The 288,358-nt window shown below is 33.1% G+C and overlaps 1 pseudogene; it reads left to right on the forward strand.

The window, feature by feature from the left end:
* The first annotated feature begins 6,834 nt into the window (after positions 1-6,834).
* On the forward strand, positions 6,835-188,195 carry LOC113182717 (phosphatidylinositol N-acetylglucosaminyltransferase subunit C-like; annotated as a pseudogene).
* Positions 188,196-288,358: the final 100,163 nt, after the last annotated feature.

A 288,358-nucleotide genomic window follows, 5' to 3' on the forward strand; every position in this document is an offset into this window, starting at 1 on the left:
AGAATCCAGGCAAAGATCCTGTTTGACTACTCAGACTTCTGAACCATACAACCATGAGAAAAAAATTAATTCCCAATGGTTAAGTTTGTGGTCATTTATTATATGAAAATAGAAAACTAAGATAACTTTCCTCAGAAGTTAGGGAGAATAGAATCCTACAAAAATCTTGAAAAAGAAAACCCATTTATTCATGGTTAGTTATTGTTATTCTTACCAGATGGCTCATACTTTTATTTTTTAATGGAAAGAGATAAACTTCAGCATCATGGGAGAGTTAAAAAATTTGTGGCAAGATTCCATGAAGAGTACACAATTTCTGCCCGGAGTTTACATTAAAGACATTACTACAACTTTTTCCCCCACCCTGGAACTTTTACGTGGTCAAACCATATTGCTTTAATTTAGGCTTCACATAAAATCTATGTCCACTGTATGCTACCAAACAACCCATGTCCTGGCAACTTGGAGTCTAGAATAGAGAGGGACATTGCAGAATCCCATGTTATTAGAGAGAATGGTTGGTATAATTAAAGTATTGTTTTTAATTTTACTGAGGGGAATTAAATATATAGTTAAAACATTTCAGCTTATTGCTGAAATTTCCATATGTTTGTAATTTTAAAAATGTAAAAAAAAAAAAAAACCAGGCAAATGGCCTCTTATATTTTGCAGGACTGAGAGCATACAAGAAGTCTTACTGTTGTCTTTGTGTCTTCAAAATGTGAAAACAGCACAACTCAATTTTATTGCTGTATGTATCATTTACCAGTGTTCTACAAAATGGAAATATTTGCAATTATGTACATTCTTCTGATGATGCAGGTTTTTTTTTTTTTGGTCGTTGTTTTTTAACCTCACAGGAAATTGACTTTGTGAATTATGTTAGAAAGATATTGCCAGGAAACAAAGAAGAGAATGTTAGAAAAAATTTAATGGTGGCATTGTGAAGCCTGTTAGAATAACCTTTTTAAAATGTAATAATAATGTTGAACATTAGAACATAGCACAGTAATGTAAAGTAATATGGAAACTGGAAAGATGCCTAAATGTGAGCAGACTAGACTATGGTAGATGTAGATCCATGAAAATATTTTAAAAGGAATAAAACATCTAATGCAAAACTTTAGCAGAGGACAAAAGAGGTCACTGTATTTATAGGAAAGCTGAACATTTTAAAAGTATGAAAGCGTCTGAGCATGAGTCATGGCATTTGAAGAGCTTTGGATGTTGGCAGTTGGATCACAGAAGAGATCAGCCAAGAGGCCATTATTCACAAAATATGTGGGAAGGAGGGGCACATGTTTTGTTGCTTGTCTTAATGTTAAACATACTTAATTGGGACCAGGAAAAGGAATAGAAATTCAAATAGAATTTTAAAGGTGATATATGTATATATCATCTTTAACTCATATTGAGAGATGAGTGAAACACAGTAAAAGTTAGACCAAAGGAAAAAGCATATAGAGCCATTTAAGTGAGTGGTACATTGGTGTTTCTAGTAATGGCAGTGCCATCCTTGAGTTTCTATTCAAGAATAAACGTATACACTTAAAAAGCAGTGGTGTGTGTGTGTGTGTGTGTGTGTGTGTGTGTGTGAACTTGTAGAATGTAATGTTCCCATTTGTCTCAAATATAAACTCACATCTAGATATCACTTTCCAAATCAAAATATTTTATAAATCTGTTATATTCCTCCCTGCCTTTTTATTTTCTGAGAATTATAATAAGTGACAAAGACAACATCCTAAAGATGATCATACCCTCCCCTTAAGCATCCTTATAGTAATTAGTGATGTGTAATAACTCACACATAACAATGTTAATAGAAAACAAAAAGCAATGGGTGTAATAAGAAGCATTTAATAGACACCTTCAATGTGCTTATATGAGGTCTTCTACAAACTCCTGCAGGGATTTAAAATGGGTTAGGTCTTTAACAAATATTTCAGACTGTAGCAAAGCACTGATCTGCAATACTCTGAAGCTTGGGTTTCAAGGTCACACTTTAAAAAAAATGTCATCCTACTTTGATCTCTGTATCTACAACTACTAGTATGCTTTTATATCTGTAAATATTTTTTTATTTTTTATTGAGCCACAATTAACATGCAATGAACTTTATGCCTAAAGTATAAACTTGATGGATTTGGCACACACATACATATTAATATAGACATTAATTTATAGTGTCTACACTCTTAATATATACACACACAGAAGACTATCACTCTACTCAAGATAATAAATGTATGCATCAATACTAAAAGTTTCTTTGCATACATTTTTAATAACTGCCTTCAATCTCTTATCTTTCCCAGGTTATCTTGATTTTCATTCTGTTACTATGGCTTATTTGCATTTATTTTATAGGAAAATAATTATACAGTTTAGATTTTTTATTCAGATTCTTTATCTCAGCATATTTACTTTGAGATCATATATGCTGTAGTGTGTATGAATAAATCTGCCATTTATATGATTCCATCATATGCATTGTGAGGTTAGAAGGACATATTTTTGTGATATTTCGGAGTTGAGGCTTAATGAATAAATTTTACTGAACACTTGGTATTCTGCACTAAGGAAAACCTTGGGGAATTAATTTACAACTGTATATACAGAGTACTCCAACAAGATTATCTGACTTTGAAGATGCATATTTATATTTTAAGATAAAGTTATGCCCAGGACCTTGGAAACATTCCTAGAGAATAAAAGCCAGGAACACTGCCTTATTTACCTGTTGGAAAGTTCTATTTTTATTGCAAATTGTTGAAATGAGAACACAGAATCTTTTTCATCCCATTTCCAATGAGCAAAGGTTTTCCTCTGTTGTTTCACAAGGCATCAGCTTCCTCTTCCCCTAAATATGAAGCAGAGAAAATCCACTCACATCATCCCTCACCTAGAGAGGTTCTGAGAACGGACTGAACAGATTGTTCCATCTGTCCTTTACAACATCATTACAGGGGTGAGAAATGGCACCATGGATAAATGACAGTTAGGAAAATACTAACTGTTGGGTCTCTGATCCAAACACCTCATGTACACATTCAAGATGAAGTTAAGGAAGATTAATATTAAAAATTTATAGTTTGTGTTTGTGTTGTATCATTCCCTATGTATTTTGTAATATGAATAATTTTCTATTTTTACACCAATTCTACATTATTTGATTATTATAAACTTATAACAAATCTTAAATCAGATAGTTATTTCTATTTTATCTTTTATTTTAGTAATTTTTAGCTATTCTGGGTCCTTTTCAATCCTATTTAAATTTGTGAATTAATTTTTTAACTTCTATAGGAAAATCTGCTGAATTTTATTTGAAAAACACTGAATCTATTGAGATGTTATGCAAGAATCAACATATTTCTAATACTGACACTTGCAAACTATAAGCATGTATATAGGCATGGTATATAATTTCACCTATTTTATTCCCTAACTTCTCATCAACATTTTGTCATTTTCAAATTGTAATTTTTCACATCTGTTGTTGGGTTGAATATTTCATATTTTGATGCTATTTTAGTTGCATTTAAAATTTTTCACTATTTACTCTTTTGTTGCTAGTATGTAGAAATATATATATATATATATATATATATATATATATATATATATATATAGTTGATTTTTTATCCTGCAATGTTGCTAAATTCACTTAGAAGCTAATTTGTAGACTCCATGAGATTACAACAGGCATAAAGAGGTTATCTATAACAAAATATATAGACAAAGCTTTTCTGTTTAAAAAAATTCCATTTGCCTTATTGCAGTGACTAGAAACTAGAATCTTCTGTAAAATGCCCAGTAGATGTGGTTAGCACATAATTCCTTGTCTTTTTTCTTATATTAATAGACAGGTCAGTATTTCAACATTAAGTTGATATTGGCTGTAGGTTTATAAAAACTGTTTAACATCAGGTTGAAAAACTTCTACTTGGATCAACATTTTTACTAGGAAGGAATGTTAGATTTTGGTAAATAATTTTGCAGCATCTATGGAGATGTTCTAAAGTTACATGTTCTTGCTTTGATTGTTAAAATGGTGATTTATACTGATTCATTAATGTTAAGCCAAATTTGCAGTTTTGTAAAAAAAACCCAATTGATCTTTTTATATTATCCTCATGCTGTATTATATTTAACTTGCTATAATATTGTTTAGAAATTTTTATGTGTTCATGAGAAATGTTGATATCTTCTTCTCTTTTGTTGTAGTATCTATCTTATTTTGGTAGTGGAATGATTCTAGTCTCATAAGAATTAGGAAGTATTTTTCTGCATTTCAGTTTTCCAGAGCAATATCTGCAGCATTGATGCTGTCTTTTCATTAATTGTTTGATAGAGTTCACTAGAGGAATCATCTGTTCCTAGAGCTTTCCCTCCGGAATGGATTTTATTTGCAAATTCATTTTTTTTTAAAGAAACAGTGATGTTCAGATCACTTACTCTTCATGAGTGAGCTTTAGAACTTGATATTTTTAAATAAATTTGTTCTAAATTATTACATTTATTAAAGTAAAATGACTCATCACATTTTTCTTTTATGCTTTTACTACCATTGGAAATTGTGGTAAAGTCAGTGTTTTATCCTGTATATTGGTACTTTGTGTCTTCTTTTGGGGGGTCAATCTGGCCTGAAACTTAGAAAATATGTTGATTTTCTTGTAATGATTATCATTGATTTTATCTTATTTATTTCTGTACTCTAGTTTGGTGCCTTCTTCTCTAATGTTTATCTTTCAAATTCTTCTAATTATTTTGAGTATGGTTTGTTTTTATTTTTCTACCTTCTTTTTAAATTTTTAATATGTCACAGATCTGATTGTATGTACTTATTTTGTACAACTTTCTCTTGCCTCATTGCTCTGATTTTTGGGGTGAAAGTCAAGATGATAGGTTTGAGAACTTCATCTCTCGAATAAATATTTACTATTATAAACATATGCTAATAATGTTTCAATGACACTTAGTAATGTTTTAATGGCATTCAAAATGTTTTATTATATCATAATTTTATCTATTTAATAATTAATTCTAATTTCTTCTTGTTTGGTTTTTTCTTTATGTTTGAGTCATTTAGAAGGCTTTTTGTTTGTTTGGTTGGTTGGTTTTAATTTTGAAATACTTTTGGCTTCTTCCAATTTCCTTCTGCTATTATATCTATTTAAATTCCATTGTGGCCAGATAACATTCTTTAAATCACTTGAATAACTTGACTTCATTAAATATTACTTAATGACACAGAATTTGGTCTGTCAGTGCTGATTTTGTGCATACTTGAAGAGAATGTATATTCTTTTATGTTTGGGTAGAGTTTTCTAAAAATGTCAATGTGATCAACTTGTTGTTTCTATAACTTGGCTATTATAAATTATGCTGTCACAAACATTGACATACCCAGTTTTGGGGAGGAAAAATACATTTTAAATCTCACTTTGAGAATGAGTTTTTCTTAACATTTATGAGACTAAATCAGACACGATTAGTTTAAACCCTGTGTGGACTTGAATCTGCAGGTTGTTTGACTTGAAGTAAATGCAGCTGATTGGAGCCAGTGGTACAACAAGGACTTTGAGCACCCCACAATATGGCTAGGGTCCACCCATAGGAGTCTTGGAAGTCATTGTTTTCTTTATCTCCTCAAATAGATAGTGGGCTTCTTTATCTAAAAGAAGGGTCACAGGCCTTGTTGTGGGAAGTCTGACTTCATCTCAGAAGCTATCTCATTTTCAGAATATAATTTTTATACTAAGAGAAAAAATGGAATCATTTATAGAATAATAATGAGGGTTAAATTACCACATAAATTAATAACTCATCACAAGACTAAGCACTTATTAGGCTACTCCTAATTATACTCTCTCATTTGTCCTTTAGTTTATCCACAAGGCCAAACAAACACAAGAGTCCTCAATACCAGATGCATATCTGAATCACCTGTAAAATAATTTTTAAAAATGAAAAATGATAAAGTTATACCCCAAACCAAATGTTTCACAGGACCATAGCATTTATATATAATTGAAGAATTCTCATAACATGATCAAATGCAAAGTAAGATTTAAACATTCTGGACTTAGCACAATGCTGAGGTCTCAATAAATAAAATATTGGCAAATTGGTTGTCTAGTAATAGAATTAAAGAGACATGATAAGGGATTTTACACATAGGGATGTCATCTACCTGGAAAGACCTGCAGAATATATGGTGTCTTGGGTAATAATGGATGTAATATTTTATAAAATCATTAACAATTATTAGTAGTACAAGTATATACTAGCTGCCAGGCATTTCAGTATAAAAATATCTTTTTGTAGGCTTGGAAAATAATAATCAAGGTCAGAAACTAAATGTTTTGCAATAGCAAGGGAAATTAATTTCACATAGAATTAGTGTTTTCCACCTAAGTGCTATTTCACTGAGCTGCATAGCACATGTCCTTCCTTGTAAGACTTGATGAACATACTTTAAGAGAAATAACCTTATAAAGGATAAAGCTACACTAAGGATTCAATTTTGAGATTAAATATAACTTTCAGTTCATCTGACACAGATATAACAGTACAATATTATCTCTTGCAAATACATACATAGTCTCTTGACATAAAATGTTGAATACTATTTGCATGTTTCCTTATTATGTTTATATAATCAAACATAGACTTTCTAGATTTATCTTGGGGAAGAGGGTCCCCAGGGCAAGTAAGTATATAGCTTCTAGAACACCCATTGGTAGATAGATTTCTTCAGTGTCATGCTCTGACATTTTGAGTAGGTGCCTTGACAAATAGCTGTGCCTTGATAAATATTCTAAGATAATGACAGCTGTAGACATAAAGGATTCTGAAGAAGCAATTCTGATCTGGTCAGCTGCTGAGAGGAAGGAGTGTCCTGGGATGTGCAACACTGGCTTTTACAAGATGTCAGCACTTCCTGTGGCTCTTGTAGTGGGCAGCTGCCCAGAGGGAAGATAAGGAAACTTCAGTGTCCGAGTTAATACAGAGCTCTAGTCTCTGAAAAAGAGAACATTTTTTTTTTCCAATATAATCTCATTTGACTTCATTTAAATAGCACTGGTTCTAGTGTTTCCCTTTTACTGAGGAGGAAATTGAACGTCCAGCCCTTTAATTTAAATGAAGCCACATTGCTAGGATGTCACAAAGCCAGAATCTGAATCAGGTTCCTGCAACTCTCAAAATCAGCATGTTTCATGGCCATGGTTTGCTGAATCCTGCTTAGTGGATGTTTCAGAGAGGAGCGAGGCCCTGGGAATTGGAGTTGTGTGTCTATTGGAGTCACACAAAAAAGATGAGGACAGGAGACCAGACTACTTGACCATTAATGCCTGTTTTGGTTTGGGTATGAGGTGTCCCCCTAAACTCCTGTGTTATAGGAACATTCAGAGTGCAATGAACATCAGTGAAATGATGAGAGTTCTAACCTAAATAGTTCATCCTAGTTTGAAAGGACTGGCTAGGTGGTAGCTGGAAGTTGGAGGAAGGAGCCTGACTGGAGGATGTGAGTTACTGAGAACCTGCCCTGGAAGGATGTGTCTTCCTTACATCTTTTCCCTCTGCTTCCCAGCTGCCTTGAGATGAGCAGCATTTCTGCCTCACTTTGGCCCAGATCAATAGCATCAGCTGAAAATGGCCTACCTCTGAAATCCTAAGCCAAAATGAACTTTCCCTCCTCTAAGTTATTCTTGTCAAGTATTTTGGTCACAATGAAGAAAACCTAATGTAGTGACATTACAGAGTGAGGCAGCCTTGAAGGAGGAGTACACAGCCCTCTAATGTACCTGTCCTTAGAGTTTCACAAAGTAATGCCTTCCAGACAGAGGAGGCCAAGGCCTGTTCCTGTTTTTGTTTTTGTTTGTTATGTTTTTATTGTTGATGGTGCTGGGGATCAAAGCTATGGCCCTGGGCATGCTAAGCAAGCACTGTGCCTCTGAGCATCCTCTCCAGCCTACTAAGGCTTGCTGTTTTACACCACCAAGCTAAGAATATTTTCCACATTTTTTTTAAAAGTGATGAAACAAGGAATATTTGTAGCTACAAATCATAAAATATTTATTATCTGAGACTTTACAGAAGAATGTCTGTCCACCTTAGTCCACTTAGTCTTTCTGCAACTCTCACTGGAGGAAGAAAGAACAATTTCCTCAGGATATCTGGTGAACTTGAGATAGACAGTCTAGATAATAGCCAGAGTCATTTTTGACTTGCTACCCTAACAAGTTGGTGCCCTAATGATGTAAGTGTTCATTCATCTTCTAGTCCTCTTTATTTAAAAGGATTGGTGGATGTAAATATAATAATATATTTAATATATATTATTTAAATATATATTACTTAAATATTTAATATTTAAATGTAATAAAGATACCATCAAATAGTGGAATGCAGTAAGGTGGAATTTGGAGACCAAGCCAAGTAGTGACACTCCAGCTTCCAGGTTTATTGGTATAATAAAGCTCATTTCCAGGTCCTGGGGAACTGAATCATACACACACACACACACACACACACACACACACATATATATATATTTCAGGAGATGGTAACTGCTCCTTATAACCTAATTGTCTAGAGAAACATATAAAGGAGAGTTTTTTATTAAAATAAGTACAAATAGATATACATATTTTCTGAATTGTACTTTAATTACATTTGAGGCGTTGTATAACTAAAGTTAAAATATCTTCACTGACATTATCATGAGATGCTGCTTTTTGTTTTCACTTTAAGATTTTCAAGTTTGCTCTATTAGACTACATTTTGTTATATGAACCAACAAATAAGGATTGAAATTGCTGAATGTAAGAGATCCCTAAAGGACACAACTCATAAAATAAAGTAAAAAACAATACAGTGCCTTGAAATTCATACTTTTGGCAGAAATAAGACATTTTACAGGGAGAAATTTTAATGGATTCTATTCTTTGAAACATTTGAGCAAACATGGAACAAAATTCATCAAATTTACTATCAAATCTATTCACTGCAGCAGAAAAATTGTCCCAAATTAATTCTCACAAAAAAGGTTTCCTGTCAAAAAAATAAAATAAAATGCTAAAAGTATTATGTGAACAAGATATCAGATATAATAAGCATGATATCCAAACCCACTGTGAATTTCAATAAAAGTAAATCATAGCCCTTGATTACAAGACACCTGTGATTTCATTCTTCCCTGTAGCTATTTTACTCTTACATGATAACAGGGAAAAAACAAAAGTACAGTAAAATTTAAGAAAAAAAGCAGAGCACAGTGAGAGAATATTAAACAACTGAGTCAAATTACATAAAGAAGTGAGATACACACGAATTACAGTGAGTAACAGATATTTAAATGAAAATTTAACTTCAGTGGATTAGTGGTAACTTGGATTTCCAGCTTTGTGGCTGGAAAGATCAAAGTGATTATAAAACAAAGTGGGCATTAGAAATGTCTAAGAGCTAAGGAGATTCTGGGTGTCCTTGCGACTCCTTTCCTGTTCACACTGGCCAGTATCAAAAGGTGTGAGTGTTTGGGAACATCAATGGGAACTTGAACATGCAGTCTTTAAAATTTAGATCCTAGCAGGCATCCAATACCTTTAGAAAACTTGAATGTTTTCATTGATTTTATTGTGTTTTTTTTTTTTTTTTTTGTTGTTGTTCTTTTTGTTTGTTTGTTTTGAAATTACCCTGAAAACAATTTATGGAAATGGTACAAAAATGTACCCAGGAACTCTCAGGCAGCAATTTGGCTGTGGTGTCCTGCCTCAGAGAATTAATCTCTCGTGGGCCTAACCTGGGTTGAAAATAAGGAAATGTTGGTAGATAACAGCATGGAATTTCCAGAGAAGTCTTATTTCAGAATTTCATAAAGAGCAAGCACCACGTGGACTTTTTTGAGGGAGATTGAACTGGCCTGAATTTAAGGGATAGGATAAGTGTGCTCAACCTGTAACTAGCACCAAGGAAGCCATGTGGCAGGTGGTCTTGTATGAGTGGCAGCCCCTTCCCTGATACCTGCATCGACCAGTTGCTGGAAGAGCTCTGGAAAAACATCTGTGCCTGAAAATATCAAATTGGGCTGTGGGATTGGAGTCCAGTGTGGTGATAAAACAGCTGTGCTGCATTTGTGTTTTTGTGGTCATCTAGTGACATGTGGATGAGGGTCTTCTGACCCCCCACTGGGTTTTTGGAACTGGCCTGGTATCTTCATTGATGGCTTATGCTTCAGTCCATCTCACTGATGGAGGTGAAGGGCAGAAGAAGAGAGCAGACCCTGTAGATTGACCTGAGAGTACCCTTGTCTTCATTATTTTCACTGATGGTTTTTCACCAGTGCTGAAGACCCTGACAGAATCTGTTAGCACTGACACCCTGTATGCCATGTCAGTCTTCATTAGTTGGGCCACCTCATTTTTTTGACTATGGGGCTAATGCCACCATTGTACCTAGCACACTCTCCTTGAACATGGCCCTCCTTGCTTCTGTCTGCCTGACTTCACATCTTTCCCAGTGCCTGTGTGCCTTCATCATGGTTACATTTAACCATGCAGATATTTGTACCATGGCCCATGTTACAGAAGAAACTAAAGGCCTGCACTCTCTGCAGATATGTGGGGGTCACACTGGTTTTTGCATTCTCAGCCTTGGGAGGTCTGCTGTCCATTAGTGCTGTGGGAGCCATAGTCTTTGCTCTTCTGCTGGTTTACATCTCAAGCCTCTGCCCTTTCTACCTGATTCACCTGCAGTTTTTGAAGAACACACTCATGGGCCTTGGGATGAAGCTGAAATCAAAGACTTGTCCAAGTTCCTCAGGTAATTTAAGGACCACCTATTACATTATAAAGAAAAATCCTAATCAGCATCAAATCTGAAGGCAAAGCCCAGTCTGAAGCTGTAGGCTGATGTGAATGAGAGAATAGAGATCAGAAGAAACGGTTAACCAAAGGCGTGGGTGGTGAATGTGCTTACCCATTCTGTCATTTTATGATAAAAATACTTTCTGGTGCCCTCTTGAATTACTGCCTCTCATCTATTATTTACTATAACAGATGTGGTCTCTATTAAAAAAGTAACAACACGTACACACATACATGCACACACACAAATACTGTCCCACAAATATTGCCAATGTATTTACCTTATAAATGTGCCTAGTGCCCTAAAAAATTCTCTAAGCTACCCTTCCATTATCAAATGTCATTTTTATGCTAAATGTTCTTATGTTTATCATTTTTATACATTATGGTTTACATTTATTATTTATATTATTGTTTACATTTAAATATCATTCTTAGATTAAATGGTGTATGATAAAAATATATGATTTTGGATTTCTCTAAAAACTGAGAGAACTGAGCCCAGTCATCCCTTTCATTCATATTATTCCTTGAAACATATTCTTTGGTTGAATTTACTGTCAACTTGTGAAAATTATCTTTTTTTGTTTTATAGAGATGTTAAAATATACCTGATACATCCAGTAACATAAACTTTAATATAACCTTATAAACCATAACATAAATCTTATGGTCATTTTTTTAAAGTAGTCACCATTTTGTTGCATTAAGAACTTTATTATAGCCAGTTAAGGTGGCACACACCTGTAATCTCAGTTGCTTGGTAGGCTGAGGCCAGAGGATCTGAGTTCAAGGCCAACTTTCAGGAACAGCAAGGAACTAAGCAACTCAGTGAGACTCTGTCTCTATCTAAAATACAAAATAGGGCTGGGGATGTAACTCAGTGGTCAAGTGCCCCTGAGTTCAATCCCTGGTACCAAAAAAAAAAAAAAAAAAAAAAAAAAAAGAACTTTATTGACTGAAGTAATTAACTAATAATTATCCAAGTGTCATTTAAATTATTCTAACAGTTCTCCTGAGTGGCATAATTGCAGGAGACCATGTCATTTTGAAGAAAGCTAGAGAAGACACTTCTTGACTTTGAGAACATTCTATTTCTAATTCAAAAATTGAATTTTATTACACCTCCTTATTCCCATGAAGAGCTTAGTATGGCAAGGAAAAGGTGAGGTATGGGAGAGGCAGCAAAACCTGAGAGAGGTGTTTTTGTTTAATTAAATTTTAGGTTTCTGTGAAATTTGATATATATGTAATATATATATATATATTACATATATATATATATATAATATATAAAACTTTTGAATTAAATCTTTTTGATTATTACAGATATTTATCTTTAATTCTAACATGAAGTTAGAAAACTAAGAATTCAAAGCATATCACTTTGAAAATAAATCTGTGGCTGTTATGAAAACAAAATCTGTGCAATAATAATACTTTTGGGTTATATTTTTAGTGATGCTGTCAATATGTAAAGTGTAGTTAGGAGCACACCTTTAATTTCCTCTGTAGAGATTTTACCACCATCTGTTACCATAATATATCTTGTGTCCCTGGTTAATGATTTGTATTTGTTTGATGAACTCTTACAATATGGTTGGGACTTTGAGAACAATAGTCTTTGTCAAAAGAATTACGTATCTAGCTAAGAGAAAAAAAAATCAAGGCATCATACTAATGGAATCATTTATTTATAATTTAACACATTTTGAACTATTAAATGACAAAAATTGGGCCAGAGGTTTTCACATATTTTTCCTAATTTTATCATCACAATACCTTTTGAATTTAGACGTTATGCTAATTCCTATGAGGAAGCACACACTCAGAGGGGCAACTTTACCACCTTAATAAGTGGCATTGTCTGGATTCAATGACAAATCTTCAAGCCAAGTGTTCCTTCCCTGATTTTATAATAGTCCAAAATAAAACGAAAAAAAAAAAAAAAAGATAAACAAATTACTGCAGTTGCTGGAAGCCCCATGTCTTCAGATGAAGGATAAGTGATTCAATTTCCCAGGGAGAGAAGAGAACTTTTCTCTTGATTGTCCTTGAACGAGAGAAGAAAACAATAAGGAAAAGTTTTGTTCCGGGACCTCATGAATATTTTATAGGAGAAAGCCTTTTCAGGTTGTAGAGTGTGATTCAAGTCAGACAGGTCCACACGAGGCTCCTGAGAGCAGAAGGCAAGAGAATATAGTAAAATAAAACCATGTGCATGACAAACCTTCAAATGGCTAGGGAGGAGGAGTGACACCACCAAGGAAGGTGAGAGCTTGAGTTGTTTTGCTGGCCATGTTATAAAATGAGCAAGGGGATGTGACTGTTGCCTTGATGAAGCCACATCAGAGTGTCCCCACCCTTGAGAGATGATTGTGAGTTACAGATGAATGACTTGCTTCTTGTTTTCCCCAAGCTGCACTGAATGCTGTGCAGAGCACCCGGTGAATTCAGAGAGAATATAGTCCTCAGTGAAAAAGCCCTACTGACACTATCTCATGATATATGAGAGCAATTTACAGAAATAATTAATTGCAGGTGCAGCTACATGTCTCTGAAAATATAAGAAAGGAGGGATTCACCAAGGTTGCTGAGTGATGTATAAATTACATATATCAAGTTTCCTTAGGTATCCTGGTTCCAAGACTACCTTTAGTCTCTGAGGCATCAGCCACAGTCTATTACACAGGATCCCACTTGAAATCACTGCTGAAATATGTCCATAGCTCTAATGGATTTGTTCAATTCATTGCTGGAAAGAAACTGAAAAGCTGATGAAAACTGTATCATTTTCATTTATTTAAATGGCTTTTAGGTCCATGCTAATAAATTTTGAATCCATAGTTCATAAGTTTTGGTTTAAGTACATAATTCTTATTTTGTTTACTGTCTCAAAAGTCTTAGCATAAAATGTTACTTTCATCATTTTAGACCTTGCTGAGAGCCATAGCCAAGTAGGAATGACACATGGAAAGGTGACCCTGCGCAGGGATTAGGGTGGCTCCAGGTTTAGGGTGGATCCGGCTGGGAATAGGGCGTATCCTGCTGCCTCAGGCGCAGGCTCCTTGAGTTCCTGTTCAGTTCTCTCGGGATTCAGAGGGTATTTGGTACGCAGAGCCCGGTGGAGGGTGTGTATTTTCCCCAGAATGTGCATTCGTGTAGAGTGCCTGTGAGAGTTGAGGAATAAAGAGTTGCTGTTGGAATCTACAAAGTTTTTGTGGTGGCTTGGTTATTTTGTGCCCAGCCAGACTGCGGCAAGACCTTTAAGAAAACTATCTGCCAGTTTTAATTAAAGGTTGTTTCTCTTTCAACTATTTTAAGAAAAGCCCCACTTGCTCCAAAGTACTAAATAAACCTCAAGCCTTTTGTTCAATTATTTAAGAAGGTACGCAGGAGGATAAAAGCAAGTAAGGAAGAGTTTCTGTTTTTACTTCCTTATCTATCTCCATATTATTAAGATGAAAATTTTATTAGGGGTAAATAATGTTATAAAGACCATGGGAAGTACCTATCAGAGGATAGCATTATGTAACACAATGTGCAATACACCAAGATTGGATAATTCTAAACTAACTATAGTTACTCCTTGGTTATGGCCTAAATGTGTCATTTAATCTGTGCCTTAGTTTTCTTATTTATAAAATGGGAATAATGTGTTTTTTACATTGCTGATACCACATTTATTTTCAAAAAGATGATTTGGAGGGTTCATGATACCATTTACATAGAAATTTTAATTATTGCTAACTAATATCCTGCCAGTTAAAGTGCATTTATATTGAGCAATGAAAGGATTTTAGTTTTACCTGTTAATACTTTCAGTGTAAGTCCATGGTATGCACATGGTCTTATTTTTGAATGGCAAGAGTAGAAGCCAGGGTATGATGAGGCCTTCCCACTCTGTGCTGGGAAGAACCTACTCTCTCCCAGCCCTCACCCCCAGCACTGTTCTCTGAAAGCTCACTTTTGGAGATACTTTAATCAAACTAGAGAATGTTCATGGGCAAACAATGAAAACATCTCTGGGTCACTGTCCCGAAGTGAGTGTCCGGGAGAGGTGCCGAGAGATGAGAGAGATGAGAATGTTTCATTTGGAGAAAGAAGGAAATAGAAACTCAATTTTGATTATTTTAAAGAACTCAGATATATAAGAAGGATTGGGTGGATTTTAAGTAGTTTTAGAGTTTAGGACTAAGGATGAAAGGTGGATATTATGAAAAAAAAAAAGAAATATTAACTTAGTGCATAATAATTTCCATCAATTAAAGCACATCTCAAAATGAGTCAAACTATTTTTTTTTTGAGAGAATGAATTGCTCAATCTTGTAGGCTAGATAGATGCTATGATGAACTTTCATAAAGGATTTTACAGATTGCCTCTTAAAAGATGAAGACTGTTTTACACTCATATTTGAAGATTTATATTTCTATCACTCTTTATTATAACTATTAGCTGATATTTAAATTTTATAAAATCATATTAATGTTCTCTTAATTATTTCAAAATGTATGAGTTTATTTCTAGAAAAGTACAGGTGAAAACTATACATATTTCATCATTATAGTAATTTAGTTCAATATATTTCCTCAGTTACTCTTGTCTCTATCAGGTTTTATATCCTTAAAATATCTTTTGTATTACTCATAAAATAATTTGTTGGTGTCTTTTTTTTCTCTGCCATATTTTCTGAAATGTTTAAGAATATTTTTCACCTGCGATATTATATTAAATTAAATTGTTTACTTTTTAAATGTTGGAGGTATCTTGAAGTCTAGTCTGACAAAATATGGGTATTGTTCTTAATTTTCCTCTAATACCCTTGACTAATATTTGCTCAGTTTATGTTTGTATCTTTCCAAAAGAGCAAATGAACAAATAAACAAAAGTTGTCTCTGGCACTCTCCTGGCATTTTGAGGTAGGTCTTATTTGTAGCACATCTTTCCTTTGTTCTGAGCTGAATTTTTTCTTCTAGTTGCTTCATCTGGATGTATTTCCTGGTGCCGCAAAACTAACGCCCTTAACACATGAATGGCTTTTTGTACACTTAAACATGTTGACCTTGTACCTCACCTCCAATCATATATTCTCTTTTTTTCACTGGGTTTTCAGTGTCGTAGTCATGTTGGTACCCCCTCATGAATAATCCGGCAAATACCCACTCTAGGTATTTTGTTCAGAAGCAGGTGTAAGCCTAGTGTGATATGATGGGGATGTCAAGAGAAAGCAGGTCTGTGTCTTCCCTTGTCATATTTATTGCCTGTAACTCTGTTAGTGCAGTCTAAGCTTTAAATGATTTTTGGTAGCAGACAGAACTTACAGTTCACTCATTTATTTGTGCTTTTGACACATATTTAATGAATATCTACTGAGAATAAGGCCTCCGTTTTAGGCAAGCCAACAGTGAACAGTGAGCTTTCACATTTTAGTGAAAACACGTCATTCTTTTTTCCCTTAGCTCTCTTTCAACCATGGTCTTTATTGGAAATTATAAAATATATATTTTAACAATGTAGAACTTTGAATTTTTCTGATTAAATTTCATCTTGTTAGATGATCTTTTGTTTTAACATCACTCCACACATTTTGTATGTTATTTCAGCCTTTGAGAAACTATCTTCATATCTTCTTGAAACCCCAGTTATTTTAGGAAGTGTCCTCTGAAGTTGTACACTGCCCTATTGTAGTTATCAGAGTTCTAAATGCAAAATATTAAAAATAGAAATAACATTAATAAAAGTGTAGACCACAGAGGATAAAATTTTAAAATAAAAAGATTCAACGAATACCTATTCGTAGGGTAGAAAAATCACTGAGTTCCCAAAATTTCATTAGCTGTTGTAATACATCGAGAATTAGACCAAAGCAGTCCCTGTGTTCTTGAGGTTTACAGTCCAGTGGAAGAGACTGGCATGAATCAAATAACCCAAATAATCATACAAATATATTTAAAATTTCAATAATATATATTTAAAGTATATATTATGACATATATATTTATACAGCATCTGTTTTTGAGAGATACATACTGAATTATTTTAGACAAAGTGGGAAATGTTTCAAACTAATCTGGAGGGAATTGGATGAGGTTATAATAAAATGAAACTGCCAAGAACTACTATTATTCCAACAAATAGTTCAGGCTGCTGTAACAAAGACCATAAACTGTGTGGCTATGAACAACAGAAAACATATTCCTCATTTTTCTGGAGGCTGGAAACTTCAAACTCAAGACTAGAAGATTCATTGTCTGGTTAAGAGATCTGCCATCTCTTTGGTGCGTCCTTATACAACAGAGCTCCTTATGGACTTCTTTATGAAATCACATCCCATTCACTAGGGCCTCACCACTAAATTGCTGCCCAGAGTCCCTTTTTCCTAATACCATCAGCTTGAGGGTTTGGATTTTTAGGACATGAATTTTGCAAGGACATGTACATTCTCACCATAGCATTGGGTCTAGATGATGGGTACATTGTGTTGTTCTCTCTGGTTATGTACATCTCTTCATATTTGCTATATAAAAAGTGGCAAACAAGAAAAAAAGTCAATTCTGACAAGTGGAGAAGAGAGGTAGTCAGTTTTCTGACAGTATATAATAGAGAAATTTGATAGAGTCAGGGATGTAAAGAATGGCTGGTGATGAAAAGTGACACTTAGCATTAGACTGGAAGACTGCATAGGAGTATAGGGAAGGACAAATCCAGAGTCATCCTGCAGAGGAACAGATGCCAGTCTGACAATGAGCCAGAATGGCTGGAGGGCTTGGGGATGAGAAGGGAGAGCAGAGTGGTAAATGAAGGTGGGGTGAGGTAAGTGTCTTAATAGAAACAATAACCTGCTTTGTGAAAACAGATTTAGGGAGCTATAGTGATGCAGAGGGATTACTAACAAGCTGCCCAGGTTCTCCAAATAAAACTTTGTTACATCAACATCCTTGGTTTAGACAAATGGACTTCCATGTCGATTTTATAATGATTATCCTACAATTCCATCTGCTTATTTCCAGCTTCTTTACTATCTTCTTGGTGCAAGTCGCCTTTACCTCTTACTGGAACAGATAACAGTCTGTACTGCAGCCATATCTACTATCCACATTCATTGCTCAGGATGCTCAGCCTGAAACTCATCCTTTTAAAACTTGTGTACCTTATGAAGATTTCTAGGTATAGAAGATTTCTGGCTATTATATTTTAATTCAAATGTCTATATATGTGGGTGGTAGGATTGCCAGATAAGACACAGGACATTCAGGTAAATCTTAATTTCAGATAATCAATATACAAGTATAAATTTGTCTTAAAATCAAAATGTAACTAAAATATGGAATGCAAAATATTTAATGTATACTGTCGTTAACATTATTTACTATTTATCAGAAATTCAAATTTAATTAGCCATCCTATTATTTTTTTCTATTTGTTAAATCTGACTGCTTTTATGAGTTAAAAGGTAAGCATATGCTTGCTAATTCAAACCCTCTATTTTAGGAATAATGGAAACATGACATAAACATATTTCCAAATATATAGTAAATTAAAATGAAATGTCATATCTAATACATGTGACAAAATCATTATTTTTGAATACAAATAAGAATATAGTATTTATATTGACATACAATTTTCACATGTATGGATTTCCATATAATGTTTTGATATGTATATGGATTGCATAATGTTTGAATCAGGATAAATTTATCTTCTCCTCAAACATTTATCATTGGTTTGTGGTGATAACATTCAAAATCGTTTCTCCCAGCTTTTGGGGAAATATGCAATACATGATTATTATCTATACATACCCTACTATGCGATTGCATATCATATGTACAAAATCATTGTTCTGTCTGCTCTCATTAACAAGATTGGATATAAAGAATGCTGGTTGGAGGGGAGCCTGCACAATCTCATCTTTGTATCTGCTTTTAAAAATATTTCAGTTGGACCATGTCTTGCCCTGATTCCTATCTTTGTTTCTATCATCGTGAGCAGAGACTTACACTGTACAGTGATGAAGAGGAGGCTCAGCAATAATAGGATCAGCAAAGAGGTCTCTTTAAAGATGTTCCAGAAAGAGTTGATTGTAAAGTGACATGAAAGTGACTATCGACTGCTTGTCTTCCCACTTTCCCTTTCCTGGTTCTATGCCAGCCGTGCTGTGTCTAAACTGACAAGGCAACTTAGCACACTGTGAAATGAATCTGAGGTGGTACACTGAATTCAAAGGGAATTCAATGCCTCCTTTTAATGTAGAAGCTATAAATATTTATGAATAAAAAATTTCTTTTAAAATTGAACATAACATTTTAAATATAGATTTTTTTTTAAAAAAAGCACTTTCTTGTGCCTGTTAAAAATGGAGGAAAATGATGAATGCTCATCCAACTTGACTAATTCTGATAATGAGATTCCATAATGTTTTCTTGCAAATAATTGTTCTACTCTATTTGATCAAGGAATTATTTGCATTGCTTTGGTCCTACATAGACATTTTAAGTATCTTAATCACAATACTGTTACATATTAAATTATGATTTATAATTTTACTTTTAGAATGCAAGAAATATATGAAGTTTTCAATATCATATATGTATTTGATAAAATATATTTTTGAAAATACATAGTTTATTTACTTAATTATTTGTGTAACTGAAATTGAACCTGGGCCTTTGCACATGCTAGGAAAGTGCTCTACCACTGTACTACAAACCCAGGCCACATTATTTATTTTAAAATGTGCAAAACTATTAATTTTTATCATTATGTAAAAACCATTGTTTACTTGTGAATTTTTTTACAGATATTGAATTGTTTTTATAGCTTTAAGCACTTTGTTTTACAAATATGACATTTAAAATCTTGGGGAAAGTATAGCAATGCAAATGACAATTAGAGGAAACTCAATATGTTTTTATTAATATATTATGTTTAAGCTTATAAAGAGATACCTTAATGAAATTCCACAGGATTTCTTTTAGGACTATTGGTTATCTATCATGAATGTCAGAATGAAAGAATGAAGACAAATATATCTAAATATGCAAATTGCTATAATAAAATGTGTGCAATGAACATTCAGCAGAATTTCTGCTGAATAACTACATGGGCCATTAAGAAGCAAGTATTCAGCAAACTGGGAATGAAAAATGAATTATGATAAAAGTTTTAATATTAAAAATAAAACAATTTCTTATCTTTAAACAAAGATCTATAATGCTTAGTAGTAAACCCTATTCACTTGATTTAGATATACACAATTTTCCTGAAGTATCTAGAAATGTAGTGATAAGAACAAACTGGGATAAAAGAATATTGAAAAACTAAACTGACAATCAGGATTATATGTAAGGCACAGTTATAACGGGGGACAAATGTAAGGACCATTTTCTAAGTACACAGCAAGGCTAAGTCCCAATCATCTCCAAATGAAACTTTGGCTCTCATTCCTTAGGAGGACAGGCAAACTAGGGTCCAGGTCAATTAACCAAACACCAACTCTCCCAATGACCAGTTTGCTTTGTTGCTTTTAAGTATATTACTTTCAATTGACCATTTTTCCTTTTGTCTTCGTAAAATCTTTAAATGTCTTGTTTAATGTACTCTTTACTTCAAGTGTGGTTCATGTAGCTGGAGACTTACAAGCAGAGATATGTTTTGGATATAGAGAATTCTTTTCAATAGAGTCTTCATGATGGCTGGGGATGTGGCTCAAGTGGTAGCGCGCTCACCTGGCATGCATGCGGCCCGGGTTCAATCCTCAGCACCACATACAAACAAACATGTTTTGTCTGCCGAAAACTGAAAAATAAATATTAAAAAAAAATTCTCTCTCTCTCTCCTTGTCTCTCTCTCACTCTCTCTTTAAAAAAAATAGAGTCTTCATGAGTATATTTAGTATGCTCTTAATCTTCATAATATTAAAGAAAACATTGACTTCCATTAAATAGAGTTTATCTTTTCAGAAATACATTGTTAGGCAAAAGTAATTCAAGATTATTATAATTATATATTCTTATATAATTATATAATATGGTCATGAGTATTAATGTCATCAATATTTTATAATATCAACAATTTCATATGATTTATTTAAATTTTGTTCTTATGACCTGAATTTCTACTCCCTTCTCTTTCTTTCTCTTACATTTTCCACTCTTTCTTCCCTTTCAGTTTTCTGCTTCTTAAAATGCTGGCATGGAGACAAATGAGAAGATAGTATTTATAGATATAATTAGAAGAAAGAAGTAAACTTGGTGAGTTGACCTGTTGGGTAAATTCTTCATATTCTCACCAATGTTCAAAGATTTCTTCTGTTTCTCTGGTTGCTTAAAAGAAATATAAAGAAGATTGGGACTAGATATATAACAAGAACAAAATATATTAAATCACTAGCAATTTATAATCCTTTTTGGGGGTCATACCTAAGTTGATTAGATATTCATAAGGATTCATGGTTCAATGCAAGTTTGATTTAGGGTCTATATTATGATCATACAAAATATGTAATCCTGTAATAGATTTCCTATTCAGTCTGCATTTTTTTGAAATCTGAAGAAGAGTAATGTGGACTTTTTAAAAAAATTGCTTTTGACAGATGTTAGGAGACGCATGTGTCAAAATCAACATGTTTCCCTTTATCTTGAATAAAATGGCTTCCTCAGAGCTCCCCACCCCATGTGATCATTTGGATAGTGTTGTGTTATGAATAGGTCACTTGTCCCCTAGTCTGGTTAATACTTGCTGTATAAATATGATTATTTTCCTGTATGACATGATGTGAGGAATGTGGAAAGCAGTAGGTAGAATAAGAAGCCATTTTACTTCAGGCTTTAAGGGTTTCCCAGTATCTCCTAGTCGTAAGGAGTGTTATGAAATATTTCTCTTTACTTTTGGTCCTCTTGATCTAAGGAAGAAAATTTACTTTGTAAAACATTAAAATAAAATGGACCTCTCATGTTAAAACAAGAAAGTTGGGAAATAGAGATGACCTATCTCTCAAATAATATAAACCATACAATTAATTTTGGTTTCTTATGTGCTGCCTACATTGGAAGCCATTTTCTTCAATTATGTGACTTCAATAAATGTTTTACTTTGTTCTGCTCGTTTTTAAACAGATTAAGTAGAATTTATTTGTAAAAACAAAAAAGCAAAGAAAAATAAAAGAATCTCAGTAAGAATATAAGGAAGAACACTTGTTTCCCAATGCCATTTTAAGGTACCATCATACATATTTTACAAAACAAATAAATATATAAACAAAATACGAAAGAAATACAGTGACTTGTAATGCAGATATCTGTAACTCAGTTGAAATAGATGTTTAATAAATGCTGTTTGAATCAACTATTCTTATCTCTGGCCAATGTTTGTTCTTTCAGAAGGCTAACAACAAAACATGTCCTCATGAAGGAGTCCTTTTTATCATAGCAAAGGCAGTGAAGTCATAGGGGAAATGGATCCAGGTGGCAAACTGCATTTGAAATATGTGCAGCTGAACAATTTAAGTAACTCAAATGACAGTCATTTAACTTCACAAATGGTTTATGTGAACTGAGTCAGTTAACTGATAGGTTAAAAAAAAATCCATATGCTTCCAAACTTATCAGACTTTACATTTCTTATTTACCATATCCTTGTTCCTTTGGGGGGATGTATTTAGACTACCATTTCTTAGCAGCCAAGTGTAATATAGTCAGGGATATGTAAATAATGAATTAGTTTGGATTGAACTAACTCATCATGAATTGAAATTAATTAAATTACTTAATTTTGCATCATCTTGCCAAAACCATGGGGAGTACAGCAGTACAACACAGCAAGGAAATAAGTTGTGATTGAAATGGATAATAAGTATGATCATCTATCAACAAAGGAAATTGTCTATAGCAATTGTGACCTCAAGTTTCTCGTGCATCATGAACCACTGCAAATTATCATTTCTCAGTTCTAGTGGAGAGACAATTTGTCCCCTCCTAGTTTTCATGCAATCTCTCTCTTAAATAGGATGTCATAGCAATATACCTGTAACATTTAGGAAGGGAGAAATAAACATTAGGTGTTTTTTTTAATAAAATTGCTATACATTTTTCAAACAATTACCTATATAAAAGGTTTCATGAGGGCCATGGGGAAATTATAAAGAAATATTATTCTTGGCTATGCAATTATCTATGCAAAGTTGAAAATATTTGAAAGGATATATTTAGTCTTTTTTAAAATTAATTGGTTTTACTATGTGCTTGCTAGTTATTGAGGACTACCCATGTCAATTTTCTCCATCTTTTGGGTACAGTTGCATGAGGCATTTAGACTTTGTATTTATTTGAGAAATTTATATTTTATAAGTAAATATTCTTATGCTAGAATTCCTGAAATGGCGGGGATAGAAAAATTGAACATCTATTTCTTGGGAATGTTGTTATTTTTAGAAACCAGTGTGTAAAGGGCCCAGACAACCACCATAAGGAAGTTTGGTCTACTTAACCCACACAAGATAAGTTACCTGAAGTAACTTGGCATTAACTCGTCTGTGTTTCACTATGCTATTTCCTTCCTGCTCAAGCTAATTTTCAGAAACCAACTGTTCTGCCACTCCCTGTGGAGATTCTCACTATTTTGTATATTAGGTGTGGCTCATTTTATGAATTTACCACTAATAAAAGTCAACTAGATTGCTAAAACTCAATTTGTTCTAAATTTTGTTTTTGGAAAATATTTAGTGATTTGCGGAATTGGAAATTTGGGTTCATCCATGAACTTCTTCCATGCAGTCCTTAACAGAACACTCTACAAAATATGTTAAAAAATTATTGTGATCATATGACTTTAGGTTTTTGATTCTTGCCATTTTTCTATTGCTACTTTAAGGATTTAATGATTACATTTATTTATGTTTGATAGAGTAAGGGAGTGTTACTTATTTCTCAGTAATAAACATTCACTGATATTAGACTGTCTGTCTTGATGATTACTTACCTTAGTTTGGAGAAATGAGAATATTGCAAATGCAAAATGAAAAAGATAGACTCTGTATTCAAGAACATAACTTCCTGAGTGAAAAAAAAATCAGCCCATTAACTACATGTGCATTTTCTTCATATGTCATGTTCGTGAGTTTACTAATATAAAGAAGTCATATAATTGAAGTCAATTTGTCACCTATTATATTAGCTATAAGGAAGTGTTAAACTAGCAGACATTACTATTGAAATATAACTATTGTAAATTAAGAAAACAAATATACAGACAGAATTACATTTTTCATGAGATTTAGTTTATTTTAATAAGGTCTTGAAAAACTACCTGCTTTAATGTCTAAAAAAGTTTACAGTTTCAACAATACTTATCCTCTGGTTCCTGCATTTTTGTAATATAATTTGAAGTCCATCTTTTACAACATTCACACATTAAATAAGTTTCCCATATTTCCAGTTACTCATTTAAGGCATTACTTGGAGAATCAAAAAAGAAGTGGAGATATAAATGTTTAATATGCAGACTGATTAAAATATTAACATTTATTTAAAACATTAATCTTCAGTTGTTTTTATGGGGTCAGTCACAATTGAAAAACAAATGTGAGAGGTTTATCTAGTTTGCCTGCTTAAAATACAATAGGGTTATAATATTAATATGTGATGAAATTAGCATATTTGCTCATTCTACTATGGAATGCAGATTAATGAATTCCTCTCCTCTTGGGAAGGTCAGAGAGACAGATTCTCATAATTTTCAATATAATACAGACTACACTGATGGGCCTTCATGGGTTTCTGTCAGCCACTTGTAAACCCCAGGTGTGAAATAGAAAATAATACTTTTCCTGGCCAATTTTGTGCCATGATCACTTTTTTTGAATTTAATTCTCCTCAGAAACACAAAATAAGTGACTTTTTTCTGAGTTTTTATATTATAGAATATCTGGGCTTTTACATTTTTCACTTAACCAAAGCCAACATTGCTCAGTAGAGAATCAATTTCCCTGAATAAGACTTTTGCATCTTCTCTTTAATAGCACCATGTTTTTGTAGCCAACTTGGAAGTGGTGTTGAATGGCAATGAGACTTATCAGTTCTGTAGGCATAAATCTAGGTTTTAAATTTAAAACCTGAATTAAGTATACTACATATATGAAGATTTACTATAAAATTCCATTATCCCAATCTCTAGGAGATTGATATATTCTTGGATATTCTTAATAATGTCATGCTTTTTATGCATTTTCTGTGGGGAAAAATTGCCATTTGTGCATTAAGATTTCTTTATTTTCTTTGGAACATGTATTCAAAATGAAATGCACAATTTTATGATGCATTTCATTTTTTTATAATGTGATATCAATTTTAAAGGACTTGTCATCCTTCTCTTATATAATATCAAATGTATTGAAAGTTTAGTACTTTGAAGTTATTAGAGGCCATGTTCATCAGAAAATAGAGATATTTATTCTCTTGTTATCCCTACTCTTAACTTTTCTTTGTCTTTGCTAATGCATGTGTCTTGATATTTTAATTTAGCCCCACAGGTAGATTTCCCTGTGCCCCTTCCTATTAAATCTTACTATGAATTTGTAGGAGATCTACAGGCAGAGGAAGCACTCACTTGGGAAATTTGATCATCATAATAATTTGAGTGGATTATACATAGTTTAAAATTTGAATGCAAAACAGCAGGACAGAAGATTAAGTGTAAACAAGAAGAAGCATCTCACAATAAAATCAGTGTGAAGGCAGCAGAAAGTGAGACACTTATTCATTATCTGAATAGTCTCCTTTTAATTTCTCTGTGTAACTGAAGTTCCTCAGGGATTTTTAGAGTATGACCTTTGAAGTCAGGCTTCCCAGAGTTCCATATTCTGCTAACCTTACCCCTTATTTGGAAGATCACCTTGCCAAGTTAATTCCAACTTTTTAATTATATATCTACACGTGGAAAGATTGTGAGGAATGTTCCAGGGGTTGTTAATCTAAATAATCCTTAAACATTAGATGTTAACTTTAATGGTTCTGGGAGAGATCATGTTTAATTCTTTCCCACCCTCTCAATTTTTCTATATTTAATTTTTTTTTTTTTAAACGGAAAGGAAAAGAAACTGAAGGCATGGAAAAGGAAGGATTTTTTGGATATTTTGTGGACAGAGAAAATGTTAGGACTACCCACCTTTTTGTGTATATTCTCTCCTTCATGAAGAACAGGATAGTTTAAAGGTCTGAGTATCCTCGTCTGCTGTCTGTGGCTTCCATATTTTCAGTTCTTCCTGAATCCACGAGTATGCAAAACTCAATTGAGTGGATCAAGTCTAGGAAATACTAACTGGATTTAATAGTTTCCAAGTTTTGTCTAAACAGGAATTGGTATCTCATATAGTTTTCTGTTCCTGACCAGACTTTTGTGTAATTTTTCACCCCCTTCCTCTTCCCTAACAAAAACAGTACACCCTTTTACAAAGTTGTTTAAGTGAAAAGTGGTCTCTTGTATATAATTATTTCTCATTCCCTAAGACTCCTTTAATAAGGCAAGAATCTAATATTATTAGGTCAGCTGTTCCAACTTCTTTCTGAAAAAATTTAATACTATTTTTTTAATTAGAACTTAACAATGATATAAATTTCTTACTATACTAATAAGTAAATTTCTACCAACTTTAGATTTAGTTATGTATCAAAGTTGTACATTTAAAGATGACTATATAATATTTTAAAAAATTGAAAATATGCCTTAACACTCACAATTCTTTTTTTCAAGGCAATAAATATTATTTTAAAAATTGCCATCCAGATTTCTGAAAAAAATCTAACATATTGCTTGTCACATAGCATACTCAATCAATGTTATATCCACATTCCACTTAGCAGGTTCTGTTCTTCATAGTGAATTGCATTTGATTTCAAGGAGTAAGAAAAAGCTTTTTCCTAACAAAATTAATTATGTTATTGCCAAACAGCTTTTATAAAAATGATATGTTGGGCCCAGGTGAAAACTTTATGGATTTATATTTGTAAATATGTATGAAATTTCTGTGTTTTATTTTCCGCCTCATAACTGAGTTGGCAATGGCCCATTTTACTACTTTGAGATGCAGATGAAACCAAACAAAATTTTCCTTAGTACTATCTCTTTGAAAACTTCAAATAATCCTGGATTGTACAGTATGTTTTATATTCTGATTGGCATTTTAATAATGTGATAATACTATGTTAGTAATAGGTTATTTAAATTTCAATACTTATTACAATTTTTGTTTTGAAATTGCATAGTCTATACTCATTATTATGAATACAGAATTTTGAGAAACAAGAAAACATGAATATATTCATGAGCCCCACTTTTGATTAATAATGAAACAATATGTTTAAGTAATTCTACATGCATTAAAGTAAATGAAACTTGGTTGTATAGATAATCCAGTTTTACTAGCACTAATGACTTCTTTTATAGCAGTACTGTGGATTAAGTTTTTAAGTTTAAAAAGCATTGTACTAGTAAATATTTAAGAACTGTCAGAAAGGAGGGACTCATTTGCAGCATTTGCTGACTTCATAGAAGTTGGCATAGACGTAAGTGTGCTTCCATGACCAATTTCAAACAATCAATGGTTTAAAATATTTGCAAAAAATTCTTAAAAAAAAAGAACCTTGTAAGTCAGTATTATCAGCTATTTAGTCAACATGGGATTTAAGTAAATATCACTAAATGTCCCAGTTCTAGAAATTTCATTTTGTAAGATTACACTCTGTTAATTTATTCACAGTAAGGTTATTTTATCCTTTGTTTATTTGAAATAATTTTCTTTTAATCTTCTGAAATTACTCATAACAATTTATTTGAGGTCTTAGTGTCTTAAATATAATGGATCAATTTCTGTTTACTGATATATTTTTCTCTGAGGATGACTCCTACTTTCCTGTTTCGTTCTTTATTAGCCATCTTAATTTTTGCTTGAAAACAAAACATTTAGGATAATATATTGTCTCCAGCAGGATTTTGTTACACTATTTTGATGGCTTTGTTTTGATCTTGTAGTTAGATAACTTGTACTCACACTTCAATCTCTCTTTTCCCGTAGAGTATAGAGGCCACATCTGCCGTATACAGACAGGTTCCACTTGCTGCTATTTCACCTTCATCCTGTGGGCTCTTGCTATGGCAGTCAGTTTGATAACCATCCAAAGCTTTGTGAAGATTTGATGACTAGATTCTGGGGATCCCTTATTTATTATCTACTGTGGATTCCCACTCCGTTTATCAGCCTTTCTATAAGAGTTTGGACTTTTTAGTCTTATAATTAATACAAGGTTTTAATATTCTGCTACCTGATATGTTGGGGAATATATTCAGTTTAAAAACTGCACATGGAAAAAAATCACAACCTTGTCTGTCATCAGTCTTTTAATATTTGATTACATTCTGGCATGCCTTCTATTTCAGTAGACCTTTGGTGTCCCTCTGCATGTGTAAAGTTTAGTTGTTATTCTGGGGACTTTGGCAGCAATTCTAGTCTTATTTTATATTTTACTCTTTAAAGATTTCCCACTTAAATTTTCAGTACTCTTTGGGCCTCAAATTCTCCTGTCCCTTAATTTGGAAAGTCTGTGATTTTCCCATGGTTGTAAAGATATGTGTGGATTAAGAAATCTGTCCAGACAAGAAAGGAAAAAATTCAAAATTCTTCACTTTATGATGGCATTTTTCAATAGGACAATCTATTTTGTCCTCTTTTTATTTTGAGATGATTTTAAATGCCTTTAAATGAAGTTTTAAAAATATATTTTGAGCATACTTGAAGTTGCTATAAGAAGTTTCATGGAACCACTTTACATGCATTAATTTCCTGCTTCTCTCCATTCTCAATTTAAAAGTATGCCATTCTTTTGCTTTAAGAACCTTCTGTATGTGTAATTTAAGCCTCTACTTCTGATACCAACCTTTTGATTCTCTTATTAGGGACTATTAATAGGGAAAATCATTATAGTCATACAATTATCTCAACATACTTTGTCAAGGTGTCAGTCTTGGCCAGCCTGCATCATGTATTTCTTTATCTCAATTTCTATCCCTTGGTCCAGTCAAGAGTGGCCAGACTGTCAAGGTATGGCAAGAATCAGAGCATGTCCTCAGCCTTGTTGAGAGAAGTAATGAATCTCCAAGGCTGCTATTCAGCCTTATTCAACCTGTTAATTACTTGGAAAGTTTTCTTAGTAAGAAGCTATGTAAATGGAGGAATTGTAATTATGATAACTCTAACCTAGGAAGTTTAGAAGAAACCCATAATGCTAAGAAAATTAACATTTTGTTTTATATTTCAATTAGTGATGAACAGTGAAAGCTTTGGCAACTGAAGTTCAATTAATTTTTAAGGGCTATATAAACTCAGTTAATAAATTTACCAATTTATCATAATAAAATTTGGATTTAAAATGTCCTTAATGTTTATTGTGTCCACCTACTGACTAGATGAAAATTAAGACATAATTTAACTCACCATAGCCAGAAAATGACAGAACAAAAGTAGAATGCAACGTGACCTCTCTCCTATGGCCGTTTATTTAGAAACCAGCAAGAGGTGATGGAGAATTGAGGAAAGATGAAGAAACACACACACACACACACACACACACACACACACACACATATATATATATATATATATATATATATATATAGAGAGAGAGAGAGAGAGAGAGAGAGAGAGAGTAAGCTGGGACCACATTGGACCCTTTTCTCTAATGAAGAACAGTGACCCAGAGCTAGCTCAGCACGCTTATTTATTGATTATATCATCAAAAGTTTATTTGTGGTAAACTTTCTACAAAGCAGGCAGTCTGAAGGATGCAGCACTAGGTTATCTTGTTATGCTAATAATTTTCTATCCCCAGTAGTTGATGTCTGAGCTTAATGTCCAGACTGATATAGCTGCATACCTTTGCACAGAGTTTCTAAGGCCAGGCATCATGATGGCCCCTGGACAATCTTTACCTGCATCTTTGCACAGGAAGATGCTAATACAAATACAGCCACTAGGCAGCCAGAGGGCATGATCCAAGTCACCACCCCCCATAAGAATGCACATTTCTAAACTCTGTTTATTGCTCTATTAACTCTACTCTACTGTACTCTACTGTCCACATATGTAGATTTATACAAAATGAAAAGCAAAATATTTTTTCTATAACAATAATCTTAGAAACCTATTGCCTTCTCTCTCTCTCTCTCTCTCTCTCTCTCTCTCTCTCTCTCTCTTTCACACACACACACACACACACACACACACACACAAACTCCTCAGGGATAGAGGGATTTTTTTTTCCCTAAAGAATTATAATGTATAAATACCAAGGATTGGAATAGCTGGGTCATGCAATATTTATATTCCTAGTCTTTTGAGGAATCTCCATACTGCTTTTCAATTTGGTTGCACTCATTTGCACTCCTACCCACAATGTAAAAGTTTCTTTTTTCTTAATATCCTTACTAGCAATTATTGTTATTTGTATTCTGGATGATACCTATTCTAACAGGAGTGAGATGAAATTTCAATGTAGTTTTGACCTGCCTTTTCCTGATGGCTAAGGATATTGGACAATTTTTCATATATTAGATAGACATTTGTATTTCTTCGTTAGAGAAATGTCCATTTAGAAATTGTGCCCATTTATTGATTTAATTATTTGCGGAGGGATTTTTGTAAGTAATTTAAGTTTTTAAGATATTCTGGATGTCAATTCCCAGTTGGAAAAATAGCTGGAAAATATTTTCTCCTACACTGTAAGCACTCTTTTCATGCTCTTAATTTTCTCCTTTGCTTTGCAGAAGTTTTTAAATTTTATGATATAACAATTATTTATTCTCCATTTTACTTCTTGAGTTTTAGGAGTCCCATTAAGGAAGTCAGTGCCTGCACCAGTATCTTGGAGTATTAACCCTGTCTTTCCTTCTAGAAGTTGAAGTCTATAAATCTAATTTCTAAAAAAAAAATATAAAAATCTCTCCAAAGACCAGGGATGGACCACTATATTACTTAACTCTCACACTCCTATATGTTTATCCAAAGGAACAAAAATTAGGATATCATTGTGATACACGCATACCAGTGTTTATAGCAGCACAACTCACAATAACCTAGGTGCTCATGCACAGATGGACGAATAAAGAAAATGTGGTATGTGTACACAGTAGAGTGTTATTAAGCTATTAAGAAGAAGAATGTAATTATGCCATTTGAATGAAAAATGGATGGAAGTGGAGAACACTGTACTAAGTGAAATAAGCCAGACTCAAAAAGTCAAAGGTCAAATGATTTCTTTCATATATGGAAGCTAGAGAGAGAAAACAGAAGAATAAAAAAAAAATCCAGGATGTCACAAATATAGAATGGAGACCAATAGAGTAAAGAAATTAATAGTTCAAGAGGGAGGGAGGAGGGGAAGGCATGGGGTAATACTGAAGTATGAAATCTACACACTATACTATGTCTATGCATCATGAAAATACTACAATGAGTAATATGTATATATACATAGGTGTGTGTGTGTGTGTGTGTGTGTGTGTGTGTGTGTGTGTTTGATATAGATACAGTTTGTAGGTACAATTTCCATGATGTTTTCTGTTTTTCTTTTATTCTTAAATCTGCATAAAACAAAATGACCCAGATAATAAAGAAATTATCTAAAGGAAATTATCAAAGCAATAATAGAAGAGAGTTTAGCCACCATAAAGAATAAAGGTTTCCAAATTGATGATATTACTGACTGAACATTTTCCTCATTATATATAAAATTAAAAGGAAAACCGACAGAATTATTTTTAATATGAGATTCAGAGATGCAAGTAGTTGTCTTTTGCAAGCGAATTATTTGAGAAAAATATTTTTTCTAAACTGCAGACAGCAAAACTTATGGTTTGTTTTTTGTTTGAAAACCATTCAGCTCTCATTTCTAGGAATCAATTGAATGTAACTAGGCAATGCATTCAGCTTGAAGTCTCAGAAAACAAATATATTATTGGATTTTGTAAGGGCTGCAATGAAAAAAAATTCAGTTGAGAAATTCTTTGGGGAATAGCTATGGAGTAAGTAAAAGGTTTGAGACAATTTGACAGAAGATCTGAAAGTTATGTTCTTCATATGTGAAAACATCTTTTATAAAATTGCTTTAAGACTCTATTGAGTGAATTTTATGGTTTTAATAGTTAAATGAGTGGGTTAAGATCATGAGATCAAGTAAAGAAATAAAAAATAAATATCTTCTGTTTTGATAAGGTTCAGGCTTGAGAAATTCCAATGTGATTCATTTTGACTCTCTTCCTATTTTAAGCAAATATTTTTTTCTTACTATCCTGTACTGAATTTGAGTGCTGTTTCATAAAATTTCATTGTAGAGAGAATATCTAAATACATATATATCCAGATAGATACATACGTATTTATATATTCACCATGCTGTTTTATTACTATACATTTGTAATGTATTTGAAATCAGTAGTGTGATGCCTCCAACATTTTTATTTCTGTTCAAAAATGGCTTGGCTATTCAGGATTTTTTTTTTTTACTACACATAAATTTTAGCATTGTTTTCTCTAGTTTTATTTGTGACAAATGATATTAGAATTCTTGGTAGGGATTATCTAGAATCTGTAGACCACTTTGAGTTGTTTGGACATTTAACAATATTTACTCTTGTAGTCCATGAATATGGTGTATCTTTCCATTTATTTTTGTAGTATACCATTTCTTTCATCAAAGTTTTGTAATTTTCAGTGTAGAACACTTTTACCTCCAAGGCTAAATTTATTTTGCATGTATTATAAATTGAATTGGTTTTTTATTTCTCATTTTTGGGAGGCGTCATCAAAGTATAGAAATATTATTAATTTTGTTATGTTACTTTTGTATACTGCATTATTACTATATTCATTTATTCTTACAATTTCAAGGTGGAGAAAGATTTTCTCTATGTAAGATCATGTCATCAGCAAACATAAATGACTTTACAAAAAAAATTTAACTTCCTCTAAGCACTAAATAAATTTACATAAACTACCTTAGAGTAGCTATTGCCTCTAATAATTTTTTAGGGGTACTCTTACCCAAATGTTCACATTTTCCCGGATCTTGGACCATTCAAGAAGCTATTGATAGTTACTGCATCTTCTCTTGCAGTAAAAAGCATTATAGTTAAGTGTTAGTAAATTTTTTGTCTGACATTATGGTATTATAATTAACACAAAATGACAAAATTTGGCATAATTTGTGTTTAAGAGAATTAAAATTTGAAATTGAATTTTAACTGTCATATAAACCCATAGATGAAATAAAGACTAAGTAATAACTAATATTTCTGAATACATGATTGTTAAGACCTAAACTGAGATTACATGTCCTACTATACTTAGCCCTAAAAAAATAATTTATAAAAATACAGTGAGTTGTATTTTATAAATTATTTGAGGCTGGAAACAGCCTCAAATCAAATGACTTTGTGCTATGTATTCCTCTACCTCTAGAGGCAGTTACACTTCTGAAGTGACAATCATCAGCAATCCCTTTTGTATAAGAAACTCTGAGATGTGATCTGTTCGTCTTACCCTGATTTCATCAAGCATTGCTGTAGGTCTCAGACATTTGCTTTCCATCGTCTCCTTGCAGAAATATAAATGGACAACACTTTTTGAACTGCAAATATTTCTGATGGTTGGATTGAGCCACTGTCACCTCATACATGATTCTAGCACTGTTTTTCTTTTTCTTTACTTTCAAGAGATAATGTAACATGGTCAATGATGCCACACATATTCAAATCCCACCTCCATTACTTACTAGTTTTGTGCCTCTGGGAAAGTGGTTCACCTCTTGAAAGGTAGTTTTTATAAAAGAGTGTAAATTATAATTATGCATACATTGTAGGATTCTCTTATATCTTACCAAATGACATTTGGTAAACAGCATTGGAAGTTATTGGCACTATGTAAATATAATTTACACCATTTTACTTTATTCTGTTTCCACTCCCTTTCCAATAGTATCTAGCTAGAGGTTTCTTTAAAATTCTGTAATGTCAATTGAAGATAAATATAGGATATTGTTGATAGCTAAGGCTGTGAATCACTGGATTTAAACAGATTCCTGGCTCACTGCAAGCAAAAGTAGACCTTATCTTAGAGACAGTAGATGCTATTTATAATAAAGTATGTATTTTAAGTGTATATTTGCAAATTGTATATTTTTAGTATGTATGGACTTCAGGGTTTTTTTTGTTTGTGTGTTTTTTGTTTTGTTTTACAAAAACCTAAAAGTGAATACAAAATCTTACATTTAAAAACAAAAGTGCAAAAAGTTCTGGATTTTATCTGTTCCCATTTCAGCCAAAGTTCTGTATTTTCCTAAAATCTGTATTTTTAAGAAAGAATTCTCATCTATTGCTGAACTATATTGAACTTTTATCAAATGCTCATATAAAACTGTGATAATTATATTTAGGTTCTACTTGGTATTTTTCCTTCAAGTTTTTTTTTGGTTTTTTTGTGGCAAATAAAATGCTGTCACAGTGTTCCCAAGATGCTGTCAATGCAACTTTGTAGTAAATAACATTATAATGTCAATGCATGACTAAGGAAATGACATGATGTCAAGGATGCACTCAGTGTGGTTGTATCATAAATTCAATGGAAATGCATATTTATGGAGACCTTCTTAGGATGTCAAAAGAGACTAATGCAGATGTTATATTACTATGAGAAAAGAAATCAAGTCAGAAACATTGTTAAAGATGATGTAAATTCTACTGAATAATGGCAATTTTAAGTCATGGTAGTCAAAGTGCCTACAGATTGTATGATATTTGTATATATCCCATGATAACTCTGAAGATAATCCACTCCCCAATTTTAGCTCCCCTAACTGAATTTCCTGGGTCTTGAGAGGGTCAATGCATATAGATCACAACCTAATTCTTCCATGAATTTTTAATAGTGCTAGATAGTTTCTCCTTTCACAAAGGAAGTAAGGTACTCTGGAAAAATTCCAAGGATTCTCTTCCCTCCAATATGCTATTTCTGAATGAGAACAGAATTGAAATTCTGGAACTACTAAGACCCACAGATGGAGAAAAGAGAAGGGTAACTAAATCCAGCTAATGCATGGGTTTCTTTTATTAAAAATGAATTATTTGATTTAAATTGAAAGTACTCATAACACCAGTTTATTAAAATTATACATTCTTTGGTGTCTTTAGTCACCTGCATTTCTTCTACATATTCCCTAGGTTTTCTTCTTACTTTTCCCCCAATATTATTTTCTCTCCTTTCCTTGTTTATGCAAGTAACCTTGTCCTGTTTTTCTGGTTGATGAAAATAAGAAGGTAGAAAGGGATGGGTTCTATTGTTTGAAGTGGAATAATTTTCCATGAATTCATAAAACAATTATTTTTAGGCCTAAGCACCGATAATACAAATATGAGTGGAAACACAGCCGGTCCTGCTAGTCTTTTAAATTGGAGGGAGAGATGAGAATGTAAACTACCATAAGGTGACAACTACTATAATAATCTAGGAATTATGAAAGTGGTGAATTTTCTGATTTTCCCTTAGGTAATCTTGTAAGTGGCTAAGTTTCCAAGAAATAAAATGAACAAGAATTGTCAGTGGGGAAGGAGAGAGGAATCCAGTCAAAATGAGGACAGGAATGAAGGACCAAGACAGAAGAAGGCTGAACACTTGCGGTCACCAGGCACCTAGTTAAGTGAGGAGAACACTTTAAAATTGTCAACAGTTACCAGGACCAACCAAGAAAAAAAAAAAAAAAGGCTCAGGAGATGTGCAAAAGAATAAGGCAGAAAACAGTAAAACCAGCTTTTACCCAGGATTTATCAGAACAATGTAAAAAATAATGACTTCCCTTTGATTAGACTGTGTTACTTTTGATTTCAAAGTTTATATATTGTACTCAGATCAACAGAACTTTTACTTCCCTGACTAAAATTAAACTTCAGATCCTAGGTAATCATCATGTTAGTGCACGCTCCCGTTCGCAAGGAGGGTAGTGAAGTGTTGAACAATCAAGGAAAATCCATCTTGGGAATCAGATGCATCATTTTTGTGAACAGATTAATGCACATTCATTTATCATAAGAAATGTGTTTTAAGTCTTTGATACATGGAAAATGGAGACAGTGAAGAACTGTTGATAGCAACCTGATGATAACAAGTAAAACAAATTAACAATCTAAGGTAACATAATGTTGAACTTTTTGTAAACCTGTTCTTTTCTCTCTCTTTTCCTGGCTTCTTCCCTTCCTCATTGTCCTCCAAACATAATTTCAAATGGATTAACATGGCTACAGAAAAGAAGGAGTAGTAAAGAATAGGACACATGTAGAATGAAACCCTATGCTGGAGATGTAAGGTGGAATCAAAGATACATTTTTAAAATACAGAAAGAAATGGACCACACATGTTAATACACCTGAGTTATAACGATAATAACAGTTATCACATTAAAGTAAATAAGATTAACTATATTTTTAATGGCACTAGAGTTTCCCTCCCTGCTCTTTCATTCCTGATGATACCATCTGTCCTGTTCCTTGATCAATGGAATTCAAAAACTCTCCCTTAGATTTTTGTAGAATCCTAGAGGGTATTTCACGGTGCATCCCTGCAAGTTTGATCATGGTGAGGCTTTTCAATTCTGTGGTTTTTGTTTTTATTTCAGACTAGGTTGATTTAAAGTAAAAAGTTCTATTTTCCTCACCTGCAAATACTCTGCTTTAGTTTAGCAGATTTCAATGAGGAATCAGGAAGACTGTACAGTAATTCACTGTATAGCAACGTAATATAAACCTAATAACTATAATTCTTAGTAACTTGGAATTTTTTTTTCAGTATTTTCTATATTCCTAACAATACTCAGTCTTTCTTCATTCCAATGGCTTCACTATACATTTCCTTGCTTTCTTTCCCTCTCCATGCCCCTAAATTTCTTTCATTTTCTTTCTGGTAAATGAGCAAGGAGACTAATACTCTTTAGAAGGACTTTCATTCCGATGGCTCACCCCACAAAGATAGGTGGTTAAGGTATTCTCTAAGCATGTATTGTCCTCCAGCAGCAGGATCTCTTCTGTTGACTCTAAAAACAGTGGTTTCACACTATACCAGCTTTTCATCAGGAATAAGTCTTTTCTCAGAAGCACAAGTACTCTTGACAATGAGAGATTGTAGATAGATTAAGAGTTTATCCATAGCCTAGACTAGTGCTTCAGCACTAGTACCAATGTACAGCTACAATTTGTTATGTAAGTTAAAATAAATTTCTATTACAAAGTCACTGAGATTTTGAAGTTGTTCCTGAGTTCTCATTATGCATCAGAAACTAATATTGGTATGCTATACTTTCAAATTGACAAATATGCCTACATAAAGACTATTTTTATAACTGGAAGTTAGCAAAATATATTTAAAATAGGATGAATTTAATCATTATTATGTATGTCTGTGTATTGTGTTATGGGCTAGTTATATTCATATGATTAATAAAATAAAGACATATTAAGTAAAAAACATTTTTATTTTATTTTCTAAAATTAAATTTTGCCCTTATACTGGGAACACCGATAAGTATGCTGTTTTAATCAGTATTTTAACCTAATTTATGTTCCACTAATAGAAATGCCAAGTATTTTGTTTCTTTATTAATTGTCATACATGTAGACTATTTCAGAATTACTCTTGGTCATATTTCTCTTTAACCCAAACTTAAAGTGAATCCTGTGTGATATACCTCATGATAGGTATTGTTGAGTTACTTACAATGAACAAGAACCATCTTGTGCAAGACTATTAGCTTACTGAGTCATCTTGACTCAACCATTCCCTGTTCCTTTTACTTTTATGCTAATTTTATTTTAAAATTGTCAAACAGTAAAAATAACCTTTTTAAAATTTTGGTTTCCATTTCCATGAACTTTGATATATGTATAGATGTATGTAACCATGACTAATTAGGATGCAGAACTGTTACATCAATGCAAGGAAGCTCTGCCCGCTTCCTCTTTATAGCCTCCCTCTTTGTCTGGCTCACCACCAACCCAGATCCTTGACAAATGTGGATTTGGTCTCCATTTCTATCATTTTTTTTCTTTTGAAAGATATTACATAATTCATGTATTACGTATCGTTTTGAAAGTGGCTTTTATCAATCCATATAGTGCCTTTGAATCTTATCAGGATGTTCATTTTTTTAAAAAAAATTTCTTCCATTTCTGAGCCATATCCCATGATATGTATGTGCTAGTGTTTATTTATTTAACCACTGAAGGACATTTGAGTGCATTCCAGTTTGGGGCTATTACAAATAAAGCTGCTTTGAACATTTGTTTGAAAATTTTTGTGTGAAGCTAAGGTTTTATTTCTCCAGGGTAAATAACTAAGAAAAAGGAACATTAAGTCATATGACGTATCAAACTTTATAAGAAACTGTCAAACCATTTTCCAGGGTGCCCACTACAGTTCACATTCCCATCAGCAAGATAAGAGCCATCCAGTTGCTCTGCACCTAGACTGGTGCTGATGTTGTCAGAATTTTTTATTATGGCCATTCTAGTATGTGGGTAGTGGTAACTCATTGTGGTTTTGATTGGCATTTCCTTAATAGCTAATGATGTTAACATCTTCTTATCTGCTTATTTACCATTATTACATTTTCTTTATTGAAATTTGTCTTCAAACTCTTTTTCTAAGTTTTAGTTTCTTTGGTAGCATTTTGAACATTTTAAATATATTCTGGATAGGTGTTTTTTATCCAATATCTTCTCTCTGTGCAAAACTTGTTATGTCTTAACACAGAAGTTCATAAAGTAAAAACTTAAGTTTTCTGAAGTCCAATTTAGTTTTTTACTTGTTTTTACCTTTATGGTTTCATGGCTAAAAACTCATCAACTTGTCCAAGTCATGAAGATTTTCTCTTACATTTTTCTCTTGAAGTTTTATAGTTTCCTGTTTTGTATTTAGGTCAAAAATTCCTGCTTTGAATCTTCCAGTCCATTATTGGAATGGTTATAAATAAATTTATTTACAGCTCTTTAAATTTTTATTTCATTAGTACTTTATACTTTTCAGCATATACATCCAGTACATGTTTTATGAGATTTATATCAAAGAATTCTAAGAATTTCTTTTGTGCCAAAACTATTGAAAGTTGCATTGTTTCTTGGAATTTCCAATTATGCAGTTCTTGTCTGTTTATTTATCACCTGCTTCTTTCTTTTGTTAACATGATATGCCTCTGTTCCCCGGCCCCATTCTTTTATTCTTTCATTCTGTCTGCATATTTTTACTTTAAATGGATCTTGGAGAAAGCACAGTTGGGTCATATTTCTTAAATACATTCTGAAAATTTCTAACTTTTAATTAGTATGTTTAAACTATTTACATTTATTATAATTATGGATACATTTAAATTTGAATATGTTGTTTTATTATTGTTTTCTTTTTTTCCCTCTTATTTCTGTTCCTTTTTTTTCTTCTTTTGGATTATTTGTAGATGCTTTATTATTTCATTTTATGTAGCTATAGAAATTTTAACCAAAATTATTTTGCTGTTGTTATTATTATTGTTTCAAGAAATTTTAAAATTCTTATTATATTGTACATAATTTATTTAAGTAAATATTGTATCACTTCATTTCAAATAGGGAAATCTTACCACCTTATAAATCCTCTTTAAATCTTGGGATAGTTTTCTTATAAATTATATACATATACATTTAAAATCACATCAGAAATTTTTTTCCTTGAACTTTTTAACATATTTTTAAAAACTTAAAGGAGAAAAACATTGTATTATACTCATCTATATTTTTACTAGTTCTGTTGCTCTTTCTTCACTCTTGATGCTTCAGGTTTGTCTCCGGTATCATTTACCTTCTGTCTGAAGAATATTTTAACAGGTAGTACAGCATAGGCCTGCCAGCTACAGATTCTTCTGAGAAAAGAGAAGTCCCATAAACTGGGATTTTGAAAACTTCAAATATTAAAAAGCCTAGAAGAGAAATATATTAAAAGTCACCTAAAATGTGTTTGGCACATCATTGTTGCTAAGAAGTATGACCCGAATTGGAAATGTTCTTTTTAAATAGGTTGGACCTGGCAAGCCACGGGCGGGCGGGTCAGGCCCAGCAACCAGCCAAGTGACAGCAGATACACGTGCCTGCAGGGATCGCGGCCCGGACCCACTAGGACAGGTCCGGCGGACGGCTGAGGGCTAGGCCCGTCCCCTCCCCCAGTGTCTGCAGGTAGGCGGGGGACTGTGAACAACAGCAGAGCGGGCCCAAAGCCTGCTGAGGGGCGGAACCGGCCCCTCCCCCAGTGCCTGCAAGCGAGGCGAACCTGCAACCCATCGGGAGGTTAGGCCCAGCAACCTACGGAGTGACACAGGTGCCCCTGGCGCCTGCTGAGTAGGTGGACCTTTGACCGACCAGCAAAGCAGACCTAGGGCCTGCCAGCATGGTAGATGGTTCACACTAATTGGAGGAGGATCACAACCACTACCTGCCCTGCAAGAGTGATTTTCCAACTATACAAGAGCAATATAAATAAATAGAGGGAAAATATCAAAGACACAACAATTTCACCAAGCAGAAAGAAACGCCAGCGGTATGAAACGACAAGGAAAGAAAGGACCACAGGCAATGCAGGTCAACTCAACTTTAGAAGAGGTAATAGCTGCAACAGATGGAATGTCAGATAGAGAGCTCAGGACATACATGCTTCAGATGATCTGGAGTCTCAAGGAAGACATGAGACAGCAAAATCAGACAATGAAAGATCACATCGACAAACAAATCCAGGAAGTAAAAGATCAATTTCACAGGGAGATAGAGGTAATAAAAAACAAACAAATAGAAATACTAGAAATGCAGGAAACAATAAACCAACTTAAAAACTCAATTGAGAATACTACCAGCAGAGTGGATCACTTAGAAGATAGAACATCAGACAATGAAGACAGAGTATTTCAACTTGAAAAGAACATAGATAGCTCAGCAAGTCTACTAAGAAACCATGAGCAGCACATTCAAGAGCTATGGGATAATATCAAAAGACCAAACTTAAGAGTCATTGGGATACAGGAAGGCACAGAGCTCCAAACCAAAGGATTAAGCAATCTATTCAGTGAAATAATACAAGAAAACTTCCCAGACTTGAAGAATGAGACAGAATCCCAAATCCTAGAAGCCTACAGGACGCCGAATGTGCAAAATCATAAGAGATCCACACCTAGACACATTATAATGAAGATGTCCAACATACAGAATAAGGAGAGAATTTTAAAAGCTACAAGGGAAAGGAAGCAGATTACATTTAGGGGTAAACCAATCAGGATAACAGCTGATCTCTCAACACAGACTCTAAAAGCTAGAAGATCCTGGAATAACATATTTCAAACGCTTAAAGAAAATGGATTCCAACCAAGAATCGTGTATCCGGCGAAATTAAGCTTCAGGTTAGACGATGAAATTAAAACCTTCCATGATAAACAAAAGTTAAAAGAATTCGCAGCTAGAAAACCATCTCTTCAAAAAATCCTTGGCAAAACATTACAGGAAGAGGAAATGGAAAATAACATTGATAACCAACAATGGGAGGTTGGACAGTAAAGGGGGGAAAGTAGTCAAAGAGGATAACAAATCAGGTTTAGTAACATCAATAAACAAATATGGATAGAAGAACAAACCATATCTCAATAATAACCCTAAATGTTAATGGCTTAAACTCACCAATTAAGAGACACAGGCTAGTAGAATGGATCACAAAACAAGACCCAACAATATGCTGTCTACAGGAGACGCATTTGATAGGAAAAGATGTACATAGACTGAAGGTGAAAGGTTGGGAAAAATCATATCACTCATATGGACCACGGAAACAAGCAGGAGTGTCCATACTCATATCTAATAAAATAGATTTCAAGCCAAAGCTAATCAAAAGGGATAAAGAAGGACACTTCATACTGCTCAAGGGAACCATACACCAACAAGACATAACAATCATAAATATATATGCCCCAAATAATGGTGCAGCCGTGTTCATCAAGCAAACTCTTCTCAAGTTCAAGAGTCTAATAGACCACCATACAATAATCATGGGAGACTTCAACACACCTCTCTCACCACTGGACAGATATTCCAAACAAAAGTTAAATAAGGAAACTATAGAACTCAATAACACAATTAACAACCTAGACTTAATTGACATATATAGACTATACCACCCAACATCAAGTTGCTACACTTTTTTCTCAGCAGCACATGGAACCTTCTCAAAAATAGACCATATACTATGTCACAGGGCAACTCTTAGACAATACAAAGAGGTAGAGATAATACCATGCATCTTGTCTGATCATAATGGAATGAAACTGAAAATCAATGATAAAAGAAGAAAGGAAAAATCAAGCATCACCTGGAGAATGAACAATAGGTTGCTGAGTGATCAATGGGTATTAGAAGACATCAAGGAGGAAATTAAAAAATTCCTAGAGTTAAATGAAAACACAGACACAACATATCGGAATCTTTGGGACACATTGAAAGCAGTTCTAAGAGGAAAATTCATTGCTTGGAGTTCATTCCTCAAAAAAAGAAAAAACCAACAAATAAATGATCTCATACTTCATCTCAAAATCCTAGAAAAAGAAGAGCAAAACAACAGCAAAAGAAGTAGAAGGCAAGAAATAATTAAAATCAGAGCTGAAATTAATGAAATTGAAACAAAAGAAACAATTGAAAAAATTGACAAAACTAAAAGCTGGTTCTTTGAAAAAATAAATAAAATTGACAGACCCTTAGCCATGCTAACCAAGAGAAGAAGAGAGAGAACCCAAATTACTAGCATACGGGATGAAAAAGGCAATATCACAACAGACACTACAGAAATACAGAAGATAATCACAAATTACTTTGAATCCTTATACTCCAATAAAATAGAAGATAGTGAAGGCATAGATAAATTCCTTGAGTCTTATGATCTGCCCAGATTGAGCCAGGAGGATATAGACAACCTAAACAAACCAATAACAATAGAGGAAATAGAAGAAACCATCAAAAGACTACCAACTAAGAAAAGCCCAGGACCGGATGGGTATACAGCAGAGTTTTACAAAACCTTTAAAGAGGAACTAACACCAATACTTTTCAAGCTATTTCAGGAAATAGAAAAAGAGGGAGAACTTCCAAATTCATTCTACGAGGCCAACATCACCCTGATTCTGAAACCAGACAAAGACACTTCAAAGAAAGAAAACTACAGACCAATATCTCTAATGAACCTTGATGCAAAAATCCTCAATAAAATTCTGGCGAATCGGATTCAAATACATATCAAAAAAATTATACACCATGATCAAGTAGGATTCATCCCTGGTATGCAAGGTTGGTTCAATATACGGAAATCAATAAATGTTATCCACCACATCAATAGACTTAAAAATAAGAACCATATGATCATCTCGATAGATGCAGAAAAAGCTTTCGACAAAGTACAGCATCCCTTTATGTTCAAAACTCTAGAAATATTAGGGATAACTGGATCATACCTCAACATTGTAAAAGCAATCTATGATAAGCCACAGGCCAGCATCATTCTGAATGGAGAAAAATTGAAGGCATTCCCTCTAAGATCTGGTACAAGACAGGGATGCCCTCTCTCACCACTTCTGTTCAACATAGTCCTCGAAACACTGGCCAGAGCAATAAGGCAGACGAAAGAAATTAAAGGCATAAAAATAGGAAAAGAAGAACTTAAATTATCACTATTTGCAGATGATATCATTCTATACCTAGCAGACCCAAAAGGGTCTACAAAGAAGCTATTAGAGCTAATAAATGAATTCAGCAAAGTGGCAGGATATAAGATCAACACGCATAAATCAAAGGCATTCCTGTATATCAGTGACAAATCCTCTGAAACGGAAATGAGGACAACTACTCCATTCACAATATCCCCCAAAAAAATAAAATACTTGGGAATCAACCTAACAAAAGAGGTGAAAGATTTATACAATGAAAATTACAGAACCCTAAAGAAAGACATAGAAGAAGACCTTAGAAGATGGAAAAATATACCCTGCTCATGGATAGGCAGAACTAACATCATCAAAATGGCGATATTACCAAAAGTCCTATATAAGTTCAATGCAATGCCAATCAAAATCCCAACAGCATATCTTGTAGAAATCGATAAAAGAATCATGAAATTCATATGGAATAATAAAAGACCCAGAATAGCAAAAACAATACTAAGCAGGAAGTGTGAATCAGGCGGTATAGCGATACCAGACTTCAAACTATACTACAGAGTAATAGTAACAAAAACAGCATGGTACTGGTACCAAAACAGGCGGGTGGACCAATGGTACAGAATTGAGGACACAGTAACCAATCCACAAAACTACAACTATCTTATTTTTGATAAAGGGGCTAAAAGCATGCAATGGAGGAAAGATAGCATCTTCAACAAATGGTGCTGGGAAAACTGGAAATCCATTTGCACCAAAATGAATCTGAATCCCTATCTCTCGCCGTGCACAAAAGTTAACTCAAAATGGATCAAGGAGCTTGATATTAAATCAGAGACATGGCATCTGATAGAAGAAAAAGTTGGCTACGACCTACATGCTGTGGGGTCGGGCTCCAAATTCCTCAATAGGACACCCATAGCGCTAGAGTTAACAAATAGAATCAACAAATGGGACTTACTCAAACTAAAAAGTTTTTTCTCAGCAAAAGAAACAATAAGAGAGATAAACAGGGAGCCTACATCCTGGGAACAAATCTTTACTCCACACACTTCAGATAGAGCCCTAATAACCAGAATATACAAAGAACTCAAAAAATTAGACAATAAGATAACAAATAACCCAATCAATAAATGGGCCAAGGACCTGAACAGACACTTCTCAGAGGAGGACATACAATCAATCAACAAGTACATGAAAAAATGCTCACCATCGCTAGCAGTCAGAGAAATGCAAATCAAAACTACCCTAAGATCCCATCTCACTCCAGTAAGAATGGCAGCCATTAGGAAGTCAAACAACAATAAGTGCTGGAGAGGATGTGGGGAAAAGGGCACTCTTGTTCATTGCTGGTGGGACTGCAAATTGGTGCAGCCAATTTGGAAAGCAGTATGGAGATTTCTCGGAAAGCTGGGAATGGAACCACCATTTGACCCAGCTATTCCCCTTCTAGGTCTATTCCCTAAAGCCCTAACAAGAGCATGCTACAGGGACACTGCTACATTGATGTTCATAGCAGCTCAATTCACGATAGCAAGACTGTGGAACCAGCCTAGATGCCCTTCAATAGATGAATGGATAAAAAAAATGTGGCATTTATATACTATGGAGTATTATTCTGCATTAAAAAATGACAAAATCATAGAATTTGGAGGGAAATGGATGGCATTAGAGCAGATTATGCTAAGTGAAGCTAGTCAATCTTTAAAAAACAAATACCAAATGACTCCTTTGATATAAGGGGAGTAAACAAGGACAGGGTAGGGACGAAGAGCTTGAGAAGAAGATTTACATTAAACAGGGATGAGAGGTGGGAGGGAAAGGGAGTGAGAAGGGAAATTGCATGGAAATGGAAGGCGATCCTCAGGGTTATACAAAATGTCATATAAGAGGAAAGGAGGGGCAAGACAAGATAATACAAATGGAAGAAATGATTTACAGTAGAAGGGGTAGAGAAAGAAAAGGGGAGGGGAGGGGAGGGGAGGGGGGATAGTAGAGAATAGGACAGACAGCAGAATACATCAGACACTAGAAAGGCAATATGTCAAGCAATGGAAGGGAAACTGATATGATACAGCAATTTGTATATGGGGTAAAAGGGGGAGTTCATAATCCACGTGAATCAAACTGTGTAATATGATGTATTATGAACTATGTAATGTTATGAACGACCAATAAAAAAAAAAAGAAAAAGAAAAAAAATTTTAATGTAAAAAAAAAATAAAAAATAAAATAAATAGGTTGGACCTATGCTGAATCAAGATGTTGACATAAAAAATAAGTGATAGCACAAGAAACATAATAACCAAAGAATCTTGAAGAAAACCCAAATAGATGTATAGTGCAGTTGTGTGTAGCATTTTTAGTCTTCTGGAAACTTTAACACATTGGAGATTTTTCTTACAGTGTAATCACAAAATTAAAGTTGCTAAATATTTTCAAAATTAGTTTTCTTAGTATTACATTGATATTCTCCATATCACAGTAAAATGAGCCAAAGGGGCAGAGGCTATACTGTCACACATTTGACATTTGAGGAAGCATTTCCTATTTAAATTATTTACATAGTTTTATTTTGCATAGGTTTATGCAGCTTTCTTCTTTCTGGACAGGGATCTTATTAAAATTCTAAAAAGCAGTCTCCCCAAGTGAATGTAGAAATAAAAGATTTAGCTAAAGCTCTTTTCCCTGCTGGGAAAACTCCCTAGGTGAATGTTGTTTCCCAGGTGATCTGAAAGAAAAAAAAAAAACTGATCAACTTCATGTTCCTAAAGGAAGTGAATAACAGCCTGGGGTAGAATTTAGGGAGGCACATCATAAAGTTCCATGTCATGAATTCACTTTTAAAAGATGCATGATCAGGCTGTCAAGGTAAACAGTGAATGAACATCTTTGCTTTAAAAAAAAAATGTTACAAAACTAACATTTACAAATTTCCCATCTCAGATCATTCTGTTAAGTACATATGTCAAATTTAAGAAATCAAAATGTGTCTATATTGAATTAGTTCTTAATCACTGAAAAGACCTTGAATAGGGTTACTAAAGATGAGCCTCTTTTCTGATTCACATAATTGTTAAGTAATAATAATGCATTCCTCAGATGATTATTATGATTAGCAAATGAGTGAATACATGTGAAGTATTAGAATTGTGCTTGACCCAGAGCAAGTTCCCAAAGTAATGTTCATCATTATTATTTATATAATATTGTTATTTCTGTATGTAAGGAATCATCAAGAGTTTTGAGGTATGTAGGAGGTGGTATTATAATTTTATGTTTGTTAGAGTATTCAGTCCCAGGAAGAGATTCAAACACACTGCAATTTCTTTGTAGTTGAAGAAGAACAATAATATCAATATTAGGTGAAAAGTGGGAAAAAATGCTCAATCTAATAGTTTGTCAATCAGGCTGTGTGGCATATGGAAACATAAACATATTTAAGTGTTACCAAATGACATAGTTTCACCTCGTTTACATGCTATGGGGGAAGGAGTGAAACTGCATTTAGAAATCAACATTGTGTGCAGTTTGCCCACTTTAAAAACCTCTTCATTGGTAATGAATTAATATTATCACACCCACAGAGATAAAACAAGACCTCAAGACAATAGGATATTTTAGAGCAAGGAGATAATGTAATTCCTGTTTGTTCAAATAATGAACTCCACTCAGACTGTCACATGGATCTTCTCCAGGCATTGATATGCACAGGTCAGCTTGTTCTGACAAATGTATATAACCTGCAAGCAACATATTAGATATTTCCACCCTCTCCCAAAGCCCCTTTGTGCCCACTTTTTGGTCACCCTTCTCCATCTCCAGCTTAGCCACTACTGATCTGCTTTGACTCGCAACTCATGAGTTTTATCTGTTCTAGAATATCATATAAACTGAATCATATGGGGTTCTACTTTATACCATATTTTTGTCTCTCATCCACAATAGCATTCCATTCCTTTCGCTTATTTGTTTGGTTTGATTTGGCATAGTATATCTTTGCATGATACTCTAGAACACTTAGCTTACCTTTTAATGTTTTAAATTTGGCTTTTTTTCTACTTAGGATTATAATGGAAAATATTATGAATATTCAATTACAGGTCTTTGTATATGCATATACTTTTTCTTACACAATTGTCAGGAGTTGCTAGGTGACATGTAAATAACTGTTTAAGCTTATAAAAATGAGTGGGATAAGAACTCACCTTCCTATTAACAATGTTGAGAATATTTTCTTTTTTGCTTATGGCTATCTTTTGTCATATCTTTTTGTAATGATGTCTAATTTTCATTAAAATATTTTAAGTAATCAATTATAGTTGTAAGTTTTTATGGGGTATAATCAGATATTTTGATATATGAATATATTTATATATGATGTGAATGAATAGATCAAGCTAATTAATATATTCATCACCACAGTAACCAGCATGTTGTCTTTTGAAGAGCTGAATTTTTAAAATTTGAGATTAGCTATTTATCACACCTTTTCTTTTGTTGTTAGTACATTTGTCTACCTTAAGATTGAAAAGTTGATCTTCTATATTTTCTTCTATATCTTTAAAAAGCTTTTATATTTGGGCCTAATGTCCAGTTAATATTAGTTTTCTTTTTTGGTATGTTCATATGGATATGCAGTTATTTAATTTATTTTTAAATTTTATTTATTTATTTATTCTAATTAGGTATATAATAGGCAGAATGCATTTTCATTTATTGTACACAATTACAGCACAACTTTTCATTTCTCTGGTTGTACACAATGTAGCATCACTCCATATGTGCAGTCATACATGCATCTAGGGCAATGATGTCCATGTCATTCCACCAACTTTCCTGTCCCTATGCCCCTTCATTTCCCCTCCCTCCTCTTTGTCAATTTTTCCTATGCCCCCTCCCCCATTACAGATCAGCATCCACTTACCAGAGAGAACATTGTACATTTGGTTTTGGGGATTGGCTTATTTTAATCAGCATAATATTTTCCAACTTCATCCACTTACCTTCAAATACCATAATTTTATTATCTTTTAATGCTGATTAATATTCTATTTTGTATATGTACCATAATTTCTTTATCCATTCATCTGTGGAAGAGCATCTAGGTTGGTTCTAAAGTTTAGCTATTGTGAATTGAGCTACTATAAACATTGATGTGGCTGTGTCACTGTAGTATGCTGATTTTAAGTACTTTGGGTGTAGACTAAGTAGTGGGATAGCTGTGTCATTGGTTGCACCATTTTGCAGTCCACAAGCAATATATGAGGTGCCTTTTCCCCACATCCTCACCAACACTTATTGTTGTTTGTATTCTTAATAACTGCCTTTCTGACTGGCATGAGATGAAATCTCAGAGTAGTTTCGATTTACAGTTCCCTCATTACTAGAAATGTTGAACATTTTTCCACTGATTGTATATCTTCTAAGAAGTGTCTGTTCACTCCTTAGCCCATTTATTGATTGGGTTGTGTGTGTTTTTGATGTTAAGATTTTTTGAGTTCTGGAGATTACTGCTCTATCTGTCGTGCATGTGGCTAAAATTTGCTCCAAAAATATAGGCTCTCTCTTCACTTCATTGACTGTTTATTTTTCTGAGAAGAAGCTTTTTAGTTTGAATCCATCCCATTTATTAATTATTGATTTTATTTCTTGTGCTTTAGGAGTCTTGTTAAGAAAGACCTCTACAATGAAAATTACAGAATGCTAAAGAAAGAAATTGAAGATCTTGGAAAATGGAAAAATATCCCATGCTCTTGGATAGGCAAGATTAATATTGTCAAAATGGCCATAGTGCTATACAGATTCCATGTTGATTTCAATTAAAATCCCAATGTCATTCCTTAAAAAAGCAATCATGAAACTCATTGAAAAATTAAGAGACCCAGAACAGCCGAAGCAATCCTTAGCAAGAAGAGTGAAAAAGTATGCCCAATTCTTTATCTTGTTGGATATCCAATCATTTTAACATCACTTTTGAAAATATCCTTTCCCCATAAAACTACATTGGCATCTTTAACAGTCTATGTCAGTCTACTTTTTTGGACTCTATTGTTCTATTTTTCTACATGTCTATCCTTACTATTATATCACACTGACTTGATTACTTTAAATTTAAATTAAATTTTGAAATTAGCATAACTGTCAAATTTTATTCTTTTGCCAGATTATTTTTCATTTCTAGGTAATTTGTATTTGCTTACAAATTTTAGAAAGAACTTGTCCATTTCCCTAAAACTTATGCTGAAATTTTGCTTAGGGTTACATTCACAGAATAGACAAATTTTGGAAGAATTGACACATTAACCATAGTGAGGCTTCTATTTTATGTATATTCTACTTTTTACCAATTACTTAGATTCTCTGTAATTTGTCCTAGAAATGCTCTATCATTTTCAGTTCAGCAGTCATTCTGATGCTGCAAAACAAACCATCTCAACGTGTAGAGTTTTAAAAACAATGTTTATTTTGCTTATAGATCTGTAAATAGAGAGCATGGCTTTATTCCTCTCATTGTTAATTGAAGTATCTTAACTGGTGAAGATGGAATAATTTCAAGATTCCTCACTAATATATTTTGCAGTTGATGCTGGCCATTGGCTAAAATGTCATCAGAAGGTATCTGCCAGAATGCTGACATGTGTTTCCTTTATGTGTCCTCGGATTCCTGACAAACAAGTAGCTGATTGCCAACAGAGAATGAGGATGAAATTTAATGTATTTGGGAACTTGTTTTGAAAGTCACATAATATTGTTTTTTAAAATACCATGTTAGTGCAGATATAAACACCACTTATAGAGAGGAAACAGACTCTATCTTTTGGGGAAAGAAATGTCAAAATCAAATTGTAAAAAAGGGATTGGGTTAGCAGATATATTGCTGTGCTCATGTAAGAAAATAAAACTTACTTTATCAACATAGAGATCTTGCACATATATCTTAAGTATTTTGTGATTTTTTTTGCCATTCTAAATGTTTTGAAAGTTTTGTTTTTCTTTCTTCATTCCTAGTATGTAGGAGTACAATTAATGCTACTTTCTATCAAGAGAGGTAGCTGAATGTATTTATTGGTTTTTGTAGCTTTTTGTTACATTTTCAAAAATATTTATTTTTTATAAAAGGCTAAATAAACACAACATTGAAACAACAGGAAATTTACTGGGAATTTTAGCTGTCTTGAGAAGATATTTTGATGAAGCTAGAACTACTATAAAGATAATTTTGTAGTTAGTTAATAGGGTTGCCTCTAGCCATCAATTTAAATTGTTACTTATTTTAAAAAGGAAAAAAAAAATGAACATGCCTTTTATTAGACAGTTTGTAAAAATATCTTGCATGTATGCATAGTTTGTTACAAATATAAAAATATCATTTTAATTTCATGTTTTAAAAGGTCAAAGAATATCTTAATCACTGTATAACAGTACTACTAAATATATCCAGCTAATTAAATGGTTTTATTTTTGGTTTCCTACAATAAGAAAAAGGCTTTAGTTCAACTATCCAGATACTGCTTCCATTTGACAAGATATGAAACAACCTCTGTATGTTTTGGTAACACCGAATTATAAACATAACTTAGATAACTATAACTTTCTGTTATGTATCAAGTTTTCCAATCCAGTAAAATTCAAAATATGAACCACACATCCAATCCAGTGAATGTTTCTATCTTCCTGCTAGCACTGATAAGTGCTACTAGTAGAAAAGGTGAGAATCTTTCCATTTCACAGGTATATATTAACTATCTTTGTGATACACGATTCCTTCCTTGTCTCTCCATGAGGATTTCAGTATTGCATAAGCAATGAACACTTAGGACATTTTGTTTGGGACAGCCTTATAGCCTTATAGCTCTTGCTTCCACATTTATTCCCTTCAGTCTCTTCCTTCTTGTAGTTCCTTTATCTACTTGGACATAATTTAAGGCACTTGCCTTCTAAGTAGATCAGTATTTCACTCTTCCATATTGTTGACTTACCCCACAGGAAATTCTCGTATCCTCATCAAATAAATGTTAAAAATTAAAACCATGAAAATGATGACTCCTGTTTCCATGGTAGGATACTTTAATCTGTCACCTACCTTCATATATCTCCAGATAGGAAGAAGGCACCATATTTTTGTATTCACTTATGGCCCAGACTGTATGATACAGTTATAAAGTGATTTTTAAAATTTTGTTTTGTTTTGTTGTTGTTGTTGTTTAAGGGACTTCAATCTCTGTGAGTGCTTTCCTTGAATCTTCTCTACTTTTTCTTGGTAGGAGAATAATCTTCTTTGCATAAGAAAAACCAAGTGTTTTAAAAGTATTTAAAATTGAAAGATAAAAATTATATGTATTCATCACATATATACCACACTCTTTGGGGGCTGATACCTTGCCACTATGAGATTTCTCTCTTAAATTTTGTAAAGAATCATCTTCTCATGTGGGTTGGAAGCTGGTAGTAGATGATAGCTGAGAAGTGCTTTGATCCATTAGAAAATTCTGGGAGAGTATTTGACAACATCTTAATTCACTTTAGAATAAATATACCATTTATAACCCTTGCATTGACCTCTTGTTTTTTACAGAAATTCTGATGACATAATTTTTTTTTTACTTACCTTACAGGATAAAGTCTGCTAAGATGTGATTTAAGAAATTATTACCCTACACCAGCCTCTCACTATTTTGTTCATGGAAAGTTGTATCATTTCTCTGTTAATATGCACTTCTATACTAACTAATGGTTTATTTACTAGTTTTACTTTTACTATAACATGACAGCATTTATCTTCCATATTAGCAAAATAAAGATTTAACATCTATAAAAGGTCAACACAATACCTATGAAAGGTTCATTTCCATGAAAGAGCCTAAAGCTTTGTCTGGAAAAAGTTGGACATTCTCTACCAACTGAGACCTATCAGAAGAAATAGTTAACAGTTCACAGTTGTAGCTCTGTGGGCTACATACTGGTTTTGAGTTTGCCAACACATCATGCATGTTCTTCACTTCTCTATCTGCAAAGTGATGCATTTTATTGCTCCCAGTTTTCACCACTATAATTTTGAGTTCATTAAGGATTACTTTGCCTTTGTAAGTAAGAAAATATTTTCAATTCATCTGAAAATTAAACAATCTTAATTTTCAGTAATGTAATCTCCCCTACTAGACTAGCCTGGGCTGGGAAGTCATTTTACTGGTTTGTTTGTTTTTTGGGTACTGGGTATTGAAACCAGGGGTCCTTAACCATTGAGCAATATACCAAGCCATTTTTATTTTTTATTTTGAGACAGGGTCTTACTAAGTTACCTAGGGCCTTACTAAGTTTCTGAGGCTGGCTTTGTGATCCTCCTGAGTCACTAGGATTACAGGCATGCACCACCGTTCCCAGCTGTTAGGTTATTTTTGAGAAAATTTTTCATGGATCTTTCCACCTACAGGATCCATAATATCAAGTAATGAATATGGCACTAAATGGTTGATTCTTCAATAAAAAAGCATATATATACATATAATAGGTCTCTCTCTCTCTCTCTCTCTCTCTCTCTCTCTCTCTCTCTCTATATATATATATATATATATATATATATATATATAATTTCTAATGGAATCCTGGGATTCTCAGTTTTAATATAATACACTAATTTACAAATTTCCTCAAATATAAGTGATTGAATGTATAAATGTATCATTGTTATCCTATTGCCAAATACTTAATAATCTATAGAGAGAACCACATACATTGCCTGCCAAATGTTCATGTATTTGACATCTAGAAGAGTATGTTTAGTTTTTGTACTAATACACAGTAGCAGGAAAGTGTGTAAAGTCTACATTCGTGTAAGCAATTTTACATATGAATGAAAGTGTATTTAATTCAATCCCCCTTAGAAATATTTTTCTCTAAATATTGTCTTTTTATTTAACACATGAAGATTTAAAAAATCTTTTTTCTAATGAAAATAGATATGACATTTGTTTTTTTGTTCTATCTTGAGTGTTTCTAAACAATTGCCATTTACTATCTTTTTGCTAGATTGTGTAGCCTCTATCATTTCTTTCTGACATGTGAAGGCTTATTTCTAGATATTAGGCTCCAATAGAGAAATAGATATATGACATTTCCAGAAAGAAGTCCTCTGTGACCTACACAATTTCAGTGCTATTTCAGAATTTATAACAAGTTTATGAAGAAGAATCGATAACCTTAGCTTCTTATAATAAATACTTTATTTTTGATGAAGAAGATTCCACTTTTTGTATGTTCCAAAAGAATAACATTAGACAAGCTATTTACTGCAAGGTATATAAAGGCATCATCCTAAGCATTAAAGTCAGAAAAAAAATTCATTGATCCTGAAAGTTGGCCCAAGGCACCTCCTAAAAACTACCATAAATCCCATTCGTGTTTATTTTTATAGCTCATCTCGGCAGAATTTTTATAAAAGAAAAAATAAAATGTGATTGACGGTCCATCCGGTTATCAACTCCTTGGCTCCAGGCTGAAATGCCTTTAACCTTGGGAGGTGAGCTCAAACCCTTGATATGTCTCAGTTTGTGAAGATTTCTACCCTTCTAGACCCACAGCAAGATCCACTCTTCAAAAAGCACCCTGGAGACTATTCAGTCTTGTAGTTATTAAGGGCTCATATTGCATATAGTATGCCTTTCTTTGTCCTTAGCAGTTGGTTATATTAGAAATTTCCTCTTTAATTTCATATTTTGTTACTATAAAATGGACATTTTTAGTGCACATTAACCCCATAGGTAATGCATTAAAAAATGACTCCATATCTCTTGCTACAGCCTCAAACATGATTCATTATAGCATCTCCAACAGGCCTCTCATCCCAGGAACAGATGGTTTATTGATGTAATGACTGGTCTCTGGGGAGAGAATACTATTTCCATACACAAAAACATAGCACCTGGGGATTCTGTATTGTTTCAGGTTAATATTCTGTCTCAAGAGGTAATATGTGCTGTTATCAAAATGATTATTTAAAGAATTAAGAGACATGAATGCTATGCATATTTTGAAGAAGAGATACAATAATGGGAAAGTTGTCTTAATAGAAATAAATATATTTAAAATAATATACTTTGTTGAACATATGTATGAACACATTGAACAATAATAGAATGAGAGTCCCAATATATATTGGTAGACCCCAATATATATAGGAAATTAATTTGGGAGAGCTATGTATAGAAAATTAATGAAAAATAAACGCAAAGTTATATACTACTCTCAATGGAAGATTTATACTTTAAAAAATAAATGCAATGGGAAATCTTGGAAAAATATTTATATTATAACTCTCTCCCACAAAAGACTATGGTCCAAATAGTTAAAGTATAAATGTGAACAAATAGCAATGTAAATGATTATCTAGTTGGTGAATCATAAACTCATTTTTTAACACAAAGAATTGTGTTTCTATCACAAGGGAAAACAACAGATGTAGCTGTAAATATGTAACATTATAAAACAATTTGCTTCAAAAGTTGATATTTTTAATGAATAATATTCACACAAGTCAATAGGGAAAAACCCTCTAAAGACCAATGGATAGACAGTATTTTTAAACTGTAATACTACTTATGAGCCAGGCACAGTGACACACACCTGTAATCCCAGTGGCTTGGGAGACTGAGGCACGAGGGATCAAGAGTTCAAAGCCAGCCTCAGCAAAAGCCAGGCTGGCTAAGAAACTCAATGAGACCTTGTCTCTAAATAAAATACAAAATAGGGATGTGGATGTGTCTCAGTGATTCAATCCCCAGTTCAACCCCCAGTACCTTTCCCATCATAAAAAATAATACAGATGAAGTCATGGTGAGAAAGATGTATATATATATATATATATATATATATATATATATATATATATATATATATACTGTTGGTGGAATCTTTTTTATTAGAACACCCAAAGCTTCTTTAAAAGATACTTGGGTATATGCCTCAATATCCTAAGTGATCCCATTCTTTTATCCTGTCTTCTGGAATTCTGTTCTAAAGAAATGAATTACAGTAGATGGGGTAGAGAGAGAAGATGGGAGAGGAGGGGAGGGGGGATACTAGAGGATAGGAAAGGTAGCAGAATACAACAGTCACTAATATGGCAGTATGTAAAAATGTGGATGTGTAACCGATGTGATTCTGCAATCTGTATTTGGGGTAAAAATGGGAGTTCATAACCCACTTGATTCTAATGTATGAAATATGATATGTCAAGAGCTTTGTAATGTTGTGAACAACCAATAAAAAAAAAAGAAATTTACAGAGGAAGTTGTCCAGTTCCAGCATTACTAACACTGATAAAAATGCAGAAATAAGTTAGATATGCAACACCTGGTAATAATTAAATAAATTATGATATTACAATTTCATGTTGTGTACCTCTTAATAAAGATATTTATGGAGATTATCTTATCAAGATAGAAAAGAATGTTCATGCTATAATGTCATGTGAGAAGAAATCAGAATACTATGGTGACCATAAACATTTTCCTCACACATGTCTAAATTTATCAGGTGCATATGTAGAACTGTAATTAGTGCATATACACAGTTTTATGCTTCTCATACATGTTGCCCAATTTAGGTCCAGAAATTTTGTGATATTTTATATTCTTATCAGTAGTACTTAGGTGGACTTGTGTGATATCATGTCTGTTTGTACCTGCTCACCCCAGACAATAAATTATGTGTCTTTTTCATGCCTACCTATGTAGAAGTTAAAATATACAAAATATATAAGAAACTCATACAATTCAACAACAAGAAAAAAACAAATGAAAACTACAACTAATCTTATTTAAAAAGTTGGCAGTGGAGTTAATAGGCATTTTTAAAATCAGACATAAAAATGGCTGAAAGTTACTTACCATTATTAAACATCAGAAAGTAACAAAATTACAATGAAGCATCATTTCACAGGAGGGTTATTACCAAAAAAAGACAAGAGATAACAGTTTTTTTAAGGGTATAGAGAAAAAGGACCTTTTACACTATGAATGAAAATGTAAATTGATGTGGAAAACAATACGAGTTGCTCAAAAACATAAAAATGGTACTGTCATATGATCTAGCAATCTAATTACAGAGTAAATATCCAAATGAACTAAAGGGATATTTATTTTATTTTAGAAATGTTTTCTTTTTAGCTATACATAGAGTATACATAGATATACACAGATACACAGTAGAGTGCATTTTGACATATTATATATACATTTAATATAACTTATTCTAATTAGGATCCCATTCTTGTAGTTGTACATGATATGGAGTTTCCTGGTCATGTATTCATAAAAGACCCATTTTTTAAAGTGATAGCTGTGTCCCCATGTTCACTGCAGCATTATTCCCAATAGCCAAGATAGGTGAACAATCCACAGATGAATGAATAAAGAAAATCTAATCCCTTTTCTCTCTCTCTCTCTCTCTCTCTCTCTCTCTCTCTCTCTCTCTCTCACACACACACACACACACACACACACACACACACACACACACACACGGAACCTTCAGCCATGATAAAGAAGGAAATCTTTCCATTTGTGACAACATGGATAAATACCCAGAATATGCTAAGTGAAATAAGCCAGATGGAGAAAGCCAAATTCAATTTTCTATGAGCTTCCTCATATATGAACTCCAAAAACAGATGAATTTACAAAAACAGAGAATAAAATAGTGATTGCTAGTGGGTGGGGAAAATGGAGGATTTTTGAAAGATACTAACTTTCACTTATAAGATGAATTGGTACTGGGGATCTAATGTATAAAGTGTGGTGATGGTATAATATAATTATACAAAATATATATAATTATAACAAATTATAATACATATATAATTATATATTATAGGTATAGAAAGTGTAAAACAGTGATTGTCTAATCTCATATTCAGTAAGTGTCTAAATAAGGCCTTGAAATCAAGTCTGTTATGTTTTGTTTTTCTTTTAAGCTTGAACACACTTTATCTTCAAAGAAATATTGATGTTTCTGATGGGAAAGGGCCTCTTGGCAGTAGGTAAATCTGCAGGCCTCAAAACTTATTAAGGAGTTGATGTACATTTCAAGCCCAAATATAAGGGTAATCCTTAAAAGAATATAATTTTTGACAGAATAAGAGAAATAAAATAATAGATAAAGGGCAGGGTGATTTGTGGTTGAAAAATTTGTAGTAAGATGTAAATGACTGATTAGAGTTAAGATTCATAAAATACTACAAAAAGATAAAAGAGGCTTTCTCTGATTTGAAGATTATACAATGTATACATGTATCAAAACATAACATGGTATCCTGTAAATATATAAAACTTGATATTTTTAACTGACACTTAGGAGTCTAAAAGTTGTGTATATTAACAGAGTTCCATGTAATGCTCCTGTTCATGTATACATTGGGTAAGTTTAAATCAGGTTGGACATATTATGTTCTCAAATATTTAAATCTTCTTCATAGCTAAGCCTTCAAAATCTGAAATGTACAGAATGTCTTTATTACCTATAGACACCCCACTGTGCAATAGCATACTGGGACTTCGTGATCTTATGTAACTAAAACATATTATCCATTGATCAACCTTTCCTCCATCCGCAGCCCCTGTTTTTCCCAGCCTCTTTAACCACCTTTCATCTCTCAACTTCTGTTAGGTCAATTTCTTAGGTTCCCCACGTGAGTGAGGTTATGCAGTACTTGTCTTTCTGTGCCTGGCTTACTTCACTTGACATAAAGATCTCCAGTTCCATCAATCTTGTTGCAAATGGCAGAATGTCATTCTTTGTGTGTGGCTATAGTATCCCACTTGTATATATGTACCATGTTTTCTTTCTTTATCATTTGATGGACAGGTTATTTCCATTTTTTGGTTATTTTCAATAGTGCTACAATGAATGTGAGTGAAGATGTCTCTTTAACATATTGACATCATTTTCTTTGGATATATAGTGGGGTTCCTGAATCATATGATAGGCCTATTTTTGTTTTTTTTGAGGAATCTTCATACTGTTTTTGTAATAATTTACATTCTCAACAACATTGCACAAGGGTTCCCTTTTCTCCATATCCTTTTCCATTCCTTGATATCTTTCGCCTCTTTGTTTATAGATATTTTTACTGGGATGAGATAATACTTCATTGTATGTTGATTCAAAACTTAATTTAAAAACAAAATAAAATTCTCTAAAAGAAAAATTTCTTACCTTTATGATCCAAATCATCAATTCATTGAAATATTGGCTTTAAAGATACAGTATGGGCTGGGGGTGTGGCTCAAGCATTAGCACGCTCGCCTGGCATGTGTGGGGTGCTGTGTTTGATCCTCAGCACCACATTAAAAAAAAAATAAAAACAAAGATGTTGTATCCACTGAAAACTAAAAATAAATAAATATTAAAAAATCTCTCTCTTTTTTTTTTTAAAAAGATATAGTACAACCATTATAGAATAAGATTTTTTTCCATTGACCATTATAGAATAAGATTTTTTTCCATTGACCACAAGAAATACATTTTCTAAAGAGAGTGCATAATTCCTACTCATCATGCCTAATGAGGAAAGAAAGATTCCACACTTGATCTTAGCCAAGTGTATTGGATGTATCATTTGACTTGTCTAATACATCTATATATATATATTGCTGAGATATCTGGCTTATATGTGTCCCAGAGTACTTTTAATTAGAAAATTGACTTTTTTGAAGGTATTTTATATTCATGAAATAACATTTAAGCTCACTCTTGGTGAAAATGCACTTATCTTTTTACTCACTGTCTCTTGTAGTCAGCTTATGACCTGCAAAACAGACAATAAGGACAACCAGTGTTGAAGGCTCAGAGTTGATTTGCACCTGGCAAGAATTTATGTCATAATGTCATTTGTCACACTTAGAATTAAATGTGTTGTGTACCAGTCATTTTAAAATAGTCATTTGAAATGTATTATTCAAGCTTCAGAATTATTTACATTTAATTCCTGTGTTTCTATTGGCTTTTAGGTTTTCATTGATCTGGTGACACTTTATCTCATTTATCTTCATTAGAAAAACAGCTTGATTTTACTCTTTCATTCCCATGTCCTTTGAAAGCAGAATACTGAATTGTCCTTTAAAATACTAAAAGCTATTAAATATAGAAAAAGTTAATTGTCTCATGTCACTAAGAGGGCCAAACTGAGACAATGGAAATAGTTCCTTAAGTTTTGAGGAGACAGATATATAAACCTGATTTAAAAATTGTGCCATATTTACACATTACTTCATTAATTTGTACAATTATTTTAATGTTACCTATCAATAAAATAGATTTAAATCCAAATTCAATTTAAATTATTTAAATTCAATATTTAAATTAAACTTAATTAAAATCAAATTTATTTAATTTAAAATATTTCTTATGAAACATGTTTATTAAACACTCTTGATCGACAAGGTATTACATTTGAAAATAAAGCAATGAGAAAATATCTATGTGTTTATGTGGTTTTCATAATTTCTAAAACTTCAGTGAAGATAACTTGTCATAAGAGTTTACAGGGAACACGGTAATCTTTTTTGCTGATATGAACATTAGAGGCACCTTTACATTCAACACATACTCACCTTATTTTAGAGCCATTGTATTTTTGGATGTTTATTAAAGAAAATTTGATTTTTTTCCTTTTTCCTTTGGTACTGGAGATTGAACCCAGGGGTGCTCTACCAATGTACCAGACTCACTAGCCCTTATTTATTTATTTATTTTTGAAACAGGTTCTTGCTAAGTTGCCCAGGCTGGCCTTAATCTTGTCATCTTCCTGTCTCAGTCACTGGGATTACATGTGTGTGCCACCATGCCACTCAAAAAAGTGAAAATTTATGTTCCTATAAAACCATATGCACTATTATTTTACAGTAGCTTTAATTATAGATACTATTTTAAATAGCAAGAGTATTAGATGTTTTATAAGAGAATATTTTAAATTAAATAAATTTAATTTTAATTAAGTTTGTTTAATCCAAATTTAAAACTACTGCAAATTTGATTATCAGTGAATAAGTAAAGAAGATAAACAAACCAAAGAAACCAAAGTAACAAAGTGTTGGTGAACCCAAGGACATAGATGAATCTTAGTATCAATGTTTAGTGACAGAATCTAGAAATAAAGCATTGCACACTGCAAAATTACATTTATATATGTTTACATTTATGCAAAAGTAATTATGATGACAAAGTTGCCAGTGGTTGTAGCTGATGGCTGATGGTGAAGGAGGGATGGATTATACTGGAGTAAGGAACTATTCCCATCTTCATTTTGTGGCTGTTTACAACCCTGTACGCAATCGTCACAACACATTTAATTCTAAATGGATGCAGTGCACTGTTTATAAATTATCTCAAAATAAACTTGATAGAAGTTAAAAGGAAAGTTCAATTCTTTTTTTAAAAAGCTTATATCCAATTATTCTTGCTTAGTAATCATTGCCATACATCCCAACACAGAAACACAGACAAATCAAATAACTAATGATGGTACTGCTGGTTATCAGTGATGAGTTCTGCTTCCTCAAGTGTTGAAGTTTGAACATTAGACAAGTGGCCCAGGCAAGCATACAAAGCAAGTTTTATTTTAAAAATATTAACTCAAGACTTCTCCTGGGAGGGAGAGGGGGCCATAGCTGGTGTCCTGGTATCCCAAGAAGTAAGAGCATCCTGCCCCTTTCATACATTTTAGGTTTTCTTTGTTCTCTTTCCCTCTTCCCCCTTCTCTCTCTCCTTCCTGTGTAAGTGATTAAGCCCAGGAGATGCTGGTGGGATGAAGATAAGAAGCAGGTGGGCTGGAAAGACCAAGGTGGAGTGGTCAAGGCAGGAAGGGAGCTGAAGCCCAGGAAATATTAATTAGCAGATCTCTCTCTGCTCAGGGGGTGCTTCATTAACAACCTTCTGGGAGGGATAGTAGAGGCAGGTAATCTTGGCAATCAAAGCTCTTTGGATGCACTAACTCTCCAATTTTCCAGGGTCAGTCTCCAACTTTCAGGACCCAAATAGGCCTCCATTTTCTCGATCCAATCTGATCACCTAATTCTTATTTCAATGATAGATGAGAACTTTTGATATTTCATGAATCTTTTGTTGATAATTTATATGGGAAAAACTTTTATTGTATATTATATTGTATTATATATTGTATATTTATTTACAGTTTCCATAGTGGCAACTATTAACTCATAACGAGAGAATATAGACTATCATTAATATGATTTTTTCATAAGTTTAACAAAAACCATTAGAATAAGGGGAGAAACAAAGAACATTAAAAAGAGTGAAATCCAATAATAATTTGTGCAAAAATATTTTGTAGATATATTTTTTAAATAATGTAAAATAATCATATATTCAACACAAACAGCAGAAATCATATAAAATATTAAAAATTTATCAAACTGAAATAAAATATATATGAAAAAATCCCATTGATAAAAATTTAAGATGAAATAGGTTGAATATTGAACACAGAATGTTCATTGACTCAAAAGTACTTTTCTAATGGAAAATTCACAAAAATAAATTTAAATTATATATATATATATATAATTTGACAAAAGAAAGTTTAGATTTGCAATAATGTGAAGTTATATAAAACAATTCTTAATATACTGACAGTAAATGACTCTAATGTCATTTTTTGCAGCCAATTCTATTTTAAAAATTTTGATAATTTTCATAAGATCAGAAGAAGAAGGATCCTACAGCGTAAGAATCCTAATTGAATATAAGCAAGAAGTTAATCTCAAAACCTGAGATAGTTAACTTTGTGTACTTACTGTTTAGATTAATATGAACTACTGATTAAACAAAATGTAGATTAAATCACACCTCCCCCTCGAGATCCTGGGACTGTCCAGGAGATGGCACTAAAGCACTTTGTTTTATAGTCCAGACAGCAAATCTATAAGCCACAGGTTATTTTAGTAATGCATTATATAATACTGAGTGAATTAAACAACCTGTTTGGTCCACATATAATCTACAACAATTTACCACACACATTGAGATTATTATTTCTTTTGGTGTGTATTGAAAATGTGACATGTTCTACCTTGGTGTTATATGACTTTAATGAATGTCCTCTTTCATTTTGCAATTATGTTTAAGAAACAATCTAATATTATAAAAGAAAGCATAAATATTTCTGAATCAAAATGTGAGAAGTTGCAGTATTTAATAAATAATAATAAACTGTGACAATGCCAGGTAAGATCAAATTTGATATGATGTACATTGGTGATTAAATTTAGAGTTACTGGGATTTTATCTAATATTCTGTAATATTTGTGGATTTAATAAATATATACATATTTCTATATAAAAAATAGTCATATATAGGAAGGAAGAAATTCTGACTTTTCCACATCAATAAGATATGGAATGAACTCTTGCAATGACATAGCATTAAATTTTTTTAAAAAAATGTTTTTGCTTTCTTATACAATTGTACTATATTCTTATGTGATCATATGTATCTATTTCCTTGCCAAAGCTTTATGAAGGAAGTTGGATGCTTATTCATTAGTATGACTCAGAGAAATATTTATTAATCATTAGTTTTATACCAGGCATTATAAGTGACTCTACTTGTATAAAAATGAGTAAAAATAATCATTGATCTTGAGGGACTGAGAGTCTTATATAAGGTCAGTGTGTGAAGTTATATTAATTTAAGGTTTTTGACAATGCTGAGGCCTGAATAAGGAAGGGTTTGTTGTAATTTTTAGGAATTTAAAAGGTATCCATAGAAACTGTTTGAGGTCTCTACAGTTGTAGTTATGTTCAGAGGAAATAGTGATTACACCAAGAACAATCATCAAGAACCTTCCCATAAAAAGTCCAACTTTACTGAAAATAAGACTTTGCCAGAACTTAGCTCTGACACTAAATCCCTATTAAGGAAGAAAACCCCTGGAAGGGAAAAGAAAAAAAATATATATGTATACACACACACACACACACACACACACACACACACGTATCAGTAGGGATCAGGCTTTCAAGGAAAATAAGTCAGGAATGCTGTGGCCAGAGAGGGAAAAAGGAGTCTAAATGAAAAAATAAAAGAAATCCTCAGGGCTATACACTTGGGTAGGTCACAAACTGAAGACAGAGGTCCAATGGAATACTGAGATTTAATCAGAGGGCTTTATCCTTCCCAGGAATTATTACCACACTGCCAAGAGTCCAGGAGGACAACAATGGATTGCAGCCCAAAGAACCACAAAATGCAAATGCTTTGAGGAGTGCAAGAGAGCACAAAGTCAAGAGTGGTGTCAAAAAAGGAAAGTATAGGAATTGAAGCTTCTGGCAAGTGTAGCTATAGCCAACATTAAACACAGCCCACCTCCTAGCCATATTAGCATGAATTCTTACATTAACAATTTATTTATCTCATCTCTGTTATCCATACAGCATGTCCAACTGTCAACAACAAAAACAAAAACAAAAAATCATTAAGACATACCAAAAAAAATTACATTGAGATACAAAGTCATCTTGGGAAATAAACTCATTTATGACATGGAAGTTAGAATTTCGAGGCAGAGTATTTAAAAATCTATGCTTATTTTGGTAAGAATTCTAATGAGGAAAAGAAAGTAGAGAACCTGTAAACAAACAGATAAGAACAGATACAAATACTCTTAAGAAAGAATCAAAGGAAATGCTAAAAATTGAAAATCATAGTAGCAGAAATGAAGAATATCTTAGATGAATGTGCTCATCAGTGATGTGACATGGCTAAAAAAAGAATCATTGAACTTGAAGATAGGTTAACAGGAATATCCAAAACTAGAATGCTAAGAGAATTGTTGCTGTCAGATCTCATGAACAATATTAAAAGAAGTTCTGTAGGCACAGTGAAAACTGTGTATGTCAGACCTGGATCTAAAAAAAAGAAAGAGAAAGCATCAGAGAAAACCGAAAATCATAGTGTTTCCTTATTCTTAATTGATTCAAACATAGTAAATTAATTATATGATAATAATTATGTAAAGTAGTACTAGTAGCTATTAAATGATTCTGATGAATAGACATGCAGAAGGAATGATGGTGATATCACAAAAATTCAGCATGATATATACATTTCACCTGAGTGTATTATTCAACTATATAATAAAATAAATAAAAGATGCACTGCTGTGTTTGGAGCAGAATTTGTTACATGAAATGAAATTATACTACTTAAAAATATGTATTGTGAGCTCTAGGGCATCAACTAAAATTATTTTTTTAAAAGTATTTCTAACCTAAGTGAGCAAACATGCTAATTTAGCATAGAAAATGGTCAATTAACCCAGACAAGGCAGAAAAAAAAGAAGAAATAATAAAATAAGAACAACTCCAATGAATATAAATCTGTTACTAATATATCAGTAACAGACTGACATATTAGTATAGTAATTAGTAATGTATAAAAATAATTTTAAATGTCAAAATTAATAATGTATAAAATTATTTAAATGTGAATGTGCAAATAGCAAGAGTTGAAAGATATATTATCAACTGATTAAATAAAAAACCAATTATCTATTGCCTAAAAGAAATCTACGTAAATATGAAGACTCAGAGGATAAAAACAATGAGTTGGAAGAATGTATACAGTGATATACTAATTGAAAGCTCAAGGAGCTATGCTAATATTATAAAGGAAGATTTTAGAATAAGAAATATTATCATGAACAATGATGGACATTATATAATGATAAAAGTAGTAAGAGCTCTAAGAATACATAACACTCCTTAATATATATGCAACTAATATATATGCAAGAACATAAAAATATGTGAGGCAGGGGCTGGGGTCATAGCTCAGAAGTAGAGCACTTGCCTGGCACATGTGAGGCACTGGCTCCAATCCTCAGCATCACATACAAATAAATAAATAAAATAAAGGTATTGTGTCTTGTCTACAACTAAAAAATATGTGTGTGTATGTACACACACACACACACATATATGAGACAAAAGCTGATTAAGTTGAAAAAAAGACAATTCACTATTATGGGAGATTCCACTATTCCTGTTCAGTAATTGACAGATCCTACAGGCAGAAAATTAATAAAGATACAGTTCACTTGAACTTCACTGTCAATCAACTTGATCTGATTAACATAGAGTTACATTATGACTCATCACTTTTACACACATACAATCTCTCTCTCTCACACACATACATACATACACACACACATACACCCCTAAGAGAAGTGGTAAATGTCCATACAAAAATTTATTTACAGATATTCATAACTGCTCCATACCACAATAGCCTAAAAGTTGATACCCAATAAATTTGTTTTGGTTGCGTTGAATAAATAATTTATTTAAATAACTAAATAAAATGTGAAATATCTTAAAATATAATATTATTTTATAATAAAAAGAATGAATTACTAATATGATAATGAAACAACACAGAGGTACCTTGAAAACTTTAGGTTAAGTACAAGAAATCTTGTTATGAAGAATCTTGGTTTGTGTGATTCTCTTAATGTAAAATGTTGATAATACATAGATTCATAAAGTTCCTAAGTATCTTAGTGTTTTCCTATGTCACAGGTATTGAAGATATAGAGAGTGTTATAGCTAGGAAATATGAGCATTTAAAATATTTAAAATTAGTTGGTCATTGCCACAACTCTGAATGTACCAAAACTTACAATAATTGGTGATGTTTTGTGAAATTAGTGATATATTTCTCAATAAAATTATTTTATTTATATGTTATTTATCAAGTAGCAATTCAATCATTCTCTTTTGATAATGTTGAAAACAAATACAAAGAAATAGCATGAAAAGTAAAGGCTGAGCTTTGGAAAGCAGCAGACATTTGCCACATGTAGCCATTTAAATTAAAATTACTTAAAATTAAATAAAATTCAGTTCCTCTGTTAAACTGTCATAATTCAAATACCAGCAACCACACATGACCATTGGCTAATATATTTGACAGTGTACAGTTACAAAAATTTTCAGTATTGCAGCAAGTTCTCTTGGACAGTTCTTACAGAGAGGATCAAGTTCAAACTCCCTTGTCTGGCACAGACCCTTTCAGATACGTGTCCAGTGCACTTTTCTAGCCTCTGCCTGTAATGCAGCTCTTCCCAGGTGCCCGACTATATAGGCTCCTCTCTTCAGTGCAAACTTTTTCCAGGCACTGTCTTTCCAAATATGTTCCCACTTTCTATTAAGAAAACCACTTATCTTCCATAATTTTACTCATGCTATGCCTTCACTTTGAAGGCATCTCTGACTTCTAGAAGCAAGACTCATTATTCATATATATATATATATATATATATATATATATATATATATATATGCTGTCATTATTCTTTGCATATATATTTAAGAGTACACCTTTCCATTTACCTTACATTAATATGTTAAATGTTTTTCCTTTAGTTGTGTGATTCTAGGATGTGTACTTGTTTTTATCCCCATAGTCTAAATGTCTATATGGCTCATATTCCATTACAAATCTATTCATCTAAGAATATTCATTTCTGTATCAGAGCATTTTAACTCTTCTAAAATAGGTTATATTATAGTATTACAGATTTTTTTGTGTTTATTTTTGGAGTTTACATATTATAGACAATTTTAAACTTATATATGAGTACTACTCCAAAAGTTTATTATTGAATTAGTTGTTTTGAAATGAATATTTCTTTTCCTATAAAACTGCAGCTCTAAATATGTAAATCTCAAGATAGACAAAGTTCATTGAATATGTAATTTCTTAAAATATGATAATTAATGGCATATTTGCAAATCTATATCTAATAAGGAGCAAATAATACAGAATATATGAATCAATGCAAAAATTCAATAGCAAAATAACAAACAGACTGATTTAAAATGGGTAATAAACCAAATAGACATTTTCTTTCAAAAGAAGACATAGAAATCACAGGCTAGTATTTGAAAACATGTTTAAAATCACTAATCATCAGGGAAAGGCAAATTAAAACTTCAAAAAGAATGTCACTCCAGTGGAAATGGCTACTATCAAAAAGACAAAGCTAAATTATGGTGAGGATATAAAGAAAAAGATCCCTTGCACACTTACGATTACAATTTAAATTAGTACAATCATTATTGAAAGTGATATGGAGGTTCCTCAAAAAACTAAAAATAGGACTACCATATGATCCAGCAATCCCACCACTGGTTATATGTCCAAAGGAAATGAAATCAGTATTAAAAAGGAAACAACTTCTCTGTGAGTTTTGATTGAATTTTATCAGAAACACATCTCTATGGATTTTGAACTCCTATAGGCTATGGAAGAGGTAAGAAATGTGCAGGAAGAGAAAGGGAGATATGGTCTCTTTCTTGCTAAGATATAATACATGGGTTGCAGATATATTGCAATCATGTGAAAACATTTCAGAAATGTAGCTCTACTGAGTAAGAATCTTTGTCTTAACAAGATTCTCAAGTAAGAAAGTCTTGGGTTGGGATTGTAGCTCAGTGTTAGAGTGCTTGCCTCACACACATGAGGCCCTGGTTTCAATCCTCAGCACCACATAAAAAAATAAACAAAAAAAATAAAGATTAAAAAAAGTCTTTTGTTCAAGAAGCATTGATGATCTAGATTTTTTTCTACAACTCTTTTATAAGTGTATAATCAAATGAATATATTCCTGTGAATATCTATGAAGAAAAAAATTATTCAGGAGTACTTATTTTTTATAAGTATCAATTTGTAAACAGAAGAATATTTCTCCTTCAGAGAGTTGAGAAAGAACTCAGGACTTAGGCTCTTTTACTATCTATTGGTATATGAGCCTCTTGTAATGCTAAAAATGCATTTTATAAAGATAAAGTGCTTACAGAAATATAAAATGCATGACAATTATTTTATTTAACACATTGATTTTTGAAGGAACAGTAACATCTTACAACTAATTCAAATCACACACACATAAACCATCAGGAAAATTGAAATAAAATTACAAGTCAAGCAGAATGTGATCAGATATACAAGACACTTGCCAATTTCATCAGCAATTGACAAAATTATTTTTATGTCTACAAGATGAATAATTAATGTTAATTATAATTTTTATATTACAATGCAACTTATATATGGTAAGAATCCTATATAATGAAGGAACCTAAAATGGTAAGGAAGTAGAGCACCCTTTGATCAATCTGTCCATTTCAAAGTCACAAGTTTTCCTCAGTGTAATTCAGGGAATATGCCTATGATCATTCAAAAACTTATAAATTTAAACATGATTAAAATTGCTCAATTTACTTTAAAAATAAATAATGATAATATGCACTACTTGTGCTTATCTTTTTGTGTACTTTAGAACAAAGTATTTGAGCTTTCATGGTTAATTAAAATAAGTTAAAATGTGTAACAATGGTTGTTTATCAAAATTCTAGTAAAATACCTTTTTAATATTGTAAAAATGGATATTAACTTTATATAAAGTTTTCTAACAAATATATTTGATTCTATAAATACACACATACATACATACACATAAATATAGTATTATGGATTTTATGATCAACATGGGATACATTTCAGTTTTTATTTCACCAGATTCAGTTGACATTTATTTTAGTCAAATATGCCCAATTAGGGCTGGTGTTGTGGCTCAGAGGTAGAACACTTGCCTAGCATGCATGAGGCACTGGGTTTGATGCTCAGCACCACATAAAAATAAAATAAAGGTATTGTGTCCACCTACAACTAAAAAAATAATATCAAAAATGTTAAAATAGCTAAATAGAAACAAACAAACAAAATAACATCTCCTGAATGTGTGTTGAATGTTTGTGAAAATGATGACAATCTGAATTCAGAAATACATGCATTCCTGTCTTTGATACAATTAGGGCATATTCATTTCATGTTACCTACAGATTGAAAATAACTTTGAATACCTGACTTCACTGTTTTCTGGCTGATATTCTAAGGACTTTTAATAAAAATTAGCAAAGCAAAACATAATAGATAAATGCTATCTTCTAGTTCAATTTTTACACAGGTTGAGATATATTTCTCTCTTGGTAACTCATTACCGTTAGAATTAGCTGGCTTTATACAGATGACTTATTGGAAAATACCTTACCTAACCTTTATTAATGTTATTCATATCTATTGAATTATGTTTTGAATTTTCTAGAGGGAAATTTAACCTTGAAAGAATATGTGCTGAATGGGTTTTTTCATGCAAATATCTCCAAAGACTGAAAATAAATAAATTATAACTATAAGCAGAACAGAAAAGGAAGATCTAAAAATAACTTTCATCCTTACTTTGAGTTACACTATTAATATTCAACACTTCACTGTGCTCTATTTGGCCTGTTACTTAAAAAAAATTTAAACAATATTAAAAAATATTTTAAAGAATATTAACTGAATAATGGTACAAGGCCAAAGTCTTTTGACTTTTAACTGAAAACTAAACTTAATATAAAACTGAGTCAAATATGAGAACTCCAATTTTTTATGAAATAATTTTTGCTGATTATAGGTTATTAATGTTTTTGTTAAAAATATTTTTCCTTTTGAAAATAACAGACATGAAGTTGAATTTATTTAAGATTTTATTAGGTATACCTATTAATATACCCGTGATGTAAATGGCTACCATAAGACACATGGTTTCAGAATGATGGTTTGTTAACCATCTATGACCAGATAAATTAGAAGTTCTCATTATAGTACAGACAAATTTCTAAAGCATTACAGGATTTCAGAATTAAATGTGCCCATAATTACATCCCATCATTATTACGTAGTATTTATTTTCCTAACTAAGGCATTCCCAAATTCAAATATTCCAGTGGTTTTTTTATGGTTTTATCCTCCATCTGGCATCAAAATGCTCTATAAGGTTCCTCTTTTCCTGGCTTATTTCTCCCTGTCTAGAGATTGTGTTGTACTCTTTTGGTGGTATACTCAAGTAATGAAACTTAGACCTGTTTTCCCTGATCTTACTCAGTATCTCCCATATTCCTGTCTTTCATGTTACTGGTCTCATAATCTGAACTGCCTCATTTTTTCATCTCTAATTGAAACTCTACAAAACACCTTACAAATATTTTCATAAAAGTCTTTTCCTTAGTCAGGATTCACCCCATCACTGGATTGCTTTTACTCTCTTAATACCTATGCTCTGTCCCCTACAAGTTGGTCAGAGTGACTCTATAGATATGTAACTGATCCCTTTAAATGTTGGCCCTACCTGCTCCTTTGTTTTGCACACAGTAGAATCTTTACCTGTAATTGTTTAATTGAATGATACCAATTTGATCACTAGGAAAATCCAATTATATTACAAAGATTGATTTAAGTCTGTTAGCAAATAGTCCTGAGAGTTCTCTGGGGCTTTTATACTTGTTTTTCACAGTACCCTTTGCAATTATTACTACTCTGGCTTAAAGAACATGTTTATAAATATCCATTTGGGGAACTCCCGTCTTAACTTCAGAGTAGGGTAGACAAGTTAAATGTGTGATCTGGGCAACAAAATCTCAGAAATGCATTTGATTTTGAAGAAGGTCTTGTTTAATTTGAGGGCTACTGATTGTATCAATATGCTTACAGAAACTTAATTTTGTCACATTCAACTTTGCATAAAAATATGAAAGCACTAATTATATTAATGAGAAAAGATCTTTGGAGAATTAACAAACAGATAAAGAAAATTTAAAGTTGCATTACACAATTACAAATTGCTATTTCTAAAGTATCTAAAAGTACAATAAAAGTAGTCTTTGTTCTGAAACAATATATAGTAGTTTATACTTTTCATAGCTTTATACATAATTAGACTTTAATAAATGTTTCTTATTTCATGCATATTGCTCATTTCATCCTGAGAATAGTTGATTATGTATGCTGTGTTTTCAATTTCCACTTTTCATAAAAGAAAACTATTTTTAAAGAAATAAAGTTATTAAGCTCAAATGAATGTAACAGTAAATATTGAAAGTAGGTACACTTAGGTGTGCTGTTGAAAGTGTGGTCCCCAGATGGGAAGCTTTAAAGCTATTTAGAAATATGTGAGAAGTGCAGGTACCCATTCCTGATGTATTCATTCAGGATCTTCATTTTAACAAGGTGTCCAGGAGGTCCCTTTGCAAATTAGAATTTGAGACATATATAAAAAATATCATCACTTTTTAAAAATTGGGAATAAATAATGGACAAGAAGATCTGAATAGATATTTCTCAAAAAAGATGTATACATTGCAGTAAGCATATTAAAATATTCAATATAATTATTCATCAGGGAAATGTAAATTAAACTGACAATGAGATATCACTTGATACCAGTTAGACTAGCTTTTATCAAAAAGGCAAAGGTTAACAAGTATTGGTGGAGAAAGAACTCCTGTTAGTCTTCAGGGGAATGTGGATTAGTATTGGCATTACGGAAAATGGTATTCAGGTTCCTCAAAAATTCGAATAGTAGGAATACTATATTATCCAGAAATCCCATTAACAAGTATATATCCAAAGTAGTTAAAATAAGTAGGTCAAAGATCCGTCTGCATTTTAATGTTTATTGCAGCACTCTTCAAAGGTTAAGATATGTTATCTATCTAGGTGTCCATAGATTGATGAATGTGTGAAGAATACGTGGTATATAAATGCACAATGAGATACTTTTCAGCTTTAAAAAATAAGGAAATCTGGTCGTTTTTGACAGTATGGATGAACCTGAAGGACATTCTAAGCATATAAACTAGAGAAAGACAAATGCTATACAATTCCACATATATATGAATTCTAAAGGGTTGAATTACTATGATTAGACACAAGAATGACTACTGGATATGGAGTTAAGAAAAATGAAAAGAAGTTAGAGAACAGAAAATTTATATAGGTAGGAGGAATACACTCAAGAGAAAACAATTGAAAAAAAATGAAATATAAAACAGAAATCAGATATGGTGAGGCTAACAGATGAGTAAACAGCTGCCCTTGATAAGATAGTTTGTCACAGTTCTCAAGAAAAGTACATTCCAGCCATGGGACTATTCAGGGAAGCACCAGGGCCATTAGTAGTCAGAGGGAACAGGGGAAAACATAGGTAAGAACCCTTATTGTGGCTTCTGTCAGAAAGACAAGGGAAGGCTGGGTAAATAATTTAGGATCGCCAATTTGAATAAATTTAGGAGCCACTGAGAGGCAGAGACTGCTTCTAGCTGTCTAGTATCAAGCCCTGGGGTGATTAGGCTGGAATATGAGTCCAGTAAAGGAATTGATGGGTGTGTGGGTTCTTGATTGGTTTGTAAATAAAGGCATGGTCTTTAATAGTAAATAAGTGTGTTGTTTACTCTGCAATATGTGAAAAACTAAGTTTTTCTAACTTTTTTTTTTTTGCCAATTCTTGGTATTTCAGAATTTCTAATTCTAGCTATTTACATAGTAGGATTTGTTTGCTGTTTTACTTCATTTTACTTTTTAAATTGGTAAACTTTATTCCTTGGAACAGGTTTAACTTTATCTATAGAAAAAAGTAAGTAAGCAGAAAGTATAGAGTTTCTACATACCCTCTCCTTACACAGAAAGTTGGCATACTAATAATATCTTACTTTTATGTCATTCATTTGTTATAATTGATGACTTATAATCTAATCAATGCCTTTTATTAAAGTTCATAATTTATAGTAGGCTTCATTATTGTTATTGTATATGGATTTCTAATTTTGTTTTGTTTTCCTTATACTATTTTTGGTTAGCTTTTGTGTTGGGAATTATTGCCTAATAAATTTTTTTTTTGTCTTCTCATTTACTTTTGGAAAGAGTTCATTAAAAAAAAATGTACACTGGCATTGTGGATTTTACATTGTCCCTTAGATTTTCTTTATTGTTATCATATTTCATCACAAGAATCATCATCACTGCATTTACATATTCACAAGTGTTTCATACATCTTAATCTTGCACCAAAGACAGTTTAGTAATACCTGTTTCTTAAGTAATACCAGCACAATTTTAAAAAAAAGTTTCACATAATAGCCACACCTATATTTAAAAAAAAATGGCATAAAATCTGTGATGATTATGCTGTGAGATATGGTAATTATTTGTTCCCTTGGAGAGTATTGAGTTTTGTTGCAGAGTAAAATGAAATATAAAGGCAGGGACAAAGCAGCCTTTAGTCTAGTCAATTTAATCTTATTACTGAGTTGATTCCCTCCTTAGAACTCTCTTGACTGCTCTGTGCATTACAAGGTGTGCCCTCTCTGTTATTGAGGACACAAGCATTTAGCTTTGTTTTTGTTCTGTTTCCCTGCTTTGGAGTCTGGTAACTATCTCCTGAAGTTAGTGGGAGCAATTGCAGGTCTTATTTAAATTTTTGCATATTTTTAGAGACCACAGTCCCATATTGCCTCTCTGTCAATGGAAAATTACAAAAAATTCATATATTTTTGGTGTTTCTAATTATTATTACAGGGGGACAATTTCTACAGCAGGTCATAATTAATGAGTGGAAGCAATAAAAATACTTTTATTTCTATGACATATCTTGTCGTTAAGGCTGTTCTGCAATATAAAAATTTTTTGGAGTTTATTTTGTAATATAATACCAAATAAAACATAATATTTAATAATATAAGCATAATGTTTAAGCCTTATAGCAAGATATATTAATTATTTTATAGTAAAGTTGGAAAATATTCATATAGATTAAGACACTTTGGAGAGAAAAGATAACTGTGTTAAGTGAAAATATTAGATTAAAACAGCCTGGGTAGCTCCATCAGTGCTTCTCAGGCATTTCTAATGCTAAGATATACACTATGCCAGTAAGGTAAGGAAGGATAACTATTAATGAGAATGTGGCCAGTTGTCATTACTCAAAGCAATCATTAAAGGAATATTATGGGATAGGACTTCTTTTCCACACATTAATAAATAACCATTAAATAAAAAGTATAGGATCAAAGATAAAAGAAAGTTAATTTGGTTTTGCAGTTTGCTTTTTCTCCCCAGTGCTTAGCAGTACGTTTTTGTTAAAAAGTAAAGTTAAATAGTGAGAAAGCAAAAGACAAGAAATTCTGATAACCCGGCAGCAGCTTAGGGAAATGCAAAAGGAAATTTATTTAATCCTTTCTAAATTTTGAAGGGGTTATTTACACCCACAAATTTTTATATGAGCTTTAAGTTTTAAATAAAAACATTATATATCTCAAAATAGTTAATGGAAGGAATTTGAATTTCCTCACCCAAAAGAAATAAGGTGATAAATATATTCCAATTACCCTGAGTTGGTCAATACCCAAAGTACACATGAAGTAAAAGGCCATTTATATCTTGTGAATATCTACAGACATTATATGTCAATCAAAAAGTTGTAAAAATGTTTAAAAATAAAAATGAAACCTGTTTTCTAAGAAATGAAAAGTAAAAATTAGCACTACGATATATATATTGCCTCAAGCTAAAATTTCCCTTTCACTATAAAAAAGAATCATACATTTTCTTTATAGAAAATATATCATCCAATATTTTTATATTATTTTTAGCTCATGTATTACCCTACTTTCACTAATTTATCTTGGTTTTGAGTATATCATTATTATTAGTATATTTTCAAGAATAAAAATGTGTCATGCCAATTTAAAGTTGTCATAAGAGAGTAATTTGTGTGGCAGAGAAAATATATTATTATGAAAGAAATAATAACTGGTTACAACTACATTATGGCAAATGTTCTATAAAGGATAAAATGTCATTAAATACAAACTATGAATATCTTATTAAAACAGAATATAAACATACCACATTAGTCTAAGTTGTTCTCATAACTTCTATCAGAATCACCCTGAGGTCTTATAAAACAGATTGATGAGTGCTGAGTTTCTGATTCAGTTGCTCCCAACTTGATGTCATTGGTCTAGGGAGCACACCTTGAGAACTAAGGTTAGAAACGTGTTTCTTTTGAAGCCATGTAGCAATGTGTCATAAATATATCTGATGTGCGTATAATTTTGGTTAATAGGCTTTTTTCATTCAAAGCATTGGAATGAATAATAAATTACCTGATTAAAATAATGACAGAAAATGTGTAAACATAGTTTTGCAAAAGAAGCAATAATAATGCAAGGCTCCAGAATTGTTTATAGAACTACAACATTATCACTGTATTAAATAATTTCTAAGTAAAAATGCCTTAGTCTCAGAGGCATTAACATCCAAAGGTAATTCAGAATAATATATAACTATTGCATTCTTTATACAACTCATCTACAGCAAAAATTTTTTCTTCTTGAAATAAAGTCTTGAAGATACATTTTATTTTGCTTCGATTCCCCCTCCTCCTAACATTCACATTAATACTTTTTCAATTTTTCTGTCACTTTTAAGAAAAATGTTATCTTGTATCTCATTATATAATTTTTGAACTTTAACTTTCTTTACAAGATTATGTATTAGATTAATTGGCATAGAACCGCACATCTTTCATTTCATTCAAGTATGCCTGATATAGATATCTCAAAAGGATAATTGAAGAAGAAATTAATTTTCCTTTTGGGGGTATTTTTCATAACCAGAACTTAATAAAAGCTAGGATTCAATTTTAATTACATGAAAATTATTTGAAATGAAATCTATAAAGTGATGCCAAAAGCCTTGCTATAGAAGAGTGACTTTCTCATTTAAAAAGTGCTATTAGCTCTCATTTCCTATGAGATCAAACTCAAACTTTTCATCTCTGTCAAACTAAATTCACATTTCCTCAAGCTGTCCTACTGCGCTTTCAATTATTTGTATCATTCTAGAGGTGCTGATTTACAAATTCAGCAAATCAGTGCTCACTTCTGCATAATTTCAAATATATCCTTGCTTCTTTTCACACATAGAATGTTATCTTTTTTTCCATTTCATAAACATAATCTGCAGTTAATAGAAGGATTATTTCCAGTTCTAAATGCTCTAAGAAGCATACCTTGATAATTCTCAAGAACTTGTTTATTTCTCATCTGACTCTGCATAGAAATTATTTTTCTTAATATATATTTAAAACCTAATGGTAACATTTTTACAGGTCTTATGTTTGCTGTTTTTTTAATCTCTCATTATTTCTTATGTATTATAGTCTTCCATAGGAATCTTTCTCAAAGTCAGGTATTATACTAAATGTTTTTTATGTTCTATAGAGTTCCACAAAAATAGCAAAATTAATAGTCATTCCAAAATCTTGTACTAAATTGAATTAGGAATTAGCCTTCTCAAAAAAAAAAAAGATAGATGAATCAGAATCATTTGTCATTAAGTGAATGTATCCAGTATGTTGAAATGGAATAAAAAAATAGGCTTAACAAATGTTATGAAATACGATTGACAGGGAGAAGGATTGAATTTCTCGAGTTCAGTGTTTTTAGTTTGTAGGAGTTTCTTTGTAGATTTTCAAAAGCAGAAGTTATTTCATTTTTTGAAGTCATTTCAGTGTGATTCTAAAGGGGAAGTAAAGGGATATTTGCTAGTAATCCCTCAAATGTCTTCTATTTCTACAACTATATGCTTTAAAAGAATTTCAGGACAGCTATTATTCTTGTAACAAATGGAAGGGAGTCGAATTTAAAATGGTCAAGGTTACTTCCTGTGTATTATGTTTTACCTCTAAAATCATTCTACAGTGTGTTTTTGCATCCAGTACATTATTGTGTGATAACACAAAGAAGATATTAGCAACGTCTGTCACTTACTGTGACATCAGTTTTTTTTATCATGTCATCTGTGATAATATTAGAATTTTAATTAAAAGGGTAATTATTGCTAGTGAATGCTCATGAATAAAAACTATTTTCTATTTGAACATAATAAAAGGATCGCCAATGTGGGAATGATCTTGCAGAGTTTTAATGACTTTGCTTTCTGCTCTTTCTTCAAATTATTACTTTCTAAATAGAATATTATGGCATATGATATATGGTCAAATTTACTGAGTTCTTTTTTGCAAAAATTGATGATGCTAAAATTTTGAGTCAAAAGGAAATAACAATTAACTTTTTTCATAATAAATTTCAAGTATAGGAAATTACTATGTATGTATATATATGTATATAAAGCATATGTGTGTGTGTGTGTGTGTGTGTGTGTGTGTGTGTGTGTAAAACAAAATGTTCTATACAATTGCACATATATGGGGATCTTCCTGGCTAATTTATTATTTGTTGTTCATATATTGTTATTCCCAAGATATCAGAGTCTATTCGATGTATACCCGCAACTGAAAGAAGATCATGATTCTCACATATATGTTCAAAATATCTTCTTTAGGATCTTGTAGTGATTTCAAATATTTCATAAAAGCCACATGGAGTTTTTGTGTTTGCTTATGCTATGCCACAAACTTTCAATAAAGGATTATCATATATTGTAACTAGTATTGTGTACTTTTAACATTACAGTTTGTCATTATATTGCTGTGAAATATATTAATAAAAATTTTGATGTGTGGGTTTCATAGTAGGAAGGTTGAGCTCTGTTAGGGAATTCTGGCTGTGAATTGTGTAATGTTCTAGCTCTAATGAAGCTAAGTTCTCATAGTACTCTATTTCAAAGATTGTTATTGCAGAGAGCACAGAGAGGGATGGGCTAACTTAACATCTGTTGTAAAATATGTCTGAGAGCTAACAAAGTAAAGAAGAGAGTATAGAGAAATTGCACTTAAGAGTAAGGGAATATAGTTTGGTGGCAGAACACTACTTAATGAAAAGAAATAATTGCCTTTATTGTATAATGAAATATCTTTTTTCACATTGCAACTATTTATATATATATTTTTTGTATTTCAGGTATACAACATAATACTTTGACATACATATGTATGTAGAGGAATCATTACTATAGTCAAGCAAATTAGCATGTTCATCATCTCACATAGTTTTCTATTTTTGTGTGTATGGTAAGAACACCTAAAATGTATTCTATTAGAAAATTTCTATTATAAAACACAATATTATCAAATACACAGTACTCACACTCCACATAAGATGTCTATATTTCTTCTTCCTTCATAATTGCAAATTTGGGCTCCTTTGGCTTCCATCCTCTCACTCACCCTGGTAACCACTGGTCAGTGTTTCTACACATTTTATTTATTTTAGATTATACACATACATGAAATTGTGCAATATTTTATATATAAATGTCTTTTGTTTGGCATGCAAGACATTGGATCATTAGAAAAACCTTTATGCAAATATGAAGGTAGCATCAAAATGAAATTAAATTTAAAAATAAGTTTAGTTTTTTCTCTAAAATAGACATCTGAGGATGCTGGCAAAGAACAATTAATAAAAATTATTTACACAAACAAATAATTCCAGGCAGTTAAAGAAATAATTTTTATTATTTTTAGAAAACTATGATGTAAAAATATAAATATTTACAACACAAAATCAACATGAGATTTCACATCTTTGATCATAATTTGAACTGTTATTTTCCCTATTCTTCATAGTTTTTGTAAATATTTCAAACCACATTACAAATTTAACTAAATTTATATCAGATTTTATACAAAGGTACCTGAAAAGATTCTCATTGCAAGCTTGGTAGAGTTTGCATGTTGTTTGTCACTTTTTTGGTAGCAGGATACACTACATTGAGTTAGACAAAGTAAAATTATTCTACGAGATAATTGCTTTCAGATGTGACAGCTCTTGGCACTCTTGGTTGTTTGTAATCCAATTTTCTAGACTTTTGTTAATATAAAATCCATCTTATTTCAATTGCCTCTATGCACATAAATTTATAAGCATTAGTAGTTGCAGTAGATATACACTGTTTATTTGAAAAAAAATGAGATTATTATCAATAGGTAGCAAAATATGTGGAATGACATGAGGAAAAAAAAAAAAAAGCTTGATCAGTACTTGAGACTAATGCCAAGAAGTATGTGACAAATTTGAAGTGAATTCCCTAAAACAAATATCTGAATTGATGATATTACAAGTGACTATTTGGAGGTCATAATAAGAATACAATTTTAGGTAAAGAAACTTGAGTGAAGAGACCATGAATGGTATTAAAATAAATTAAAATGAGACTTGGTTTAAAGAATCCCTGAGTACACAAAGCCAGTTAGATCCCATAAGTGACCTTAACCTTACTTGATTTTCAAACATAAGACAAACTTGAGCTTTTTGTTATTAATTCCTTCATTAAAAAATTAGAACTTAAGCTCAACCAATCATAAACAGCCAACAAACATAATTATATAACTAGCAACATTCCAGGGAGATAAAACAAATAAGGCAACTCTATAAATATGATCAATGGAATATTTTCTTTTACCATATAATTTCCCTAAAAAAAACCCTCCAGTTGAGTTATACAGCTCCCTGACTCATGAATCTCTATTTGCGCAAATAAACTCTTCAAAATTGTAATGAGAATTGCCTTTAAAATAGTGCTAATTTCACCCATATTCCCAAGCAGCATAAAATGTTCTCCTGAATATCTTATTCAGATGAACCAAAAAAGAGCCTCATATGATGTGGATGATATTTTCTGGGAAAATGCCTTTTCCACAGTGACTACAAAAGGACCAGCCGGGTTTTGCACTGCATGGCATTTCATGAAACAGTGTGGACACCCAAATCAAGAAAATTTCAGTTTCAGGAAAACAGGGGTAATCTGTCTCTCCGAAAATTACATTCAGATGCTGAGTCCACAGGTGGGAGCCCATGCATGGAACAAACACATGGTACAAAGTGTGGGGCTGGAATAATCATATTTAGCCATGTGCAAGGTAATATCCAAGAAGGAAAAAATAAAAGTCTTCTAGAATCAACGATTTGAAGACATATGGAGAGTAGCTGTGGCCTGAAAGGATGCCTATTAGATTGCTTGTATGCATTGTATCTTCTATGCATGGTGTTCTATTAATTCTTTATGCCCTACCTGTCCCATTTAAAAGCCTTAATTTTTTGCAGTGTTTGCCTGAATCCATCACTTGTATGTGTATAGCATTCATGCAGAGAATTAGGGGAGCTTTTGCTCTGGGTATCTACTTTATCAAAATTTCCTAGATTTCTTATTTTCTCCATCCAGAAAAAATATTGGGATTCCTACCATAGTTTTAGTTTATTAGTGTGCTTGATGAATTGGCTTCCTTCCACTATTTGAAAATGCATAAAAAAGAAAATGCAAACCAGCAGTCACTGATTAAAGTTTTGACTCTCCTTAGCACTCTGCCTCTTTATGTTTATATTACAGAATTTTCAGGAAGTTGCCTTTTTGAAAAAATAAAATTTCTAATTTTATCCATAAAAGAACAGCTTTATCATCAGGATAATCTGTATAAGAGAGCAAAGATCCATACTAGAAGCAGAAACATTCATCTTTAAAACCATACTGGTATGTTTGGTCTCATATTTTTAGGATTAAATGACACGCATTAAATATGCACCTTTAAAATTCTTTTCCTTCAAGAACATTTCCTGACTTTATTCTCCTTTCAACATTTTACAAAATTTCTCATGGATACTGTATATTAACAAACAATAAGTTTTGCCACCTTAAAAATACCTGCTTTCTCTCATAGCTTTACATTCAATTTCCTGATTATATATGAGATTATTTGATCAGTTATTCCTATCACTTTTTTAGCATATTAATCTATGATTCTGTTCTTTGTACTTTTGGAAATCTCAGAGAGTTTAGTAAAAAATGTTTGTCAATGCATGGCAAATAATCAAAACTATGTACTAGTTATTTTTCTTCATGTTTTAAAACAATTTATTTCTATTTCCTTTTGTCTCTGAACCTCTGCTTTCTTTTCTTTTTTTTTGAGAATTTTTTAATATTTACTTTTTAGTTTTCGGTGGACACAACATCTTTATTTTATTTTTATGTGTCGCTGAAGATCGAAGCCAGTGACCCACACATGCCAGGCAAGCGCGTTACCACTTGAGCCACATCCCCAGCCCCTCTCTACTGTCTTTTCTATGCTTTATTTTTTTTTTTCAGGGATTTCACCCCCTGTTCAGTACATATGCAGTTCAGTGAAGGTATTTTATTAGGATTTATACAAGACTTTTTTGAATAAGCATATATTTAAATTTACAAAATAATAGTGGTATTCCTCTATGACTTTCATTGTGTTTCCTAATTGAGTCATTACACTAGCAGAATTGACCTGTTGCTGTATATATCTTTATTTTTTTTTATGTGTGACTGCTGTAAACCTAATGAGAACCAAAATCATTCTTATTTGGTTCATCTTTTTTCCATAGCATTAACCCAATCTGAAACATATAGAAGGTGCTTAATAAATACAAGCAGAAAAAAATAAATAAATGTAATTAAAATAAATAAATAAATTATAATTCCATGTGGTATGTGTTGTTTTTCTTTAAAAATTGTTTAGAGCAAATACTTTGAAATCATGAACCTAATGACTTAATGTTGGAAATACACTAAAATTTTCCAAGTGGACTAACAGTCTGAGAATACATTTTTCTTCATTTAATAACTATGGTATACTGCAGTTTCAAAACACACACACACACACACACACACTCACACACACACAATTTACAAAAATAAAAAAATAATGGAACACAAGTATAGGGATTTTTTGTGAAAGTAGTCACTATAGAATTCTTTAATATGAATTCTTTTAATTAGCCTAAGAGTGTGTTAAAAACAGATAATTAACTTTTGGGGAGAGTGGTTGGGGACTGAAGAAAGTTAATAAGAAATTGTTAGCAGCTGTTGATTAAGAATATTAGGAAAAAAGAAAAACTGTCTCCACATAAGTTAAGAGATAAAATTTTATTTACAAAACGCTAGTTTAACTCTCTAATAAGAAACATGTCTAGGACAGGATGTAAGAAGTCTTTTTCTTGCATATTTTTAACATGAGCTTATTGTACTGAAGCACCTGGGTTCATCTTGAGGTGATGCATTCAGGAGTGTAGACTGCTGGCATTGGTTTGTGAATTGGAATAATCCTGGGTAACTTTGTTTAAACTTTGTTTTTACTGTAATGAGAGGCTTACTTCGAAAAATCATTCTAAGACACAGACACTTTTTCAATTTAAAATGTGAGAACTAATCATAATTTATGTTTTATAGAAAGCATAACTTTTGGTTACATTCCAGGTTCTCATAATCTAGGAGAGTCCCTGAGTAAACCAGAGTAGCAAGGACACAAGGATATGGAAAGTCACTTAGCTCACTTCTTGCTTTGTGAAAGGGCTCATGGTAAAAGGGAATATTACCCTAAGAAAGGTTATTATTCCAGCAGTTTTTAAAGAAAATTTTCACTAACAATAAATATATTCTGCATGATGTAGCATGGAGGTTGTTTTAGAGCACATGAATTGATAGACATATTATTCCTAAGTTAAAGTCATATGTTTATTCTTTGGATATAGAGATTCAAAATATTAACTTAGACAAATTACAACCGATTTTAAAAATTCTAGTTATGGAATATTATTATAAACTGCCTTCTGCAATTGTGAATCATGACAACATAAAAATAAAGTACGATCTACGAGAAAATTTATGAATATAGCACTTTATAATTAATATAACAATTGCAGCACATATGAAAGTGTGCTTATAGTTCAGAATAGATGATTGGTTGTAGAACAGCCTTGACATTAAATTCATTTTTGGATCCCCAAATAGTATTTATAAGATCTATCTGGGTTTTTGCTTGTTTAGTCTGAGTTTACTCATTTAACCAAACACATCTGTGAAATATACTGAAGAAAGACAGACATTTCTTGTGAATCAAAGGATTTTATTCACTAATAGAATCTTTAAAACATCCAACTGCTTTATTTTCAGTTTTGCAGAGTATAGAAGTCTTATGGTGTGTAAGTGAATTTAAGTTCATACAGGGGGGTAATCTTCCAGGCTAGCATTTATGAGTTTGTACATAAGTGTGTGCATAGGTGTAGATTTACACTCTAGGTTGTATTTTATTTATTGATCATGTGTTATATAATGATGTAAGACTGGCTATTATTTCTAAGCTCTAGAAGAGAGAGCATTCTTTTATATCCATGTTTCCTATGAGGGTGCTGTAAATGCACCCTGCTTCTCGGAGGCTGGAGACTAATAAAGGAATAGAATGGGAAATGAAAACCTGTGAAATTAAAGGGATCTCTGTAGTTTGTGACCCAGTATCTTTCCAAAATTCCTTAAGTCTCCAGTGAGGTATTCATACTGGTTAATTTTTCAGTTTCCTACAGTAAAACCAACAAAAGTTCCATTGTATATTTATAGGTTGCTATGGGGCAATATCAAGATATCAGTTTAGACATTGGGGCAGATACAGAAGGAAAAAATAACTTGAGAGAGGCATCATTTTTGAGTAGATAATAAAAATGAGGATAACTCACATTTTTTTAAAAAAATTTTCAATGAAAAACGTCAGAAGGAGGAGAAGGAAGGGAAGGTGGAAGAAGAGGAAGAAGACAAAGGAAAAGAAAATGCTATTAAAGTGCTGGTTGAAATCTTAGAATGAGTAATTCTAGCAAGATGAAGAAAGAGATTCAAAAGATAAGAAAATAATTGTATTTTTAGAAACTAGTAAAGACAAGAAGGAACCAAAATTATAACATCATGTTATTTCATACTTTAAGGAAGAAAAAAGAGCTGCTAACTTTTATGGAATGTAAATATACTTCAATAAGTCTAAAATACAAAAGAAACTCTGAATCCTCAATGAATTGCCTTTGAAGTCAAACGAATTCTGCCTTTGCTTCATACTGGAATCTTTAATATAATATTTTCTCATTTTTTGTGTCCTCACCTGTAAAATTAACCAAACAGCATATTCGATCTGATGGCCTCAAAAATATGTTATAATAAGGGTGCATTAGAATTTTGTGGGACATATTTTACTCATTGAGTAAATACTGTCTTATATCTCATGTAGATCTTTTACAGGTCTCATTGTAATAGTGCTTTATAGTTTTTTTTTTTTTTTAAGAGAGGAGAGAGAGAGAGAGACAGAGAGAGAGAATTTTCAATATTTATTTTCTAGTTCTCGGCAGACACAACATTCTTGTTGGTATGTGGTGCTGAGGATCGAACCCGGGCTGCACGCATGCCAGGCGAGCGCGCTACCGCTTGAGCCACATCCCCAGCCCTTTATAGTTGTTTTTGAAGGTTCTTATTAGTAACACATATTTCACTTTCCTTGAGTATCATTTAAAGTGATGCATCCTGTTATAAATAAGGAAAGGGAATTCTAACTCCATCAGCCTCAACTTTCCCTTCTTTCATCAGCAAATCAGGAAATTGTACGGATCTTCACTTGCCATATATGCCAAGTCTTCATTTTTCTAGAAGTGGAAAATTACACTGGGCATCATCCTCACCACCTGACTTCAGCCTATCTTCTTTTCCTGCTTATTAGGAATTGATAAGTATATGTCCTTGTTCTCTTCCACTCTTTCCTTCTTTCGTAAAATTTAAATTTAATGCAACTAAGTATGTTACCCCATAGATTTGTCTCAGAGTAACTAATTTTAAAGGAACTTTAAGCTTTATACTTTAATCTTTTACCAAAAGGTATTTTAAGTTATGACAACATAATAATTTCCTTGAAGTATAGGTATATAAGCATAACTGTTAGTCATAAAAGTTAAGAAAGATGGATAATTCATACATTTTAGGTCCTTGAACTTCCTTTGCTACTATTTATATTACTAAAACAGGTTCTACCTTGATTATTGGTCAAGAGTTAATGGATGCTATTGGCAATTTTTATGTTTTATTTGAGTCCCCCAAATTTGCACTTCATAGGTGATTTTTTCCCTATACATAAATATGTTCACTAATTTAAAGCTGGCAGCAAGCCTCTTTATAAAAGTTTTGTCTGAGTATTATGAAAGTGTCCATAGAAACACATACAATGAGTTTTCAAAACTTTTTACTATAGATATTAGACTCAACATACTCAATACTCTTCATAAATATTTAATATCACAGAGATGAAAGGAAATCCTCTTCATCATACACATTGCACAGGAGACAGAAAATTCAGAGTTTTTTTCTCTTACAAAGCACCAAAACTGCTTTCCTGAGTAGAAGTATGTTTCATATCTTTAGGTAAACATGATCTAATTTATTCTTTCTCATTTAGTAATAAATTTGACAGTTGCTATTCTCTAATAGTATAATTCATTTAAAAACATTAGGCCCTTCTGGGAAATTTTAAGATACTTTCCAATTCTTAATAAAGATTTGCTTGAATTACATTCCATTGATGTGTTGAAAGAAATTTTTAAATAAAAGAACAAACTTTATAGTTTTTAAAATTAATTATGCTAATATAGTTGAGTAGTAGTAATGGAGTTTTGATATAGTTGCAATTAGATTTTAATCATATGGATTCATCTTACTTTCTTTCCAAATAAATACTCTAATTGGAATGCTTTCTCCTTAGGGTGTAGTCTGTGCATTAAACTTCCTTCAAGAAAAATAAATCTCATAATTAGCTGAATTTAATAATCATCTCAGATTGAATATATTAAAATGAAGTGCATTTTTAATACTTAGGTAATTAAGATGAAAACTTGTGCATCTCAGTGGTTATTACAAAATTCAGTTCTATTTTTACTTCTTATAGAACCCAAAAGTCTTATAAAACCAAAAGTCTTGCCTTGGTAATATTATACACAGACTTTTCCATAATTATGTTCCAAGGTTTTTTTTGGTTTTTTGTGATTTTTTTTTTTTTTTTTGGATTACTGACGAAAGGAAACTTTCATTCCTAAGGAGTTAATAATGAGAAGTTTCCTCTGATAAGAAATATCCTGGATATTTTTAGGTCTGGTTTTTTTTTTATGTAGACATTTAAGTTTGCAAACAAAATCCTCTTTATATTAAGTGTACTACTGAATTGGATTATTTATATTATTTATACAGGCATTTATAATTACATGGAAATCAAAGTAATTTTGCTACTACTTGTTTTAATCCATCAATAAACATTACATTTCATTTGCACAATACAGAATGATCAAATGTTTGTACAAATTGATCTTATCATCATCTAGCTATCTAGCTATTATCCATCTACAACCATTTAACCACCTGTTTATCTTTTATTTTGTGTAAAATCTGAGCTCTTACAGGGTGAATCTTTTTCAGACCAGTCTACAAACAGAAATTATTGTTTTAAATAGAGGAAATTTTATACAGAATAGACAGGATAGGAAAATAAGTATATACCTGGAAAGGGAATTCTAAAGGATTCCATGTGACCGAGGGAAAACCCAGAAAGAACAAATTAGAATAGGGGTTCAACAGTGTTCAAGCAGTTGTGGTTGAACCCCATGGGTGGAGATGGCTTAGTAGCTCCAGGCCATACTGCACACAGTTACCAGACAAGTAAGAGCATCCCTGCAGGGAGCCTGTGAGATAAGCTGGCAGCAACCCTTTGAAAGGAGTCAGGTCACTGCTGCAGGGCCTTCCAGGACTGAGAACTAAAGAAGCCTCCCTCAGAGGATGGGAGGCTTCTGTGTGGCTTGGGCAGCTCCAGGCATATGACAAATATTGGATGGCAGGCTCTCCTGGGAATGTTTTCCTCATTTAAATACATGTAAGTGGTTTTCTAATGTCTTCTGTGAAGTGATTTTTTATTGGTTCTTTTTAGTCATACTTAACATTAGGATTCGTTTTGACATAATTATAAAAGCATGGAATATAATTTGCTCTGATTCAGTACCCAGTAGTTCCCGTTTCCCTCCTTTCCTCCCTCCTCCTCTTGTCTTCCCTATACTCTACTGATCTTTCTGCTATTTACTCATAGTTTTTGTTTCTTGGTTGGTTGGTTGAATTAGTGTCTTGTGGATGTACATGAAGTTGAGATTCACTCTTCATTCACAAAGGTACATAAGAAAATTAGGTCAGATTCATTCCACTGTTTTTCCCTAGCCCATCCTACCTCAATTATTTATTTATTTATTTATTTATTTTTGAGAGAGAGAGATTAATATTTATTTTTTAGTTTTCAGCGGACACAACATCTTTGTTTATATGTGGTGCTGAGGATTGAACCCGGGCCACACGCATGCCAGGCGAGCCTGCTACCACTTGAGCCACATCCCCAGCCCCTCCATTATTTTTAAGGAATATAATTTTAAAGTAATTTATATTTTGAAGCAATGTCTGTTGATACACATTTTCTTTATATCCGAAGGACTCATTTGGGCTGTAGTTACCTAGATTGAAAATGTGTATCATCTTTGAAGTCACCTCCAAAATTATTTTTACAGGTGTTTTAACTAATTAATCTGAATATTTCAAGGTTTTTTTTGTTGGAGTTCTCATATGTCTACTGCATTATCACTCTGGTCATTTTGAATAATTATCAATATTTACTACACATTAAGATTGATTTGAAGCTTGCTGGTCATTCAGTAAATCTAAATATAATGCAAGAGCACTGGATGAGCTAAGGACATAATTAGATATTTTTCATCTGCATTAGCCATTGGAGGTTTATTTAAAATCTCATAATCTCCTTTAATTAAAAATATGCAGGTGAGTACTTTGTAATAATTTGTCAATTTGTACCAAAAAGTCTACCTTGAAAGAGTCATTTCTTCATCATTGCTGGGACAGGATATAGAAAAACTCAAGATAAAAATTTGTATGTATAAATATATTCATTAATATCTTGTTGAAATATGGTGGAAAATGTTGCTAATTGAAGAATGGAGATTCTTAAATAAGAAAGTCTTAAAACTGTGAAATTTTAATTGCTGTCAGATTTCTGTTATGACCTGACACATAGAGGAATGTTTTAGGTTCCTGAAGAATGTCACAAGACATAGGCATGGCTCTGTGAGTCAGGACTGATAGGTGTATATTTGCATGGGTACTTTTGAATTAATTATTTTTTTTAACTTTTAAATATTTACAAAAAACAAAAAGTAGCAATGGTGGTATAGAAAGATCCCCAAAACAACACACTAAGTTTTCTTGCTATTAATTCTAATTTGAGAAAATATGCCACAATTCACAATCCAATATTGATAAATTATTAAGTTCCATATTTTACCTGTGATCCCTTTGTGCCTAATGTTGTTCTACTATTCTAGGGCATCATCTGGGAAACCACAGTTTGCTAATTCATCATTCTCCTCAGTTTCTCTTGACTGGAACAGTTCTACGGTGTCTTCATGTTTTTGTCAACCCTGAGTGTTTACAGAAGTGCTGCTCACTTATTTTATAGAATGTTCCTGAACTGAGAGTTATCTGATGTTTTTCTTATGATTAGAGCTGGGACATAGGTTTTGTGGGTAGAAGATAACAGAGGTAATGTTATGCTTTGAGTAGGAGGTGTACCCCCAAAGCTCTTATGTTAAAGCAAGAGTGTTTGGAGGTGAGATCATTGTTTGAGAGCTGTGGCCTAATTAATTCATTGTAGTTTGAATGGACTAATTGGGTGGTAACTATAGGCAGGAAGGATATGGCTGGAGGAGGTGTGTCACTGTGCCCTGCCAGTGTTCATCTTCCTGTAGCCCTTCCTCTTTCTCTTGCTGGCCCTTCCTGTGGGAAGCCATTCCTGAGCTATTTAGCATTTTCACTCGCCCTTGAGCCAAGGAGATTTTGGTCTGGCATTGCAAGCTATTTTGTGGCTCCTCCTACTTAATGTGTTATGCACTGCATGTGACTCCAATCTTTGCTCAGCTAGGAAGACTGCTCTCATAGCTCTAGAATTGGGTGTGACCCATTGGGCCTGGACAGCCCACTTCTTATTTGGCAGAAGAACAATCTATAGAAACACATTAAGTTTCCCTCATATACAATAAAGCAAAAACGGGCTCTCTCTCTTTTTCTTCACAGTATGGAAGCTTGACCTCTAAGGACAAAGAGCTGTCCCACCCCAGCTTTTCAAAATTACTTTCTGTGTAGTATTATTTTTTCACCACTTTATTTTTTTCTTAGCTTTATTTCGCAGCCAGCCCATATCACACAGAGGAAACTCAAATTCCACCACCCATGCACGTGAATGAGACTTTCCCCTTTTGATCACAGTGTTCCTCTGCCATAAGGTTGGGCCATTATGTTTTGCCTCACTTTGGGTTCAGAACAATGAACATGGCCAACCATGGCCAATTAAATCTCTGAATCCTTAAGCCAAGGTCAATTTTTCCTCTTGTAAGAGGCTCTTGCCAGGTGTTTTGGTCAGTGACACAAAACTGACTAATATGGGCAATGTGTGGTTCTTACATTATATCAATGGTACACGTTATATACATGGCAAGAAATCACTGGAGATGTTAGTCTTCCATATGTGCTAAGTGATGTTTATTAGGTTTCCTTAAAATAAAATTATTATTTTCTTCCTCCCTCCATACTGTGTAGTTTTGGAGAAAATCACTACACTGTCTACATTTAAGATAGAAATGTGTTCAACTTTGTCAGATTGGATTATCTGTGTATATTATTTATGATTCATTTGTATGAGAAACCTGGCTATTTGTTCTCTCTCACTTTCCTCTTTTCTTCCATTCCTGTTTTCTCCCCTCCTCTTTTTCTCTCTCTTTCTCCCTGTCTTCTTTCTTCCCCTTACTTCCCTCCCTCCCCTTCCCTTTTCTTCCTATCCTTATGGTCTGTTAGATTGTATTTTATACTTTGGGTTATAATCCAACATACTTTACTTATTTTTATTCAAATTGTTCTAGTTTGGGCCATTGGTAACTGAGATGGTTCATTTGTCTTTCCAATGTAGCTACATCATTATATTTTATATTTAATACCCCCTTACTTTCTGATATTATAAGACATTATTCTAGCCTCTTTTTAATACCTAATGCCCCAGTGTTGCAAACAGACACACTCAGGATTTCTGTTTCCTTTTGTTGGAGAATAAATTAGAAACAAGGATCTTAGTACTAAGTGTGCTCCTTGCTATTGGGTGACTTCTCTTTTAGTCCATCTCAACCTATCAACCAATAGGACAAGGGGACACCTGAATAAATAACAGCTTTGGCAAAACACACACACACACACACACGTGTGTGTGTGTGTGTGTGTGTGTGTGTATGCATTAATTTGTGTATATATTAATGTTATTGTAAGCGTACCAATGTACTCAGCTGAAATCCATAAATCTATCATCACTGGATGATGTAGACTCTTTCCCTTTCTTTTCTATAAGAAACAGAGGGAAACTGGGCTCCTGCCACCAATCATCAATTTAGCTGTTAATTCTGATATGTATAACAGTGTCAGAGTTGTTAGTGTGAATCCTCATGGAATAATAAAATTAACTTTATTAAGCAGAACAACTTTCTTGTACATAGTTTCTTTAGTTGTAATCATACACACTTTGCACTCCTTTCCAAAGTTATTTAGGAGTGCCCTTTTCCCCGCATCCTCTCCAGCACTTATTGTTGTTTGACTTCCTAATGGCTGCCAGTCTTACTGGAGTGAGATGGTATCTTAGGGTAGTTTTGATTTGCATTTCTCTGACTGCTAGCGATGGTGAGCATTTTTTCATGTACGTGTTGATTGATTGTATGTCCTCCTCTGAGAAGTGTCTGTTCAGGTCCTTGGCCCATTTATTGATTGGGTTATTTGTTATCTTATTGTCTAATTTTTTGAGTTCTTTGTATATTCTGGTTATTAGGGCTCTATCTGAAGTGTGTGGAGTAAAGATTTGTTCCCAGGATGTAGGCTCCCTGTTTATCTCTCTTATTGTTTCTTTTGCTGAGAAAAAACTTTTTAGTTTGAGTAAGTCCCATTTGTTGATTCTAGTTGTTAACTCTAGCGCTATGGGTGTCCTATTGAGGAATTTGGAGCCCGATCCCACAGCGTGTAGATCATAACCAACTTTTTCTTCTATCAGATGCCATGTCTCTGATTTAATATCAAGCTCCTTGATCCATTTTGAGTTAACTTTTGTGCACGGCGAGAGATAGGGATTCAGATTCATTTTGGTGCAAATGGATTTCCAGTTTTCCCAGCACCATTTGTTGAAGATGCTATCCTTCCTCCATTGCATGCTTTTAGCCCCTTTATCAAAAATAAGATAGTTGTAGTTTTGTGGATTGGTTACTGTGTCCTCTATTCTGTACCATTGGTCCACCCGCCTGTTTTGGTACCAGTACCATGCTGTTTTTGTTACTATTGCTCTGTAGTATAGTTTGAAGTCTGGTGCAGCCAATTTGGAAAGCAGTATGGAGATTTCTCGGAAAGCTGGGAATGGAACCACCATTCGACCCAGCTATTCCCCTTCTCGGTCTATTCCCTAAAGCCCTAACAAGAGCATGCTACAGGGACACTGCTACATCGATGTTCATAGCAGCTCAATTCACGATAGCAAGACTGTGGAACCAGCCTAGATGCCCTTCAATAGATGAATGGATAAAAAAAATGTGGCATTTATATACTATGGAGTATTATTCTGCATTAAAAAATGACAAAATCATAGAATTTGGAGGGAAATGGATGGCATTAGAGCAGATTATGCTAAGTGAAGCTAGTCAATCTTTAAAAAACAAATACCAAATGACTCCTTTGATATAAGGAGAGTAAACAAGGACAGGGTAGGGACGAAGAGCTTGAGAAGAAGATTTACATTAAACAGGGATGAGAGGTGGGAGGGAAAGGGAGTGAGAAGGGAAATTGCATGGAAATGGAAGGCGATCCTCAGGGATATACAAAATGTCATACAAGAGGAAAGGAGGGGTAAGACAAGATAATACAAATGGAAGAAATGATTTACAGTAGAAGGGGTAGAGAGAGAAAAGGGGAGGGGAGGGGAGGGGAGGGGAGGGGAGGGGAGGGGGGATAGTAGAGAATAGGACAGACATCAGAATACATCAGACACTAGAAAGGCAATATGTCAATCAATGGAAGGGAAACTGATGTGATACAGCAATTTGTATACGGGGTAAAAGGGGGAGTTCATAATCCACGTGAATCAAACCGTGTAATATGATGTATTAAGAACTATGTAATGTTATGAACGACCAATAAAAAAAAAAAAACAAAGTTATTTAGGTCGGCTTTTCCTTCTATTCCCTTCAATGATATTGATTACTTTTAAACATTTGTAACAGAGTGAGATATTTCTGTCACAGTCTGTATTATATTCTATGATCTGATGGTGTTGCAAATGATTTCTTAATATTTGCATGAGTTATGGTTGAGTATTCTTTTTGTTTCATCTGTCCACAATCACAGCATCACTTAGATATATATTCTTGCTCTAAAATCCCTGTTCAACCCTCACCTCCCTCCTGAACCCTTGCTGTTACTAATCTGTTTTGATATCTTTAACTTTTCCTTTTCAAGAATGTCATATAATTGGAATTATACAGTATCTGAACTTTCAGAATGGCTTTTTGCACTTAGAAATATTCATCTATATTTTTCTGTGGCTTGATAAATCATTCCTTGATAATGCTGCATATTTTCTATGATATGGGTATATCTCCACTGACATCTATTCACATATTGAACAGCATGTTGGTTCATTTCTAGTTTTGTCAATTTTAAACAAAGCTACTATAACCATCCATCAGGAAGTTTTATGTGGACATATGATTTTAAATCAGTCGGGTAAATATCAAGAGCCCACTGCGTACCTATTATGAGCATATACTAAAATATGACCAAAGGGAATGCAAGGTGCTCACATGATATATCAAGCAATATATTGTAGGGTCATAAAGAAAATATTTGTCAGAAAAAGAAACTGAAATCATGGTTGATATGTCATACAGAAATATTGCTGGGGGAATAAATAAATTGGGAACATTTTATGTATTTGGCATACTCTCAAAACTTTAAAATATGTATTTTCACTTTCTTTAGGAAAAACATTGAACCATAATATTTTTAAAACATCTAGTAAATAAATATTTATTTAGGGAAAAGTGGTGTTATTCAAAATGAAGGTGCAATGATTTCTTTCATTTGAATGAAATGAAGGACTATATAATGCAATACTTAAGCAAAATAAAATAACTTAAATATTTTTCATTTCAGAAAGAATAATTTGATTGTAAAGGGCACAATATTTTTAGGGAGTATAGTTGGATGACTATTCATTAAATTTATTTAGTAAAGAGTTTCATTTTGATTGCTAATGATACTAGTAAGCTTTGATTTTGGAGGAGATCTTACAGAATAAGTAAAGGTAATAAAAACTACTTATGGCAGGGGATGCAGCTCAGTGGTAGAGTAACTGTCTAGCATATGTGAGGTCCTAGGTTTGATCCATAGTATAAACAAAATAAAGAAAAAAGAAAAAGCTACACTCTTATGCTAAGGACTGCAAATTACTATAGTACCAAGTTATTTGTTGAAAGATGCTAAAGTAATCTTTCCTGAAAATGCAATATATTCTAGACCTAGGAAACTCTTCATGAACATTGTATTAGGTTTTATGCAACTTAGTCACTGGGTTTGTAACTTAACTAATGGAAGCATTTTAAAAATTAGTTGATGTTATCTCAAAGAGAAAATACACATTAAAAGGGTTTGACATGACAGAAAATTTCTATTTGCATGATTATGAACGTTTTGAAAAATTCCTATATGCATGAGAAATTTCTACATCATAGCTTACTATAACATAATTTACCAAATAATTAATATCAGAATTTTATGCAGATTTTTTTCTGAGAGTTTGAATTATGATGAGATTTGGAAATTAAATGGACTTTCCCCTACAAATTTAAAAAATTTTGGGACATCTTACTATTAGAGTTGAAATCTATCAAAAGCAAACTATCTATCTCAATATTCCCCCAAAAGTAGTATACAAAGCATATTGTCAATGAATTTGTCTCTCTGTTATAAACCATAGATTAAAATAAGGCTATGGAACAAGGATGTCCAGCAGTTGTCAATGCTGTACTCTACTTTTAAATTTTCTGTATTTTTCCACCTTTTTCATATTCTTTACATTCTCTTATTTATTGCTGATTTAATAATTTTTGCTGCTTATACTCTGCTGCTTCATTTTATATGTAATTGTCAAATAAATGTGCTTTATCTTTTCTCACAACAGTTTGGAAGCTATTTCCAGGTAGTTTTTTTTTTTTTTTTTTTTTTTTTTTTGTAAGTATGACTCTTAAAAAAGAGTAAGGCATTTCAGGCACTCACTGTGAGACCCATAAGTGACATCTTACAATTCTGTTTTCAATCTTTCAGTGACAAACGTTTGTGGAAGTTTTGACCAGTTTATTAATCATTGGTAAAACAGAAGCCTGGATTTCAGTATTTTTTTAATGCATACTTCTAAGTATTTCAGAAAATTAATATTTTATAGGACTTTTTGCAACTTACATAGTTATTTCTATGAGTTCACTTTTAGAAGAAATTTTATTTAGAAATTTTATCACTCATTTTATTATTCTGCTAGTATTTAATGCTGACCGATCCTTGAACTCTCCATGACTATGGCCAGTGCAGTTAGTTCTGGTATTAAAAGTTTTTTAAAATGACATTTATATTTCTAAATGGTGTTATTGATTAAACTGGATCGTTTATCAAGCTGTACATCAAGTCTCACACACCCATGACTAACACTTACTTGTTTTCTGAGTAGAGACTGCCACAGGCATATTCTTATTTTTTAAAGATAGCTGAGGTTTGTAGAAGAAAATTACTCCCAAATATGCATATTTTAGAAGTAATTGATTAAATCAAAATCTAAAAGATGATGGCAAAATAGAAGCCATCATCATTGATCATCCATATGAAGTTCCTTGCAAGATTCCAATGAAGTGTCTTCTCACCTTCATTTTTCTGAAATAGTCCTTCCTGCATAGTCTTGTCACTCCTTCTTTTACATAGTACTTTTATTGTCATTCTTCATCTTACTGCATTTTACTTTCACTTGTCTATTTTCTACTCAATATATTTTAAGATTGTTACAGGCAGAGTCTTTATCAACATTGTATTTCCAGCAACTGGAGTAGTGCCTATCCTCAGAGTCATCACCCATAGTAAATATTTTGTCTGGTTTTAATTTCTGATGATCAAATTTTAAAAATGATTCTGCCAAGTTTTTGTTTTGTCTCTTAATGGAACTCCTATCAGAGAAAGCTAAAATAAAATACAAATAAGAAAAACTATAGCATAAAAAAGACTATATGCAGAAGATGCAGATTTCACAGATAGCAAATGTTAATATATGCAATGATTATGCAAAATGCACAGAATATGATATCGATTTGCTTTCTCTGTGAACCATCAGAGAATAATCTATGGGCAATCTGAGAGAGAATATGGCTATGAGCTCAATTGGCACAGTCATATTGAAAGCAAAGGAATCAAAATAATCAAATGTTTTTTTTTTCATAGTTCTTAAAAATGTCATTCCAATATTTTTGTTTCATTTTTACAAAATGACTGTAAGCCAAATCTATATTGTTGTTATAGAAATTAAGGAATATAAAGACAATACATTTTAAGGGAATTAATACAGAACTAAATTCAATTACCTCGATATAATGAATATATGATGTGAGGCAGAAACAAAATATAAATAACATCTGAGACACTTTGCATTTTAGAAATACACTTTCTTTATCAATTTTTCACAAACACTCATGTCTCATTTTGTATTGAACTTCTGTGAACACAGGAACTAAAGATCTTCAACAGTGAAAAATTCTTTGATAAAAGGCAGAATTTTTTTAAGTTGTATTTCTTTATGAATCATATTTTCTTTTTCATAAATTGTCTTTCCATGTCATTTGCTTGTTTATCTTCTTGGACCAATGTTATCAACATGAATAATATAGACCTTAAACATTTTACTCTTAAACATTTATACATATTACTTGATTTTAATTTAATATTCTTAATGTTTCTGGGTAAATTTATTAATAGTTTTCATCATATTTTGTGGAACCTGAATAGAATTTAACAATGATTTTTTTTCATTTTCTTTTTCATGTTTTGCAAATTATGTGAATTTATATAATCCCTGGATTAAATACTGAAGGATACATTTATTAAGCTGATGTAGTACAATGTATTTCTGTTTCCAATTAAAAGTAAATAAGACATAAAAGAGGGTTTGCATATGTGGGGTCTCCCTAAAGCTCCCAAGTTAATACAGGAGTTAAAATTACTGTTTATGAGAGTGGCAACCTTATCATTGGACTAAGTAATTTGATGGATTAATCTCTGAAATAAGTAAAGTAGATGGGATATGGTTGGAGGGGTCAAGTCACTTGGTGCATGTCCTGGTTCCTCCTTCTTTCTTTCTCTGCTTACTGGTCAGTATGAGCACAACAGTTGTCTTCCACCATGCCCTTTTGCCCATGATGTGCTGCCTCTCCTCCAGTCCAGATTATGGAGTGGGTTGACCATGGACTGAATTTCTGAAACCATGAGCCCCAAATAAAATTTTTCTTGTCTATGTTGTTGTCAGGTATTTTGGTCACAACTATGCAAATCTGACTCACACAATATATCTAGTTATTTGAACAAAGTGAAAAAGACCCTAAAGATCTATGAAATGGAATGCTAATGAGTGTAATAGCCGCTTGTTTAAATAGATTCTTAGTCAATGCAATCTCTTGTTCTCTCAAAATGTTGCTGCTGCCTCCCATTTCTTAGGCTGCAGGCCTTTATTGAGCATCTTTGTACCAAAAAATCTTATATATTGACAAATACTGGACTTAACTCTTTACTTGAGCTTAAATGATACTAACTTGGCTGAAGAGTGACACTTTTTTAATTTCAGGTTGGTATATCTCTCAAGAGAAAGACTTATGTGTGTACTGAGGACATCTTATAAAAATTACACAATGATTCTTATGGGAAAACTTTGACAAAGGCATTAGAGATCATCAGGGTCCCCCAACTAAGTAATATTTTATACATATATGTAATATTCTGTGTATAATATAGATGGTGAATAATGTTCTATAGATGTATATTGCTTTTGACTTCACTTTGAATTATTTCTGTTCTTTTCTTTGAAATTCATTATGAATCTCTGTATGTATAAGTGTCTGTTTTAAGTTAGCTTTTCTAAAGAGAAAATTTTAAATCTGAATATAAGAAAGTAGAGCAGGGACCTGGCACGCTGGCACAAACCTGTAATCCCAGAGGCTCTAGAAGCAGAGGCAGGAGCCAGGAGGATTGTGAGCTCAAATCCAGCCTCAGCAATTTAGCAAGGCTCTAAGCAACTCAGTGAGACCCTGTTTCTAGATAAAATCCCTTTAAAAAAGGACTGGTATGTGGCTCAGTATTTAAGCATCCCTGGGTTCAATCCCTGATATTAAAAAAAGAAAAAAGAAAGAAAGTAAAACACAGAGCAGAGTACATGAATAGGTGGATGTTCTTTGAGTTAGAAATATATCAGATTTAAAAGACTAGTGGTAATCTTTCTATGTAAACATGAAAATAGTCACTGGCATTAGCAATAGGAGAAACAACTAAAAGATACATGAAGAAAGGATATAGATGACAAGTTTATTTTTTTCTGAGTGTAATCAATGTTCACTAAGTATTTTCTGAATGAATTATCAAGGGCATAAACTAAAATCATAGATGCAGGTGGAATCTAGCAAAGAGATATAAATTGGTCCAACACTTAAATAAAAATATTAATGACATAAAGATCCAGACAGGAAGCTCTATTTATCAAGCTGTCTGAATTCTCTGGTATTTTTACACCAATTATTTTACTTTGAGCAACAATGATTTCATATATCTCTACAGTAATGCATGGCAAAATGATGTTTAATTTGGATTGTAAACTTGATTAGATTGAGGGACATCTAGAAAGCAGTAAAACACCCTGGGTGTGTCTCTGGATTGGCATCTATGTGTCAGCAATCTGAAGTAAGGGAGTGCCTTGAACAGGAATGGCACCTTCCAGTAGGCTGAGAGCCTGTGTGGAAAGAAAGAGCAGAAGGGGGATTCTTATGCACACATTCAACCTCTTCCTGAGTGGTTTGGTTGGTTGGTTGGTTTTTGCTGCCGATGCTGCCCCTGGCCATCAGACTTCTGATTCTTTAGCTATTGAAATTTAGACTTTTACCAGTGACTTTTCCAGGGGACTTTCAGTTCTTCAGACTCAGCCTGAGGCTTTCACCTTCTTGGCTTAAGCAGCTACTCATTTCCCTGGCTCTTCAGCCTACAGATAGCCACTATGGGACTATCCAGTCTCTTATGATGTGACCCAATCTAAGAAGTCCCTTCTTATAACTAATTACATACATTCAATTAGTTTTTTTTTTTCCTTTGGAGAATTCTCATTAAAACATGTAACACTTATTTTATCTTATTTAATACATAAAGTAGAATGCATAAAGTAAGTCTACAAATTTGTAAATTTGTAGATTTATTTATTTTACAATTGAATACTTTTAAGTATTTCTAACGTTTAATTGAAAAGTTTCATGCTGGTGAGTGGGTTTCCTGAATTTGTATTCCTTATGGATTTAGAGGCCTCAATTTTATCTTAAACCACACACAGAAAGACATTCCACTGATATGTGTTAGATTCTGTAATGTTTACAAGATATAAACTTGGTGTAAGAGTATCTTTTTATGGGGCTACATCTTAGAAAAGAGAATTTGATAGCTGTGATTAATCATTATTCAAAGTTTTAAAATTCAAATATCATTAATTTTCATTGCTTAAATTGTACAAGTGTAAGCATTTGAATTTTGATTACTTCTTAAATGAAAATTTTCTTTGCAGTCTTATAGGTGAATTTTATAACCAATATGTAAAACCTGTCTCTCTTAAATTATTCACATTTGATGTTTGTAACTATTCAAATTCCCAGGTATGTGAAATTAAATAATATCACAGAGCAGCATCTATTTCAAGTGTAGGCCATTAACGTGAAACCTAGAACTCTTTCCATAAAATCAGGGCACACAGAGTACATTTATCACAAAAATTCCTTGGATATAGATATACCTATTTCTTCAGGAGGAGGAGTATTACCCCAGATCTCTAGTTAAAGATCTAAGGATGTGTAATGCAAAGGCTATAATTGGAGAGAGTGAACTAAGACTACATATTTGAAGGAGAGCTATTTTTAAGGGATGATCATAGAACATATTAACATTGGCCATCAAGTGATCATCAGAACCATATTAAAGTAAATCTCAAGAGGTGAAATCTAATTACGGTTTAGCACAAGAAGCCTCAAAAGACTATAGAATTTCCAATGAAATTCAGTGTGTGTTGAGGCAGTTAACCCAGGATAATTTTTTTACCAGTAAAGCACTTTAGACAGTTTCTTTCACTTAGTCAATTACTTCACAAGCATTTAAGTACTAGGAAGTAAATGTAAATAAAATGCTATCAAAATGCCTTAAATACCCTTCCTAATTTCTTTCATTTCTCTATTAGAAATATATAAAGAAAACAGTGAATACTTTGAAACATTGGTTTGCCTATTTAAGAAAACATGCACTTTTATTTAATTGTTTTTGTCATTTTCTTATGTCTAAAACCCATATCCATAGTTAAATAAAACAACTAACTTTTAGTAAAATCATGGTTTTTAAATGTTGAGCCAGGTGGTATAGTGCAGACCTGTGATCCCAGCAGCCCAAGAAGCTAAGACAGGAGGATCATGAGTTTGAAGTTAGCCTCAGAAATGGGGAGGGGCTAAGAAACTCTGTGAGACCCTGTCTCTAAATAAAATAAAAAAAAATAGGGCTGGTAATGTGGCTCAGTGATTGAATGCCCCTGAGTTCAATCTCTGGTCCCACCCCCCCATAAAAAAATGTTTAAAGTTTAAATACATTTAAAGATAAGAATGTAAATCATCTATAAAAATAGTTCTGCCAACCTTACCTGAGGTAAATAGTTTGAACACTGAGTTTAACCATGAAGATGCACTAATGCTGTAAGTCTACAAAGGAAAAATTGCTATTTTCTGTATTTTCTAGCTTAAAATGTTTCTCCTTCAAAAGATTTTATAATTGAAATTATTTAGTCATATAGAAGATTTGAGGATAATATATCAAGAAAAAACAATTTAAAAAATAAAACATAAAAAAATTATTATAGTTACTTAGTATTTGTGTTTACTTGTAATTGACCAGAGTAAATTTATTTTCAAATACATAGGTGGTCAATTTTTTTTCCTATACCCTGTATTTTAATGACCAGTCGCAATTTAAACATGAAAAGTAATATAGATTCTATAATACAAAGACTAAAATGTCATCTTCAGACATTATATTTTTAAAGTCTGATAGCTGGAATCATAGGATGTTAAGTTTCAGATTTGAGTTCAGTGATATAAAAGGAGTTATTAAAGGCACAAAGAAAAGGAACAATGGGAACTTAAAAGCCAAAACAGTGAGTTCACAGTACTAGAGGACTTGACTGGCTGGATGTATATTCTAGTGGTCTGAAAGGACCCCTTGATCCTTCTTGTGGATTAAACTGCAGACAGTGTCTGAAACTATGAAAACTGTCATAAGGAAATGTACAGCACAAGATTCAGTTTGTAATACTGACTGACCTTAAAAAGTCTTTACTTGAGAAGAAATTAAGAAGAGGCCTGAGCAAGGATGCCCTTGACATTTCACTGAGTCTGTTACTAAATAGACCAAGGATTATCACAATTGCTTGAATTTTTTTTTCTGAAAGAAATAAGATGCTCTTTAGAATTAAGTATTTAGTTGGAGAGTCAAATATAATCCCAAACTTAGCAAGCATGAAGATTATTTATTTCTATAACAATTTAGGCTAGGAGTGGGAAATTCATTAGGATTAATAGAATAAAATTAAAATTTACTTGATGGTAGCTTAAACAATATCAAAATTTTTTCTTATCAAAGTAAAAGAATATTTTTTTTAGCATTTAATTGAGTAGTACAATCTGAATTCATCCATAATGATTTGTCTTACCTTCCATACATATTTCTTTTTTTTTTTAAGAGAGAGTGAGAAAGGGGAGAGAGAGAGAGAGAGAGAGAGAGAGAGAGAGAGAGAGAGAGAGAGAATTTTTTTTTAATATTTATTTTTTAGTTCTCGGCGGACACAATATCTTTGTTGGTATGTGGTGCTGAGGATCGAACCTGGGCCGCACGCATGCCAGGCCAGCGTGCTACCGCTTGAGCCACATCCCCAGCCCTTCCATACATATTTCAATAAATAATATCTTTTCACTAGTTTCAACTAAAGGGCATCATTTTATTCAGCTGTTTTGCTACTGTGACCAATAAGACCTGACAAGAGCAATTTTAAAGTAGTAAAAGTTTATTTGCGGCTTATGGTTTCAGAGGTCTCAGTCCATAAGTAATTGTTTCCATTCCTTGGGGCCAGAGGTGAAGCAGAAAAACATGGTGGAATAATATGGCAGAGGAAAGCTGGTCAGGACTTGGTCACCAAGAAACAGAGAGAGAGAGAGCTCCACTCTTCAGAGATGAAATGTACCTCAAAGGTATGCCCCCAATGACTCACCTCCTCCAGCTATACTCTACTTGCCTACAGTTACCACCCAGTTAATCCCTATCAGGGGATTAATGCACTGTAGTTTAAGCCTCTCATAACCCAATTATTTCACTTCTAAAGTTTCTTGCATTTTCTCACACATTAGTTTTTTGGGGATACCTAATATCTAAACCATAATAGACATTGATGGTAAACAACCTTTATGATACCATGGAGGACATTTTTTTTCTTGTATAAGTGCATTATATTTATACATAATAGTTGGGTTCATTTTGACAGAATCATACATGCATAGAATTTGATCTACTCCATGTTAGGCCTGCTACCTTTCCTGTCCCTCCCCTTAATCTTCCTTTACTTACTCTACTGGTCTTTCACTCATTTATTTAGTGTTTTTTTTTTTATTTATGCTTTATAGATATACATAAAAATTAGATTCACTGTGGTATACTTATACATGCACACAGCCTTTTATTGTTTTTAATCCATTTTGCATTTCTTATCCTTTTCCATCCTCCCTCCCTCACTCTCAGTATCCTTCTTCCATTCCACTGACCTCCCCTATATCTTTATGATTTTCAATCCACTGCCTCCCCCGCGTCCCCTATTTTGCTTTAGCTTCTGTCTGCTGAGGGCCATTACCAAGTAGGAATGATGCATCAAAATCTCCTTGCCAGCGTACCCCATGCTGCTTAGAGGACATTCCATGGGACATTGCATGTATGCTTTAGTAAGATGACCCTGCTCAAGGTGATCGAGGGTGGATCCAGGTTTGAGGAAGTATCCTGCAGGTTTGAGGAAGTATCCCTGTCCTTGGGTTTAGGGTGTTCCCGGTTTAAGACAATAGGGGTTTTAGGGAAGCTGGAGGTTGAAGATCATTGCTGCTGGGATTAGGGTGTTCCTGCTGCTTGTTCCTGTGGAGTTCTCGTGAGATTCAAATGGGATTTGGAAAAAGCCTCATGGAGTAGGTGATTTGGGGGCAGCGGCATATTGAATTTCCCCTGAGCGTGTGTGGAGGCTGGTGTGAGATCGGGAATAAAGAATTGCTGTTTGAACCTACAAAGCTGTGTGGTGGCTCATGATTCAGTGCCCAGCCAAGACTTTGGCATCTGTCTATGAGAAAATGTTCTTCAATTACATGCACTTACTCGCAAATGCCATACTATCATTTTTCTTTATGGCTGAGTAAAACTGCAGTGTATGTATTGTCCACATTTTCTTTATCTATTCATCTATTGACAGGCATCTGATCTGGTTTCAAAATTTGGTTATTGTGAATTTTGATGCTATAAAAATTGCTGTATTACTACAGTATGCTGATTTTAGTTCTTTTTGTTACATATCAAAGAATGGGATAGCTGGATCATGTCATGAGTCCATTCCCCCGTTATTTGAGGAATCTCAAAACTGTTTTCCAGAGTGGTTGTACTGGTCTTCGGTCCCATTGAAAGTGTACAACTGTACTTTCCCCCACACATCTTGACAGAATGTTATTATTTGCATTTTTGATAATTGTCATTCTAATTGGAGATGAAATATCAGTGTACTTTCGATCTGCATTCCCTTGATTGCTGAAGATGTTGAACATTTTTAAAATTTATTTGTTAACCATTTGTGTTTCTTCTTTTGAGAAGTGTCTGTTCAGTTCTTTAGGGCAAATGATTTTATTAACATTCAGGTACCAGGGGCAAAAGGAAGGGACTCCTTTGTTTTCCTGATTGTTCCTCAGTCTTACTTAGGCTCCATGTCTCTGTATGTCCATAAGGAAGCCTTCTCATTAACAATTCCCCTTTTCAAAAATAGCCAAATGTCCACTTGTGCCTTTGGCGAAGTCCTACAACAAGTTCCTTCTGTAGTAGGATGAAGCTCATAATGGCCTGGAAGCAGGACATTTCCCTGCTCCTTCTTCAAAAATAGAATAGAGAGATTTTTCTTTTTTCATTTTTTTTCTTCCAAGAATCACATTGTATTTTGTTCTTTTGTTGGAACAAGTGGTTTTGTGACTTTTTCTCCAGTGGCTTATGGCTTTCCTTGTATAGGGAAGAAAGAATCAGGGCACCTTCCTGCCTTTGTATCTGCAGCCACTTCCTTCTTTCAGGACTAAACTATAACTGAGCTTTATTTCTTTTTCTGAAAAATTCAAAATTGAGATTCCTAGAGAAGTTCCTTCAAAAGGAGTGAATTCCTTTCATGATCTCCTGCCCCAGGGGTTCTGCAGGCTCCCTGCAGACCACCTTCTCATTCAGCAGTTCACTTGAGGTGTTTTGTGGTATGACTGTTTATCATTTTCTTTTTTACTTGTTTTTAATTAACACACAATCATTTTATATATTTATTGCATAATAACTGCAATAATTTCATAATTTTATACAATGTGCAATAATCAAATCAGAGTAGTTAGCATTTCCTCTCCTTAAGCATTTATCATTTGTTTCTGTTGGGAAGTTTTGAGCTTCACTTTTTCTAATTCTTTACAAAATATATAAGAAATTGTTCTGAATGATAATCACCCTACGGTGCTACAGGACACTAGAACTCATTCTTCCTATATAACTGTACCTGTTCCAACCCCGCCTTTCCCTTCCTAGTTTCAAGCGACCGCCATGCTACTCAACTTCCATGGATTCAACTTTTCATCCTCCAACTGTCAGTTGAACACACAGTATTTTTCTTTCTGTGCTTGTCTTACTTAACATTATGTTCTTTGGTATCACCTCTGTTGTCACAACTGACAGGGCTACATTATTTTTTATGAATAAATAATATTCCATAGTGTATGTACCTCATTTTAACTTGGTTGCAATGTTATCTCATTGTAGTTTTGATTTACATTTTATTAATGTGTCATGATGAATGTACATTTTTTTAAATACTTTTTGGACATCTATATATCTTTTAGAGAAATAGCTTTTCAGATCCTGTGCCCATTTTGAAATTATTATAGATAATCATTGTATGAATGAAATTGGCATTCAAATATTTAAAGAAGACTGCTACTTCTTTGATTCATTTTCTCTTTTCCCAACTAACCACACCCATCCTTGGTTCTTCATTACTTATTATATATAAGGTTTGGTTTTCAGACATATTTATTGACTTCCTCTATCGAACTTTAAATTATCAAAATTGTGATGTTTATACAAAACAGAATAATCTCTAAATATGGAGTGCTTTTGAATTTACGATCTTTGAAAGGAGCATTGTTAAAGCTAGTTTTCCTTAAAATCTAACTGGGTAATTCTATTAAACTAATATAATGGATAAATGAGCCATAGAGAACAAAGATTGCCTCATATTTTTTTTTAAATCACTGTTAAATAACTAGTAATTGCTCAATTTTTTCTCTTATTATTTAGTTTGGTTTTTAATAGGGATTCAAAATAATGAACGATGATTGAGGATAAGAGGACTTCCTAAAATCTGATTGAACAACATATTAGTTATGCACAGCTTTCTACATGAACGAAGTTAAACAGTGTTTTAGAAGTGTCCATCCATTGATTGACTGAACTTCTCACCTGGTACACATCAGCCATCTGGAGATCAGAAGATAACTCCATGAACTTGCTCCATTTTGGTATATTTCTCTCAGGGTGAAGGGTAAATACTTAAAGAAATAGTCAGTAGTTGAGAATGAGAGAGGGAAGTGGGTGAGATAATCCACATTCTAGTGATCAGCAACTTCTAAATAACTGAATAGCTGCTGGGAATTTATGCCAGTATCAGTCATAGGTCATTTAACTTTATCCTTGAACACACTGGGAAGTAAGGGAAGGTAATGCCATTGAATCCAAGGGTTCTCAGTAAACTGAAAATTGACCATTAGCTTCTGACTGTTTAAGTTCTCATCTGTGTGTCCCATCAATGCCAAGGATAAACTAGATCTCTGAATATTCTTGGTTTGTATATTGGAGGTACTGTTTTTTTTCTTATTTATTTTTTCTGCTTCCTAAGTACAATTCTCATATTTGTCTTTGTAAGAAAAATTGTTTGACATCATAGTTTTCAAAGTAGATGCTTCTTTGTCAATTATTTAATAAAGAAAAAATAAAAATAAAAACAGGGTAGGGGATCCCTGCCTTTATCTGTAGCCACTCCCCTCTTTCAGGCCTGAACTGTGACTGAATTTTCTTTCTTTTTTTTTCTGAAAAACTCAAAATTTCAAAATGGAGATTCTTAGAGAAATTTCTTCAAACATGGTGAATTCGTTTTCTGATTTCCTGCCCCAGGGGTTCCATAATCTCTCTACAGACCACCTTCCCATTCAGTAGTTCATTGAAGATGTTTGTTTTTGTTTTTGTTTTTGGTACTTTTTTTCCTGTTTTTGTTTGTTTTCAATTGATGACCAATTGTGGTATATATTAATAATTCATTTAATTTTGTTTGGAAACTCAGTGTACTGTGATAGTTAAGAACAAGATCTTACCTGCTTGCTGAATTCACACTTAGTACCACTTAGTGTTTACCACTTAGTACATATGAAGATAAAGCCTGGATCATTTTATTTAATTTTCTGGGTTCTGTTTACAGTTATGTAATAATATCCAACTCTCTGTTGTTGGCATTTGATTAGGTATGTAAAGCAGCAAAAACTCTCCTTGGCACATTAATAGTGATTTTTACATAAATTGACACAACTATTTATTTTTTCTTGACTATTTAGTTTCTACATATTTGTCTTCCCTCCTCTCTAAGCAGGTCCAAGGGAAAAGACAGTGTTTGTAATAGGGCTTCACCACATGTCCGTTGAATTCCTGGTACATGTGAGCTGGCTTAAAATCTTGATTGCTTATTGTGCTGACAAGAAATGCAGTATAGATAGATTTGAATGATTATCTGCCTGAGAATGAAGAGCAGTACATTTCACTGATAAGCCCTAGTACTAGGTCATTCTCATAAAAGGAACCTAAAGGGCTTCCCTTCCATCCATCTTAAAACAGGTCATATGTTCTGAGGACTACTTACATCCCTTTCTCTGCCTATGCATCATTTGATGAGGATCTTTTATTCTTATCCCAATTTTTTAAATTAGAAGCATTCCGTTTCAGAATAGTTTCAGATGTAAGGAAAAATCTCAAAAATAATAGAGAGTTCTCATATACTCCATGCTTTGTATCTCCTATTATTAATATTTTACATTAGAATGATATGTTAGTTTAAATCATGAACTGATATTGACTTTTTTTTTTTTTTTGCTAACTAAAAGCCACATTTTATTTCAGATTTCCTTAGTTTTTCCCTGATGCACTTCATGTGTTCCTATCTGCAAAGTCTTATTATGTTTCTTCTTCATGTCTCTTTAGGCTGTCCCTGAATTTAATAGTTTCTCAGTTTTTCCTTATTTCTGATCAATGCTTAATCTTTTGAATAGTGGCCAGTTATTTTGCACAATTTTTAATTTGTATTTCTCTGATTTTTTTTCTTCCATGGTAATACTGGAGTTATGGATTTTGCAGAGGATGAGGGGACTGCAGCATAAATTGCATTCCCATCATATTTTATCAAATACAAAAACTATACACATGATTTGATGGCTGCCTTTCTGCTCCAGAGATTTGTCATTTCCACTCATTTATTTATATATTCATCAATCTTTGTCACTTGGACTCATGGACATTTATTCTATAATTCAGGTTGTCATTCAATATTGTTTTATTTATTTTGTTTCTAAAATCGTTCTAGCTTTGGTTATTGGCAAAGGGACACCATTGACTCTTCTGTCCCTTCGATATATCCCACCATTGTGGATTTTTGTTGTTGTTGTTTTGTGAACATTTCTTGAATTTCTGCTGATACTAGAATCTCTATGCTCATGTTTCATATTTTCTTCTCCCATCCTTGACTTGTCCATTTGTCTGAGAATCCTAGAATTTCCACATTGAAAAATAGTATTAGAAACCAAGATCCAGGCTGGGGTGTATCTCAGAGGTGAAGTGCAGACTTAGCATGTGTGAAACCCTGGGTTTGACCTCCAGAATTAAAAATAAATAAATAAATAAAATTTGAAAAGTTAAAAGAACAAAAACCGAAACCCAGATCTGGGAATTATGCTACTTCTTATTCCTTGTAGATATTTGTTGTAGTCAGTATTTCATCCATGTGACCAACAGAATTGACAAGAACAATAGAGAGAAGGAAAAGTCTATTTTGGCTCATGATTTCAAAGGTTCAGTCCATGTTTGACTGACTCCCTAGCTCTGGGCCCTAGGTGAAGGCAGAACATCGTGGCACATGGGCATGGGAGGAAAATTGCTCAGAACATGGCAACAAGACGCAGAGAGAGTTCTACTCATCAGGGAAAAAAATATAAACCCTAAAAGTATACTCCCCACTAGGGACATGCTTCTTCCTGTCACACCTTACCTGCCTAGAGTTACTGCAGGGTTAATCCATACAGTGGATTAATGTACTGATTAGATTAAGGCTCTTATAACCCAGTGGCTTCACCTCAAAATATTCTTGCATTGTATCACACGTGAACTTTCAGGGGACACTTCATATCTAAACCACACAATATTCAAACATATTTCATGAAAATTTATCAATTTAATAGCTATTATATCACAAAAATTATGTGCAAAAATAAACTTAATTTATACACTTACATTTTTTTATGATTATGTGTGCCAAATAAACTAAAACTCCTGATCTTTCAGTAAATCACTATTATTATCATGTAAGAAACATAAGTATATAAATAGAACAATATTGTTATTAATGTTATTCTTTCTAATAAATGCAGTGAGAAAAACTTCTAAACTACAAAATAAAATATTTTCAAACATTATTTAACCTTTATTAGAGCCTTTTAAATTTCTATTTTATGTGTATTTTATACTGTGCAAACCATACTTTGTCATACTTGTGCATGATTTGTACATAAATATTCAGATTTTAAGCATTTTTACTAATATTTAAGCATTAAGATTCATGGTAAATCATTATTGCTATTCTTATAGTATTACCCTCTGTCTTTTGTGGATACTTCTAGCAGGATTATTTCAGACACAGACTAAAGAAAAATGCTTCAAAGTTTAATGGGTTGAAAATCAGCTAAGATTCTTACCAAATGCAGATTTTGTTTTATTGTGTATATGTTTGTTTTCCGTTGCTATATCACAAAATAACACAAACTTTATGTCTTAAAAATAACACACATTTATTATCTCACAGTTTCCAAGGGTCTAGATTATGGTACAGTTATCTAATTTTTATGTGCAGTATCTCAGCAGGCTGAAATCAAAGAATTGCCAGGGGCTACAATCTCACATGAAGTTCGCTGTCCTCTTTCAAGTTCAATGATGTTGGCAAAATTCATTTCCTTGTGGCTATAGAATCAAAAGCCTCAGCTCCCAGTCTTACCCTACCATTCCCTGCTACGTGATCGCCTTCACAAGGTTGTTTGTTCCTTCTGGGCAAACAGAGGAGTGTATCACTAAAACTCCAATCTCACTCATTTTATTTGGAGCCTATAGACCCTTTTTTGACAGTCTCACCTGTTTAGTTAAGGCCCACCCATTTAGGAACCTTCAATATGTCTCCAAAATCCTATTATATTTTCTATAGAATGTAACTAAATAATCATAATGAGTCCTCTCATGTTCACAGGGGTTGTGTTACAGAGCCAGGGCTTGTGGGTGACACTGAGGCAGCTGTGGATGCCCTCAGTCACCAGTTCTGATCCCCAGCAGAAAGATTTCATATGAGTCAGTTGGGTAGCAAGTTTGAGTTTATCCAAAGTGATAGGAAAAGGGGATACTCACAAGAGAAAGAGTGATGCCTCTGAAGAGTGGAGGGACAGCATATCGACCTGCCCACCTGTTTTGTTGGAGGTCCTAGAGGAGTTTTCAGAGAGTCCCACCCAGATCCACATCTTGGCTTCTGACTGAGAGTAGGATTGCCTCAGGTTTTCAAGTTCCCACTGTGCAAGGTCTTACCCCACATAGGAAGGTTAGATTATTTTAATGACAACATCAAAGGCAATCCTGAGTCACTTTGGCTTTCAATGAAGGGTTCTAATTGGGACTTATTCTTACAGATATCATGTTTAGGGGGCTTTGTGTCTTATGATCTTCTTTAACTCAGTCCTGAAATGTGGGAAGTTCACAAAATTTACCCCTTCAGGGTGGTTTGTGTTCTCATCAGCAGGGAGCAGTCTTGGGCAATTTCTCCTGCTGATAACCGGTTGCTTGCTGAGGAATGTAGCATATTCTATGGGCTCAGGCCAGGCAAGGTCATAGGTAAATTACTTTTTTTTAAAAAAAGAATGTGGGGTCAGCACAATATCTCCTTGACCCTGAGTTCCCATAGCTCATGTCTGTTACTTATCATGTATATCCCCTAAGGGGAGAGAATATTGGGCACCATCTTCTAATTTAGCTTATCATAGAATGTGTGAGGTAGGATCTAATATTCTGCACAACTGAAAAACCCCTTGGTTGTATAAATACGAATAGTCCCCAAAGGTCACTTTGAGTGGTGAGAGAGGAGAGCAATGGAAGAACTCTATTGCAAATATTCCCCTCCACACCATGTTCTTTCATATTGGGGGCATTCATGTTTCTAGGCCTTACTGATGGTTCAGTATCTTTTGCCTCAGGGAGCATGATTCTTGATTGAATAAGAGTTAGAGAAAGACGAATTCAAAAGTATTTTTTAACACAAAAGAAAAGAGCCTTTCATTTAGATACTTTGGTATGACCTTGGCTGAAGGATTTTATAGATAGAAATAATTACAAAGTACTAATAAATAACTGAGCTAATGGCAAGTTTTCTTGTTATTATTTTAAAAGATTGCTCTCATGGGTGGGATAGTAGGTGGGAATATTAGTAATATTGTTTTAGCAATGAAAAAATATTTATTTTATAAAGAAACACACTGTGTGTTTGACTATTTTAAAATACTTTTGTAAGTATTGAATATGGAAGAAGCATAGCAGAGTAATGAAAATTGTAGTTTCTGCAAACAAATCTCTTGGTTTCCAGTTGATACTAAGCTAATCTTTAAAGTACTTGAAAGACTTAATTTCACCATCTATAAAATGGGGATAATAACAACTATCTCACAGAGCTGGTTGAAAATTAATGATACACATGAAATGCTGAAGAAGATCTAACACAGACAGTATATAATTCTTCATATATTAATCTAGCACAGGCACAAAATGGCTTTGGTTAGACTCCCATGCTGAGGATTCTGGGGGGCTATGTTTTCGGTAGGTAGCCAAGGTCATGAACACTATAATTCGGTGTATGTACTTAAGCATATAAAACATTTGCTTGTGAGCATGTGCCCACATATATACCCTGTTTTACAGTGTGCCTCCTTTGTCTGATATGCATATAAAAAAGGTCTATGGAAGGAATCCAGAGGGTAAATGGAACTAGTATGTACTAAGTCTACTGACTGGAGCTAAAATGGGATTGGAACTGGAGGTTGAAGTCTGCTGCTCCCTTTGAACAAAGAACGTCTATTATCCCAAATGCATCCTGCATCTTATGCCTGCTGGGATCCCGAGTCTGTTTCCCAGAGTCTGAACCTCCATAGTTAAGGAAAATAGTTCCATCAATTTATCAGGTTATTAATCTTCAAAGAAAATAGAAAAAAACAATATAGCTACAGATGAGGGAAAATATATTGAGAATATTTTCTGAGTGAAGGACAATTACTAAATTCAAGGAAACATTGTTGAGATATGATATATTTTATGCATGGAGATTTCTATGCCTTTTATTTTCTTAAATAATTCATCAAGTAATATACAAAAATACTTGATAAATAACTTATCCGTGTGTTAGAGAGTGTAGGATCATACAGGGATGTATGTAATGGCTGCTGATCAGGAGCTATGGCACCTTAAAGAAAACAAAGCAAAAGTATAAGGTTTTCAATGAATTCAATGACAAATAGGTTTTAGTCCAGTATGGGCTGCACTTGTGTTGAGAGCCAGAAGTGAAAATCAAGGACTTTACTTTTTTTACTTTCAAAGGTGTCAGTGTCCCAGTGTTGGGAATTTCGTATGTTCTTGTCAATTTTCTGAGTACCTGTGTTTCTGATAAAGAAATAGATAAAGAAGAAACCTAAAGAATTACATATTTCTAACATAGTTACACAAAAATAACTTTAAAGTAACCCGTTGTGCAGTAATGGGTAATGTGATATATTTTACAGAAGTACTACGGAAAGTTATTTAGATTTTCCCTGTTCACTTTGTATCCCAAACATTGGGCAAAACCATTGTATACCATTTTTTGTGTGTGTACACTTTTTTTTCAGCAAAAGAGGAAGATTGCATAATCTTATGGATACGTTGTGGAAGAGGAGATGCTAATGAGAATGCAAGAGACAAATTTATATTATTTTCTGAGAGCCTAAATTCCACTCTGGAAAAAGGGAACAAAATTAACGGCCCCTGTCCTTCCACTTTCTGGAATTTTGTAAATAAAAGGACATGTTCCAAAATTCAGCCTTGTAATATTTACCACATTGTTAATCAGGTAATGTACAAACAGACACTGAGAAAAGTTACACGTATTAGCAGTAAAAATTACTACTGCTTATTTAGAAGATATAAAACCCTGGACAACTAATAGGATGCTTAACATATGTTATCTATGCCCCCCTTCCTGAGATACTGTGAGATACTTCCACTTTAAGGTGAGAAAATTGAAGGTCTGAGAAGCCAAGTTATGTCACAAGAGCATGTACCCCCTTGGATCTGCATAGACTGAGTTTTGCATTATCTGTAGGTAATTGCGTGTGACAGTGACCCAGAACATTTGCTAAACAGTGGATCCTCCCAAGAGAGTGTTACTCAGAAGCATGGAAACATAATGACCTGCCTAATGGGTTCTTGGCCTGAGGTGATACCTACTGTGCACACTGCAAATGCACAACAGCTTTCCTGCTGGAGCAGAAAAGAGAATGACTTGAGGAACATGCACCTGTCTTTCCATAAGTGATCATTCTAAAGTACTCATGTGGAAATGATATGAGATGTGGAGAGAAGTCAATGGCAGGGTAAAGAAGTTGGTAAGTGAAAAAGGAAGAAAAAATATATAAGCTGTCCTGTAGGGTTAGACTAAACATGTAGAAAAAAAAATTTCACATTAATAGTAATAATGATTTTGGAGTGAGCATGGTGAGCATGTCACCCACTTCAGTTAGTATATGGATTAGTAAAATCACTTTGGAAAACAAATCACGTATAATCACTAAAGCATATCATCGGTATAACTTACCCAACAATTCCTCCCCCAGGTAATAATAACTGGACAGAATTCATCTATATGTTCACCAAAAAAAACCACACAAGAATGTTTATAGCACTATATGAAATAGTTAAAACCTGTAAATCATATCACTGCCATTTGATACTAGATAGAAAAAAGTAAATTTTTTTTTGAAAAAATCAAAATATAAAAGAATGAAGGAACTACTAGTAAATCTAACAACATGAGTGAATACTACTGACATAATACCAAACTAGATAATTCTGTTTATGATGAAGTATTTCACTGATACAAAATATGAAAGCAGATAAATCTAGTGGATAGTAATGGAAGTAAAGATAAGGTTTACATTGGGGATATTTATTAACTGGGAATTTTTCTAGAGCTAAATCTTTTCTACTTTTGGATTCTGAAATGATTATATGGTAGATTAATGAGAACTGTTGAGCTACATTACTTGTGTCTTGTTCACTTTCATATAAAGTTTATATTTCAGTAAACTTTGAAAAAAAATTAAGACTTTAAATTATTATGATTATAAACTCTAAAAAGAGGCCTGGAGAATGTGATATCGGAAGTATAATTCTAATTCTGCTATCAAGAACAATTCCAAAGATAAAAGAGAGTCAGCTGTAGATGTTATTGATGCTATATGATAAGCTCAAACTGTGAAAGAAAAATGTTCAAACTTCAACAAGATATGTGTTATTTTTTATGTGTGTGTGTGTTAAAAATTATTGTAGATTGTTGTGAATATTCAAAAATAGTCTTTGGACATGCAAAGTCTAAAATACTTATTGGAAGTTTTGGGAAAATTTATATGCAACAAAGTATGTTCAGTGCCTTAGTGGTAGTGATAAGATGGACAAAGAGAGGATGTGGCGATACAACCATATTTATTAAAGGCAAAAATGTACAATTTCTAAATTTCTTCACTTATGTCATTGACCACATTGAAAGAATAGCATACTCATGGTGAAACAGGACCAAGAGTATGAGTGCAGTTTTCATTTTTAAATGTGTTAAAAATCATAGACAAGGGTTTGGCAAACTATGCCCTACAGGCAAATCTAGCCAGCTGCTTGTTTTTATAAATAGTCTTTTTGGAACCCAGTCATTCTGGTTCATGTATATATTATCTATATTTGCTTGCATGTTGCATGCCGAGTTGATGGACTGAGACAGAGGTGTGAAGTTGTTGAAAATGTTTATTATTTGACTTTTAATAATAAAAAAAACACTCTTAAATCCTGGCATGCACTTAGGTATATTAATATTTATTAAAGCAATTTTATGCCTTTTTTTGTAATCCTGATGAATCAGGAAAGTGGGAGTAGAGTCTGAGAAGGATAAGTGGTTTTAGTTATTTTTCCATTTCTTAAATGATTGGCCTGCTGATGATAATCTTAGTAATTGATTACCATCGATCCTTTGCAAAAATCCAGGGTAAACTTTTTGGCAAATGGTTTTCTGAATAATGATGTGGAGCAACAAATTGATGGAAATGGTGATGGCTGTGAACATTTTATTTATTTGAACAAAAATCTATGATATGAATAGGTTAATATTTTACCTTTACCAATTAAAAAATGTCACACTAAATTCACAACTAGAAATGATCCTACTGATCCTGAAGTTCATATTTTGTCCATTGTATTCAACCTTTCTCATTAAGAAGTTGTGTCAAAGATTGTTTTGTTCCTTCAGGTAAGATTTCTAAGAAAATGATGTGGATACAATACATTTTCACATTATTATGGTCTTTGAAAAAATGTGTCATAAAAATTTGAAGAAAATATTACAAATAAGAGGACTTGAAACATAGAAAAATGTTAGTTAAAAGTTATGGATCAATGCAATTTCATATGATAACCTTGATCTTCTCCTGTTTTGCATTCTTCATTACCTTAATGGATATCAAATTATTGGATGATTGACCACAGACAGAGGCTTGCATGTATGGCATAGTAGAATCCAGATTCCATATTGACTCTCTGCTCAGTAGACACATGATGAGTTCCTACTAGATGTCAAGTCTTCTGCTTACTGCATACATCAGGGAGGGGGGAGTGAACATGGCAACTGCAGTTACAGAGTGCTCTATGTAACCTGGGAGACTACTGTTGTCTCTTTGTACTTCAGTATACATAGTCTATAACATACTATTTCTAGGGTGTCCCCCAGAGGACCTTTAAAATTAGAACTGAAGTATATGCAAAATTTAGTTAGCTGGAGAAAAGGAAATAAGACAAATGAGTGTGGCTGAGTGGGTGTGCAGTGGATTGAACGTGTTTTTGCAAAATTCATATGTTAAAACCCTAATCCTAATTGATGGCATTTGGAGCTGTGTCCTTTCCGAGGTAATTAGGTCATGATTATGCAGCCTTCATAAATAAAATTAGTGCCTAATTTGAAGAAGAAGAGATCAGGAAGCTAGTTAACTCTCTTTCCAATACAGGAAGACTCAACATATATTGTTTCTATAGAAACAAGTGTGTGACCTGCTTGGTGAAAGCAAGCAAGCAGATATATACATATGGCTTTTGGAATATCTGCAATCAGTTGCAATTACAGCTGTATAAATGCAGAGAATATATTCCTTTGCAATTATTTTTACTTTGTCATTTTATGTGATGTGCATTATATCCCATTGTAAGTACCTAAAATAAAGACAGATAAACGAATATTCTCCAAGTAAACTTCCCCAGGATTTGAAGAGTCCATATAAGGGACAAGTTAAAGAATCTGAAGCCTTAGCTTGAAAAGATACACCAAAGATGTTATTGCATCTTAAAATACCCAAAGAACTTTCATTTGGAAGTGGGAATAGATGTATTTTGTGTTTTCAGAGTGTAGAACTAGTATCAATAGGCAGGCACATTTTTTTCTCCAAATGATAAAGAACTTTCTGAGAATAATAGTTTTTCCAATAAAGGAACTATCTTCACAACACACTTTCTGCTATGGGACTTACTTAGGAGGAGATGGATGACCATTTCTTAAGGACGCTGTACCAGGTACTCCTTCATTGAGATGGAGGTTGGAATACATGACCCTTCTAGCTCTAAGAGGCTGTGATTATGTGCTTCTTGTACTGTCCTTTCCCTTTATTGTGTTGCACTGCTGGGAGAGTAAAAACCTGATGTGGTTTTAAAATGACTTGCCCAGTTTCTGGTCCTGAGGGTACTGGCTGCTGTGCTCTAGTAGACATCTTAGATGTTTATTTAGATAAAAATCTTGAATTTGATTATGTTAGGGTTAGTTCTGTTGGAGACCTGAAAATGCCTGTAACACACTCATGACATGAGTCACATAGAAGAAAATAACTACTGCTTTTTGCTCTAAATGACACTAACCATCCTGTGAGGCAAGGTAGTCACCAGAAAACCATTTCTAACAATTTGTGATGTGCATTTCTTGCCCTGGGTTTGTATACACTCCAACAGCACTTTTATTTGAGATTTTAACATCTTTGATATTTTGACCATGTAAATTGGTTTTTTTTTTTCAATATTTTTTCTGTATTTTTTATTCATGTCTTATAGTTGAACATAATTGTGGGATTTGCTATATATTTGTACATGCACAAACAAGTCATTCTTTTCTTATAACTTTCTAACATCAAAGGCTCCGTTCTCTTTTTCTGTCCTCATGCATGACATTAGTGATTTAGCATTTACAATATGATCTGGTGCCAAGCACTTTTGTCTTCAGTAATGGAAATAAAGAAAAATGTACAAAATTTATTCACATACTCTCACTCACATAATGCTTCACACACATGAAGATTTAGACTGATTTCCTGATTCCACCTTTCCATAGAAAATAATCTTAAGTTTTAAGTTCTCATGCCAATACACTAAATTAGCAAATACTAGAACTTAACATCAGGTGTATTTTGAAATTTATATCATCATATTTGGTCATGAGCCTACTAAGTGAATTAGGTAGGAACATAATAGGCTGTGTTGGTCCTGGGCATGGTATCATAAATAAGGGAGCAAATATTCTGAAAGCTATTTATGGTATCTTGTGATACAATTTTGGTAATGTCCAACTGCAGTTATTATTATAACGAGAAAAGCTATGAAAATAACATTTTAAACTTGATTTGCCATGTTAGTTTTGGGTTCTTGTGTTTAGTTGTGCTTTTGTGATATCTTACCTCTGTTAACTTGTCTAAAATGCATTCTAATATGTTTCAGCCTGGATTAAAAAAAAATACCTAGGTGCACAGGTTACTTTTAATTTATTTCCTTCCATTAAAATCAGATAATTTCTAAGCTGTTCTTTAGACAGATGCTCTCCAGCAGATGCTGATAAAATTCAAAACTATTTTCTTTAGAAGTTCACTTGGCAGATTGGACAGTATACTGAAGGACTCCTGTGAACATGATATCCTTTACACACCTGAGGACGTGTTAGTGTAATGGCTCACAGAAATGATTTCTTTTATTGGTGAAATGAGTGGTGTTTTTGGTGTGTGAATTAGCAAAAATATTGCACAGGAATCCCTGTCCTTGTTGGAACAGGGTTTTAAGAAAGTATCCAGCTCGATAATCTATTCTATTTGGATACTGTCCCAAACTTACTATTCCAAACTGGTTCTGTGTCTAGAAATTAACTCAGGGGATACTTTGTCATCTGACTCTGTGTAAATGCTCAGCTGAATTTAAACTCTAGGATATGGCTGCAGCTGAGTTGAATGAATTTTTCATATAAGGTACAATCATACAATCACAACAAAAACAAAGGGCTGTAACTGCAGGGAGATTAAAGAATAGGTGCAATCAATGTATTTTGGACATGCTTGCTCATAAATATATGTGTAGTAGGAGTCCATCTGAGAATTATAATTGTAACATTATACCTGATAGGAAGACTGTCATTGAGAACTTCATTCATTACCTATCTCTATAAAATACATTCATTTCATACCTATCTCTATAACTTCGTTCGTTACCTATCTCTATAAAAGAACTAGTTACCAAAAGGAACTTACTAAGTATGAATCATGAAATTAACTTAGTTTAACATGTTACAGGAATATCACAAAAGGGTATTGCCAATGTAGATATTTTTGGACACCATAAAAGAGGATAAGATAGCATATATGTAATACTTCCTTAGACAATTACCATCTCCAAGTCATTGAAAGCCCATTAAAATACAACACCATCAAACATTCAAAAGTGTTATTTAGATATTTTTGGCTCAAAAATTTCAGAGCTTCTGAAAAAAAATTTTCTCATTTACTTTTCTTCTGCTATCACATACAAAGCTTGCTGAATAAAGGAGTCACTTTAAGAGGAAAAAACAAAACAAAGAAACAACTACAAAGGTCCATTGTTTCTTAAGGACCAAACAAAATATAATCAAACCCTCAAATATCCAAATCCATACAGTAACCTAAACGTAAACTAGCCTGGGGTGGTGGTACATGCCTAGAATCCCAGAGGCTGGGGAGGCTGAGGCAGGAGGGTTGTAAGTTCAAAGGCAACCTCAGCAATTATCAAGGCCCTGAGCAATTTAGGGAAAACCTGTCTTAAAATAAAATAAATAAATAAATAAAAAGGGCTGGGGATGTAGGTCAGTGGGTAAGTGACCTGGGTGCAATCCTCATGACTGGAATAAAAAAACAAACCAAACCTAAAGTATCTGAAATAACAATACTACATAAAATGACTCTCAATAGTAAACACTATTTTCTCTTGTTCCTATTTGAGTATATAAATAGTGTTCGGTCGATCCATTGTTTGGGGTATCTCAAATTTTACACCTTAACCACGAACTACTGAAGCTCAGCCCAGATACCTCTTCCATGAAGAATTCATTACTGTAGCTGCCAGGCACCTTGCCAGTCCATGTCCTTCTGCTGTCACCCTCCTTCAGGAGCTACTTGGGGTTCGGAGAACTGTTCCACTCAGTCATGCCCTTCCCTGGGAAGAGGATCAGCCATTTTGGACTAACCAGGACAACTCTGAGGGACCTTATTTGCTCTAGAACTTACCAAGGAGGCGAGGGCAACTGCTGACCAGTTGGTATTGCACCTCCCCATTTACTTACTCTGTATGGCCTTCTTTCCTCAGCCCTTCCCCCATCTCCTGGCTCTTCACTGTTTCCCACCCAGAACTCCTCTCCTTCTGCTGACACCAGGGTCCTCCCTCTCCTCTTGGTGCAGACCACTCCTTGACCCCACAATCCCTCACACCTCCCTCCTACTTCACCAAGTTGCGGTCAGCACTTCTCCCTACCCTCTGCCCACTTGTGAGTTCTTAGTAACATGGCTTCTGGTCCTACTGCTCAGGGAAGCCATTCTCTCTGGGACTCTCAATCCCCTGTGGCTACTCTTATGAAGGTCAGTGTGGGGCAATGGTCACAAGCAGACGCCCTGAAATCCTCTGCATCCCCGGGTCCTCCTCCCTCTTGCACTCATTCCTGGTTGTGTAGCCAACAACTCCAAGATGCTGTTCCCAAGGGCTTTCCCACATAGGCTTTTTGTACATTGATTGTGATCTCAAATTCTGCTTCCTGGAGAATTCCATCTGGGACGCTTTTCCTTTGTTTCCTGAACTACTATCTTAGTTGAAAAATGTCCATGTTTCTGATTTTTTTCAGCAATTGGAGGCAAACATACCTAATTTCCTTGAACTCTTGAATCTTCCATATATGTAATAGGACATAATGAAAGCATTCACAATAATTTTTATAAGTATAATTATTGGGTACAAAGTGTGGACATTTTTATCTTTATTAAATAAAAAAATGAAAAATATATCCTTGAGATAGCATTTAAAGTATTTTCCCAAATAAGTATAAATACTTTATTTTTTCAGTTTGTTCTAATTAGTTATACATAACAATAGAATACATATTGACACGTCATACATAAATGGAGTATAACTTCTCATTCTTCTGGTTGCATATGACGTGGAATTACACCAGTTGTGTAATCATATATGCTCATGGGGTCGTACTGACCAATTCATTCTATTATCTTTCCTACCCCCATACCTCCTCCCCTCCCTTCACTCCCCTCTGTCTAATCAAAGGTACCTCTATTCTTACCTAGGATGCCCCCTCCCTCATTGTAAGTTAGCATCCACATATCAGAGAAAACATTTGGCCTTTGGTTGTTTGGGATTAGCTTTTTTAGGTTAACATGATATTCTCCTGTTCCAACCATTTTGTGGAAAATGCCATAATTTCATTCTTCTTTAAAGCTTAGTAATATTTCATTGTGTATTTGTACCACATTTTCTTTATACATTCTTCTGTTGAAGGGCACCTAATTTGGTTCCATAGTTTAAGTATTGTGAATTGAACTGCTATAAATATTGATGTGGCTTAGTCAACATAGTATGCAGATTTTAAGTCCTTTGGGTATAAACCAAGGAGTGAGATAGTTGGGTCAAATGGTGGTTCAATTCCTAGTTTTCTGAGGAATTTCCATAATGATTTCCATAGTGATTATACCAATTTTCAGTCCCACCAATAATGTATGAGTGTACCTTTTCCCCCACATCCTCGCCAACACTTATTGTAGCTTGTATTCTTGATAATTGCCATTCTGACTGGAGAGAGATGAAAGATTAGATTGGTTTTGATTTTCATTTCTCTAATTGGTAGAGATGATGAACATTTTATTTTCTTTTAACATACTGTACTTTTATCTCTAGGACTTGTTTGGGTGTTATGATAGGTTCCAACTGCTTAATCTCTCTTCTCAAACATACATAGTATAATTATCTAGGTATGCCATTCAGTTGCTGTTCCTATTGAACTCTTTTTCTCTTCATAATGAATGTTTCATCTTTCCTGTGCCTCATCATTTTATTGGATATAAGATATTGTAAATTTCACTGTATCATATGTAGATTTCTTCCCCCAATTATATTCTCATGATTTGCTTTCAATGGATTTTAAATTGCAGGAAATAGTTTGATCTTAGGTTTTATTAGGCAGGAGTGAGAGGGATTTAGGACCAGTTTTGCCTCATCCTGATGCAAAAGCTTCTGTGTGTGGATCCCAGGTTCCATAAGTGATGATGTTATTCTTTTAGAAGCATCAACCATTCTTGACCAAGCAGTTTTTTCCTCTTATTCTTCCTTTTAAGTCTTCCCAGCCTTGTGTGAATGTCTTACACGTGTGCACTGACAGTACTTAGTTGAAAAGGCAACAGGGGCTTTGCACAGTGACCTGCTTTTTTCTGGAGCTCTGTGGAGAACTCAGCCTTCCACTGCTGTCTGCTGCATGAAATCGAGTTGCTTGGGGCTTCTGCCTTGTTTGCCTCTGACTCCTCAATTCTGGATGGTTGTGTCCATTCTTCCTCCCTGAGCTACATTCAGGATGGACATTCTAGTCAGTCATTTCTGTCACTTGCTGAATTACTGCTTCTGTCTCAGAGATCACAGTCCTGCACTCCCCGACATCCAAATTCTGAAAATTCTTTTAACACATCTGCTTAGATTTTTCACAGAATGAGTAAATCCAATATAAGAAGCAAACTCCATATTAAATTTAAGTAACATACATATAGTTTTCTTTCATTTTCAAGAAGTGTTTTCCATATTTTTTTTATATTAAGTGGAAGGAAGCTTTCTCCTTCTCAAAGGGATGTGTTTTTTTTTTTTTAATGTGAGTTTTCCTTCTCATCTTTTCTCCACAGTTTCAGTTATCTTCAGAAGCTACCCTACTTGTCACAAAGAGAAAATAAATCTCTTAGTTTTACATAGTGGTTTTTTTTTGTTGTTTGTTTTGTTTTTCTTGAAGTTGATAATTTGAAGTTCATGAAGTTCTCTGTCTTCTAGGTATTGAATGCATAGGATTTTTGTCTTCATTTATTTCTCTTGTCTAGAGTTTTAGAGGCTCTGTTAGGATACTCAATTTGGCACTTGTCTAATATCTTAACTGCTATAGATATATTTATTACTTTTAAAAAATATATGACTATAGGAACAATATGAATGACACATAGCAAAACAACACATTTGTTTAGTGATGTCTTTAAAAGTCTGGGCCTTCTAGAGTAATTGAAGGTTGACATTCAGTTAAATTCAACAGATACAAACTTCCTGGTTTTATACTTTAATTTCAAGGTCAATGATGTTTGCCTAGAATTGGGGAGACATGGTTACAAAAAAAATCTGAGAAATAGTTACTGACTCTATTTGACTAGACTCATTTGAAATGACTATAACAAGACAATAAGAAACTTTAAGATAGACTTAATGTTTGACACAGTAATATTCTTTAGAACACGTATCTCTGAGACCCAAATCATCAGTATTTAAATATAAATTCAAGGGTGATTATTTCAATCATATTTATAAATTCAAGTCAAATCAAAAAAGCTTCATGCCCAGTAACAAGGAAAATGTTGAATCAATATCAGTACATCCACTAATGGAATTTTATATTACCATAAAATGATTCATATCACTTTGATAATATTTTTGGAGAGAAATTCAAGTTAGAAATTAAGATGTAATAAGATATAAATGTTAGTTTATTTTATAAAAATAACTGGTTTTGTTCATATTTATATATCTGTATAGTGATGTGGGAAAAAATGAACATAGATATTTGATAGGCCATTGGTATTAATTAATTTCAGCAGCAAATTGGGCTTTAGAGTAAACTATATATGATACTGACATTTTCACTTGTTAATATAAGTCTATACTATGATAGAATTTAAATATGGAAAGAAAAAAACAAACATGAATTAACAAGCTATATCTTAAAATAAATATTCAGCAACAAAAATCAAAATGCAGGGATTTGGTCTAACCCAAGTTTGTCAATGAGATGCCCAAGGACCCTATTTTTCAAAGGCTGAAACTGTTGTTCTTGTAGAAAATAAGTTTGCCACTTGAAACAGGCACATGAATACATGAATATGTCTATAGCTCTCCCAATTTATTTGACTTTTGTCAAATAATGCATATTAATAAATTTTCATTTTGAACTGTACATCATATTTAATTTGAAGGGATTTGGGCCTCGGATTGTGGCTCAGCGGTAGAGCGCTTGCCTAGCACATGCAAGGTTCTGAGTTTTATCCTCAGCACCACCTAAAAATCAATAAAATAAAGTTATTGTGTCCAACTACAATTAAAAAATAAATATTGAAAAAATAAAAAGGATTGGCAAAGAAACTATTTGAGGAAGGCTATTATATAAATTGAGAAAAATTGAAAAGATTTAAAGCTGGTAAACTTTGAAATCCACAGAGAAAAATACTGAGTTTCTACAAATATTTAAAGAGTGATTAGAATTTTACTTACACATTTTCACTAGTTTATAAAGAACAGGAAACAAGGGAAAGTAATACTAAAACCACAATTTGTTTTAGTAGAATTTCAGTGTTTAAATAGTATTTCTTAATTGAAAAGGCAACTAACAAATGGAAGATGGTAAATAGAAACTTTGAAATCATTATCTATGAAAACAAACTATCTGATACTTTATTTTAATATTATTTAATGTTTGTCTCATGCAGGTATGTGTTATATTGCGTTTTTATTTGTTTTGATCTTTGGAAGTACTCTATGTAAAAAGACATCATTATTACTACTATCTCCATATGTATCTATAATTATTTCTATGTTGGAGAAGTTACACTGAGTTATATAACTTCTTTTTGTGCAAATCAAGTTTATATTAGATTCTTGAGTCCATGCTTTATACAAAAGTGGTATTCAATAATCAGTTAATTGATTTTACATTAACAAATTGAAGAATTACAACAAATTTGAACAAATACATTGTAAAGAATTGTATGCTTTTTGATAAAATTTTAAAGTCTCTTTACATTCTGTAATGTAACAATGAAGTAATCTACATATTTTAAATGAAAGAATTTTCAAAATGGATAAATTGTCCTTTCTGTAGGATGCATCTTTACAGAAGCAACAAGGCACAGTGTAAAGGTGACTGAGCATTCAGTACTCTGGTAGTGTTCTTCCCACTGTTCCTCAGCACAGAGAGAAGGGAGATTCTCTGAAGTGCCCACATACTGGTCTATAGTAGTCTGTTGTCTGAGAATCACTTATATGTTGCTTAAAATATAAATTAAGAGGAGGAGAGGGATAAGTGGTGGCAGCAGCCACAGGCACATTATAATCAAAGTGATTACAACCAATGATATTGAAAGGATCTTAAAAATAAAGGGAGGGAGGGAGGGAGAGAGAGAGAGAGAGAGAGAGAGAGAGAGAGAGAGAGAGAGAGAGAGAGAAGCAGGGGTAAAGCAGGTAATTTCTCATTATAAAGGAGAAAGGACACATTCAGAAAAAAAAGTAGAGAATCACCTTCAAAGTACTGAGAGGATAAAACAATAGACTCAGCAAAACTATCTGTCAGAAACGAAGGTGAGGTGACCTTTCAGACATAAAAACTGAAAGAATTCATTTCCTGCAGAGGTGCACTATAAAAAAATATTGAAGCCTTTCAGTGAAAAAGAAAATGAATGCAACTTTGGATTTACATGAAAAAGTAAAGAAAATCAGGCACACTAAATATATCAGAGAAAACGTCGTTCATGTTTACCATTTAAAATAATGTTATTGATAGTTAAGTGATTATTTAATGGAAAGGCCATGCATTATTTTGGAGTTTATAACATAATTTTAAAGAAAATATATGACAAGAATTATACAAGAGCTTGAAAGGAAAAAATGAATTTGTATTATAGTAAGATCCTTATAGATTATATAAATAAGAATCATATATCTTCAGAGTAAACTTTAATAACTTAAACATGTACATGTTAAGCCCTAAGTTAATTGCTAAATTTGCAAAATCAAACAACAATAATAACAACAATAAAATAAGAAGGGGGATATTATTACTGTAGAACCAAGAATACAGGCAAAATATTATCATAAAATTAATTAATTAACTTAAAATTATCAGAAAACAGAGTATGAAGAGCACAAAGAGAAGAAGTAATATATAAAAAATATCAAGATGATATCAGTAATTATCGAGTTTAAATAATCTAAATTTAAAAATTAAAACATGGAAATTCTTATTTTAACTTTAAAATTTTCCTAATATATAATGCTTATAAGAAATGTATTTTTATTATCAAGTCACTTGAAACTGAAAAGATATACCAGGTTATCATCAATAAAAATTTTTTTAAAAAGCTGGAGTGATGACTATACTCATATTAAATGAAGTACATTTCAAAGTGAAAAAAGTAGAAAAACATAACTATTGTAATATTTATATACCATATAAAAATCTCCAATATAACCAATGAAAAAATCACAGACCTCCAAAAAGAAATAAATTCCCAATTAAAACTAGAAATTTTACTCCTTTTCTCTTGCTATTGATGGAATAAGTAGACAGAAAGTAAGGGTAAAAGAGTTGAGCAACACTATCAACTAATTCCCTTTTATGGAATATCCAACTCACTGAGAGCAGAATAGACAATACTTTAGAAAGAAGACAGGATCTATTGATAGTTAATATTCTGGGCCACACAAACTACAATGTATTTTAATAGTAATTTCATAATAAGTCTATTATTTCACCACAATAAAATTAAAGCATAAATTAGTAAGAAAAATATGTGGAAAATCCCCAAATATTTGGGAACTACTTAATACATTTTCTAAAAAAAAAAATACTTCGATTTCTAACTTGTGGAAATAAAATAAAATCTAAAAGAAAAGATAGAAGGAAATGACAAGAAAATTAACAAAGATAAAAAGAGAAATCAATGTGATTGAGGAGAAGATAGTAATTCAGCAAAGCCATGTTATAATTCTTAGATATTATAATTCTTAGATATGTTTTATGTTATAAAAGTATCTATTTGAGGTAATGCTTTTTTTAATGAATTAGTCTTAACAAGTCCACAATGTATAAATATTTCAAAATACTATATGTGATAAACACATACCATTGGTAGGTCAATTTAAATAGATAAACAGAAAAGCTTGCAGTGTTTTTATTTGTGTAGGAAACCTCATAGTGTAGTAAGTTCATTATATATTACATAGTATAAGTTACACAAAGATCATTTCATGATTTTGTGCAAACGAATAAACATCATATTGAAGTTAAGACCATTCACAATAGCATATACAATTAAATATTCTCTGTTATATCTTATAAATGATGTGCAACACCTGCACATTGAAATACACTAAGTATTGCTGAAAAAAGTTTAAATACAATCTGAATAAAGAAATATGTTAATTAATTTGAAAATTCACTATTGTTAGGATGTTAATTTTTCCAAATTAATCTATAGAGTCATGTTAATCTCAATAAAATTACTTTTTTCTTAGAAATTGGGAAGCCTATTCCAGCTCATATAGAAATGTAAATATTCTAGAATAGACAAAACAACTTTGAATTAGTGTAGAACTATAATATCTTATATGAAAGTTTATTGAAAGCTTCAGCAATCTAAAAATTATGTTTTATACTATAAGATATAAATATGGATGAATAAAACATTTAAAAGCCTGGAAACTAACCATCTATGTGGAGACCCAGACACACAGGAAGAATTGATTTTTGGCAAAGATGTGGTAGCAATTCAGTGGAGATTTTTAACTAACAATTCTGGACTAATTTGCATTCTATGTCACTGGGTATGACTTTTTTTTTATTAGTTGTTCAAAACATTACAAATCTCTTGACATGTTTCATACATTTGATTCAAGTGGGTTATGAACTCACAATTTTACCCCGTGGGTATAACTTTTCAATGATCTCTGCTGGTTTCATCATATCCACTTGATTTATACCATGGACTGTCATATGGATTGTTATTTAGATGATATTTTCTAACCACACTCATTCCTTTATTTTATCTTTTCTCATGGCTTCAAATCTCACCCATTCCTGTTGATGACTCCAAATGTATACATCTTGTTTGGAATGAAACCAGATCTCCAAGCTTCATAAGTACTTACTTCAGTTTCATGGAGAACAGGCATTTTCAATGTAACAAATCCCAAACTAACTTCCAGATCATGCTTCTGAAAATACACTCCCATACTCATCTCTCAAACTCTAGTTATTATCCCAAATATATTCCATTAGAATATATAATCCATAAGGGAAAATATTATTTTGTTATCAATATATCTTAGCATGACAATATTTAGTGAATAACAATTTGGTTGAACAGATTTTTTTCATTTCCTTTGTTGAGTTCTTAGTTATCTAAAGAGAATAATCTATTAGAGAATTTGTATGTACAATACAAATCTATGTACAGTAGTTCTCATGTGCCTTTGCAGTTAATTTGTATTATAACTTACTTATTGTATATGTTATTAGTGTTGTTCTGTATAATAAATGTTTCCTTAATATTAGTTTATAGTATAATGATTACTGGAGATGTGATATAGTTAAATTTATATTAAATCTCCATTATTGTTTATTGCTATTCATCTAAAGAAAATTGTAATAAAATGCCGCTTTGAATATTAGAGAGAGGATAATTGTTTACATAGAACAGAACAGAGTTGGCTTAAAACAATTTAAGAAGGAGTATGTCTTTATTTGGTAAACACTGATTTTTAAATTTTATTTTTAACGACTGACTGTTTGTTGTTTATTAATATATACTTTTTAATGGAAAACTTTCTCTTCTTGATTTGTTCATATTCTTTTCCTCAAAGGATATGCACATGACATCAAGCTATTTTGAAAAGAAAATTCTTCTTTAAAAATCATATTTTTAAATTATAATTTTTTAAAAATTGTGTGATTCTTTTCAGATTTAGACATATTTAAACTACTACATCATAGGCTACCATTTACATGTGAAAATATTTCAATGAAATATTTTCCCTGAATTAGAATTTGTCTTCTTCATGGAATGCAAAGAATTATTGAATTAAATATAGGAAAATTAAAGACCCAGAACATTAAATTTCAGTTTTTCACTTTTAGTTCATAACTTTATGATATGACACATTTCAAAAACCTGGAATTAGATCTCTGGTGATTTATATAATAATAACTTTTAGTTGAGGGACAAATGTCTTGAGAAGTTGAACGCATGATATCTTTGGTAAAAAGTACAATTATTTTGAGAGTTTGAGTGAAACAGTGAAAATATTCTATTCCAAATTTAACAGATTCATAAAAGTACCCATCAGTCAAGGCGGATTTTTTTTTTAAGTTGGCTCTGGAAATAGAGAAACTCAGCATAGAAATTAAACTCAGAAATTATATTATTGGTATATGTGGTGGGTGAGAATAAAATGATTGGATTTTTTTATTATTTTCTTAAGAGAGAGAGAGAACAGAGAGAGAATTTTAATACTTATTTTTCAGTTTTCGGCAGACAAAACATATTTGTATGTGGTGCTGAGGATCGACCCCCGGCCACAGGAATGCCAGGCAAGCGTGCTACCGCTTGAGCCACATCACTAGCCCCAAGACTGGATATTTTCAACCTCATTGCATGAATGAGAAACTTTATGAGGTTTATTTAAAATCATTAGTTTTTTAATTACTATTATATGTCATACCACATTTCTTAATGGACCATAAAATAGGTATCCAATTTATGGACTGGGTAGGATTTCCCCCTCTTTTTTTCTAATGTCATTTTTTTACTGTTAATGTCATTTCTATGGGGGAGTAGAGAGAAAAGTTAGCTAAAGTATTCAGTATTTACTAGTAAACTGTATACATGTTGCTCATTTTCTTTCTTTCTTTTCTTCTTTCTTGAAATTTATTTTATTTTATTTTTTTAATTTGTTTTGTAACATGGATTGAACCCAAGGGCTTTAACCACTCAGCCACATCCCCATTTCTTTTTTTTTTCTTTTTTTTTTCGTTAGAGGCAAGTCTCATTGAGTTTCTTAGGGAATTGCTAAGTTGTTGAGGCTAGCCTTGAACGTACTTATTTTCTTATCAGGTTATGGTCTATACAAAGTAATGACTTTATTTCTTTGACTCAGATACAACATTGAGATTTTAATTCAGAACTTCTCTATATTCCCAGATATTTTCCTGTAAAATACAATGGAAAAGAAAACAAGATCTGCCTATAATTGGCATGATTTAGCATGATCATGCTTTACAGAAAACCTCTTATTTCATAGTATGACATCAAGGACATTCTTACAGTTTCCTGAGGATCATATTTGCTCTGAATTCTGTGATGCTAATTAATACAATTAAATTAAATTTATTAGGAAAATTTATATGAACAATCTTAGAGAGCAGGGAATATATACAGTAACCATTTCATAATTGCTTATTTCCCTTGTGGTTTAAAACAACAGCAAAGCTATTTATTCAATAATACCATCTATTTATATTTTTTTTCTGCCATTTAGTTCCTACATAGTCTTTTTTGCAATGACAGTTAATATTTTTCCATAGTTGCCTCTGCCGAAGCCCAGCTGGCTGGGCAAAATAGCTGGGAGGGTGACGAGCAACTTCTGTACATTGATACAGCAGGGGTGGGAGCCGTTTATTGTAGGACAGGAGTGGTATATATATATTCCACACAGCTTATCTTAATTAAAATAAACTCTATAGAGCAGTCAACCAATAAGGAATCTCCACACTTAATGGCTCGCTGGAGTTACTTCACAAACCACTCCCTCTGGCAAAATGCCAAGTGCCATCCAGACTTGTTTACAGACTCTAACACATAGTTATTTTATTTCCTTAGATTCCATGTAAATTAACACTGCCTCTGCTTCAAAATATCTAAGGACTTCTAAGGGATTCTTATCTCTATGCATTTGGCTATATGTACTACAGAATATGAAATATTGGCACATTTGGCTTTCATTATTGTCCTTATGGCAATTGTACACAGAGTTGTCACAATGTTTTAAAAAGTGATACAAAACATTACTCCTTTTCTGCAGGAAAGAGTAAGATTTTCAGTCGTTTATCATTTATACTGATAGTGTTTACTCAAGAGATTATGGATGTAATCTGTATTACCTAAATTTTTCTGATTCTTATGATCACTTTGTTGTGACATTTGAGAATTATAGATGTTAGACATATACCGTATTTTAAGGATCATTTTCAGGTAAAGAAACTTAGCTTTCAGACATTAAGTTTGAAATAGTCAGTGTTCAAAAAGATGATTGCCTTACTGTTTCAAATCCCAGTTGAGCTATTATGTTCAACAGCCGCATGACATCATTGTCATAGTGCTATTATTATTCCACTGTCAATCAGCTTCTCCAAACTCATTGTTTTATGTTAGAAAATACAGTGTCATCTAAATACTTACCTATATTCTCAAAAGAAGTCAATACTTTGGCTGAACTTAGTTATTTCATCATATTCATTTCACCTAACAACCTTCTTAGAATCAATAAATTCCTTTACTTTAGATGTACTCTCATCTTTACGTTTTCCAATGATGCTAATAAAAGTAAATATGGTATCAAGTCAATTCTTTTTTTTATTGTAATTTTTTTTATTGGTTGTTCAAACCCTTACAAAGCTCTTGACATATCATACTTCAAACATTAGTTTCAAGTGAGTTATGAACTCCCATTTTTACCCCAAATACAAATTGCAGAATCACATCAGTTACACATTCACATTTTTACATAATGCCATACTAGTAACTGTTGAGTTGACTCCATAAGATAAATTAACTCTGGTATAATTGAATTCTTCATATATTAACTTATACTGTAATTTTTCAAGAAAATTTTCTTTTAGCTACTTTAATTTAATTATAAAAGACATACGAACATCTATGACTATTGTTCTGTTGCTGAGATTTTCACATCTTCACTTAGGTATTAGTTTCCCTAAAAATATATTTTGGAGTAATACTGACTAGCTGAATGGAGTATCACTTGAAAATTAAAATGTATTTATTTATGTTGACCATGTTTTTTTTTCTTTACTAATTTCTCCTCTCTTGCTTTCTCGTATATTTATACAATTTTCTGTATATCTTTTCATGAAGCTAGAGAGTTGGAAGATAACATTTCCCCCATTCTTTTGATGGCTTTTCCCTATACCTTTGTTTGATTCTTATTAGTTTTATCGAGACACAAATGGTTTGTAATTGCCAATTGTAAGTAAAGTGTACAAATAGATAAGTTTGACTTATACAGGTAGCCAACACACCATCACTGCAAACAGGATAAGGATCCTCTTCTTTGTCCCCTGCAGGCCCTTCTTGAGCATGACATTTATTCATGAGACACCTATATATCTTCTTTGGTAACATATTTTTTTCTAAATCTTCAACCATTTTTAATAATAGAGCTTTTCTCTTATTATTGAGATTAGGAAGCTCTTTATTTGAGTAAAAGTATCAAAAAAAGGACTGGGCATATCTTTACATTTTCTTAGTGATGTGCTTCAAATAAATTTTTAATTTTAATAAACTCCACTTTATTGACATTTCCCTTGATGAATTGTACTTTAGTGTTATATCTAAGAAATTTTTGCCTAACCCTGTCACAAATATTTTCTTCTGTTTTATTTTGGGAATTTTATAGTTTATATTTTACATTTAACTCTAGGATCCATTTTTGTTCCCTTTTCACAATGAAAGGTATACATTGGGGTTTGTTGTTTGTTTGTTTCCAAGTAGGGTAGAACATGGAAGAACGTTGTTTCAAAATGTCTTTTTGATTTATACTGGGATTGCTTTTGGATCTATAAACAACTGGAGGCAAAGGTATTTTATACAATAATAGTTTTCTGACCCATGGGCATAGTATATCTCTGCATTTATTTATTCATTCATTGTGTCTGTAAGTACTTTATGTTTTCATGTATGAAAATTACTCATTTCTAATTATTTAAAATCTTTCTTTTTACTTTATGTTTAATGCAAACTTGATCCTGAAATACACATTAGAATATTTTCATGTTGTTTTCTTATTACTCTGCATTATTTTTACCTTTAGGAAATTCTGGGTTTTTTTATGTACATGATTGCTATCATGCTTTTCATTTTAATAGTATTTGATGTGTAATCCCTTGACATTGAAGGAGTTAAGAAGATGTTGCTTCAAAATATGCCATTTTGGCATATTGACTATTTTAAATTAAAGGCACTTGAAAAACAGCAACAGAAAGTTCAGTCTGACCTTCATACTATTTCTTAAAGGCAGGAGATGCAACTCCCATGAGAAAGATACCTCTGGAAGGAAAATAGCCTTCTTATCATTAAGGATGGAAGTTGAGCCTGAGAGAATTCTATATAGACCTTATTAAAATAATTTTCATCTTCTCACCTCTCCATATAATTTAGTTACTTTTTCACAATTTACTAGTCTTTGTCTAAATCAGTATAGCAGCATTACACTCTACCTGCATCTTTGGGATTTTATTTCCCTATGAGGGCCCTGATGTCACATAAAACTTACATTAAATACATTTGAATGCTTTTCTCCCATTGATCTGTTCCATATCAATTTAATTCACAGACTCAGATAAAAAAACTAATAAATAAGCTAAAATTTTCCCTCCCCTACAACATTCCTAGAATATGTGTGCAGGACAAGGATCCCTCATGAGAAGATGTCTGGAAAGTTAAATGGGTGTTTACTTCAGCATTTTTGCTGTTGTGACCAAAAGGTCTGACAATAACAATTAGTGGAAGACAAGTTTATTTGGGGCTCACAATTTCAGAGGTGTCAGTCCACAGATAGCTGACTCCATTTCTCAGAGCTTGAGGTAAGAACGTCATGGCCAAACTGTGTGACAGGAGAAAGCAGCTGGTGACATGGTGCCGGAAAGCAGAGAGAGAGTAAGTTGAGGATTTCCTTTATAACAGAGGCAAATAAGTCTTTATTCATATAAAATACTGCCTTTTGTGGCCTGGGCTTGCATTTGGTGATGGAGTGTTTGCCTAGCATAAGTTAGGCACTGGGTTTGATTCTCAGCACCACATACAAATAAACAAAATGAAGCCCATCGACAACTAAAAAAACTTAAAAAAATTACTGCCTTTTAAAACATGTTATATTCATCTGGGTTTATAAAGAATAGTTAACTGTAACTTCGTTAAGAAGTTCTACCTGTCAGCCTCATGTTTCTCAAAATTGGTTTCTATTGAAAACACCTGCAGAGCTTACAAATTTATAGAAGACTGCATCATACGCCCAACATTTCTTATTCTGTTATAACTTTGACTGAGACTCATTGATTTTAATAAATACCCTGGCCTTTTCTTTATTGTCAAGACCCCCTGCTATCTCTATTCTGAAACAAGTACTTTGGGTCTTCAGTGTTGGAAATATGCAAACCAGTCTAGTAGTTCCAAAGTTTTTAAATTACTCTAATAATCACCTCATGACTCAGCAGTAACTCCTTCCAACTATTGATAAAGAGTCCTGAGTAGGGATTTTCAATATGGCATGTTTATTAAATCAACCTAGGCAAGTTAAGTATCACTGTGAAGAACTTGGAGGTTTATAACTAGAAATTTAATTCCTATAAGAGATGTGGTATATTTAGATGTTGAACATATCATTTAAGGAATTTGTCCATTTTGTCTAAATTTTCAAAATTTGAAGCATGCCGTTTTTATTATAGTTCTGTATTATACTTTAAATGATTCTAGTGAGTATACTATTTGTTTTCTAACATTGCTAATTTTTGTTTTGTTTCATTTTTTCTTAAATAATTGTTATGGTCTTAATAATTTTTAAAAATTTTTCAAATAATTCATTTTTAGTTTTATTATTTTTATCCCTTATTTTCTATAGTTTTTCCAATTGCACTGATTTCTTTTCTTCCTGCTGCTTAATTTCAATTTAATTTGTTTTCTTTTATAATTTCATAAAAAGAAATTTGAAACATTGCTTTGATGCCTCTATTCTACAATAAGCATAATAAAAATATTTAATGGTATACATTTTCTTATAAGTACCACTTTAAAAATATCCCACCCATTTTAATTGATTATGTTTAATTTTCACTCAGTTTTAAATATTTTCTAATTTTAATTTTGATGATTTTATGAATCATAGGTTATCTAGCAGAGTATTGTTTAGGCTAAAATATTTATGAATTTTCTAGCTATATTTATGAGATTTATATCTAATTTAATTTTGCCAAAATCAGAGAATATGCTTTGTATTTTGCCACATTTTTGAGATTATTTGATGATCTAGATAATTTTAATTCATTCTTCTGTTGACAGTCATCTGCACTGGATCCATAATTTGCCTACGGTGAATTGTTCTGCTATAAATATTGATGTGGCTGTACAATACACTATGCTGATTTTGGTTCTTTTTAATAAATCCTGAGAAATGGCATAGCCAGGTCATATGATGGTTTCATTTCTAGTTTTTGTGAAAAATCTTTATCCTGCTTTCCATAGTGGTTGTACTAATTTGCAGTTCTACCAACAATATATGAATATACCTTTCCCCCACATATTCATGAGCATTTAATATTATTTGCTTTCTTCATAATTGCCACTTTACTTTGAGTCAAATAAAATTCCAATGTATTTTTGATTTGCATTTTCCTGATTACTAGAGATTCTGAACTTCTTTCTTTTTTTTTTTTTTCATATATTTGCCACCTACTTCTCAGACTGGGGATGAATAGAGAGAATATTTAAAGAACTCAAAATACTTAACATGCACACAAATATAACCCAATTAATAAACAGGTGAAAGAAATAAAGAGTCATTCCTTAAAATAAGAAATATAAAAGGCCAAAGAATATATTTAAAAAATTATTCAAGGACTTTACATCCCAATTTATATAAAGTTCTTTATTACTGTGGTAGGAGTATCTCAACTCCAAAAATAATCATATGTAGGGCAGGTCCAAAATGGTTCTAGTTAGGCTCCCTCACTGAGGCTTCCAGTGGCTAAATCTTCAGTATGTAGCCAAGGTCATGAACACTCTGATTCAGCTATGTACTCAAGGTAATAAACATTTGCTTGTGACCATGTGCCCACATATGTAAACTGTTGACAATGTGCCTTCGTTTGCCTGAATAAGAACAACAACAACAACAACAAAAAAAAAAAGGTTCAGGAGGCCAAATGGAATTTGGAATTCTCTCTAAAGGAGACCGGAATTGGAGGCTAATGGCTTCTGCAGCCTCTGAATAAAGAATATCTATTATCACAACTGAGTCTTGCATTTTCTTCCATCCACTCAGACCCAGAATCTGTTTCCCAGGATGTAAGCCTCCACCAAGGCATATTTTTTAAGTGTTTAAATTCTAGCAATTTTAAAAATATTTTTGTTGCTCTACTTGGATTAATTTATACTTACCATTTTTGTTTGTTCTTGCTATTTTGTCCTTTTTCTTTATTTCTAATATTTTTCTTATTTTGAAATCTTTTTTTTTTCTTATATTAATTAATTTTACATCTTTTTTTTTTTTTTGTAACAGATAGTGAACTCAGGGACGCTTGACCACCGGTTGGGCTGCTTCTCCCTCCCAAAACGGCGGGAACAAGACAGCACCCCATCTTTCCTACAGCCCAGCTTTATAGCCCAGAAAGTTACACAAAAAGGGGGGTTACAGATAACAGAACTCTGACAAGCATCACACTAATGGTAGTTTACATTTTTTGCTGGCCCCAACATCAGAATTTATGAGGACCATTAGAGCCTCAGAGAGGGTCATTGTCTGGCCAGGGGAGGCCAATATTTATGAGGTGTCACTAAGTTTCAGAGAGGGCTGCTATCTGGTCAGAGAGCCAGGCATTGGTAAGTTCAAGGCATGGGCAGGCATTCCAAGCAGGTTCAGAATTTTCAGTAATTTATAGTAAAGCCGAAATTATCTTTTCATGGTTTTGTGGCGAGATGCCCAATTTTAAGAAAAGATCAGGTTGGGTCTATCAGTCTCTCTTCAAATAATATCCTTGCTTCACATGCAGTGTAAAATCCTTCCTCCATGGGTTGGGCATGAATTCAAGCAGTAGAGAACTTCTTAGCATATGAGCTCATGGATTTCATCCCCAGCACCACAAAAACATAAACAAAAAGAAACTCCAATAAAAAATATACACCAATAAAAACATAATATAAAAATATATATGCAATATATACATTATACACCAATAAATAGTCATATAATTTCCTCTCACCCAACTTTTGAACTTTGCTATTCAATATTTCAATTTCATATGCTATAAATCCACATTGCATTCTTCCTAATTTTTCTATGGCAAGAAATAATAATTTATTAAAAATAAGAAAAAAAATGCCTAATATGTTTACATCAATTATATGTTCATGGAGACCTTCATTTCTTTGTGTAGATACAGGTGTCTATCTCTTAAAATGCTCCTACGTCTGAAGAATTTTATTCCACACTTCCTGAAATGAGATCTTGCTTGTAATAAACTGTATTAACTTCTGTTTATCTGAAGCTAATATTATCACTCATTTTGGAATATGTTCATGGAATGTGAAATTCTGAGCTGATGGATGTTTTTAAAAATACTTTAATAATGCCACTTCATTGTCTAACTCATATTGTCAAGAAATTTGATATGATATTTATGAATGTGATTCTTCTGCATATAATGTATTTCCCTTTCATAGCTCCAAGATTTTCTGTTTTTCTTTTTTATGTTTAGAATTTAGATATTATGTGCCTAGGGCTTTCCGTTGGTGGGTGGAGATGGCCTATTTATTCTGATTGAGGTCTGCTATTCTCAGCTCTATAGTGTAATGTATTTTTTTGCAAACTCTCAGTCATTATCTCCTTTAATAGTTTTTCTGACCTGTTTTTTTCTCTACATTCTGTTACTGAAAACAATTACACATCTTTTACAATAGTTGGTATTTTCTCCCAGTACTCTTGGATGCTTTTTTCAAAAAAAAATATTTTTAAGCTATTTTTTTTTTCTATTTGTGTCTCAGTTTGGGGAATTTCTATTTATCTTTCATTAAGTCCACTGATTATTCTCTTGTCTATCTGAACATTACAGTGAATCCTTCAGAGATTTTCTTTGTATCTGCTATTTTAATTTTATTACATTTTAATTTTATTCTTTCTTCTGGTTTCATTTTTCCCATCTGTGCTTCATAGTTATTCTTGTGTACTATACAACTGTTTTTTTACAAGTGTCTTTAATATTAATTATAATTAGTTTAAATTGTTTCTGTTTTACATGGAGCAAAGTACTATATAGCTATAGGTGTTCATGGGTTTCTCTCATTGAAGGTGATTGAGTTTTCTTAGATCTCAAGCTAGTGGGTTTGTCATCAGTGGGGGTTTGAGGAGGTCTCCAGAGATGGGGAAAACCTATTCAGACCATTTTGTTTCTTGATCACATCTCAGAAAATAATCTAAGGACAAGTCAAGTTTTGTAACAGAGAAAGAAGTCTATTACAAAATGATAATTACACATTCAAGGGTTGTGTGTGGGTAAGCTCAAAGGCTAAGCCATGCCCTACATAAGTAGGTTGTGGTTTAATTGTTCTGAGGAATTAATATTCATAAATAGGGATTGAATATGGCTGAAGTTCTCTGGAAATGGGAGGTTCCTCTGTAGAATTTTGCTCAGCTTAAATAGTATTTAATTATGCAGTTGAGGGCTGTGTGAATACATATGGTAATCAGCCTTAATGAGCAAAGTGGAAGTAGGTAACAAGGAATTTTTGGTATGCCTGTGGGAGAAACCACTTAGAGCTAACTTTAGTGTGTGCCCACACTGTGGTTAGACAGACTGTTGTTTGTCCAATCAGATATTAGCAGCAGGCCTGTGGTCCAACAAGGGTCACAGGAGCCTGTTGCTAACTGTGGCAACTCTTTCATGAGCTCAGCTCATGAGCCAACAGTTCTAGCAAGAGCTGTTTCTCTAGGCGTATTTCTTCTGCTTTCCTATCTCAAGTTGACCTGCCATCTAGCTCTTAGGAAAATACAAAGAAAGTTATGGTTTTCTATATTATTCAGTTTTATCTTTGTTTATTAAAAAATACTTCTTTCTTTCTGTATTTTAAGTGAATCCAGAATATGTACGTGACTTGATATTTCACCAGTATCTTACAAACTCCACTGTGCAACCCTGGTACCTGTTCTTTTTTTTTTTTTTTTTAACTCCAGGGATTAAAATCAGGGGCACTCAACCACTGAATCACATCCTCAATGCTTTTGTATTTTATTTTAGAGACGGTCTCATTGAGTTGCCTAGAGCCTTGCTAAATTGCTGAGGCTGGCTTTAAACTCTCTGGTTTTGAACTCTCAATCCTCCTGCCATAGCCTCCCAAGACGCGGGGATTACAGGCATGTACCACCGTGGACGGCCAACTTGTTTAATTTTATACCAGCACCCACTCCAAACACGCAGGAATTTCATCTTTTCCAAATGAGAAAATCTGATAACTTTAATTCAGCAATATTCAAAACTGATACCCAACTTTTCTCCATAGCTATCTGATTTTGTCTTTTCCATCATCATAATTAAATAAAAATATAGACCTTTTTTAATATTTTAAAACTCATCTTCAGTCTTTTTTTTTTTTTTCGTTTTTTTTTTTTTTTTTCTGTGTAACCACAACAGATTTGAAGTATTGTTTTCAAGGTTTTGAAAGCCAGTTAAGGGCAAAACCAAACATGACACTCAATGGATTAGAGCAACCAAATTTTTGCCTATTCTATTTCTCAAGAAAATAAATTAATCTTTCCTCATGATATTAGGCAGTTTGCCTCATGCTGTGTTTTAGCATAAACTGACTCACTTTCTCACACTTTGTAAGGATTATGCTATTAAAAATGTGCTTGGAGACAGTGTTAACATTCAGGTCTTTTGAACAGTGTCTGGAGGATAGAAGAATGGATGTAGAAGTCACTTGAAATTCACCACCATCTTTAATTAGACTTATTTAACCCTCAACAGATGAGGCTATATAGATCAAGTAAGGTTTTGTTAGTGTTTCTAACATGAACCTAGATATTAGCTGATGGGCTTGACACAGACTGAGGCTTGATGAGGAAAATGATGTTGAGTGTGTTTGTAGTTCCAGAGAAACTATGACCTCTAATGATGAGTGTACACTTAAAGGTTGTAAGCGTAGCTTCCGGGAGGAATTTGCTATAGATTTGCTTAGAATTTTCCTTGGCTTCATAGTCAGTTATAGCTTTGCTAGCTAAGTTATCTGACATAAGCAGAAGTTAAGTTCTCATTAGAACAAACATTACTGTGAGTCTGTGCTGCTTTGCATTTGATTATCATGCTTATTTTCTCTGATTAAAAGTGATTCATATGTTGAAGTTGAATGCCGAGGAAATCTTAGAGCAAGGGCATAATATCAGGCAAATGTTCAAACTTCTGTTCTGTAGATGGAGATTACTCTTCCTCAGCAGCATCTACAAACATACTGATTTATTGCTAGTTCCATAAAACCAGAAATGTTTAAAACATGCTAACTTAATCACATAATGTTAAGCGTCTCTGCATTGATGCTTGCAGAAGTACTGCAAAGTCACATTACCAAGGAATATTAAGGCACATTCAATATTCTTCTTTAGTTGGAATTACTTTATAATGACACAGTACTTATTTCAGGCATTTCATCAAGGATTAAAAAGTGCATTACTGATGATGAAACTTTCTGTGTCCTTGCAAAAATTAGAATTTAGAGTAAAATCTCATTAATTCAGACATCGGTGTTTCAGAATTTGCTGAAATTTAGACAAGCATTAAACTGGCGGTTGAACTCATACCACCTATAAAGAAAGTGCTTTCTACAAAACTGCATACTGTAATACTGATTAAGCTATTTAAGACGAATCTTTAAACACCCTTGATTTCCTCAGAAAATCAGGTTTAGTTCAAACTAATCTGCGTGTTTACTGACTTTCTATACGTTTATTATTATAACTAATTCTTAACGGTCTTTGTAAGTCATACTCTTGTAATCTAATTTTCAAGACAATTAGTAAATGTTGTATAATAAATTTGAATTATTTTTCTTAAAAGATACTATGTTTTAGGCTCACTTTAATACAAATTTTTCTTCCAAACTGGTTGCTACTAGTAAGAGTTCTGGCCTTTCATCCTATTTAGTTATGTAATTGGTGAATATGACAAAAATTCTTATACAACCTCTTTTTATTTTTAGTAATGAAATATAAAATTTAACCTGAGAATCTATGTGTCCAGATGAAAGACTACATTTAAACAGATAAAATATTACAAGTTAAACAGAGTCAGAGCTCTCACAGAACACTTATGTCCAAACTCTTAGGATATGGGCTCTATCTTATTTCATCATTAATGTTTTGGACTTTTTTCATACCACATACACCAAAATACACTAATTGTTGCTTTATTTATTTGATAGCAGATGCAGAGCATGCTTGGCTCAGACTTTCTTCTGTGTCCCTGATCTTTATATTTGTCTGCCCACATAGGGCTGCATTCAAGACTGATGGCTCGAGGATGGCTTGCAGATGTCTGCTGGGTTGGTGACCAGGAGTAGGTTCATCCAATTATGAAGAAAAGGACTAGAAAGCTCATTTGGCTGCCGACATAAAAGCAGCTTCTGCAAACAGCTTCATCATTAATAAAAATCATATTTTTATCTTCATCTGTCTGATTCATACATCAGCTGTGTTGGTACTGATGTGGTGGTCATTGAGAATTAACATAAATAACCATATAACTATATATATGGTCAGATGTTTTACAACTGACTCCCCAGGCAAAAATAGCCTCAATTCACAGTGTTCATGGCTTTGGGCAGTTTAAATACTCCTTTCCTAGCAAATTTCAATCTCTGCATGTGACATCCTCAAATATAGGAGAGAGAAGTACAGTGATTCATCAGTATGTAGTGCCTCTCCACACAGATGCAATACAGAAAAATAATCTCAAGGACACGTGTAATTTATAATGTGGTAAAGTCATCAATGGTATCTATATTGCTATACTTGCCTCTTGAGGTGTTATGTTCCTGGTGTCCAGTGACTACCTTTAGTAACTTCCTAGGCCAATTTCATATATATATATTATATACATATATAATATATATATGAATCCTCATAAAGAGGAATACAATTGTAAGCACTAGATTGCAGCTATTAAAATATTTGTTTGATTAAGTTCCATTGATTTATTTTTGGCTTTTAGTGAGCAAGAACTATTAATTCTGTTATTTTTCTATATTCAAACTTCATAATTTTTTTTTCAAATTTCTCTGGAATTAGCTGCCGAGAGAGGGATTTTTTCCTCCTTTGGTGAAGGAAGTGTTTCTTAAGTCAATTATTCAGTGTTGTTTAATTATAATAAGATTTGATTTCTTGTATGCAAAACATTTTGACAATGCTCCTGTTTACACCTTTATACAATTTGTAGAATCAATGAGATGATAAATGTAAAGCAGCTAGAATAACTATTGGTACAACTGAGATCTCCTTGCTTGATCATAGCTACACCTAACTTTATATAGTGTCAAATTTGCAGCATAGGTGTTAGTGTAGGGTTAGGTTTTAGGAAAGAGATTCCATGGGAGATGAATTAGTATGTAGCAACACTTGGAGTTGTATATAAGGAGAACTAAATGTCAGAAGAATGAGGGAAATGAACATTGGTCATAATAGGAGAAAACAAATGGCAAAACAGTAAATGAAATGCATTTTTTTAAATTCAATGTCCACAAATGTGTGAAAGGCTCAATTGGCTTAATGCATCTGGTGCCTAATGGATGACAAATCATGGTGTTGGCTTTGCCACTGTAAGTCATTACAGAAAAAGGAACATTTTCTGTCTTTTAGTGTAGACACTGACATCTAAGTCTACCAAGGGACATTTGTAGAAAATAGACACAAATACAAAACTGGAAAAATCCAATTTATTATGACGGATGGAAAGTAATTACCATCAGAATTTGGAAGACAGTGTTCCTAACTATGCTCTCAATTCCATGACTAACCATACAACTTTTCAGCTAGTATTTAAAGCTCTGTCATAATATACAATTGAATTCATTTATTACAAGTGCTCCTCTCAAGATCGTAATATTTACCATACGTAAATATTTCAGCTTATTTTTGGTGTCTGTTTCATAATGCCCAGTTATTCTATTAAAGTACCAAGAGGAAAATGCATTTAATATTTATTCATGTTGTTTAGATGAATTGTCACTCTATAAATAATTGGTTTTATGAAATGGAAAACATTATCAATGAATTAAGTACATGATCAGGGATTGTATTCATGATCCTGGCAGCTGGCCACATTGGCATTATATGTCAAATATATTGACATAAACTCAAAGCTGCCAGCATGCTCATCCCTGTGGCCAGTTGCTAGAGACTTTGTTGTCACTGATGCAGTTTGAATCCAGCATTAAGGCCTACAAATTAAATAAGGATTGATGAAAGGATTGGAATTTTCATTATAGAAAATCATAAGGAGTACTTTAACAATTGGGGGAATTTAACTGGGTCTGTCTGGATGAAGAACATGGCGGTTTCCACAGCATGTTAGAAAAATTAAAGAAAATATTTAGAAATGGTAAGAAATCACACATTTATGATTAGAAAACTTAATGTATCTACCAATTCAACATAATCATTCTCAACTGTTTTCTTTGTGGACATGGACAACCTGATATTATAATTCATTTGGAAATTCATGTCATGGGATAATTGGGAAAAAATGCCTTAGTTAAATCATTTATATTCAATTTTTCCATTTTTCAAAATGTATTAGAATACTTGTAATTAATAGTAATAGCAAGGCACAATTTTATTTTAGCTTTGATGAAGCAAATATTAACAGTGCATTTGGATAATCTTTCTAAATTTATTTTATATTTAAACTTTTATAATTCCTTATATTCCACTATTAAATCTCTTGGCAAGATATTTGATCATGATTTATAGTGTTTTTTTTTGTATTGTTGAATATGTAATACTAATGTTTTGTTTAGTACATTTGCATCTATATTCATAAAAGATAGTGTGCACAGGTCTCTTTTCTTGCGATGTCTTTGCTTTTGGTAATGGGATAATACTGCCTTCTTTAAGCTTTTGGAAGCGTTTTTGAAGAATTGCTAGTAGTTCTTTAAATTGTAATAGAAATTCACTAGTGAAGTTTTCTGGACATGGGCTTACCTACATGGATACATCTTTGTTCACTCTTTCATTCTCATCATGGAAGTGTGCATATAATTTTTATTTCTTTTTGACTAAGTTTTGGTAGTTCATATCTTGCTACTCATTTTCCATTTCATCAAAGTTATCAAATTTGTTATCATATATTTTCTTCTAATGATTTTCATTTCTGCAATATTGGTAGTGATGTCCTTTCTCTTGTTCCAGTTTTATTGATTTTGATTTCGTCCTTTTTTTCTTTTGTTCAGCCTCACTAAATTTTCCTGTTTCTGTTGAAGAATCAACTTTTAATTTTGTTCAGTAACTCTCATTTTTCTTATTCTTTATTTCATTTAATTTCACCAGATCCTATATTGTTATTTTTTCTATCTGTTTGATTTGTGTTCAGTTAGCTTTTCTCCCCCAGTAATTTGAAATGGGAGGCTTGGTTATTGCTTTGAGATTTTTCTCCTTTGGAATAAAATTATATTTACACAGTTCCCTGCTTTTTACAATTTGAGAGTGGAGGTTTTTTTTGTTGTTGTTGTTGTTTCTGTTGTTGTTGCTGTTGTTGTCGCTATTGTTGTTGCTGTTGTTGTTTGTTTTTTCTTTTTCATCTCTAATTTCCTCACAATATTTTTCTTTGATATATTGACTTCTTTTGAGTGTGGTGTTATTAACTTCCACAATATTGCTGATTTCTTTTCACTATTGATTTCATACACAATTCTATTGTGGTTGGAAGTCATACTTTTTTTTTTAATATTTTTAAATTTACTGAGGGTTATTTTATGATCTGTCCTGAAAAACTTTCCATATGAACATGAGAAGAAAGTTCATCCTTCTGTTTTTGGGTGGAATGCTCTATTTCTCTGTTCCACCTGGTCTATAGAGTTGCTGTTTACCTGTTGCTCTTCCTCTTAATTTTCTGTTTGGGAAGGGGATTATTGTTTCCAACTCATATTGTTGAAATGCTTATTTTCCCATTCAGTTTTACCAGTTCTGCTTCATGTATTTTTGTGAACTTGGCTGAGGTTCGTATATGTTTTATAATTGTTATATCTTTTCGATGGAAGGTTCTTTTTAAAAAATTATAGTGTTCCTCTCTCAAATGCCTCGTTAATGTATTATATTACATCTGGCCTTGTAATTTAAAAGCTCCATGTTCCTGCATAATTGATAAATATTTAGATTATAATATTAACTTTTTAGCCAGTACGGTTAAAGGCTGCAAGGTATATCTAGAAAATCAATTTATAATATTTTGATTGTATAAATTTCATATGCTTAAATAAGATTTTAAAAAATAAATAGCAGGGGCTGTGGTTGTGGCTCAGTGGTACAATGCTTGCCTAGCACATGTGAGGCACTGGGTTCGATCCCAGCACCATATTAAAAAAAAGTAAATAAAATAAAGGTCTAAAAAATGCAATAATATTAATAAATAAATAAATAAGTAAATATCAATTGTGTCGTGTGGTAAATGCTGACATAGAATTACCTGGGCATGTTCAATCCATAAAGGTAAGTGTAGAGTTTATTCTGGATGAGGCAATTGTTTTGTTTTAAGGATTTTTTATGAGAAAATATAAAAACTAACCTGATAAATTAAATAATGAAATTAAAGAGGTTCTCTGTGGGAAGGCGTGAGTGAGGGTTTGTAAGAAACCATGGTGTATGTACTGGCACAGAAGAGAAAATTTGCAGCACTTGATTGGTGACTTGAAAGAAATACTTGACCCAAAGTTAAGTACTGATGTGGGAAAACAGTGAGATATTAAAGGAAAGATATCATAAAGCCTTTTTAGAAAATTTATTTATTCTATACCAATTTCTTACCTCCAACTATGTAACTAGTGTTATGAATTTTGTCAGGTAAGAAAGCTGTTGCTCACATCCAACAGAGAGGTATTTGGAATGTGGACTTCAAGGATAACATATCTCATTTAAAAAATAACTGTACTTTTGTGTTAAAACTTTATGTATATATGTAACTGCATGACTAATATGATTCTATAACATGTACACTCAGAAAAAATGAGAAATTGTATCCCATCTATATATGATATATCAAAGTGCATAAAATTGCATTCCACTGCCATGTATAACTAATTAAAACAAATAAGAAATTAATAAATAAAAGAAGTGGGCCTGCACTGCTACTACCATGGCTGTTGCCTCTGATTCTACTGCTGCCAGCCTGAAGTCGCCTGGAGGTCTTCTGTCTGGGTACTGCTGTCACAGAAGAAACTGCTGCCCTGGATGCAACTGAAGCCAACACTTCTGCTAACCCCTGGAGATCACCTGGTGATGTATCCCCCATAGCTGCAGCTGCAGCTGCCATTACATCCACCCACCGCTAATTTTTACCCACTGCCTGCTGCCCACAACCACCGCCACTACAGCTACTACCATGGCCTAGAGGACTGCTTTGGGGGAGACTCTAGGTTTGGTTGCGCATGGCTGCACCCATTTTGTGACATCAGACAGGGTCTGGTGCCAGTAAATTTACTACCACAAGAGCCTCTGGAGACTCCAACTGGGACCTGCAGGTCCAGTAAGGAGATACCTGTGGATTAGGAGGATCCTGAATGGAATCACCATTTGACCCAGCTATCCCACTCCTTGCTTAATATCCAAAGGATTTAAAATGAGCATACTATGGTGATGCAGCCACATCAATGTTTATAGCAGCTTGATTCATAATAGGTATACTATGGAACCAATTTAGGTGTCCCTCAATAGATGAGTGAATAAAGAAAGTGCGGTATATATACTCAATGGTATATTACTCAGCATTAAAGAAGAGTGAAATTATGGCATTTGCCAATAAATTGTTGGAGTTGGAGAATATCATGCTAAGCGAAATAAGCCAACCCCACAAAACCAAAGGCTGAATGTTTTCTCTAATATGAGGATACTAATTCACAGTAAGGCAACAGGCACTAGGGAAGAATAGTATTACCTTAGATTAGGTAGAGGGATGTGATGGGAGGGGAGTAAAGGTGATATGGGGATAGGAAAGATAGTAGGATGAAACAGACATTATTACTGCATGCACATATGTGACTGCATGACCAATATGATTCTGCAACATACACACTCAGAAAAATGAGACATTATATCCCATCTATGTATGATATATCAAAGTATATAAATGCATTCTACTGTCATGTATAATTAATTAAAACAAAAAAAATTATAAGGAGAAGTGTTTTATAGTCTAGGAATGTAACAGGGAATGAACAATTAAACAAGGTCATCTTTGAAATGAGAGACCTTCCAAAAGGCAAGCTAATAAAATCTAGGAACATGTTTACACAGACAATAAGCAGAAATTGGGAAAAATTGTACTTTACAATTCTAGTTATGAACCAGGGAGATGGTACAAAATTGAAAGTTGTGAATGTTTGGTTGAGTGTAAAGAAAGGTGGCATTAACTGCTTTATTTCTTTTATTTTACCAATTAATATTTTCAATTTATTTTATTTATTAGCATTCGTATTTATTCATTATTTTTTAAAAAATAAAATAAAAATAAGGGAAATAAAGGAAAATTTTAGAAAATGAATGATATTAGGAACAGACATAAGAAGTAAAATTACAAAATGTGCATAGAGAATTATGTTAATATATCATGGGAGAGAAATTGGTGGTAGAAGTGCATCAATGGTCTATAGTGGTGCTTTAGGGATTTAATTTCTCTAACACATAGTGCTGATGCTCTGCTCTGTCCTCTCCCCTTCCCCTGATAGTGAATCCACAGGCCATTGGTTGCCCTTCAGTTTCTGAAGGTAATTTTATCTCATGAGAAAAAATAATTACGCATTACTAGATGCAAATCACTTTTAACCATTTATGTAAAAGTATTCACCTACACATTACAGAAACCTAAGTACATTTACTTTAAAATTTTAAATATGTAACTAAAGAAGGAAGATAAAATTGATTGGAAATATATACAAAGAACCAAATATGTTCACATGAAATTATCTTATTTGAAAATTTTCATATCCCTTGAGCTTCAGGATTAAAACACAGCTATTTTGTTTGTTAAAGTTCAATCAAATAATCCTAAAATATATGAATAATCATAAGGGTACCATTTATTACATGATTCCATGTGATATAATAAATTCTAACTTCTTAGTTCATTAGCTAATTCTTCTACAGTGTTTACTATATATTCCTGCTGTGCCATACTTTGTTTTAACACTGGGGATTCAGCACCACAGTCTCTGCTATCATAAGTTTGACTTCATCAGAGAAGGCAGTCAGGAAGTAAAGAAGTGAATGAATAAGGAAATATCAAATTGTAGGGAGTATGAATATAATGAGCAGAATGAATCTGGAATGTCTTTTATTGAGATATTCTATGTAAAGGAAAGAGAAGTTTTAGCTAGGGAGGTGAAATTTGAATATGACCTGTGAAATAGGAGGAAGCCAGCAGTTTGAAGACCAGGCAATGTTCTTGCAGAGAGAGAAACACTGTTAATGAAACCTGAAGAGACAACAGTGACTGGAGTGGAGTGATTACAGGCAGGAATAGAAGGACATAAAGCAGACATTGGTAGGGTTTGTGCCAGGCTGTGGAGGACCCTACTTAAAAATTTTCCCTGGATTTTCTTTATTTTCATTTAATAGATGTGTCCTGTTATGGACAGAATGCTGAGTCTCCCCCAAATTCCTATGTTGAAACCTTAACCTGCTATATGATAGTATTTGGAGATGGGATCTTTAACATGAACTTGGGTCTAAATGAGGTCGTGAGTTTAAGGCTTTCATAAAATAATAAGTGACCTTCTATGGAGAAGGAGAAACCAGAATTGATTCTCTCTGCCATACGACAACACAGAAAGAAGGCAGCCATCTGTAAGCCAGAAAGATGTCCCTCAACAGAAATAGTTTTCTGGCTTCTTGAGCTGTGAGAAATCAAAGTCTGTTGTTTCCGCTATCCACTGTATGGTATTTTGTTCTAGTAGACGGAGGTGATTCATACAAGTTTAGTGAAATTTAGTCATTTTCCACATCTATATAGCAAATCAGTAGGGATTCATGGCTCTGACCCCAAACTTGTCCACTTACCCAATGACCATTATTGCCTGCTTAACCACTCCTAAAATGTTAAAAATATATCTCTAGTTCTTCATTGTTATGACTAAAAATAACATCAACAGGAAGATTCTCTTGCAACAATTGTTCTAGAAATAATATCTATTACTTTTATGGATATCTTAAGCCATGTTTCTACTATTTGTAAAAACCATTGAACTTTGCAATTCTTATGCATAGATGCAAAATTGAATGCAAGACTAAACCGAGAAGGGGAATAGCTGGGTCAAATGGTGGTTCCATTCCCAGCTTTCCGAGAAATCTCCATACTGCTTTCCAGATTGGCTGCACCAATTTGCAGTCCCACCAGCAATGAACAAGAGTGCCCTTTTCCCCGCATCCTCTCCAGCACTTATTGTTGTTTGACTTCCTAATGGTTGCCAGTCTTACTGGAGTGAGATGGTATCTTAGGGTAGTTTTGATTTGCATTTCTCTGACTGCTAGCGATGGTGAGCATTTTTTCATGTACGTGTTGATTGATTGTATGTCCTCCTCTGAGAAGTGTCTGTTCAGGTCCTTGGCCCATTTATTGATTGGGTTATTTGTTATCTTATTGTCTAATTTTTTGAGTTCTTTGTATATTCTGGTTATTAGGGCTCTATCTGAAGTGTGTGGAGTAAAGATTTGTTCCCAGGATGTAGGCTCCCTGTTTATCTCTCTTATTGTTTCTTTTGCTGAGAAAAAAACTTTTTAGTTTGAGTAAGGGAAAATTTTCATGACCAAATCTTTTTATCTGGATTTTTACTCTTTGTGGCTGAGAAGATAAGTGAGAGTCTGCTTTATATGTAATCATAATGTAATTGAAAAAATGCACATGAAAAGAGAAGAGTACATTGCCAAGGTAAAACATGTTAAAGAGATACTCAATATAAAGGACATGCTGGGAGTTGACAGGTCATTGAACACTTTACAAATGACTTGGAACAGGAACTGACTCTTGAAAACTAACTACAGAGACTAACAAGAAGTAAAAAAAAAAAGACTGAGTGAAATGTGGATATGGTAAAATGTAGGAGTGTTCAAAGCAAATGTGTGTCTTTGAAGAGAAATACAGAGTTGAGTTTAAGAAAGAACTATGAAGAAAAGAAATGAGAGAGGAGGAAGGATAAGAAAAGAAGTCATTTGGTGGCTGAAAGCTCTGTTATGGCAAATAGTATCTAGGATGCTTTAAATACATTAAGTATAGAATGAGATGATTAAAGTAATAGTTGAATAAAATTATCAGTACTGGAGTTAAGAATGCAAATTCTTAAAATTTTAATATGGATGATACCTTTTATTTTAAAATATACATTTCTGAAGATGGTAGAGTGTGATCACTGGACAACTGGATTTTAAAAAAATCATATTTTATATTATTTCTTGCATATTAATGCTCTGACACATACTTGTTTATATATGTATGTATGTGTGTGTATATATATGTGTAAGCATGTTTACTTATATATGCATCTATTAATGTTGGAGGGAGTAGGATAAGGAGTTTCTCAGATTGCTATTAAAAGACTATTTGATGCTACTATTTATAAAAACAATTGAACTTTGCAATTCTGCAAATGATCCAAAGTCTCTAGAACATCTTTGCTCAAGACTTCTAACAGAAAATTATTGTACATTGTTATTGAGTCACACAGAAAAAAAAATAATTAGTAGAATTACTGATTTTAAAAACATTAGCTAAAAGGCCATATATATTTCCCTGGAAAGGAAGTGATAGCTGTGTTGAACTCTTTTTATTTGAGTTCATCCTTATTGTACATACTGTTACAAAGTAGGTTCTTGGGACATTTCAGCATCTATTATAAGAATCTTGGGAGAACCAATGATAACAATGTAATTACTGTGTCAACTGCCTGGTTATTATATATCATTTACAGTTACTTTTTTAATTAAAAAGCTCAATGAAGATTCAGTCATTATCTCCATAGTGTGAATGAACACAAGACCTAATTGTGATAAAATACTTCAAACGAGGCTTCAGAGAGTGCATTTGTAACTAGATCTGTATCTAAGTGCTTTTGAAAAATACAACTTAGAAAATTAAGTCTGGTGCAATCCTTTCCCTGATTAATAATAAGAAGAGACATCTCTATACTCACTCTACTTTCCTCCCTGTTTATAGATGAGAGAATTTGGTGTTTATAAAATGCTATTAAATGAAAGTACTTATACATACCACTCCTGAAGAACAATGTAAGCTTCAAACAACATAGAATTGTACTACAAGCAAGAACTGTGCTTCCAGACCAAGACCACAGGATGAAGGTGATATTTCTGAGAGTTGGTATCTTGTGAGGGAATTTGGAAGCTGAGGGATACTTGGAGAAATGCTACATCTTGTATCTTCAGTTTGAAGATCAGGGCATTAAATTAACAAATCTTCCATCCTTTTGTTTTAGTCAACATTTCTTGCTGCTATGAATAAATGGCATGACAAGACCAGTTTTAGAAGAGGAAAAGTTTATTTGGCACTCTTGGTTTCAAAGGTCTCAGCCCATTCGTGGCTGATTACATTTCTCTGGGCCAGATCAGTGGGGAAGAATATGATGGTAGAAAGATGAGGCAGAGGAAAACAGCTCAGGACTTGCACCAGGAAACAGAAAGCAACTTTTCCTCTCATTAAGGACAAAAATATGTATCTTAAAGGCAATACCCCAGTGATGCACTTCCTTTAGCCACACCCTACCTGTCTACACTTACTATCCAGTTAATCCCTATCGGGGGATTAATGCACTCATTGGGTTAAGGTTCTCATAACCCAATTATTTCACATCTAAGCTCTCTTGCATTGTCTTACACATGAACCTTTGGGGGACACCTGCTATCTAAACTATAACACCTTCTTTCAAAAGTTATATAAAATATAAAACGACAACAAGAAATAACATATATTCTCTTTTTGGTAAAGCTAGGAGACAACAAACTCCCTAAATTGACGAATAGGTGAAAGGACTGACCCTAGCTATGGTGAGCAATAGGGATTCCCATGGTAATGAGCAGGACAAAGATGCCAGTTACCACTCTGAAATGGTCAACAGAGTACATTTAAGGAAGGGGGTTGACCTAACTTAAGATCAGAATCCTAAATTCTATGAAAAGTAGCTATGGTATTCATGGGTTTCTCTCTAATTTCTAAACTTTATTTAACTCTGAGAAATTAGATAATGGATATAAATATGGAAACACATACACACAAAAACAAAAGCCATGTTAACCAACAGCAGTCTAGTTCCATGAGAGAAGAGGAGACCATTTTTCCTTATCAAAAACAAACAAACAACACATTTGCACAAATTTCTTAGTTGGGGAAAAAATAAAGACCAAATAAAGTAAAAATAAGTTAAATTATCATAAAGCTGGGATCCAGGTTTGTTTATTTTCCCAGGAGAACATATTTCATATAATTGTCCGAAATTAAAAAATAAATAAATAAGAATAACAAGCGGGCATGGTGGTGCACACCTGTAATCCCAGTGGCTATGGAGGCTAAGACAAGAGAATTGTGAGTTCAAAGCCAGGCTCAGCAAAAAAGTGAGGTGCTAAGCAACTCAGTGAGACCCTCTTTCTAAATAAAATATACAGTAGGGCTACGGATGTGGCTTGGGGGTCAAATGCCCCTGTGTTCAATCTCCAGTAACCACCCCCCCAAAAAAACTTTAAAAAAACTAAAAATTGTAAAAAGTTATTATTTATGTATATACATATATACATACATACATACAAAAATAGGGAAAAATGAAAATATTTCTGTGACTGAAAATACACATTTTTCCTTGTGATTTTTTTTTTTAAACTGGCAATGTCTTACTATGCTGCCCTGTATGCATATATTAAAAAAGAAGAAAACTGACTTTGGGAAACACAGTTCTATAGTTACTGAAAACTCTTTAGTGATTTCCTAGGGATTGGGAATAAAGATACAGTATGGGTAGAAATGTCAGCATGAGAAAATATGTGTTAACCAGGAGAAAATTTTAAACTGTTCCTAATTATATTGGTGGTTACACAAATCTATTTATGTGTTGAAATTAATAAACCTGTATAACAAAAAACATTGAATGTTACTTTATAATTTGAAAAAAATAATAAAAAATGAAAACCAGCAAAAGTTTCAGAAACCTGAACACATATATATCAGTTATTTTTGTAACTTTCAAATAATCACTTATAATTTATTTTATGTTAAATCCAATTATTCTTTCAGTTGATGAATGCTATTGAGTAGAGCATCATTTAGAGCCTGCCTTAGTAAATCAAATTACAATTAAATTTAAAATATCTATAACATATTTTAGGTGGCTAAACTATGCTATATTTGAGTGATTTTTAGCTAATGGTATTTTTCTGTTTACTAAAGAGTTTATTCTACCTTATGTACTCATACCATCTCCTGCCACTGGAAATATAGCATGCCCTTGTGTGTGTGGAAGAGTAAATATTAACATTGATGGGCAGTGGCATTGCAAAGATTCTGGAATAACTAGCTATTTAAAACCTTTAATTAAATAACACTTTAAATATTTATGGGATTATCCATTTATATTTTGAAGATAGTATAATCTTTCTTGTGAAACTAGGGCTTCTTCACTTGACAATTATTCAAATATTCCATGAATACAGTTTGGTTAAAGCCTTTAAGACATGTATGCACTAATCCTGCTCTCTCTCTCTCTCTCTCTCTCTCTCTCTCTCTCTTTCTGTTTTCTGCCATCACTAAAAAACTCACTATATATTTACCAAGTCTTTTCATGCTATTGAAAACTAATCTAAATCCTTATCTTAATGTTTTGAGTTATAGAATGTTCCTATAGAGCATTCCTAGAATTTTTCTTTAGCAGTATTCCATTTTGCTTATATTTTTATGACCTGTTCTAAAATATTAATAACATATCCAGCTAAACTTTAATATTTTGTCTTTTTAAATGATGAAATACTAAAAAGTCTGAAGTACTCAATACTAAAAAAATTGGATATTTTGTATTTAAACATCATAAATCAATACTTTCGAATTAATTTTCAAATAAGTTTGAATTATTTTCTGGACTGTATTTCTATAACAATCAGCCATATTACAGGTTCATACTAACATTATCTTAAATATTATGAGCTTCATTTCCTCATTTGAGAAATTCAAAAAATTGACTCTCAAACATTTATCTGTAGTTGCACCCTAGCCCCTAAAATTTAGATTATAAAATAAGCTCATTTCTTCAACACAGTATTGCACTCAAACCGTTTGGGCCTACAAGCCAAGTCACCGACGTCATTTAGGATTAGGACCTTCTAATTTACTATTTCACAGTATTTTCCACATACTTGTATTTCACACTTGTCTTTTCATTCAAGACTTTGTTTAAATGCTTCCTCCTCAGAAAACCCTTCTCAGATTCCTAATCAGTATACCTCTCCTCCTGCATCTGCCTTCCTGCCTTATTTTTTTCATAGCAATTAACAATGACAGATATCTTATGTAGGTTTGCTTTGCTTGTTAATGGACTTCAAGGAAGCTCTAGAAAGACAATAGATTTACACTTTTCCACCTATGCATAGCACCTAGAACACAGGCATATTCCTAAATACATTTGATGAATAAATGTTTGTTGAAAGGTCACATGTGAGTCTGAGCAATGAAAATCAGTCATTAGCAGATGAGAAACTATACTTATATATCCTTTCAGGTTGGGCTGGGGTCATCTCTGCTCCCATATTTCTCCATGTCAGTATCCAGAAAATTGAAAACCTAAATTCAAATGACTGTCCATACTTGAAAGGAAAATAACAATAATGTCTTTATAAAATGATTCGTAATTCACACTCTTCACTAATTTAACTAGCCTTTCTTCCAATTGCTTGAAAAAGCTCTTACATTTTATCTGCTTGTTTTCAATTAAAATTAAAAAAAGATTTTTGGGAAAATATACTACACTATAAGCCTAAACAGAAATATTTTTAAATAAGAAAGGTTTTATTAAACTACTAAATATTGAAATTATCATAATATATATGAAATTACTTCCAGTAACTTTATATTTGAATACTGTAAAACCTAATTATTGAGATAAAATGTGATTTAAAGAAAATTTATAAATTAAAAAGTATTAATTTGTCCATGTAGTTACTTCATAGAATATAAGTAGTGACTAAAAATTGAACTCTCCAAAATTAAAGGCAGGCTTGTTTTCCTGGCATACTACTTGGAACTTGCAAACAGCTCAATAATTATTTATTGAGGAGAAAAATTACAAGTTCCTTACAAAAGTTTAGATTTAGTTTCTTACATAGCAGAAATGTGGTTTCATTAAAAAGCAATTCTGATTGCTCCTGAAGACCATTTGTCTTGATCCAATGACTTCTTGTAAACTCTTTCTTGCACTTTTTTTCTATATAAACTTGTTAATTCTGAGCCTTAAGCATTTCAGTTAAAGTTATATTTTATTAGAATTAAGCAATCTCAATGTCACGTTTGTGAGTTTCTTTTCTTTTTGATACACTTGCCAACAGAAACTTGTTTATCTTTATAAAGTATTTTTATTTCTCTTGAGACACCTAAAATCCTCAGAACTAACCCCACATGGAGAACTGTGAGAAAAAAATGAGACCAACATTTAAGAGGACTTAGTGTTCTAGATTTTTACAAATGTTTCTCCCATCAGTATGTCAAGATCTATTTTCTTTATTGTTAATGAAAATAATTGTTTCCAATTATTTTTTCTCTATCCCATCCCAGATCTCATTCTACTTCCCTCCATAGCCAGTTACTCACAACTGCTTAAGATGAATGGATCTCTGGGTACATATATATCCTTGAAAAGTTTTCCTCAGTATTATTTTTGTATAATTCTGACTTAAAATTAGTATTTCATAAAACATATCACAGCATTTTATATATTGTAATAATGTTTTATACACAATTATCTTTCTTTCAATGAACAGCTTTAAATATATATGTATATATTTTTATTTTTATAATAATATTTATATATACATATACATGTATATCTTCCTTTCAATATATTCATACCTATGTGTATATGCATATATATATAGATTTAAATCTAGCAATAAAATTTTGAGAGCTTACACTGTTTTGTCAAATTCAGTGGACAAAACAGTGTAAGCTCTCTCCAAGTTACATGGTGCTTAGGGGAAAATGTGCAATGAACATCAAAGCGTGACAGGGTTTATGGTATTTGTCACTATACCTTATGTTATCAGAGAAAGTTTCTGATATTGAGATATTTAAAAAGAAACTTGAAGAAATAGAGGAATGAACTAATGGAACACATAGAAGAAACATTTTAGCCTGAAGGAACAGGTGGCTAAAGTTAACAAGTCTGAACCAGGCATGGCCTTCTGAGCAGAGAGGAGTATGCTGGAAATAGTGATCTATCCAGTGGCTTGCTGACCATTGGAGATGAAGGTAAACATTAGATGGGGAAGGGTTGAATTGTGCAGCACCTAGAGGGCTTGAAAGGACTCTTACTGTGAATGACCTGGGAAGACAAAGAAGGTTTTAGATGGAGGAGTTGCATGATCTTAGGCCCACTTTAAAAAAAAAAAAATGGTGTTAGAGAATAAACTAGTGTAAGTGAGGGTGCAAAGAAGAAGACCATCAGGGAGAATGTGATGCTTTGGCAGCCGAGAGATGATAGTGAAGTCCTACTAATCACAGTGTTCTGCTGGTGCCTAGAATCAGCAAAATCCTGTTCTTAGATTTGATTCGTCTATGCTTGTTTGTCTAAGTTCTTTTCTTAATAGAGTTATACTTCATACCCTGAAGTAGAAATGTTTTTCTCACCTTTTCATCATTTTAAAATGATCTTTATCAACAAACACAAATTGGCTAAATGCTTGAAAGCCTCCTAGAAGTTGCCTAAAATATCACGCAAACATGGCAATTTTTTGGCAACATAGATTGTGAGTACTATATTCATTTATAATATCTATTACAAATCACCTGTTTTATTCCATTCTTAGGAATTTTTGGCAATTTGTGTTTTTCAAGAAATTTAGTGACCCTGTTTGTTAAAATGTATGTTTTTGCTTAGCTATACATAAGCTTTTGCCAGAGGCTTGTTTAATTTATCCAGTCTTTCAAAATACTGTCTTTTATTTTCTTGAGTGGTTTTATTCTCTCTTTATGTGCTGCTTTGTATTTTACTATGATTTTATTCTTGGATATTTCTTTGAAGTTCTTCTATTCCATTATTCTGGTTGTTGAGTGTGTAACTCTTCTATGATTTTTTTTAAATAAATAATGTATTCCAGTTCTATTTCTATCCTTTTATAAATAATGTATTCAAAGTTCTATTTCTCCTCTAAGCACTGCATTAAAAATTGTACAAATTTTGTTATGTAAATAATTGTGTATATAAGTACTTCATAGATTTTTCTCACAGGTTCATATTTATGCTCATATTATTAATGGTTTGTTTTGTTAATTTTTAGGCCTATGACATTTTGAGCTGTTATTTGGCTATGGAGTCCTAATTACAGTGTGTTTGGATTTTTTGTTTTTCCTACTTTGAGGCATGTATAATAAAGGTGACAATTTCATCTGTATATATCATATTTTATTGTTTATTTTCTACTTTTTACTTCTTCATTATTTTATTCCAAGTGGATTTCTTGATCTTCTTATTTTTCTAATTTATCCTAAGGCTGTATCTACTGTGCTATTTAATCCCTCTACTGAATAATTTATTTCAAGTATTATATTTTGCATATGCAATGACTCTACTCTTGGACAGTTCTTTTGAATAATTATTTTGGCTTCATATATTCCATATATTTGTTTATCTAATTAAATTTACTTTCATGATTATTTAAATTGTAATTCTGCCTGGCCCACTAGTCTAGCTTGTTTTGCCATATATTGTCTCAAAGCAAAAATTGCACCAGATTATGTTAAGCAGGTAAAAAAGATTCTATTCAAGGCTTTTACAATAAGGGAGAGAGACCAGAATATTAGTATCAGCTCAATTATGTACAAACAAAAAGTAGTAGGTATTAAGACTGTTATTAAAGGGAGATTTAAGCTACTTCTGTTTGTGAAGTGGCATTACACAAAGGAAAATACACTTTCTGGTATCTTTATGACAGGAGGTAGTTTAGAACTTGGGAAAAGCACCTGTTGAAGTTAAACTCCTTCCTCCCACAGAAATTAGATAATTGGGGCACTACCTTCCTTGTGGATAAATTTCAAAGTGACAGTCCAGTCCCCAGGCCCATAAGAAAGGCACTCTTGAGTTCTAATATTAGTCAGAGGTTTTTAAACATATCACATCTCAAAGAGGGAGAGAAAGGATTTGCAATGAAAAGTTTTCTAAAAGGCATTTTTCTAGGAAGAGGTTAAGATCCTATAGTCAGGAAGCAGCCTGTCCAGAGTTTAGTCATTCTAAAGGAAACCTCCAGGAGTCCTAGTCACTTAGGTGCCTTTCATGGTAGTCATGATCCTTCAGTATTTTGTTACTTTTCTCTGGAAATGCCCAACCCTACTTGAAAATGGTAGCCTCTTTGTGAGATAATGTAATTTTGGGGTAATAGATTAAATCCTAGGGTCCGGTGTGGGAATTTTCAGCTAAGCATGGAAAACTTTCTGTGTGTCAGAAGACAGATATTTTTCCCTATTGATCTGTAGAGACTTTCCCTTTCTTTCCCTTTGCAGATATTGCCATTTTCTAAGAGCTATTCTGCACCGTTGAAATAATATCATCCATGTTAACTGGAAGGTGGGCTGTGAGGAGCAAAAGGGTGGAATGAGGTATGTTTGATCATTTTCCTCCTCATTGTCTTCTCTCCATCAGACTCTAGCTCTAGCACTGCCCTGAGGTTGCTTCACAGGTGACAGTTAGCCAGGGGCAGGCAGTACTATATTTCTTCTCCATATCAAGTAGAGCAGACAGAGATCCATGCAGAGCAAGAATGACAAATCAAAGGAATATAAAAATGGATCTTAACTTGCTTTCTCTCTAGGAATCCATTTTCCACTCTCTTAGACTGTTTTCTTCCCACAAAATGGATGTTTGTCTTGTCTCCATAGGTACTTTTCTTAGCCTTTATGTTTGAACCCAGCTATATACATGTTCTTGTTACATCTCTAAAATTGACCTCAATATTACTTTATTGGTGTGACCTCCAAAACAGAGTTTCCAGAGAAAGTCTCAGAACAATGTGGAGTATAGGAATGAAAGAAGTTACTGCAAAGAGATGAAATGCGAAGCACCCTGAGACTCTTTCTACCTTATATTTTATCTGTGTAGAGACATACCTATACTACTGTCTGGATTTCAAGCAGTAAATGTTATCAACCTAGGTTTCTGTGTGTCAAAATTGTTGCTTACAGCATGCATTGTTTATAGTCAAAGAATAAACTGTTGTGTTCATAATGGAAAGTAGAGTTCTTGCTCATTTCAGCATTAGGAGCTTATTTTGGGTACTCTCATGAAAAGAACCTTATTCATTCTTTCAATAGCTTGTTATTTTTATTTTCCCAATTTTGTGAAATCTGTCTGTCAGGTCCACAGACCAGTTGCTCTAAGACAAATACCCTATGTATGTTAGACATAGGTTTACTGAAACTTGCTTATGGGGAATGTATAATGGTTGTGGGGGCTAAACAAATGGCACCTCCATCTCTCATGATGATATTCCAGAAAGTCCAGTGGTGATGAGCTGGACAAGTAGTGCTTATTCTCTCCACAGTACTATCCTGGACTAGTTACCACAGACAGAGGGGGATCAGAGATTAGGCCATATAAGCAGTGACCTCACCAGCTTGCCTTGTCCCATTGTCTGACTAACACTCCAAGGAAAGGATGTCATGGAGAACATACAAGAAATAAGTTTCTATGGATAACACTTGTTTGCCCTCCTTCCAAGGATGCATGAGAGAGATCATCAGTGTCCTTCAAGATGGTACTGAAATGGAATTCTGGTCCAAGTTCAGTTTTGTAACTGGCTTGGCTAGGACCTTGAGAATTGAAAAGGAATTTTCAGAGACCTGGTATTTTATTGTCCTCCTTTATTTCCTCAGGGGTGATACACTGTCTAACCTCTTTTCTTCTTTCAATGTATAAATTCATGTAAAGTGTAAAATCAGAAAAGTCAATCTTTTCCAAGCAATAACTAATGCAATTCTTAAAATTTGTTTGTGTATTATAGAGTTCTAGTGCAATAGATATATAATCAAAGATATTTTTGCATCTTTGAGTTTATATTCCTCCTCTAAATTAAATTTCTCTTTCCATTAATAATAGAATGTCTAAAGCCTTAAAAAGAGCAGAACATACAGATAAGTTGTTTATTTGAATTTTAAGAATTTTTACAAAAGTCGGGTATTTCATGATTCAATATATATACATATATATAAATATATTATATAATATAATATATTATATTATATATATTATATATTATATAATAAATCATGATACATATATCATGATTTATTATGTGTGTGTTTACTTCTCACAGTCTGCATGCCTCCGCACATCTAAACGAGGAGTATTCAGAGAAAGAACAGTTCTCCATGAACAAATCTATTCCCCCAAACTCTACATATGTGATGAAAATGGTGAAACTAATGTTCTGAAAGTAATTGTATATGAGAATAAATTTTTTAAAGATTTTTTTTTCTTTTTCTATTTATATTTTGTGCTTTTTAGTTATACATGACAATAGAATGTATTTTGACATATTATACAAGGAGTGTTATTTCCCATTTTTGTGGTTGTACCTGATGTGGAGTTACACTGATTGTGTATTCATACAAGAGCATAGAAAATTTATGTCTGATATGTTCTTATGTCTTTCCTATTTCCATCCCCCCTTCATTACCCTTTTTCTAATTCATTGAAACTTTATTCTACACCCCCCTTATTGTGTGTTAGCATCTGCATTTAAGAGAGAATATTCAGCCTTTGGTTTTTTGGGATTGACTTATTTCACTTAGCATGATAGTCACCAGTTCCATCAATTTACCAACAAATGTCATAATTTCATTCTTCTTTATGGGTGAGTAATTCTTAATTGTGTATGTATTCCATATTTTTATCCACTTATTTGTTGAAGGGCACCTAGGTTGGTTCCATTGCTTATTATGAATTATTATGAATTGAGCTACTATATATATTCATATGGTCATGTTATGAGTATACTATCACTGAATCCTCACCAAAATTTATTGTTAATTGATTCTTGATAATTGCCATTCTGACTAGAATGAAATAAAATTTTCATTTTGATTTGCATTTCTCTAATTGTTAGGGATGTTGGACATTTTTTCATGTATTTGTTGATTGATTGTATTTCTTCTTCTGTGAAGTGGCTGTTGAGTGAAGCCCACTTATTGATTGGGTTATCTGTTTTTTTGGTGTTGAGATTTTTGAGTTCTTCATATATCCTGAAGATTAAGGCTCTAACTGAGGTATAGGTGGTAAATATTTTCTCCCATTCTATAGGCTTTCTTCATATCATAAGAATTAATTCAATGAAATATTCTTCTAAGTTGAACTGATTGTGCAAATGTCTTAATAATCTTGCATATCAATATAAAAATCTCCCAAACACACAAATAATAAGTTAATGAAAGAATACAAGTTACTAGTTCGGTCCTTTGAAAAACAGCTTACTTAGAGATAAATATTAGGTGTTTCCTTAGGAACTGCATATTAAACCTGTCCAACTAACTCCTCCCTGAAATCCATTTGATGTTCTTATTCTACAATAATGTATTGCTCTCAAAATAATATTTTTATTCTACTACAGAAAATATTGTACTCAACAAGTTATAGTTTAGCTTAACAAGTTATAGTTTAGCTTATTTAGGGAATGTTTTAGGTGGAAAAATATGTAATGTAATATTTAGTTTATTTTTTTTCATTCCACTAATTTTTGAAGCAATCTCAAAAACACTCACAACCTAAATACAATTGTATTTTATAACATTATATCACTCATCCTTGTAGCTTATCTACAACATTAAAGGTAACATTGATTTTTTTTATTTTTACTAGAGCTAACTTTCAGTTGCCACAGAAAAAACTGATGTGTCATATAATAAAAAATATATACTTACATATAATCATGATTTAGCATGCCATATATATGTGTGTGTGTGTGTGTATAAACATACATAGATTCCTATAATTATACCTTCTGGAATCCCACAATGTATGAATAAGCAATTGAATTCTTGCCTCTGATCAAGTCTACTTTTTTTTGATACATATGAAAACTAATAGCAAACTTGAGGTAGAAACATGTTGTAAAAGGATGTATTTTGCATTCAATATCTACCATATTTTTACTAAGATGAACTTTCTCTTTCACAGAAATCATCATCATGTTCTACAACTATTGCATATATTTCAGAACATTTACCATTATTTTGCTGCATTTATTCTATTTCATTTTTGCATTCTATATTCATAATTGATACTTATTATATTTCTTTAAAAAAATGATTATGTTGGATTATATGACAAAAATTTAAACCTTGTTTAAGTAGCTATCCAGGAGCTTCAGAAGAACACCCAGACAGGAAGATGGGAGCTCATGAGGATTATGACATTTTCCTGATAACTCAAATGGACCTTTACCACGGCCTTGGGATCCAGTTATTTTGCTATATTAAATTCATGCTACTTCCCTTCATAAGTCTTTTTCATACCTGGTCTTCCCTTTTGAAAATTCTTTTCCCATATGAATATCAGTTGATGACCTTAAATCACACTTTATTATGCAAGTACGACATGTTAGACAAGTACTTTGTTAACCCCAGAGTCAATTCACTAAGCTGTGGAGTGTTTGTGTCATCCTCACTTATTTTCTTCTTTTGACAATGGAGGAGGTGGTTCTAAATTTGTGCTCTTAGATTTTGGAGCACATCCATATTAACCTTCTGGTGGATTTAGTTACTTTGTTATTTTAATCTCCCTAAACTCTGTAGGGTCAGTGGCCTTTCATCGAATCATTCTTATCAGCTTCCCGACAAGTGCTATTTACTCATTGGATGCATTTCACAGGGTTTGGCACTGGAATTCAGAAATGTGAAGTACAGGGATGAATGGAAGAAGTAACTAATTGATGATTTGGCTCTTTTGAAATGACAGTTTATAAAGATGGCATTAATATAAAGATGTTAGGATTTAGCAATTGAATTATTAATGCCCCCATATGACTTTATATAATGTACTTGCATATTTGATTGTATATTATATAGTGATATCATGTGAAAAGACTAAGTGGAAAAATACTATCTCAGAATATATCTAAATAAGATATAACATAAAATATCTAACTTGGAGGAAATAAAGAATCTGCATCAAGAAGTATGCATTATGAGAGAGGCAACATTCAGCAAAAAAAATGGTCTTTACTTTTTAGATGCAAAAGCTAACATACATTTTAGTATAGACAGCATCATTTGCATGCAAGAACCATGAAGGTAGGTGTGCGGTTGTCCTATAGCTTCCCACATCTCTGGGAACCAAAACTAGTGGGGAAAATAGTTTGCCCTTTTTATTATCAAAGAAAATTTATAATGCCAATCTTCTGTAATCACAGCACAAAGAGAAATAAAAAATTGCAGCAAACACATATTTGACTTTAATGTCATTGTTTTTTGGAAGAAGACAAAACACACACTGAATACATAAAGAAAAGCAAAAACAAAACAACAACAACAACAACAACAACAAAAACAAAGTCATCTAAAATAAAGGCCTATTAAGGTTTTAGTCTCATTGCTTATTATCCAGGTACTTGGGTTTCTTGAAGAAAGAAAAACTGTGAGGCCAAAACAATATTATGAAAGTTTTCTGGTTGAGATCATTCCTATTGCTTGGTTAATGTTAGATTGGATGTTGATGTGTTTCAGGGGACTTCATTTGAATGAAGTGTGTATTGGTTGATTCCTTTATCTCACATGAACACTACTAGTGAGTTCTTCAATTGCCTAATGTCTAATTGCAAAATGTTCTGTGAAGCAAGTATTGCACTTTCTTTATCTCTAATTCATTTCTTTTTTTTAAATAAGGAGTATGACTTGGTAAATGTGGATGATACCACTGACAATGATCATCACATTGATGGAGGGATGCTGGTAATTTCACACCTTGCCAGTTTTAATGAGGAGGTATTGGTGTGCTTACTGCTGAGAGTTCCCTCTCCCAGTGTTATTCGAAGATTCACTTATATGCCTTCTTTTCTCCTCTGGCAATGGAGATGAGAGAGCAAAAGTAAAACCAAACAAAAACCAAAATCAAAATTAAGTATATGCAATGCCAGCCCTGCTCCTGTAGAGGAATTTAAGACATTTTCCCTTGACTGTATTGTTTTTATTTGGCTTTTTATTCTTTTGTGAGGGCAGCATGCCATCCAAACAGATGGGCAGGGAGGTAGACAGCTTAGAGACCACGTTTTTGTCAGGTTTGCTTATACAGGGCTATGTTCAGAGTCAGAATGGCTAATGTTGCTCTCTCAAAGTTTCTCTGCCTGTGGGAAGACAATTCCTCATTCATAACTGAGCACAATTTGAAAAGAAAAATAATTCTGGTTCATGGTCAGAGCTGAGAAAATAGCAAATCAGTTTTCCTAGTAGAATAGTACCATAATGAATTATTGGGTGACAGTCTCCCGCAGGTAGCTTCTGCTAAATCTATTCATAAAAACAACCTTTTGAAGAGACAGAGGTATGTTCTGAGTAAATAAAGGAGTTTTCAAAAGTTGGGAACATATGTTGTCATTTCTTCTTTCCAAGAACAAGCAAACTGGCACATTCGCTCAATAGTCATCATTAATTCTCTGAATTTTTTTTCTTGGTTATCTCTGTATAAAAAAAAAACACATTATTTCATAGTAATATCATAGAGCAGTTTTCCTAAGCCTTGATTGATAAATATTGTACTAAGTTGGTATGAGGCTCAAATAGATTCATTATTTATAAAAATATGGTACAGTATTCAAATAAAAGAGGATGTTTAAATAAATATGAATATGTTTACCTAATAATTATAATCAACACTTTTATTCCTTTGAGATATTTATATTATTTATTTTGTCATTATTCTAATGCCTAAACTTAAAATATATTCACTTTTTTAACTGTTATAACAGTGTCAAAATATTTTGTGGTTACTTGTTTATACCATGTTATTTTCTTAGAAACTCAAGCTATAAAGACATTTATTGATTGATTATGTCATGTTTTTTTTTAAATTTAAAGCTATTCATATCAAAAGCAGGTATTTTTCATCTCTTCTTTGAAGCATTTTTTTATTTTTACTACTTTTAAAAATTTACTTAGTTTAATTTGTTATATATGGCAGCAAAATGCATTTCAATTTATAGTAGACATATATAGAGCACAATTTTTCATTTCTCTGATTGTATACAATGTAGAGTTAAACCATTTCTGCCTTCATACATGTACTTAGGGTAATGATGTCCATCTCACCCAACACCTTTCCTACAATTATGCCCCCACCCTTTTCCTCCCTCCCCTTTGCCCTATCCAAAGTTCTGCCTTTCCTGCCATGTTCTCCTCCACCCCCATTAAGGATCAGCATTTACATATCAGAGAAAACATTCAGCCTTTGAACTTTTGGGATTAAGTTACTTCATTTAGCATGATTCTCTCTAATTCCATCCATTTACCTTCAAATGTCATGATTTTATCCTCTTTTAGTGCCCAGTATATACCATAGTTTCTTTATCTGTTCATCTATTAAAGGTTGCTTTTACAATTTAGCTATTGTAAATTGAGCTGTTATAAACATTGATGTAGCTGCACCATTGTACTATGCTGATTTTAAGTCCTTTGGGCATAAATGGAGGAGTGGATAGCTGGGACAAATGGTGGTTCCATTCCCAATTTTCCAAGGAATCTTCATACCACTTTCTATATTGGCTGCATCAATTTGCAGTCCCACCAGCAATGTATGAATGGGCCTTTTCTCCCATATCCCCCCCAACACTTATTGTTGTTTGTCTTCATAATAGCTGCCATTCTGACTGGAGTGAGATGAAATCTCAAAAAAGTTTTGATTTTCATTTCTCTAATGGCTAGAGATGTTGAACATTTTTTCATATATTTGTTGATCAATTGTATACATCTTCTGAGAAGTATCTGTTCAGTTCTTTGGCCCATTTATTGATTCAGTTACTTGTATTTTTGGTTTTAAGTATTTGAGTTCTTTATATATCCTAGAGATTACTGCTCTATCTTATGTGTGTTTGTAAAATTTTGCTATCATTCTGTGGGCTCTCTCTTCATCTCATTGATTGTTTCTTTTTCTGACAAGAAGCTTTTCAGTTTGAATTTATCCCATGTATTGATTCTTGATTTCAAAGAAAAATTGAATACTTGTTTGTAAACAAATATCCATCATATATCTGAAAACATTATTATATGATATACTTTATACTGGAGAGAGACACTATTCTTTATTCATAGAAAAGCAACTTGAAAAATAAAATAACCCTAAGCAAATATATTAATTTTGCAAAATATAAGAAAGGTAGCAGAATACAACAGTTACTAATATGGCATTATGTAAAAATGTGGATGTGTAACCAATGTGATTCTGCAATCTGTATTTGGGGTAAAAATGGGAGTTCATAACCCACTTGAATCTAATGTATGAAATATGATATGTCAAGAGCTTTGTAATGTTTTGAACAACCAATAAAAAAAATAAGTAAATGAATGAATTTCATTCATAAAAATCGTCATCACTTTCTATAATTAGCAATGAACAAATGGAATTTGAAATTAACACAATAACATTACATTAGCATCTCCTCAAAATTAAATACTTAGGTATAAGTCTGTTACAGTGTATACAAAACTGATGAAATAAACAAGAACTAAAATTATAAGCAGAGATTCCATATTAATGAATCTGAAGGCTCAATATTGTCGCCGTGCCCATTCTTTCCAGTTGCATCTGTAGAGTCAATGCAACTGTCAAAATCCAAGCAAGTTATTTTGTACAACAAATCAATTCTATAGTTTTTGTGGAAAGAAAAGATATCCAAAATAGCCAGCATGACATTAGAAGAGTAGAAAAAATTTGGAGGAATAATACTCACCCAACACCAAGACTTACTGTATATGACAATAATCAAGATTGTAGGGTCTTGACAAATAATAGACAAATAGATCAATGGGCCAGAATAAGGAGCACCAAAATTGATGGATGTGTATATAGTTAACTGATATTTGAAAAAGAATAAAGACAATAGAGTGGAACAAAACAGTGTTTTACAAAACATGGTGCTGAACAACAGAACATTGATAGGCACAAAAATAAATCATTTGCCCTCACAAAGATTAACTCAAATATTTATCACAGATATAACTATAAAATGAAAAAGTATAAAAAAACTCCTAGAAGATAACAAGAGAATATTGTGACATTTTTGATACAACAAAAAGGCATGATCTATGAAGTATTGATCATCTAGACTTCATTGAATTAAAAAAAAATGTGCTCTGCAAAACACACTTTCAAAATAATCAGAAAACACACCACAAAATGGAAGAAAACATTTGAGGAGACATATGAAGTTTTTCAAAATATGCATAGAATTCTTAAAAATTCAACAAAAAATGTAATCAAAACTTTATGTAAATTAATTTAATTAATCAAAACTAATATTTAAAAAAATGAGCCAAAGACCTTAAAAGAAATCTCAGGAAATTATGTATATAAATGACAAATAAGCATATAAAAGTGTGTGCCATATCATTTGTCAACAGGGAAATGCAAATTAAAACAATGATGTGATACGACTGAACATCAATTAAAATGCCCAAGTCTGCAACACAACACCACCACATGTCAGCAGTACTTGCAACAACAGGATCATTCATTCATTACTGGTGGAAATGCTCAAAGGTAGAATCACGTAGAAATATGGTTTGACAGTTTCTTGAAAAACCAAGCATGTGCTGACCATAAGATCCAGCAATCATACGTCTTGATATTGTTCCAAGACTTATAACCTTTGTCCACACAAAACCCAGAAGAGTATCTTCCTAAGACTTTAAAATCATAGAGAATATTATATGAGTTCTCCATCATGCTTAATGATATGTGCTTTAAATAAACTTAAATAATTTCACTATTCCTAATATGGTGTATTATAATTATTTGGTAACTTATTTAATCTAAGAAAAAGGAAAACTTGTAAGGATTCCACATAATCACTTAATATAGGATAAATTCTTGATGATATGCTGCCAATTATTTACATAAAGATACATGATTATATACAGACATGACTAATTGAACTGTAATATTTGGGAGGCATTGTACTACTTGAGACTAAAGGATAAAGTTTTGATTACATAAACACATTTTGTTTGTTTCTAGAAGTCTTAAAAAGTGAAACATTCCTTGACCAATGTTAAAAAGTGAAACATTCCCTGACCAATGAAAATGTAATAGAGTATCTTGGTCTTACAAAATTTTCTATTATACTTTCTTTGTCGACCATTTTCTTTGTGTAATGTATAATGCTTACAAGTATCATAATTGATTCTCCCTTTATGATTCCCTCAGATTTTGCACAGAGTTATTTAAATCTCAAAGGAAATTACACTGGCTAGGTATATAACCATTTGTAGGCACTAAGAAGCATTGAGGTTCTGTGTAAGTTGTTCTTTATTACCAAATAAAACCTATTGGAAATGATAAATCATTTTAGACAATTCAACTGACTGGAAAATGTTTAAAAGATGTGATTTTTGTAGCACCTATCTTAGTAAAACAGTCTTTCAAAGAAGGTGGTTTAATAAATGCTGTTTTTCTTTCTTTTTCTCCTTTTTGCATTTTCTTACTTTGTTCTGTAGCAATAAATGTGCTTTCTGGTATAATACACTGTTTTATAAAGAAGAAAGTAAAGATTCATCCTGTCAAGGGGGAATAGTTTTCCACGAATTTTAGGTGTTAATGAAAATAGGATCACAAATGTATTAGAATACTATTTACTTAAAAAAAAAAAACAAAAACTCATTACCTATAGAAAAGTAATTATATAGCTTCCAGTTAAGTGATGTACCAAACAGAATACATGGGAATTCATTGTGTTTGAGAGCCACTAATAGAGGATCTTCAGTCATCTTATCTGAGTCAATGGCATTCAAAAGGGAAATAATTTTTAAAATAATCATGAAGAATGTCTAAAGTATTAAAGATTTAATTGAACTTATTGGCTAGAAATTTAATAGGATACAAATACCTTTCTTTTCTAGACACATTCATCAGTATGGCAGTAACCACAATGTAGTTGAGTGACTGGATTTACTGGACTAAGATTTTGCCAGGCAAGTAAAATTAAAATGATTAGGAATGTGTGAGGAATTGGGTCCCTATGTGGAGGAAAATGATTAGATTTGAACCAATGAGACAACTGAAGGTATCCTGTTCAAATACTGCTGGAAATTCAAATTAGGTTGTGGTGTGGTATTTGGTAGTTTTATTTATTTATTTTTTCACTTACTGAATTTGAAGCGGTAGCTGAATTGCCCAATGGAAAACCAAGGAGAACAGTTTGGCTGAGGTAGAGTTTCTGAGTCACCAGTTTCAGATAGGTCTCAATATTTAAATAAGGTTTGTAAAACTACAAAGGACCTTGTGGAAGACACTGACATATGCTTCTCAGATCCTCCTTCAAGAAAGACAGAAGTCTACAGAAAGTAGAGTTAGCAGAGAAACTCCAGCTGACATCTCTCTACAGGTCTGTTCAGCTGAGAAAATCTTTCTCATCCAAGGTCAAGACCTTCCCAAGGTAATTGATATTTGATGGGTGAGTGAAGTAGGCATAGAAAGGCCGGGACTTTCTGGTTCCAAGAGTTCCATCCTAATGAGCAATACTCTCTTGAGACACCAGTGCCTGGTTTGCTGTGGCATTGATAGTCCTTGTATTCATTCCTCACTTCTCTCTGCCCAGTGCTAATTTCTTTCCTTTCTAAAAGGAGGAATTGTGCCTCTAAAAGAGGCAAGGGCTCCTAAAGAGCACCTTGATCCCAAGTTGTCGTCTCACTGTTCTTTTCTATAGATCTCTGCCAGTAAAAGACCTAAGATGAGAGTACATCAAGATTACCTGAAGGAGAAGATCACAGTCAACGGATTTTGGAGGAAAGCTTGGAGAATATACTGTCATGAAAGCATGGCTGAGAAGAATATAAGAAACATTTTCAATGAAGAGTTGGTGGTAGAAGTCAGATGGCACCAAGTGGCATGAGGAGAGAGTTAAATAAGGAATGATGAGCACACATCATTCAAGAAATCTAGCTATGAGCAAATCAAAAGGGATGGGATGTATAGTCATATGAAGGGGAGAAAAGATGAGTTTTATTTTTTCACTTACTGAATTTGAAGTGGTAGCTGAATTGCCCAATGGAAAACCAAGGAGAGCAGTTTGGCTGAGGCAGAGTTTGAGTCAACAGATAGTGGGCCACTTTCAAAAACTGAAGTGAATGAATTAGGGAATGAGAGGGTCAATGCATGAAGCGAAGAGAGAAAAAATGAGAAGTAGTCAGACAACTCTGAGAGATAGAACAGGGATCTAAAACTGAAAAGACTGGTTTCCTGAGTACATGTTCAGAACCACATGACATAAAATGTAAATAAGTAGACAAGACAGATCACTCAAGACCTCAATCACAGAAAAGTTTATAAAAATTCATTGAGTTGCTATAAATTTAAAAGTAAATGGAAATCTTTCCAACAAAATACACAAAAAGCAATTTACTTTATGGTTGTTTTATTGATTAACCAAATGCATGCTACCAAATATTAACAGCCATGTGCATTGCTTAAGGCAGAAAAATCATTATTTGCTTTCTTCAGGAGTGATAATTTGTACTTATTCATAAAGGGAATAAAATGAATCATACAAGTTAGAGTTTCTATCAAAATGATATAAGTATTATCCTTATTTTCCAAATCTCACACAAGCCTTATTCTAGCATGCACAGCTGCTAAATCATCATTCACTGCATGAGTAATAGGTGCAGATGTTCTTACTGATTAATGAGGTATAGCTATATTTATGGTGGCTCCATGTGGCAACCACATGATTATTGATACTGTCAGGACAACAGTACTATTTTGTGATAATGGGCTACAGAACTCCGAAAATAATACTACTTGCCTGTCTCACTTTTCTACCCAATCCATGTGAAGCCCTTTCTATATTTCCTTGAATAGCTCCTTCTCCTGTCTGCCACAATATTGCCCCTAATGCTCACACCATGTCTATTGGGGAGATGATATGTTTCTTCTCCTCTTTGTCATGTAGCATTTTAATTAATGTAGACACCCTGGCTGTCAGAGCTGGCAAGCAAAGCCAACAAAGATACTTATCTGTTGTTCATACATATTTGGGGATTATTTCTTTTTTCTAGTTTAGTGACTCTTGCAGGTTATTTGTGATATAGTTTGGAGTTTGGGATTGCAAAGGAAATTAACTTCAAGAAAGGGCTGAAGAAGTGGACAACTCAGGCTGTGGAGCCAATAATGTGTGCTAAGTGAAGAAATCTTATTTTGCTTTAAGTATATTTTTATTTAAGTTAAAATCCTATTTATACCTGGGCAATTTGTTTGGATCATTTAACTTAATTTTTCATGCTCAGGTTTCGAATCTATATACTGATCAAAGGACTGTCAAGCATCCAGCATGGTACTTTGGATGTGGTAGGTATTTAGTATATGCTAGTTCAGTTGTTTTCCCAAATTTCAATGTCCTCTATGCCCCTGACAGGGAGTAGCATTTGTTCTTTGTTGAATCTTTGACCATTCATACAAACCCATGTCATTTTATAGGCTTCAACTGTGCCTACACCAACAAGGCGCTTGATAGGTGTTTCTTGAATGAATGAATATAAAAATGATTTCATATTGCTGAGTATTTGATTTTTCAGGTATCTAAGGGTCAGGAAATTACTGATGCATTACACTTTCAATTTAAAAGAGAGAAAAATGATCTATTTCTCTGACACAGGCTATTGTGATTTTATCTAATCAAAGTTATTTAAAGGGCTTGAACTTACATTTTATATTTATTAATCTTAAAAAATGAGTTCTCCAGTAGTATAATTATATTTTAAAAATGGTAATTTCATACTCTATTTGATCACCTATTATGCTTTTTTTAAATAAAAAAAAGAATTATGTGCCAGAGAAGAGGCAGAACCCTGTACCTTATATTCTAGAGTAGGAAACATTATGACTACACAAGCAATTTGTGACAAAGGGAAGCAAGAACAAATATGTTTGGTGTAAATGCCAGACTTGAGGCCACAGAATTGCTTCTCTGTTATTAACTGTGTGCCCTTGAGGAAGTCTGTTCATCTTTGGAGCATCCTTGCCTCATCTTTACTGTGAGAATAAAAACCACTCTTTAATTTGCAACAAACTTAAATTTAAAGCACACTTAAGAGCAGAAATGAAACAATGTACATGAAAACACTTTGAAAACTGCTGAACACTGCATAAGCATATTCTGTTGTCCAGACTACAGACACAGCCTTGTTTCAGAGCAAGGAAAGAGTGACATGAGATGGAGGTGTCAGAAGAGTGGAACCTGGGAAAGAGGAGCAGGGCAGGCAGTGATGTCCCTGTTCCTGGTGAGTGGGTTCAGAATCAGACAGCTGGGAGCATGTTATTGGGTTCAGTGCAGTGGAGAGGGTTGGAATATGGAGGAGAGCCCATGGCGTATATAGTCTGAAATAGTTTTGAAAAAGGTGCCCCAAAGTGGACTTGAATCAACTCTGCTTCATGAGGGAGAAAGAGAGGCAGGCTGTTGAGAGCATCATGTTGAGAAATTCTGAAATATATTTACAGTGACACTTTAGAAAAGAAACAATCTAATCCAGCTAAGTTTTGATGGAACATGGGGTAAAAACATGATATGCTTCTCAAAGTGTAATTAGAAACCTGAGAAAATGGAAGTGAATTCAGTCCATGTTTCTGGCATCAGGGGTGATAGCAGAAGCAGCAGCTGCTTCAGTCAGTGGGGATCTCTCTTGGTCACTGGGATTCTATCTGACATCCTGGTGAGCTCTTCGAAACCTGTGGGTTAATTATTTAATTCTAACCCAATCCCGGGAGCCTGGCACACGGCCATTGTTCAAGTAACCGGCACTTGGCAGCCATCACCTGGCTTTGTTGACTGTTGGGCACCTTCCTGTGTTATTTACTCTCTGTGTCATGGCCTTAGTTTGCTGGCATATTTGCTGTTCAACATAATCTCTGGATTTCATGTCCTTGCCTCAAATGAGGATGTCTATAAATTTGGCTGACTACACTCTTCCATTTAGAGATTAAGAGTCTATGAGGGGAGGAGACAGGTAATTGTCATCACTGGGTAACAAATGAGCACTTCTAGGCCATGCTAACTGATCCTTCAGTACCAAATAAATCTTGGTACCAGAAAAGATGGCCAGGTAATGGTGCAAGTCACTGCACCCGAGTAATTAAAAATCTGACAACTTATGAAGTATCCAAATTGCACTTAATTCTCAGAAATGCTCATGTGAATCTGTATCTACTTTTTACTTATAAAGTTGTAGACTTATTTTCTTCATCTTTTCTGTTTTCCTCTCTTTTTGAGACAGCAAACTACATTGATGTCTATGGAGAATTGCTTGCTTCTATAAATCCATGAAGAAAAATTAGGAGTATTCACAAAGAAAAACACTTCATACAGGAAAACCATTCAGGCCGTATGGAATAGTAGTTCAGAATACAAACTCTGGCGTCAGACTTCATGGGTATAATTGATGGCTGCACAGGACAAGTAGCCGTATGAGTGTATCAAATTATAAAGCCTTTTAAACTTTTGTTGTTGTTGTTGTTCATCCAGAAAATGGTCATATTAAGTTTGAAGCATTCAATATTAACAAGATGTTTATATTTCGAGGTGTATATAATATTCTGGCATTGCCATCTTAGAAATTGTGGAGAAGTATGACTTTTAAAACTGGTAGTAATATCTCTCTAGAAATACCCACAATAATGGTGCCTCAGAAAAGACTTTTAAGAGCTAGGATTCTTTAATGCCTTCCTTTGACGAGCAGAGTGTACATTTTAACTTCTCTTGTAGTCTCTCTTAAGATGTCTGAGAATTTCATAATGCCATTGAAACAAATGTTCCCACAAGTATACAGTATTCCTAGGAGCCTTTAATGTGAAAGAGTAAGCATCACATATTTTCATTTTTGTTTATAATCATTTTCTTTTTGTGTCTATATTGCTTAACCAGATTTCTTTCTTTTTTTTCTTCTTCATTTTTTTTTGGTGGGGGGTGGGGGGCATATAACTATCTTAGTTACAGACTAGGCACAATTATCAACTAGTGATTTCCAAACTTTTCATTGAAACTGTTTGCTAACAGATTTCATGTTGAGCTAGGATTTAATTAGAATAGCCACCCAGATTTTGTGAATTTTTCATTTTAACTTAAAACAAGCATGTGATTTATGTGTTCTACCTGATATATTTGTTTTTCTTTAATGCACAAATATTTAAATTACTAGGTTAAGTCATGAAACTTTATCTCTAAAATGATGAGATAGATCAATGCTTTATGATGATAAGTAATTTTTATCATATATAGGGCTTTGACAATCCTTACCTCAAGGCTAACATATGCCAGGTGAGAAAAGAAAATTGGCAAAACTCTCTTTAATGGTCCTGCTAGTCCCTCCCCTCCTTCTCTAGCTTTCTGAATATTCTCCTGACATTCTTGGACCCCACCCTTTCTTGCTCATTTTCTGGTGTCCATATGCCATACCTAATCTTTCCATTTTCCCTAATGATCAGAACACTGACACTGCCTAACAGGAAATGACAGCTCTCTTCAACTAGTAAATGTTGATTTTTTTTTTACAACATGTTTAAACATCAATTTCGAAACTCTCAGTGATGTTTACATTTTTTAAAAAGTCTCTGAAGATACAAGTTTTCACTTCATCATTTTAATCCTCTAACTCTGATAACTCTGTGTTATGTAAGGAAGCCCCCACATTTCCATCTATCCAATTCCCCACTCCTGTTCTCTCTACTATTTCCTCCCATTTTCCATATCACCCTCTCCCATATGAAGAAAAATAAGATTAAGTGGATGCAAAGCTATAGGCAGACATACTAAGTTTTTTCCATCACAAATAAGAGAATAAACTAGGAAGGAATTTTCTAAAACTTAGCTCCCAGGACAATATTTTACAGTTTTGTAAAGAAGGTTCAATTTTAGGAAATGAAACTATGCAACTCAAATTCAAAGGAACCTAATGTTTATCTTCCTGTAATTTTCCCTAGTAAATTAAAATGAAATTTTGACATGGTAATGGTTCTCCTGACTAACAGGATCTTTCTTTGAGACCAAGAAATAGTCAAAATAGAGGAAAGTATCCCTACCTGTCATGGGAGAAAGGATGTCTCTGGAGAAGTATCAGAGGAGTTCCCAGAGGGATGGGGAAATCAACTCAGGACCAATAGTGTTCTTAGCATAGAAGATAGACAAACACTTCAGCATCAGCTGGACAAAGGCAGAGACAAGAATTTATTTAGAAAGAAGATACACATTCAGGGGAGAAAATGGGCTATCTCAAGAGTGAGAAGTCCAATCTTGGTCTGGGGCTCTAATATTTATAGAAGGACTGTAGTTAGGTTGGATTGGAGGTGGAGCACAAGTGGAGCTGCACAATTTCATTCCAGTTTTCCCTGTGGGTTTGCATATTTCCTTCATTTTACAAGGGCACGATCAAGGTTTGTCCCTCAGTATTTACAACTGTGCTCTGCATCTTAATGGCTAATGGATATTCCTTTAAGACTCAGTAAATCTCTATTTATACTAAATTCCAATTTCATGACAACATGACCGAAAGGCTGAGCCTCCTACCTTTATTTTGCTAGTATAATAACCATGATTTTGAAACTTCTGAACAGTACATTTCTTGAATAGTTCCCAAACATACAAACTTACATTTGAGTATTCAGTTTGAAAATTTATCATCTAATATTTTCCAGCAACTCGTACCATTTTTTAATTAGATGTGTGATGCAAACCCCTGCCCTAAAATTTTCTTGCAATTCTTCGTTTATTTTTTTAATTTATATATGAAAGCAGAATATATTGCAATTCATATAACACATATAGAACACACTTTTTTTATATCTCTGGTTGTATACAAAGTATATTCTCACCCTTTTGTGTCTTCATACATATACTTTGGGTAATAATATCCATCACATTCCACCATCATTTCTAATCCCATGTCCCTCACTTACATTCCCATCCCTCTGCCCTATCTAGAGTTTGTCTATTCCTCTCATGCTCCCCACCTTCACTGTAAATCAACCTCCTTATATAAGAGAAAACATCCAACATTTGGTTTTTTTTGGTATTGAATAATTTACTTAGCATTATCTTCTCTAACTCCATCCATTTACCTGAAAATGCCATGATTTTATTCGTTTTTATTGCTGAGTAATATATGCCACATTTGTTTATCCATTCATCCATTGAAAGGCATCTAGGTTAGTTCCACAGTTTAGCTATTGGGAATTGTGCTGTTATAAACATTGATGTGGCTGTGTCCCTATAGTATGCTGTTTTTAAGTCCTTTGGGTATAGACTGAGGAGAAGGATAGCTGGGTCAAGTGTTGGTTCCATTACCAGTTTTCCAAGATAGGTTGCACCAATTTGCAGTCCCACCAGCAGTGTATGAGTGTACCTTTTTCCCAACATTGTCACCAACACTTATTGTTGTTTGTATGCATAATAGTTGCCTTTCTGACTGGAATGAGATAAAATCTTAGAGTGGTTTTGATTTTCATTTCTCTGATTGCTAGTGATGATGAACATTTTTTCATATATTTGTTGACTGATTGTATCTCATCTTCTGAGAAGTGTCTGTTCAGGTACTTGTTCTATTTATTGATTAGGTTACTTGTTTTTCTGGTGTTTAACTTTTTGAGTTCTTTATATACCCTAGAGATTGGTGCTCTATCTGATGTGTGAGAGGTAAAAATTTGCTCCCAAGATGTAGGCTCTCTATTCACCTCACAGATTGTTTCTTTTGCTGAGAAGAAATTTTTTAGTTTGAGTCCATCCCACTTATTGATTCTTAGTTTTAATTCTTGTGCCAAAGGAATTTTATTAAGGAATTTGGGACCTAATTCCACATAATTGAGGTTAGGGCCTTCATTTTTTTTCTATTAAATCAGGGTTTCTGGTTTTATTCCTAAGTCCTTGATCCACTTTGAGTTGAGTTTTGTGCATAGTGCATTTTGTTGCATATGGATATCTAGTTTTCCTAGCACCATTTGTTGAAGATACTATCTTTTCTCCAATGCATGTTTTGGGCACCTTTGTCTAATATAAGATATTTGTAGTTTTGTGGGTTAGTCTCTATGCCTTCTATTCTGTACCATTGGTCCACCAGTCTTTTTTGGTGCCAATATCATGCTGTTTGTGATACTATTGCTCTGTAGTATAGTTTTAAGGTCTGGTATAGTGATATCACCTGCTTCACTCTTGCTGCTAGGGATTGCTTTAGCTATTCTGGGTCTCTTATTTTTCCAGATGAATTTTATGATTGTCTTTTCAATTTCTATGAGGAATAACATTGGAATTTTGTTCAGAATTGCTTTAAATCTGTACAGTGCTTTTAGAAGTATGGTCATTTTGATAACATTAATTCTGCCTATCCAAGAGTAAGGTAGATCTTTACATCTTCTAAGGTCTTCTTTGATTTCTTTCTTTAGAGTTCTGTGATTTTCATTACATAGATCTTTCACCTCTATTGTTAGGTTGATTCCCAAGTTTTTTTTTTTTTTTTTTTTGAGGCTATTGAGAGTGGGGTAGTTTTCCTCGTGTCCTTTTCTGAGGATTTGTCACTGATATACCTTTGATTTATGGGTGTTGATTTTATATCCTGCTACTTTGCTGAATTCATTTACTAATTACAGAAGTTTTCTGCTGGAACTTTTAGGGTCTTCTAGGTATAGAATCATATCATCAGCAAATAATGCCAGTTTGAGTTCTTCTTTCCCTATATATCTCTTTAATTTCTTTCATCTATCTAATTGCTATGGCCAGTGTTTAAAGAAGTGTGTTAAGTAGATATGGTTAAAGAAGGCATCCCTGACTTGTTCCAGTTTTTAGAGAGAATGTCTTCAATTTTTCTCTATTTAGAATAATGTTGGCCTGGGGCTTAGCATTTTGAAAGCCTTTATGCTGTTGAGATATGTACTATTGTTCCTAATTTTTTAGTGTTTTGAACACGAAGGGGTGTTATATTTTGTCTAATGCTTTTTCTGCATCTATTGAGATGATCATATGTTTTTTATCTTTAAGTCTAGTGATGTGATGAATTACATTTATTTATTTCTGTATGTTGAATGAAAATTGCATCCCTGAGATGAATCCCACTTAATTGTGGTGCATGATTTTTTTTATATGTTTTTGTATTTGATTTGCTAGGCTTTTATTGAGAATTTTTGCATCTATGTTCATTAGAGATATTTATCTGAAGTTTTCCTTTGTTTGTGTGTCTTTGAATCAGGATGTATTGGCCTCATAGAATGAGTTTGGATGTGCTGCCTCTTTTTCTATTTCCTGAAATAAATTGAATATTATTGGTATTATTTCTTCTTTAAAGGTCTTGTAGAACTTGACTGGGTATCCATTCAGTCTTGGGCTTTTTCTTGGTTGGTAAACTTCTGATGGTGTCTTCTATTTTGTCACTTGAAATTGATCTGTTTAAATTGTGTATATCATCCTGATTCAATATGACTCTAGAAATTTGTCAATATCTTCAATATTTTCTATTTTATTGGAGTACAAGTTTTCAAAATAATTCCCAATTATCTTCTGTATTTTTGTAGAGTCTGTCATGTTATTTCCTTTTTCATCTCATATATTAGTAATTCGAGTTTTCTCTCTCTCTCTTCATTACCATGGCTAAGGGTCTATCAATTTTATGTATTTTTTTCAAAGAACCAACTTTTTGTTCTGTCAAATTTTTCAATTTTTTCTTTTGTTTCAATTTCATTGATTTTAGCTCTGATTTTAATTATTTTCTGTCTTCTACTGATTTTGGTGTAAATTTATTCTTCTTTTTCTAGGGCTTTGAGATGTGATGTTAAGTCATTTATTTATTGATTTTTTCTTCTTTTAATGTGTTTTCTTTTCTTGCAATGTGGACCTGAGATGTTACAGCTTCTACCTTATATTCTTGTAGTACCTAGGCAGATTATTTGTACCTGACCTTGATGTTGGACTTCCAGACCCTGCTGATGTCCCTCAATGTATGGTACTGCAACTAAAGGTGGTGGCCACAATAGCAAAGGTAAATTGAGATAATAGTGGAGGTATCCTAAGATGCATGTAATGTCTTACAGAGATGGGGCTGAAAGGGTGGGCCTTACACTCTGTTTGGGATGTGTGCTCCGAGATTGCAGCTGCTTCTACTCCCGTTCTTCTGTCATAAAGATAGTTACTACTGCATGGGGAAGGTTATGGTGATGACTGCAGTGTCCCAGAGGGAAGTGTATTAGGTTTTGACTCCCAGGTAGGGGGATGGGTTCTACTCAGACCTACCCTGGACCTGGGTCCTGCACAAGTCAGTGAGGGCAGATCTATCTGGTCCTGAGCTTCAACGGTAGTCTGTTGGTTGGAAGGGGTGGTCCTGTGAAGGGGTCTGAGCTCTGAAGGATGTCTGTTGGTGGCAGGATGGACCTGGGCCTACTGTGAACCTGGGTCCCAGGCAGGTTGGTGTGGGTAGATCTGAGCCAGGCCTGACCTCCTGCAATAGTCTGGTTGGAAGGGGTTGACCTATGCTGGAGCCTGGGCTCTGGTGGGTGTCTTCTGATGGTGGGATGGACCCAGGCCTGCTGTCACTCCACAATTTTCTTATCTTCCCCTGCTACTTTGGTATTTGCTTTTATCTCATCCAGATAGGTGCAATTGTAATCTATATTATTTTTATTACTTATTCTTTGATTGTACTGTTTTCTTTTCAGTTTCTGTCAAGGATTTGCATTGTTCAACAATAGCATTTTTTAAAATTCTCTTTTTTCTATTCCTTATCACAATTATTATTTTAAATAAATAAGTAAGTGTTCAAAATAAAAGTTTAATTTGATAGGATTGAAGTTGTATGAAAGAAAAATATTTTAAGTGAAATATTTTCACAATATCTGACTATGTTTCTGGTGCATGTCTGGCATGGAGCCTGGAATATACTGGTTCATTCAATGTATATGTTGTTTAAATGCAGTTACGAGCTTTAAAGCAACCAATTAAATATATTTTAAAGTATAATATGCTTTATCCTAAATTTTGGATATTTATGGGAAGTTAGAAGAAAGGAAGGAGAAAGGAGGTAGTGGTACATAAAGATGACTAGAAGTGAATTATAAATCATTTTGTAAAATAGTAATATAAAGGTGGTCTCAGAAAATATCAGAACATTTCTCTTTTAGTTTTTTTGTTGTTGTTGTAGCTGTTGTTGACCTTCTGCTGCTGTATAATTTATTAAAATCTTCAGCAGTGAAAAAGAGAGTATTACTGTTTAAAGTTTGCTTTTCAATTCCATTTCTAATTATATAAATTACTGAGATTACTCAAGGGTACATTGATTTGGTGAGTTCTATTTTGTTATCTGTAATATCTACTCATGCGGAGTGGATATTCAGGGTTTTTTTTTTTCTTTATAAAAGATATTGAAAAACAATAGGTTGAATTGAATTGCATGAATTGAATTCACAATTTTCACTGGTATCTAAATTTTCTAGGGACATGTTCATTTATAAATTATAGAAATACTAATCTCTGCTTGTGTCTTACATTAATTAATTTCATTTGATATTGATATCTTGACTACTTATCTAATCATATTGGCAAGAATTGAGATAGCAAAATTCAATGTTTTGTTTTCTATATTTTTCTTTCATAGGCAGATAATATAGTCTAAAAATAAAGCATCTTGATAGAAAAAAAAGATTGTTTCTTGCTAAGTAGATTTTATTCCCTCATACTAGGTTTTAGAAACTAAAACAAACACATCACTGATTTTATGTCATTCTCTTTCAGACTGAAAGCAATGAGCAATTAGCATTTGCAAGATGCTTCAAAAGTTACTTTTAACAAGAAAAACAAGTCATAAAATAAGAAATTTCATTTCTTTTAAAATAGCACATTTCCAGTATTCTATAGTCTTTAAATTTTTTTGTAAAATCCAAAATAATTATGACTTGAACACTACTCTTTTCCATTATTAGTAATAAAGAATTTCTTACTTTTCTGAAATTATCATAAAAATGGACAAAGTTTAAATTGTTATTATATGTAGATATCTATTTGTGCAAACACACATATGAACATTTATTTATTTACTTACTTATTTTTGTGGTTTTGGGGATTGAACCCAGGGACTTGTGCATGCTAGGCAGGTGCTCTGCCAACTGAGCCATATCACTAGACCCAGAACATCTATTTTTTTAAGTGAACTTTATGCACACAATGAGGACAAAGATCGTGGATATTTCTAAATTAAGCTATATTTTAAATACAGCTATATATTTCATATATATTTCAAATATATAAAAATCATATCCTGAAATATATTCTCATATCACAACATACTAATATTTTATATTACATATATGTCTGCAGTGTTATTGGGCACCACAAAATCATATTATACTGTATTTCAAATATATATTATACTTCAAGTATCTTTCAAGTATATGTGTTTCAAGTATACATATGCACATAAATACATGCATGTGTTTTTGTACACACATTCTGCATGTATGTAAATTAAAAATTTGGAGATTCTATAAAATTCTGTGTAAATATGTCAGTTTAGCAATTTTAATTTAATCATGAGTCTGATTCTGAATTATTTCTATTAAGTATGAGCATTTAGCCAAGATTATTTTAAAATGCTATTAAGAAAATGAAATCTATAAGTGATATGTTGAGAGCTAGATGAAAAAGCATTCTGTGAAAAACATTAAATCAAGAAATAGAACAAAAAAAGTGTCAATTTTTTCTTAAATAAGTTTTTTTAAATATCCTAATTGTAACTTAAGGTTAAATGATACTTTTTTTTGAGGAAAAATGATCTCATATTTGTATTAATTCAGTATTGTAATTTAGTGGCTCATATATTCTCCCTTCTGTTAGACTTAAGATATATTAAATATGTCCATTTTATTACATCAAGTTACATGTTCAAAATTTACTAATTAAATTATTAAATATAATGCCTTCTAGTAAAAAATATACTGATTGTTTGATAATCTCTGATGCTAGTAAGTATGAATATAAATTAATATAGATGATTTTTCTTATATTTCTACCTGCTGTGTATCTGTGTTAGTTACATAAAGGTCTGTTTTATTAAATTAACATATAGAACTCAAGAAATATAGTTTTAGTCAAGTGAAAGAAAAAAGTTTTTATCTCTAAAAGTAGGCATTTTCTTTTTCTCTCACAGTTTGAAAGATATGAATTCTTGCTTAGATAGTAGAGAATGTTGGAGAGTAGAAAAGAAATGAAGTTAGGGCCAACTTCTCTTTTAAAACACAGTAGGTACAGTGTCCTTACAACCCACCAAACTAGAATATTTCACACAAAAAAAATCTTTATTTTTTTGAAGAAAATATTTTAATATAATACACTATTCTACTCATTTTTATATCAATACAATTATAAAATATAAATTTTAACATGGAAGAAGAATATGAATATTGAAAGGCAGACTTAGGTGAAGTCAATATAATATGAAATCAGTAAAAATGAATAAATAGGAAATAGGTGAAATGGTGGTTTTGTTTCAGAACTACGTTTCTCTGGGATAGACTATCATACATGACTGGTTTTAATATCATGAATATGTCATAAACCTTTAGAAACCTACAATAGTGGCTGGGTAAGTACTTACATGGGACTAAATACTTACATGAGACAATGCCTTCTGGCTGTTATATTTCTTTGGGTCCAGATAAAAATACTAACCATAAAAAGTGACATCACAATTCTTCAGTGCTAACCATTTTGTAGATTTATTAACAGTTTTAATGTAAAGGTTTATAGAGAAATAATTCACTAGCTATCTAGCTATTTGTGGTGATTTTTTCATAGTGATGTTATATATATATGTACATAACATTCATATATTTACATATATTATATATTAATATATATATGCATTAAATCCTTTTATGAAACCATATTTTCAGGGAGAAGTGGAATTGTTAAAAAAACAAAGTGCTACAAACACTGTTAAGTGAAATTATAACAGGAAGAGTGAACTAGGTGTTAGAGAATATTGAGGTAAGGCAGGAATAGGCTTATACTCAACTGCCTACATGCTAGGTCAGATGTCCAAGATATGCCCTCACTACATGAAAAGTAATGAATGAATGAATCAATTAATCAAAAGTGCAAAACATAAATATGAGCTAGGCTTATTGTTAATCAAAGTTGGGATCTGCAAGATTAAAATTTGGATTTTGTAGGCCAGCTCCTATCCATCAGCCCTTGGGAGTCATGACTACAAAGGCAGCTATCCAGGGTAAGTGAAAGCCTGAGGAGGCCACAGACACTGGGTGACATGGAGGGGTTCAGGTTAGAATTCCTGCTATATGTGTCCTGAACCCTGTGAAGCTGAATTGTGGACTCCTTACTTGAACCAAAATTCTCAAAGGGATTGAAATTGCACTAGGTTAAGGTTGTGCTCTAACTACTATTAGAATTAAAATAGTAACATAAAAACTCCTGTTCCTAATTGTTCCTGTGAGAATCTCATATAATACAATTAAGGGATGAGCTCACACACACACACAAAAAAAATCAGATGGTTCAAAGGGAATCATCATGATGAGGATCATTAAAAAAGCAAAAATAGCAGTTTCAGCTTCAAAGACAATACATGCTGAAAAGTCATATTTTAAAATACGTACCAAAGCTGCTTTGTAAAATGCTTTAATAAATACTGGCTGAATTAAAAGATAAGCATATGCCAAGGAACAACCAGAATAAACAAACAGATGGAAAAAATAAAGTACCGGAATAAGAAATGTTAAGTACAAAGTATATAAAAAGTACAAGAAAGCTGTTACTAGACAGATAAATTACACATTTGACACCATTTTAAAGAGAATTATCAGACTAAATAAAGATGTATAAAAAAAAGTCATTCTGCATAGAATAACTATGTAAATCTGCATAGGAAGATAAGAGAATGATAAAAGTAATCAAGTTCTGAAGTTATAATTTAAAGTAGTTATCATTCATTCAGATCCAAATAATATTTATTGTCAGTCACTATAATGCATGCTTAACATGCATTATCTCACATAATATTCATGTAAGACCTCTGAAACAAGTCTGCACAATTCTGTTCATGCTTGAAGGTTAATGCCAAAACATAACAGGGAAATAGCATTTGGGATTTGAATTTTTGTCTCTGATTTAAACCCATGCTCTTATCTCCAAAACAGTTATGCCAATGACCAACTAATACATGAAAAGATGTTTATCACCACTAATTATTAAATCAAAACTACAATGAGATACTACCTTACATCCAATAAATGGTTACTATGAAAAACTGAAGCATTACAAGTCTCGCTGAGGATGTAAGAGACAAGGAATCCTTTTGCAGTATTAGTAGAATATGAAAAGGTACCATCTATCGAAAACATTATGATGGTTTCTCAAAATATTAAGAATCTGAATTGCCATTCTTTCAACAATTTCACTTCTAAGTTTATACGTAAAAAATTAAACACAGTTCTTGAAAATATATTTGTACATGCAATATAATAACAGCGTTCACAATAGCTGATATATAGAAGAAATAAAAATGTCCATAGATGAATGTATGGATAAGTTAAATGTGACTGGAATATTGTTCAACCTTAAAAAAATGAAGAAAATTCTGATATATGCTACAACATGCCACAGTCCAGCTGCAGCTAAATAACCGGGGGGTGACAAGCAACTTGTGTAGATTGATAAGGCTGGAGTGGGAGCCTTTTATTGTAGGACAACAGAGGTATTTATACATTCCACACAGCTTATCTTAATTAGCATAAACTAGATACAGCAGTCAACCAATAAGAAATCTCCACACTTAATGGCTCCCTGGCGCTACCTCACAAACCACTCCCTCTGGCAAAATACCAGGCGCCATCCTGACTTGTTTACAGACTCTAACATTTCCCATTTTGTTTAATTTAAATAACGACCATAGTGGTTTGTACACAAACACCATAAATAATCTGCTACAAGCAGAAGGGGAGGATACAAAATGTCACAATATCAAGCCAATTGATGGCTCCATGCAAGAAGCCCTTGAAAAAATTATACCAGCAGTGATAACGTTTGCAAAGATAGTGAGTTACAATTTGTTGTAGATTACAGTTTGTCTCAGGCCAGATAAAACAGTTTCTCAATAGATTAACTCACAGTCCAGGTAAATCACAGTCCAGGTAAGTTCTGCAGGCAGTTAGCTTAAATTATAGTCCAGGTAAGTTCTGCATGCAGCTAGCTTGATCCAAAGTCTCGTCCAGTTTTCAGCTGAAGTTTCCTCTGGTTTTTAGCAACACTGGAAATTCTTCCACCCTAGTCCTCACCGGCACTGGGATGAACACAGGAACTCCAGCAATGATGCCAGAGAAAATCCTGTAGTATTCCACTAAGGAAACAACCTTCTGAACAATTTAGTACATTATCTCAAGGTTTTTTACTTTTGAAATAGGCCTTAATAGTGCTCATTATTCATTGGCTTCCAGGTGTGGGAGAACCATTGTAGTTACTGGCCTTGGAAGGGACGCGGGGCCATCTTCGGCCCCTAGCTTCCAGGCAGCCCCAGATGGCCCCGGAGAGAGTCCAGGGAGTGTCCCGGACTCCCGGGGAGAGTCCCAGAGAGGTCCTGGACTCAAACTGCCACCGGGCACAGGGAGCAAGAGCTTGCGAGACTGTGCCTCCAGGTCAGGTCTGGATTTGGGCTCTCGCAGTGGCGTCGGCGTCAGGCTCCCCGGACGGGGGCAGGGAAGAGCCGGCTGCCACCTCTTGGAAAGTCTTGCTGCACTATGACCAGCTCTCGCACGTGGTAGCCACCTCACCGATTCACGCACCCTCCAGTAACGAAAAGTATTCAGTAATAGCCTTTTGTTGCAACTTTTTTCCTGATAATCCTTCCTTCTCTGAACTTTTTCTTTCTGACTAGAGTTCCTGGGCTTCTGTCAACACATGCCCTAACTATTCTTGGTTCCACTGGAGTGCCTCCTTCCCTTAGTAATTTATTTCTCACCCCTTCCATATTTTCGTCACAAAGACAATACAACATTTTAAGACAAAACAAGACACAAACATACTGCATCAATCCTCTCCATTTTCTTGAAATGGCCATTTTTCCTCTCTCCCTATCTGCCTAGGGACGAGCAGATTTGCTCCCGTCCTATCTATGGACGGGCAGCTTTTGTCCATAGTATCCCAGGATGGGCAGCTTTTGTCCAAGTGTCCCAGGGCTCCCTGTAAGGAGCCACCATCTGCTGTAGTCTGGCTGGCTGCAGCAAACTAATGGGGGGTGACAAGCAACTCCTGTAGATTGTTACAGCTGGAGTGGGAACCGTTTATTATAGGACAACAGAGGTATTTATACATTCCACACAACTTATCTTAATTAACATAAACTAGATACAGCAATCAACCAATAAGAAATCTTTACACTTAATGGCTCGCTGGCGCCACCTCACAAACCACTCCCCCTGGCAAAATACCAGGCGCCATCCTGACTTGTTTACAGACTCTAACATTAACAGATGGATCTTAAGGACATTAGTGCAAAATGAAAAAAGCCAGATATAAAAAGACAAATACTGTAAAATTTCATTTACATGTTAATCAATTGGTTAGAAGCACAGAAATATGAAGTAGAATGAGAATTATTACGGTCTGGGGCAAGAGTGAATGGGAAGTTATTGATTAATAGGTAAAAAGTTTTACAATATTAAATAAACTATGGATATGGATGGTGGTGATGATTATACAACAGTATGAATGCATTTTATACTACCCAACTGTATAATTAAGAGTGATTAGGGTGGTAAGATGTTGTATGCATTTTGCCAAAATAAAGTATTTGGGAATAAGTGTAATTGATTTCTAAAATACATTTATTTTTGTTGTTGTTGTTGTTGTTCTTTGTTTATTTTTTTTGTTTGTTTAGTTTTAAAAGATGGGGATGTTATTACATACATCGGCCAACATCATAGGACATTTCTAAATGTTAAGTAATAAAACATTTCTTCTTTCTTTTGTATTTTCTCTGTACTTTTTAAATAAAGCTTTGTGGTAGTGATGTATCGTATAAGAGATAAAGAAATTTGATTTTCAATGCCTTATAACCAAGTATAGTGTTTATTTTTCTTCTTTTCACTCTTAGTAGATAACACAGTCTCTGCCTATAAATGCTGCTAGGTAGCTGTATTCTTAAATATATTTAGTATACACTGGCCTTCAATTCCATGCATGCTATCTTCAAGGTTAACAGCTGGTGGTAGCCCTAAGGTATACAATGCTACCTTTGAAATTTGCTCTATTATGTAACTAGTCCCATTCAATGGAACTGCTTTTTAGTAGCTCAGTACAATTTTCAATTACTATTGCAAACAGATAAAAACATGTCTGCGGAATGAATTTGTGTAGTTTCCTATAAGCATGAAAAGGATTTAAAGCAGCATTCTACTATTTTTTTAAAACATCATAATTCTTTTTTCACTGGCTGCACTCTATTTTCTTGGGCACAGAATCAGAAAATCAAGTATTCTAACAAATAACCTTGCAGTGAGAAGGGTAAAGTGACCTAAGTTGACTTACCTATTGCCCTCAAATGTGGAAGACTTTATACTTTTTAAAATGATGAGATGCTCCTTTGGTTTATCATTGAATTTGGACTACAAGCTTTCTACGTGTCTTTTAAATTGAATGTTCGGAAACAATTTTGTTTGAAGCTCTGAAAACTATAGGCCTGCAGAGCTGACAAAAGAACATTGCCTGTCTCTACTTAAAAACATGATGATGGTTACTGTTACGGAATTAAAAACATGGTCTTAGCTTTGTGTCTACATGTCCCCTCATTCTGTGTTGCTCTTTCTATTTGTTCTCCTTTTCTATTGTTTTACTGTGCCTTCGTTTCTTAACTAGGTCATAATTTTCCTGTTTGGTGTTTTTCTTGCTCTGTTTATATATATCCCCTGTTCTCTCTCTTCCTCTGCTTTCTCCTTTCCCATCCCAAAGCTCCCGTGAAGATCAGAATTGCTTATTTTAAGTCTGAAAAATTACTCGTATTTTTAAAAACTTCAGCCTACAGTCACAGATCCTACTGTTCCCATAGCTGATGCTCAGATGTTCCTCAGCTCCCAGATGGCAGATGATACCTTTGCAGAGCAGGTGGGTCCACTCCATCTCTGGACAAATAAACCTCTCCTGTAAATTGCTTCTACTTGAGAGGGTGACCTGCATTCAGGGGAGTTCATGAGGAAGACATTGCTTCTCCTCACCTTTACCTCTAGGCAGAAAATGCAAGCTCCCTTTCTAAGAAGGCCCTTGGAAGAGGAAATGAGAAGAAATGCATCTTCATCCATCACCTGTTCCTGAGGCTTGTCGATTATAGGAAGAAATTGCTGTAATTTGAATGAAAGTTTGTACTAAGTATATAAATTTGTCTTCAGTTGACATACTGTTTGATTTTTTACTATGTATTGATGAAAAAAGGAGTGCCTAATCAGAATATCTGATTACAGAGTTTCTGTTCAAGATGAATTTTCTTTATGTTTTTACCCTTAAAAAAAAAAAAAAAAAAACCTTTGTATTTTCTTCTAAATTTACCTCACTATTGACTAACCAAGGCAAGATATTTTGTTTGGTTTGTTTATTTTATGCCTGTCTTTTTTATCATCTTTTATTATTTTTATATTTATTTATTCTTAACTTGACAGTCTTCAGACCAAGGTAGAGTTGTTACAGAGCAGAGCTACACCATGAAACTGAGGCCAACTACAAAAGCATATCTTTCACCCCGATTCTAACAATTATGTCAGAAAGATTTCAGACATGTCACTCAGAGTAATAGATATGAGTTAATTATAAGGTACAGAAAAGAGGAAAAAGGGACATTATCAAGGGAGAAAGTGGGTCCTCTTAAAGAGGAGAGGGACAACTTGCCCCTCCAGCCTTCTAATTTTATCTGGGTCACAGAGAAATTTCCAAAATGCCACCCAAGTCCACATTTTCAATTTTCACTGACAGCATGGGAACTATATGAACTCCCTCCAAAAGACTATGGTGTGGTGCTCATCGTTGGAGATTTTAAGGAAACTGAGTTCCCCTGTTTTTGCCTCAATTCCCTGCCCCCTTGATCAGTTTATTACCCTATGAATAACCTTCAGCAAGGTTTCCTATGAGGGTCTTAATATTTTGGTTGCAAGGGTGACTGGGGTTGTTATAGAGTTGGTGATAACAGAGGATCCAGGCCACATGGTTGGCTGTGACATGATCTTGAAACACTAGTTTTTCTTAAGGGATGTAATTATATCTTCCATGTGCTTGTCTGTCAGGTAAGGATCTGGGATTTAGTGATCCTTTGTTGTCTTTTCCCTGCTCGCCCATTCCTGGCTGACAATCTACCTAACAAAGTGATCTATTATTACAGAGTGAGCACCGTATTTGGGAGTGAAAACATCAATATTTTCAGTTTTGGGGTATGAAAAATTCTACCAGTGCTTCAATTTACTATGGGTTCAGATGTGCAGGTAGAGTATATTACACAGAATACTGTAATTAAAAAAAAATGTAAACCTGCTATAAAAATAGACTCTTGGGAAACTTCAATTTCCTCATCTAGCATAGCACAGGAAACAAGTTGGGTTTGCAATGAATATTTGTTGAACAGATGGTGTATAATTGAATAGACTTGAAAAATAGGTGTTTATGCATATTCAAGGCTATGTTCTAAGTTGAAGGTGTCCCTTGCTTGCTCCAGTATTTCTAAAATACCCTTTTATTGAAAAGTATTTTATTTTATTCCTGTCTTTTTTATCCTCTTTTATTCTCTATTTCTGTGTTTTTAATCCATGTTTTCATTTTTTGCTACTTGCAATGAAAGTCTCTTTGGATAAACATTGTGCTTAATTTTTAGGATACATAATGTATATTATCTCTGTTAGCTTGTGTCATAAGGGTAGATAAGAATAAAAGAGCTAATAATTCAACATGATAAATACAGTAATGAGAAAAACATTTGAAACTTCCAGTCAAACTTTTTTCTAATGTTATAATATTTGTTTAATACTGCAAATATTTGTTCCATTATTAATAGGCTGCTTATATGTTAAATATAATGATATTTTGAATAAATATTATTTTCTTGGGTAAATGAAGCTTTAAAAATACTTTTTAAAGGAAAATGATCTCTCTTTAAGAAAAAACAATATATATGTATTATGTGCATTTCAAGTCATATGATCAGTATTAAAAGAAGAAAATAAATACAACCACAATATGGTGACCCAGAAACTATTGTCGCTAACATTATGTGAATATTAACTGAGATACTTATCTTTTTAGTATGTGGTAAAATAAAAAAAAATAATATTTCAGTACACTAATACATTTTTTGTTTAACTTTTTAATATTTTAAAAATGACAGTTAAATAAATGAAAGTGTTAGTATTAATATATTTATTTATTTATTTATTTATTTTTAAAGAGAGAGTGAGAGAGTAGAGAGAGAGAGAGAGAGAATTTTTAATATTTATTTTTTAGTTCTTGGCGGACTCAACATCTTTGTTGGTATGTGGTGCTGAGGATCGAACCCGGGCCGCACGAATGGCAGGCGAGCGCGCTACCGCTTGAGCCACATCCCCAGCCCCAGTATTAATATATTTAAAGAGGTAAAAGAAGTTTAGCTGAAGACATGCAAATGTATGTTTTTTTTCCTATGTAAAGAAATATTATTTTTCCTAACATGATATTTTTCCTAATTAAGTTGTAGAAAACATTATAAAATTTATATTAGTAATATCAGAATTACAAGTTCACATTTAGGCAAATTGAAGGATGTTTCAGCAACACCATGAGCACCTGCAAGTGGCTAAACACTCCCACCTTCACCCTGATACATATTTAAATTTGTTATTAAAATGTTATTATCATGTTAACATAGATGTAACAATGTTAAGTGAATTACATGATATATCAGTAAAAGGGTTAGCTGTATAACATTTACCATTGATGTTTAACAATAATCACTATGGGTCCTTAGATTTAATTAATTTAGATATTGTCAAAAAGATAACCCCTGATCTCTAAGAATACCATTTCTTATTTCTTAGTGTGCAATTTTGACTCATTACCTATTTGGCTTTATTTCATGATCAAAATATTTTTAAGTAATGATAGATTCTTGGTTCTCTATTATTTACCTAGGAACTTTGACCTCCCAATTATTTTTAACTTGAACACATATTTGCCTGGTATTTTTGGATTAGATTTCTTTCCTCAGGTATCTACATATATGGTCCTATTGTCTTCTGAAATTTAATTTTGTTATGGAAATGTCTTATACTTTTTCATTATATTTAAAATTCAGCAACTTAACTGTGAATTTCAAATTGCATTAGTTTTTTTCAGGATCATATACTGCTTTTTTTTTTTTTATCTAAAGACATGTAGTTTTCACAATTCCAGAACTTTTTTCTGCATCACCACTTGAGTTTGTTTCTGTCACTTATGGGGTTTTCTGCCTTAGCCTATCCAATTATCATTTTAGGTAATCAATACTTGTGCTCCTCAGAGAAGACCTTTTATACCATTTCTTTTTTTCTGTTATATATACTTTTATTAATTCAACACATTATTTTTCTGTCAACATCTCAACTTCCAGCAACATCTATTTTGTTCAGTTTTATTTTATTATTTTTTGATTGGCTTCATTTATGCTTGGTCATATACTAGTATGATTTTTCTATCTCCTCTAATCCTCAAAAGAGATGGAGTATATCATCATTTTATAACCAAGGAAATGGAATGTGAGAAAGCAACATTCTTAAAGCCCAAGGATTTTCACAGTCAACTTGAGATTTGAGTCCAACTCTTTGTGACATTATTATCTTCTACACTTCACCCCATTGTTTTTTGCCAGGCCATTAAAGAGCAATCACTATTGTTTGTTTTTAGACAACATCATTTGAATGTATAGTTTTACACCATTATTATTTACAACAGTGCCTTTAGTTCCATAATATTTTTAAATGGTTATTTTGAACATTAGTAATAAGAATATAGGATGTTATTTACTTGCTCCTTTATTTAAGTAAGCATACCATACAACAGCAAAAGTTTAACTAAGAAAAATGTTGTCTATTTCATGATATTTGATGTAAGAATAGAGGATTCAAGAGTTGAAATGGTTCCTAACTTGCAAAAGTCTGTGGAGAAAGCAGCATAACACATGAGTGGTGCCTTGTTTGAATTGAGTACTGTATCAAGCATTGTTCTTCTTTATATTTTAGTAAATAAGAATTTGACCACGAAAAAAAAACTTGCTATCAACAGAGAATAATCTTTAGAAATAATTGGAGATATTTTTGAGCATCCTTTAAGATGCTAAATTAGACATCTCAGAGCCTACATATTACCAAGAATATGGATGCATTTTCTTTCTTTCTGGACTGCAAAATTTTAGAATTGACTTTTGTTTTATAAACATTTTAGATTAATAACCCAAATTAATATTTAATAGAGTAGAATGCCCAGCTGATTTAAACCTTCTTTCTCCATCACAGATGTCCTAACTCCCTCTTCATGTCTGCATCCTACATCCAAATGATATCTCTGGAATATTTACTGCTTTGTGATTTAGCTCATTTACAACTGTGTAAAGAAGCAACAACTATGCTCACTATGACCAGCAAGTGTCCTTTTCCTTTGCTTGAGCATAACAGAGAAACATTTAAAACTTTACACCATTTGTCTCAGTTGCTTTGAGAAGATGCAGACGGATTTCATAAGCAGTTTTTCATTGTGTTAAATAGGATTGTCAAACCTCTGAGCAGAATTCATTTTTCCTAAAGAACCAATTTTATTTTGCAGTAATGAGTGGATAGACTATACCCCAAACAACTACAAAAGTTCTTTGTCTGTGCCAAATTGAGGATCAGGGAATAATTCTTTGGTTTGTATTCTGTCCCATTTCACTTTTCTTTTCTCTCTGTAAATATAGCAATTTTTAAATCTGAAGGTAGTGATGACTTTTGAAGAAGTGTGGTTTATCGCAATTATATTTTAGCACAAAGAATAAGTGTTTCAATAGTATTTATTCACTTGGGTTTCTTGGGAAATTCATTCTGCAAAAAAATAAATAAATAAACAGGTTGCTGAAAGGCACTAGTACATGAACATTTTAATTTAAATACATTAAAGCTCTATAATTGTGCTCTACTTAGTTTTTAAATGAAAGCATTTCTAATGCAAAATAGCAGAAGACATACAACAAACTCAACATTTGCATTATTTTTAGCATTTAAAGCCTATCTTTACACACACACTCACACACACACACACACACACACACACACACGCGTGCACTCGCGCTCTCAATTGGAGACAGAAAAATAAATAGAAACCTTCGAATGATCACCAAATCTAATTTTAGCTTACAGTTTCAAACTTCTCTCCTTAGAAATGAAGGAGAATGATTTTCATGCAGAACTTTGTTTAAATTAGTTAACAGTGAAAAGCATTAGTTGTACAAAAGCTAACCCTTAGGCTGCATATACAGATGCCAGAAAAAGATGAGTGTGTTTATGCACCCTTTTTGGCATGTATTAGCTTGGCATACCCTTTGAGCAAATATACCCTTTTCTTATATAGGCAGATCTTAAAATGTCTCAGTGAAGTTTCTGGTATTGAGTCTCTTTGAAATTTGGGATAGTATCACTGTGAAATTGAAACTCAAAACAGATAAACATTAATTCCTCACTGTATTACTTAATAGCTGAAAAAATCATGAGAAAGTTGCCTAAATTCCTTGACATGTTAAAAAATAAGTTTACTTGTATCCTACAGAGACTTTTTTTTTTGAGTTTAACTATTTTTTTTTATTGTTGGTTGTTCAAAACATTACATAGTTCTTGACATATCATATTTCACACTTTGATTCAAGTGGGTTATGAACTCCCATTTTTACCCCTGATACAAATTGCAGAATCACATCAGTTACACTTTCATTGATTTACATATTGCCATACTAGTGTCTGTTGTATTCTACTGCCTTTCCTATCCTCTACTATCCCCCCTCCCCTCCCTTTCCCTCCCCTCCCCTCCCCTCTTCTCTCTCTACCCCCTCTACTGTAATTCATTTCTCCCCCTTGTATTATTTTTCCCTTTCCCCTCACTTCCTCTTGTATGTAATTTTGTATAACCCTGAGGGTCTCCTTCCATTTCCATGCAATTTCCCTTCTCTCTCGCTTTCCTTCCCACCTCTCATCCCTGTTTAATGTTAATCTTCTTCTCATGCTCTTCGTCCCTACTCTGTTCTTAGTTACTCTCCTTATATCAAAGAAGACATTTGGCATTTGTTTTTTAGGGATTGGCTGGCTTCACTTAGCATAATCTGCTCTAATGCCATTCATTTCCCTCCAAATTCTATGATTTTGTCATTTTTTAATGCAGAGTAATACTCCATTGTGTATAAATGCCACATTTTTTTTTTTTATCCATTCGTCTATTGAAGGGCATCTAGGTTGGTTCCACAGTCTTGCTATTGTGAATTGTGTTGCTATGAACAGAGACTTTTAATAGTAATATAAAGTATTCAATGCCTGTGTCACAATACTGTTTCTTCCATATTAATAATATGTATGTTAAATATGTTCACCGTCGTGTGCTTCATTTTTAACTTCTTTCTGCTGATAATTTTTAATTAAAGCACATAATTTTTGTTTATCTAATAAAATAAATGTATTTTAAAATAGGCTTAACTTAAAGAAAAATTGCGTGAAACTACTTGTTCCTTATTGATGTAGTGGTGAGGATTGAGGAGAAGGATTCCATAACCCTATAATCAGGACCCAGGCTTTCCAAAAGTCTGTGTTCTAGACTCAGGGAATTTTGCTACTCTTTTTGACTTAAAGGTTTTATTCGTTCTTTTTAGATCTACATGACAGTAGAGAGTGTATTTTGGCATATTATACATTCATGTAGTATAACTTATTCTAATTAGGATTCCATCTTGCAGTTCTACATGATTTGGAGTTTCACTGGTTGGGTATTAATATATAAACATAAGAAAGTTATGTCAGATTCATTCTTCTGTCCTTCCTATCCCTTTACCTTTCCTTTACCTTCATTCCCCTTTGTCTAATCCAAGGAGTTTCTATTCTTCCCTCCCCATCCCTTATTGTGTGTTAGCTATTCTTGATTAATAAAATGGTGTTGCTCCAAATTCTAGTGAAGTATCAAATACAGAACTTTTTTTCCTTCCTTCTTTCCTTGTCTCTCCCCAACACCCTCCCCTTTTTCCTTTATTTCTTGTTTTTCATTTTAAGGGAATTGAGGGATATTTGGATAGTTGAGATTTTCAAACATGATTGATGGTTTGTGTGTATTTCTACTTTCACCTTAGTTTGTATTGTGGATTTATTGTGAAGTTTCCAAATACAGTAAATTATGCAAATTAGAGAACTCCTATACTTACATTTTCTAGACTATTAATGACCTATTTGTATTCCACACTTGATCATCTCATAATTGTTCCTGAAATCTCCAGGGTGTATTTATGTAATCTGCTTGGAGCTTTTGAAATACTTTAACATCTTATTTACCCAAAGGATTCCTAGTACTCTCAACTCTCATTACAAAAAGATATTTACATTGTAAAAAAATGAAGATATTTGGGGTAGCTTTTTAAATGTTAAACAACAAAGTTAATATGGCAAAATATGTACTTTATTTGAAAATTAACACTCAAATCCTATAATCAAAGTACACATTTTACAGAATCCCATGGAATTTTTTATCTGTTTTTTCCTAACAACCACCAATCAATCAGAATTATTAAAAGAAGTTCAGCAGAAGAGAAACAGGAGAAGAGCATTGCAGTTTAGTGTAGCACATTGACAACTTATTTCATTGTCCAGATTTTTTTCTGAAGTTATTGTCTTATTACATAAAAGACAAATAATTATAAAGAATTAGCTAAGTTTTAAGCAAACTGCATTCACATGTATATTATCATCTGTACAATTTTTTTTAGAAATATTTTCTGTGGTTTTATAGACCGTGCTAGGACTCTTTGAAAAGTTTTACTTAAGACTTAAGTTTCTGGATCAAATTGCACAAATGATGAATTTTATATAAAAAAGTAACCTGACTTTCACACATTTTGACATGCAGCAAAACTTGACTTTCATCAGTATTATTAAGAACAAAATAAGAGCAATAGAAACAAGAAAAAATGCTTAAAATAAGGGTGACTTTTTATTTCCTCTGAAATGCCATTCATAAATAGTACTTCTTAATTTTAATTTGTTTAACCCTTAAATTTCTCTAGAAATTCATTTTCAGTGGTGGTCTTACCTTCATATGCAGAACTACAATTTCATTATTTGGGAAGGTATACTACCCAGTAGGCTGATAAAATTTAAAAACTGTTCTTCTGAACAAATTTTCGTAAACCACTTATGAATACAAAATCTTTGTGGATAAAAATCTTATTTTTGTCCTTTTTTTTTGGTAAAAAGATATACTTTCCTCATCATAAATTTATAAACTTAATATTGATTTAAAATGGAATCCTAAATTATCAAGCACATTTTAATCATTAATTTAAAAATACACATCTTTCTTTTAAACAATTTAAATTTAAGATTTCAGGTAATCTTAAGGGATTGACAGGTAACATGTAGCAAATCTTTTCTGTAATAGAGTAAAAATAGTTTATCCACCAATGACAGCTTTATTAATGACCTCTTCAAATATCAGTGCTTATAAAATTTCATATTTTACAAAATCAAAAATACAAACTAGCAATAAAATTAACTGCTTAAATGATTAAGAAATATTTTTGAGAATGTGGTAAGGATTTTTATTGTCCAAACAAAATATCATAATAGAAGACAGAAATAAATTAGTTGTTCTAACAATTTTAGACTTCAGGCATTCTCTATGAGAAGGTCAGTTCCTTATATAAACAAGAATCCTAACTGAAACAAAAACAGCAAATGTCTGAGACAGTGTTCAAAACAAAGGTACATAGTGAGGATAAATAGAAGGTTTTAGTTTATACACATATGTGAAAGAGCCATATAATGATTCAAATGTATATAACATCATAAGATGCATATAGAAGCCAACCTGATTGTGAATTTCTTGTGGTAAATACATTTAAAAATATGTTTTTCAGCTAAATAAATGTGTTAAGTGTGAATTTTTGTCAGATTTCTTTAAAAGACCATATAATTATTTAAAAATGTTTTTCCTCTATTGATTTGGTCCCTGTAGTGTTGATGTGTTTCAAATCAGCAGAATTTCTCTTTCCAATGGCTATACCTTCCTTAAAAGGTTTGTTTTAAAAGGCTTCCCCTGCATATACATGTTTACAAGGAGAGGTCTTTCAATATCTCTGCAAATCAGGTCATTCATGGTTTCTGTAGTCGTGGTGATGTGGAAAATAGACTAGTCCAGAAGACTGGGACTGGCTGGGCCTACCTCATCTGGTGCATTTGTGGAGAAAACACGAAGTGACAAGTTGCTAACTTTCTCTTCTCAGGTGTAAATGCAGATAGAATACCATTAGTGTACAGTTTCACAAATAAAATTATGTATCACCATTGATTAAAAGTCTTCCCAAAAGCGTTTGTTGAGGACCCATCCCCAGAGTTTCTGATTCATTAGGTGTGGGATAGGGCTGAAGAATTTACATTTCTAAGAAGTCACCTGTTGATGACAACCATACTTTGAGAATCAGTGTCTTAGTTCTGTGCAACTTTGTTTTGATGCTTCATAGGTAGATGAGAAAGGCCAGACTCTTCCAGAACTACACATAAATAGACTACTGTTCTTTTTCTCTATTTTTATAGCTAAATCAGATTCCTTATTCCTATTCACAATCACACCCTTGAAAACATGGAGCCAAAGAGTACCTGTCCAGGATCTGCAAGAGAGTTAGTTACTTGGCAAGCAAACAACTTTTAATTTTAATCAGGTGTTATACCTGGAACTTCTTCAAGAACTCTCAGTATATTGACTTTATTCAACCTCAGTCAAAAAGTCCAAGAGTTACCTCCAGAAGAATGAAATTGATTTCTTGTGGAATCCTACAAGACAATCCTGATAAAGTAAGGGATCACAAATGTTGACTCAGGCTTCATTTTTTCCATAATCTAGATTCATCTCTTTCAATTAAAATGTTTTAATTCTTTACAAAATTTTGTCTTTTTTTCTAATACTGTATTCTATAAACTTATTAGCATATTATTTTATTGATCTAATCACTGCCTTTTTTCTTATAATATGATATAAAATTGGTAAATAGTTGACACATATATGCCATTAGTAGGTATGTAAATGGAGATTTAAGACTAAGATAGTCTTTAAATTCTTCTTGAAAACCCCAACATGTAAAAGACTCTAAAATGAAGTCAATAACACAACTGTGATTCATGTTGGTTAGAAACTTGACATGACACTCCTTATAGGATAATTTTCTCAATGGATCTTAATAATCACATACTTCACTGCAGGAGTATGAGTACATGTAATTATGAACTAAAGCTCCAACTCCTGTTGGAAGTATTATGTAATATACATTATAAATCCCAAATTCTGAATTCTGCATTTTGAAGGCATTTTATTCAGGGTTTTCGACAGGGGATGGTCAACATAGAGAAGCATGCATGCTATTAGTATGGTTCCCCAGCTGCCAATCCACACATCCAGCCTACTTGTCCCTGTTGTGAAGTCGCAGCAGAGTAATGCCACTGTGGAGCAGTAACACAAGTGGGGTGTAGCACAGGCAGCCAGCATACACTGTGGCCATATGGAGCCCGCCATGCAGGCATAGTGGACCTGAGATGATACAAGACAAGGCCCATTGACCCATCACCCTTGGGTGGCAAGGTCTGGGCACATTTTGAAAGCCTGCTGTAGAAACCCATTTCACACAGTATGGCAGACTGGAATCTGCAAGCATAGATCATCCAATGACCTCAACCTCTCACTTCCTGGCCTGCAACAAGAAAATGGAAATAAGGTAGACTTGAATGGAAATAAGATACAAGAGTTGAACAATATCTTTAGTACATTTCCAAATCCTTATTAGCATAAATTTGAACCAATAATGTTCATAAGTTTCCAAACCCTGATCAGTTTATACTGATTTGGGCCAATAGCATTGGCACTTCTTTCAAACCCTAATTATCATAAGTTTGGACCAATAGCAATGATTGAAGGTCTATATAATACTCTAGACTAGCATACTCAGGAGGAGAAAACCTGCTATGGGGTTCCCTCTTGCACCACAGGAGTGCTGTTCCTGTTTCTGTTTTTCCTACTCTTAGACACACCCATCCTTGTCCATGGATTTTATTCTTTGAATTCAGGATAGGAGAACTCTAAAAGAAGAACAAATTGATGGTGGGCGGCTGGGTCTGCTGCAACCCTAGAGGGCATGGCATGCCATTAAGAGCTGTAACACTTGTTGACTGGAGAGGAGTGTCAATTATTAAGACCCCTCTTGCCAGCAGAAGCAGTGAATAGAGTTTTATCTCAAAACTCCACTTTCATCTTTTGGTGACCATGAAGCAGATGGTGAGTGAAAAAGACTAAAAAAATTATCAGTTTTGTGTAATGTTCTGGACTCCTTTCAAAATCATCTCTATCAGAAATGCCTGGCACCTGTTGGCCTGCTGAAAGCGGATAGCACAGCCACCAGTCTTCAGGCTTACTGCAGGAGGCTGGCTCAATCCTGTCTTCATCTCTGATGGATGAATATTTTGAAGTTCTGTGTTAGCTTCCCTCCAAAGAACATGAACTAGGTCATGAGATTGGCTCAAGTGACCACTTTTTTTTTTTTTTACTTTCACACTGACTTTACTCAATGGTAGATGGCTTCCTTACACAATGTGTCCTGGATCCTGAAACAAACTCTTAATATGATCTGAGTTATTTGGGAAAGAGGCAAAACACTAGTCACCAGAGCATGAGTCAAGCAGGCTGTTTCTTTCTACTCTCTCTTTCATGTGCACTACAAAGAACATGTAGACCTGGGCTTCTTATATCTTGCTGAACCCCAGTTATCTCAATAAGACCCATAGATAAGGTTATGTGGAATTTTCAAGATGCTGAGTAACTACTAGGACCCACTCACAAGAAAAGTCCCTTTCCCTCCATCTCCAAACCCTGCCAATTTTCCTTTGGAGGATGTTCTTATAACTTTTATTTACTTATTTGTTTATTTATTTATTTTTATGTGTTGCTGAGGATTGAACTCAGGGCCTTGCGCATGGGAGGTGAGCGCTCTACCATTGAGTTATAACCCCAGACCCATTCTTTGGATAATTTTAAACCCATCAAAGTAAAAGCAAATACAATCTGAACAAAAACTCTTAAGCAATTTAAAATCAAATATTTATAGTGAATAGTGACTCTAAGTACGCACATGATGGAAAATACATCAGAAAAAAACTAAAACCTTGTCCTTGGGAACATATCTCTCACTTAGTATAATAACTAAATTTCTTCATGACACCCAACCCCATCTGCAGTGGCTCCAAAACTGAGGATAAACTCAGTACAGGGAAAACAAGCAAGCAAACAACAACAACAACAACAACAACAACAAAAGATTTCTCCTTTTAAGAGTGAAATGATATGAGGAAAATGAATTTGGGTCGTATGTTGGTAAATGCAGCCAGCCCAAATCCTAGTCAGGCCTCAATAAGTGCTTAATCATATTTTGAGGTTCATGGGAGATAAAAGAAAACTTTGAGTACTTTGTGTTGATAAAAGTAACTAATCCAACTGGCAGGTCTCAAAGGTGGTCACCAATGGCTTTGAGGCCCATAGGTGATAGGCTTGCTTTTATCTGGTTTAAACAATGGAGGGATGCCAAGGGATGTCTTTTCCCCACATCTCTTTCAGGAGAGTAATATACCATCTGGCACAAGGACTGAAACACTAAGATTCCTTTGACCCTCCAACCCTGGGAAGCAATGATTAATATTTTTTTGTACTCAAGTGTGAGTCAAATACCAGTTGGGCGATGGGGAGAGATGGCCTCTGATAGAAGCATAAAGTACAAAACCATTTTATATCTATATTTGCATGAGTAATTGCCCAAAGTGACTTAAGACCAAAGAGGGGTGGGGAGTGTCACTTTTAAATCCAAACTACTATAAAAATTTCTTATACTCTGGGATTCTGCAGAAATTGGAGACAAAGGGAAAGAACTTACTCCAAACCAAAATTGTACTCTGGTCTGATAGACATTCCATTTGTTCCCTTACTAGAATAATTATGATCATTATTTTTTTTTTAGACAAACCCTCTATCTTTTGAGCTCAGTTTTCCTGATGAATTTACTTTTAGTCCTATACACCTAAATTAATATTTTTGTCAGTATTGTTTTATCTAAATGGAGTTTAGCAGTGATAATGGTGGGGTTTATCTGAACCCCATACAGGACAAATTAACACCTGAACCTTGATTTCAGTGTCCACCATGGCTGCCAGGATCTATGCTTAAGATTTCCAATAGTGCAAGTCTGCCTACTGTTTGAATCATAGTATAAAAACTTGGGAACAGCTCTATTTTGATTTATAAATCAAATAAAATATAATAGACCAAAAATAATAGGCTTAAATATAATACTTTTTGTAGATATCGTCTCCTACCTGTCGAGATCTAATTCCTGCTAAAGAGCTACAAGATCTTCATTTCATGCTTGTTTTATGTATATGTGTGCACATTTCTGTATTGTATATCATGTCTACATAATACTTGTATCTATATATCATTTACATTGTACTAGAATTGGCTTATAAATAAATGAATATTCATAAATTTAATCCATGGATCCCAAACCCTTTTGAGTACATGAGACTTAAATAAAGTATTAATAGAAAGGGTCAATTTACATTGGAAAGAGCAAAAATGTCTTTGAAATTACTATAATTTCAGAACAAAGAATATTATTAGGAGTAGAGAAAGCAATTTAATAATATTATAGTGATCAATACATCAATAACACAAAATAACCATAATACTTTTGTGCATAATAACAGATCTTCAAGAAAGTGAAAACTGATTAATTTAGAAATGGACAAATCAATAATTATTGCATGCAGTTTTAACTCTTAATAACTGCTAAAACAAGTTGACAGAAAATAAATAAGGAAAGAGATGATTTAAATAACACTATCAATCAATTGATTCAATTAACACTTACAGAATAAAACACCACAAAAGAATTGAATACAGGTTTTTCTGTGAATTTAGATAGATTTTTTTTATTTTATTTTTCTTCCTTTGTCATTAAAATTAATTTATTTATTTTATTAGGTATATATGACAGCAGAGTATATTTTGATTCACTGTACACAATTGCAGCACAACTTTTCACTTCTCTGGTTGTACAGGATGTAGCATCACACCATATGTGCAGTCACACATTTACCTAGGTAATCATGTCCATCTCATTTTACCATCTTTCCTGTCTCCATGCCCCCACTCACCTCACCCTCCCCTAGGCCCTATCAAAGTTCCTCCATTTTCCCATGCCCCCCATTATGGATCAGCATCCTCTTATCAGAGAACATTTGGCCTTTGGTTTGGGGGATTGGCTTACTTCACTTAGCATGATATTCTCCAATTCCATCCATTTACCTGCAAATCCCATAAATTTATTCTCTGTTAATGCTGAGTAATATTTAATTGTGTATATATACCACAGTTTCTTTATCCATTCACCTATTGAAGGGCATCTAGGTTGGTTCCACAGTTAAGTTATTATTAATTGAGCTTTTATAAACATTGACATGACTCCATTACTATAGTATGCTGATTTTGAGGAATAAAGCAAATATCAATAAATTTAACAAATTTTAAGTCATGTATGTTTTCTGAACATGATTATAATTATAAATCAATAACCTCAGTAAACAGAAAGATCTCTGGAAAAAAAAAATCCCTACATCTTGGAAACATGTAAATAACACACTTCAAACTAACCTCTGTATTAAAATAAAGACAAAGTGTAAGTAGAAAATATTTGAAAATATTTAAAAATTGAACTAAAATTAAATCAAAATATATCAAAATATTTGTGATATTCCTTATGCAATACTAAGAGGAAAATACCTTACTTTAAGTGCTTAAAATACAAAATAAGAAATCTAATCAATGGTCTCAGTTTAAAGCACAAGGAAGTAAGAAAAAGAGAGGATATTAAACAAAACATTTGTAAAGAAAGAAATATATTATATATATATATATATATATATATAATAGATAGTGTTATAAATTCGAATGCCAATGAATTTCACAACTTTGAGGGCACAGCAAAATTTCTTGAAAAAAATTAATAAAGGTAACTCAAGAAGAAATAGATAACCTGAATAGTCTTTTATTTATTAAAGAAACTTTACATATGATTAATTCCCACAAAGTCCAGAAATGATGGCATAAGTGAGGAAAAAAATTGCATTTCTATATAAACCTCTGCAACAAATTGAGAAGTACAGGATATTCCACAACTTATCCTATGAATTAAACCTTAATCTTGAATTTAAGAATAGAAAACATAGATCAATATCTAACAATAAATAGTTTCAAAAATTCTAAACAATGTTCTGATAAATTAAATCTAAAAAATCACCACACACAGAGGTATGGTAATTTAAAACCAGGCAAGATTTATTACATAAAAACAAGATTGGTATAATATTTGGAAATCAAACAGTGCAATTCACCTATTAACAAATGGTATGAACACACAATTTAGGGTGATGGAAATGTTTTATAGCTTAATTTGGGTTGTTGTTACATGACTGTATATCTTAGTGTAGTTTAGTGGTAGAGAATCCACCTAGCATACACATGATCCTTGATTTGATCTCCAACAGTACAAAACAAAGAAACACACAAAACCTCTAGGATTATAACTTTAAAAACCGTAATGTTTATTCTAAGTAAATTATACTTTAATATATATGACTAAAATAAAAGTACCTTCACCAACTTGAAGTTATGTTGTGTTGAGAAAGGCTTTGCTAAACATACATAACTGGGTACTTTGATGATACTGACTTTGTTATTTCATTTAAAGAACATTTTGCTCCCTGATTCTCTGACCACAAAAATTAATGATGGATAACAATTAATCAGACACTATTTGTGTTGAGGTACAAAAGTGAACATAGTGTCTCCTGCCATAAATCTTCTTGTCCATATGGTTAAGGTACAATATTGGCACTGAAGCCTGATGTCCATCTGGACACAGATACATTTACTGCATGAGGCAAAACTTTCAAAATCAACCATCTGTTTGTATGTCATTTTTGCAAAAACCCAAAATCTGTAACTAAAATAAAACAATATGTACATGAAAAAAGAATGATCACAGAAATAATGTAGCATTTATTTAGCAAAATACTCTTTCAAGAACCTCCTTTGAAAAATCTCCAGTAAGTAATACTTTTGCTATCTGAAGAATATGAATGCTACTTATTTTGGGGGGGCAGTAATAGTTAAGGTGTGTATTAGCTACATGTCCCAGAATATTTAATTTTATTTATTTTCTCTGTACCTAATAATTCATGATTTGGACCAAAACAGATTTAAATAACATCTGAAATTATTAATTACTTTTTTAAAATTTTTGTATTTCAGGATATCAGTTGGTCAATGTGCAGATGAGTAAACATAGTGTATTGCCTATTTGGAATATATAATCTATAATTACATGTTCTTTCCTCAAGGAGCGATGTGTAATAGTTAAGAGTCCAGATCTTGGAGTCATATACTCCAAAGCTCAAAGTGTTCCTTTTTGTCAATTGGGTGATCTTAGGCAAATCCCTATCTTGATGAATCAATCTCATTTTCTGTGAAAAAAATCATGATATTGACCTCTTGATTGTTGTAAGGATTGAATAAAATCAGACATGGTCTTAAACAGTTCAGGCTTATATAACAAAGTCCAACAAACTGGGTATCTTAAAATCTATAAGAATTTCTCTCTTATTCTTCTGGATTAGGAAGGCCATGATCAAGGTATTAGTATGGCTGGGTTCTGAGGGAGAACCTGTTTCTAGACAGCAGACTGTGTACTTGTCATTTGTATCCTTACATAGCAGAAAGAAGGCTACTTAGCTTTCGAAACTTTTATAAGGGTACTGATCTCATTCATGAGGGCTCCACTCTTACAACCTAATTACCCCCCAAATGCCGTGTTCTAAATACCATCACACTGGATTTAGGGGTTTGAAATATGATTGGGGTGAAACGTTATTACAGTAGAATTATTAGTATAATAGTATTCTACTCTAATATAGTAGAATTATTACTTGCCATAATAAAGATCTTAGTATCATGGATCTTATCTTAAAATACTTGTTTACTACATGAACAGGAATATTGAGTGGTGGTGAATTAAATCTTGAGATTATAAATTTAATTGCATTCATAAAGAACTTTTTTTCCCCCAAATAACATCATGGTCACAGCCTCCAGGGAAAATAGTTTTTTTGTTTTTTTTTTTTGTTTTGTTTTGTTTTGTTTTGTGAGGCCAACATCAAATCCACTAATCTTCTTTAACTGTTAAATTTATTACAACCATATGCTTCTTCAAAACAGAAGTGCCATAGGTTTTCATGTCTTACTTATTTTTGCACTCAGTCTCATAAACTTTCTATATACAATGTGCTCCAACTTTATATTGAAAGTCTTGATATGAAGACTTGGTGCAGATGAGCCTAAAATTCCCTTGTGAGGCATCAGTGCATCTGCTGATTCCCACAAGAAGTAAGGATGTGATTGAGCACTGAGTGCTTTGTGGGAAGATACAGGTACAAACATGCTTTAGATTTAGTGATTTGGACTTTATCTATAATTGATAAAATTGAGAAAATCAGTTCCACAAAGGTTTTGAACTCAGTTTTAAATTCAAAACATTTTTAAGGTAAAAAAAAAAGAGTTCAAAAACACCAAGGAGACAACTAAACATTAATCACAGGAGGCAAAGGTTTCATTGCCTTGCTGAGACAAATCATATCTGTTCTTTGAGCTCGTCTATATATGAGTCATTGGGTTTTTCAATTTATGAAATAGAAATGCATTTATGTTTTGTAGTCAGATTTTTTAAAAATATTAGAGACCTTAAAAATCATTCAAATGCTTCTGCTGACAAACTTCTTATATTTTTAGATTATATATCCATGGGCTATGGGAATAATAATAAAATTTCTGCCATTATAAAAGAAAAGAAATCCCATAATAGATATACCAAATCTATGTGACTGGTTATGATGAAGCATTGTGTGACAGGCATATTTAAGGACAGAATTTTAACTGGAAATCAAGTGTGTCAAGAAGAAGAAACACTTTTTGGCCTATAGTAGTTTCAAATATAATATCCTAGATTCAGTAAGCTTAAGAAATGAAGTTTTAACAAATATGGTATTAAATGTTATTAATTTATACTATGCACATTTAATTATCACTTTAATAACAGCAATAGTTATTTCCATGATGTTAAGTTGGTCAAAGGATATGTATTTGTATTTGATTTGTTTCTAATGTTATAAATTTGGAATAAGTTTCATATCAAATCTGAACTCCAATTAATAATCTAAAAATAAAAGTATTCATCTCTAGTTTTCTTGGAAAGATGAAATTAAGTTAGATTAAATTAATATAGGTAAAGCCAATAATGGTCATTGAATTATACAAAGGTATCAAGAAAACTTTTAAGTTTTATTTTTAATTGACAAAAAATAATTTAATACATTTATGGGATACAATATGATGTTTTCATATGCCTATACATTGTGTGTGACTAAATCAAACCAATTAATATAAACTTCTCCACATATATGTACCATGTTTTTATGGAACAAACATTTAAAATCTATCATTTTAGCAATTTTATAATATACTATATAGTATTTCCTGTAGTCACTAAGACCTATTCCTCCTGTATGAAACTTTATATCTTTTTACCATTATCTCACCTTTTTCTATCCTCTCCCTCCCTTATGTTGCCTCTGGTGACCACCAATTTCCTCCCTATTTTATGAATGTGGCATGTTTATGTTCCATACATAAGTGAGATTGTTTAGAATTTGCTTTTGTGTTCCTGGTTTACTTTACTTCTATAATGTCATCCAGGTTCATCTATGTTATTGAACATGAAAGAATTCCCTCCTTTTATGAGATTATATAGTATTCTATTGCACATGTGTATCCACTTTTTTGAAAATCTCTTCATCCCCTGATGTCCATTTAGGTTGCTTCCATATGTTGGTTATTGTGATTAATGTTGCAGTGAACTTGGAAATGAAAAGATGTCTCCTTGACAAATTAGTTCCTTTGGATAAATATTTAGAAGTGTAAATGCTGAATCATTGAGTAGTTGTCTTTTTATTTTTAATTTTTTTAGGAATTTTCATACTAATTTGTATTCTGCAGTTCTTTTTCCAAATCATCATTAATAATTTTTGTCATCATTTGTCTTTTGACAATAGTCATTCTAACAAGTGTGCAGTGGATTTAATTTGCTGTTTCCTTATAGTTTGTATAACATTGCATATTTTTTCATATACTTGTTGTCCATTTATGCCTTCTTATGAGAAATATCTACTTATCTTTAAATGAATTTATTTTTATTGTGCCATTTTGTTGATTTTCTTAACTATTTTGGTAATTAACCACTTATTAAATGTAAGAAGTACAAATATTTTCCTTCATTCCGTAGGTTGTTTCTTCACTCTGTTTTTTTCTGTAGCTGAGCAGAAGCTTATTCATCTGGTAAAATTCCATCAGTTTATTTTTGCCTTTGTTGCCTGTGTTTTTAGAGTCATAGCCAAGACATTATTGCCATTACTAATGTTGTAAGCTTATCCCCAGTGCTTGCTTAAGTCAGAATCTCAATATGTGCACATGTAATTCATATATTTTCAATTGCCCAACTCTGATTGTATCAAAGTTTTAAAATTGGTAATATAAGAAATAATTATTAAATTTTACTTTTATCATTACTATTTTTGTTGGCAATATGTAAGTTATTCTAAAGATAAGTTTAGAACATTCGATTAAAATTTCTATGACATCATAACAAGACCAAAACTACTTTTATTTACAATGTCACCAGCAGTTTCTAAGTTAGGATGCTTGTGTTGCAGACAGTCCTGCAGTATACAGCTGGTCATTAAATGGAAACCTTTCTTATGCTACTCATTTGAAAAAGTAGAAATTGTCATGATTTTTAACCTTTATTGTTTGTGGGTGGGCTGGCTGCCTGAGAGAACAGATATTTTAAAAATATTCCTTACTGCTCTTGATCAAGGATTGTAGTTTGTTAAAACTTCACAAATCCCGAAAATAAGTTTCAGTTTACTCTACATACTAATAACATAGGTGATTAGGGTAGTACTTTCAGCTATTAAATAAATGTCCTTTGTTCTACTAGATATTCCTTTTCTTTTATGTGAACTTACAAAAATAGTATGATCCATTCTGAGGTCATGGTATATGTCTCCTAACTTAGTCTAACAGAAAACCATTTTACTTAATATAATTTTCTGAATATTTATGGGTTTTACATATGGTCAGTACTTGCAGTTATACATGATTTATAAAAAGAACATGACACGACTTTGCTCCTAAGGAGCTTAAAATTTACTGGGGGTACAGCACAAGAAATTACAAGAACTTGTTATTTAAATTAATTTAATCAAATGTATTAGGCAATCAATATTCTTGGCCTTCAGAGAAAGTGCAGATTAATGTGGATTGTAGGAGTTTCAGAAAACTGTCATGATGGTTGTAAAAGGTTGACTGGAGTTGAATATTAAAGAATGGGTAGGGTTATATAGGTGATAAAGCTAGGGAAAGTAAATTGAAGCCCTTGTCAGATCTTTCCAGCTGATGAGAGGATCTGGCTTGTGTGATGGAACACTCTGGCTAATGCAGAGATGTCCTGATAGTTGCAGAACAAAGGTGGATTAGAAAAAAAAAAAAAAGAATAGTCTGGGGAATGCAAATCAAAAGTACACTATTTCATTTCACTTCAGTTAGAATGATGGTCATCAAGAATGTAAAAATAGAAGTGGTGAGAGAGAACATTCTAGTCTTGTTCCATTTTTTAGCAGGAATGCTTTCTATTTTTCTCCATTTAGCATTCCCGCTAAAAACTGGAACAAGAATAGGATGTCATCTTTCATCACTTCTATTCAACATCATCTTTGAAACTCTAGCCATAGCAATTAGAAGAAAGAAATCAAAGGGATACAAATAGGTAAAGAAGAACTCAAATAATCATCATTTGCTGATGATATAATCCAAAAAATTCCACCAGAAAACTTCTAGAACTAATAAATGAATTCAGCAAAGTAGCAGGATACAAAATCAACATCCATAAATCAAACACATTCCTATACATCAGTGAAGAATCCACTGAAAGATAAATTAGGAAAACTACTCCACTCACAATAGCCTCAAAAACAAAACAAAAAACCTGATAACCAAAAGAGTTGTAAAAGACCTTTGCAATGAAAACTACAGAACACTAAAGAAAGAAATTGAAAAAACTTCAAAAGACAGAAAGATCTCCTATGCTTCTGGATAGGGAGAATTAATATTGTCAAAATCTCTATACTGTATAACACAAAAGTGTTATACAGATTAAATGCAATTCCTATTGAAATTCCAATGGCATTCTTCATAGAATTATAAAAAGCAATCATGAAATTTATTTGGAAAAATAATTGATTCAGAATAGCTAAAGCATTCCTTAGCAAGGAATATGAAGCAGGAAGCTTCACAGAACCAGACCTTAAACTGTACTACAGAGCTATAGTAATAAAAACAGCATGGTATTGGGACTAAAATAGACTTGTACACCAATGGTACAGAATAGATAACACAGAGACAAACCCACATAAATATGGTTATATCATACTAGACAAAGGTGCCAAAAACATTCACTGAATAAAAGATAGTCTATTCAATACATGGTGCAGGCAAAACTGGAAATTCATATGCAGCAAAATGAAATTAAACCCCTATCTCTTACCCTGCACATAAATCAATTCAAAGTAGATCAAATATTAGGCACTAGAACAGAAACCTTGTTCCTAAAGAAGAAAAAATAGGCCCAAATCTTCACCACGTCAGCCTAGGATCTGATTTTCTTAACAACACTTCAAAAGCGCAAGAAGTAAAATCAAGAATCAATAAACGGGATGGATTCAAATTAAAAAGCTTCTTTTGAGCAAAGTAAACAATTAATAAAGTGAGGAGAAGCTACGGATTGGGAGAAAATCTTATCCACATCCACCTACGATAAAGCATTAATCTGTAGGATATATAAAGAACTCAAAAAACCTTAACACCATAAAAACAAATATCCCAATCAATAAATGGGCAAAGGAACTGGACAGACATTTCACAGAAAAAATACAATTGATCAACAAATATATGAAAAAGTCCAACATCTCCAGCAACTAGAGAAATGCAAATCAAAATTACTCTAAGGTTTCATCTCACCCCTTTCAGAATGGCAATCATCAAGAATACAGGCAACAATAAATGTTGGCAATGATGTGGTGAAAGAGGCCCACTCATCCATTGCTGGTGGGACTGAAATTTGGTGCAAGCACATTGGAAAGCAGTGTGGAGATTCCTCAGAAAACTTGGAATGGAACAACCATTTGATCCAACTATCCTACTCCTTCGTTTATACCCAAAGGACTTAAAATCAGCATACTATAGTGACAGCCACATCAATCTTTATAGCAGCTCTATTCACAATACATAGACTATGGAACCAACCTAGGTGTCCCTCAATAGATGAATGAATAAAAAATGTGGTATATATGCCCAGTGGAATATTACTCAGCTTTTAAAGAAGAGTAAAATTATAAAATGTGCCAGTAAATGGTTGGAGTTGGATAATAACATGCTAAGCAAAATAAGCCAATCCCAGAAGCCATTAAAATGTATCAATGAAAATTTTAAAAGAGGCACACAGAGATATTTAAAAATCTATGTAAGCACAACTCTGCTAGCAATAGGAGTACAGTGGAGGATGTTGAAATATGAACTAAGTTGGTAGGAAAAATATTGAGTAAGTTGTTCTAATATCATGGCCTGAACTACCAGGATGCAGGTTACAAGAACCTGGAGTGACTGGAGTTCGCTAGGTTTTGAAAGTTAAGGCTCCATTCCAGGAAAATAGAAGCATATATTGAAAACTGTGTTTTGCATAGAGTAACCTATTCTGGTGTTTAAAAGATACTGATTAAATAGATTACAAATAAAACAGAAAATGAAAATATCAAGTGGTTGTGTTAACTGGCAAAGTCAGCAGTGAGAATTCTGATATCTTGGCCCCCGATACTGTATGTTTTCAGTAAATAATACAATCTGTAATGGTGACTTAGTATTGGTAGAAGAAAAATTATTTATGATTTTATTTTGTCACTATTAACAACATATCTCTCATTTTGGCCAATTTTTGATTCATTTATTTCTTCTTAGTATGTAACAATGCTTCACCCAATGTGCTACTGAGTCCTGACTAGTGCTGAAGACAATGGGAATTTCTTCACAGTTGCAAAACTAACATAATGTTTTGTCTTTAAAGCAAGGGTAGTACTAAGAAAAAAAAGATTATATAGCAACTGCAAGACTATATGACACACAGGATTGGGAAGTATTATGATTCAAATGTTTATATTTATAAAAAATGTACTACAGTTAATATTAATTTCATTGAAAATATTTTTATCTCTCTTGTTTTCCTGATTTTCTACTTGCCCTTACAATTGCCTAGAATATCTTTCTTGATCAAAATTTCATATCCTCTCTCCTTCAGTAATTCTTGCCAATATGTCTGAATTAAGTCAGACTCCTATTACAAAAATTTTCCTGATCCCATTAAATTAGATTAAGGCATGATACAGATCTTATATACCTCTTTTCCTTTTTTGATATAAGTTATCATATAGGTAAAAAGAACATTTGTTTTCTATAATCTGTAAACTAAAACAACATCTTATATAACTTTTATAAGCATTTTTGGTTAGAGTTAATATAGTAACAGATTAAAGGTTTTATACATTACAAACCTCCATCTTCACAAAGGCAGAATTGTGTGTATCTTCCCCAACATACTATTCTTAGTATCTAACATAGTACTAGTTCCCAGCAAATCAGAATAAGTATTTGTTAAATGAATAGCAGAACTATTATACATTTATAGCTATGAATTTCCCTGTAGGTACTGTTATAATCACATCACACTATATATAGATAGATAGATAGATAGATAGATAGATAGATAGATCCCTTTTATTTATGTTCAAGATATTTTTAAGTTCTCTTTTTATTTCTTTTTTGATGCATAGATACATAGAACAGCAATATTTATTATCTAAATATTTTCATGTTCCCAAATTTCTTTTTCTTGCTCAATCTAATGTAAATTTCAGTGATCAGAATGTATAATTTTCATGATTTCATTCCTTTGAAATGCATAGAAAATTGTTTCATAGTCTAACACATTATTTATCTCTGAGAATATTTCATGAACATGAACATTCAAAAACAATAATTTCTATTGTTAATATATTATTAAATTACTGAATGTTTTATATATTAACTTATCTGAATTGACTTCAAATTAATACATATCTAATTCTGGTGAAATATAGAGCATTTTACTCCAACATTGGTATAATTATTATCATATGTTGATTCTCTTCTGAGATTCTAGTTGAAGAACATTGCACCAGTATGATATCTCCTACAAATCATATTTGATGTTTTCTATTAGTTTTCTTTCAATTAACAATGTGTTTTCAAGGTTCTTCCAAAATAGTGCACTTATCAGTACTCTCTCCTTTTTATGGCTAAATAATATCACATTGTACATATTATAAATATTTTTTCTATTCTTCCTTTGACTATAATTTATGTGTGGATCACTTTGAATTCACTTTACTTGGAATTTGTTGAAATTGTATAGATTCATATCTTTCATCAAAGTTTGAACATTTTTAGAAATTACTTGTTCAGAAAGTCATTGTATTCCCAACACATTTCTTGACAGGAGGACCAATTCCTGGAGCTGCCCACACTGCATTCTTCTAATGGGCAATTTTCCCTTACTACATTTACAATTTTCACCTGTTTTTCTTTCATTAGTTCAAGCATGATGTATCTAGGTGTTGATTCCCTCATGTAATTCTAATTGGACATCACTGTACTTCTTTTTTTTTTTTTTTTTTTTTTTTTAAAGAGAGAGCGAGAGAGGAGAGAGAGAGAATTTTTATTATTTATTTTTTAGTTCTCGGCGGACACAACATTTTTGTTGGTATGTGGTGCTGAGGATCGAACCCGGGCCGCACGCATGCCAGGCGAGCGCGCTACCGCTTGAGCCACATCCCCAGCCCCACTGTACTTCTTAAATAGATGGATTACAATTTTACATCTACTTTTAGAGTATTTTGAACTTTATTTTTTATATGTATTCTCTGTTTTTTCCCTTTCTCTTCTCCTTCTGTAATGCCTAATAGAAGTATATTTAAATACTGGATATAACTTCATAATCGCTGAAAAATAATAAATTTTTATTTTTTCTATTTTTTCCTATTAACTACTTTCTGTTTTTCTGTCTTAAACTTTATTGTGTTGTTCTTTTCAAATCTCACATTGAGCTCATTTAGTGAACATGTAGTTTCAGTTTTAGTACTTTTTAACTCTAAAATTTCAAATGTGTTCTTTTTGTTTTCATATTTCCTATTGAATTTTTCTTAGTGGTTGTATCAGGGTGTCACATTTTCTTTTACTTCATTAGAAATGATTTTTAAAAATCTAACTTCACATATTATTTTCCTGGGGCTGGGGATGTGGCTCAAGCCATAGTGCGCTCGCCTGGCTCGCCCGGGTTCTATCCTCAGCACCACATACAAAAACAAAGATGTTGTGCCCGCCGAAAACTAAATGATAAATATTAAAAATTCTCTCTCTCTCTCTCTCTCTCTCTCTCTCTCTCTCTCTCTCAAAAAAAAATTACTCCTAATCACATTTTCAATTAATTACTTTGTGAGTATATTGTTAATTCATAATATTATTTGCATAGCTGAATCTTTTTGCTGTGTCAAAAAATGATAATTATGGATAAAATATCATTGTAAACCTGAGGGTTTTTTTTTTCTTGAGTCCCCCACCCCTCCAGAGAAAGTATAGACTTAAACTGAGGAATCAGTTTCTCCAAACCCCTTTCCATAATTTAGAGTCATTTGAGTCTTCACTCACACACACTGAAACTACAAGGTTTCTGTTCTGTGCTAATAAATCATTGTAGATTTGCAAACACAGTTTAATTTCAACCAGATGTCAAGCTTTCCTTGATTTTAAAATTCAGCTGAAATACCTATGTCTATCTCTCCATGCTTCTATTTTCTGATCATGGAGATTCTGGAGAACAACGAGCTATAATTCCCTAGACAACTCTTCATAATTTCCTTTTTGTTTGTAAAGTAGGTAAGTATACAGGGAATCATAGCAATTCTATTTGAATGTGAAAGCTAAGGAAAGCTTGAAAAATGTTCGACACCAATGAATGTTCAGAATGTCCCCAACTACAGCTACATGTGCAGTTTATATTTATAGATAAACTGATATTCTGCAGTTCTTGTTTGGCCTTGCATAGGCATTGTGTTATTCAACTTTCCATTGCTGTGACAAAATACCTGTAGAAATCAACTTGGAGGAGAAAAGATTTATTTTTTACTCACAGTTTCAGAGGATTCAGTCCATGATTGGCTGACTCCATTTTTTTCTGAGCCTATGGTGAGGCAGTGTAACATGATGCAAGGTAGTATATCATGATGGCAGAGCAAAGTTGCTTCTGCATGGTGGCTGGGAAAGGAGAGAGAGAGAGAGAGAGAGAGAGAGATTTGAGGGGAAGGGGTCATGGATAAGATATGCCAATCCAAGGCACACCCCCAGTGAAGTACTTCTTTCAATTAGGTCACACCTACTAGAGCTTCCACTATCTCCTACCAGTGCTATAATTTATGAGTCCATCAGCTAATTAACCTATTGATGAGGTCACTTCCCTAATGATCCAATCCCTTCCCAAGTGTCCCATCTCTATTGCACTGTGTACCACACCTTCAACACATGAACAGTCCAGATCCAACATTGCAGATCCAAACTATTACAGGCAGAGTGTGATCAGTTGGCAGCTGAGATTTACTGAAGTTTGTCTGCTGTATAAAGCTGAAATTTAGTTTCTTTGTCATAATTTGTTTATGTTCACTATGTGTGGAGGGCACTTTTAGTCAAATTTTATCACCCAATTATGGAGATAGGATTAGGCTAAGCTTAACTAATTTTAATAATGCCTTGATTTTTACAGAAACAGGACAAAGTATTTTGGTAAAATTCATTTACCCATAAACACTTGGATCATATGGAAACAGCCCATTGAGAGAAAAGATGGGTGATCAAGAAACTAAGGTTTTGATTTTTATGGTGTGTTCCAGGGATCTGGAAGCCCAATTAACCTCTGAGCTTCAACATTCTCATCATGAATATAGAATTTGGCTTATATAGTTTAACAGTCATCTCCAAATAACTGCTTCGCCAGAGCAGTTGTATGAGATTACATTTTACTAGGGAGTCTCTTAGTCTGCAGTCTCAAGTCCTGATTTGAAATGGTGAGGAGGGAAGTATGACCTGAGTTTTTTTACCACCTTCTCTTTAGACCCAGAATTTGAAAGTACTGGCTCCCTTCAATTGTCACCAACCCCAATATTTCTTGATTCTTCCTCTAGCATATGACATTATAAGTGATTTTTCTTGTTCTGCACAAGTAGGGCATATGTGTGGCATTTTCTTGGTGCATTATATTTCTATGAAATAAAATAAGTCTTCTTTTATCCTCAGTGATTATGGTACCCGATTCAGTGGCTGGAGTTTCTGTGGGTATTCGAAGCTCAGCAGAAAGAAGATGGCTTGCTTAATAAAAATGCCTGGCAGAGTCCTCTCTGTATAGGCCAAAAATGCATGTCAGTCCAGTTTGGTCTGAGAAAATTCTTACATCTGTCATTGTCTCATTTGTTCATTCCCTAGAAAAGTATATTTTGCTTTTGGTCTGTCACTGACATTTTAAAAATCCTAAATGTAAGAAGAGAATTAGAAAAATTACACAGTGTGAGCTTTTGAGAGTATATGCATTTGAACTGGTGGTAAAAGCACATGAGGGCATGTATGGGCACTAACATAAAATCTAGGAGCAATGAAAAATAAATAGTGATAAGCTTACAAGAGCTCATAGACTATGTCACCTTTGCCTCCTATCGTTTTGTATCACAGGGAGTCCATGATACACCTGTAGTTGCTATGAAGCACTGGTTAGGTGCTTATAGCTTGGTGGCAGAAAGCTAACTGAAGTTAAAATACAGAAAGCTGCCACTAGTGCAAAATATCAAGATAATATTTTTTAAAAAACATGGACCAAACAGAAATTGAATCATTATAGTAGCTTAATATTCAGACTCTTTTAAACTGCTTTAATGATTTTTTTTAATCAGACACATTTTTGTGTTTTTCACATTTGTAAGTTTGGCAAGATAAGAAAAGAATGATTCTTTTGGAGAAGATGTAGGAAAAAGAGACTCAAACAAGTGGTTTGCACAATGTCACAGAAAAAGGATTGGATGACCTGAACCAAGATTTCAGTACTTTTAGAAATGTGTAACCATGAAAATTAGAAAGTGGACTGTTTGAGGCAATTAATTAAGCTATCATTTACTAGAGTAGGAGTTCTTCAAATACCTGCTGGATAATGGCCTCTCAAATAATAAAACAACCAAATTATTCAAGAAAGTGGTAGGTATAATTTATCACAAAATGCTGAATGATTTGGAAAGCAGCTCGGAGTCCTAAATCAATAGCAAACATGACTGGGTTTTCTATCCATCATTCAATGATATCAGAGATGACAATATATTTGGTGAAAATAGCAACCATATTCCACACTTTATGAGAAGATTTGCTACTGGATTTTTATGAGAAGCCTCTTTAAGGAAAACTATCACCACTTTTAAAAACATTTTTTTATTAATCTATACATTTCAAAACTGTATTTGTGCAATTTCTGGATATGTTGATGTTCACTCTTCTTCAGTTTCAATAAAACGTAATGCTATCTCTTTGATGACAGTTCGTAAAAATCTCCAACCACACATAGTCTTTAAAAGCAATTTCACCTTATTCCTTTCTCATCAGATCCAAACAAACAAGAGACACAAAGTGTTATGCATCTTTTGGATTGCAGTTTATGATTTAAAATGTGCTAGTACTGCCAAAAGTCTTAAATTTAAATTAATCACCACACAAGAGAGTAATTTCTTGGCATGGTGTGTCCTTCTACTGAAGGGTTTTATCCTGGATGATTGCAGACTTCTGCTCTGGCAAATGAGCATTAACAGAAGCACTTTGGGTAAAATGAAGTGATAACAGATCTACTATTTACGCCAAAATTTGAGGCAAAATTAGAATGTATAAATGAAACTGTTGATCATCTTGGGATTATGGAATGTGTTTCCCCTTGAAAATTATTCAACTTTGATTAAACTCAGGAATGGGTCCAATTCATTTCTCTTTCAGATATGATAGACCTCATCTGTTGTCCAGGGGCTTCTGCTTTCTCCGGGTTGGGTATTTTGCTTCTAGACAGCTGCTGTCAATTATCTCCTTCCACCTGAAAGAACCAGGTAAGGGACACTAGAATTAGCCACCATATTCATCACACATCAATTAGAAATCCTCACCCTGGGCCAAATGACTGCTGCAGTTCTAGCATTTGTGAGCAAAGGCCTTATTGCTATCCTGTCCTGTGTCCCTCTTGACTGATATCCACTACTTTCCCTTTTGGGATCCCTATTTATGTTCCTTAGAAACACTTTCCCTGACTATGGACTGTGTATCCTGATTAGCACCCTGCTGTTTGTCTTCTTGGTATTGTCACTCTGCCTACAGAGTGACTTTGTCAGTGAGAATTTTCCAAAAATTACTAATTACTCAATATTGTTTTGGCATGTTCTCATTGAATCATCATCATTACTTATAGAGACCCAGTTTGTGTCTAAACCCACCAGATATAGTATCTACTCTTGATGAGTTGCCTATTTGCTAAAATGTTGAAATCAATTAAAACACCTGTTAGGCAAACCCCAAATTACTGTAGTCAGGCTCCCTTGCTGAAGCTTCCCGTGGACTATGTGAAGTCAAGGTCATTCTGATTCAACGTGTGTACTCAAGGCTATAAACATTTGCTTGTGAGCATGCACCCACTATGTAACCTGTAAATAGAGATCAGATATGCAATGTAAATACTCTCAGATTTTCCAAAATCATGAACTTAAGGTACTTGGCAGTGAACCTTCTCTGTCTGACTTAGACATAAAAATCTATGGAAATGGTTTCCAGGGCAAAACAGAACTACCTGGGGGTTGACTAGGAGCAGTTGTCACTTCGAATGAAGAATGACTACTATCTTAACTGTATCTTGCATCTTTTTTCAACTGTTGCATCCCTGAACCCTGCTGACTGAGCCTGAGCCTGAACCTTAGCACTGTTAACATCTGACCTGAACCAGTCATCATTCTCACTGTTGAATGTGGGGTAAAGTTTGAGGAGGTCAGTGGGTAGAAAATCAGCAGTTCATCCAGGAAAACAAAACAAAACAAAACAAAACTTCTTGGTAACTTGGCCATGCAGTAAACAGACTAAATGACGAAAGAGAATTTACCTCTAAAATGGTCTTGGCTGAATGTTCTCAGCAAAGTATTACTTAGGATCAACCAGCATATCTTCCTGGAGATTATCCCATCGGCTATCCAGCTCTCAGGAATTTAAAATGGGGATAATTCATACTTTCTCATGTCCTTAAGGTTGTATAGTAAAACACTGCAACAGTTAATTTCTGTGATCCATATGAGTATGGTTTGACAAGCTGATCCTGTGAATTAGCTCAAGCTGTCAGGCTTTAGTGTATGAATAGCTGCATTTGAATCCTTGTTTCTGTTTCATTGTGGAGTTTGGGCAACTTACTTGATCTTACAATGACTAAATTCCCTATTCATAAAATGGAGGTTAGAAAGAGCTTCTATTTGGAGTAATACATATAAAACATAGAACATTAAACTTGAACTTAAAGTTAGACATTATGACTTGGATTCAGTATGAGAGCTGAGTCACAATAATAGACACCAATCATCAGGTACTTGGTTTAGAATAGGTACTAAGTTAAGAAATTTAAATTCATTGTCCTCCTAGGAGGTTCAGTACAATTCCATAGTAGGGTTCTTATATAGGATGTGTGAGGTCCTGAGTTTAATCCCAACACCACAAATATAACATTGCTCTCTTGTAGTTTTTATTATCATCCTAATGGATAGTGAGAAGAATTACCACAAATGTGGAGGTCACTAAGACTAGTATTTTCATTATGTCCTTCTGAAACATATACCTGATGTGCATAAGGTAAAAATGTATGTCTGCCGTCCCCAATCTAAATGCCTCAAGGCCATTGATTCTCAAAATGCCACTTCAGCATTAACATCATCTGTAAGCTTATTAGATATGCAGAATATGACTTTACCAAAGAAATGTTCATTAAACATCAGTATTTTAACAAGACACATCTTCCCCAGTGATCTGTGTGCCTATTAAAATTTGAGAACTCTATTTTTGCCAGTTTCAGATGTTTCTTTTCTATGTCATTTTATCAAGTGCACCTGTCATGGTTTCTAAATAATCCATTTTTGATTGCAGCAGATAGTCATTGAACTTTGTCTTTTAATCTTCAGCTACAACCTGGGAGCTATTTTGGTAATGTTCAGTGCCACTATGAAGGAAGGAGGAATGTAAGATAGAAAATAAAGTTAGAGCTTTAAGCAAAATGAAAAGCTCCTTAATAGAGCAAAAATTCCCTCCAAGACCTACTATCCAATCTAAATTTAAAAGTTAAAATACAAACACACGGAACTTAAGTTTGTGAATAGTTTTAAACAGAAAGAAATTTTACATTTCCACAGTGTACATTTTTTTTTATTTGAGTTTCTGTAAATAGAGATCAGATATGCAATGTAAATACTCTCAGATTTTCCTAAATCATGAACTTAAGGGAACTCTTGAAAGTAAGTTAGCACAAATTTTGATATAAATTTTTTGTTCAATTCTATGGTTTGAAAAATATGTTTCAAAGGTTTTTTTTTTATATTTGTTTTTGGATCGGATTTATTTGAAGAAACTTTGTGCTACGTGGTGACCTTATTTATTAGGAGTATACTTTTAAAACGAACAACTTTGGTTCATAACAATGCTAAACTTAGATTATGTCAAATAGTTAATTAATTATGGTGATCATATTAACCAATACAATATTAGTATTTTCAAAAGTGTGAATGGGGAAACATTAAAACAGTGAATTATAGACAAAAATGATTTAAAAAAAAACCTGATACTCTTCAACTTGTAAAAGCAATATCCAGGTGTTGATTTTAATTATTAGTCTGCCCTGGGACATTGAAAACATGCAACAGCTTTAGGAATATGGAAGCAAGTGAAAACAGCTCAAGAAGAATGAATAGTCTCATTGAGAGCATTTAGAGCATGGGTGTCAGCAATCATCTCTTGCTTTTATCAAATACACAAAAGCAGCCAGGGAGAAAGCTTCATAGTGAAAAAGAATGGAAAACTTCAGGTACGCTCTGATTGGAGGTCACTGCTCCAGGTCATTTGAAGGCAGGAAAAGCAGAATCTTAAGATTAGTTTGGATTCGGTATTCATTGAGATTTCTCTAATCGCTCCTAAATTGGAAGTAGAGGCAAAAATTAACAAAGCTGGCAATTATGAGCTATCTCCTGTTTGTTCTAGGCCAACAGCTTCAGGAGTGTGGTTTGACTGACTGAACTACTTGCTATGGAGGCTATAGGTCAGAGTTGTGTTGTTACATGTGGCCAGGCCATTCTATGTATATTCAGTTTCTCAGGGCAGAAAAAAATAGTGTCCAAAATGCTGACATAAAATAATTGAAAATAAAACCACACTATTATTATAATATTTCAAAAATACAGCCTGATGTCTCTAAGATAGTTTTAGGTCAATGTTCTTTAATATAGAAGTTTATTTAAGAATTACATATATAAGCACTTGAATACTTTGGACTGAATAAAATGCAGCCTATCAGAATTGCAAGAGAAATAACAAATCAGCCACTATTTTTGAGGTAATCTGACAACTATTATTTCCTAACTCCTTTGTACACTTCAGAATAAAGATGCAACTGGGATTTGAGACAAGAAACTCAAAAAGAATTGATAGGTTGACTAAAATTTATAGTAGCATTGATAAAACCAAGAGTCATCAATGCAACCTTGAAGTAGTTAAAGGACACTGGAAAGAGAGAGAGTGGATTGTCAGCACTGTAGGAAGCCCTGGTTATAACCTGGGGGATTAACTTGAGAAGTGAAGCAGTGAAGTCATTTTAACCAACATTTGAGCATCTATACTGTTCTAAGCACAGTCCATATGGGATGGTGATTTTTTTTTTAAAGAATAAAATAGAGGTTGGCCTTCATGGAAATTTTTAATTGTATGCAAAAATACGCTCTCTAAATGTGACAGTATCCTTTGGCTAAAAATATATCTTAACCAATTGAGAGGTTATCATGTTACTTTGAAAGAATAGTAAGTTTCTCCACTTTTAAAAGAAAAGTATATAAATTCTGGTGTGTTTTTTTTTTTTCAAATTGAAATGAGAAATTATTTAAAAAATGATTTTGTTACATTCTTAAGAGATTAAAATTTTAATTTGGGGTAAGTGTTCCATATAAAATACACTCAGGCAAATAGTTCAGTATTCTAAAACAGATTTCATTTGTGCCTTTTAGAGAGAAATTTACTTTTTTTAATTTATTTTTTATGAAAGGGCAGAAGATGAAATAAAAAAAAATTCATGTGACTAAAATAGTATTTTTTTTCATTTCTTTTTTTATTATTATTATTGATTGTTCCAAACATTACAGAGCTCTTGATAAATCATCTTTCATACATTTGACTCTATTGGGTTTTGAACCCCCATTTCTACCCCAAATACAGATAGCAGAATCACATCTGTTACATACTCACATTTTTACATAATGGCATATTAGTGACTGTCTTGATCTGCTACCTTTCCTAACCGCTACTATCCCCCCTCCCCTCCCCTCCCACCTTCCCTCTCTGCCTCCTCTGCTGTTGTTCAATTTTCTCCCTTTTTTTTCCCCCTCCCCCTTGTCCATCATAACCTCTTATACTTTTGTGTATCATTGAAGGTCTCCTACCATTTGCATATCCTTTCCCTTCTCTCTCCCTTTCTCTCCCCCATTCGTCTTTGTTTACAGTTAGTCTTTTCCTCATGCTCTTCCTTCCTGTTTTGTTCTTAGTTGCTCTCTTTATATCAAAGGAGACATTTGGCATTTGGTTTTCAGGGCTTGGCTAGCTTCACTTAGCATAATCTGCTCTAATGCCATCCATTTCCCTGCAAATTCTATGATTTTGTCATTTCGTAGTGCTGCATAATACTCCATTGTATATAGATGCCACATTTTTTTTTATCCATTCATCTATTGAAGGGCATCTAGGTTGGTTCCACAGTCTAGCTATTGTGAATTGTGCCGCTATAATCATTGATGTGGCCGTATCCCTATAGTGCGCTCTTTTAAGGTCCTCAGGGAATAGTCCCAGAAGGGCTATAGCTGGGTCAAATGGTGGATCCATTCCCAGCTTTCCCAGGAATCTCCATACTGCTTTCCAAATAGGCCTCACCATTTTGCAGTCCCACCAGCAATGTACAAGTGTACCCTTTTCCTCACATCCTCGCCAGCACTTATTGTTGTTTGACTTCATAATGGCTGCCATTCTTACTGGAGTGAGATGGTATCTTAGGGTGGTTTTGATTTACATTTCTCTGATTGCTAATGATGGTGAGCATTTTTTCATGTACTTATTGATTGATTGTATGTCCTCCTCTGAGAAATGTCTGTTCAGGTCCTTGGCCCATTTGTTGATTGGATTATTTGTTATCTTATTATTTAATTTTTTGAGTTCTTTGTACATTCTGGATATTAGGCCTCTATCTGATGTGTGGGGGGTAAAAAATTGTTTCCAGGATGTAGGCTCTCTATTTACCTCTTTTATTGTTTCTCTTGCTGAGAAAAAACTTTTTAGTTTAAGTAAGTCCCATTTGTTTATTCTTGTTGTTAACTCTTGGGCTATGGGAGTCCTATTAATGAATTTGGAGCCCGACCCCACAATATGTAGATCGTAGCCAACTTTTTCTTCTATCAGACGCAGTGTCTCTGGTATGATATCTAGCTCCTTGATCCATTTTGAGTTAACTTTTGTGGCTGGTGAGAGAAAGGGATTCAATTTCATTTTGTTGCATATGGATTTCCAATTTTCCCAGCACCATTTGTTGAAGATGCTATCCTTCCTCCATTGCATGCTTTTAGCCCCTTTATCAAATATAAGATAGTTGTAACTTTGTGGATTAGTCTCTGTGTCCTCTATTCTGTACCATTGGTCCACCCGCCTGTTTTGGTACCAGTACCATGCTGTTTTTGTTACTATTGCTTTGTAGTACAGTTTGAACTCTGGTATCGCTATACCTCCAGATTCACACTTCCTGCTTAGAATTGCTTTTCCTATTCTGGGTCTTTTGTTTTTCCATATGAATTTCATGATTGCTTTATCTATTTCTTCAAGAAATGCCATTGGGATTTTGATTGGCATCGCATTAAACCTGTAGAGAACTTTGGGTAATATCGCCATTTTGATGATGTTAGTTCTGCCTATCCATGAACAGGGTACATTTTTCCATCTTCTGAGATCTTCTTCTATCTCTCTCTTTAGGGTTCTGTAGTTTTCATTGTATAAATCTTTCACCTCTTTTGTTAGGTTGATTCCCAAGTATCTTATTTTCTTTGGGGATATTCTGAATGGAGTGGTTTTCCTTATTTCCATTTCAGAGGTTTTGTTGCTGATATACAGGAATGCCTTTGATTTATGCGTGTTGATTTTATAACCTGCCACTTTGCTGAATTCATTTATTAACTCTAGCAGCTTCTTTGTAGACCCTTTTGGGTCTGTTAAGTATATTATCATGTCATCCGCAAATAGCGATAATTTAACTTCTTCTTTTCCTATTTTTATGCCTTTAATTTCTTTTGTCTGTCTAATTGCACTGGCTAGTACTTCGAGAACTAAATTGAATAGAAGTGGTGATAGAGGGCACCCCTGTCTTGTTCCAGATTTTAGAGGGAATGCCTTCAATTTTTCTCCATTTAGGATGATGCTAGCCTGAGGTTTAGCATATATAGCTTTTACAATGTTGAGGTAAGTTCCTGTTATCCCTAGTTTTTCTAGTGTTTTGAACATAAAGGGATGCTGTACTTTGTCAAATGCTTTTTCTGCATCTATTGAGATGATCATATGGTTCTTGTCTTTAAGTCTATTGATGTGGTGAATAGCATTTATTGATTTCCGTATATTGAACCATCCTTGCATCCCAGGGATGAATCCTACTTGGTCATGGTGCACAAGTTTTCTGATATGTTTTTGTATTCGATTTGCCAGAATTTTATTGATAATTTTTGCATCCAAGTTCATTAGAGATATTGGTCTGTAGTTTTCTTTCCTTGAAGTATCTTTGTCTGGTTTTGGGATCAGAGTGATGTTGGCCTCATAGAATGAATTTGGAAGAGCTCCTTCTTTTTCTATTTCTTGAAATAGCTTGAAAAGTATTGGTATTAATTCTTCTTTGAAGGTTTTGTAGAACTCCGCTGTATACCCATCCGGTCCAGGGCTTTTCTTGGTTGGTAGTCTTTTAATGGCTTCTTCAATTTCTTCCTTTGTTATTGGTCTGTTTAAATTTTGTGTGTCTTCCTGTCTCAATCTGGGCAAATCATATGCCTTAAGAAATTTATCGATATCTTCACTATCTTCTATTTTATTGGAATATAGGGTTTCAGAATACTTTCTAATTATCTTCTGTATTTCTGTAGTGTCTGTTGTGATATTGCCTTTTTCATCCCGTATGTTAGTAATTTGAGTTCTCTCTCTTCTTCTTTTCGTTAGTATGGCTAAGGGCTTGTCTATCTTATTTATTTTTTCAAAGAACCAACTTTTAGTTTTATCTATTTTTTCAATGGTTGTTTTTGTTTCAATTTCGTTGATTTCTGCTCTAATTTTAATTATTTCTTGTCTTCTACTACATTTGCTGTTGTTTTGCTCTTCCTTTTCTAGATTTTTGAGGCGTAGTGTGAGTTCATTTATTTGTTGTTTTTTTCTTTTTTTTGAGGAAAGAACTCCAAGAAATGAATTTCCCTCTTAAAACTGCTTTCATTGTGTCCCATAGATTCCGGTATGTTGTGTCTGTATTATCATTTGACTCTAAGAATTTTTTCATCTCCTCCTTTATGTCTTCTGTAACCCATTGATCATTCAATAACATATTGTTCATTTTCCATGTGGTGTAGGGTTTTTCCTTCCTTCTTTTATCATTGATTTCCAATTTCATTCCATTATGGTCAGATATGGTGCATGGTATAATCTCCACACCTTTATATTTACTAAGAGTTGCCTTATGGCATAATATATGGTCTATCTTTGAGTAGGATCCATGCGCTGCTGAGAAGAACGTGTATCCACTTGATGATGGTTGATATATTCTATATATGTCGGTTAAGTCTAGGTTGTTGATTGTGCTGTTGAGTTCTATAGTTTCTTTATTTTGTCTAGAGGATCTGTCTAATGGCGAGAGCGGTGTGTTGAAGTCACCCATAATTATTGTGTTGTGGTCTATTTGACTCTTGAACTTGAGGAGGGTTTGTTTTATGAATGTTGCAGCTCCATTGTTTGGTGCATACACATTGATAATTGTTATGTCTTGTTGGTGGGTGGTTCCTTTTAACAGTATATAGTGCCCTTCTTTATCTTTCTTGATTAACTTAGGTTTGAAGTTGATTTTATTCGATATGAGTATGGCCACTCCTGCTTGTTTCCGAGGGCCATGTGAGTGGTATGATTTATCCCAACCTTTTACCTTCAGCCTGTGTATGTCTTTTCCTATCATATGAGTCTCCTGAAGGCAGCATATTGTTGGATTTATTTTTTGATCCAGGTTACCAGCCTATGTCTCTTGATTGGTGAGTTTAGGCCATTAACATTTAAGGTTACAATTGAGATATGATTTGTACTTCCAGTCATGCTTCTTTATTTATTTATTTTAGTTTGGCTAATTTTACTTTTTGGTTATTTTCCTCCCCCTTTACTGAGCTACTTCCTGCTATTGGTTTTGTGCACTATTTTTCAATTCCTCTTCTTGTAGTATCTTGCTCAAAATACTTTGCAGTGCTGGTTTTCTTGCTGCGAATTCTTTTAGCTTTTGTTTATCATGAAAGATTTTAATTTTGTTGTCAAATCTGAAGCTTAATTTTGCTGGATACAGTATTCTTGGTTGGAATCTATTATTTTTCAGTGTATGAAATACATTGTTCCAGGATCTTCTCGCTTTCAAAGTCTGTGATGAGAAATCAGTCGTTAACCTAATTGGTTTACCCCTGAATGTGATCTGCCTCTTTTCTCTCGTAGCTTTTAATATTCTCTCCTTGTTCTGTATGTTGGCTATCTTCATTATTATGTGTCTTGGAGTTGGTCTATTATGGTTTTGAATGTTTGGGGTCCTGTAGGCTTCCAGGATTTGGCAATCCATTCTATCTTTCATCTCTGGGAAGTTTTCTACAATTATTTCATTTAATATGCTGTCCATTCCTTTGGTTTGAATCTCTGTTCCTTCTTCTATCCCGATGACTCTCAAATTTGGTTTTTTTTTTTTATGACGTCCCATATCTCTTGAATAGATTGCTCATGGATTTTAAGCATCTTTTCTGTGTTGGCTATACTCTTTTCAAGTTGATAAACCTTGTCTTCATTATCTGATGTTCTGACTTCTACTTGATCAAGTCTATTTGTAATATTCTCATTTGAATTTTTAATTTGGTTTATAGTTTCCTGCAATTCTAGGATTATCGTTTGATTTTTTTTAAGATCTCTATCTCCTGGTAGAGCTCGTTCTTTGCCATTTGAATTTGTTTGTTTAATTCATTTTCAAAATATACTTTTATTTCTTGGACTTGCTGTCTCACGTCCTCTCTAATATTCCTTTCCATTTGTGTTAGGTATGCCTTGAGTTCTTTCCCTATCCCTGCTTCTGATGTTTCTATGTCCTCCTGTAGAATTAAGTTGTCTTGCATTGTTTGTACTCCTTTTTTCCCTTGTTTTCTCATGTTGTCCACGTTACTTCCCAGCTCTTTTTGATTGTCGTGTTTCTGCTCTCTTCTATAGCTTTGTTTTGGTTCTGTATTACTCTGATGTCTCTCCTTTGTGTTGTTAAACTATGCCTGCTAACTTGGATTCCGCTGAGAAGGAATTCTGACGTCTGAGCTCCAGTGCTATGGAGGGCCCCAGGCTCCTTGCTGGGGTGTCCTAAAGGGGGGTGTGACTGGACTATCTCTGTTTGGTTTCAGTTCCCAGTCACGGCAGGCAGGCAGTCTCCAGCCGCCCAGTATCACAGGCCGCTGGCGGGTGATCGGTCGTCTGCGGGCGGCGTTCTCCTACCGCCCAGTTACGCAGGCAGTGGGTGAATTGTCGCCGGCGGGCCTGTGGTTTCCAGCCGCCCACTCGCCAGGGTCTTGCCTCTAGTCTCCTGGTTTCTCCTATTAGTCTTGGTTTCTCCTGTTTTGTTGTTGCAATCTGTCGGAGAGTGGTGGTGGATACTTCAGCTTTCCAAGATGGTGGCCGCTGATTGCCTCAGTGGAGTGTCCGCTGTTTTGATGTTGTAGTCTGTTTTGATGTTGCAATCTGTCGGAGATTGGTGGTGTGTACTTCAGCTTTCCCAGATGATGGCCGCTGACTGCCTTGGTGGAGTGTCTGCTGTGGTGGATGGGGCTGTATCGCTTCCTTCCCCTTCTGAAATCCCGTACTCAGCCCAAGGGTCAGTGTGGGCTTGGCTGGCGGGATTCCACCTAATGGTAGTCCCTAATCTCCCTGCTTGCTAATTAATCGCTTCTCTGCGGCGCCACGCTTTCTGTAGCCACGGGGCAGGCTGCGTGAATCAGTCGGCCTGGATCTCCTGGATCTCCGGGGTCCTGCTGCTGGCTATTTTGATGTTGCAATCTGTTGGAGAGTGGCGGTGTATCCTTCAGCTTTCCCGGATGGTGGCCCCGCTGACTGCCTCGGTGGAGTGTCCGCTGTGGGGGATGGGACTGTACCGCTTCCTTCCCCTTCTGAAATCCCGTACTGGGCCCAAGGATCAGTGTGGGCTTGGCTGGCGGGATTCCACTTAATGGCAGTCCCTAATCTCCCTGTTTGCTAATTAATCGCTTCTCTGTGGCGCCATGCCTTCTGTGGCCGCGGGGCAGGACGCTAGAATCAGTCGGCCTGGATCTCCGGGGTCCTGCTGCTGGCTGTTGGGATCCCCGGCACTCTATCACTTTGATTTTTTCTGCTTGCCCCTCCCCCAGCGCTGGCTAGCCAGGTTTCCTTTTGGCTGCTACTGGGAGGAGGGGTTGGAGGTCAGGTGTCTCTAGTTTCCCCCTAGTCTTTATGCAGGCTCACTTTGATACTCCCTCCCCCGGAACGCCTAGGAGAGATTTTATGTGAATTCCCGATGTCTGGGGGGTGAGCTGATTGACACAAACCTGTTTTGATGTTGCAATCTGTCGGAGAGTGGCAGTGTATCCTTCAGCTTTCCCGGATGGTGGCCGCTGACTGCCTCGGTGGAGTGTCCGCTGTGGGGGATGGGACTGTACAGCTTCCTTCCCCTTCTGAAATCCCGTACTGGGCCCAAGGATCAGTGTGGGCTTGGCTGGCGGGATTCCACCTAATGGCAGTCCCTAATCTCCCTGTTTGCTAATTAATCGCTTCTCTTTGGCGCCACGCCTTCTGTAGCCGCGGGGCAGGCCGCGCAAGCGCAAGTCAGTCGGCCTGGATCTCCGGGGTCCTGCTGCTGGCTGTTTTGATGTTGCAATCTGTTGGAGAGTGGCGGTGTATCCTTCCTAAAATAGTATTTTAGAACTATAGAAAGGAAAGAGAAAGAAGGATTTTTTTTTTTTTTTTTATGGGGGGGACTAAATACAATTTAAAACTTACTTATTTTCATTGACTTGAGTTTTTCCTGTTTCACAAGTAAGACTTACATATGTCACAATTTGAAAATTATTCAATTGGTTGAAGAAGATGTTCAGAATTAGAGAATGAACAAGTTGGTGCTTTATTTGAAAGAAGCCCTCTCATTTGCTTAAAATAAGCAATGAACATTTTCAATAAAGTAATTTGCATATACTTCATGTGGGAGACATTGGCCTTTGTGTTTGATCTACTTATGAGGATGGATCACACATGCATTCTGGATTCCATTGCAAACCAGTAAACCCTGAGAGTGATTCCACTAAAATCCAGTCTTCCAGAATCTCCACATCATTAATCTAGAATAGAAATATAAAACACAGATGTGAATCCCATATGTAATTTTAAATGTTCTAGTAGCCACATAGAAAATCTTAAACATATGTTAATACAATTAGTGTTTTCTTTAAGCCAAATGTCAACTCATTGTTCTTTTGCCATGTATTCAACATAAAATTACTGAGTTTGTTTTAAACTTTTCTTCTTTTTGAGATCCAGTTTGTATTCTATACTAACATAAAATCTAAATTATAAAAGTTCTATTTCATGTGCTCAATATACACATGTGTCTAGAGGTCCCCATGTCAAACAGCAGAACTCTGGATCTTTAGACCTTATATCTTCAATTGCTACTGAAAAATCACTTTTGCAGAAATTTACAAGTTAGCCCTTTTATGAGCACAGAAATAAAAGGGCTAACTTGATGTTAGCCCTTGATGAAGTAAACAATAGGTGCCATTTGTTCTAAATTTCAATAACTGTTTTTTACCAGTTTATAACATGTATTCTTTGAATGCTGCTACTATGATTCTATATTAGGATTATTATCTTATTTAAAATGGTAATTTGACTTTTTAAATAGTAATCTTTAAAAAGAAAACACAAGATTTTTTTTAAATTACTACAATTAAAAATTGCTCTCATTCTAAAATGAAATTCATAATAGTGCTCAAGTGACACACAAGTTTTGTAATAAGTAGATTATTTAAAAGAACATAGATTTCACAATTCTGGGGTCATTCTTTCATTTAAGAAGCTTTAGCAGTTTTAGAAAATAGTTGGCAAAAGAAAATTACCAATCTAAGTAGCATTTAAAATGACCTATAAATCTTTATATTAAACCTATTGGATTGATTAATTTGTCTATAACATGTCTATGTATTGTTCAGTGAGAATTAATTCCTGCAGAATACAGGATTCCTGAGAAATTTTTTTTCTATTTTACTTTTTCATTCTTTCTGTGCTTCTTATTAATTTTTGATATTTGTTTTCAGCTTTATACAATTGCCTTTCAGGAGTGGTTGGGGTGGATATGCCCAGTATTTTGACATGTAGATAGACTATGTCAGTAAGCTATTTTCTTGAAAATCATGTGACTTAGTCATTTGGTGCTTTGAACATTCCTGTTAGGGATTCAGTACATTTAAATGAAAGGGAATTTAATATAAATGCTGACATCTTGTGTCATATATCTCTATATAGATATAGATATAGATATAAATGATAAATTAAGGGTTAGAAAACCTCTGAAATTGTGTATGACCAAGGAAAATTTATCCATGGAGGTATATAATTCTTTTTAGTCAGGGGCCATCATTTATACGTGATCAAAATGACTGATAAAATAATTTTACGTCCTTCTGCAAAACTAAATAATGAAAACAACCTGTCATATGTGATATGATGTGCTCTTTCAAATCTGATTATCCAGGCCCTGTCTTGGTCACACAAGATACAGCGCTGACTTTTATCTGGCAATTTATTTTTAGTCACAATTTAATACTTTTCTTAAAATATCACTTAAACTAATAAAAGAACAGGGGACAATATGTCTTCAATAATCAAAACTGTCATATACAAATTTAAACATGAGGTATGATACAACACGCCTCAAATGCTATTTTTTAGAAAATTTTTTAAGATATTTCTGTTAATTTCTATATATGTTATATTGGAGATCACTGTAATTTCACATTATTTCTAAAATCCCCAAATTCATATCTTTTTTTTTTTAAATCTCTTTTGTCTACTTTCATGTCTTGATCCTAATGTTGAGGTAGGTCTGATTCCCTGTATAAATCTGGCCATTTTTTTTATGTGGCCCCATTACCCTGGCTGATGCTTAGTCACTGTTCAAGACTGCTGCTCAGTGAGGGCAAAGTGACCCTTATTCCCTTAGGTTTCTTCCATGATCTAATTGAGTAGTAATATGAACATGCTTTGTCCTCCACTAGGCAGTGAGTTTCCTGAAAGCATGAGCTTTGTCCTCCATTAGGCAGTCAGTTTCCTGAAGGCATCGCCTGTATCTTCAGCCCCAAGGTGAGATCAATTCACACTCATTTGTTGGAGAAGCCAGTTGGGTGGCTGGGGGGATGTTGCATGAATGAAAAGCACAAGCTATGCTTTGTTTCACCATACTTCATCTCATAACTTTTTCATATGAGATATCAAAATTTAAATGAAGTGGCAGGGAGAAACATTTGAAAATTAATTTCATGGTTAATCGTTGTTATAGAAATTCTCTCTTTTTTTTTTCCTAACAAACACAGTATAATTTTTCTTACATCTGTGAGAAGAAAGAACAGTGTATTTTTAAAATGAGAATCAGCACTGTTATTTTTCTCCCGTCATGCGGTAACATTTAAATGAACCTGAGCTCATTTTTAGCAATTAGGGTAATTTTTGTGTATTAGGATAACATATTTAGATTTACTATCATTGATCATAATTGCTTTAGAAGAAATATACTTTTCTTAAGAAGACTCTTTTGACTGGAGATAAGAACTTCGATTGTGCAAGTGCATATTCATGCCCAATCCAAATCCAGAGCATCCACTTTTGTCTTTTAGCATCATTAGTTTTCTCACAGGCCCATTGTTTCCATAATAGTTGAAGAAACATTCCAAGAAACACTAAAACTGTCTCTGTAATCATTGCATTGAGTGATTCTCAGAGCTGCACATTTGTTTGAAAATAACTAATGATCTTGGACTTCTTCCAGGCATCATACACATTTGGAATATTTATTTTTATTGAGGAAAAAAGTATAAACACATGTCTCCTTTCTTAAAGAAAAGCTGTCTTAGTTCACCTCATGCATGGACTTAATAAACTCTCCACAATAAAGAAGTGTTGATTATTGCTTTGCACAGTTGTAGCAGCCTCATTAGTTTCACTACATAGCTTGAAATGGTTTCATGCCAAATTAAAAATGTAGGTCATTCAAAGGACTAATGGTGCTAGTTCAGCATGAAGTGATTTCAAGCTCACCCTTATCCAACAGTCTTTTATCTTATTCTGTTGCAAACCATTTCTTGCAATGGTTATAATTTTATATGTCACTTTTATGAAAGCATTTATAATTGCATTGTTAGAAACACTTGCCTTACATGTCCACCAGGTTGTGGAATGTTTACGGCAATAATTGTCAGTGCCTGATGAATTACTCAGAAGTTTGTTCCTCCCACATAAAATTTCATGAAACACATTTTAGAATTTTTATCTCCCCAAAAATGTTTTCTATTGCCTGTGAGTATGTGCTATTTGGAAGGGAACAAATAATCAAGTAAATTTGTGCAACTATAAATGAAACCCTTTTATGTGATTTTCAATATTGTAGGACTTCTCAAAGTCTGATAAATACATTGACAATTCCCACCAATGTATCATTGACAATAAAAAAAGGTTTCACATTCTCATTCCTCAGTTTACTTAAATTTTCATCAATATCTGTCATTTTTAATGGTTTATGCTGTGCTTTCAAAATTAAAGTTATGTAGTTACTGAGGAATAATACAATTACATATTTCAAATAACAAAAAAGGATAAAAATGTACAAAGTAAAAAATATGCTTATGCCTCTTCAAACACTGTATCCTCAAATTAGATGTTTATTGTCACTAAATGCTGTCTATAATAATATGATCAGACATACATACATATTTGCATATACATACTTTCTTTTTATTATGAAGTTTAGCAGATCATTCATGATTTCTTCCTTCCTTCTCTCTCTCTCTCTCTCTCTTTCTCTCTCTCTCTCTCTCTCTCTCTCTCTCTCTCTCTCTCTCTCTCATTCTTTCTTTTTCAGCTTTAAGTAGGGTACTGGGGATTGAACTCAGGGACATTCAATTATTGAGCTACAACCCCATCCCTAATTTTTTGTATTTTATTTAGAGACAGGGTCTTGTTGAGTTAGTGCCTTGCCATTGCTGTGGCTGGCTTTTTACTCAAGGTACTCCTGCCTCAGCCTCTGGAGTCTCTGGAATTATAGGTGTGCACCACTGTGCCTGGTTTATGGTTTCTTATAATGCATTTCTCTTTCAATATGTTACAGATGTGAATGTTAATATATAATTTATGAAATTGCATTGAAAGCTTTCACTGAAGTTTGTCTCTAATTTTATTTGGTTATACAATTCGGACCACATTTTTATATGAGGGTTATGTTTACTTTATAAAAATTAGACAAATTACAATCAAGTTTTAAAATAATGTAAATAGCATTATATAATATAATACAATATATAATATAATATAATTACTATTTACATTATATAATGTAAATAGTAATTAGATTTCAGTTCTACCTGGAACAAATTTTGGTAAATTATAGTTTTCTAAACACTATAAAGTTTATGAAATATTAGTTTATTATTAAAGACTTACCAAATTAATTTTTTAAATTTTATAATTTCCATAGTTATGTTTTTCCTCTTAACATTTTAAGCACTTCTACATTCTCTTTTTTCATTGCTAATTATCACTCCTAACTTAGCTATTGTTACATTTTTTTTTCAAAAATACAATAATTAAAAATGTATATTAAGTATATTTTTAAAATTTTTCTTATTTGTTAGCCTCTGCTTTTTTATATATTGATTTTTCCCTTCTCCTTCTTTTAGTATAGTTGTAGTAACTTTTGTGACATGAATGCTTTAACAGTTTATTTTTGTTTATTTTCAATTAGCATAAACACTTTTACTTGTGAATTTTTCTAACATCATTGCTTTACCTGCATTATATAGTTTCCAAAATAAGGTAAAACATTTTCTTCGTCATTGCTTTCCAGATAACCCAAATGTTTTCTTTGTATATTATTTTCTCAAGCATTAAAAAAAATAGCCTTTAAATTTCTGAGTAGGAAGATTCTTTTGTTTTCTGCTACTATTACTAATTTCTGGAGTGGCTGTGCTAAGGTCACAATATATATCTATATCAATATATATTCTTAATATATATTCTGTGTAACATAATTTACACTAAAATGTATTTGTTTAAAATATGCTGAATGTTTATGTGTGTATAAATACACATGAACGCACACATGTATACATATACTATCTATAGATGCCTACATACACAAAATCCATATGACCTAACCTAAATTACTGATTGTAACAATTATTTCTTCTATATAACTACTTTATTTTCATCTTACTCATTTTACTTAGGGCTGTGGGGCCTTAGAGAGGAAGGTAAATATCTCCTTCCCGCACCTTCAGTCTCCTCTTTGTATCTACTTTCATTGCTGTTTAATGAACGTGTCTTTATGTATTGGGCATACGTCTTCACAGTAAATTTCTTTGTGAGACTGTCATTTTTAGCTTGAATTGGTCTCATTTTGTTTAATGTTTCATTGGTTTAATTTTAAGTTTGTGGTTCTTTTGTCCACTTCTTCCTTTCCCCTTCCTTTCTCTACTTATTTCTTCCGCCCTTCATTCCTTTCTTTCATCCTTCCTACTCTCCCCACTCTCTCTTTTCTTCCTGCTTTCCTTCCTCTTTCCTTCTCTCCAGTCCTTTCTTCCTTCTTCCTGGTATACCTCTGCCAATCCTTTTAGTTTGAATAGTTCTGAATAGATTTGGTTTTATTCCTGTTTTTTAAAATGTCTGTTTAATTTTGCTTTGTGAATCAGACTGAAATATTATTTAGTAATAGAAGGAATAAGAGATTTTTCCTTAGTTTTTACTTACATGTTTTAAACTTTTTTTACCATATGTTTTGATTTTCTGTGTGTGTGTGTGTGTGTGTGTGTGTGTGTGACAGAGAGAGAGAGAGAGAGAGAGAGAGAGAGAGAGAGAGAGAGAGAAAGAATGTGTATATTATTTGTCTACTGGTATTTCTAAAGGTTTGCATTTTTGTAAATGAATTCCTTTATAATCATATTTATGCTAGAACTTTAGTCATCTATTAATTTAGAAGATATTTATTTGGTGTCTTTTAAGAATAATAATTAACACAACAGCATCCTTGCAAATACTTTCACTTTCAATTTACAAACAAGACTACTTAATGACTTTCCCACAAAGATTTTTTCCTTAGAGTTCTCAGACATGTACTTCCATTTGAAAGTTCTAAATGAATTTAAATTGAATATATCCAAAATTTTTTCACATTCTTCTCCCTTACTACAAATACATTTTTCCAGATCTCATAGTTCATGGCCCCTCACCATTTCCTTTCATATCTGGAACTCAAATATCTTACACTTTTTCACTTTCTTCTCCTAGTCTCCATGATCAGTCCATTATCAGAATATTTTAAAAGCCATTTGCCCCTTTCAATTTTTACTATTACTCAGGAAAATCTAATAACTTTTGTTACTATGATCTCTGTGCTTATCATCAAACTGGTTTACTCGAATAAGCTCTGGGTTCCCTCCAGTATTTCTTTAGCACTCAGTAGATTTTTGAGACAAATATCCCATTTCATAATCTCCTAGATATTTTCTTTCTTAGTAACCAGCCTATAAGGCTTTACACAGGTTGGTCTTGTGTACTTCTGTCTAAGGAATGTCCTTGGCCCTGGCAATAAAAACATGTTTAAGTTTTTCATATTGTGTTATTTTCCCTGCTGCTATGGACCTTTATTCATTTATTTAGCAAATTGTGGCTTTGGGTACTCTAGAAATTATTTTTAATGCTTCCATTTATGTGATTCGGATTTATTTCTCTATTGGTTTATGGCCATCTGCTTTAATTTTCTAATATTCATCTCACACTCTTCTAATTTATTCAGTGTCTTTATTACACTTATAATCTGCTTTTTAAGAAACATGAAATTAACCAGAATAATGAGATGGATACATGTACAACTGTTGGATTATGATGCTTCAGATCTCTGTGTCATGTCTTTGTCTCATGACTGCTGTTTAGCTGCTGTGACTTTTTGTTTCATTTCCAGAAATGGCAGTCACAGAAATGCTTCATGCATTACTGCATAAATTTGTCCATGGGAATGTTCAAAATGACACCTTCCTTGAACAGATTTGAAGAGACCTTTCCTTTTCAAATAGAATGCCAATAATTGCAGGGTTTATGGCCTCCACCTTAGACATCTGTACAGATGAATGTCTATAAAACATTCTCTTTATAGAGGTGGGAATTACCAAATATGTCCTATTGGAAAGGACAGCCTTTTCGTTTTAAATTTTGCATAATTGTTATTTGCATGCAACATCTGAGACTTCTAAACAAAAATGAGTCTGTCAGATGTTCATTTCATTGGATGTATTAGAGAGAGTGTACCTGCCTTGCCACAGGCTACAGTCCCTTAAGAAAAATAGCATTTTTGCACATCTGACATAAAAAGATGGAGAGCAGTCTTTGGGAGGAGTCACATTTAGCAGTGATGGTGGGTCTAGCTTTCAGAAGGACTTATATTTTCTCATAACATTGCCATGTCTTAATTACCTTCCATGAGTACCATTTCGTAATGTTTAAAATGGAAACCATGTTCTGTTGAGTTGCCCACCTCCTGGAAGCACAGTCAGAGTGAATCGAATTGCTGATTGGACATGTAAGAGAAACTATTCCGCCTAGTAACAGTGATCCGCTTAATTTAAGACATATGTTTACTAAGAGAGGCCCTGAATAAATTATATTTTTCCCAAATCTAACTTAGAAACAGTAAAGAAATAAAATGCTTAATTGAATATTAATTTGCCTGCTATTATTATTATTATTATTACTATTTAGCCATCCACTTATAAAATTTATGAGGTACTTTGCTCAGTACTTTGGTATGGGATAGTTCTTCTTTGATATATAGCTGGTCTTTCTAGAAATAAATAATAATGTGAAAATTTTGGACAAGGAGAGAATTCTCAAGTAATATATCTTTAAAGGAAATTATACCTTACTCCATTTAATTGTCTATTATGCCAGAAACCCACCTACACTCACATAAGACTCAAAACACTAACTCATTTTTTGATTCTTTTGTTCATTAAAAGATCTTTAAAAGCACCCACCACAGCACACTACAGTCAGAGAAACTAGCTTTCTTATCCTAACTTTACTGGCTACAGTATTTGGTAAAATTTCTAGATCTCTCTGAGTCTCAATCTCCACATTTGTAAATTGGGTCTACTATGGACATTTAATGATACAGCTGATTCTCTTAAAATGTCCTTAGGACATAAGCCTTAGTTGAAAAAAAAATAATGACAATTAAAAGCAAAACAAAACAACTAATACTAATGTAAATAAGGTGGAGGTGAAGAATTGTAATTTAACTTAAAGATTGTTTCATTGGTGTTGGGGGGAGAGGGTCCAAAGCTTATTTTCTTGAAGATTTGAATCACTGAATTTATGTTGCTGGTCCCTGACCCAAACTAGGTGCTCAGTACTGACTGATTGCTTGAAGAACTTAATGAGTTGATAGATATCTGTGATGTAAAGAATAAAAGTAGAACATACTTTATTTCTATATGAATGAGGCTTTCTGAATCTGCCTTTGTTCTTAATTTGCATAGCATTGCAAACTGACCTATTCCTAATTAGCAATGTTTTGGAAATTTAAATATTTTGACTCAACAGATAAAATATTTTGACTAATTAAAAGGCATAAACTTGCTTCTAGATGAAATGTATAAAGACAAAGAATTTTTCAACTCAAGTGTATATGCTTATTGACAGAACTACATTAAACCATTCTGTTAATCAACTTCAGTAATACTGATGGCATTGCATTTAAAGTAGATTTTCATAAACTTGGGAAATAATATTTTAATATTTCATTCTTTAATTCTGAAGATATCAATTTTCACTTTGCAATTCTTTGTGTTGTAATCATTTTATGAAATATCTACAACTTGATCTCGTTTTGCCAATGTGAAATTAGCTTTCCTTTTTAGACCTTTTCAGATTGACAGGTAAAAAATATGTAAAATTTAGCATGCAGCTTAATTCCTTATTCTAAAATTGATAACTGTGTATTTCTAATGCAATAGAAGCCATAAAATTTTAGAAATAAACATATATCTGCTTAATTTAATGAATTTATAATGTTTTCATATCTATCAAGTGATCATAAACTTTTTTATTTCCTTTTGAGACCATGGTAGAGTGTTGATGTATGGACAGCTAAACTAACCAAAACGGAAATGTGAACTTTCATAAGAGGTCACAGGTCAGCTCACTTGCTATGTAACAAACAATGTAAATATCAACAAATAAACCCAAAACATTGAATCTTACCTCACACCAAAGAAAGTTTGAGTAGGATGATTTATCTAAATGTGAAAAATGAAACAAAAATGTTCCCATAAAATAACCCCATGATTTAGGATATGAAAAGATGTTTTATGAAAAATGCAAAAGTTAATAAGAATGGTATCTTAGACTTCATTAAAATTAAGACTGTCATTTAGTCAATTAATACTACAAAAATAAAAGAATTAGATAAAGATATTTACACTTTAAGTGTCTAACAAAATATTCATACCCAGAAGAGGTAAAGGAAGCCCAAATTAATTATAAAATAACAAACAGCCCAATTTTTAAAAATGGGTAAAACATGAAGGCTTTTTTGAGAATTTCAAAATTATAAAATAATGACATTCAATATATGCCAACGAGAAGGATTATGTATTTCACTATAGTAAAAATAGTATCTGATGCATTATTTGAATAATGGCTATGGTCCAGTTGATTTTTACTAAATAAGTCTATGTCATCAAAGCAGAGGTCAGGATTCTGCCCAGTGAGGATAAGAGAATCACTTAAATAAAACTACAGCACTGTGTGGGGAATGATGGCAACTACTTCTCTCCGGAGCGAAAGAGTTTACAGTAATAAAACAAATTTAATGGATTCATTCACTCTGCCAATCATGCTGGTGAAGTTCACTACTGAAATGCTTGCTCTGTAGGGAATTACCATCACTTAAGTTTATTTGCGGCTTCTGTCCTATATAACAGCAGGACTTTTTTTTCTTTTTTTTTTCTCTCAGAAAAATTAAATTGCAACAGCACAGTGTATCCCACATAACAAAAGCAGTTGTATTTTTAAAACCAGTGTTTTAAGCCTTTCTAGCACAATTAAAAGTTTGAAACACATTTAAGGCAGTGATGAATTTTATTTATTTAATCCATCCTATGAAACCCCAAATATAAAGAATGAAGCTGTATAAGAAACAAATTACATAGGAAGGTCTAACATTTGTAGGAATGGCTCCCATTTCGTGCCTTTTAGGATTCTCCACTAATCAAAACACAAAATCAGTTATTCTTTATTTGTCTGAAAACAATTATTGACATTCTATAAACAACAGGACTGTCAAATAATGACTTTAAACTTTTAAATCATTAGTCTTTTTCTAAACTCACAGACAATAATGTCACTGGCTGTTAATGAAAAAAAAATTAATAACAGAACTTATTTTACTTTATTCTCATGAAATTCTTTCCCTTTCTTTTGTGTCTTTTGGTTTATTATTGACATAATAACAACAGTTGTGTCCCCTTACCCCAGAGCTTATCCTTAGAGTGATGCAATGAAAAAGTGAATGGAAAAAATCCAAAATGAGTGGCCAGCTCTTCATAGGTGAGGCATGGAGAAGAATATATTTTCCTCTCCTTATTTATGGGGGGAAGGTGTTTGCTGTTTCTTCCTCTTCATGAAGAGAGACAAAATTTTGTTGGTGATAATATGGAAAGAATCTTGGTTTGCCATTCTAACCTTTCAGAATACAAATCAATTTTTCTTTTTTTAATTTGTTTTAATTGGTTATACATAACAGTAGAATGCACTTATATACTTTGATGTATCATACATAGATGGGATATGTAATTTCTCATTTTTTTGAGAATACATATTGCAGAATCACACTTAACTATCCTATGTATATATATGGATCTAATCTTAACATCATTACACCCACAAGACTGAGATCCTAATTAGAATAAGATATAAGCATGTTTATATAAATATGTCAAAATAGGCTCTATTTGTTAAATATAACTAAAAAGAAAAATTTAAAAAATTAAATGAAAAAGAAAAAATATAATATTTGACAATATTAATTCTGTCTTATTGAATTGAATATTTATATTTTCCTCTTTCTTTCTTTTGGCATATTGGTATCAAACTGATCACATGTTAATTTGAATTTCCCTGATGAGTAATAAAATTGTGTTAAATTGAAAAATATTTTCTTGTTTCTGCAGAACTAGGAGTACCTGAGTAAATTGTGCTGACAAATCAATCTTTCTAAGAACTAGATAAACTCTGGTGTCTCCTGATTCAAGGATCAAATTTGTCTCTAAGACCCTGAACCTCATTTTTCTTTGAAATCTAAACAAATACAACATATAACTTTTTGGAATTTTCTTAGTGTCTTATACTTGTAAATTATCTTCCCAGTCTTGCTCTTAGTCCAACACTGTAAATTTTCAGCACAATTTACTAAGACAGAATTAATATTGTCAAATATTATATTTTTCTCTTTCATTTAATTTTTTATTTGTTCTTTTCAGTCATATGTAACAGTAGAGCCTATTTTGATATATTTATACAAACATACTTATATCTTATTCTAATTAGGATCTCAATCTTGTGGGTGTAATGATGTTAAGATTGTATCCATATATGTACATAGGAAAGTTAAGTCTGATTCATTCCACTGTATTTTCTATTCTTTTATTTTCTCTTTTTATTTGTTATGTGTAACAACAGAATGCATTATAATTCGTATTACACATATAGAACACAATTTTTCATATCTCTAGTTATACACAAAGTAGAATCACATCCTTCTTGTTGTCTTACATGTACTTAGGGTAATGAGAACCATCACATTCCATCATCTTTGTTACCCCTATGCCCCCTCCCTTCCCTTTTTCCCTTTGCCCTATCTATAGTTCATTTAATACTCCACATCCCAGCATATGATGGATCAGCATCCTTAAAATAGAGAAATCATTTGGCACTTGTTTTTAGGGGATTGACTAATTTCACTTAGCATTATATTCTTCAACTCCATGCATTTACCTGCAATGCCATGATTTTATTCTCTTTAAATGCTGTATATATACCACATTTTCTTTATCTGTTCATCTACTGAAGGGCACCTAGGTTTGTTTCACAGTTTAGCTATTGTGAATTGAGCTGCTATAAATATAAATATAGTATGTGGTTTTTAAGTTCTTTGGATATAGACTGAGGTATGGAATAGCTGGGTCAACTGGTGGGTCAAATAGTGGTTCCATTGGCAGTTTTCCAAGGATTCTGCATACTGCTTTTCATAATGGCTGCACTAAATTGCAGTCCACCAGCAATGTATGAGTGCTTTTTTCCCCCACATCCTTGCCAACCCTTTTTGTTTTTTTTTTAAGAGAGAAGAGAGAGAGAGAGAAAGAGAGAGAGAGAGAGAGAGAGAGAGAGAGAGAGAGAGAGAGAATTTTTTAATAGTTATTTTTCAGTTTTCAGTGGAAATATAGGAAGCTGGGGCCTAACCCCACCTGATAGATATTTGAGCCTACTTTTACTTACAAAGACACAGTGTCTCTGGTATAATTCCTAGGTCCTTGATTTACTTTGAGTTGAGTTTTGTATATGGTGAGAGATAGGGGTTTAATTTAATTTTGTTGCATATGGATTTCCAGTTTTCCCATCACCATTTGTTGAAGAGGCTATCTTTTCACCAATGTATGTTTTTGGTGCCTTTGTCAAATATAAGAGAACTGTAATTATGTGGGTTAGTCTCTGTGTCCTCTATTCTGTACCATTGGTCTTCAAGTCTATTTTGGTGCCCATATCATGCTTTTTTGTTGTTGTTGTTACTATTGCTCTGTAGTATAGTTTAAGGTCTGCAATACTGATGCTACCTGCTTCACTCAGCAAAGTAGCAGGCTACATAATCAACACCCATAAATAAAAAGCATTTCTGTATATCAGTGACAAATCCTCTGAAAGGGAAATAGGAAAACTATCCCATTTATAATAGCATAAAAAATACTTGGGAATCAAAAAAGGAGTTGAAATAATTCTGCAATGACAACTACAGAATGCTAAATAAAGAAATTAAAGAAGACTTTAGAAGATGGAAAAATCTACCTGTTCTTAAATAGGCAGAATTAATATTGTCAAAATGACCATAGTACCAAAAGCACTATACAGATTTAATGCAATGACAATCGAGATACTAATTACATTCCTCATAGAAATAGAAAATTCAGTCATGAAATTCATCTGTATTTCCTATTATTAACCTTATTCCTTCACTCACCCTTGTCTAATTCACTGAGCTTATGTTCTTCCTCTTCTATCCCTTTTGTGTGTTAGCATCCACATAACACAGAGACTACCAACCTTTGTTTTGGAGGGATTGGCTCATTTCACTTAGCATGATAGTCTCCACACCCTTCTATTTACAAGCAAATGTCATAAAGTTACGCTTCTTTATGGCTAAGGAATATATATATATATATATATATATATATATATATATATATATATACCTTTTCCATTCATCTGTTGAAGGGCATCTAGTTTGGTTCCATAGATTAGTTATTGTGAAGTAAACTGTTATAAACATTGATGTGGCTGTGCCACTATAGTATACTGATTTTAAATCTTTTGCATATATACTGAGGAGTGGGATAAGTGAGTTAAATGGTGGTTCCATTCTTACTTTTTGGAGGAATCCCCATAATGCTTTTCAGAGTGTTTGCACCTATTTGCAATCCCACTAGCAATATGTAAGTGAACCCTTTTACCTACATCCTAGTCAACATTTATTGTTACCTGTATACTTGATAATTGCCATTCTGACTGGATTGAGGTGAAATCTCAGTATAGTTTCAATTTGTATTTCTTTAATTGCTAAAGATGTTGAAGATTTTAAATATATTTGTTGATCTTTTTTATTTCTTCTTTTGAGAAGTGGCTGTTTAGTTCCTTTGCCCATTTATTAATTGGATTATTTGTTTGTTTATATATTTATTTGTGTGTTTGTGTGTGTATGTGTATTAAGCTATTGAAGTTCTTTATATATTAAGGAAATTAATGCCTTATCTGAGGTGTGGTGAAGATTTTTTTTCTATTCTGTAGGCTCTTTCTTCACATTCTAATTGTCTCCTTTGTTGTAAAGAAGCTTTTCATTTGATAAACTTAAAGACAAAAATCACATGATTACCTCAATAGTTGCAGAAAAAGCATTTGACAAAATCTAGCATCCATTTATGTTTAAAACTCTAAAAAAACTAGAGATAGTAGGAACATACATCAACATTGTAAAAGCTATATATGTCAAAACCAATTCCAACATCATTTTAAATAAAGAAAAACTGAAATCATTCCTTCTAAAACTTGGGACAAGACAGTTGTGCCCTCTTTCACCACTTCTGTTCAACGTGGTCCTTGAAACTCTAGTCAGAACAAGAAATTAAAGGGATATGAATAGGAAAAGAAGAGCTCAAACTCTATCAATGATCCTATTTAGAAGACTTTAAAAATCTCCCAGAAAACTTCTCAAACTCATTAATGAATTCAGCCAAATACCAGGATATAAAATAAATCAACTGCATCTCTATATAACAATGTTGAATCATCTGAAAGAGAAATCAAGAAAACTATTTCATTCACCACAACCTCAAATATATATATATATATATATATATATATATATATATATATATATATATATATATATTTCTATATATATAGAAATAAAATACTTGGAACTCATCTAACAAAGAAGTGAAAGGCATCTATAATAAAATCTACAGAACACTAAAGAAAGAAACTGAAGACCTTAGAAGACGGAAAGATCTCCCATGTTCTTAGAAAGACAGAATTAATATTGTAAAAATAGCATTACTATCAAAAGCATTATCCTGATTTAATGTAATCCCTATTAAAATTACAATTACGTGCTTCATATAAATAGAAAAAGCAGTCATGAAATTCACTTGGAAAAAAGAGTTCCAGAACAGTCAAAGAAATCCTTAATGAGAAAGAAAAATGAAACAGAAGGCATCATAATAGTGGACCTTAAATTGTACTATAAAGCTTTACTAACAAAACAGCATGGTATTGGCACAAAAACAGACATAAAGACAAATGGAATAGAATGGAAGACACAGAGACAAACCCACACAATTACAGTTATCTCATATCAGACAGAGGTGCCAAACATACAAATTGGAGAAAAGATAGCCTCTTCAAGAAATAGTGCTGGGAGGATATCCACATGTAGTAGAATGAACTTTAACCCCTGTCTCTCACCCTGCACAAAACTTGAGTGAAAGTGGATCAAAGACCTAGGAATTAGACCAGAAACCCTGCATCTACTAGAAGAAAATGTAGGCCCAACACATTAACTTGTCTGCTTAGGAACTCTCCTCCTCACAAAGACTCCTAAAGTGGAAGAAGTAAAATCAAAGACTATTGAAAAGTGAATTCCTCAGTGTAAAACCATTCAGACCAGCTTTTCCTATGCCCTCCATGCTGCTTCACTTCAAAGATAACCACTACTTGGTGTCACTATTTTATTTTTCATATATTTTTTAATTTATAGGAATCACAACAAAGGAATTAGTCTTTTGTATATTATTATCTTCATATAACATTATAACTCCATTGTTTTAATGTACACAGATTATTTAAAGTTTTGATGGATCTTATTAGTTGGTGTGTCAAGTTGGAACTTTCCTGTATCAGTCAGGGTTCTCCTGAGAAGTAGAACCAATAGAGAGATTATACATAATTTTGAGGAATGGGCTCATACAGTTTTAGGGACGGATGACCTTTAATCTGCAAGGTAGGCCAAGAGGCTGGAAACTCAGGAAAGATTTGATGTTGTAATCTTGAGACTGGATTCTTCTTTCCAGAGGGTGGGTGAACTTAGTGTTTTTTTTATTATATATTCTAAAATATACATATTATAGAATCACATTGGTCATAAGTCACATACATACATAGAGTAATAGTATCTGTTTCATTCTACTATCTTTCTTATCCCCACATCTCCTGCCTTCCCCTCCATAGTTTTTAAATTAAAGGTCTTTAGATGAAGTCCACCTTCACTATTAAGGGTAATATGCTTTACTTAAACTCAATTGATTACAGGTGTAATGTCTTATTCAAAGCAGCAGATAGATTAATGTTTCATTAAATGACAGGGCAGTATAGCTTCATTGAGCTCACATGTAAAATTAACCATCACAGTCATTCTAAATAGTGCTTATATTATGAACACTCTTTGTCATGTCTTTGGGGAAACATATATATACATTTCTGTTTGAAGTCAACTTCCTGGGATATAAGGAAAGCATCTGTTAGTTTTAGTAGAGTTGCCACATTTCACACAGCAAGCAGCAATTCCTGAGACTTTTAGTAGTTCTACCCAGAAGGGCTTCAGCATCAGGCATGTACTATAAGGCAAACCAGTGAGGGGCCTTGTAAGAACTCTTGCCAGTTTTATCAGAAAGTTGTTTATCTCTCTAGGATCAAAGGCTCTAAGAACCATATAATGCCTGAAGCAGCTGAGGACCATGTGGACAGATTCTGAAAGGAATTCAAGAAGATCTGAGAGAATGCTGGCTTCTAAAAGACATCATTTAAATCCTTAAAGAAGCATTGTCCTATACATCAGCCACTTATGGTGTGTGGCTCTTGAGTACCTAAAATATGACTAGTTTAAATTATAAAAGGGATGAAAAATATCATATTAGTAATTTTGTATATTGACGCTATTAAATTTATGTTAGATATATATGACTAAATAAAATATATTTTCAAAATGATTTTTACTCAATTTTCCTTTCTTAATGTGATTATTAAAATATTTAAAAGCTTTTTCTGTTTGCATTATTTTTCTATCAGATAGTGCTGCCCAAAGATTAATTTCACATGAAATGCAATGGTACTTTCCAGCTACATGATGGAGTCAAATATTATATTTTATTATTATTATATTGCTTATATCTTTAAAATTTTCTGTGTATTTTGGCGTATGAAAATATATCATCATGCTTATACATCTGTACGTTGTATCTATGATATATGTGTATCTATGGCATGTATATCATATAAATGATATATGTATATCATAATCTTTTGACTGAAGACTGGACTCTTGGCACTAGTCAAGACTTCATGTTAGCAAAGCACTCATCCCAGAGCATGTATTTTCTGTGCAAACTAAGCAGTTTGGAGCCATAATTCTTTTAATTAGCCCATACACAGTTAGAGGGAGTATTTCTCTGATTTAGTTATCTCAGATCCAGGTGCCAGGAAACTAGGTTCTGCTCTCATAGGTTTGAATCTACTTTAGTTATTCAAATTATTCAATCCTAAAAGGCTCACAATCCCTTGCCCTTTCTTTCCTGTTAAGTTCAACAAAGGCCTTGGCCTAGGCAACTCTGCTTGTTGTTACACCTTGTGCCTCTGGGCTGATGCTGATGCTGTGCTTTCTCATGTGGCTCTGCATAGCATGCCCCACCACCTGTCTCTGGGACCTCTGAGTATAGTAAACCCTGTTTCCCTGAGTCTATCTAGTGTCTATTCTTGTGACTGCAGCTTTGTGACAAAAACATAAAGGAACGCAAAGCACTCGATAACTTATATTCATGGTGCTCCTTATGTGGTGGTAATATTTCCAGTTTGTTTAGCTCTATTCAGTCTCACAACTACCTTATTATTTTCTCCATTTCACAAGGAGGAATTAGTTACACAGCAATGAAGTAGGTTATCTTTGATCACACAGCCAGTGTGAAGCCAAGCAGGTGTTTGAACTCAGGCATTCACTTCTCAGCCTCATTCATACTCAATATGTTATAACATTTTTTGTAAGTAAGCTATGCTTACCTGAGATTTAGTTCTTAAAATGGAAACTATCACAATTAACCTACAAGCTAAAGACAAAACCCAGCAAAATAACTCTTCTAACTATAACAAAATATATAATCAGCAGTGTGTAGCCATTATTAAGATTAAGACAACCAAGGATGTTAGTCATAAACATTGAACTATTGGGAAGTAAGGGTCACCATTATACTTTGGAACCTGTAGCATTTTTAAGGCAGAGGAAGTTTCATACTGAATCCTAAAGTACCTCAGAATATTACTATATTTGGAGATGGGTTTTTAAAGAATAATTAGGTTAAAATAATAATTGTTGTCCTCATAAGAAAAAAAAATATGGACACAGAGGGAAAATAATATCAAGACAGAGTAGAGAATAGGGATCGATGAGTCAAAGAAATAGATCTGGAGGACATACTCCCCATGACTCTCAGAGAAACCCATCCTGTCAACTCTTAAACTGTGAGGAAGTAAATTTCTTTGGTTTAAGCCACCTTTTCAGTAGTAATTTTTTTATAACAGTCCAACTAAACTGATAAAGATATAGTTATGATTTTAGCGAGTTTTGTAAACCAGAATTCTCATGACAGAATAACTGAGGTTAAGCTAATCTAGCCAAGATAGATTAGGCAACATTTATTAAATAATTAACATTTCATCTATGGTATGAAGAAGCTGAGTGACAGAAAGCCTGTAGAAGAGTGATCTAGGCCAAGGGAATCTTGCCTGGGGTATTAAAGAGCATGACTCTTTCCAGAAATTGGAAGTCAGTGAGACAGGATGCAGGTGGCAGTAAGGGCAGGGAACACCCTCTGTTTAAGTCAGTGAAAGGTGAACAAAACACTAGAGTATCACTAATGTGCAGCAAGGACTAAGACTCAACAACTTGTAACAAAAACAGAAGATCAGACCCTGTAGCTTGGGGACATCCATGTTAAAAAGACTAATGGGAGAAGATGAGACAGGAGAGATTAGACAGATACTAAATCACACTAAGGTGTAAATACATTTATTTTGATCTGTTTCTATGAAAATGCGGAAAATAAAGACACTCTTTGGTAACCCATGACATAAAAATAAATCACAAATCAGGGAATGCTATAAGAGACAATGGAAACAAAAACACAATGTAGAAAAATATATGAGCTGTAGCCACAGAAATGTTGAAAAAAAGAAATATTATGTGGGAAGTTTATAATTCTTTAAAAAACAAAACAAAACAAAAAGATTAGGAGCATAGCTTGCTTGGTACATGTGAAGTTCTGAGTTTGATTCTCCAGCAAATTAAATTAATAACTAGAAAGAAAAGCAGAAAAATCGAATCCAAAGAGAGCATTATAAAGGAAATGAAGAAAATTAGAGAAAAAAATAAATAAAATAAAATAATTATAGAGAAAATCAATGAAAGGACAACAAAATTGACAAATTTTAAGTTCACTTACCTAGGGAAAAAGAGCAAAGCCTTCAAATTACAAAAATCAGGAATGAAAGAGAGGAAATATTAATACCAACCACACACAAACAAAAATGATTATAAGAAGTTAGCATGATCAACTATATCCCAATTAAATTAGATGCAATAAATAAGTCCCTTAGAGAGTCACAAACTACTGAAACTAACTCCAGTAAATTAGTAAATCAGAAGAGTTCTATGAAATAATTTCTTGTGGCTACTATAATGAAGTACTGAATAATAGATGTAAATGTTCTTCCCACATACAAACACACAAAAAGATATGTATGTTGGGTAAAAGATATGTTAATTAGATTTATTTACCCTCCCACAATGTACCCAAATATCAAAACATCATATTTTAAAACAAGAGTGTATACAATAAAACTGAAAATATACAAAAGAAAGAAAAAGAAGAAACAAAACAATGAATAACAAATTTGATGACTTACAACAAGAAATTATTTGCTCAGAGTTCTAGAGTTCAGTAGTCCCAAGTTATATCATGGAGCCTAAACAAAGCTGCCTCCCAGCAGGGGTTCATGTCCTCTGAAGGCTGTAGGTGAGAATCCATTGCCTCTCCCAGGTTCTAGTGGATGCCAATATTCCTTGGCTTGTGTCTGCATCACTGATTTTTAAGGCCTATCTCTTCAAATCTCTCTCTATTCTGTCTTCTCTTCCCCTCCTCTTTTGAGTGTGCAACTTTTCCTCTTTTATCTATGTCAAATCTTCCTTTGCCTCTCTCTCTTCTGATAGCATTAGGAGCCTACCTGCAAGATTTAAGATAATCTAGCACAAGATCTTCAATTCTGCAAAACATCAGTATATATTCTGCCTAAGTAGTGTTTAGGTGGATGCAAGTAATATAAGCAAGTAATATATCAAATTAATAATAAAAAAAATCCATGGTGAAAAATTCTTGGTACCAATGAAATTGATGAAATGGTCAAACAATTAATACCAATCCTTAAAAATGTTTCTGGCAATTAGAAGCTAAATTCTCAACTCATTCTATAAAACTAGAAATACCATGATACAAACATACTTAAGGATTGGAAGATGATATTGTTAAAATGGCAATAACCCCTAGAGATTGACTAATTCCATGCAATTTTTGTCAAAATTCCACTGCCTTTTTGTATAAGTCAACAATTCATCCTTAAAACTTATATGAAAATGCAGGAAAAAAGTCAGAGTCACTGTTTCAAATTTTTTTTTTAAATTTACTGCAAGACTTTCCTAGTCAAGACATCATGGCATTGCCAGAAATGTAGATATGGAGTGCATAATGTGAATAGTAACATACGCCTACTGGTCTGTGACAGGGATGCCAAGACAATTCAGTAAGAAAAATATTTACAATTAATCGTGTTGAGACAACTAAATATACACTTGCAAAGGAATGATAATTGACTCCTAGATCATACACAAAAAATCATTTATAATGATCATAGATGTAAATGTCAGAGCTAATTTAATTTGTAAGAGAACATAGGGATAAATCTTCTGTAAGTTGTGGTTTCTTATCTATGACATCAAAACCACAAGCAAAACTAGAAAAATCAAATTGATTTGACTTCACTGAATTAAGTTTTTTGTTTCAAGGACATCCTGAAAAACTGGAAACACAATACTCAAAATCCAATTAATATTTGAAAATAATAGACTTGATGAGATACTCCTATTCAAAACATAAAAGAACACTTAGAACTCAATAAGAGATCAATAATTCATTAAAAGAGTGCAAATGGTTTTAGTTGATGTTTTTCTACAGAAAAATTATAATTGTCAATAAGCATTTAAATATACTCAACATGATGGTTATTAGGGAAATTCAAGTCAAAATACAAGGAAGTATCACTTCATAGAATGGCTTAAGTAAAAATATAAAGTGACACACTAATACAAGTCTTTCCACAACTTTGGGGAATTCAGAACCATCCAATAATGTGGGTCGTTCTGTAAGTTTGAAAGTTTCACAAAATATTTCATATAGTCATATACTTAAAAGAATTAAAAAACATGTTTACAAAACAATTCATACATTTCTCCTAGCATCATTGTCCAAATTTTGATGGACTGATTAATGGATGAGAACACATTTTGATCATATATATTCATGCAATTGAATGTTACGTGCCAATAAAGAAAGATAATATGCTGATGTACTCTATGGCAGGGATGAACCTTGAGAACATGGTAAGTAAAAGAAGCCATGTACTTTTAAAAGTCCAACATTAAACAATTCCATTTATATAAATCTTGAGAATATGCAAATGCTGTAATATAGAAGTTAGGTTTATGTTTCCCATGGGTTTAGGAAGGAGTGAGGAGTGACTGACTATTCATTGGTATTTTTTGGGGGTGATAAAATGCTCTACATTTAGACAGGGGTGATTGTGGATAACTGTGCAAATGTGCTAAAAATTACTGAATTGTACAAATTGAAAGGGTAAATTTTGCGGCTTGGATGCTATACTTCAATATAGCTGTTATTGAAAACATAGGAGATTAGTGTGCAGAATACAACTTGTATACTTGTGATTTGTAGGTAAATACATTTAGAAAATGACAATTATCTGGATATGTATACTCTTGTTAATAAGTGAACAATGGGGGTATTCTTTTTGATGATTTTGTTGAATTTTTATTGCTTATTTTGTTCACATCATCATAATTTTTAGTGTATTTATATCCTTCCATAATATTTAGATTATTAGCATTTCATAATCTTAACATGAATTGGAAATCAAGAAGCTATCAATGTTATTAAAGAGATTCAGAAAAAATAGATAAGGGGATACTGGAAAAATATTAACATGCAATAGTAAAAATTAAAAGCAAAGCTACAACTTAATGGCTCTTTTCTTTGCCAGGGAGAGTTAATCATTGTAATTTGCCTCTTCGAAGCTAATATTAAATGTTTCCAGTCGTATTTCTAATTGGGGAACATTAGTAAACTAATAAACCCAGAAGCAGATATTTCATAAAATCACCAAGCACTAGTTCCATCTTCTTCATTCTGCCATCCTTAACTACAGCTTAATTCATTCTACTTTAAAAATTGGCTTGAACTTTTAGCTCAACTACATAATTAAACATACCAAAGTCATATAAATGTATTGAAGTTAATTTTCTACAATAAATGTGCAATGATTTCATAATCAGAAAATATTACTTTATATTATTGTAGATATTATTTTCTATAATCTAGAATAAAAGTTAGATAATAAAATTTTTGTATATTAAAACCATTGAAATGATTATGTGTGTGTGTAAATATATAAACATTTTATATGTTTAGAACATTATACAAATTAAAGCATTCAAGTGAGCTAAATTTCATAAAATAGAATTGGTTGTGAAAACATCATTCATCTGAAAGTTAATTTTTATATGATGTGACCCAGGTATCAACATTTATTTTTCATATGTGAATATTCAATTGATTCAGCAGGCTCAGAGAGCTGTTGGGGAGAGATTTTGGTACTTCTGCTTCCCTTAGACTCTCCTTTTGATGCAAGAAAAGTCCACTGAGAATAATCTACCTACAAAACCAAAAGTTTTTGGACTTCAGACATAGACATTCAATGGAAAATGTGAAATTCCAGATAGCTGCCTTGGGATAGCCTATTGTGTTCAACTCACAGAAATTATCAAGTGTTTCTTAGAACAGCCCAAAAATGTGATTCCTGAGAGCATGATCTTGTAAGTGGTCTAAGTGAGTATTTTGATGTTCTCTCCTGTGCTTACAGTTAACTGAAAACTTCCGAAATGGTTTCTACATCCAGTTGTGTTCTTTCTGGGGTGACCAGGCTTCAAATATCCGTAGTCATGGGTTTAAGTCCCACTCTCCAATGCATATGAGGAAATGCCGTCTTTTTCCCATTGACTCACACAGGGCCCTTGTTGTAAATCAAGTGATCATTGTATAGATGGATCCAAGTCTAGGGTCATTTATGTTCCATTGGTCCATAGACTGTCTCAGCATTATATTACTGTCTCAAGCTCTGAATCAGGGTATCTGGTAGTGTAGGTTATTTGTTTTTGTTTTTTGTTTTTTTCAAATAGAACTTAATCTTAACCTGTATATTTTAGGTTGTTTGTGACACATAAACATTTTGGAATCTTTTTGTCATTTTCACAAACATATACTGAATGTTTGAGATTTCATTGATTGGAGATCAATTTATGTTGAGACTTATTTATATTCAGTGATTTAAATATGTATTAAAATAGCCTCCTGGCTTAATATGATCTGAATAGTTTCAAATTAAGGAACTCTGTCTGTTGTGGAAGTCACTACTCTCTATTCCACTTGGACTTTGTAGACCCTCCTGAGTTTTGGATAAGTCTTATTCACCAGTTTTAGAGTATTTGCTCTCCTTATATCTTCAAAAATTACTTCTCTGAGTTTCTTCAATGATTCATCTCCTTCCATAACTCTTAATTAACCACATGTGAGACAATTTTATAATATTTTTTTCACTGCTTCATTGGATATTTTCTATTTTTCTGATAATGTGACATTCTACTGACCTTTTCACCATTTTGGCTTCAGTTGTAAATTTTTTTATTGAATGCTTCATTCTAGCTTTAGGATTATTAATTATACATTAACTACTTGATTTTTTAGTAACTTTATTCTGTCCAAATCATCTATATCTATTTTCTTTAACATATTAACATCATTTTGGGGGGGAGGATATGGGGGGGTGGTTGAATCCAGGTGGATTTAATCACTGAGCCAACTATGTGGTTTAAGAATTTTCAGAATTTTTAATATTTTATTTAGAGACAGGATCTTGCTGAGTTTCTCAAGGCTTCACTGAGTTTCTGAGGCTGGCTTTGAACTCACAATCCTCCTGCCTCAGCCTTCTGAACTGCTGGGATCATAGGAGGGGAACCACCACACCTGGTTAGCATCAGTAATTTTAAGGAAATCCCATCTGTTATTTGTTTTCTTAGGTTTCCTTTACATAGAAATGACTTTTGATAATCTTGAAAAGTCTTCCTTGATTCCTAGATATTTCATATTATATTTTAATATCTATCTTTCTTGAGAATTCATCACATTTTTTTGGATAGGCAGACCAATTAGGAGCATATCATTGTAATATAACTAGGAACATAAGTGAGATTGAGGTGAACTTTTCATAAAGTTCTTTCAACGCTTTTGGTTTTTTAGCTATTCTACCCTGCTTTATTGGGGCATAATAGACAAATAAATTGTCCGCATTTAAAGTGTACAATGGGGTGCTTTTATGTATGTATTAGAGTACCCCCTCTTATCCACATGAGATGTTTCAGTACCCTCGGTGTATGCCTGAAACCACAGATAATTCTGAACCCTATATTTACTTTTTTTTTCCTCCTCTGTGCATGCATATCTGTGATGAAGCATAACTTCTAAATTAGACATTGCAGGAGATTAACAACAGTAGTTAATAATAAAATATAACACTCTAGTAATATATTGTGATAAAAGTAATTTACAACTTGCAAATTGTTTATTCCTGGAATTTTTCTTTTAATAGTTTCAGGCTTCAGTGGACTATGTGTAACTCGGAACACACAAAGCAAAACTTCAGATAATGGGGGGCTACTGTACTGTGAAATGATTACCACCTTCAAGTTGGTTTGCTCATTCATCACCTCACAAAGTTACCATTTTGCATCTGTGTGGTGAAAACTTTATTTAAATTCTATTCTCTTAGCAAATTTTAAGTGTATTGTACAGTGTTATTAACTATAGCAACCATGGTGTGCTACAATTTAATTGTACATCTAACAATTGAAAGTAGGTACTCTCTACCAACATTTCCTCATTTCCCTTACCTGTGACCCCAGAAAAATACCATTCTATTCTTCTTCTGAGTTCAACATTTCACATTCAGGTATAAGTGAGGTTATACAGCAATTGTATTTTCTGTCTGACTCATTTCACTTAGAATAAAGCCTTCAAAATATATCCATGTTTTCAAATACTGGGATCCACTTATTTTTTATGGGTGAATAGTATTTCATTTTATGCATATGTGTGTATGTATTGATTTGTATGTGTGCATATATGTAATATTTTCCTTGTATTATTCATCTTTCAGTAGACAGTTAGGTTGTTATTATGCATTGACTGTTGTGAATGGAAGCATATTTATTTCTTAGAGTTAATGTTATTTATTTATTTTTCTCTTAAGATACATACCCAGAAGTGGAAACTCCTGGATCATATGGTAATTGTATTTTGAATTTTTTGAGCAATCTTTGTACTGTTTTTTGTAGTAGCTGTGCCAAATTACATACTTAGCAATTGTGCACAAAAGTTATCTTTTCTCCTGATCCTTGTCAATACTTGATACATCTTGTCTTTCAGATAATTGTCATAATTTTATGCTATAGCCCTATGCAATTCCTTGTAAATCCCGAAAGGAAAGAAAATCCTTTTTCTTTAGCAGAATAGAATTTCTAAAAAATGTAATCTGCTTATTAAAATATTCATGCAGCTTTTATATTTAACCTCCTCAACTATGTGGTTTCAGAATTTGCCGGAAAGGTAAAAATGGCAGTGTAAGTGGCTTGGTTCACTGCTTTTTGCTTCTTAGTAATTAGTATATTGCTCTTGAGGTTTCTAATTTTTTTTTGTTCTCTAATCCCATGCAACCACAAGAAATTCTAATTGTTTTCTTAGTTCCTCAGTAGAATCCCTGTGAACTGTCAAGGTCTAGATTCAAAAGCTTGGCTCCGTGCTCAGAATATTGCAATTGTTGACTATCAACTAATATCAGTATATTTTCTCCTCTTTGGAATCTTGGGTATCATGGTGCAATTGCTTCAGCATCTGTCTGCCACTTCTAAATAAATAAATAAATAAATATATAAATAAACATAAGATTCAAAAGTTCCTGTATTCCCGTAAGTTTTACCTACATTTTTAGTTATTTTGTTCCCTATTAACATAGCGGCCTTGATGCTACTCACATGATACTTCAAAATACACTTATAAGCAGAAATAACACACAGGTGTTCTTAATTTCTTTTTCAGGGATGAAACTATTTTACCATTATATTTCAAATTTCTCCTTCAATTACAATTTAATTTTTTTGATAAAAATAAGTTAAAAGTATTTAGGGGAGAAAAGAGAAATTATGTGAGAATTTATTGTTCTTGATTTTCTTTTATCTCTGAGTTTAAAGGGAATTATATGAGAGTTAAAAATGCATGATGTAATATTCATTCATTCAATAAATATCAATTGAACATTTCTATTGACTTGGTTAATGGCCACAGACCCTAGAACTCACAGAGATTATTCATATAGTACAACACTATGTTATGATTATATCATATAAAAGTATGTTAAGTAATCATGATACAAATGTGTGTGGTCTAGATTATAAATCTAAGAAAACATCATCTGGCAGGGGATTTAATGTACCTTTATGTGACTATGCATTTTATTTACATTGTAATTTACATTATAATTACGCATTTGTCCTTCATATGGATGGTTCGAGTTGCTATTATTATGCCCCATATGTACAACTGTGATAAAATACACAGTGACCAGCTGCCCCTTCTGTTCTGACACACTTGTGAGCGATTTGATAGATCATTACTTTGGACTCTGCCAAGAGAGCTTGGCTCTGTCTCCAGCAATGCTGCCTCTTCCTCATGCCGGTACATCGTGTTTTCTTGAGAATCCTGCTGCTGATGATCACCTCATTCCATTTCCATGTCCTGCTGCTTCTCCCTGCCATTGACATTGATGCCACATTGCTTCATATTATGTGCTGTGCATCCTTGATGAACTCATTGTGCCTGCCTGTTATACGATTCTCCTTTATCAGGTCATTCTACTATCTAAGGTTTAACACTTAGGTAAAATACTTGAGAGGATGAAAAGTCCAGTTTGGTAGATCAGCAATGAAGATAGTGTTTCACTGTCACTTACTGGAGGCTTTGTTCTAACCTTAAATGCATCTTATAAGAGTGAGAAATAAAATCCTTTTTTAAAAATATGTGAAGAGAAACATTGGGTCACAAGGTCAGGTACAAACAAAAGAATACTTTCAAATAAATAAATTAAATATATACTGTTAACAGTCACAGTAAAATACTAGCAACTTTGATCATAACCCTGGTTTCCCTAGTCAAAGGTCAAAGTAACTATATCTTGAATTTATGTGTACTTCTTCATGCACTCAGTGAACATCTGCAAACATTCTCCATTTAAGAAGTATCTAGTTCATTTCATATAAATGATCACATTCTCATTATGATAGTTTAATTTATAGAAGAAAAAAATACAAAACACATAAATATTGGCAATATTCTGGAAAAAAAAGTTATTATCTCCAGAATTTGCCTAGAAAGTTCAGGTTTATCTAACTTTGGAGCCTATATGCATTAAAATAAAGAGTAAAGAAGAAAAACATAGTTGGAACATTGGAAGAAGTTCAAAAAACGGTCTTTTCATGCATGATTTCTATCAATGGATTTCTGTGGACAGTGTGTCAGTCCCTCTCCCACTATGTTCTTCAAAAGCTGGCTGCCTGCCTTAGGTGTGGAACTCAGACAAAATCTAATTATTCCATTTCCCCCTTTTATATGAAGACCCTTTGTCTCGATTTTTTTTTGTTATATCTGATTTGTCTTTTCATTTGTGTTCTCTTTGCCATATCCTGTGCTCTTTAATAAAGAAGGGGTGGAAAGAAATGTAAATGATCTTCTATTCTGTTACATTTATGAATTATTACCTGATCAAAAATCTTCAGGGAATAATAGCTCTTGGATTCTGCAAATTAATCAGTGCAAACCTTAAGTGATGTGAAATTCAGTTGACTGAGAAAGAGTTCTTAAGAGTCAAAGCACATGGGCTGGAGGTGCCCCATAAAATGTTTAGGAATTAAGAAAGTCACTTGTGATTTCACTACCACAGAATTAAAGGCAGGGCAGATGTATGATATGACACTTGATTTCCATCTCACACCCCTTTTAAAAAAAATGATTAATCTCTTTGACTAAAGCAACCAAAGAAAGTAATATAAATTGGAAGACAACATAAATTCAAAATTTAATAAGTGTGCTACCAAAATGTGTTCCTTGGGACAGTATTCCCTTGATTTGCTAGTCTAAAAATTGTTAGATTAAAATTCTATAATATTATTATATTTTATCTAAGACATTTTTTCTAAGAAAACACTTCTTCATATTTCAAGGAATCGAGGTTTATCCAAACACTTGTAAGTAATCGTACAAAAAAGGGATGTATGAATGACAAATTAAAAGTCTATTAACGCTCATCTCTCCAGTTTATCTTTTATATCAATTTAAGAGCCAGCTTTCTAAACAATATTTTAATATTCTAGAAAAAATCAAAAGGCCACCTTTTTTGCCTGTCAAGTTTTTAATATATTTACAATTTATTAAATATTAATTTATTCCATAAAAATAGTAGTATGGTCTATATTCAGTAAATCATTTTGTATTATGTATGTCTTAAAAGTCCTTAAATTTCAATCATAAAGAACCATTTCTCCATAGAAATTTCTGCATTTCATATTATCCCCTTAAACTGTTATTTTAACCTCTCTGTACATCATTTCATTTTCTTGTTAACAGTCAAAAACATTTTCTTGTCATATTTACACAATATGTTGTATTTAATTTAATTTTGTAACCTCCTCTAAAAGTTTTGTAGAATCCTTGATCTTTCCAATTGATCTTTCTTCTTTGTTCCCAGAGAAAATGAGCTGTATCTCAACTGTAGAATGCATTTAAATTAAAGTTATACTATAATTAACTTAGAACATTTATATCTATCTCAGGTTTTATGCATGATTTTGATCATGAGATACGTGTAATGAATTTTTAACAAATTATGATAGTCCATATTTACTCATAATTAATTTTCTCTGATATTAATGTGCATTGCCTAAAATAACATTGTGGATACTTAATTTCTTTTGTAAGTATTTAGAGGCAAAATTCAAAGCAAAAATATTTCTGAATACCAGCTAAAAACTGAAATGTGGCCAGGCAAATAACAGGCTAAATAAATACTTCTTAGTCAATAGGGATTTAAGGAGCTATTCTCCCAAGTTGATAATTTGTTCTACTTGATAACTTTGTTCTTTCCAGATCTTTTATTTTCAAATGTCATTTCACTTGTCTAAACATGTCCAGAGAAATTTTAGAATATTTTTACAGAAACAATGGTAACTATACAGGGTTATACAGGGAGTCTCAGAGTCTGGTTTTATTCAATGGTATTTGCATAACTAAACTTGATAGAGCAGCAAGGAAGCAAATTCATTTTAATAGAAATGAAGACTTATTCTCTTATAGAATTCTCATATGTAAGACTCTAACTCATTGGCCCATAAGAAATAGAAAATTATGCACTGTGAATGTCCAACCAAGCTAAATATGTCTAGAAAAATAACTTTTCTGTCACATCCCATTATATGGGTGAACAGTCAAACAGGTAAGAATAGAATAAAATGCTCACATATTTTGGAATTTTATACTCAAGGTCTCTTTTCTCACATAAAATGGAAATCTAAGATGAACAATTGAAAAACTTAGTGAACTCTTGAGCATGTTTGTCATAACTATTTATTTCTCACATATTCTCAAATTTTTACATGTTCCGTATTCAGTGAAGTAGGACTGCTTCAATTTGTGTTATCAGAACACTCTTACATTTAGATTTGCTCATTTTCTAGTATAATCACATTGATGATCTATTTTGCATATGGGATCTGAATTATTTAGAGAGCACTGGTGACTTTCATTTTCCTTTGAACTTGGGAAATTATTTTCTTCCCTGTTATGGAGAGAAGGAGCACATAGATGAAATGTTGGTTAAATTTTCTGTGCCACACAAAGTACCCAACTTTTTTTCAAGGAAGAAAATAATAAAAAAAAAATTAGTGTCATGGACATTTTATAGTTCAAAGTATTTTAGATTCATATGAAGTAATTATTTATTTCTGCTAAGTCTTTAATTTTCATTTTTATGCTATATGAGTTGAGAAATATGGAAAGAATTTTTTAGGAACTTTACACCTTAAAGTATAGACTCCTCAATACCCTTCACAGATTTATGTGGTGCCTGTGTTTTCTTATACTGAAATAACACACAAACATTATAAAAAAATGATGTTTTTAGCATTTATGCTTTTGTTGGTACATATTTCAATTGTCATAAAGCCTTTCAGTATGATTGAGAGGTCCAGATAGCCACTTTTAAAACTGACAAACACATATGGCCCTGTAAAAGTAATTGTCAAAAAAATATTTGAACATATTTTCCACTTCAGATTCAGGGACAAAGAATCTAAAGGGTACTTCCTGTCTTATGAGTTGCACTCATTCTGTACTCACCAGATACACCACTTTATTATCTCTTTCTTTCTTTTTCTTGATAATCCAATATAATTATAATTTTCTCCACATAATACTACTTTGTAGAACTATTTTTTCTTTTGTGTGTCTGTGTGAAGACAGAGAATATGTCTTCCTTTTCTTATACCTTACCTTTTTTGTCTCTCTGGGAGTCATAACAACTGCCATAGAAATAGGAGAGGAAGGCATAAAAAAAATATACATTAACACTTCAAGGCTGTGGTCTGGAGATTTTACATGTCCTGCTTGCTCACATCTCATTAGGTATTAGACTAAACTATAATCCTATCTGGTATGAGAAGAAAGAGAAGCAGACTTGCTATAGATCTGTACAAAAAACTACTTCAATTAATTATTTTAAATCAGTGCAGCCTACAATTCACCTTAATTTTTTAATGAAAAAGGATTAAATAAAATTTCTCCATTGTGAGAAATCCTTAATCTACCTTAAAAGAAAGAAAGAAAGAAAAACATGAACCCATGACTCAGCTGATCACAAAAAGTAACATATTCTACATGCTCTCCAATAATTGTCACAAGAATGTGGCCATAGGTGGCCCTGAAGAATGTAAATAAACCACATTATGTAAGATTTGGGCGTAAACGACTTTCTTGTCTCTTATTTTGAGGCCACATAAATTATATTCACTGGAATTTGTGAACACTGATAATATAAGTCTTGTTTGCCATGTTGGCTTCTCACTGGCATAATTGAAGGTGGATTCCTCATTTTTCAAGGAGTAATTTGGCTAAAGTTAATCTGTGTTGAGTATGTAGGTGGAACTGTAGGTAAAACTGAAGCATATTGGTGCCTTGTGCTTCTGTCATCCCTAGACTCACAGAGAATTGTACAAGTTTTGAGCTCTCCTTCTGACTTTTTCTTTCTTGAGATTTATCTCCTTAATTTCTAGTTGATGTGGATGTTGTGTTCCTGATCTTTTCCTCTGGTTCTTTAAGCCTGCAAGTTTCTTTCTATCTCTTGGGGGTTTCAGTCATATGCAGGGTGCTGTTGAATTTATTCCATAGTCTCCAAAGCCATAAAAATATGATATTGAACTCATGGCTGTTCATTTCTTAGTGTATTAAATTCCCTCTTCTCTCAGCTCACTTTTCTAAATTCTCCAATGATTCTGGTATATACAGTAGTTATCTGCATAAGAGTTGGTCTATTGGAAGCTACATGGCCATTTGTGAAGCACAAGTATTTTTTTTTCTTTTCAGATACATTGAGGTATAATTGATCCATAATATTTTCTGTTTACAGGGATACAATGATGTAATGGTTAATGATACATGATGTGAAAATATTAAATAAAGCTAATTAACATATCTGTCATATCACATTTTTAGTACTTTTGGTTGTGTGATGAGAATATTTAAGCTCTACTCAATTAGCAAATTTCAACTATACAGGTTTATGTCTATTTTCAGAGGTAGAATCTTTGCCTCACATGTATGAGGCCCTAATTTTGAACCCTGACACTGCAAATAAAAAAATAGCTATCTAATACAGTATTATTATTTAATTTGTTTTTCCTTTCTTTTTTTAATTAGTGCATTTTACTTGTACAATATAATGAGTTTCATTCTGGCATATTCAAACAGGCACATAACATACTTTGATAATATCCACACCTGTTACCCACATTGATCTTCCCCTCCTTCTTTCCCCTAGTGCCCTTGTTGTTCTCAAACAACTTTCCTTTCACTTTTACATGATTTTTCCTTCTGCTTCCACACATAAGAGAAAATGTGATATTTATCTCTCTGAGTCTCATTTTTATTACTTATTGTGATGATCTCCAGTTCCACAATTTTCCTGAAAATGTTTTTGTCTTTTCTCATAACTGATTAACACTCCATTGTATGTATGTATATATATATATATATATGTGTGTGTGTGTGTGTGTGTGTGTGTGTGTGTATGCATATGTATATGTACACTCTATATGTGTATATTTATCCATTCATTTGTTGACCACTACCTTCAGTATTTTGTTATCTTGGCTATTGTGCATTGTGGGGCAGTGAATATGAGTAATATAGGTATCTCTATGGTATGTTGATTTTAATTCCTTCGGGTATATATTAAGGAGTGGTATAGCTGGATCATGTGGTATTTCTGTTTTTAGTTTTTTGAGGAACCTCCATAATGATTTCCATACAAGTCAAACTAAATTACATTCTCAACCAATAGCATATGAGAGTTCTTTTCTCCCCACATCCTTACCAGCATTTATTGCTTCTGTATTTATTGATGATAGTCATTCTGAGTGGGTTGAGATGAAATCTCAAAGTAGTTTTGAATTGCATTCTGTGATGGCTAGAGAAATTGAACATGTTTTTACATAATTGTTGGCCATGTGTCCTACTTTATAGACATGTCTGTTTGGTTCATTCGCCCTTCCATTGGCAAGGTTATTTGTTATTTTGGTGTAAAGGTTTTTTAAAAAAAAATAATTTAATTTTGTTCTTCATATATGTTTATTAACGCAAGGGAAAAATATTTTACAGTGGAGAATTATGGCTGGCACCACCTTAATAAAAAGACCAAAATGAGTATTCTCAGGAATGGAACAAGTTGAAAGACTATGTTAAATAACAAATCACAATGAGGAAAACAAAAGGTAACTTCCCTAACATTCTTAAATTGAATAATCTGAGTCTAATCATTAAGAAGTTTTATACAGTTCTCAAATTGAGGGAAACATCAGCAAATAACCAATCTGCAAATTTCAAATGTATCAAGATCATAAAGTTCAAAGAAAAATTGAATTGTACATGATATCAAGCTAGATAAATTTTGGCAATTGATCAGTGTTAATTTTAAGCTATGAATAGTTGTATGTCTTTCTGGGGTTGGAAATACACACTACAATTCATAGTACTATGTCTTTCTGGGGTTGGAAATACACACTACAATTTTCAGGAATCAGAAAGCAGAAAGTTAACATAGTTTCAAGTAATTCAGGAGAAAATTCTGTGTTATTATTTGCAAAGTTTTCTGTTTATAAATGTTTCAAATATTTTGTAAGTATACATTCAAAATAAGTTATAATAAAATAGCCAACTGAATTTCTGTTTTCAAATTTGATAGTAAAAGGGCTCAGAGACCATTATTCCTACTGCAAAAACAAGTAAAAGCTAAGCAAACTGAAAATCAATGATATTTTGTGTATTTATCAGTGTTCAGAGTTTTCAGGGCAAATCACTGCTTGCAATTCTGAAAATGTAGGAAAACCCGAAGTCACAACACAGAGGTGTTAGTTAGAACAGAAGCTACTATAGACATAAACTTGTATAGACAATCATAAATTTTATGAATTTCTGGAAGCTAAGGATAAAGTAGCATGAAACAGACAAACTTCTGAGGGCTGCATTACTATAGGACAACATAATTTCATAAATTTACTTCTAGTTATACTGCTATGTTCTCATCATGAAACTCCAAGAAATACATGCTGGTTTTTGAAGGAGAAAAAAAAAGATCATTGTGAAATACAACCTGAACTGTCTGTGTAACAAATCCATACTTTACATTGGTAAAAGTAATGTCTTTAGAAATGTGTTTGATTCTAAGACTGAGAAGGAATTACACAATATCCCTAGAAATTAAAGCAGTGCTATTTTTTTAATTATAATGAGTGTGTCAAAGACACTTAAGGTAAATGAAAGTCTTCTCAAAGGCTTTAGTTGGAACAATTTGAGCAGAAAAATGAAGAAAAGAGCTTTATTTTATACTAAAAGTATAAAATAAATCCCCATGTTCCTTATTGGCATAAATTGGTATAAATAAATAATTGATGGCTATATTTTTAATCTACTTAGGAAATTGCATGTGCTGCATAATGGCAACACCAGTATGTATTTCATCAACAGTGGAAAAGTGATTTTTTTTTCTTTATATACCCTTGACAACACTTGTTAACTCTCAACTTTGTAACAGCTATTCTGCCATTGGAAGGTGATACATCCTAGTGGTTTGGATTTCATTTGGCTCTTGATTTGTTATGTAGAGCACTATTCATAAATATGTGTTGGCCATTTTTATGTTGTTTTTGTTGAAATGTTATTTAGGACTTTTGCCAATTTGTAAATTTAATGTTTTCCTGCTATTAAGTTATATGAGTTTTTTTAAACCTTAAGTATTAATCCATTATCAGAATGTGGTTTGCAAATAATTTTCCCAATCAGCAAGTTGCCTTTTCAGTTTATTGTTTGCATTCTTTGCTATCTATATATATTTTTAGTTTGATGTAGTTCTGCCTCTTAATTTTGCTTTTGTAGACTGAGCTTTTGGTATGATATCCAAAACATTATTGCCAAGGCCAATGTCAAAAAGATATTCTACCATTTAACCAACGATGCCTCTTCTATGTGGATATGCAAAGTGAAGCCAGTACATTATGTGTTTATACACACACACACACACACACACACACACACACATATACATTTTCATGTTGATTGTAGCACTATTCATGAAATATCCTGTCAATGTACAAATGGATATACATATATATCTCCAATGTGTACACAAACACACACATATACCAAAGTACACGCATATATAGCAAAGTTGTATTCCACCTAATTAAAGTAGGATATCCTGACATTTACCACAATATGGAAGAACTTGGAGGACATTTTGCTAAGAAAAATAGTCCAGAAATAGAAAGCAAAATATTTCATGGTCACATATATGTAAAATCTTTTTAAAAGGTTAAATATACAGTAATAGATAATAAAACAGTGGCTGAAGATTAAAGGAGGGAATAGGGACAACTAAGTCAAAGAATACAAATAATAGATATGTAGGATAAACAAATCTAGAGATTGTAACACACAAAGAAAGTGAGGACTGTAGTTAGTATTATTGTACTAAATTCCAGATTTGTGCTAAATGAGTAGATTTTAGCTTTTCTCACTACCCACAAACAGAAGCGGAGTGTCATGTAAGATCAAAGATTTATTAACTTGCTTTACTACAGTAATCATCTTCTTATCTATGTGTATTTTAAAATCATAGTATATACTTTAATTGTACAATAAATATATTCAGAATAAATAAATATTGAATTAACAAGTGGAGCATAGTAGACGCTTCTTTCATGAAGAAGTATTTCAAACGGCATCTGTAGATATTTTGCCTTTCAAAAGGGGGAATATAAATTCCTTAAAATGGTTTACCTAATGATTTTCTTAGAAAGTCTTACAATTTAGAAAGAAAGGGATGTGATTCAGGGAAAGATGTAGTAGAAAAACACTGCTTCAACCAGGTGACAAAGCTCAAAATTAATAATAATGATAAAACGTATTAATAGTATGTACCCATGAAGGACATAGTAAAGCATGGTGATTTACTTCCATCATCTACCTTCTCAGTCTAGTCATAAGATAAATATTATATAAATTAAAAAGAGTAATATTTTAACATGCTTGATAGGTATTCACCAAAATTGTCAAAGCAATCAAATACAAGGAAATTCTGAGAAACTGAGTGTCCACGGTGAAATTATGGAAATACAAATTCTAAGGGAAGTTTGGTATTTTGGATGGAGTCCTTGAGTAAAACACAAAACAAAACAAAACAAAACAAATAGAGGATGCTATATAAAACTAAAGATCTGAATAGGTATTGATTTAAGTTTATATTGAAGTATTTACATTGGTTCCTAATTGTAATAAATGCACTGTCATGTAATATGCTAATAATAGAGAAGAGTGGTGGATACACAGGAAATTCTTGTGTAATCCTTAAAACTTTTCTATCAATCTGATTCTATTCTACAATTTAAAAAATGTTTAGAAAATATATTGCTTGAATTACTTTTATTATTATTAAAGTGTCTAGCTTACAAAAATTATTCCACCAAGAAATTAAAAACTGTATTAAGCAACTCTTGGGTCAAACTGAAAATCAAAGTAAAATTGCAGAATTTCTAAAGCCCACTAATAATACAAGTAATGAATATTTAATATTTGTGGTATTCAATTAAAGTTGTTATCATAGGGGTAGGCAATCTTTAAATATTTATATCCAAAATAAGACAGAATTGAGAGTTCCAATGTGAAAACATAATACAGACAACAAAATCACCTAAAGGAGGAAAGGATAACTATGGTAAAACATAAATTAATTAGCAGAAAATATAGCTAATTAATATTATAAATTTTTTCTTGAAATAATATTTATAAAAATAAAATAACTTCTAACCTAGTTAATAAAATGAGAAACTGTATTGATACTAAATTAGACTTGAAAAGAAAAAATAGAGAGACATTGTTTAAAGAACTGTGAGACAAATTGGCATAACAGCAATATATATAGAATAATTAGATAAAGTTTCAGGAAATTCAATGAATAAAAATTTATCTAATATAGTAAGAATACTGAAACTATCAAATACCATTATTAAAGTCAATCTAACATTAGGCATTTCTCAGTATGAGGCATATAAAGCCAAAATACAACCTGTAAGGTACTCTTGCCATAAAGTAACATGGATTATATAAAGCCTCTAAACATAATTTTCAGCTTCCAGAAGATATCACCAAAAGTGAAGGGAGAACAAGATGCATGTGAAGAAATCCAGAATGTGTGTTATTTTAAAATGATTTTGGGTTACCCAATAGGAAATTGTTACTATGAAAAGCAACAACAACAAAATCGAGACACAAACACACACCAAAACAAACAAACAAACAAAATAGAACAATAGATTGTTCTATATTAAGACTAAAGAGATCTAAATATAGAGTCATATGTAATCATTGGTTGGTCTAAGGAAAAGATCTCTTACTAATATTAAAAATACAGTCATTGTTTTCATTCATCTATGCAAAATGGGTAATTGACAATTGTTCATTGATTTTCATTTCTCATAGCTCTTATCTTCATAAAGAAGGAAGTCAATGAATATATTCTTAAATAATTTGGCTATGAATAAAGTGAGGCTATAGTGATTAATGATTCAATATGTGGCCCATCAGTAAAGGCTAGGATCAAAGAGATAGTTGAGACATATATCCATATGATGCTTCATAAAACTTGGATATGTACCTGGAAATCAGATTGCTGGATCAAAGGGTAGTTCTATTTTTAATTTTCTTTAGAAATATTTATACTGATTTTCATAAAGGCTGTACCAATTTGCACTCCCACCAAGAGTAAATAAGGATTTCTGTCTTTTACATCCTTACCAACACTCTTTAACCTTTGTTCATTTAACTTTGAGATTTTTTTTTTGTCAAATGTTAGATGATATCTCAGTGACTTTAATTTGCATTTCCTTGATATTTAATGATGTTACATATCCTTTTACAAACTTTGTCAGCCTTCTTTTGAGATATATCTGTTATTTTTTGTTATTTTTGTTTTATTGACACATAATATTTGTACAAGCTTATGGGATCCATAACAATATTTCACTACATACACACACACACATATATATATATATATATATATATATATATATATATATATATATATATATATAATGATCAAATCAAAGGGATCAGCATTTCTACTTCCTCAGACATTCATCATTTCTATGTGTTGGTAACTCTGAGTTATTTTGTAATATATCATAAGTTGCTGTAGACTATAGTCATTCTACTGTGTTATAGAACACCACAATTAAACCTTCAGTTTAACTGCATCTTAAATACTTGTCATCTTACCTCTCTTATCCTCCAATACCCTATCTTTCCTGGCTTTTTTTTTATACTTGTTTTCTTTTTTTTCTATTGTTGGTTGTTCAGAACATTAGATAGTTCTTGACATATCATATTTCACACTTTGATTCAAGTGGGTTATGAACTACCATTTTTACCCCATATACAGATTGCAGCCTCACATCCATTACACATCCACTGTTTTACATATTGCTATACTAGTGTCTGTTGTATTCTGCTGTCTTTCCTATCCTCTACTATCCCCCATCCCCTCCCCTCCCATCTTCTCTCTCTACCCCATCTACTGTAATTGATTTCTCCCCATTGTTTTTTCCCCTTTCCCCTCACTTCCTCTTGTATGTAATTTTGTATAACCATGAGGATCTCCTTCCATTTCCATGCAATTTCCCTTCTCTTTCCTTTTCCCTCCCACCTCTCAGCCCTGTTTAATGTTAATCTTCTTCTCATGATCTTCCTCCAACTCTGTTCTTAGTTACTCTCCTTATATCAAAGAAAACATTTGGCATTTGTTTTTTAGGGATTGGCTAGCTTCACTTAGCATAATCTGTTCTAATGCCATCCATTTCCCTGCAAATTCTATGATTTTGTCATTTTTTAATGCAGAGTAATACTCCATGGTGTATAAATGCCACATTTTTTTTTTTATCCATTCATCTATTGAAGGGCATCTAGGTTGGTTCCACAGTCTTGCTATTGTGAATTGTGCTGCTATGAATATCTATGTAGCTGTGTCTCTGTCGTATGCTCTTTTTAGGTCTTTAGGAAATAGACCAAGAAGGGGAATAGCTGGGTCAAATGGTGGTTCCATTCCCAGCTTTCCAAGAAATCTCCATACTGCTTTCCAAATTGGCTACACCAATTTGCAGTCCCACCAGCAATGTACAAGTATACCCTTTTCCCCACATCCTCGCCAGCACTTGTTGTTGTTTGACTTCATAGTGGCTGCCAATCTTACTGGAGTGAGATGGTATCTTAGGGTGGTTTTGATTTGCATTTCTCTGACTGCTAGAGATGGTGAGCATTTTTTCATGTACTTATTGATTGATTGTATGTCCTCCTCTGAGAAGTGTCTGTTCAGGCCCTTGGCCCATTTGTTGATTGGGTTATTCGTTTTCTTATTGTTTAATTTTTTGAGTTCTTTGTATACTCTGGATATTAGGGCTCTATATGAAGTGTGAGGAGTAAAGATTTGTTCCCAGGATGTAGGCTCCCTATTTACCTCTCTTATTGTTTCTTTTGCTGATAAAAAACTTTTTAGTTTGAGTAAGTCCCATTTGTTAATTCTAGTTATTAACTCTTGTGCTATGGGTGTCCTATTGAGGAATTTGGAGCCCGACCCCACAGTATGTAGATCATAGCCAACTTTTTCTTCTATCAGACGCCGTGTCTCTGATTTGATATCAAGCTCCTTGATCCATTTTGAGTTAACGTTTGTGCATGGCGAGAGAAAGGGATTCAGTTTCATTTTGTTGCATATGGATTTCCAGTTTTCCCAGCACCATTTGTTGAAGATGCTATCCTTCTTCCATTGCATGCTTTTAGCCCCTTTATCAAATATAAGATAGTTATAGTTTTGTGGATTGGTTTCTGTGTCCTCTATTCTGTACCATTGGTCCACCCACCTGTTTTGGTACCAGTACCATGCTGTTTTTGTTACTATTGCTCTGTAGTATAGTTTGAGGTCTGGTATCACTATACTGCCTGATTCACACTTCCTGCTTAGAGTTGTTTTTGCTATTCTGGGTCTTTTATTTTTCCATATGAATTTCATAATTGCTTTATCTATTTCTACAAGAAATGCCTTTGGGATTTTGATTGGCATTGCATTAAACCTATAGAGAACTTTTGGTAATATCGCCATTTTGATGATGTTAGTTTTGCCTATCCATGAACAGGGTATATTTTTCCATCTTCTAAGATCTTCTTCTATTTCTCTCTTTAGGGTTCTGTAGTTTTCATTGTATAAGCCTTTCACCTCTTTTGTTAGGTTGATTCCCAAGTATTTTATTTTTTTTTTTGAGGATATTGTGAATGGAGTGGTTGTCCTCATTTCCATTTCAGAGGATTTGTCGCTGATATACAGGAATGCCTTTGATCTATGCATGTTGATTTTATATCCTGCCACTTTGCCAAATTCATTTATTAGCTCTAATAGTTTCTTTGTAGACCCTTTTGGGTCTGCTAGGTATAGAATCATATCATCTGCAAATAGTGATAATTTAAGTTCTTCTTTTCCTATTTTTATGCCTTTAATTTCTTTCGTCTGTCTAATTGCTTTGGCCAGTGTTTCGAGAACTATGTTGAACAGAAGTGGTGAGAGAGGGCATCCCTGTCTTGTTCCAGATTTTAGAGGGAATTCTTTCAATTTTTCTCCATTCATAATGATGCTAGCCTGAGGCTTAGCATAGATTGCTTTTACAATATTGAGGTATCTTCCTGTTATCCCTAGTTTTTCTAGAGTTTTGAACATAAAGGGATGCTGTACTTTGTCAAATGCTTTTTCTGCATCTATGGAGATGATCATATGGTTCTTATTTTTAAGTCTATTGATGTGGTGAATAACATTTATTGATTTACGTATATTGAACCAGCCTTTCATCCCAGGGATGAATCATACTTGATCATGGTGCACAATTTTTTTGTTATGTTTTTGTATCTTATTTGCCAGAATTTTATTGAGGATTTTTGCATCTAGGTTCATTAGAGATATTGGTCTGTAGTTTTCTTTCTTTGAAGTGTCTTTGTCTGGTTTGGGAATCAGGGTGATGTTGGCTTCATAGAATGAATTTGGAAGTTCTCCCTCTTTTTCTATTTCCTGAAATAGCTTGAAAAGTATAGGTATATATACCCATCCGGTCTCTATACCCATCCGGTCCTGGGCTTTTCTTAGTTGGTAGTCTTTTGATGGTTTCTTCTATTTCCTCAATTGATATTGGTCTGTTTAGGTTGTCTATATCCTCCTGACTCAATCTGGGCAGATCATATGACTTAAGAAATTTATCGATGCCTTCACTATCTTCTATTTTATTGGAGTATAAGGATTCAAAATAATTTCTGATTATCTTCTCTATTTCAGAAGTGTCTGTTGTGATATTGCCTTTTTCATCCCGTATGCTAGTAATTTGAGTTCTCTCTCTTCTTCTCTTCATTAGCATGGCTAAGGGTCTGTTGATTTTATTTATTTTTTCAAACAACTAACTTTTAGTTTTGTCAATTTTTTCAATTGTTTCTTTTGTTTCGATTTCATTAATTTCAGCTCTGATTTTAATTATTTCTTGCCTTCTACTTCTTTTGCTGTTGTTTTGCTCTTCTTTTTCTAGGATTTTGAGATGAAGTATGAGATCATTTATTTGTGGGTTTTTTTCTTTTTTTAAGGAATGAGCTCCAAGCAATGAATTTTCCTCTTAGAACGGCTTTCAATGTATCCCATAGATTCTGATATGTTGTGTCTGTGTTTTCATTTATCTATAAGATTTTTTTAATTTCCTCCTTGATGTCTTCTATAACCCATTGATCATTCAGTAACCTATTGTTCATTCTCCAAGTGATGCATGATTTTCCCTTCCTTCTTTTATAGTTCATTTTCAGTTTCATTCCATTATGATCAGATAAGATGCATGGTATTATCTCTACTCCTTTATATTGTCTATGAGTTGCCCTGTGATATATGATCTATTTTTGGAAGGATCCATGTGCTGCTGAGAGAAAAGTGTAACTGCTTGATGTTGGGTGGTATATTCTATATATGTCAATTAAGTCTAGGTTATTAATTGTGTTATTAAGTTCTATAGTTTCCTTATTCAACTTTTGTTTGGAAGATCTGTCCAGTGGTGAGAGAAGTGTGTTGAAGTCTCCCGTGATTATTGTACGTTGGTCTATTAGACTCTTGAACTTGAGAAGAGTTTGTTTGATGAACATAGCAGCCCTGTTGTTTGGGGCATATATATTTATGATTGTTATGTCTTGTTGGTGTATGGTTCCCTTGAGCAGTATTTAGTGTCCCTCTTTATCCCTTTTGATTAACTTTGGCTTGAAATCTATTTTATTTGATATGAGTATGGACACTCCTGCTTGTTTCCAAAGTCCATATGAGTGATACGAATTTTCCCAACCTTTCACCTTCAGTCTGTGTATGTCTTTTCCTATCAAATGCATCTCCTGTAGGCAGCATATTGTTGGGTCTTGTTTTGTGATCCATTCTACTAACCTGTGTCTCTTAATTGGTGAGTTTAAGCCATTAAAATTTAGGGTTATTATTGAGATATGGGTTGTTCTTCCAGCCATATTTGTTTATTTTTATTACTAAACATGGTTTGTTTTCCTCTTTGATTATTTTCCCCCTTTACTGTACTACCTCCCACTGTTGGTTTTCATTGTTGTTTTCCATTTCCTCTTCCTGTAATGTTTTGCAGAGATATTTTGGAGAGATGGTTTTATTGCTGCAAATTCCTTTAACTTTTGTTTATCGTGGAAGGTTTTAATTTCATCTTCCATCCTGAAGCTTAATTTCGCTGGATACACAATTCTTGGTTGGAACCCATTTTCTTTCAGTGTTTGAAATATGTTATTCCAGGATCTTCTAGCTTTCAGAGTCTGTGTTGAAAGATCAGCTGTTATCCTGATTGGTTTACCCCTAAATGTAATCTGCTTCCATTCTCTTATAGCTTTTAAAATTCTCTCCTTATTCTGTATGTTGGACATCTTCATTATAATGTGTCTAGGTGTGGATCTCTTATGATTTTGTACATTCGGCGTCCTGTAGGCTTCTAGGATTTGGGATTCTGTCTCATTCTTCAAGTCTGGGAAGTTTTCTCGTATTATTTCATTGAATAGATTGCTCATTCCTTTGGGGACCTCTATACCTTCCTGTATCCCAATGACTCTCAAGGTTGGTCTCTTTATGTTATCCCATATTTTTGGATGTTCCTCTCATGGTTTCTTAACAGTCTTGCTGAGCTGTCTATGTTCTTTTCAAGTTCAAGTACTTTGTCTTCATTGTCTGATGTTCTATCTTCTAAGTGTTCTACTCTGCTGGTAGTATTCTCAATTGAGTTTTTAAGTTGGTTTATTGCTTCCTGCATTTCTAGGATTTATGTTTGTTTTTTATATCCTCTATCTCCCTGTATAGTTGATCTTTTGCTTCTTGGATTTGTTTATGTAATTCATTGTCAAAGTGATCTTTCATTGTCTGATTTTGCTGTCTAATGTCTTCCTTGAGACTCCAGATCATCTGAAGCATTCCATCTGCTGCAGATATTACCTCTTCTAAAGTTGAGTTGACCTGCATTGCTTGTGGTCCTTTCTTTCCTTGTCTTTTCATACTGTTCTTGTTTCTTTCTGCTTGGTGAAACTGTTGTGTTATTGAATTTTCCCCCTATATATTTATATTGCTCTTGTATAGTTGCAAAGTCTCCCTGGCAGGCGTGGGCGGTGGCTCTGCCCCTCCTCCAATTGGGGCAGTGTGCCTACCACGCCGGCAGGCCGCTGGGCCTGTTCTGCCAGTCAGTAGCAGGTCTGCCTACCTTGCAGGCGTGGGCGGCGGCTCTGCCCCTCTGCAGGCCGCTGGGCCTGTTGTGCTGCTGGGTCGCAGTTCTGCCTACCTTGTAGGCGTGCGGCAGCTCTGACCCTCCCCCAACCTGGGCTATGTGTCTACCACACTGGTGGGCCACTGGTCCTGCTCTGCTCATTTTTTTAAATAGGGTTTTTTATATTCTTTGCATTGGAGTTGAGTTCCCATATATTTTGAGTGCTCAACATTTATTATATTTATGCTTTGCAAATATTTTCCCAATCCATAAGTTGTTTTTTATTTTATTTTGTTCATCATTTCTTTCCTATGCAGAAACTTCAAAAATATTTGATTCCCATATTAATAGTTGTATAATTCACAAGCAAAATATGAAATAAACCTAGTGGTCCATCAGTGTATAAAAAAAATATATATATATATTCATCCACTGATATATATATATATATATATATATATATATATATATATCAGACATATACAGTGGAATATGTTGTAACTTTGAATCTGGGAACGCTGTGTTACTGTGTGAACTCACTATATGTGAATTCTAAAAACTATGAACTTGTGTACACAGAATAGAATGATAAAATGGTTATTGTGAGGGACTGGGGAAATAGAGAAATTGGGGTGATGCTGATAAAAGGGTGCAAAGTTTTATTTAGACAGGAGAAATATTCATGGTGTTCTTTTGTGTAGTTGATAGTATATATTATTTTGACTCTAATAATATACCTTATACTTGAAAGTTATTCAGAGAATAAATGTTAAGTGTTCTTACTATAAAAAAGTGGTATATGAAGTGATTGCTATTTGGCTTGATATAGTTAATCATTTTATAATGTATGTATATATTTAAACATTGCACTTTAAACATAATTAAAAATAAAAGTAAATAATTTATTAAAAATAAAATTAATAAAAATAAACAATTAAAATAAAAGTAATAATTAGTTAAAAATAAAAGTAAAAAATGGAGTGGAGCTGGGTGCAGTGGAGCATGCCTGTAATCCCAGTGGCTCATAAGGCTGAGACAGGATAATTGTGAGTTCAAAGCCAGCCACAGCAAGGGTGAGGCTCTTAGCAACTCAGTGAGACCCTGTCTCTAATAAAATACAAAATAGGGCTGGGGATTTGGCTCAGTGGTTGAGTGGCCCCAAGTTCAATTCCCAGTAGCCTGCCCCCCAAAATGGAGTAGAAACAATTCAATTAAAAATATCAAATTAAAGTTACATATTATGGGGCTGGCGTTGTGGTACAGTGGTAGAGCATTTGCTTAGCATGTGTGAGGCCCTGGGCTCAATTCCCAGCACCAGATATGAATAAATATTTTCACAAAGAAAGCAAATTTCATTTGATATAGCTGCTTTTAGAAATTCACATTATTGTCATTAAAATGTAAATTTCATAAGCTTTTCATTTAAAAATGCTAATTTAATTAAGTACTTTATGGTATTTTTTACTCTTTAGGGGACAATACCTGAATGTGTGAGACTTCTAGATCTTATCTATAACAAATTAGTGTTTTATTGTATAAGGATATTGAATAACCTTGAATATTTCTGATTCTTCTCTTTGAAAAATGAATTCCTAAAAATGACCAAAAATGATATATTTTGATTCCTTCTTATTATATAATTATTTAACTAACAAACACAAATTGTGTATAGGTCTTCATGTATGACATGTTTTATAATATGTACACCTTATGTAATGACCTAAGTTAGTTAACATATATATTATCCAGAAACAGATTTTTTTGTGGGTAGAGTATTGTATTTTTCTCATCAACTTAAAGTATAGAATAGTTAGCGCAGGACGAAAAGTTAGCACATGACTGCAGTCCTGGCTACTTGGGAGGATGAACTAGGAGGATTGAAAGTTGGAGGCCAGCCTCAGCAGCTTAGTGAGACCCTGTCTCAAAAGAAACTGATGAAAAGGGCTGGAGGGGTAGTTTATTGCTAAAGCACTCCTGATTTCAGTCTCTTGTACCACTAAATAAGTGAGTAAACACATAAATAAGTAAAATATGAAGGAAAGCTAGCTTATACAGTATGCTACAGCTTGGATGTATAATAGTCTCCAAAGGCCCAGTCTTAACTTTTTAATCCTTAGATTGGCACTAATGGAAGTCAGTAGAAACCTGTATGAGGCTTGGCCTAATGGGATGTTTTACCTTGTTCTCAGTGGTGTCTATGGAATTAAGGTCTCTATCTTTCTTTCTTTCATTATTGGTCATGAGGTGACCATGTTTCCTTCACCAGGCACTCTCTATATGATATAGTGCCTTGCCACAGACCCAAAAGCAACAGGGTCAAAAGACCATGCATTAAATCCTCCCAAATTTGAGTCATATAACCCTTCTCACTTTTTAAGTTGACTATATCAGGTATTTTGTTATAGTAGCATATACAAACACAAAGCTGACAAACACACAGTTCAACCAAAGACTTTATTAGCCAAGAGATGTTTGATTAGTTTCCTTATTCTATGTCAGCCAAATACAGCACATGGGATAAACCTGGCCAGATGCATTTTTATGTTTGGCATGTGAGATAAGAGTGATTTTCACATTTTCAAATGGTTGCATAACAACAAAAGTGTGTGGTATCTTGCCTTTTACAAAAAATTTTGTTAAAATTCTCTAGCTCATTGTGTAGCACTGTTGTCTTCTGGTATCAATATACCTTCCCTATGCCTTGCATTTATGATTTATTTCACCTGGGAAGAGTATAGTGAATGTCAAGCTTTCTGTACTTTCAAAATGCATAACATAAAAATTACTCACATTAACATCAGACTATAAAGATTCCAGCCGGGCATAATGCTGCATGCTGTTAATCCCAGCAAGTTGGAAGGTTGAGGCAAGAGGGTCACAAATTCAAGGACAGCTTTGGCAAATTAGTGAGACCTTGTCTCATATTAAACAATGAAAAGAGTTGGGGATGCTGCTCAGTGTGGAGTGGCCCTGGATTCAATACTCAGTACTACCAATAAAAAAAAAAGGAAAAAAAAAAGAATCCAATGTAGGAGTAATCACAGTGATCCATTTAACCATCTATTTGAAAACATCCAAGTAGTATAATCATTCCGGAAAATTGTTAATATTTACTAACTTATAACAACTAAACTTTTACTAAACAAAATCCACTCTTGGACATATACCTAAATTTTTATAAAAGTCTGTTTCCAATAAAAGATATACATAAAAAGTTCATAGAAACATTTTAACAAGGGCCAAAAGTTATAATAACTGTGTTAGTCAACAGTAGAATAGAGGAAAATATTTCATGTTAATGTAATATAATACTACATGTGAAAACTATGCAATACCATAGTGAATAATAGAATTAAGTATAATATTATCTTATGATACTATGTATATGAAGTTTTGAATGGGTAAAACCAATCTATTACAGAAGAATCCTAAACAGTGGTTACAAACAGGGGAGTTTGACTAGGAAAAGTACTAAAGATATTATATTTGTTGATTTAGTTAATGTTTTCACACATACCACATGTCTGTCATTAACTCTACTTCTCCGTCTCTATAAACACATATGTGTATGTGCATATATGTATGTAATATTCATTAATGGTCGTGTACTTGATTCTTTGTATGTTGCCTCACAATTTAAAAATGAAGGAAATTCAGATGACACAAGATAACTGAGAAGACTTCCCCCCAAAGTATATTTTTTCTTCCCTAAAACTATGCTTCAACATTGATTCGTTTTGTTTCATATCCTTTTACAGAAGTAACACTGTGGAGAGACAGTAACTCTTGTCATTGGGCAAGTTTGGGAACACACACTGTAAAAAGTGAATTTAAGTGTAGAGCTCCCATGGGGAAAGGATTTAATAGATGAGTTACTGAATGAATTTTATAGCCTTTTCATCTTCTGAAACCATGCAATAATTTTGGCCTTGAGACTAAACTATAAACACAAGCATATTTAGCCAAATATTTTCAATAGCAATTTGAAGAACTATCTCAAGTTTGTTTTGTCCTTGTTCTTGTTCTGAGTTATCTTTAATTTGAATTTTCCTAGCTATAAGCATAAAACCTATTCAGCATTATTTCTAATCAACAAATTTCTTAGAAAACAGAAGGAATGGCAAAATAAGGTACAATCTATGTCAATTCAAACTGAACACATTTCTGACCAAGTGTTTTTCTGTCCCAAGTGTTATTCCTTTCTTCCCAAGGGATCCCTTATGCAACAAGGTTTTTGTGTGTAAACGAATTCAAATATTTTTCTTAGACACCATTTTTACTGACATTTAACCTATAATGTTTTCCTTAAGGAGAAGAGGGGATACAACCTGTGCTTGGCTTTCTGGAACAATTTATGCCCTAAACTAATTTAATGGATTGACTCTGAGTAGTTTAAATGAGATCAAATCTTAATGATGGTTTGTTTTTTACTAAATAAAATGGTATGAAGTGCATGCTTATTTTTTAAAGCAACAAAGAAAACAATACAGTACATGTTCATTTCTACTGAATTCCTCTTGTGAATTAAGAATTCAACAATTAGGCTACTGTTTTAGAGACAATTGTTAACTTGCCAGTCTTAAACTACTCTCAGGACAGGAACAGGTCTTATTGTCAAAACAAATATTTTTCAGAAAACATCCTAGTGTATATTATTGTGATACTACTTTAGTACTTCTTTATTTATCTTTATTTTATAAATAAAATCCATTCTATTTGTCTGAGAGCTCATAATGGAGAAGAATGTTTTAATTTCTTCTTTCTTTTTTTTTAATTCAGTTTTTTTTTTCTGCCAGAGGCAGAGAAGTTTCTAGAGAAAAGCATTAAATCATGCTGCTAGCTCTGTCCATTATTTTATACACTACAGGATGGAACTGAAAATACCTTCAAATAGAAATTTATATGGTAGCATTAAATAACTTCAAACTCAATGTGTTTCTTCAAGGGTGAACTAAGTGTTCATATGCTGGTTGTACTTAATAGTCAAGCACAGGCACACTAAAAATCTTTAAAGAGTAGGAAAGCAATGAGAACTACAATTTGAATACTTGGAAGTTGTAGTAATGACAAAACATTTCTATTGTATATTTTTCTTTTTCCTCACTGTTGCATTGATCAAAATTCTTTCAATAGCTAAAACTGAGCAATGGTAATATATGACTAATAGGCCTGCACGGCAAATGGAAAACAAGACAGAGGGGCCCTAACAGAGCATATAAAATGCAATATTATGTAGTTTTCAATCTATTTCACATAGCCAGTAGCATATGTACCAAATTAAAATTAACAGGCTGATTTTCCAGCCTGGTGAACATTCTGTTTTTGTTAATGATTCCCTAATGGACAGCTTCAATGCATGATGGGTTATATTTTCACATGTTATTTTACTCAAAACTACTTTTTATTTATTTATTTATTTATTTATTTATTTATTTATTTATTTATTGGCCTGGTCCAGTTTACATAAAAAATGAAAATGTTTAACACAGATAATTTTAGAGGAAAGGGTAACTATTTTTTCAAAGTCACTTGAATATATATCACTGCAAACTAGAATCCTGCCTATTCACTGAATTGTCACGTGTGAAATGTAATCACCTTCTGAGTGCATACTTCAATGAAAATGATAAAAATTTTCTAAGATGAGGCTGGCACTTAATAAATTCCATAATCCTATTCTCAGGGTAAAAGCAGTGCAAATCTACGTTCTCAAAGTGAATGCTCCTAGAAACATGTACAATAGCAGTTAAGAGTAGTTTATGGTGTCTCTTGATGGTACACGAGATTTTAAAGGCAACTCCTGTTGGCAGGTGAGAACATTCTGATAGTGGCTTTAGGGGAAGGACTTTGACTCCCTGCCTAAATAGCAATGTGGGTTATTAATAATACAATTTTCTTTAAAGGTCAATTTGAGAGTCTGAAAGTGAGATTCCAATCAATTTTCTATTTTCAGCCTTTAACTGCTGAAGTGATAGCTTCTCTCTGAACACAATGGAATGAAGCTGATTGGGAGAATTAGATCTGTTGATAATTACCTGAGACTTACTAATGTACATCGTTTAGTTTCTATTCATAGATCATCCTTTTCATTTGGCCTTTGTTAGATCAAGTAGAACTGAAATTAACATAATAAATTCAGATATTTGTTGAGCAACACTCTGAGTATTTATAAATATTTGGAAAACTTCTAATCATGAGTATTATTAATAGATTCTCAAATGAACACAGAGAAAATGTTATCATGGTAGTATGTTCCATATGGTTAGATTTGTTTATAAATACATGTATAAAAGAAATGAATAATATTTGGAATTTATTATAGAATAAACATTGAACTTTAATTTTCTAAGATGTTTTTGAAATACTTAAAATTGGATTTTCAGTGCTTTTCTAGTATGAAATTTATACTATTCAGAATTCACAGTAATTTTATTCAGACTGTGTTGTTCATAAAATAGTAACTAATAAAGTAAGACATTCATAAAAGTGTCATATCCCTATTCAGTCTATGAAGGATAATAGATTAATCTCAGGATTTAGTATATTTTGTGCAGCACAAAAAGCCCTAAAACTATTCCAAATTATTTTCTGTTCATTATACCAAAAACAAATGAATCTTCATTATTGGACACTTTACTAATAATGGCTATTTGCAACATGTTATTCAGAGAAATAGGAAACTTTTTCTTCAATGAATTGATTTGTATTGCTTTTAGAATCTGTAAAATTTTATTTTACATAAGGGACAAATGACAGGACTAAAATCCTATGCTTCTGTGCATTTTAAATAAATAATATTTAGCATTCTTCTCTTATCCTATAAAGAAAAATAGAACAAGTAGAATATGTAGCACTTCTTAGCAATAATAAGAAAAAGTACCTTTATTTTTATACATAAATTACAAATTTGTTGTCATAAATAAAAGTAAACTTTAATATCTACATTGAATATCCAGCTAGAATCATAGCCAGTATGTTCTAGCCACCAATTCTAAATCATAACGATACCTGCATATTGGTCTTAAGTTCTGGTCTTTATTTGTATACACAATATTCATATTTAAACTTCAGCTAGATTTTTCCTTTCTCCAGAATTTCATTTTTCTGGAATGTTGTCTGATCGCCAGGTACTATGGTGAGTTATTCCAGCATCAAGTGTAATATGGATACTAGAGTTAATCCTGAACAGAATACAACAGCCTGGTTTGCTTAACTGTCCAAACTAGACACCATATAGCAGAAACTTTATATTTAATTTGGTGGTCTTACTTTTAACTTAAGGTTTACTAAATTGGAAAACTGTTTTTTTAAGAGTGGCCCACTTTCAGAAATAATAAATACATTGGACAGTTAACCATACAAGAATGTTGTATTTTATGTAATTGGATTCAATTTCTTCATCACTGAAGATCTAGCAAATACAAATTATCAAATAATATTACTACTAAAATAATAAGAGTTCCAACATAAAAGTGTTCACTATGTACCAATAACCATTCCTAATCCAGTTAACTCTTTTAATAAACAGAGTAATCCTATAATTTGGATATTAATATTCTCATTTCTCAAAAAGGGAAAATTACATATTGGGATGACAATTACCCTGAACCATGCCACTGTTAAGTGGGATCGCTTGGATAAGAAACTTAACTGTCTGATTGTGTGGGCCTTGTTTTATTCTCCATGTGTGTTGGGAGCCAGAGACCACACCCTGAATATGGCACTGGTCTCTGCTTCCGCTTCGTTAGCGGTTAGAGTTGTTAGAAGTAAACAACTCCTTGTAAGGCTGTGGGCTGGGCTCTGGCCTGCTTCCGCTGCGCTGTACCTATTAGACTTTCCCGCGTGGTGCTAATTCATTGGCGGGGGCTGGGTACTTAAGCTAGGGCAGACTGACCACTCGCTCTCTTGTTCCTGTTTTCTCATCATGATTCAAAGGTCCTGAGTAAACTGCTGAAAGAAGAATCCTGTGTCGTGTTTCCCTTGCTGGCGAGGGGTCGCGACACACGTGGTTGTACCTTCTGTTTACTCTTTATTCCAATGTATGTGGTTTCATTAGTAACCCTGCCACAGACAAGGAAACTAAGTTTCAGGGAAATAAAGTAACTATTCAAAAGTAAGCACCTAACAAATGCAGAGTTGAGATAATGTACATGTGTTTCAAAATTCCATCTTATTTCTCTACTATGCTAGATTTTGTTAAGTACATCTTCTTATAAATGTGCATTTTAAGATTCATTTATTTTAAATGTTTCTTAACAGTAAAAATTTCTTGATATCATTTCTGTGATATTGTTCCTTAATGAAAGGTACATATACAGTTTTTTTTTTCTTTTGGTCTTATGATGATTAGGGTAATTCATTAAAAACTGGCTTTGGGGATTTAAAAAATATATTTTATAAAAACCAAGACTATTAATTATGTATATTTGTGTATTTGTAATATCAAAATATTATGAAGTCAAATATTCCTGGGTTCACTCCTTTGTTAGATACTTTTAATTAAGGAAAAATAAAATTCTTATGAATGTTTTAAAATCTTGGAGAGTTTTCTAGACTCAATTTGTATTAGGTGGAATTTTCTAAGAGATAGTACATGTAAAATTAGAAACATATGTTTGCTTTGATTTTGTGTCACTTTGTTTTCAAAGATAAAACTCTTTTACCTCTGGAATTAATTGCTCTTGGTGTAGCAACTAATGTATGTTAAATAATAAATGTCCTCTGAGAATGTGCTCCTGGAAAAGGAATGCAGACTCATCTGAATTTCACACTGCTTTTAAGGTATTCTTGCTGAACCTAAATATTACATTTTGTTTTAATTTAAATTCTTCTCTGCTCCCAAGTCATGTATGTGTACATCTATATGTTTTATGTATTTTAGTGCATAGATATTCATATACATGACATGTATGAAATTCTGTTATATTGATTTAGTGATTTTTTTTTTGATACTAGGTTTTGATGCAATGGCACTTAACCAGTGAGCCACATCCCAAGCCCTTTTTCATTTTTTATCTTAAGGCAGGATATCACTAAATTGTTTAGGGCCTTACAAAGTTGCTGAGGCTGGCTTTGAACTTGTGATTCTCCTGCTCAGCCTTCCAAGCCACTGGAGTTACAGGCATGCCACCACGCCCAGCTGACTTACTGATTCTTAGACAATTGATCACTGCAAACAAACTCATGTTAAACTGACTTTGTTTTGTATAGTAAATATTGCTCTTTTGTTCATGATTTTCAGTCACATGAAACTTCAGCAAAATGTCAAATAAAAAAGGGCTTCAGATTCTTTTTAAATAAAAACCGTATGTTCAATTGAACCATCCAGAAAAAATTTTGATCATATGGCCAAATAGATTTTTGAAGGACAAAGCAAAAGTGTACCTATAGCTACATCACAACCCCATAGCCCTCTAAACCCCAGAAAACAATGGAATTTCTCTTTTTCTCTCCCACTTCATTTTCTCTCCCTCACTTCTCTCCCATATCCCCTTTCTCTTCCTTCCATCCTATGCCTCCTCCTTTTATTCTCCTTTTATCAATCCCTACTGTTCTTTCTCCCTTATCTTCTTTCTCCCTCTTTTCATTAAAGAGGCTCCAAAAGCATTAGATTCTTCATAAAATTAGTTCAATAAATGAATAAAATAAAAGTAACAACTTTGGTAGATAGTATCTCTGTAGGTTTACTTTCACTCTGCTAGAATTTGCTTTATTAGAATCTGTGATTCTCATTTTATACAAGATTATTCTTTCTGTCCATGTCAAAGACAGAATTGTGGACTCATCCTTGATTTTACATCTCCTTTAGGTCCTTATCATTTAAGACGTTATGTATTGGGCTTGGGTTATGGCTCAGAGGTAGAGTGGTAAATCTTCAGCACCACATAAAAGCGAATACATAGAATAAAAGTATTGTGTCCAACTACAACTAAAAAATAAATACTTTTTTTAAGGTTTTGCATTGCTGATTTTAAATTCTTAGTGCTTCTTGAATTTTCCCTCTTCACATGTCTACCTGGGTAAAGGCTGCTATACCATCTGTTACCTATGTTGTTACAATAAGATACAAATGAATACCTGAGTGAAGGAAAACCTTTTTAAGCCATTGCTTCAAGAATCAGACAATGTTAGTTTTTGAAAAACTAAATGATAACATTTTCACATTAATTAAAATCATCAATCAATCTCCATTCTCTACAAGAGAGTTATAACTCAAGGGATAGTACTTCTCAACTGAGGTGGGTATTACTCCTCTGGGATGCTACTGAGAAAGTGGGGTCACTTTTGGATGTCTTGAACATCTAGGGGATGATGATGACATCTGATTTTACAATTCAAGTGGATGCACCAACAGTGCATGAATGTTTCAGTTTCTGTATATCCTTGTCAAACTTGTTTTGTCTTAAAAATGACCACCTAATCGTCAGGTGTGGATACCTCCTTGTGGTTTTTATTTATATTTTCTTGATAATAGTGATGCTGAGCAAATTTTGGCCATTTGTATATATTGATTGTACAAGTGTCTCCATTAGTCCTTTGTACATTTATTACTCGGGATTAGTTGATTATTATTTCCTCCTCTTCCTCCTCCCCGTCCTCCTCCTCCTCTTCTTCTTTTGAATTTTAGGTGTTTCTTCCATATTTTATATATCAACTGCTTATCAGATACATGATTCACAAATATTTTTTTTCCCATTCAGGAGATTATCTTTCCATTCCATTGTTTGTTTCCTTTACTGTGCAGGCACTTTTAAGTTTGATGAAATCCCACTTATTTTAATACGTATATTCTGGGGTACAGCCTCTATAAAAACAGTTCCACAAAAACTCACAATAGAATTACTACTGTATGATACAAAAATCACACCTATTTATTCATCCAAATAAATTGAAATCAGTGTCTCAAAGATATATTTAAACACCCATAACCACAATCAAAATATGTACTAATGCATTAATGGATACATGTGTGAAATATTATAAACACATAGAATGGGGAATTTTTGTCTTATGCTACAACATAGATGATCCTTGAAGACTTTGTTAAGTAAAACAAGTCAGTCATGGTATTGCATAATTCCTCTTCTATGAGGACTCAAAAATGGTCATTTTCATAGAAGCACAGGTTAGAATGGCAGCAGCCAGAAGATGAGGGACAAAGAATGAAAAACTGCTGCTTAGTATAGTCTCAGCCACACAAGATTAAAAAGTTCTAACCAATTTTATGCAACATATTTCAAATTGTTAAAAGTACTGTACATTTAAAAATCCTTGAGAGGGTAAAACTCATGTATTTAAACACAAGCAAACAAAATATAAATGAAGACAGAAAGGAACCAAGGATATTAAATATGTGGAAGAAACATATGCATTGTAAAGTTTCTACCCTGAACTGCAATAGTGGCAAACTGGGAAACATTATACAGTGCCAAATAAAATATAGAAGAGCATATATAAGAGAATAGATGTAGATTATTAGTATAAAATAAGGAGATGTGATAGGATGAATAAAAACAACAGTTCAATGCTTTACAACCTAGGTTTCTAAGTTTAACACAATATCGAAATGATATTCAAATTTTAATTATTATTATTATATCTACGTGATTTATAAGAATCTAAAGATGATAAATTGATGAGTATAACTGGCATTATTTTAAAAATGCTCCATTCAAATATAGAAGCAGTTCTGCTCCCTAATTACATGAGATAACTAGAGAATTGGTCATTGAAAAAGGTCAGAAGATCTATTCCAACATTTAAAGAACTGATGCAGTGAATAAGGAAGAGTAAACAATTGGACATTAAAGAAAAGAAGAAAAGAGAGGAAAGAGAGAGAGGAAGGAGAACTAACCATAAAAGTTTGGCAAGGTCAAAAAATGCATGAGTTCTAATTAGATTCATGTCAAATTCATGTAACATTCATGAAACAGATTAAGCTTTCTTGCATGATTTACATGTTTACCTTGGGGAAAAATGTCTATTAAGGTCTTTTGGTTTTTATGCTATTGATTTGTATGAGTTCTGTATGTATTTTGGTTATTAATCCCTTATAAGATGTATGATTTACAAATAATTTGTCCCTGGACTGTAGGCTGCCTTTTCATTTTATTGATTATTATTGATTATTTCCATTGCTGTACAGAAACACTTTAGTTTGATATAGTTCTACTTGTTTAGTATTGCATTTCTTGTCTGTGATTTTGTTGTCAAATCCAAAAGCTCATTTCTTGACTTATTCATTAGCAAATGATTTACACAGAATAGATAACCCAGAAGTTTTATTAATTTTATTTCGATTGGTGAACCTAAAGAGGATGATTTCATAACAGAAAAAGCATGTGCATGAAGAAAAAGAATTAAAGTAAAACTTATATGAGGAATTTGGGATAAAAATATTGAAACATAGCATGGAGACTTAAAGAAGGGAGGGGGGATGAAGTAATAGATTTTCACTCTCTAGGGCTTAGATGGAAATTAAAAAGCCTTCACTCAATGAGTGTTTATAAAGAATCTACTTGTAAAGGATATACTTGAGACAAGCCCTTTTAGGGCTTGGCATCACAGACATATTTGCAACCGAGAGGCTCAAACACATACAGAAACATTCATACTTAAGGCTCCACAGGATTGCCTCCTTATTTATCTTTCAAATCCAGAAGGCATCGTGTTCAAAACTGTCTGCTGTAGCTCTATGAATATTATAGCACTTCTGACACTTTAATGTGTTCCCCAGAAATTTCACCTGCCTTGTAGCAACAGTGTTTTCAGGATTGATAGAAAGGAAAAATATATCGTGTTGTTTTATGTGTCCTGTTTTGTCATTTATGGGCCCCCCTATAGTCCTAAAATATATGTTAGATAATTTTAAATTGAGTAACTTATCTCTTAGAGGAAGAGATGGAGGACAAAAAATGTCATATTTTTGGTGACTATAAAGATAAATAGATAATCTTTGGTTCCTGTGTCCACACCTCCTACCCTAATCATTTACTAGAATTATGTTGTATTGCTCAATGAGAAGCTCTGTAAGGCATACCTATTACACACTGTAAATGATACAACATGATTACAATGAAACACCCAATGAATGTTAACTGTTTTATGTCCTGTGTCTAGGGCCTCATGTACAATGATGGCCAAAACAGACTTGGCCCCTGCTGTCATGAAGCTTGCAGTTTCATTGCTCAATAACCTTACAGCAGCAAAATTCACTTCATGAAGATTTACTACATTCCTATGAACAGAGATAATCTGTCTTATGATTTGTAGCTCCCCATGCGTGCTTCTATTAAAATATTTAATAATCTGAACAGCTATTGATTTATTCATGTCAGTCATTTCTCATATACTGTGTACTGTCCAATAGTCCCATGTGCACATACTAAGAATATAATACCTGTTATTTTAAATTTTATAAAATTCATCTATTTCACTGTGTAAAATTAACTATAATTTATTTCCAATTCACTTAGGGATCTAAAGTGAGTTTGGATCTCAAAAATACTTTAACCTCGAATATAAACGGGCTCATAAGTTTTCAAGCAATATATTTATAATTTCAAGTTGTCTACTGTATTTCAATTTTATATTTTTGGTTACACGTAGGGAACAGAAAATAAGAATTTAATGGTACATTTATCTTACAATACATTAATCGTGAAGAAGCAAGAGAGCATTGGATTCCAGTGACCATAATATTTAAGGCAGTTGACACTAAAATCTTGAGGAAAGAACTATGTGAGTAATGCATATTTAAGTCTGCCATATTTAAAGTGGTATGTTTCACTCATTATGCAGTGACTATCAAACAATATATATTTACCATTGGAGAATGGAATATAATTTCACCCCTTCCAAATAATAACCTTTCTCAGAGACAATGTAGACATATTATTTCATAATTCAGCCCTGGCCTACGGAATTGTCTATGAATAAGTATATGTACTAGGGTAAAGGAGAATACATAGTGCAAGAAATTTTAAATAACTTTTTTCTATTGTTCTTATGCAGATTTTTCAGGCCCAGCAGCACATCAAAATAGGAAGATATTCTCATCATGCAAAGATAATAGGTCATTAAATTGTCATTCCTCCTATTTTATCAGTATTGGCAGAATGGCAGAACCTCCAAAAATGGAGAGCAAAGCAATAGATTGCAACATGCTACACATTATCAAGTGAGATGGTGTCTGTGTCATTCATTAAAACATATAAAGGAAGTGAACAAAATTTGTTCTATTAGGATTAACTAGTTACCCCTTTCAGCTTATATAAAATGTTGAAGAGGCCAGGAAACTTTTCTTTAAAGAGAATTATTAACATGCTAGATTCTTCTCCTCTAAGGGAGAAGGAAATAATGCCTTGCTTCTCTTCAATTCATAGATATATTTCAAGGGAAATATTCACAAAGCTTGACATGTGTACCCTGGAGCTTGAGGAACAAAGGTTTTCATGTATGAAAAGTTACAAAAACCAGAAGCTGTTAGCTAGCTCTATTTGACTGAATGCAGGTAGTGTAAAAAGAAGTGCCTGCACCTGGCCTTCTCATGTGTGGGGAAAGGTTCATGTCTTCAGGAGACTTCCAGCAGAAAAGAAGTTGAACTAGCAGTGACTCATTTTAAGTTTCTCATCCAAGATGGTGGGTAGAGGTTTCCCAGTGGAAAAGTGGATGCCTGGAAACAGAGAAGTAAAAGCAAGGATCCCAAGTGGCTAGAACAGAGGTCAAAGGGACATTTATTTTCTCCAAAGAAAATACATTTATACATCTTCAGCTGGGGATAACAGATGATTCTCCAAAAAGTGTTCTACAAGTAGAGTACAGGCTGTATTAAGCCAACCAGGATGATTACTTTGCCTTATATGGCCTCCCCAAACCCACCTCCATCCTTCACCCAGACAGGGGAGAAGTCAGAAATATAAGGAATAAATGAGAGAATGAGTACAATGAGAAGAGAGAAGAGGCCATCTGAAAACTCTTGATACAATTGCTCAAGAATGTATTATATCAGGGTGGAAAGGAAAGCTTTAAACTGGAAAAGAGATGGAAGTTGTGATAGTATTCTGAATTCTATTTGTATTTGAAATATGA

The sequence above is a fragment of the Urocitellus parryii genome, chromosome 3 (assembly GCF_045843805.1).
Source record: "Urocitellus parryii isolate mUroPar1 chromosome 3, mUroPar1.hap1, whole genome shotgun sequence".
NCBI classification, from domain to species: domain Eukaryota; kingdom Metazoa; phylum Chordata; class Mammalia; order Rodentia; family Sciuridae; genus Urocitellus; species Urocitellus parryii.